General features: G+C 40.4%; 5 protein-coding genes and 1 pseudogene across 13 annotated transcripts; 3 read left to right on the top strand and 3 right to left on the bottom strand.

Moving 5' to 3' along the window:
• The first annotated feature begins 46,705 nt into the window (after positions 1-46,705).
• Positions 46,706-131,019, top strand: JAM3 (junctional adhesion molecule 3). Its single transcript, XM_060605283.3, has 9 exons — positions 46,706-46,837; positions 119,868-119,933; positions 120,463-120,576; positions 124,662-124,814; positions 125,295-125,497; positions 126,494-126,593; positions 128,342-128,471; positions 128,569-128,623; positions 128,912-131,019. The coding sequence occupies exons 1-9, from the start codon at positions 46,762-46,764 to the stop codon at positions 128,945-128,947; spliced, it is 933 nt and encodes a 310-aa protein (XP_060461266.3). The 5' UTR covers positions 46,706-46,761; the 3' UTR covers positions 128,948-131,019.
• A 1,390-nt stretch (positions 131,020-132,409) lies between these two features.
• Positions 132,410-197,329, bottom strand: NCAPD3 (non-SMC condensin II complex subunit D3). Of its 4 annotated transcripts, none has more exons than XM_078432963.2 (35): positions 197,170-197,329; positions 194,896-195,050; positions 193,255-193,417; positions 184,863-185,047; positions 184,053-184,217; positions 183,883-183,944; positions 183,600-183,687; positions 181,731-181,864; positions 180,023-180,095; positions 178,637-178,762; positions 178,253-178,505; positions 176,662-176,718; positions 176,317-176,406; positions 170,541-170,614; positions 169,606-169,740; positions 168,047-168,267; positions 160,777-160,968; positions 160,357-160,454; positions 160,147-160,262; positions 155,552-155,659; positions 153,782-153,896; positions 153,576-153,680; positions 152,201-152,439; positions 151,188-151,267; positions 145,251-145,388; positions 144,840-144,973; positions 144,391-144,590; positions 142,063-142,173; positions 140,048-140,185; positions 139,172-139,338; positions 138,814-138,953; positions 137,331-137,408; positions 133,251-133,325; positions 133,113-133,173; positions 132,410-133,022 (listed from the first exon to the last, which is right to left on the bottom strand). In XM_078432963.2, exons 1-35 carry the CDS (start codon positions 197,231-197,233, stop codon positions 132,914-132,916), a joined length of 4,449 nt encoding a protein of 1,482 aa, XP_078289089.1. In that variant the 5' UTR covers positions 197,234-197,329; the 3' UTR covers positions 132,410-132,913. The 4 variants fall into 4 exon arrangements, with proteins under 4 accessions (XP_078289089.1, XP_078289087.1, XP_078289088.1 ...); XM_078432961.2 differs by having other exon boundaries at positions 153,576-153,683; positions 197,170-197,328; XM_078432962.2 differs by having other exon boundaries at positions 153,576-153,683; positions 183,600-183,684; positions 197,170-197,328.
• Positions 197,330-197,935: 606 nt separating this feature from the next.
• Positions 197,936-220,991, top strand: VPS26B (VPS26 retromer complex component B). The gene is made up of 6 exons (XM_060605282.3): positions 197,936-198,620; positions 207,390-207,546; positions 212,832-212,996; positions 215,822-215,997; positions 217,625-217,767; positions 218,179-220,991. The coding sequence occupies exons 1-6, from the start codon at positions 198,398-198,400 to the stop codon at positions 218,323-218,325; spliced, it is 1,011 nt and encodes a 336-aa protein (XP_060461265.1). The 5' UTR covers positions 197,936-198,397; the 3' UTR covers positions 218,326-220,991.
• THYN1 (thymocyte nuclear protein 1) lies at positions 220,985-226,386 on the bottom strand. Of its 3 annotated transcripts, XM_060605285.2 has the most exons (8): positions 226,295-226,386; positions 225,916-226,051; positions 223,998-224,179; positions 223,182-223,250; positions 222,782-222,916; positions 221,915-222,010; positions 221,511-221,661; positions 220,985-221,190 (listed from the first exon to the last, which is right to left on the bottom strand). In XM_060605285.2, the coding sequence occupies exons 2-8, from the start codon at positions 225,965-225,967 to the stop codon at positions 221,144-221,146; spliced, it is 732 nt and encodes a 243-aa protein (XP_060461268.1). In that variant the 5' UTR covers positions 225,968-226,051; positions 226,295-226,386; the 3' UTR covers positions 220,985-221,143. The 3 variants fall into 3 exon arrangements, with proteins under 3 accessions (XP_060461268.1, XP_060461267.1, XP_060461269.1); XM_060605284.1 differs by lacking the exon at positions 226,295-226,386 and having other exon boundaries at positions 225,916-226,288; XM_060605286.1 differs by lacking the exon at positions 226,295-226,386 and having other exon boundaries at positions 222,782-222,874; positions 225,916-226,288.
• Positions 226,387-226,461: 75 nt separating this feature from the next.
• Positions 226,462-244,600, top strand: ACAD8 (acyl-CoA dehydrogenase family member 8). 4 transcript variants are annotated; one of them, XM_060605279.3, is made up of 11 exons: positions 226,467-226,627; positions 228,375-228,475; positions 229,143-229,312; positions 229,979-230,088; positions 230,485-230,561; positions 231,166-231,303; positions 235,577-235,712; positions 235,807-235,904; positions 236,284-236,436; positions 237,072-237,174; positions 243,824-244,600. In XM_060605279.3, the coding sequence occupies exons 1-11, from the start codon at positions 226,519-226,521 to the stop codon at positions 243,874-243,876; spliced, it is 1,248 nt and encodes a 415-aa protein (XP_060461262.1). In that variant the 5' UTR covers positions 226,467-226,518; the 3' UTR covers positions 243,877-244,600. The 4 variants fall into 4 exon arrangements, with proteins under 4 accessions (XP_078289091.1, XP_060461263.1, XP_060461264.1 ...); XM_060605280.3 differs by lacking the exon at positions 231,166-231,303 and having other exon boundaries at positions 226,466-226,627; XM_060605281.3 differs by lacking the exon at positions 237,072-237,174 and having other exon boundaries at positions 226,466-226,627.
• Positions 244,601-257,294: 12,694 nt separating this feature from the next.
• Positions 257,295-257,911, bottom strand: LOC144613045 (large ribosomal subunit protein uL22 pseudogene; annotated as a pseudogene).
• Between the last annotated feature and the right edge of the window lie 30,447 nt (positions 257,912-288,358).

The following is a 288,358-nucleotide window of genomic DNA, read 5'->3' as shown; positions in this document are numbered from 1 at the left end:
CCCAGCACCCCAAAAAGGTACCCCAGCAGCCAAGTGACTCAAGAATAAAGACTCCACCCTCTTCCCCCTCACCATCTGCTCTCAGCACCATGAGCCTTTTGGGGGCAAAAAGAAGAGGGAACATGAAATTGTTCTCCTTAGGAGCCTATAGATGACTATGAACCCTCCATTAGCTGATTGGATAATACCTTGTTATGTTTCTCCTCAGCAGTGGCTAGTAAAGCTTTTTCTCATTTCTACCAATTACCCCCTCCTCACAGAGAAGGATGCCACACAGCCCTGGAGGGTGTTCCATGGCTCACCCCACAGCCTTGCCCTCACTTCTCCCTCTGGCCTCACAGGGACACCTGCCTCCCTCCCACCATGCCAACAAAACCTGGGGCAGTTGGGCCCCTGCTGCCTTTCTGCTTCCTCCATGCAATTCTTAAGTATCCTCACTTTGGCTGCTGACCCAGGCACATGGGTACCACAAGACACCATGCCATCTGCCCACCTCAGTGGGTATCACACTTGGCTCCCTGCCCTGAGCTGCCAGCCAAGGGTGGTGCACAAAGCCCCCCAGGAGGTGTGAATGAGAACTCAAGGTAGGGTATTGAATACATCTCTGTAGCTTGGCTCAGTTTACCAGAACTTTCCTAGATCTTGTTTCACTTGACCTTCATGTAATCAACTGGGATTCTTACACCCACTATCCTCTGAGAAAACGTGGTGCCTTATTATTCCTGTTCTTTAGAGGTCAGGAAACTGAGGCCCCATAAGTGGCTATGACTCCCCCGCCCTCAGTGAGTGGCCACCCAAGTCTAGAGCTTGTGTTTCTCCATGTTATCATGATCTAGCCCTAGCATTAGGATTGTGAAGCACCACTGAAACCCTTGTGGGCATGCTACAGGAGCTTAGAATTAGGTAGACCTATGGTTGAATCCTACCCTAGCTCTATTTTATTTGGTAACAGAGACTATTCCTAGCACTTTTCAAATACAGCGCCAACCCTTTTAACTCCCACAACTTCCTTTGGGCAAGGAATTATCGGTATCCTCAATTTGCCACTGTGAGAACACAGGCCAGGCCACACAGATAACAGGGTGCATCCTGGGGTCAGACACAGGCATCTTGGTCTAGGGCCAATCTCTTAACCCCTCCATGAGGCTGCCCTCACTTCTCCGACTTCTGACTATATAAACTTGGACGATCACTTAAGTTTCTCGTTATTTCAATATTCTTATCTTCTAAATGGTGGTCATAAGAGAACCTGCTCCTTAGAACTGTATGAGGGTTAGATGGGAAGACTGTGCATAGTTTAAATAAAACACCAAGTTCAGGGTCTGACACACAGTAAACATTAGTGATTAGCACAATTAAACCAGGGCAAAGCTGCAAGACAGGAGAGTAAGGACAGAATATTTAGGGTGGCATTAGGAGAAAGATTCCCAGAGATTCACAGTGGGGCAAACAGTAAATCTAAGGGCACTCTACAGATATGGACCAGGTAGCATGTCATCTGCTCCTATCCTGGCCACACTCATTCCTTTTTCTAAGCATATCTCTCAAGCCTGCTTGATAACCACGATCTAAGATAACTCTGAGACTGAAAGCAAAAGCCTCTGTAGTTAAGGTTCTTACCTACTAGGGATCTTAGTCATCTTTGAGAATCTGATAAAAACTATAAACCCTTTCTCTAGAAAACTCCACATATACCCAATACACAAATTTATTCTTAGAAGTTCAGGGATAATCATCAGATTGCCAAAAGTCCATTGACCCCCAAGTTTAGCATCCTTATAATTATCATGGCTGAGCTTGCCAAACCCTTTCCTTTCCAACTTCTTACCTTGGCACTTTCTTCTCTCTCTCTCTCTCTCTCTCTCTCTCTCTCCCTCATACACACACACACACACACACACACACACACATACACACACAGATGCATACTCCCTAACTCCCTGCTTCAATCCCAAGCTTCCTTGGACACTGCTCCTGGCCAGTGCAGATGCTACAGTGGTGGTTGCGATGGCAATGGTAATGGCTGTTGCTAAGGGAGCCAGGAGGCCGGGGAGGTGGTGGCAGGGAGGTGAGTGGGCAGCAGCCCAGCAGGGCAGCAACCCCCCCATGCAAGTCTGAGTGCCTCAGGCCCTGGAAACAGTGTTCCCAGCTGGCTGCCATGGCAACAGCAGGCTTGGGAAAGAATTCTTCATGGTCTAGACAGATTTCTACAGCTTGCACTTGCTCTTTCTTCTCCCTAAGTGGCTAATTGAGGTTTGAAAAGGTCTGCTGTGAGTGGGCAAGGGGCACAAAGGGTAAAGGGCTGGTCACATGTCCTGAATGCAGCAGGCTTCTTGGGAGGCTGAGAGGCCAGCAAGGGTCTGAGCTAGCACCCAAGCAGACAGCCTAACTGCTGGGGAGGCAGCCCCAGAACACAGATACTCATCCCTCTTCCAGGGACCTCTGCCCATCCTCTTGCTAGGAAGCACTTGCTCGTTTCCCAAGAAGTCATCCTAGGACGACAACAATGCAATGTGGTCACCACAGTAGATCCTGGGCTTTAAAAGACCTAGAGGCTATGTTCAGGTGAGCCAGCAGCCAGGAGTGATCTGGTCACTCACAGAAAAGCCATTCAGGAGATGCAGACTCTAGAGGCTCAGGCTTATGGGGAGAGGTTGAGAGATTGGGTCTAATTTACATGAGGCTAAAGGACAGATCAGATCAGAGTTAATGAAGAAGTTTAAAGCCTCACCACAGTGTAAGACAACCAATTCACTCATCTGGTTGTAGGTGATTTACATTAGTATCATGTAAAAGCACCATTCCTGTTATCATTTATTGGGTGGTGATTACATGAGGTGCCTATCTCAACTTGATCTTTGAAGCAAAAGAGATTGTCCTCTTTTTACAGATGGAAAAACTGGGGCTTAGAGAGTTAAAACCACTTGACCAAGTCATGCAGCAAGAAAGCAATGAAGCTGAGACTTGAACTTCCATCTGTCTACAGATCCCATCTCTTACTGCAGGTAACAGACGGCCTGGTGCAGGTATGACCTGTTCACCTCTCAAAACAAGAGCAAACACGTCAGCGTGGGGTTTTGGGGTTCAGAGCCTTCATGGCCAAAAGTGCTCCCTGCCACTGTGCATCCTGCAAAGTGTGGTTTCAGAGCAGCCTGATGTCTTTTGAAGCCCAGGATCTACTGTAGTGACCACATTGCATTGTTGTTTTTATTTTTATTTATTTATTTAGTATTTATTTTTGAGGGGGGGTTGCAAGTGAGTGAGGGGGAGAGAGAGAGAGAGAGAGAAAGAGAGAGAGAGAGAGAGAGAGAGAAGAAGGGTTCACCCAGGGCTCATGCTCACCCGAACTAGGGCTTGAGGTCACCTGATGTTGTGAGATCATGACCTGAGCCAAAGTCAGATGCTTAACAAGTGAACCACCCAGTCTTTAAAGCATATGTACAAAAGTGGAGGAATCTCACCTGTGACCCAGGGCTCTAGTTGCCTGGTGTGACTCCCAGGGAGATCCCACTGGAAGATGACCCTCGGTGAGAATCACTGGACCCTCCTCTGCCAGAACTGGGTGAGGTAGGGCATCTCAAGTTTGTCTGGTCTTCTCTGTTCTCAGAAGCTGAGAGCGCAGAGAGAGTTGGCTAGGCCCAGCTGGGATTATGGAAGGGAAGGGAACTAGTATTTAAGAACATGTATTATATTCTAGGAATTCTAGTACATGCATTTGTTTAATATGCACAACAAGTCTTTATGGTTGGTATTATCATTGCCCCATATTATGGAGTGAGAAACTAAGCTCATAAAGATCTGGTAAGTTGACCCAGGGCAAAGAAAGCTTCAGCCCAAAAATAACTGGCTCCAAAATCTGTCAGGTTTCTATTCCAGTCTCTGACCTCCCACAGGTGCTAGCTGCTTCTAATGGCCCACTGAGACAGGAATCCCCAACTCAACCTCTGAGCAGAGTGTCCAAATGGTCTTCTTCTTCCTAGAGGCTCCCTAACCCCCCATAGAAGATGATCATCTTTCATCCTCCAGCTGTATTTATTTCTCTTTCTCCATTCTTCTTACCTCCTGTTTCCATCTAAGCAGGAGACCAGAAGCCATAGCCAACAAGTCAGAAGCCAAAGCAAGGCTCTCACCCCATCTTCCTCCAGCTACAGAAAGGAGAGAGGGGTCTTCACCAAGCTTGAGTGCAAAGGAAGATTCACCAGGAAAGCCTGGAGATTGGGGACTCCATCCTCAAGCTGGCCTTGGTGCAGGCTGTGCCCTCTCCAAACTTTCCTCCCTGATCCCTGCTTCCTTGGGAAGCTCTCACACCTGCAGGTCCTGCTGGGATCAAGGAGGAAGTGGGGGTGGGAAGCCAGTGCCCTCAAGATTCTATTCATTGTCTGGGATAGAGTCTCTCAGCCTACATCTGACCTCCCCTTCCTTGCCAGACATAGACCTCAAACTCAGTCTCTTTGGAGTGTTGTGTGCCCTGTTGTATTCAATTCTTAGGAGGTAGTTTGCAGTCCTGGGAAGAGCTCAAAACCAGGAGTCAGGGACCTTTGCTCTATTTCCAGTTCTGCTACCAATAAGCCACTAACTTAGCTTTTCTAGGCCTCACTTTCCTCCAGTAATTATTGGACCAACTGGTCCCTTCTAACATTCTACATTGCTTCTCTGAGTTCTGTAGCTCCTGATACCTATTCCACATCTCCCTCCCCGAACCAACAGTCCCTTCTCCCCCCAGTAGGCAGATGTCCTTACCCTAGCCAGACCTGCCAAACTATAAAGAGTACAAGGCAGGGGATTTGTTGCTGTTATGATTTCTTTTCAGGCAGGAAGCTGAATTTAAATTGTGCCCAATCAGTAGAAATGCTGGGATGCTCAGGTCTTCTACACAATGGATTATATAAAAACAGCTCACCTCTTAATGCCGTCTCTCTTTGTTCCTGCTCTTTTCCAATCACTCAGTCAAGTAATATGTATTAAGTGGATGTGTCTGCAAGGCATGGTGCAGAAATGTAATCCAAAACGACAAGGTTCTTGTCCAGGAGGAACTTACAATTCCACAAGGATACAACCCAGACAGGAGCATTAAAGGCAAGCTTGCTGCCTTCTTCAGCGAGGAAGGACAAAAGATTTCTCACTGCCTTTTAATGTTTCCTTTACCCACTTTCGTTGTTAATTTCATAGTGATATCATGTATCTGGTACCTGTCTTTGAGTCACAATGCTTCCTTCTGTCTTCTTATCTATGATGGATATCAAGCTGCTCAGAGACACCAATCCCCTCTCCTGCCTGGGCCTCACCTTCCTACCTGGATGTGTTGACCTAATTTCCGCAAATCTGCAATGCAAAGACAAGGGTTTGAAGGCTGGGACATGTAGTCTGTGTCTGTCCAAGCAAAGGATGATACTACATACAGGCAGAGGTTGTAGAGACAGTGGAGATCTGCCCTCCTCATGGCTAAGGTCTCTGGCTGCCAGGTGTCTGTGTTCTCTGAATTCCCTCACTAAGCCTGTTAGAGGGCAAGTGCTACTTGCTGTCTCCCTCTTCTCCTTTAGCCCCAATGTCTCAACATCTGCTCCATAAATAATAGTTTCTCTAGAGCTCTTTATAATTTACAAAGTGCTTCACTTGTATTTTCTCATTTAATCTTCTCAACAATGCTGTGAGATAGGATTATTATTGGTCCTTCTTTACAGATAAGAACCTGAAGCTCAGGGAGACTTAGTGAGTGGCCCAAGACCTCACAGCTGGACCCAGCTGAGCTGTGCTGGAACCTAACTGAGCTCTTTCAGCCCGAGATGCTCCCTCATGGTCTTCTACATGAAATCCGAGGGAGAAACTGCCTCTCACCTGGATCTTCACTCTCCTAAGATGTCACAGCACCACATTCTCACTCCATCTACTTGTACTGCACATGAGCCCAGAGCACAAACACAAGAGATAGGGCTCAGCAAAGGAGTAAGAGGAGGGGCAACAGATGAAAATGAGTCAGGGGTGTGCTTGTGCCCACTCCCCACCTGCTGGTCTGAGGCCCAGACCGATGCAGTTTCTTTGGTGGCACTATTTTAAAATGTAGAGTGGGTTTTGAAGGGTTTGTTTGCTTGGGTTTGGGTTTGTTTTTTTGTTTTCTTTTTTTTTTTTTTTTCTGGACAGAAATAAAAAAGAAACATTAAGGAAAAAGTAAGTCATTGGCCAGGAGTCCCCTACAAAAACAAGAAAGTACCTGGGTGTGGAAGAAAAACCAAGCCAAGCCAGGGAGGCAGAAGGGAGGAGTCCCAGGGCTAAACTGTTCTCATTGACTACTGGAGGTTGGTGTGTGTTAGGCAGGAGAAAGGGTGTCTGGAGTTTCCCTGTGAAAAGGATGTCTGTCTACTGCACAGCTGCTGAAGGGCCCTACAATGGGGCCTCTAGGTGAGCCTCTGGCTGGGGAGCAAACCTGCCACAAGTGTACATTGGGTGGGGCCTCAGCTGACAACCCCCATGAGGCCCATAAAGAAGACAGCCACACGGGGAGCACCCTGGGAGTATAGACCAGAGTCAGGAGCCATAGGGGAGGAGTGTGACAGGCCAGTTTCCATCCATTCCTACATGGACTCTGCTTCTGAGCCACTTTCCAGCCACCATGAGAATACACTGGCTACTTTGCCAGTGAGCCAGGAAGTGGGGCTTATGAGGAGGTGCTCAGGGAGCAACGAAAGGTAAAGAAATGGGAAACACGGAAGAGACATAGGACAGAAGGAAGGGCTGGACCCCGAAGATGTAGGGGAAAGACAAGCAGGTGACCTGAAGGTGGGATGGAGAATGAAGAATAAAGCAGAGAAGGGTTTCTGAGGCCAGATGATGAACAGGCAGAGAAAGGAGATGGAGGAATAATTGGGACTGGGGAGTGACTCACTAACATGTGGAAACAAGAGGACACAGTGCTGCCATCCCCACCTCCTCCCCCTGGTGGCTACTGTAAAACTAATGGGCATCAGGAGAGGACAGGGCACTGGCACTCACCTGCCACTGGCCCCTCTCCCTCTTCTCTCTTCTCCCTCTCTCTTCCCTGCTCCCAGCAGACTGGGTGCAGTTTCTCACCTGACTCCTTTAACTGCTGCTTTCCACCTCTTTTGGGTTCTTTCTGCTTGTTCACCTGCTACATTCAAGGGACTGAAAATCCCAAAGTGGAGATTCTGCTTCTAGTTCCATTCCTCAAGTGCTGAGCTGCCTGTTGGAGTGACATCCACACTAAACACCACAGTTTCTTCATTTATGAGACTCCCATGAGAGTTGTAGGGGGATAACAGAACAATGTAAAAGAATTGTAAGATCACCAAAGGATCAGACACTTTAGATCCTAAGTTTATTTCAGGACTGAACTCGTCAAATCCCTTGAAGGGGAGATTCTTGCCCCAGACGCTCCGTGCCCTCTGCCATGTGTCTTGACCGAAGCACTGTGGCTTGTCTGTCTGGCTTCTATACCCCTTACAGCTGCCTGGCCCCAAATCAGAAGAGCCAAGAGTGAGCCATGCTTGGGGAAGAATAGGTGGGTTTACCAACATTTTCTAGGCAATTAATCCAGACTGGGGTCAGAGACGGGGACCTAGAGTCACAGCCTGAGAAGTTTTATTCCTGAAGCAGATCTAGGCTTTTCGCACATAGAATCATCTAGGTGGATTTTCAAGGAGCTATTGAATATGCATGAGAGAGGGAGAGACAGAGAGACAGAGAGAGATGGGGGGGGTGAGAGGAGATGAGAGGAGAGGAGAGGGGAGGAGAGGAGAGGAGAGGAGAGGAGAGGAGAGGAGAGGAGAGGAGAGGAGAGGAGATAGAGACCGGGGAAAGGATAGGGAGAAATGAGGAGCAGAAGGAAGGTTCTGGGAGAGAAATAAAGAGGCCGAGAGAGCAGAGCCAGGAGCTGGTGGTGCAGGCAGATGGAACAACAGAGACAGAGAACAGAGCCAGAGGAGTGGGCATGCAGCGAGGCCTGGCAGCCAAGCCCTGTGGGTTTCCGTGGGAAGCAGATGCTTCCAGGGACCAGCAACCGATGGTCCCCAAGCACGTGGATCCTTGTTGACTCCAGGCCCAGGGCAGCCTCCTCGGCATCCAGCCTTAGCCAGGAGAAGCAACCCAGGTTCAGAGAGGTAGATGAACAACAGCCCTGCCCCTGTGGGGCTCCACTGCTTCTCCTCTGTTCTCGCCCAGCCTCCACCACCCCTTTGCGGGTCCTGGGAAGCCATAAGCTGTCACATCACGCCTGGAAGAAAGCAGGCTGTGTTGGAGGGGTAAGTGTGAGCCACAGCATGGGTGTGCAAGTGTGTGCAAGGGTGTGCAAGCTGGTGGGAGGGGCAGGGGATGCAGAGCAGTAGCTCTGGCAGCATGGAGCCTAGTGCCAGGAGTTTGCAATGTGCTGGGATGGGATTGATCCCCAGCAGGGTACTCCTGGCCAAGGGGAGCAGGGAAGGCCATTCCTTCCCCTATGGGTACCCACCATGAACAACCTGCAGCTTCTGGCTGCCAACATTTTTTTCTTTTGCCCAAGCCACTGGACTGCCACAGCCCCTTCTCTGCAGGAAGGAGCTGGAAGTAGGCTGGGGTTCTAGGTCAGAAGAACCTTGGGGCTTCCCTGGCCTCATTCTCTCCCGCCGCTACTCACAGGTCACTTTCCAATTGCTGCTGCAGACAGAGAGCAGTATGTACAAGACTCTGACTTGGGAGACCCCACCCCTACCCCCAAAATGCAGTCTAGTAGGAAGGAAGCTCAGAAGGATCTGAGGAGAAGGAGGTTTTCACGAGGACCAAGCCCTCTCTCCAGTCCAAAGGCTATTTCCATTCTGTGCTCCACCACCCACCTCAACACCCCTCCAACGGCATCCCCAGAACACTGCAGTGACCCCCACAACAGGCTCCCCAGCTGTGCCTGGGGCAGTCCCCCAGGCTAGAGGAGTCCCTCACTTCCCTACACCAAAGGTCCAGGGCTCCTGCCAGTAACCCGAGTGAACAAGAGCAATGCCCTGGGAGGGAAGTGGTAGAGGGAGAGGAGGAGGGTGGGGAACACAGCGTTGGCGTGGAGGCACAATTCAGTCGAGTGAAAGACAGGTACCACGGGAGCCAGATGGGCCAAGCAGAAACAGAAGTTAAGTAGGAAGAGACGGATAAACAGCAGACACCAAGCAACCAGCCAAGCATATGCTCTGCAAGCAGGCGATACAAGCACCCAGTAGGGTTTTGGGTGGGGGAAGGGACACGGACCCACAGGAATGGGACAAAGGGTTTGCTGTGGGCTGACTGTTGCCTGGTCAGAACTAGGGATCCAATCTTTCTCCATGGAGCCTCAGAAAAATGGAGCGCAGCTGTGCTGGCAAGGAAAAGGCGCATTTGGCAGGGTGGGGGGAGGGGTGCTTGGGCGGACTGCCCCTGGGATTGGTCTTCGGTGGAAGAACCAGAGCCCCAGGCATGGAAGTCTGAATAGCCATGTGCCATTTCCGAGACCCCCAAGCAGAGACCCCTAAGCTGAATAAGATTCAGGACACAGAAGAGAACCACCGCCTGGCGAAGCCGGGAAGTCCTTCAGCCAAGCAGGTGCGGCTTCCCCGCTAGCGAAGCCCTTCTCGGCTGGAGCCCTCAGTCTGGGTGATGTCATCCCTTTGAGCTCCAGGCTGGGAAGGGGTGGAGCCAGGCTGGAGCTTTGCAGTGTTTATAGGCTCCACCCCCAGGCCGGTTCTGTTTCTGGTCCCTGTCTGCCCAGCCCCCTCCAGGCCTGGCTTTCATGCCGGCCTGCTGGAAACCTGGTGCTGCTGCAGAGCTGGAGGAGGGAGGAGGGGCACGCAGAGTCACTCCCTGCAGAAAGCGGGACCTGTGCAAGGGATAGGCTTACCTGGGGCCCCTCTTCCACTACACCCATGTTCATTCCCAGGTTCACTTATGGGAGCCCTGAGCTTCCAAGGCCCATTAGCCAGTGGCAGGAGCCCAGTTTCCTGGTACCCCAACCTCAGTCCACTTGGCATGTCCGGAAACGTTTATCTGTACCCGGTATCCCACTGGAATTTTTTCTCTGAACAGTGATCCAGGGAAGAGTAACTGAAGGAGACAAGTACTATCCCAAATTTGTTATTGCTGAGCTAAAGAAATAAAGGCTCTGAGCTGAATCTGAGATTATTCTAAGCCCCAAAGCTAGACAGCCCTCCCTCAGAATGGCCCCTTCACCTCTCACATGCTCTTACTGGACATAAGCCAGCTCTGTGCCAGCTGCTGGCCTCTTTCCAAAGCTGGCATTGGCCTCAATTGTCCTGCCTCCCCTCTTCCAGGGCTACCCTAGCCTGTACCAGCCGCTGTGGCTTGGAGCACTGAGGACTCACTCTGGGCTAGGCAAAAATTGGCCTTCCTGTACCATCTTAGATGTTAAGGTGCTTTTGGGGGGTTGCCACAAACCTAGGCAGGGGAGCACAGGTAAAAGATTCAACCCTGGAGTGAATTGTCACGTGGAGTTCACCACACCATGGCGGCTCTAATTCTGGACTCAGCTGGTTAGCACAGCCCTAGAGTCCAGGAACAGAGAACTCTCTCCCAGGTGTAAGCCTGGGAGCCAGGCCCATGTGTAGATGCTTGCCCAGGGCAGATGCTTGCTCATGCCCAGGGCAGATGCTTGGCTCAGTGCTGGTGATCCCTGGCTCTGTAACCATGATGTGTCTAGAACAGACAGAAGTGAGAATGAGGGTGAAGAAAGAAGAAACGCAGGACCAGGAATGAATTCCTTGAGCCCTAGACCAGCAGCCCTTGGCAAGACCAGCAGCACTAGGACCAGCTCACACAAGGAAAATATGGTCCCTACCTTTGCCAGCTCTTGGACTGCACTTGTGAAACAAATTGCCCTAATAGCCCAGGGTATGATGCACATTACACTTTCAGGCTTCTTTCTTATGTATCAGGTTTGATGCACATAACATTGCCATCATGAAGATAAAGCAGACAGTATTTTAATCCATTTTATGGATGAGGAAACTGAGGCTGAATTTTAGTATCTATCTATTGAAGGCCTCACGAGGCATGTGAGGTTATACAAAGATAAATGAGCAAAATAACTTATAAGAACCCATGCTCTTAGACTCCTACCAGCATAATCTTTCCCTTCCGTGACAATGCTTCACATACTCAACTCCAGAGGAAGAGATGTGGCTAGGGGAAGAAGTTTCCACCTATGGGATAGCTGCTCAACCAAGAGGTGAAGGAAAGAGAGCAGAGCAGTTGTGTGATAGAGTGAATTATCACATAGGTCTGGGATGGAGAAGCATGGTATGTGCATGTGGGCTGCACAGTCCTGTCTCTAGGTATGTCCATACACTGCATGTTTAAAAGGCTGAGTTAAGAAAGGGTATATGCATGAGCTTTAGATAATTCAAAGTTTTATACGTTAGCATATATGCTGATGACAATTGCATGTACGGGAAGAAAGAAAGAAAGGAAAGAGAAGAATGTTTATATGGAGATATGAGTAGGGTCTGCATATATTTTTCTGGTAAGAAAGAAATTATATAGACAGGTTTAGAATGTGTCTGTTAGCATACGACTGGTATACTGGGTGTGCAAATATGTACTGTGTAGGCACGGGTGAGTGTGTGAAGACAACTAGCACCAACTGGAGAAGAGCATTTCCTGCAGCTGAGTCAGTTGCCTCTCTATTCTCCTTTCCAAGGGTTTCCTCCCTGAGACAAAAAGGTGAGCATTCCTGAGCCCTGGCAGTGGCTCCATGAAGCCTCTGCTACCTTGCAACACCTCGGGCTTCACTGCTCTTCCCTCTCAATCCCTCAGAGGACCTAAGCAGATCAATTATAGTTAATAACATTTAAATTCTGGCCTGGAGGTGCTGAAGAGGCCATGGGAGAGAAGAAGGAAAAGGTGGCATGGATTTCAAAGGAGGGACTTGGCAGATCGAATCACTTGGCTCCTGCAATGTCCAGTCCCAGAGTCAGACACTTGAGCCCTCTGATTTGTGTGGAAGCCATGGCTGGGCCAGAAGATTAAAGGCCACAGGTGACATTAGGAATTGCCCACTTCCACGCCCCAGGAACAGCACAGACCCACAGCATATTGCGTCTTGGAGCAGACCTGCTATGCTTCTGTACCCCTCTCTACCCCTCTCTACCCTTCAAGTAGGTGACCCAACCAGACAATGGGAGGGGAGAGGACTCCTCTGTGCAGGGCACCCCTTCTCAGATATCTGTAATGAGTACCAAGGAACAGAGAGGCCTTGCAACATCACAGGAGGGGCCCAGCTGCCCAGGAAGCCCCCGGTGGTTATTACCACAGAAAAGCGCACTTCCCCTCCATCACTAAGGGTTTGGGCTGTGCTGAACCCTCCCCCATGGAACTGTGATTTATAAGGCTGTAACCTCTGCCAGAGCAGGCAGCCTTAGCTTCTAAATCCCCATAGCAGCCACTGCAGCCCTGGCCCAGGCAATCAGCTGCAGGGGGAAGCAAAGTGGTGCAGGGGGAGGAGGTTCTGAGCTCTGGGGGTGGCCAGGAGCACAGCTCGGAGCAGTAGCTGGGAGTTTTCCCTACCAGGGCTCAGGTCCAGCCCCTGGAATCAAGGGCTGCCACACCTGGAGACTCCCTCATCACCCCCGCGCCCTCCCCCACCCCCGCTCCTTGTCCTGTGTCCTCAGTAAAAGACATACCTGTGTGCCACCATGACAAAGACTCAGGGCACATCAGAGATGGAAGGAACCTCAACTCTACTTCAGTGTCCCAGCCCTTCTTCACTTCACAGACAAGACAAATGAGACCCCAAAGAAAGAAAGAGAATTGGCCAAGGTCACAGAGTTCACTGGCAGCCTCACCAAGATTATAATTTAGGATTTTTGCAAATGCATACTTCTGCTGTTTGGTAGAATTTAGAAATTTTTCAGAAAGTTAGAGTCTGGGCCAAGCAGCCAGCTTCCCCTAATCCACTCTGGTAGAACACTGTGATTACAATTCAGCTACACAGCTCCTGCTGGGAAATGCAGTGATATATCCATCAGTGCAGGCCACACAGCTGCCTCCCACTCTTAAAACAGGGGCTCTAAACCCAAGATCATTGCATCAGCTTCCTGGGCTCAGATGCCCATCAAATTATAGGCAGATGTTTGAGTGTCTATGCTCTAGATATTTTTCTGGAAAGAAGTTCACAGCTTTAATCAATTTATAAAGAGATGCATGATGTGGAAAAGGTTGAGAATCACTGCCTTAAAGCATCAGGAATCCAGGATCCAGAGAAATCAGATCTTAGCAATCAGTTGCTAGGTGCCTTAGCAGCATTCACAGACATAAAAGCGTTGGACTATTGCTCCCTAGATATATGAGTATATGTTTTGCAATATTAAAGAGCTTCTAAGCTCTAGATTTTAAATTCCTCAAGGGTAAGGTTGTTATCTATTTGTTCACCTATCTAAGATATCATCCTGGTTCAGGGCCTGGAGTAAAGAAAAATGTGATTAATTAATTTTTGAGTATCTCTCTCCCCATATCCACTACTGCTTGGTCTCCAACAATGACAAGAATTATAACAGAGAAGTCCTGATGTGAGAAGTGCAAGAACTATTTTATGGTTCAACGTTGAGTTTCAGGACCTTTTTCATCTACTGTTAAAGACCAATCACCTTGAGGAAGTCAGGGCAGTCCACCCAAAGCCCAAATTTAGATCTCCTGATGCAGTTTGTGTTGCATTCCACAACAGCCCAAGAACTTGCGGGGATGCCTCCTTCTCCAGTCAGAAAGAGAAAGCTCCTGCAAGCAGGGCCAGATGGGCTCAGCTTGTCTCAGACCCTGGACCTCAGGAGTCTGAGTTCTCCATTGTTAAAAGAGAAAAATTCTAAATCTAGAAAGGATCCGGGTGGACCTTAGCCTCAGAACACAGGCTCCAATTCCTCAGCCCCTTGATCTTCTGTTTGATCGTCCTTCCTTGTCCCACTTTGCAGCTTCTACGTGCACTGGAGATTAAGAAATTGGGGGGAGGGATGGGGAGAGAACTCATCTTGGGAAAGGGTGGCTTTCTGAGAAGGGAGGAGGGGATGGGGTTCTCAGGGCCCTGCTGGGCCACTTTCCTCCCCTTCCTCAGCCTCATCCCCACAGCCTGGGCCCTCCTTTGGAGAAACGTGCTCTGAGAGGTGGTTATATAGTAATGAGAAGCCAGAGCTGGGCCAGAGCTGTGCAGAGGACTCAAAGGCAGGAGGGAGAGAAGGTAGGGTGGACACAAGCGCCCCCAAGATGGGGGAACAGAAAGAGGGAGGGTACCACCTCAGGACTCTTGACTCTGCCTCTTGACTCTTAACTCTGGTCTTCTCTGTTGTCCCAGAAAATCCTCTAGAGAAGGGATAGCCTTCCTCATTCCCATGCTTCTGAGGGGACAATAAGGCATAGAAAGGTAAAGCCAGCTGACCTGAGTCATGTACCTAACATTTATGAAGACCTTACCACCTGCCTATTTTCACTGTTTTAAGCACCACAGACATAAAGGACCCTATGATGTAGGTATTGTTAGTATTATTCCCTTTGACAATTAAAGAAATGAAGGACCAGAGACATAAACTCATCAAACTCAGAGTTGGAAAGTAGGGGCAGGATTCCACCTCAGACAGCCCAAGGGCAGAGCCCACACTGCTAGCCACAGCCAAGGCTGAGGTCCCAGATCACTCAGGGCACCAAAGGCTGAAGAAGAGGAAACAAAGTCCCAGAGTGGCCCCAGAAGAGGGCACCCCAAGTGAGATGGGCATGGTTACCTAACATCTACCTTCTAAGGAGCTCATCATAACCATGGACACATGACATGTTTCTGGGTCCACTGCCCAGCAGCCACTTCCTCAGACTGGCTTCAAATTTTTAGGCAAATCCTCTCTAGCTGTCCCTTTCACCTTGCATGTTTCCACTTCCCCATTTTCTTAAAAGGTTCAGGGACATGGTGCCTAGTTAAGTCCTGGGAAGTAGGGACCCCAGAGACTCAGCCAGTGGGTCATGTTTCTGTGAATAGACGGTTAGGGGGCACCTAGGGACCTTTCTAGCCTGAGTGATGTAAATACTTAGAACCAAGCAGATTTGGGCTTCACAGACAGGGGTGAAGGTGGACAGAGGATGGAGGAAAGGATGTAAAGGGGAAAAGAAGATAAAGGAAAAGAAGAAAGGAGGGAGAAAGAAGAGGGGGAAGGGAGGGGAGAGAAAGAAAGTGAGCAAAAAGTGGGTTCTCAAGGCTGGCTGCCAACCTGGCCACTCTTTCTAGACTAGAGGAGCCTAAGAGGGGAAGGGTTAGTCCTGTGGGGTATGTAGACAGTTGCAGTGGAGGGAAAGAGGGTGTCAGCAAGAGGGTGGGGGAGGAGTGGACCGTGGTGTCCCCAGGATTGCAGGATGCTGTAAACACTGCTTCAGTCCTGTCTCCTCTACAGATGCCTCTGTTGCACTTGCCTGTTTAAGGCCTAAGCACACACCATCCTCCCACAGAGCCACTAATGCAATTAACAAAACACATTCATAAATCTTGCATGGCGTCCGGAACTGTCTCCTCTCTCACCAGCAGTGAGGCCAGCTCCGGAGATCCTGTGCAGAGAGCTGTCTGGCCCTCCAGCATCAGGGCCTCCTGAAGAAAGCAGCGCAATCCTTAGTAGGACAGCAAGACCACCTCTTCCTGCGGGCGTCCCATTTCAAGATGGGGGAGGGGACCAGAAATAGTGAGAAGTCAGAAGAAGCTGGGAGAGGAGGTGGATATGAATATGTGTTTGCAGGGGACTGGGGAAGTGGATCATGCCTTCCAAGCTCCAGATGAGAGCATTCCCCCAGAGGCCACAGCATCACCCCTCTGGGGGGTATTTTACCTGGGAGTTCAGAGTCTGAGCATGTATGAGACCGAGGGCATCTGCATGAGGATGTGTGCATGACTTGGCAGCGTGACTGGGTGTTTGTGTTTTGTGGGGTGTGTGTGTGTGTGCACTCAGTCTGGAAAATTTGTGAGTCACTAAAAAAGGGAGCTTTCTGATCTGAAGAGCTTATTTTCAGCTATTTTTATCTCCTCTTGTCTCTTGGCCCTTTTTTTCCCCTTGTCTTTTTCAAATGTAGAGGAATTTGGGGGCTGTGAGTGCTGTATGTGCCTATGTGAATTTCAGCTTGAGCCAAGAGGTCAGAACCCCCCTGGAAGTGCAGAGATAAATGCACATGTGGGCTCCATGGGTGTGCAGTGGGGACACACTTATATACAGATTACCATAAGGTATAAGCAAATGTGAGTGAGGCCAGAAATGTCCCTGGACGTTTCCATGCCAGCTACCTGAACTCTCTGATAGGATAGGTATAGAGCTCTACGTGTTCACATTGAGACTACGCCCTAGCTCAGGCTGCACATAAACTCATGTGAACACACGGCCCTGCACCCACCTCACACTTACCCAGGTAGACACACTCACTTGAACACGTGGCTACAGGCACAATCCTGGGCCCCTGTCTTAGGAAGTGGCCCTGGCCCCTGCATCTTCTCTCTTTGTCCAGCCATCGTCACCCCCAAAATGTTGACATCTTATCAGGAAGGTCCTTTCTCTGTTCTATCAACAGAGAACAAGACATGAGCTGCTAACTGGGCTTTGGCCATGACTCATTCAGCCCATCCCACTCACCACCACCTTTGGCCCTGAGATACCATGCTCCCTAATCCAACAGTCATCCAGTCATCTGGGGCCAGCTTGTGTCTGAGCTGGCAGGGCAGGGCCAAGAGATATATTCCTCCTCTTGTCCTCATGGGAGCTCATTCCTCCAGCCCATAAAGAGGGAGAAGGGAGGGAGCTCTCTGAGTACTCTGCCTCAGAAACCCTGCCTGCAAAAGAGAGACCAATGTGGCTTCCAGGGAAGGCATTCAAAAGCATCTTTCTCTCCCTCCATCCCACAAAGGGAGCAGGGCAGAGAGCAGACTGCATTCTCTAGAGTTCTAGAATGCCTGTGGGTCCCTTGACCTACATTCTATGTTGATAGGACCATATAAGTGCACACATGTGCTAGTATTGCAGTACAGAAATGCACATGTCCTGACAGAAATGCACCAAGCATGTGGCACATGCTCACAGTGTCACTCCACACAGGCATGGGCCCCACTGCCTACCTTCCCACATGAGCACACATATTAACACATACTCACAGTGGGCACACACATGCATGCTCACTCCTACTAAACCTCATGAGAGCTAACGGGAGGATTCTATCTGACAGGCAGCCTGAGGTCCACCACTTCCTTAAGACTGCAGTTTATGCATGTCTCAAAGGCCTCCTGCCAAGGGGGCCAAACTCCAGCCATTTGTGGCTCCTCCAGCCTTGTACTCTTTTGAGGGGCCAAATCAGCCCATAGGAGAAGCGCTTTGTCTAGTTTGTGTGCCCAAAGACACTGTTGCTCCTGGTGTCCGGTGTATCACACACCTCCCCACTTCATCCCATTCCTCAAGCATCTGGGGGGCATGGGCTCATGCAGGTCATCATTACAAAGGACAAACCAGACCCCCCAGATCGCTCACAGTCTGGCAGGGAAGACAGACATCTGCACAATTAGCCTGACAGAATGTACCACCAAGGCTGTGTCTGTATGTGAACTACAGGGAGTTATTACTTCTTCCTGCTGGGGCATAGGGGCCTGCACAGAGAAGAGGTCAGGAGTTTTGCCTAGGCCTTAAGTGGTGAATAGACTTCACCAGGTTGTGGAGGAGCTTGTAGGGGAAGCAGAGTGCAGACAGTGACTAGGGAAGGGCATGATGAGTGGCAGGAAAACAGCAGGCTGGACAGGGCACGTGAGGGAGAAATCTAATCCTGCCAACAGGTAGCCTGGGTTCAAATCCTGCCTTGACTAGTCTGTGGCCCTGGCCTCAAGGAGAAGAGATTTTGAATTATCTCCCTCTGTTTTACGCCACTAGAAGGAAAAAGTCTTTGCCTTTCTTGAAAGATCTGGATACCTTCCAAATGGGTGCCTTTTAAGCATCTATAAAATAGGGATACTAAGAGAGCCTACCCTCCAGCAATGTTCTGAACTTAAATGACACAATCCATAGAAAGCCGTTAGCACAGAGCTAAGTAGGTTTGTACTAAGTTATTAGCCTGTGTTATAGCTAAAACAGTGATTCTTGACGGGGGCAATTTTGCCCCCCAGAGGACATTTGTCAATATCTGGAGCCATCTTCGCTGTTAAAACATGGGAGGCAGGGCAGCGTGCCATTGGCGTGCAGTTGATAGGGCCTAGAGATGCCGTCGAGCATCCTGCAGTGCACAGGAAGGCCCCACAACAACACATTATACAATCCCAAATGTAAATAGTGTAGAGATCAAGGAGTTTGCCTCTCTCCTGAAGACAACGAGGTGATGTCTAAGCAGAGATGACATAATGAAATCTAAGTTCTAGAAAGAAAATTCCAGCAAAGTGTGACATGACTAAAGAGTTCAGCCAGGAGGCCATGCAGGTCTGCAGAGGGGACTTGAATGGCAGCACAAACTCAAGGGGCGTGGGAGGGAGGAGAAGGTTGGGAGAGGTAGCTAGGGTGGGGAGAGGGGAACAAGCATGAGGGGTAGCACTCTGAAGCTTGTGGGACTGAGCTGATGTTGAAGCCACCTTTCAACAGCTTCTAGGAGGAGGAGGCTGTTTAGCTCTCCAGAACTCCTACTTAAGGGTGAAAACTCCTCCAACAATCTGGATGTCAACTGTGACCCCTCCATGCCATATGCTTCCATTACTGCCCCCCTCTCCCAATGCAAAGGACCACCATTCAAAAGACCCTTCACCACAACTTTCAGGGCCCAGGAGAGGTGGCATCCCACTGTGCCATTTCTCTCTCCATCCCTTGAATGGATGGAGATGGAGACCCTGAAAGAAGGAAGGACTCCCTGTGGCCCTAAGCAGACCAGTCACAGATGAAGATGACCACTCTGGGCTCCTGATGTCCAGCATCCGTCTTTCAAGACACTGAAGCTCCTATGGCCTGCTGTGGGCACAAAACAGGGACTCTGGAAGCACGGGCACACTGGGTCAGTCTGTGTGAGGAGAGACTGAGCCTCCTTACCATCCCAATTCCCCTCGTCCCCTCAAATGAGCCCTGAAGACAAGTTAAAGTGTTGTATCCCAGTGCCTTGGGGCCTGAAGCAGGTCTCTACACCTCAAAAAGCTCCAGCTACCTTACCCATATAGATTACTTCTAGTTGTCTGGCTTGTGGATGGTAGTAGCACTTCTGATGGGTTAGTGCTGATCTCCTGAAGTACTGTGTTGAGAAGGACTCTGAGGCAGCATTTGGGCTTAGCAGAAGTGCTGTGGTTAATTAGTGATGCCTGGGTTGAGTGCTAACAGATGCTGTAGCAATGTAATCTCTGCTTATTAACTACTCCTGAGTAAGAACAACTGACCGGGATCATTTACAAAGACTCTTCCAGCTCTCAAGTTCTATGGTTTAAATGGTAAATTTCAAGGCACTGGCTGGAAGCACAATAAGTCAGGGGAGGAAGAGCTTTGTGTGGGTTAGAATCACCAGGAAAGACTTTGGGAAGAGGCGGCTCTTTAGCTAGGCCTTGGAGTGGGGGAGTATGAGTAGCTGTACAGAAGGTGGGAGGACATTTATGTGCATAAAAATTGGGCTGAGCATGGGCTGTTTTTGATACAGGAAGGAGGAGGCCAGCATTGCTGGAATGCACTGTCTTTGTTTGGGGCAGATGAGACATGCAAGGCTTGGTCATATAGAAAAACAAGAACTAACATTTATTAAGAGCTTACTATGCAGAAAGCCACAGAACAAAGATGACTTTCCACAAAATATCTTGTTCAACCCTCACAACACGCCCACAAAGTAAGTCCTATTACTCGCCTTCTTTTATAGAATGGAAACACAGAGACATAAAGGACTTGCTCAGGGTCATATGGCTAGTTGGAGGTAGAGTCAGGTTTTCAGCCCAGGCAATGTGGTTCTGATGTTTGCAGGTATAACCTCTCTGCTCTGTTGTGCCCCTCCTCTTAAAAGTAAGCACAGTGAGGGAACCCAACGAAGCAGTTGAAACATCATGGGTGATTCTCTGAGGTCCAGAGAGAGGGCAGGAACAGCTGCATCTTGAAGAAAGGAGACCTAGGACATCAATCACAGGAGCAAATCCGAGCCAAGAACTTGGCAGTGTGGATACAGATCACACTAACCACTAAGCGCCCTGGGTCCCTGCTCCTGGACACTTTCCCCAAGCCCTAAATAATCTACTGGATGGTGTCCCAGCACTGCAGATAAGGCAGCAGGGCATGATATTCCAGGGATTTGGGGCTCAGCATGTGAAGGTAGAAATAGATCCAACCCCGCTTGTACCACAAGCTCAGAAACAGAAGGCGGCAGCCTGAATCAAGATCTCATTTTAGAGATCTTAGCTTAGCCCTGCCTTAGCCCTGGGCTGCAGCCTCTGGCCATCTTGGCGCTGTCCCTGCCTAGCACCTGGTGGTGTGCAGGGGAACTTATGTCCCTTCTCCCTCTTTTCCTAGCACTCTCTCATTCCTTCATTCCTTTCTGGGTTTAGGGACAAGTCCAGCCTCTCTCCAACTTGGACTCTTATCTTAGTTCAGTAGGACCAGAGAGGTACTGCTGTGCATCTCCCTGCTTCCAAGCACCTGGGAAGAGGAGGAGACTCATGTCTTCTCATTCTTCCTTCACCACTAATACCACTTGACCCGGCCACCCAACAGCCCTGTACCATGCAGGCATGGCTCAGAAATCTGGGGATCAGCATGAAACTAGCCTGGGAACTTCCAGCCTTTCTCACAATCTCGCTCTCTGCACCCCGACCCTCGTTCTCTTTCTCAGCTGATTCTACTCACTCTCAGGACTGCCTTGAGGCCCTTCCTTCTGGCTTCTCCATCTGGCTTCAGGGAGGCCTCTTGCTGCCACTGCACTGATAAAGGGACAGAGCCATAACAAATGACGGGAGGCTCCCGCAAACCACCTGCTAAGCTTCCACTTTTGTTTTCCAGAATATGTTCATTGACCAGAGACCTGATTTTGTAACTCTCTTTCCAGAACTTTCCTCCTTCCCAGACTATTGGACCACAGTGGCCATCCCCACTGTCAGGAATCTCATCCTCATTTTCCAGCTTACCTTCTCAAATGCCTCTATTCCTTCTTGTTCTGGGGATTAGCAGGACCTGACCCCACAGTCACACTATCCTTAGTACCCTGCCCCAGCAAAAACAGTTACCCAAAGCTTACAGCCCCAGCCTCTTGGACCTGAGGCACTAAAAGAAGGCTTTCCGTCCAGCCAGTAGCAAAGGAAAGAAAACCTAGACTTTTTTTTTCTGTCTACCTTGGAGAAGCCAAGTGGAAGGCCCCACAACTCTCCCTAGACCCCTGAGCTTTGCTTTCTCCCCAGTGGACCCAATAGTCAGGTGTCCTGAGCTAGGCAAATCTCCAGCAGCCAACCTCTCCTCTCTCGTTTCCTTCTCTTCTCATGTATCTCCCTCCATCCCTCCAATCATTTCAGAAGTTCTCTGGAGCTATCCCCCATAGAACTCATGTTGTGTCTAGTGTTGGAGGCAAGAAATGCAATACTGAGTCTCTCTCTGTCTGGGAAGCAAGGCCATAAGAAAGTAGAGGTAGAGAGCTCTGCCAGCAGCACTGGAGAGGGAACACAGCCCAGAACAGAAGCCAATGCCCTGACCATCACCTGCTGCTTGGCTCATGCAAACTCTGGAGTCCTGGGGTACTATATTCTCACTGCCCCTAGCTGGTGTGGGACTAACAGGAGAGAATGGAACAGACCCCCAGAAGGCATGGAGGCATTCCCATGGAATTCATGAAGATAACCCCAACTATTTTCCAGTGGAAATATGTGTCTTTGGCCTTTAGCCCTCAAAGTGCTATTTCCTAAGGGAAGGGCATGTCACCCAGCTGGTGGTTAGGAGGGGCTAGAATAGGTGGGTGCCATTGCTGGAGGAGTAGCAGCCATTTTGACCCCATGATACCCTGTTGTCTGTGGAATAAAGGCCCAGTTACATAAAGCTCCAGCTGACTTGGTATAAACTATGACTAAGAAAACTTTCTAAAGACAGTTGGTGGTCCTCCACCCCCCTGCAACTGGTGAGAACTACCCCCACAGAGAGCAGAGCAGAGATTAGGGCTCCTAGCTCCATGGCCCTGACTCATCACACACACAAACACTCCCCAACACTTTTTCCCAAAACGGTTCCCCTCCTACCCGTCCACCCTCCTACCCAGGCTGGGTGACAAAAATGAACACCCCAGAGATCTTTCCAAGTTCTGGGCCAGGCTGAGCCCAGGGAGTATGAAATTCTCCACAGAATGGGAAGGCCAGCTCCCCCACAGAAACAAAGTCCATTCAAAGGAAAGTCACCACTGACCCTACTATCATCACTGTATTGTTTCTCAAATAGCTTGAACTACCTTCCCTCAAAAGAGCCAAAGTCTGTAATCATAAAATATTAGAGCTTAAAGGAAACTTAAAGGTCATCCTTAACCCCTTTTCTCCTTCCCTATTTCCATGCATCTACTCATATATTCATCTATTTATCCACTCATGAAATAGTTATTGAGTTACTACTATTTGTATATATGGTGCAGGCAATGGGGATCTAAGAGATGCAGTGTCTCCTCAAGGAGCTTATCATCTAGATGGTAGGAAAGGCAGGTGAAAGGAAGTTGCTATAGTGTGATAAATACTGTGACAGGAAGGACATATGTTCCAGAAGCACCAGGAGGGCAAAGCATCCAAAGGACTAGAGGCGGGGTGTTCATGACACTTACTGGGAGAAATCATATCTAGGATGAGATACAAAAAGGAGGTAAATTCCATTTCATTCAGTAAGGGGTCTGTTCAACATGTAATATGGACAAAGCACAGTGTTAAGCATCCTACCTGAAATGAATTCATGTGGTATCCACAAATGGATGGGGGATATAAAATAAAGCTACAAATGACCAGAATATACTATGAAGCACCCAAGAGAAGGACCCATGGAGTCCTAGGGAGAATTTAAGAAAGGGTGAGGAGAAATATCCAGTTGGGAAAATCAGAAAAGCTACATAGAACAAGTGGAATTGGGTTTTATCTTGGGAATGCATAGAATTTAGAAGCACAGGTGGGGTGGGAAGGGCATTCCAAGCAAAAATAATGGTATTAGCAAAGCTCAAGAATCAGTGATGTCTGTTTGAGAGAATGAGAATATACCAGTTTGACTAAAGTTTATAAGACAAAGCAATGGTAGATGCAGCTTAAACATAGGCCAAGGTCTTATAATAATGGATAATTCTTAAATTTAAAGCAAAGCCCAGAGAGATTAGGCAATTTAATGAAGGTCACAGAGTTAGTAGAAAGCAGGTCTTCTGGAGGCACCTGGGTGGCTCAGTCAGTAAACAACTCTTGATTTCGGTTCAGGTCATGATCTCACAGTTCGTGAGATTGAGCCCCCAGTCAAGCTCTGCGATGACAGTGCGAGGTCAGCTTGGGATTCTCTTTCTTTCCCTCTCCACCCATCCCCTACTCTCTCTCTCAAAATAAATAAATAAACATTTTTTTTTTTCAAAGAAAGCAGGTCTGTCTTCTGGATTCAACTTCAAGGCTCCTTCTGCAGGTACTAGGCATGCCAGTTTCTCTCCTTGCCACAATCAAGCCCCCTCTTTGATGGAGGAGCACTGTGGCTGATTCCTCTCTCCTCTTGTCAGCGGGGCTCTCACTGCAAAGCAAGCTGACCCCAGGCTAGCAATTCAAACTGCTCTACACTCTCTCCTGCATTTTTTAGATGAATATGTAGATTTTCTTAAAGAAGGTAGAAGAATAGCTAACAGACTGGGTTAGGTTCTCACTTTGGCCCTTGTCCAGCCCAGTTTGAAATATCTGGAATTCCAAAAAGAAAGAAAAGAAAAGAAAAGAAAAGAAAAAGAAAAAGAAAAAGAAAAAGAAAAAGAAAGGAAAAGGAAAAGAGAAAGAATTCAGGAAAGACCTGAAATTCCTATGGATAGTCTTCTTTCTTCTTCCTCCCCAAGGCATCTCTCCCCCCACTGACCTGTGGTCTCTTTAGGGTTAACCCTTTATTGTTTTAAGTACAGGCTCAGTTCTATGCTTGAGTCTATGTGGGTGTTTATGACTACAAGTTCTCAAAATACTGAGAGACACTGTACACAGAATTCCCTTTGAACACTCAAGTACGGAGCACCAAACAACTAATCATCTAAAGCTGGTAATTGGCATGGAAGGGCTGGCTTGGGGGAGTGGCAGGGAGGGGGCGGGTAAGGAATTGTAATGGCAAGAGCCAGCCACAAGGTGGTGCCGTGAGGCTGGCGGAAGGGTTTGCTCGGCTAGAAGCGGAGCTGCGTTCCTGCCTCAGATGGTGTGGGCTCGGGCTGGACAGCTTTCCCCTAGGAAGGCCACAGACCCGGGCTGGCAGCGGAATCCAGGAACGCGGGGTGTAGACTCACAGACGCAGTGTTTGCTCTTTGCTCTCCTCTTCTCCTTTTACAAGCCATCCGTGACCAAGAGCAGCACAGGGCGCACCTAAGGGTCTCCGCAGTTGGATCCTGCTCTACAATGAATGGGGAGCAGCAGTGGGGACTCAGCCTAGCATCAGGAAGAAATCTGTGCCTGTGGGTGTTTATCTATGTCCTTGAGGTTTGAGAGACTAAATGGCGGGGTCAAAGATGCTTTCTTCTTAGCCTAACAAACTTCTTGGAAACAAAGCCAGTTCCTGGAGGGAAGCTGCTTGGACATTTGCTGCTGCCCCAGAATGGGAGATTTTAAGGGGCTTTCATAAGATAGGGTCTGGATGCCTCTAAGAAGTACAAAAGAGTTTCCTTTCTGTTTTCCATCCAAAATTCACCCTACATATAAACCATACAAATCAAATATTTCTCTCACTTCAATTCATACCTGTTGTTAAATATGTATTTCTACAAATGCCCTTTTCCAGATACCTCTCAATAGCTTTCTGCAAAGTACTGCTCAGAAAGACATCTGTGCACACACACAGGCGCACACATATCCATCTTCAGCCCAACCATGCATTCCACACATACCACTTCCACCCTCTCCATATCTCACACAAGGATCCCGCACAGAGTTATATACATATTTATCGCGTATGCATTTCTCCACACAAAAAGGCAAAAGCATGCAAGTGTGCATGCACACACACCCCAAGATGGTAGCCCCCGTGTAATGCAGAGACAAGAATAACAAAACCCATGCAGGGTGAGTGCCAAACCCCATTTGACCTTGCAGTGGGATGTTTGTTTCCATCTTACACATACTAGTTCTGAGCTCAGCTTGGGGAGGCAGAGATGAAGAAGGAAACACAAAAGAGAGTTTATCAAAGAGGCTGACTGCAACCTCTCCTCAGCGATGAAGACAAAAATTACATAATGAGAGACAGGTTTTGATTTGGATTTTTTTGCAAGGTCAGCAAAGTTTGAGACAGATGGACTCAGTCTCAGTATGAGCCAGGAAGAGTTGCCTCAGACCTTTGAATTGCCTTTCACAGGTCAATCAAGGGTCAGGGTGTTTGTTGATGTAAGAAAGAGAAGTTAAATGTGTGTGGATCTGTGTGTGTGAGAGAGTGTATGAGTAAATAAGTAGGGGAGTGGAGAGCAAGGTGGGGAAGAGGAAAGGTCAAAACCAGAGAGGTGGAAGTAAGCTATTGAGAAAGAGTACAGACTGTTAAAAAAGAAAGAACAAGCCCAAAATGGAGTCATATGACTCCAACAACACCAACAACTTAAATGGTTTCAATCTCTCCCAGGAATGTCACCTTAACAGTCAGTCTGAAATTTCCTGATCAGCACTAGTGAGGTCATCTTCTCGGCAAAAAACCTGCCATTCCCTCTTCACAAAAGAGATGTCCTGGCCTGAAACAATCCTTTCTTTTCTTTTGCTAGTAGCTTCTTTGTCCCACCCTCCTTTCTCTGAAAACCTTCCATTGTGTACAACTCCTCAGACCATCTCTCTATTGGCTAAATAGAATGCTGCTCAATTGACGAATCACTGAATAAAGCTATTTAGATCTCCAAACTTAGTCGAAATTTTTTAACAGATTTGGTGGCAGTGGTAGGCTCTGAAGCAAACTTCTGATGGTACTCAGAAATAAACAGGCATGGAGCCCAACAAACCCTTTTGAGTTCATTGTCTTTCTCGCCATTTCTGAGGGCTATGAGTAAATTTCTGTCAGTTCTAAGCTCTGTTTTCTTTGCATTGAACTCCTGATTTAATTGGCTTTCCTTTACAGGGAAGGTCAACTTGAGCTGGCAGACAGTTCTGCCCAGAGCCCAACTGAACTGGCATATCTGCCCAAAGCCCAATTAGCTAGCAGATGGTTCTGCTTGGAGCCAAGCCCCTAGCCTTTCAAACTGCAGTTCCCCAGGTTGAAAACCCCAGCCCTTAGCTCTGTCTCTGGATTCCACAGTGGGAATTCTGATGGTTTGGTTTGCAATTCCCCATTTGTTTGGAATCCCTCCCCAAATTCCGTGTTGGGAACTGGTGATGAGTTCCCAGTTCTCCATTTGTTTAGAATCAGTCCCCAGGCCCCATTCCCTCCAGGTTCAGTCCTCTCCCCATTTTTCAGATTATTAGTGTGACTCCAGGAAAATGAAAGGCTTAGCTAAAAGAGAGGGGTTCCTTTATTTCCAGAGAGCTGTGCATGCCACCTTCTGGCACACCTACTTACCTTATGTATGAGAACTAGATTTCTATAAGTTGCAGATTATCTAGTAAGATGGCAAAATTTTACTAAAAACAACCTTGAATTACAATGGCCATTATGAGGAATGTTCCAAATAGATAAGATCATTTAAAAAGTACACTCATGTGGTGCCTGGGTGGCTCAGTTGGTTGAGCGTCCAACTTCCACTCAGGTCATGATCTCCCGTTCCTGGGTTTAAGCCCCGCATCAGGCTCTGTGCTGACAGCTCAGAGCCTGGAGCCTGCTTTGAATTTTGTGTCTCCCTCTCTCTCTGCCCCTCCTCTGCTCATGCTCTGTCCCTCTCTGTCTCTTAAAAAATAAAATAAAACAGTAAAAAAAATTTTTTTCAGTACACTCAAAAGCAAGGGGTTTCAAATCAAACAATGAGATGCCTGTTTTAATTAGTATGCAGAAGCCTTCAAAAGCTTTCAAAATTCTAACATAGCTTCATAGAATGATTCATTGCAAAAGGCTAGTGAAAAATTAAAGAGATAAAAGATATGTAAAACAAAAGCTACAACCCAATTCTTTGGGGAATTGGAAAGAGCTGCTTTTGTCATATAAATCTCTGCCAGGCCAAAGGTGTTGCTCTAGAAGTTCAAAGTTCACCTTCCCCTTCCAATCCCTTAAACCTCACCTATTCCTCTCAAAATGCTTGAAAAGATAAAAATATTGAAGATAAAATTGTTCTGCACTCAATCCGTATTTTGTGATGTAGATTTTTATCCTCCTCTTCTCTAGGACCAAAGAGCCATTCTTTGAACTTCAAACTTTAGGGAGAAGTTTCTTTTCAGAAGAACAAAGAGAAAGAGAGGGAAGTATTTGAAAATTGGGCCTAAAATGTCCTCTCCACAAATATTAGTAAAAACAAAAACTATAAGATTTTTGTGTCAGTGTGTGTGTACATGCATGCACATGCATATAGTAAATATGAGATATTTTTCCATCTCCAGATGGTATTGCTAAAATTAATTTTTTTTAATGTTCATTTATTTTGAGAGAGAGAGAGAGAGTAACGGGGTGAGGGGCAGAGACAGAGGGAGACAGAGAATCCCAAACAGGCTCCACACTGCCAGCACAGAGCCCGATGCAGGGCTCAAACCCACAAACCGTGAGTTCATGACCTGAGCTGAAATCAAGAGTCGGACGCTTAACCAACTGAGCCATCCAGGTGCTCAACTAAAATTAATTTGTAAGAGAGCTCTATTTAGCCAGTTTGGAGGCAAGCACTTATAAGGATGGGGCATTCTTTTTTTTTAATTAATTAATTATTTTTTTTTCCTCTACGGGAAAGACTTTGTTTTTAACATTTAATTTATTTAAATTCAAGTTAATTAACATACAGAACATACAGCATAGTATTGGTTTCAGGAGTATAACACAGTGATTCACCATTTACATATAACACCCAGTACTCATCCCAACAAGAGCCCTCCCTAATGCTCATCACCCATTTAGCCCATCCCCCACCCGCCTCCCCTCCAGCAACCTTCAGTGTGTTCTCTGTATTTAAGACTCTCTTATGGTTTGCCTCCCTCTCTGTTTTTACCTTATTTTTCCTTCCCTTCCCCTACATTTTTCTGTTGTATTTCTTAAATTCCACATGTGAGTGCAATATATTTGTCATTCTCTGTCATTCTCTGATCGATTTATTTTGCTTAACATAATTCATTCTCGTTCCATCCACATCATTGCAAATGGCAAGATTTCATTCTTTTTGATCCCTGAGTAGTATTCCATTGTATATATGATGAAGCAGCATGAGGCAGGCTGAGGGCAAAACACAAACTAGCACCCCACCCCATCCTAGGTGGGACTTATGATATTCCCTGGACACTCCCGGCTACCCCAAAAAAGAAAGAACAAAAAACAAATGGTTAAACTGAAAAGAGTCTCCACCAGTTTACCAGAAAAAGGCAATCTCATCAACAGCCTAAAGTCCAGGTACTCCTATACTGTCTAAATGTTAATGTGTTGCTAGAGGGAGAAACAACCTTATCTTCACAATAGCTAAGCCTCTAGTAAGTCTTTAGCATGTGAAAGTCTCTTTGGAAACTCCCTCTTGACTTTACCTCTCTAGACTCAACCCATACTCGTAAAGTGAGGCTCTTCCTGCCCATTGGTCCTATCTCCATGCTTTAATAAAATCACCTTTTTGCACCAAAGATGTCTTCAAGAATTCTGTCTTGGCTATCAACAATGGACCCCACAAACCTCCCATAACCCCAAAACTTCATCATATATATCCCACATCTTCTTTATCCATTCATCAGTCAATGGACATTTGGGCTCTTTCCATACTTTGGCTATTGTTGATAGCACTGCTATAAACATTGGGGTCCTTGTGCCCCTTTGAATCAACATTTTTGTATCCTTAGAATAAATACCTAGTAGTGCAATTGCCAGGTCATAGGGTAGTTCTGTTTTTAATTTTTGGAGGAATCTCCATACTGTTTTCAAGAGTGGCTGCACCAGTTTGCATTCCCACCAGCATTGCAAAAGAGATCCTCTTTCTCCGCATCCTCGCCAACATCTGTCATTGCCTGAGTTGTTAATGTTAGCCATTCTGACAGGTGTGAGGTGGTATCTCATTGTGGTTTTGATTTGTATTTCACTTACCATGAATGATGTCGAGCATCTTTTCATGTGTCTGTTAGCCCTCTGGATGTCTTTATTCTGTCTGAGTTTACTAGTTAAATTCCTGTTGTCCTATTGCAAAACTGTCAGCAAAAAATTGATGACTAGAATGATGGCTGAGGGGCACCTGGGTGACTCAGTCAGCTGAGTGTCTGACTTCAGCTCAGGTCATGATTTTTCAGTTCGTGGGTTCAAGCCCCACATCAGGCTCTGTGCTGACAGCTCAGAGCCTGGAGCCTGCTTCTGGTTCTGTGTCTCCCTCTTTCTTGGCCCCTCCCCCACTCGCACTCTGTCTTTCTCTCAAAAATAAACATTAAAAAAATTATTAAAAAAAAGAGTACACTTACTGTGATGAGCACTAAGCAATGTATAGAATTGTTGAATCACTGTATTGTACACCTGAAAGTAATATAACACTGCATGTTAATTATATTGGAATTAGAAAAAAATAATTTAGGGACATCTAGATGGCTCAGTTGGTTAAGCATCTGACTTTGGCTTAGGTCATGATTTCATGGTCCATGAGTTTGAGCCCTGTGTCAGGCTCTGTGCTGACAGCTCAGAGCCTGAAGCCTGCTTCAGATTCTATGTCTCCCTCTCTCTCTCTGCCCCTCTCCTGCTCATTCTGTCTCTCTGTGTCTCTCTCTCTCTGAAATAAATAAACATTAAAACAATTTTAAAAAAGGATTTAAAACTGTGAAGTGAAATGTTGGGGTCTGGGAGCAAACAGTCAAGAAAGAATTTTTAAGACATCTTCAGTGCAAAAAAATGGTTTTATTAAAGCACAGGGACAGGACCTGTGGGCAGAGAGAGCTGCACTGGAGTTGTGAGGAGTGGCCAGTTATATATTTTCAAATTGGGAGGGGGTTAGGGATAGCATAAGTCTCTAAGGAGTTTGAAAGCAAGGTTTCCAGGACCTTGAGGGGCTAGCTGCTGTTAGGATAGGTCATTTACTAATGTCTAGTATATCCTTAGTCATGAGACTCTTCAGTGAGTATCAGTGGGTCATGTGCTTGGAGGATCATTTCAAACATATATCTTGGGAGGTGGGTAGAGATAAAGGAAGTTTTCAAAGGGATTTTTATATGTTAAAGGAGAATTACAGGATTCTGGAGGTCAGGCTAATGTCAAGCTAAGGTTGCCTTTTGCCCTTAGCAAAGTATTAACATCCATGCAGTTGAATTTCTGGGGGAAAGTCACCATGCCTGTCCCAAGTACTTGTCAATGGGCTGTAAGTTGTAATGAAAGTTATTTTTTTTCTTTTGCCCTTGTTCTTGACATCAAATGTAATTTACTATTTAAAAAGGTCAGCTGGCAGGGCATCTGGATGCCTCAGTTGGGTAAGCCTCTGACATCTCACTGTTTCATGAGTTCAAGCCCTGCATTGGGCCCTCTTCTATCAGCACAGAGCCGTATTCAGATCCTCTGTCCCTCCTCTCTCTCTGCCCCTCCTGCACTCATGTGCATTCCCTCTCTCTCTCAAAAATAAAGAAACATTAAAAAAAAGTAAGCTGGCAAAATTAGATTTTGGCTTTCTCATTGGCGTTTTGGTCTGCTTTTGATAACAGGTCATGAAAGTTTCTTTACCTTTTAAATGATCTGCCTAGAAAACAAAGGTTTTACGTTTTATCAAATTAATTTACTGTGTTTACTGTCTCTATCAGGTCTTTCATTACTTAGGAAAACAGAATCATCTTAATATTAAAAGAACTGGGGAGCCTTGGTGGCTCAGTTGGTTGAATGCCCAACTCTTGATTTCTGCTCAGGTCATGATCCCAGGGTCATGAGAGATCCTGTCTCTCCCTCTGCCCCTGTCCCTTGCTCACACTCTAAAAATAAAATAAATCTTTAAAAAAATTAAAAGAACTAAGTTTTGTTAATAGATAATGATGTATTAAGTTTCATAAAAATCTGTGATTCTCTGCAACTAAGTTCTTTAAAACCATATATATGGGTTTTTGTCTATTTGTGTGTTTGTTTTTACAAACTTCTCAAAACCAAATTCTAAATGAAGTATTTTTGGTCTGGAAGACACTTTGGGATTTTTTTAGAGGGGCCCTGGAATATTCCAAAGTGTTTGTTAAACTGATTAGGTTTACCTGATATGTTAAATTATATGGGAAACTGTCTCATAAGAAGTAATACTAAGCCTTCTTTATGTTGTTTTTGTATAGGTATATAAATGTTCTACAAATTACATAAAATTCCTAGAAATCTGATATGTTCTGCTATAATGTTATCTCTTGTATGTCTAACTATTATCTTAAAATGCTGTCTTATATCCTTTGGGACCCCGATAAAAAAAAGGGCAACAAGTAAATGGTATTACTGGAGTTCTTTTACTTTCTGAAATTGCTGTCATTAAAACTGAGGCTTACACTAAAACGACAGAGCCTGAGTATCAGGGAAATCTATAAAAGGGAAACTGAGACAAGATGAACAGGCCTTTGGACTATGGTTCTTGCAATTTCCATCTGAGCCCCCTTAGTGTCCCACCGCTCCTGTCACTATCCTGTAATTCTTTGACCCACAATAGGGTCGGAACATATAAATCTGTCCAAATAAAATGTTGCATATAGGGAGGGGGAAAAAGATTGTGGCACATGTGAATGAAGTCTATTCTGCGTCTGCAAAAAATGTCCCCTCAATGCCAGACTTTTGCCATCCTGATGTCCCTGTAGCATGGCAACAGTCTGCTCCTGAACCAGAGAAACAGGTTGGTAAATAATAGCTGTAAATTGGAATGCTTGGCCAGCTTGGTTGGGGGAGTGTGCAACTCTTGATCTCAGGGTTATGGGTTAGGGCCCTGTGCTGGGTGAAGAGATTACTTGAAAATAAAAGCTCTAAGGGTGCCTGGGTGGCTCAGTCAGTTAAGCATCTGACTCTTGATTTCGGCTCAGGCATGATCACAAGGTCATGGGATTGAGCCCCATGTCAGGCTCTGCACTGGCAATGTGGAGCCTGCTTGGGATTCTCTCTTTCCCTCTCTCTCTCTCTCTTCACTTCTCCTTCTTGTGTGCATGTCCATGCATGCTCTCTCTCAAAATAAATAAATAAACATGTTTTTAAAAATCTGTAAAATAATAATATCTGTAAATTAAACAGTCAGAACCATGGTAAACCCAAGATGGCTGCTTGATTCTTCTTGGCTCCCTATCAAATCCAATTTATTTGTTTTTGTATTTTTTCACTCACTTTTGCATTTAAGATGACTCAAATTATGAATTGATATTGGTGGGGAGACTTCTACAAAATTGTGAAAACAGTCTATCAGCAGGCTGGCCTGTCAGGTCCTTTATCCTGGAAACAATATTTTTGTCCCTAGAGGCCTCAGACCTCTCTATGGATCCTTTGAACGCCTACAGTGAAACTTCATTCAATTGCCACTTAGTCTAGGTTTTCAATATGCTCCTGTTATTGTGTGTATGTGTGTGTGTGTGTGTGTGTGTGTGTGTGTGTATGTTTTCTTTTTTAAAGGTTTTTAAGTTTATTTATTTTTTTTTGAGAAACAGAGCACAAGCAGGGGAAGGTCAGAGGGAGAGACAGAATTCCAAGCAGGTTCTGCACCATCAGCACAGAGCCCGATGTGGGGCTCAAACTCACAAACTGTGAGATCTTGACCTAAGCCGAGACCAAGAGTTGGATGCTTAACTGACTGTGCCACCCAGGTGCCCCATGTGTGTGGTTTTTTTCCATGTGGATTGAAGCTTTCCCCTGCCACAAGGCTAATGCCTTTCAGTGGCAAAGAAGCTGTTGGGTTTCCCACTTGGGGTATACCTTCCATGAGCTCCAATGATCAAGACACTCACATCACTGGCTAAATCATACAAGCCTTAATGAAAGCCTTGCAAACTTCTTACAATTAACACTGCCCCTATCACTCTCAACCACAAGGCAAGGCCAAAAGAACTAATGGGATCCTAAACTTCAATTTTTTAAACCTGCAGTAACTACTGGACTTCCCTGGTCCAAGGCATTGCCTTTGGTCTTATTGACTATATGCAGTACCCACTCTGGGAAACATAAACTCACTCTGTATGAGATAGCCACTGATAGGCCAATATCTGTTGGTATACAACCTTCTGCTGATCACTTGTCTCATGCTAGTATGGCAAGCTACTGGGAGGCTCTAATATTTTATGCTCAAGCCTGTCATCAACAGGTTAAAGAAGGCTTCCTAGATCCCAGTTCGAAGGATCCTGTTGGCTATAATGTAGGGCCTGATGACTGGGTTTTCTGGAAACGTTATCAAGAAGACAGCCCTCAAGTCCCATTGGAAGGAAGCTTACCAAGTGCCCCTGGACACTGTCATTGCTGCAAAAGTAGAAGGTATGAAGCTTTGGATACACACCTCATAGCTAAAGAAGGCCCCACCTGACAGCTGATTCTGTACAGACACGGAAGACCTCTGAATCAAACTGACCAAGAAGAAAAATAGTTGACATTGAAGTAGACTGTTTTCACCCAAGAAGATAAAACAAGACTTCATACTTTAAGCCCAAAACCCTTTATCCTTCTTTTTCTTTCCTTTACTCTGACACTGGCCTAGAAAGATAATGCCCTCATCTGTATCATTTCAGGCTAGGAGAAAATGTAATCATATCTCTAACTTCTCACAAAGCAAATAAGACATTGCATTGACCAAGGCCTCTGAATTTACATTTTCAAGTTGGAAGAGAGCAGCAGAAGTTTGTATATGAAGGCTTTCGTGATTCAGGATTCACTCCTTTTGGCAGGACTCTCCTTCTCTGGCTAGGAATAAATATAAATGAGGCCTTGATCAGGAACTTCTCCTTAATTCTTTTTTTTTTTAATGTTTATTTGCTTAGTTTGAGAGAGAGAACATGGGTAAGTGTGAGTTCATGCAAGTGGGGGAGGGGCACAGAGAAGAGAGAGAGAATCCCAGCCTCCATGCTATCAGTGCAGAGCCCAACTTGGAGTTTGATCCTACAAATCGTGAGGTCATGACCTGAGCTGAAACCAAGAATCAGATGCTTAACCAACTGAACCATGCAGGCACACTGAGGAACTTCTCCTTAATTCTTATTGCAGAATCTGCTGCTGAAGTAATAGCAGCCCAACAAAGTTCCCTAGACTCTCTGGTCAATGTTCTTCTGGATAATAGGATAGCCCCTGATTATCTTTTATCTGAGCAAGGAGGTACCTGTGCTATGGCCATCTGCTATACCTCGATCAACACTTTTGAGGAGGTTGGAAACCCCATTACATAAGATCACTGAGCAGCCATTTGGCCTGAAGGAGTGATTCCTTTAAACAAGATCTTTTTTTGACTCATTTGATTTTGATTGCTTTGGGTTTGGGGGACAATGGCTTCAAAGTACACTCCAAACATTGGGAATTATCCTGCCTATGATCTCCCTGGTGTGCTATATCATCTCAAAAGCTTTATTTATTTTTTTAATTTTTTAACGTTTATTTATTTTTGACAGAGAAAGAGAGAGACAGAGCATGAGTGGGGGAGGGGCAGAAAGAGAGGGAGACACAGAATCCGAAGCAGGCTGCAGGCTCTGAGCTGTCAGCACAGAGCCCCACGCGGGGCTCAAACTCACAGACTATGAGATCATGACCTGAGCCAAAGTCAGACACTCAACCGACTGAGCCACCCAGGCGCCCCTCATCTCAAAAGCTTTAAATGCATGTTTACAGCTGATAGCTACCAAGCAGATGATCTCCCTGAGACTAGAATGTTGGAGGAGAAGGAGCATGACTGACTTAAGGATTGTGAACCCAGAGTTGTGATCTGAGAGTATCACAGGGATTAAGCAAAAAAAACATCATGACCTGTGAATATCACACAGAGGATCAGTGAAAAACCATAAGAACCACAGAGCAGTAGCTGAGAGTGGCACTAGTGCCTTAATTTGTGATCACACCTCTTAGGCTGACCAAAAGAGGGCAATTATTACAAAAGAGACAGGCCCAAAATAGAGCCATCGGCCCTCACAACAGCAAATCAAGACTTAATTACAGTTTCAATCTCTCCCAGGAATGTGACCTTTAAAGAGTCAATCTGAGGGGCGCCTGGGTGGCTCAGTCGGTTAAGCGGCCGACTTCAGCTCAGGTCATAATCTCGTGGTCCATGAGTTCAAGTCCCGTGTCAGGCTCTGTGCTGACAGCTCAGAGCCTGGAGCCTGTTTCAGATTCTGTGTCTCCCTCTCTCTGACCCTCCCCCATTCATGCTCTGTCTCTCTCTGTCTCAAAAATAAATAAACATTAAAAAAATTAAAAAAACAAAAAATAAAAAAATAAAGAGTCAATCTGAAATTTCCTGATCAGCACTAGTGAGGTCATCTGCTCAATGAAAACTCTCATCCCTCTTCACAAAAGAGATGCCCTGGCCTGGAGCAAACCTTTCTTTTCTTTTGCTAATAACCTCTTGCCCTACCCTCCTGTATAAAAATTGTACAACTCCTTGGAGTATCTCTCTACTTGCTGGATGGGATGCTGCCTGATTCGTGAATGATTTAATAAAACCAATTAAATATTCAAATTTACTCAGCTGAATTTTTTTTTAAACAAGACAAAAATGTAAGTCAGAGAAAACAGAGAAAATGTAAGTCAGAGAAAGGAATATAAATAAGGAATGTTAACTTAGAAGAGGAAGAGTAGGAATAATAAATGATTGGAAAGAGAATCAAATCTGAGAAGTGATTGGGGAGAAAGAGGAGAGGGAGAGAACTTGAAGGCAAAAGAAATGAAGGAGGGTCAGAATGGCTCAGCAGGCGTCTGAGAGTCCTGCTGCGCTGTGCCCACTGTGCCCAGCAAAGTCCAGCCCAGCAGGACCTCAGGATGGCAACTGGCTCATCTGTAATTTACAAGCACAAGCTCTCCTCAATCCTGATTAACAGGAATTAAGTGGCATATGACTAATCCTCCTTGCCACAGTTAATACTTTTCAGCCCCTGCATAGGGAACTAGGTAGCCTTTCTTATTCAGGAAGGAGGCTTCACCCAGCCTGGCACCTCAGGCACTGGCAGGGCTGGCTCTACTATCCATGTCTGCTGCAGGAGAGGCTCCAACACGAGATTATCCAGCCAGCCAGGAGGAGAAGGAGAAAATGAAGTGGCTGGAAAACTTTCTCTACCTCCTTGAAGAGAATAGTAATCCTCTGCTTGTGTGCCATTTGCTTTTCCTTCTTCCAAAAGGCTTTTGTGTCTGCCATTTCACTTTAATAATCACAGAAAATCTGTAAGGGACAGAAGATATGTAATTGTCATGACAAAAAATTAGGAAAATAAATCCTAGAGAATTGAAAGGAATTAACCAAGGACTACTCAGTAGCCAAGTTTGGGTGTCCTTCCTCCCAGTCCAGCCTAATTTGTGGAAGATGGTGGCTGATTTGCTCCAAGAGTAACAACAAACAAACAAACAAACAAACAAACAAAACCAAAACAAAAAACCAAACAAACAAAAGGAAAAGGAGAAAGAGAGGGAAAAGAGAAGAGGGGAAATGGGAAAGTGGAGAGGAAGAAAAAAAAGGAACAGGAAAAAGATGAATTTCTGACAGTGGCCAGAACACAGTAAGGTATACTGTGAGCCCCAATTGAGTGCTTTGTGATTAAGGATTTGCTCAGCTTTATAATTGAGCTGGTTATGGAATCCTGGACTGCCTTCTCATTTCCCTCCACACTTTGAAGCTATTATTCCATTTTGTTCCTGGCTCTGCTATCACTATTGCTGTTTCCTTGTAAATAGCCTACCTTTTCAACATAACTAGTGTTGAGATTTTTCTTTTAGTTTGGGGTTCTAATATTTCACTCTATTATGTCTAGGAATGACTCATGTGGCTAGGGGTGACTAAACAAAATGAGATATTTCTTTATCATGGGATGTTGTGTTTAGGATAGCTTCTTCAAACTAGGGATTTATGACCCCCATCAATTCTAAAACATTTTGAGCCATTACTTCCTAAATGACTGCCTTTTCCTTGTTCTCACTTTATTCCTACACAACTCTTACTCTGTTTTGCATGTCTCTTAACATCTTTTTCATATTTTCATGTCTTTACTTCTCTGTGCCTCATCCTTGGTAATTTTCTAAGATCTAACTTTCATTTCACTAATTTTTTTTCAGTCAGCTATTAATTCATCCACTGAAGTTTTTTTTTTTTTTCCCAGATGTTTCATTTTTTAGAAATTCCATATGGCTCTTTTCCTTATCTGCTTATTCTTTTCCAGCATCCTTTTATTTCTCTGTTTTCTAGTCCTTTTATCTCTCTAAACTTTGTAAGCTTACTTATTTTATTATCTCTTTTGGGTTGTTTCATTGTCTCAAGATTTGGAGGTACTGATTCTCCGGCTTGTTATGTGTGTTGACTTTGCCTGTGGCAAGTGATTTCCTCCTGGGGTTTGTACACTTACTGTTAAAGTCTTCATTAGGGAGTGTTTTATTCTGTGGGGGCCCTGTATGTTCTCAGGACATGCCAGGAAGAGCTGTGCATTTGCTTCTACCAGTTGGCCCAAAGGCTTCCTCCATGACTATGGTAACAAAAAAGAAAGGAAAAGGAAAAGGTTTTACATTAATTTTGGGGTTTGAGGACTTCCATCCCATGAGATAAAGTTAAGTCACATCACACACCAGAATATGACATAGGTCTGGAAGTTTGAGTTTCTCCTAGGAAACTGATTTCTTTCTTCCCCAGAGCCTTAGGGCAGAAACCAATGGATGGAGATTTTTTTCTAGCCATCTTTCCCTGACAGAACAGGATTTCAGTTCCAAAGCCCTGCTTCCAGTGGGTCGTAGGACATGCCCCCTCATGCACGTGGGTGTTAATGGCTCCCCCAGTTCTAGGGCTCCCTCCTCCTGCTGTTCACACCACCAAGGCTTTGGTTTGCAATGCTACTCTTTTGGCTTTAAATTCCTCCCTGTTACTGTCACTTGAGGATTTATTTCTTTACTTCAAGCTCAATATGCATTTTAATTTTTCTGTTATACTCTATTCAGAATTTCCCTGCATGGTTCAGTAAAGCAGTAGATATCCATACCAGCTCATTCTGTGAGTTACTAGACCCCTAAGGCATAATTATTTTTGTTCCTGTCTCTCCCACTGGACTGTGGGCTCCATGAAGAAAGAAACTATGCCCTTATTATCTCTGGTTCCTAACTCGTACAAGAACATATACAATATAATGTGTGCTAGATGGAAAATTAAATGATAGAAGGTGATTCCCAAGGTTATACAGTTTTTCTAGATCTCCTCAATCTGGAAGAAGGTGACAATTTCCTCAGTCATTCCGAGCACAAGGATATTCTTCCTTTCTTTCCTTTTCTCTTTCTTTCTTTCTTTCTTTCTTTCTTTCTTTCTCTCTTTCTTTCTTTCCTCTAATCTCTACACCCAATATGGGCCTTGAATTCATGACCCTGAGATTAGGAATCACATGCTCCACCAACTGAGCCAGCCAGGTGCCCCAGCACAAGGACATTCTTTTGTTCTGAAAATCTTTGTGGGAGATTCTGTAACATATGTCCTTGTGATACCTATGTCAGTGTGTTTTACTTAACATTCTAACATGTTTATTAAGCAACCACTATGCAGTTGGCCCTTAGGAGGACAAATGTAGAGATATACCACAAGCCCTGCACTGAGCTCATGGTCCTCCAATTGCAGAATATGATGTGGAAGGCATAATTATCACATGTGTTTTGCAACATTGATAGTTGCATTTGCCATGATTTTATTCATGGAGAAGACTATGTTTATTTGGAAGAAAGTGTTTACTAGGCCTATTTGGGAGAGTAGCTAAGGCTCCAAGGAACTTGAGAATAGAAGAAGCTGCTCTGAGGCAGACAAGGATAGCATTTTTCTGGTTGAGCTAGAGGGAGAGTGAGGGAGAGGAGGGAAGACAGGGAGAGGGTGAAAGCCTCAGTGCTTCATGGTGTCATGAGAATGGTACAACACTCCTGAGACTGTACGCCATGTAGTTAAGAACAAAAAGCATTTCGACAGAATTGTAATGAAATTATGAGAAATCCATAATCATAGTGTAATATTTAACAAATCTTTCCCAGAAATTACTAGCTACATTTTTTTTTAAAAAGGCAAAAATATTGTGGTGCCTGGGTGGTTCAGTTGGTTAAGCGTCTTACTTTGGCTCAGGTCATGATCTCACAGTCTGTGAGTTGGAGCCCCACGTCAGGCTCTGTGCTGACAGCTCAGGAGTTGGGAGCTTGCTTCGGATTCTGTGTGTCTCTCTCTCTGCACCAACCCCATTTGCACTCTGTCTCTCTCTCTCTCTCCCTCAAAAATAAACATTAAAAAAAGTTTTTTTTAAGAGGCAAAAATATTGAAGTTTCAAGTAGCACAATAAAATTTAACTGAGTGGATATATAAAAGACCTTATACCTAACCATTAGAGAATACATTTTTTTTAAGTATGCAGGAAGCATTTAAAACAACTCACCCTCACTAAGCTGTAAAGTCACTCTCAGTGAATATGAAGCACTGATTTCACACAGACCTTGTTCTCTGGCCACCGTGCAATAAAACTAAAAGTCAGTAGGGGCACCTGGGGGGCTCAGTTAGGTGTCTGACTCTTGATTTTGGCTCAGGTCATGATCTCTTGGCTCATGAGATCGAGCCTGTGTGCTGAAGATGGGGTCTGCTTGGGATTCTCTCTCTCTCCCTCTCTCTCTGCCCCTCCCCTGCTTTCTCTCTCTCTCTCTCTCTCTCTCTCTCTCTCTCTCTCTCTCTCAAAATAAATAAATAAATAAATACTAAAAAAAACCTAAAAGTCAGTAATGGCCACATAGTCCCCAGTCCCCAGATATTGAGAAATTAATAAAGCAGACTTCTAAATGACAAATTGTCGAGTAGAAATCATATAGGACATTAGAAAATACTTGGAGCCAAGTGATAACAAAGGCAAATATATAGCATAATTTTTTGGGATGCAGATAATGCAGCATTTAGAAAGAAATTGTAGTCTCAAAGGTGTATATTAGAAAAGAAGGAGGGTGGAAAACTATTAAATTCTAGAAGTCTGAAAACAACTACAGAGAAAATATGGCATTAGAATACAATGTGATAAAGTGTAAAATATATGCAAGCATAGTGTATTATGGAAGGACAGAGGAGGGGCACCTGATTCATCTTGGAAGGAGTGGGATTGAGCCCCATGTTGGGCTTTGTGCTGAGAGCATGGAGCCTGCTTGGGATTCTCTCTCTCTCCCTCTCACTCTGCCCTCCCCCCCCTCAAAATAAATAAATAAACTTTTAAAAAAAGAATCATAGAATCCAGGTAATAGATTCTTTAAAAAAAAATCATCTTGGAAGGAACAATGTGGTCAAGAAATTCTTCCATGAGGACGTGATGTTTGAAGTGGTTCCTCAAAGACACATGAAAGCTAGAAAACTGAGTGGGCTGAAGAGGAGACAATGTAGGCAAAAGGGACCATGTAGGTTACTCCAGTGGCTTAAGAGAGCATGACAAGCAGTAAGAAGTTCAAATAACTGAGAGTAGCTAGATTCAAGGCTATAGATGAGGGTGTAATACGAGATGTTGACATGATGTTATTCATGACCAAAGGACTACTTTATTTCAGTCATGACTTTTTTAGTTATAGAAGAGATTTTAACTGGATTCTGAAGGTAATATGGAGCCACTTAAGAATTTTAAACAGAACAACATGAGCTGATATTGGGTTTATAAGATGAAGAGTCTTATAGGCATTCATTCCACGGATATTCGTTGAGCACTTACCAATGTTCTAGTCCCTGTGCTACTCACAATTTTGAAGAGAAAAGTCTAGAGACAGAAGATACAGGCAGGTGCCTGCAGATCATTTTAATAATCTGAATGGAAACTGATGCAGTTTGCTTTAGACTGGTGGCAGTGAGGTGGCCATTGCTGTGGGGGGTGCGCAAGGAGTATCTTAGTGCTTAGCAGAGCTCCCCACCTCTTCTGGGAGTCTGTCCTCAGCAGCTGCTAATGCTAGGCTTGAACTACACTAGGCAGTGCAATTCTAGGGAACAAGGCCTGGCCAGAAGACAAAATACTGCCTGCTAAGACTGATAGGAATAAGGGGAGACCTCAGAGTATAAAGGGTGCAGACTGTAGACACTCTTAGGAGATGGTTCTCTGACCTTTGTAAGGCTACAGTGGCCTCCCAACTGCAGTAAATCTCTGCATTGCTATTGAGTATCTTGAGTACTTGATATCATCACAGAAGACCAAACACACCCACTCCTCCCAATCCCAAATTTTGTGGGAATACAATTCCATGAGATTAAATAGAAACTTCAGAGTCTTCTCTAAAGCCCTTATCATTTGCTTAAGAGGCCTGGTATTGAATAATCTCTGGAGGGAAAAAGGCTTGTGACATAATCCTCATCACATTAGAGTTCTGGGAAATAGAATGAAATACCCACTATTTCCAGTCCTGGAACAAGATATCCAGAATCTCTGCAATGGCAACCACAAAAAGATCCTTCCTTCAGTACAAATTACCAGGTCAAACGCTTGGACCCAAGGCCATCAGGAAGAACTTGCCTCTTCCTCAAACTATGTAGTAGAGAATTGACCCTCGAAGGGACTCCAAAGGAGGCGCAAGATTCCCTGCAGTGAAAGAGGGAGAATAGCAGAGGCCCTGGTCTCTCTTTGGTGCTGCCAGGAAGTAAACACTCGATGGTACAATTTGTAGGAAAAGAAAATTACCTCTAATTGGAGGTTGGGATAAAAATATCTCCAATCTGTAAACAAAGTTGTTGGAGCATCCTGGAGGCACACAACTTGAACTGCAGAGCTGCAGATATGCTCTCTACCCACTGTTAGTTCCACACCTTTCCCTGAATCGGCTCCTCAGTCTGGCTCCAAGATAATCCCCACTGGTGCTCATGCTCATTGGTGTCCTCAGTACTGAAGCACAGATGAGGGAAAGCTTCCCATCTTCTCCCCAGACCAGTGGAAATATTCATCAGGGCAAGCAGAGGAGAGAACTGGTCTGTTTTATCTCATCACAGGTGTCCTTCCTAAAGGTGGTCTGGGAAGTGTTGTTTGCTAGCTGTCCCTAACACCTTTTCTCTCATGTCTGGATAGGGCATCCAGCCAAGCCCTGCTTCTCTACTTCCTCGAAGAAAGAACTGAGGCAGACACCTCAACAGGGGAACTTGGGATTCACAGTTCTTAGGGCCCTCAGCCCTGGAGCAGCAAACCCTAGTTAGGTTTCCACTGTGGCCATGAAATTGTCCATTAAGTGTTGTTTGTTGTGCTGTGTTTTCAGGTCCACTGGTGAGTAAAGAGACCTTGGCTGATGGTGATGGGACACTCTAATTCCTCCTGTAGCAGAGGTAAGTGACTCTTTCACCCATGGCATGTATGATATGTTTACTTAAACACACACTACACAAAAACACACACTAACACACTCTAGCACACGAACACCCAGGCTCTTTTCGGTGAAATATGAAAGGGCTGCTAAACAGCTTCTTATAAAGGTGTCTCTCTAGGAAGACACTTTAAGCCAAAACTTTGGCATTAATATGACCTTTCTCAGCTGTGCCACTACAAAAGAAAGGACCTTGCAAATAAATTGAACTACAAAAGAACTTCCCTTCCTCATATAGCATGAGCAGCACATCTCGTTAGAAGGGGTGAAGGTTTTATCCCCTACTGTTTCCTTAGATTGCGGGGGGATCCTTCTATTTAGATGAAATTAAAGAAATACTTTGAAGAGAAGGAGCAGGACCTGATAGTTGGGAGAACATGTGAGAGACCAGAGTTGGAAATATTTCAAGGAAGAGGAAACTTGAATGGAGGTAAGATGGAGCAACAGGATCTTTGATAAACCCTGAAGAGGAATGCTTTTATAGAATAACTCTAGGGTCACAGACTTCCCTCAGTCAATGGATCTTACTTCTATCATGCTGTGAGGGTTGACTTCAAGTGATTGTTCAGGTGTATAATGGCATAGTGAAGGGGCAGAAGCCATAGCCATGTTACTTTTTAAGAATATAATCACACTGAGAGAACAAATACACATTGATGTAAAAGTTCCTCTTTGCTTCTCATTCTCTTTGACCCAACCGCAGACTGAAGGTACTTTTCTTTATCAAGACTCTCCAGGAATATTGTAGTCATTTTTCCCATTCTGAGCCAAAATAGTAGGAAACGGAAGGGGCACAGGCAACAGATATTTACTGAGCACCTAGTATGTTTTGGAACTTTATTTCACATGATCTTCACAACGACCACTTGAGGTAGGTTTGTTATCCCTATTTTACAGACAAGGAATCTAAGGCTTAGGGAAATTAAGTAACTTTCCCAACTTTACAAAAGCCAAGAGTTTGAATCATTGTCCATCAGACTTCAGAGCTTATGTCTCCCCTCTTGTAATTGCTGATTCCAGGACCTCTCCAGTTTGTTTAGAGGTGATTCTCACAGGAAAACCCTACTCTTTGCTACTTGATTTACACTTTGCATTAGTATTGAAAAGTATTGCACATGCTTTTGTTCAAGTTTAGCACAAGTGTATTTAGTTCCCTGAACTCTTTTAAGAAATGAATCTCTCCTTAGTAAATCACACATTAGAAACAAGCATATTCAGTTGGATAATGTGGTGATAGAAGCACAGACGCCACGGCTTCACTCACTGAATGCTTCCAGACCTCTGGTTCCCTTCTGAACAGGGCCAAAGCTCTCCTGGGAATAATTAGATCATATGAAGAAGCAGATCACTTGACAGCCAAAGGCATTCTACCCTGTCCTGGTGCATCACCAGTTAGGCTCCATTCCAGGATTGTGTCTCAACCACCAGCCATGACATGCAGACTCCATCTGTGGAGGAAAATCAATGTTTTACAATGAAGCACCTGCATCCACTCTCATAGGAACCTCTGTTCCATATAGAATATTCATGGAGCCTTTCTCTGTGGTCTTGTTCTGAATTTCAAAAGATTCCCTAACAGAGAAAAACATTTAACAGACAGAACCATGTCACAATGCAAACACAGGAAATCAAGCAGGAGAAAAGAGGCACTAGTTTCTGAAAACTATTCCGTCCACAGTCAGACACCTCATACTTCCCAGGTAATCAATATGGTTCTTTTAGTAAGGCAAATATGCCTGATTATATTTCCAAGAACTAAAGGGAATGATAAGACAAAAGAAAACAAAAGGAAAAAAGTCAGTGGGCCTAAGAAGATTTTTTCTCTTTTTAATTCCTGTATGTTGTGTTTGATGAAGGGAGAAAGGCTGCCATGATAATATAATTTTCACCTATTTTTATTTGTGACTTTGGAATATGGAGAACTGGAACAGAAAGAGGGTTTAAGAAAAGAAAGACAAAATCATAATAAGTGGTTGAGTTATTTTTAAAGTTTTTATTCTGTCTTTATGAGATTTTGAAAATGTAATTAATTCACACTTGCAAAGGTTTGAGCAATTATAAAAAGTTATAAAGAAGATCATAAAGTGATGACAGTTGAAGAATGTCCTTGGCAACAACCTCAATTTATTTCATGTTTCTTGGCGTTCATAATTTGGTATATATGTGAATTATACACACACAGTTTCCTACTTTGTGAAAGCTAAAAATACTAAATGCTAAAAAAAAATGTAGGGTGACTGTGTGAAAAATGAAGTCTTTAAGTTAAACATTTTTAAAAGTTATTCATTTATTTTACTTTTGAGACAGAGAGAGAGAGAGAGAGAGAGAGAGGAGAGAGAGAGAACGCAAGCGGAGGAAAAGAGAAGGGGCAGGGAGAGAGGGAGAGAGGGAGAGAGAGAATCCCAAGAAGACTGTGCACTCTCAGTGCAGATCTTGACATGAGGCTTGATGTGGGGGTTGATCCCATGATCTGTGAGATCATGACCTGAGCTGAAATCAAGAGTTGGACATTCAACTGACTAGCCACCCAAGCACCCCCCACTAAGTTAAACATTAAAAAATATTAGTTGCTGGAGGGGTGCCTGGGTGGCTCAGTCGGTTGGGTTTCTGACTTTGGCTCAGGTCATGATTTCATGGTTTGTGGGTTCAGGCCCCGTGTTGGACTCTGTGCTGACAACTCAAAGCCTGGAGCCTCCTTTGGATTCTGTGTCTCCCTCTTTCTCTGACTCTTGCTTGCTCGCACCATACCTCTCTGTCTTTCAAAAAATGAATAAATATCAAAAAATTAAAAAAATATATAAAAAATATTTGTTGTTGTAAACTCTGGCATATTTTACTAATAACTATACTTAGAATTCTGTTTTCACTCTGTTGTTTCCTGGAGCATTAGGGATACTTTCTATATTAGATATAATAAAAGCTATTTCAAGATTTTTCCACAGTACTTTTTATTTTTTAGAGAGAGAGACAGAGGGAGAGTGGCAGAGGGAGAGAGAGAATCTCAAGCAGGCTCCATGCTCAGCATGAAGCCCAACGTGGGGCTTGATCCCATTACTCTGGGATCATGACCTGAGCTGAAATCAAGAGTTGGGTGCTCAACCTACTGAGTCAGCCAGGCGCCCCAAGAATTTCCATGGTAGTAAGTGACACTCAAAACCTCCTGCATCCCTAGGTCCAACTTCCAGTACATTTTATCCTTCTCTTCATCTTATCTGCTTGTCTTCATAAGATTCTGCTCCATTTTTCTACCCTAGCCTTATCATTTTCCAATAATGAGAAATCAGAGCAAAGAATTATCATCCTGCTTTTCTGCAGAATAAACTATGGGCATGCCATCATGCTTTTGATCTACCACAGAAATTATGTATTGTGTTGAAAGACATCACTTTAAAAAAAAAATGTTTATTTTTGAGAGAGAGACAGGGAGAGAGAATGTGGGCGGAGGTGGGGGCAGAGAGAGAGAGAGGGACAGGGGATCCAAAGAGGGCTCCGCACTGACAGCAGAGATATGGATGTGGGCCTCGAACTCAGGACCCCTGAGACCATGACCTGAGCCGAAGTCGGATTCTCAACCGACTGAGCCACCCAGGCGCCCCGGAAAGACATCACTTTTATATTCTGCATAATATATGTCTTGCTTATGTTTTAAATAGATTTCAGCGCTTTTTGCTTCTATCACATTTGGAATCAGTGACTCAAAAGAGGTGCAGGCTATAATGCTTTAAAGACAATTAGAATGCATCCTTATTTGTGGAATAAGGATTTGTGGAAATAATTTGAGGAAATACTTCATTTCCAAGTTTTAATTGAGTGCTCCTTCTCTGATCTGTAGTGTTCCATTCATTTTATAGCTATGGAAATTTACCCCGCCCCATTCTTGAACACGTTTCTTTATCTCCTCCCATCAAATTCGTTGAATGAGACCTCATACGCTTGGGTCCTGAGCATCCCTGAATCCATAGCGACCAAATTTCAGCTTCCCTTGTTACTATGGTGACGGCTGTGCTGGTCCAGGTGGTCGCTATGGTAACTAGGGGCGGGTAGTCGGGGCCCCGGCAGGCAGGGCGCATGCGCACGGGGAAGCCTAGCTGCGCCGCGCGTCCGCGGCCCCTCAGCTCCCCTAGACATGGCGCTGAGGCGGCGGCCAACGGTCCGGCTCTGCGCCCGGCTGTCTGACTTTTTACTCCTGCTGCTTTTCAGGGGTGAGTGTGCATGTTTCTGCCTTTGGGAGAGGAGGATTTGGGGCGGATGGGAGCAGAGCGGGCCCGGAGCGACTGAAGTGGTTCCTGGCGGGAATAGCGGTCCCGGCTCCGGAGACGCTGGGGGCTCGGCCGGAGGAGCGGCGCGCGCCCGCGTCCCGGCGGAAGGGGGTCGATCGGGGGCCTCTGGGCGGGGTCCCAGCCGGGTCGTTGCGGGGGTGCAAGGGGCCGGTGCGAGGCCCGAGTAGCTCCCTCCGGGCGGTGGGCCGGTTCCGGGCGGTGGGCACCGCTCTCTGGAAAGAAGGTGGAAGCTTAGGCGTGGGCTCGGAACTTGCTAGAACACACTGCGGAGCGAGCGCGTTGCCTAGAAGTCGACAGTGAGGGGCCTGCCGAAGTACCAGCGAAGCGCAACTCTGAGGCCTGCCTTCTTGGTCACAGCCCTCTGGGGATGTGCTGTTCATTTCTCTCTTGTTGTAAACAAAAGGAACTGAATTGGGCAAACCCAACTTTTCTTTGGGGGAAATAAAATGCCATAGATTTCAATCAAGTATCCTTTTTGTCTCCAGCCTGGCCCAGGAGACCCTGCAGACCCTTACCCTGAAATAGCATCTTGGCCGTTTTCATCAGGTGACACTGACAAACTTCGGAGTTTTGTTTTGTCTTTTCCACTGTCCAGAATTCTCTTAGATTTGTGTGTCTCAGGACAGTGGATGGAGGGTCTAACGTAGCTTGTATTTAGTGAGCATGTACTATATACTAGGCACTTTGAAATCTTCTCATTTAGAGCTTACAATAGCTTTGTGAGGTGGATTTAATTAACCCATTTTCAAATAAGAGAACTAAGACCTAAGTCAAGCCACCTTTCCAAGACTGCATCCTGAGTGAGTAGTAAAGACTGAAACCCATGTCTACCTAAAGCACACTACACAACACTTCTGTGCAGGACATCCTCAGGTAACCAGATGAGGTCTTATAGTTCTTAGGTCGTTTATTGTTTGGCTCAGTTGCTGTTGTCATCCCGTGATGTTTTCCAAAATATACAAATTAAAACACAAAGTGACTGTTTGGGAGTGGGGGTGGACAGACCAGAAAAACAAAGCACTCCTGTGTTTGATGTTCGTTCTTGTGGAATGTTCATAATGGTGGTAGATAAAAGTGAGGGTCTGAGGCAGAAGCTGTGGAAACAGGGCTCTATGATGAAGGATAAGTTTCAGAATATGGGTAGGTGTTGTCATATACTTTGCCCGAAAGTGATTTCCAAAAACATGTGGTTGGGAGATATAAATGATCAAAGGCTAGCCAGGGGACAAGGGTGTCAGGAATGTCCAGCTCCCAGTTTTGTTGGTCACACTGACACTGTCCTATTCACAGACTGGAACAACTCCCCATTGTTGAAAAGTTCTGTTCACATGAAAGTTTGCAGTTTTTATTGCAGACACATTTGGCAGTTGAATTTCAACTTGGTTGCTTGTTAATAAAACTAGAAGATGCTAAGGACTTTGTATACCATTAACTTTTTACTTTGTTTTTCTGGAGGTACAGGGTTTGTGGCTTTCTTGATATTAAGGGCTGGGATTTACCTGCAGAGCATAGGAGGAAGAATAAAATTTTGCAAAATAGGACTGATGACAAGGAATCAAGGTGGTAGGTTGTATTAATACACCTTGAGGGGCTATAGCTATCTTTTTCAGTAAGACGCTCTTTTTCTCTTATTTTGGGTGTACTCTAAACACACTATAATACCTTGAAAACTTTACTCTTCCGCAGGTCATGACAGCTCTGTCTTTTTTATTTTTATGATTATTCTTTTCAAATACTATTATTTTTCACTGTTGTCATTTAAAAAAAATTGTTCATGATATAATACATTGTTTTTGTTGTTGTTCCTAATACAGGACATTCTTTATTAACCTTTGCCAGGCTGTTTAAGAATTTAATATGTAATTCATTTCATATTACTAACAACTTTAAGAGATTGTTAAAATTATTTTGTTCATTTTGTGCATGAAGAAACAGACTGAGAGATGCAGTAACTTGCTCAAGGTGATAGCCTATGCGTTTTAAATTTGGGAGTTTTGAACTATTTCTGTTAATTAATTTGTGGTTACTTGTGTCATTTCATTTGACAGTCAATTTGTTATGCATCAGTTTAATAATTTATCAAATGTTCAAAGCTTTGTGGTTTGCATATAAAATATTCTTTTGTTGTATTGGTGACAGGTGCAATTCAACCTTACAAATGTTATGCCACATGGCCTTTTTGAATGATTATGTAGTAATATTTTTTGGCTTCCAAATCTTTTGATGTCCTAGAGAGAAGTGCTTCATTTAGAATTAAAACAGTAATAGTTTGTATTCTTGATATAAAACAAGCTTGTGTGCTTAAGTTTAGCAAAATCTAAAAATTAAAATTTCCTGGAAAAAAATTTGAAAAGTATTCTAAACCATTTTTTAAGAATGACTTATTTTATGTTATAATTCCTTTTAAATTTTCTGGCAGATATAATTGCTATCAGATGTGTGTGTGTGTGTGTGTGTGTGTGTGTGTGTGAGGTGTGTGTGTGTGTGTGTGTGTGTGTGTGTGTGTGTGCAGAAAAGCAAAGAACACCTGCCCTGCATTATGCAGTGCCTCAAATCAGCTGTTCATTCTCAAATGACTTGTTGATAGGCATTTATTCATGAGTTCGGGCTTCAGAGACTGAATGGATAGCTATTAGAGGTACTTAATCATAAGTAATTGCAGTATTATATCCAGACAAAATTATAAAATTATCATACACCAGCCCCTAAGGTCTGTGTAACTTGCACTTAAGGAAGCCTAGTAGGATAGGCTTAGAACAGTTCTGAAAGAAACCAGATTTGTAATTAAGCACACTTTCTGAAATGGACACATAATGTAACTGAAGGAGCTATGGATTTAGTATATCAAGCTAGCAGCTGTTAGAGATGTGATATTAGCAGATTCCTTCTCCATAAATTCTTTGAATTTTTTCAAAGCACAAGTGGGGTAAAAGAAAAGAAAATATGTGTATGAATGAAGTGAGGATGTATGGAGGCTGTTGAATGATACTCTATTCATGAAGCTGGATTCTTTTTTTTTTTTTTAAGATATGTTTAGAATCAGGTGGTGTGAGTATGATGCTGTTAGGGTTGAATACAGATTTCAGAGCTCTCTCTACCCTCTGAATGCTAACCATATATGCAAATAGCTTCAATGGAGTATAAAGAGATCCTGAAAGAAAGTTTTGGTAAGCACATTCTTTTACACGTAGTTTAGCAAGGACAGTATCCACCATAGTACTCTATATGGAGATCTAAAGCTTTAATTTACTGCCTCTTTGCCACTTTTCATGACATACAGAAAGCTTCCTGAGAATTAGCCTTTGTTTCTGATTTAAAGGAATACTGTAGTATTTTGTGGTGGTGTGTTTTCTTTGTTTTTAAGTATCTATTCTATGTTATATATTTCCCATGAGTAGTTCATATGTTCAGTGGCAGTTTCAATGCTGATTGTGTAGAAACATCAAACTTTTTATAAGTTAAAACTATACAAACATTTTAAAAAATTTTTAAATGTTTATTCATTTTTTGAGAGAGAGAGGTGGGAGGCGTGCGCGCGGGCGCACGAGAGAGCACGTGCATGCGCACAAGGGGGGGGGAGAGCGAGAGAGAGAGAGAGAGAGAGAGAGAGAAAGAGAAAGAAAGAAAGGAAGGAAGAAAGAAAGAAAAAGAGGGAGACACAGAATCCGAAGCAGGTTCCAGGCTCTGAGCTGTCAGCACAGAGCCTGAGGTGGGGCTTGAACTCAGGAACCACGAGATCATGACCTGAGCTGAAGTCGAACGTTTAACTGACTGAGCCACCCAGGCACCCCATATTTCTTTAAAAAAAAGTTTTTAAAATTTATTTATTATTTATTTTGAGAGAGAGAGAGAGCATGCATGAGGGGCAGAGAGACAGGGAGAGCTAGAATCCCAAGCCTGCTCCACGCTGTCAGCATGGACCCCGATGCAGGGCTTGATCTCGCAAACTGTAAGATCGTGACCTGAGCGGAAATCCAGAGTCTGACGCTTAACTGATTAAGCCACCCAGGCGCCCCTACAAACATTTTTTTTCTCATGTTATTTTTCATTTTCACAGAATCCCACAGCTTCTATGGTTCAGACTTCTTTCTGTGAATTATTGCCAAAGTCAAATTATGCTATATTCATACTCCTACTCTGCCTAACCTAACCTTGTCTCTCAGTGACCTTTCTTATTTCTGTATAAGCATGACTCTTAGTTTGTAGTTCAGTTTAGTATAGCAGTCATTCATTGAATATCTGTTCAATATATTGAACAGGCACTGTTGTGCATACTACGGATGCAGAAATGAATAAAGCATCCCCAGCTCTTGAAGAGCAAGGATAGTTGTATGCTGAATTACATTGGGTTTCAATTATTGGGTATAAATACATTCTATCTTTTCAATGACACTAAAAACTCATTAGAACCGAGGCTTAATTTCATTTCTTTTGTATCTTTCTAGAGATGACTATAGTAAATATTCTCTTTGTCACTTGTAAGTCAGTTAACTATCTTAAGTACTTCCTCTGTGTCTAGGCATTTTTTATGTATCTTAGCTCCAGTGGCCCCCCGGAACTTTTGAGAATTCTTAGTTTTTACTGCAGTAGTTTCTTTGAAAGAAAGCAAACGGTAAGTATTTCTTGGTTTAATTTAAAAATCTTACCATGTATGCAAGTTATACATGGTTAAGAAGAAAAAAAAACATGGAGAAATGTTTATGAATAATTTAAGTGACACAAGCTGCAGGTAGGATTAGCATATACATATGATTACAGTTATGCAAAAACTAATCTTATGCTTAGGGGGAAAAAAAAAACCCTGGAATCTAATGAACCAAAATGTTGATAGGTGCTGTTTTTGAGTGGTAGGTCTTATGGCTGATTGTTTTCTACTTTTCTCTTTTTCTGGCTGATTCTTTTGTCTTTTTCCCAAGTTTTCTTTATTTTCCCCCCAAGTTTAATGAGGATGTTTTTTAATAATGAAAAAAATTGTATTTTGTTTTGGCCTCTGATAGATAAAATAGTGGAATTTTAGATTTGACAGTAGTAAAGATTTTCTTTTCTTTTTTTAAGTTTTCCTTTTATTTTTTAATTTTTATTTATTATGTTTTTATTTAAGCTATGGGTCATTTCCTGCTTTTCCTTCATGGTCTGAGAAGCCAGGTTTCTTTCTCTGTAATGAAGCATAAGTAAGATCCCAGACAATTCTTAAGTTTATTTTAATGTGTATTTATTTTTGAGAGAGAGACAGAGACAGAGAGTGAGTTGGGTAGGGGCAGAGGGAGAGAGAGAGAGACGGAGTGTGAGTAGGGGAGGGACAGAGAGAGAGAGAGAGAGAGAGAGAGAGAGAGAGAATCCAAAGCAGGCTCCAGGCTCTAAGCTGTCAGCACAGAGCTGGATGTGGGGCTCAAACTCATGAACCGTGAGATCATTAGCTGAGCCAAAGTCAGATGCTTAACCTACTGAGCCACCCAGGCACCCCTAAAGATTTTCTTTTAAAATGGAAAAACTTGGTGTGCCTGAGTGACTCAGGTCATGATCTCACGGTTTGTGAGTTCAAGCCCTCCATCGGGCTCCATGCTGACAGTGTGAAGCCTGCTTGGGATTCTCTCTCTCCCTCTCTTTTTGCCCCTTGCGCATGAGTTTACTCTCTTTCTCTCTCAAAATAAATAAATAAACTTTAAAAAAAAATGGAAAAACTTTGAGTCTGGGTGGCTCAGTTAAACATCCAACTCTTGATCTCAGCTCACATCTTGATCTTGGGGTCATGAGTTCAAGCCCTGCATTGGGCTCCATGCTGGGCACGGAGCCTACTTTAAAAAAAAATTAAAATGGAAAAACTTTGTTTAGTTCAATGTGATAGCATGTTGATTGTGAACCTTAATTAATGTCAGCCACAGTGAATGAAGTAGGGAGGGGCTAACTTGATTCAGTTGTTTGATCATGTCTTCTTTGTGACTCATTTGAGAGGTTTGTTACTGGGTTTTGGGTGGGGGAGCCAACTGTGACATCCTCAGCAAATGGTTAATTGGAAAACTGAAAGAGCTGATGAGAAAATCTGCCTCACTACCTTGTTTTCTTGTTTTTTTGTTTTTTTTGTTTTGTTTAAACAAGCAAAATAATCTGAGTAGTTGCTTTGGTCTGCCTGTTCAGAGTCAGCCAGCATTTATTGAACACCTCCTTTGTGCTAGCTGGACTCCTGGAAAACTGTTTTCTTTGTCTTTGGTGAGAGGAACACCAGGTCAAATTGACTTCCTTGGAAAATAGACTCTGAAAGATGTTTCCTGAAGAGAGCTGTCAGCTGATGTATCCTTATCACTTCTTCCTGCCCACCATGGACTTCCTTGTCTGATGTTTTTCTGTAAGGAATATGTATAATGTCTTTAGAATGAAGCACAGCTGTCTGGAAGGTTACAAAGAATGCAATGAATCCTAAGACAGCTGCCTACCCCCCCCCCCCCCCCCCCCCCCCCGCTCCTGTTTTTCCTCTAAAGTATCTCTATCAGGGTATTAGAACTTAAACAGCCAATCCATATTTATTTGGCAGTCTCTGTTTTAACGGCTGTAAAGCTTTCCATGAGTAAAACAGGAAAATCTAAGATGAACACCTCTTTAGACCAGAAGAAACATGCAGTTTGGATAGTTAACAGAATAGCATTTTTGGAAAATGTTTTAATGTGTTTAGAAGTGAGAGCACTTACTTGCTCTGGCCTGGTAGACAAGAATTTCAAGAAGGAGCTGGACTTTTAGGGATAATTTTGATTTACCTAGTGCAGATTTGGGGGGAATGGAGGTGTTGGGGGCCAGTAAGGTGAAGGAAATATTGAGCAAAGGCATGGAGTTGGAAATGCCTACATTGTATTTTAGGACCAATGAGTTATAATAAGAAATAATACCACCTACCATTTATTAAAAACTATGTGGCAGGCAATGTGCTGATAGCTTCACCTGGGCTATTTTAATTGATCTCAGAATTCAGTTTTTATAGGTTTCATTTTGCAGATGATGAATCTGAGACTCAGAAAGGTTAATTACCTAACTTAAGGTTACAGTTAGTAAATTAAGGAGCCAGATCGTCCATGTAAAGAACATTGGGGAGTAACTAGATTGTAAAGTGCTTTCGATGCCAGGCTAAGAAATTTGGATCTTGTTAGGTAGGTTCTAGAGATTAATGTGGCAGTTTGAAGCAGGGAAGTGATATGATCATATGATTTTAGGAGCATTAATCTGATATTCAAGAAGATTGGAGAGGGAAGGTTGGTTAGGAAGTTCAAGCTCATTTCCTTCAGGGTAGGCCTCTTGATCTTCAATTCACTTTTATGCATATATAAAAATATATTTATTTTCTTGAAATATAGGTTTATGGATGTGTAATTTTTGGTTGATAGTTATTTTGTCTTAGAAACTGGAATATGTAACTTAGATGCTTTCTGGTTTCCATTATTACTGTGGTGAAGTCTGTGCTTCAGTTCATCATATCCTCAGTCTTTTCTAGGTTGCCTGTCTTCTCTCCAGCTACTTTAAAGATCTCTTCTTTGTCTTTGGCATTCTGAAATGTTACTATTTTCCTTGTTAATTTGCTATACTTTGTGTACCTATGACTTTATGTCTTTGCTGAAAATTCTAAGGTTTGTCTGTTTAAATACTGTCTACTTTCTGTTCCTTAATTCTTTCCTTCTGGAACTCTGATCAGATATATATTCATTCTATCTTTCAAGACTGTTAACCTTTCTGTCATAATTTCATATTCCCTCTGTGCTATTTTGGGTTTTATTTAGCTTTGATTTACAGCTCTTTTTTTCAGCTGTGTCTAAGCTGTTATTTAACCAATACATAGAGTTTTTTTTTTTCCACCAATTATATTGCTCATTTTTGAAATTTTTACTTGGTTCTTTTTATAATCTGGTCTCTTTTGCTTGCTCATATTTTTAAGTCCTTTTTAATTTTTTAAGTTTATTTTTATTTATTTTGAGAGAGAGAGATAGCAAGTGGGGGAAGGGCAGAGAGAGAGGAAGACAGAATCCCAAGCAGGCTCTGTGTTGTCAGTGCAGAGCCTTATGTGGGGCTCAAGCCCATGAACCGTGAGATTATGACCTGAGCTGAAGAATCAGAAGCTTAACTGACAGAGCCACTCAGGCACCCCTAAGTCCTTTCAAAAAAAACATTTCAAGTGTAGCTGTTTTATAATCTTTATCTGATACTTTAGGTATCTGAAGTTCCTGGAGATCAAAATCTAATGTGTGTTGTTTCTTATGACTGTTAAGGTGGTTTGTTTGGTTTTTTTTATTCATAAGCTGACACTTGGTTGATCGTTATTAGTGGAAATATGGGTCTGACCTTATGATGCTTCTTATGAGAGTAGCTTCCACCAGACAGTGGCCACCTGGGATGACTTTACTCCTTTGAGGGTCCCTGGGATTATTTGAAGATGCTCAGCTTCTCTGCCTTCCTGCTGGCCCAAGGGCACAGTCTCCCCACTAAAGTGTTAAAAATGAGCATTTGCTCTCAGAGTCACACCCCCACCTATCTTTCTGGTTTCAGCCTGTGGCTGTTTTATTTTGCAGATCCCCCCATCTCCTGGGAGCCCAGAGGTATATAAGAAACTATGGTGTGCATTGAACCTTGTTATTGGAATGAAAAGGCCTTTTGAAGTATCTAATCCATACTGCTGGAAACAGGAATCTCAGCTTTTACTTAACCTGCCCCCACCCCCCCCCTTTTTTTAAAGATCATTTTAATTTATTTATTTTTTTCTTTTTTGAAGAGACAGAGAGCGTGAGTGGGGAGAAGGGGCAGAGGGAGAGAAAAAGAGAATCTTTAGCAGGCTTCATGCTGAGCATGGAGCCCAATGTGGGGCTTGATCCCATGACCCTGGGATCATAACCTGAGCCAAAATCAAGAGTTGGATGCTCAACCGACTGAGCCACACGGGTGCCCCTGGTCCCCCTTTTGATTAACATAAGAGTCACATACGTTTCTTTAAATGTTCATATTGTGAAGGCAATTTGTTTTCAGTTTTCAGATATAAAATAAAAAATATTGACTATGTGTTTTCAGAGCACATATATACTCAGAGAGGTTGTGGTATGCATGAAGGAAAGGATTGCATGATTCTTGCTAAGCATCACTGCTTTGAGGATGGGGCTATATTATTTTAAAGATATGCCCAGTTGTACAACTATAATCTCTGTGGATTGGATTCTCTGAGAAGCAACCATCTATCATTCAAGATACAGCAACTTAAAATTTGGAGAATTACAGCTGTTTTGCACTAGACAGGCACCTGAAATAGCAGCTTCTTACTCTGCTAGGAACAGATATAGGTGAAGACATTCAGTGATAAAATGTAAAAGTAACCTTGAGCTTTATAGCTGATATCTGAATCTGAGATTCAGATTCCTACAGAATGAAATGCTGGTTCTCTGAAAGGCTGATCAGTCCATGTACTGGGAAGAAGAAAACCACCCACTGCATCTTGGGAAGGCTCCATTGTTTGTAGCCTTTCAGATACTTTTCTGGTTGAAGGAAGGAGCACAGCATCGTGGGTGTTAGGCATTCTGGATTCATTTCCCAGCATTGCATGTGATTCATATTTGGACCTTGGGGAGATAATATTGGTTTTAATCCAAATCATTTGAAAGTAATTTAAACACCATTCCTCTCACACTACCAGCAAAACATATACATTTCATTCCCCTTATTAGATGGCTCACTTTAACTATATGAGTTTCACATCAAAAGAAGTGATTTTATGAGAAATTAAGAGAATTTTTAACTGGTTAGTTGGATTAGTTTATTTGTTAATTAAAAGTGCATTAGAAGTTTACAAAAATCTCTTTCTTTACTGAAAGTTTAGAAGTGTTTTAGAAACAGGTAAACTTGGTTTGAACTCTAAGAGGTTGGGAATATTCATCTTTCAGAGCCTCAGGGTTTTTTTTTTTTTGTTTTTTTTTTTGTTTTTAAATCTGCTACAGCCTTACTATGTCTAATGTTTTAAGAGTTTCTGTGTTTCTTGGGGCACCTGGGTGGCTCAGTCAGTTAAGCGTCTGACTTCAGCTCAGGTCATGGCCTCACAATTCGTGGGTTCGAGCCCTGCATCCGGCTCTGTGCTGACAGCTCAGAGCCTGGAGCCTGCTTCACATTCTGTCTCTCTCTCTCTCTCTGCCCCTCCCCCTTCACACTCTGTCTCTCAAAAATGAATAAACATTAAAAAAAAAAAAGTTTCTGTGTTTGTTTACCCTGAAGAAAAAATTGAGAACTATTTGGTTAGATTGGTGTTCTTAATTCAGTTTGATTTCTTAGTATCAGATATGAAGCTTCACTCTAACCATAAGTCCACTGGTAATAAAGAACCAGTTTAGAACCTTAGTTGTGAGGCTTTAGAACACTGGTTCAGTAAGAACAAATATTTAAGTGTCTTTAATTTAATAGGCACTGTTTCAGACTGTCCAGATACATTGGTGAAGTAGCTTATGGTATGAATACTTCATAGGAAATAAAGCTACAGATCCTTTCCTCCAAACGGTATTCTTATGTACATATATTTAAAAAAATATATACTATTTTTGGGGGTTTATAGCCCCCAGAAGATTATTTATACACCTCAGGTTGAGAAACCTGCCCTAGGGCTCAGGATCCTTATGGGGAACACATCCTTAGAATGAATGTTTTTTGAAATAGATGCTTACTGCATATAGAGTTCAGGAGCATTACAAAAATGTTATTTTATTCTTATGTTATTTCTTCTTTCCATTAATTCTGTTATAGCCCAACATTTCTGTTAGACTCTTTATATATTATGACTCTTAGTGTCAAACATCTGGTTATATTCTCTATACATTTCCAATTTAAATTTCTCTATAGGTAAGTCAGAGAGTGAAGAGTTTGATTTAAATGGAAAACAAAGCATACATGTAACTTTAGACATGCTTAATTCCATAATTTTCAGTGTTTCATCATGTCAGTACAGCTCTAGGAGGTATGCAGGGGTAAGCCATATGAAAGACAGAGTGAAATGCCAAGATGAAATTATTGCTGGCATTCCTCTTCCATCTATGTCTGGTGTCTGTTTATAGCAGGTTTCACTGTCTCTGTTCCTCCCTGGCTCACTCTCTTTCTTTTACTTAGGCATTAGTGATGAGAGAAGAGTCCTGAAGATGTTTCATAACATTGGATGAGGGACTTCACTGAAGCCAGAATAAATATTTTCTCCTTCTATTACTCTGTGGCTAATATGCCACATGCTGTTTGCAAATTACAACAAACTATTCCTCAGAGTGAGTTCAGGGTTAGGTAATTTTCTTGAGAAGGAGTATGTTTTTGTGTTTTGTTCTTTCTTCAACTCCCAGGTTTTACTTTCTGTGCTTTTCTTGTCAAGTACGTTTTCTACATGTAGGGTAAATAAAATCTGTTAAAACTTTGGTTGTTTCTATTATATGCGAGCAGCACCTTTTGGCTCATATATTTTTTTTTTTTTTTAATTTTTTTTTTTTTCAACGTTTATTTATTTTTGGGACAGAGAAAGACAGAGCATGAACGGGGGAGGGACAGAGAGAGAGGGAGACACAGAATCGGAAACAGGCTCCAGGCTCTGAGCCATCAGCCCAGAGCCTGACGCGGGGCTCGAACTCACGGACCGTGAGATCGTGACCTGGCTGAAGTCGGACGCTTAACCGACTGCGCCACCCAGGCGCCCCATTGGCTCATATATTTTAAAAGCTACTTTTAATGAAACCTCGAGGAAGAAAATGTAATTGGAATTTAGAGGCCCGGTTTTAAGCCTCATGACTTGCCTACAGCATGATGATAATGTGATATGTTTGGTTGTAAAGCCTTAGTTTCCAGTGGAAATCACTGCTTTGCCTTCAAGGGAGAGATTACTAGACTTGGGTTTCCTCATGACAGAGGTGAGGCAATTCTTTACCTGTCCACAGCCACCCTTTTCATTGAGGCATTGGATTCTAGAGAAATGTTTCTTTCTCTTTTTCTTGTGCAAGATTATGGCCATGTAATAAAGGGAACATAGATCATAAGACTTTATTTACTTTTTATTGGGAATCATGATTTGGAGCATGTTCTTTATCTCTGTAAAATTGTTTCATTATTATCTTCTGAGTAACCCTTGTTTATTCCATTTCTATCTTATTATCATGGCCCGTCTACCCTGAAATATGGAGTATAGTCTTCTTCTTCATTCCTACTTATTCCCTAGTGTCCAGCTTAGTGTACTTCTCTGTAAAGTCTTTTTTAGATCTCTAACCTGGAGTGATCTTGTCCTCTTCTGAATTCCTATTTATTAAGAAGAGCATAAACTAGACCAAGATTTGGGTCTCAGCTCTGCTATATGACTTGCCAAAATTAATTTACTTTAAATATTTACTGTAAAAAATAGTGATAATGTGTAACTTTGTACGATTGTTTTTCAAACCAGTGACTATATGTAAAGCTGCCATCAAAGTATCTAAATAAATGGTAACAAAGGTAACACTAATTAATATAGCAAAATTAAAATTAATTACATAATTCTTATAAAGTGCTCTGCAGAGAGTCAGGCAAAACAATACGCTTTTAGTGTTAGGTTTGTTTTTTGTTCTTGCTGTTGTTATTAGTCAGTAAGTGGTAGAGATTTACTTTATTACTGTTGTTGCTGTTACTGTTTTACTACAGTTCATTTGATCCTTAATTATTCAGAAGCAAGTTTAAAGTGAAGTTTATCAAGCTTATGCTTTTGGACTCCTCACTTAAAAAGGGACCCCTTTTGGGGCACCTGGGTGACTCAGTCGTTTGGGGCTCTGACTTCAGCTCAGGCCGTGATCTCATGGTTTGGCTCTGTGTCCAGCTTTGTGCTGACAGCCTGAAGCCTGCTTTGGATTCTGTGTCTCTCTACCCCTCTCCTGCTCATTTTCTCTCTCTCTCAAAAATAAATAAACATTAACAAAATTTAAAAATTTTAAGGCCCCGGATTTCATGCTAGCAGTATGTCCTCAAATTTGCATAAATTAGATGCCATAGCTATAATCAATTAAGATTTTTCTCTTCTTCCACTTTGCCTTCCCCTCTGTCATACTTCTGAGTAGTATTGTAATGGTCACAGGCATTTTCCCCAGCTAAGGGGAAGTGAGTTGGGAACACATTCAGTTCTGGTTTTAGTGGAATTGTTTATGTGGTCCATGGTCACTGGTATATAGAGCTGTTATTGCTAACCATCTCAGTGTAAGAATGGCTTCTGAGAATATTCAGCCATGTTGTTTGACTTACGAGGATTGTGATATGAAATTGTAGAGCCTACTGTGAGTGCCATTTTTAAGCCCTCATAATGCCATTATAGTGAGTATGTGGTTGAAAAGTAGGTGATGAGTTTTCTCATGTCAGAGTATTTAAGATTTGTCACTGTTCAAGAAAACTCAAAATATTTTGAAGTCGTACAGCTTAAATGTGAAAGAAATGTTAGATAGAAGTTTTTGCAAATTTAACAACAATACTTAACACTTTGCATGATTTGCCAATAGTGCATATTTTATTTTCCTGTGATATTACCAATAATGAATAATGAATTATGAAGCAGAAACTTCCCTAAAGTATCAATATTACATTTTTTTATTAATCATGCTGAAAGAAAATCTTAATTATCATGTTATTTTCATAGGCAATATTACAAAATGATTGGCATATGATAAGGTGATTTAAAATCCCAAGATAAAGGAAAGATTGTAGAGTACCAAAGGAATTAATGAAAATATTGTTATATGTCTAGATTTTGTGATATTTGTGTGGCCAGCTTTTAAAACTTATAATTTTTTTTGTGATTTTTGTTCTCTTTCTTAATAAATATTCACTTACTACCTAATTTTGTATTCATAATTTTGTATTCATTTTCCTATTGAGGGACTCAAAATTATAGCATCAGGCTGCACAAAACCTAGTGTACACTAATTATACTCTAATTTGAATCATATCTTTGGATGTTAGATTGACCTAATTTAAATTATTAATGGCAGTATATTTTTCCTATTTGTGTACCTTTGACTCTTCAAGTAGTTTGCAGTTTGAGGGTAGAAACCTTGTCTTAATGCCTAGCATAATTCTTGAAGTAGGTGTATAGATATAGGTATACAGATATTCATTGATGAGAGAACAGTTCGGCAAAAGGAGGTTGTGGGTTTGAGAAAGGGGTAGGAGCTTCACTAGCTGTTTTAGATGGGGGCTGACAAGTATTTCTGTTCAAACATATTACAGTCTTGACAGATGAGAAGACATGGTCTAATTTTTATGTTTCTTAATCTTTATTTTAAAGTAATTTGGAGCCAGCAGACCTGGTTTCTACTTTTCCACTTTGATCTCTGATACTTTCAAGTTTTGAGGTTATAATTGTCTCCTAATATATTTCATACTTATTCTCTTAATCTAGGAAGAGATTATAATACCCACTTTATAGGATTGTTACATGGATCAATTGAGACAGTAAGTGAAAGTGGTACTTTGCCAAATGCTACACACTTTCACAAGTGCTACAAATGTAAACTATTACCATTCTTTGCTTTATTCCTTTTGGGTGCTCAAGTTTTATTAGACCTCTGGTTCTCCAAAACTTTAGGTTACAATCCTAATTAGAGGAACTTTTTTTTAAGTAGGATTACACCCACTGCAGAGCCCAACATGGGGCTTGAACTCAAAACCCTGAGATCAAGACCTGTGCTGAGATTAAGAGTCAGACAGTTAACTGACTGAGCCATGCAGGCACCCCAAGGAACTTTCTTCTATTAAAGCTTCCCTGATGGTTTATTTTGATGAGATTGCCAGTTAATTTTTTTTTTTCTATGTAGGGAAGACATTTCATCTAAAGTACAGATAGTGTCCTTAATTAAAAACAAAACAAAACAAAAACCAAAAAACAAAAAAAACTAGTTTTAAGTTTCAAGAGTAAAGAAGAAAAAATTCTCTTTGACATTCTGGGATTTAAAAAATGGCTCAATGATATTTGTAGAAAGGATTAGACCTTTCATGCTTTGGGAAATTTTCATGTCTGAACTAGCAAACTTTCAATAATAAAAAGCATCGGTGAGAATTTCAGCATATCTTTAGTAAAGGGGATGCCAATATAAATCAGTGAGTTTACATTAAAAATAAATGTCTTATTAGATAAATAGATATTAAGAATGGATGAGTTCAGGATAAGAAAATGCCTTATGAATCAATAGATCTCCATGTTTCATAGGCTATTTCCACCTGAGAGTTTTAGGTTGCCTTTTCCCAAACCCTTAGTGAAATGAAGGGACAGAATTTCATGTTCTCAGATAAGTGTGCCATATAATGTTAGCAGTCCTTCAGATGAAGTGCTTTTTTTTTTCTTTTTTTGCATATGGGAGTATGAAGGAAAACATTTTGTAACTAAGCAAATAAAATACCTCTGTTTTTTTTTAATACCTCTGTTTTAAGACCCAAAGAATATATAGTTTTAAAAAATGCTAAAACCATATGTTGTTATTAAACCAGAGCATTATAGGCATTAAATTCTGGGCTCCCAGCTCTCTCTCACAGATTATATTTTTATTTATTTCAAAGCATTAGTTGAAGTCTGGAGAGTCTGAATGTATTAACTACTGCTCAAAGTTAGAGGCACTCATTCATTGGAGGGCCAAAATTTGGAATCTGTCTTGTTACAAACCTAGGTAGGTAAGATACTTAAAAAAAAAAAGTCCTCTTCTTTTGAAAGTCATTCATGTTGGACTTCTCTGGAAGAGGGAACTGTCTCATAGGCCAAATCTAATTTCTCAGTAACTGGAGTGGTTATCAGGAGATCTATACTTTGTCACTGATGTACATGATGATCTCAGCAACTCATTTAATCATCTTGTGTTAAGTTTTCTACCCACCAAGGTAATATTTACCCCTCTCAACTCACACAGATATATAGCTTATAGGATTTTAGAGCTGAAAGATCTCATAAGACATGGTTTCTCCTTCCTTCCTTCTTCTTTCTTTTCTTTCCTCTTCTTTCTTTCTTTCTTTCTTTCTTCTTTCTTCTTTCTTGTTTATTTATTTTGAGGTGGGGGGGGCAGAGAGAAAAGGAGAGAGAATCCCAGGCAGGCTTTGCATTGTCAGCACAGAGGCTGGTGCAGAGCTCCATCTCATGAACCTAAGCCAAAATCAAGAGTTGGGTACTTAATCGACTGAGCCACCCAGGCACTCCTAAGACATCATTTCTTAACCTTAGCATTGTTGACCTTTTGAGCTGGATAATCATTTGTTATGGTGAGTTGTCCTGTACATTGTAGGATGTTTAGCAGCATCCCTGACCTCTAAATGCCAGTAGTAGGACTGCTAGTTTTGATAGCCAAAAATGACTCCAGACATTTCCAAATATTCTGTGGATAGCAGTATCTCTACTAGTTGAGAACCCCTGCTGTAAAAGATTATTCAAGATAAGATAGCTGAGGCCTAGAGAAATTCAGTCACCAGCTTTAGATCACATAAATATTAAGTGGTTTAGCTGGAAGTAGAACCCAACTTTATTAATATAATCCCAACCCAATTCCCTGGTTTCCCCCCTTCCCTCTTTTTTTAATGTTTGTTTGTTTGTTTGTTTGTTTGTTTGTTTATTTATTTATTTTTACTTATTTTTGAGAGAGAGAGACAGAGGCAGAGAGAATCTCAAGCAGGCTCCACATGTCATTGCAGAGCCTGATGTCAGGCTCAAATTCATGAACTGTGAGATCATGACCTGAGCTGAAATCAAGAGTCAGATTCTCAGTTGACTGAGCTACCCAGGCACCCCTCCTGGGTTTCCCCCTTAAATTAATTTAGAGTTTCATTCCATGTCAAAAGCAGTGGCATACATTTAAAATTTTGACACCAAAAGAAATATTGACAAATCTACATTTACCAGTTTTGTATTACCCACTCACTTCCATCCCACCACTTCCAAAGCTCTTAATCATACATCCCAAAGAACCTTGCTTTCCTTAATTCTTAAACACTTGAAAAATACTTGAGCACCACTTTAGCTCCTGCTGTCCCAAAAGGGCACCCTCTGCACAGAGCCCTGACCTATGCCCACTTCAGCTCCATCTGTCCCATCAGGCCCCTAGGCTGTGCCCAGTCCAACTCTAGCCATCCTGCTGGGGTGGCTGGTACAGAGTGCTTCAGGACCACTGGTTCGTGCCCACTTCAGTTCCAGCTAGTCAGCTAAAGCTTTCAGGCACTCACAGTCTGCACTGGGCATGTTCCCTCATAAGGCCACTCCTTCAAGACTGGGAGGCATAGCTGTTTTCCTTAATTCATACACAAAAACAAACACAAAAAATCAAACAAAATGAGGATATGGAAATATGCTTCAAACAAAAGAGTGAGACAAAACTTAAGAACTAAATGAAATGAAAATAAACAATGTATCTGATAATGACTTCAAAGTATTGGTCATAAAGGCACTCACTGGACTTGAGAGAACAGTGGATGAACTCAGTGAGAACTTCAACAAAGAGAGAAGTATAAAAAAGAACCAATAAGAGTTTTAGAATACAATAACTGAAGTGAAAAATACACTAGAGGGAATCAACATCAGATTAGAGGATACAGAAGAATGGATTAGCAATCTGGAAGACAAGGCAATGGAAAGCACTCAAGCTAAACAGAAAAGAAAAAAACAGAGAGAAAAAAAATAAGATAGGTTAAGGGACCTCTGGTACAGCATCAAGCACACTAACATCTACTTTCTAGGGTTCCCAGAAAGAGAAGGAGGCAGAAAATTTATTTGAAGAAATAATAGCTGAAAACTTTCCTAACCTGAGAAAAGAAACAGACATCCAGGTCCAAGAAGCAAAGAGAGCCCCAAACAAGATGAATTCAAGGAGGTCTGTGCTAAGACACATAATAATTAAAATGTCAAGAATTAAAGAATCTTAAAAGCAACAAGTGAAAAACTACTATTTATTTATGTACGAGGGAAACCCGATAAGGCTTTCAGCTGATTTTTCAGTAGAAACTTTGCAGGCTAGCGGGAGTGGAATAGTATATTCAAAGTGCTGAAAGGGGAAAAAGTGAAATAAAAAACGCTGCAACCAAGAATATTCTGCCTGGGAAGATTATAATTGAGAATTTAAAGAGAGATAAAATTTCCCCAGAGAAACAAGAGTTAAAGGATTTCATCACCGCTAAGCCAGCCTTACAGGTAATGTTAAAGGGACATCTTTTAGTGGAAAAGAAAAGGCAGTAAGTAGAAAGTGAGAAAATTATGAAAGGAAAAATTTCACTGGTAAAAGCAAACATATAAAAGATTCAGTCCTTTATAAAGCTAGTATGAAGGTTAAAAGACAAGAGTAATTAATTTTATCTAAAATATTAAAGGATTGTTGAAATGATGAAATTTATGACTTCATATACATAAAACATGGAGGAGAAGGAGTAAAAATATAGTGTTTTTATGCTTTTGAATTTAAGTGACCATCAACTTAATACAGACCACTGTATACTTAGGGTGTTGTATATGAACCTCATGGTAACCACAAATCAAAGACATGTAATAGATATAATGTATAACAAAACATATAACAAAAAAAAAAATGAAGAGAAAGGAATCCAAGTATAACGCTGAAATAAGTCATCAATCACAAGGGAAGAGAAACAACCACAAAACAAAAAACAAGAGAGGAAAAGAAGAAAAGAAAAAAGAACTACAGAACAACCAGAAATAGTTAACAAAATGACAATAAATATGTATTATCAATAATTGCTTTAAATGTAAATGTTCTAAATGCGCCAATCAAAAGACAGAGTGACTGGATTTAAAAAAAGAAACCATCTCTATGCTGCCTGCAAGAGACTCACTTCAGACCTAAATACACTTATGGACTGAAAGTGAAGGGTTGGAAAATATATTTCATGTAAATGGAAGTGTAAAAACCTGGGGTAGCAATACCTTATCAGATAAAATAGACTTTAAAACAAAGATTGTAACAAGAGACAAAAAGTATCATTGCATAATGATAAAGGGATCAATCCAACAAGAGGATATAACAATTTTGAGTACCTGTGCATCCAGCATAGGAGTAACTAAATAGATAAAGCAAATATTAACAGACATAAAGGGAGAAATTGATGGTAATACAATAGTAATAGGAGTGGATTTTAAAACCCCACTTACATCAATGGATAGATCATCCAGACAGAAAATAAGGAAACCGTGGCCTTGAATGACACATTAGACCAGATGGACTTAGCAGATATATACAGAACGTTCTATCAAGAAATAGCAGAATACATTCTTTTCAAATACACATGGAACATTCTTCAGGATAGATCACATTTTAGGCCACAAAATGAGTCTCAGTAAATTTAATAACATTGAAATCATATTGAGCATCTTTTCCAACCACAATGCTATGAAACTGGCAATCAGTTGCAAAAAAATGGGAACAAACCCACAAACACGGGGCTCGAACTCAAGAACCATGAGATCATGACCTGAGCCGAAGTTGGATACTTAACTGACTGAGCCACCCAGGTGCACCATAAAATCTTTGGGGTTTTAGAACAAAAGAACAAAAGAAGTTTTAAGAGTGAAGTTTTTAGTGATACAAGCCTACCTCAAGAAACAAGTAAGATCTCAATCTAACCTTAACACCTAAAGGAACTAGAAAAAAGAAAAAGCCTAAAGTTAGAAGGAAGGAAATAACAGTAAAGATCCGAGTAGAAATAAATGAAAATGGGTACTACAAAACATTTGAAAAGATCAACGAAACTAAGAGCTGGCTCTTTGGACAGATAAACAAAATTAGTAAACCTTTAGTCAGACTTATCAAGATAAAAAGGACTCAAATAAAATTAGAAATGAAAGAGGAGAATTAATTAAAACCAACACACAGAAATACCCAGGATAATAGGAGACCACTATGAAAAGTTATATGCCAACAAATTGGACAACCTTGAGGAAATGGATAAATTCCTAGAAACATACAGTCTTCCAATATTGAATCAGGAGGAAACAGAAAAGCTGAAAACATCAATAATAGTGAAATTCAATTGGTAATTTAAAACTCCCAACAAACAAAAGTCCAGGACTAGAGTGCTTCACAGTTGAATTCTTCTAAACATTTAAATAAGAGTTAATACCTATCCTTTAAAAAATATTCCAAAAAATAGAAGACAGAAGAAAGCTTTCCAAATTCATTTTATGAGGCTAGCATTACTCTGACACCAAAACCAAAGACACTACAAAAAAAGAAAATTACAGGTCAGATTCCCTGATGAACATAAACACAAAAGTTTTCAACAACATATTAGCAAATCAAATTCAACAATACATTAAAAGGATTATCATACTCAGTGGCGAAAAGCTGAAAACTTTCCCTCTTAGATCAAGAACGAACAAGGATGTCCACTCTCATCATTTCTATTCAACATAGTGCTGAAAGTCCTAGCAGCAGCAATCAGACAAGAAAAAGAAATAAGAGGCATTCAAATTGGTAAGGAAGAAGTAAAACTTTCCCAATTTGCAGATGACATGACACTGTATATAAAAAGCCCTAAAGAAACAAAAACAAGACAAGGATGTCCACTCTTACTACTTTTATTCAACATAGTACTGGAAGTCTTAGTCACAGCCATCAGACAACAAAAAGAAATAAAAGGCATCCAAATTGGTAAGGAAGAAGTAAAACTCACTATTTGCAGATGACATGATACCATATGTAGAAAACCTGAGAGATTCACCAAAAACTTAGTAGAACTGGTAAATGAATTCAGTAAAGTCACAGGATACAAAAACAATGTGCATAAATCTGTTGCATTTCTATACACTAATAATGAGGTATCAGAAAGAAAAATTAAGAAAATAATCCCATTTATAATTGCACCAAAACCATAAGATAGCTAGGAATAAACCTAACCAAGGAGGTGGAAGACTTATATTCTGAAAACTATAAAACGTTGATGAAAGAAATTGAAGAAAACACAAAGAAATGGAAAGACATTCCATGCTCCTGGATTAGAAGAGTAAGTATTGTTAAAATGTCTGTACTACCTGAAACAATCTGCAGGTTGAGTACAATCCCTATCAAAATACCAACAGCATTTTTCATAGAACTAGAACAGACAGTCCTAAAATTTGTATGGAGCCACAAAAGACCCCAAGTAGCCAAAGCAGTCTTGAAAATCTCAAGGTATCACAATTCCAGACATCAAATTATAATACAAAGCTGAAGAGATCAAGACGGTATGGTACTGGCACAACAATAAGACACACAGATCAATAGAACAGAATAGAAAACCCAGAAATAAACCTACAAGTATATGGTCAGTTAATCTTCAACAAAGGAAGAAAGAATATGCAACAGGAAAAAGACAGTGTTTTCAACAAATGGTGTTGGGAAAAACTGGACAGTTACATGCAGAAGAATTAAAGTGGACCTCTTTCTTACACCATACACAAATATAAATTCAAAATGGATTAAAGACCTAAATGTGATAGTGGTACGTGAAGCCATAAAACTAAAGGAAGCACAGGCAGTTATTTCTCTGACATTGGCTGTAGCAACATTTTTCTAGCTGTCTCCTGAGGCAAGGGAAATCAAAGCAAAAATAAACTGTTGGTACTATATCAAAATAAAAAGCTTTTGCATAGTGAAAGAAACAACAAAACTAAAAGCAAACCAAACTGAATGGGAGAAGATATTTGCAAATGACATAAATGATAAAGGATTAGTATCCAAAATATGTAATACAGTGTTTCTAAGCACCTACCACATTCTGTACTGGATAGTGGAGATTCAGTGAACAATTCCTGCTCTCTGGAACCCTGCATTCTAACAATATGTACATAACCAATATACAGCATTCTAATTCTACATACATTATTGATTATATTTGCAACAAAGGCTATCAAGAAAAGTATAGGGGGCTATGAAAGCATATAACAGAAAGTACTAATCCGAAGAATTAGGGAAAGCTTCCCTTAAGGAAGTGACATTTGGGATTGAATCTGATGAGAAGGTAATTCAACCCTGCAAAACGGTGGCCAGATAATATATGCACTGGGAAACATGTACAGTATCTCTGAGCAGCTATGAGAAAATAAAAACCAGGAAAGCTAACTATAGTGAGCAAAGGGACAACTGACAGGAGAGAAAAACAGACAGGTAAAAAAAAAGGCTCAAGAATTTGAGCTAATACTAAGAGTAATAGAAGTCCCTCAAGAATTTTAAACAAGGGCATGAAAAAAGTAGAGAACAATGATATTTAAAGTATGAACTCAATTATTTCTAAAAATTTACAGAAAAATGACAAATATATAAAAATGTTAAATTGTTGCAACATTGTCCTGGTAAGATTATGATTATTTTTCTTATGTATACTTTTTAAACTTACCAAATTTTACAGACTATAAATTCTCAACAGTGAAAAAAAAAAAGTCCAGGTCACCAAATATAACACAGTAGTGGCTCCATTCTTCCCTTGCTTCATGCAACCTTTCCATTGCTACACACATTTATTTGCAGGATACATCCTCCACCCCAGACCTAGTCTTTGCCCCTCAATTCTACTACCAAAGCTTAACTCTAAGGACCACTTCTAACTGCCCTTCAGTAGTAGTCCAATCCACATTGTCTAGTGTTAGTTCATTTTCTAGGGGAAAATAACACTAAGAATACTGATACCGAGAAGAATGAAATTTGTGAGAATCTTATTAGGTAGCCAATGCTTTAGCTTAAGATAGTTTATAATGTACTTAGAGGAAAAAACAGCAAGTAAATATAAGCATGGCAGATAATTACACTTAATGTTGAATGGCTCCAGTTTGTCTTACTCTCCAAACCCCTAAGTTTGGACTTCAGGAACTTTCATATTGTGAACTTATGCATGTTCAGAATATTACATAACAACCCAGTTGTATCTGAGTTCAAAAATTTCAATAGATTAAAAAAGCATCTTCAAAGCTCAGTGTCTGAGGTTTTCAACATTGCAGGAGTCTGGAATTTTCAAAAGATATACAGCTGTGTTGCACAGCTATCAGAGAAGAGATTCTGTTAATGAGACCACATGAAATCAGAGATGTCCTTAGCACAGAGCTTGAGGTATTCCAGAATCCAGATGTTCAGATGACTTACCCTGATTTTAAAGGAAAGTGTTTATTTATAAGCTCTCCTACCTGACAGTGAGTTTCTTTTCTGACAACTAATTTTACTCAATTTGCTCTTCTTATCTGGTTTTCCTTTTTTTATGTCTTCCCCTTCATGTCCCCAAGCCAAGCCTGAATTTCTACATACTGAAAACCCAAGATATAATAAACTGAAACATTAGATATGGAATTAAACAACTAAACAAAATTTACCAAGTGCTACTATGTTTCCAAACATAATGCTTATTAAAACCCATAAAACTTGGAAGTACATAAAGAATGGAAGATATAAGAAGGTTCAGCATAAACCTTAGGTAACACAGAGATTTAATTTAATACATGGGCACTAGAATTCAGAAATACATCTTCTAGAGACTCTTGATCAGAACAAAATTCACTACTTTTCAATACCCCGTACATCATATCCAACTTAAATTTACCAGTATGACTTACAATGCAGATTGAAATCTTCCAAACCATCCATTCCAATTGCTCTTAAGTGTTGCTCAAGCATTTTTTATTGAAGTATGGTTGACATACAACATTGTATTAGTTTTGGGTGTACATATAATGATTTTAAGATTATGTGTATTACCAAATGCTCACCACCATGAGTGTAGTAACCATCTGTCACCATACAAAGTTGTTATAATATTATTGACTATATTCCCCATGCTGTAACTTTCATACCTGTGACTTATTTTGTAACTGGACATTTGTACCTCTTAATCAGCTTCACCTACTTCACCCATCCCCTGACCCCCTTCACTCTTGCAACCAGCAGTTTGTTCTCTGTATTTATTCTGAGAAAGTAAGTAGGGGAGAAGCAAAGAGAGAGGGGAATCCCAAGCAGGCTTTGCACCATCAGTGTAGAGACTGATGCGGGGCTCGACCCAATGACAGAGATCATAACCTGAGCCAAAACCAAGAGTCGGACTCTCAACTGACAGAACAACTCAGAAGCCCTTGTTCTTTGTATATATGAGTCTGTTTCTTGCTTGTTCATTTGTTTTTTTGGATTCTACACGTAAGTAAAATCATAGGGTGTTTGTCTTTTTCTGTCTTTATTCACTTAGCATAATACCTCCTGCATCTATCCAGGTTGTCCTAAATGGCAAGATTTCATTCATTTTTAGTAATACATACATACCACATCTGCTCTATCCATTCATCTATGGATAGACATTTAGGTTACTTCTGTATCTTGGCTATTGTAACTAATGCTGCAATAAACACTGGAGTGCATATATCTTTTTGAATACATTTTTCAATCCTTCAGTGAAACATCCAGAAATGGAATTATTAGGTCATGTGGTATTTCTATTTGTAATTTCTTGAGGAACATCCACACTGTTTTCCATAGTGGATGCAGCAATTTACATTCCCACAAACCGCACACACGGGTTCCCTTTTGTCCACATCCTTGCTAACATTTGTTATTTCTTGCCTTGATAGTAGCCATTCTGACCAGTGTGGGTTGATACATCATTCTGGCTGATTTGCATTTCTCTAATGATTAGTGATGTTGAGCATCTTTTCAAGTGCTTTCTGGTCATATCTATGTCTTCTTTGGAAAAATACATATTCAGGTACTCGGCCCCTTTTTTAATCAGATTATTTTTTGATGTTGAGTTTAAGAATTCTTTATATATTTTGGATACTGATCCTTTATCACATGTATCATTTGCAAATATCGACTCATATTGCCTAGGTTGCTTTTTTGTTTTGTTGATTGTTTCCTTCACTGTGCAAAAGCATTTTATTTTTTTATTTATTTTTATTTTTTATTTAATTAATTTTTTTTTTAAATTTATATCCAAGTTAGTTAGCATGTAGTGCAACAATGATTTCAGGAGTAGATTCCTTAATGCCCCTTATCCATTTAGCCCATCCCCTCCCACAAAAGCATTTTATTTTGATGTAATCTCAACACTTTAATTTTGCTTTTGTCTCCCTTGCCTGAATAGACAGAAGCAGAAAAAACATTGCTAAAGCCAGTGTCCAAGAGTTTACTGCCTAATTTTTTTTTGTTTTTGGTTTCAGGTCTTACATGTAGGTCTTTAATCCATTTGAGTTTATTTTTGTGTATGGTGTAAGAAAGTGGTTCAGTTTCATTCTTTTACATCTTGCTGTCCAGTTTTCTCATTTATTGAAGAGACTCTTCCCCATTGTATATTTTTTACTTCTTTTTTGAGATTAATTGACCATATAAGTATGGGTTTATTTCTGGGTTCTCTATTCTGTTCTATTGGTCTGTGTGTCTATTTTTGTGTCAGTGTCATACTGTTTATTACAGCTTTGTAGTACAGTTTGAAATCATGGATTGTGATTGTGCTCTTCTTTCTCAAGATTGCTTTGGCTCTGCCAGGTCTTTTGTGGCTCCATAGAAATTGTGGGATTATTTGGTCTTGCTCTGTGAAAAACACTATTGGCATTCTGATATGGATTGCAGTGAATTCTATAGACTGGGGTAGTATGGACATTTTAACAATATTAATTCTTCCAATCCATGAGCATGGACTGTCTTCTTATTTATTTGTGTCATCATCAATTTCTTTCATCAGTGGCTTGTAGTTTTCAGAGTACAGGTCTCTCACTTCCTTTGTTAAATGTATTCCTAAGTTAAGTATTTTATTTTTTTTGCTGTGATTGTAATTTATTTCCTCTTTCTGCTACTTTGCTATTAGTGTAAAGAAATGCAATGGTTTCCTCTATATTAATTTTATATTCTGCAACTTTAGTGAATGTATTAGTTTCAGGTGTGCAATACAGTGATTCAGCAATTCCAAACATCACCCAGTGCTCATCACAAGTACAGTCCTTAATCCCCATCACCTATTTCACCCATCCTCCCACCCACCTCCCCTCTGGTAACCATTAGTCTGTTCTCGATAGTTAAGAGTCTGTTTCTTGATTTGTCTTTTTTTCCCCTTTGCTCATTTGTTTCTTCAATCCACATGAGTGAAATAATATGGTATCTTTCTGACTTATTTTCCTTAACAGTATACTCTCTAGCACCATCCATGTTGTTGCACATGGCAAGGTTTCATTCTACTTTACAGCTGAATAATATTCCAGTGTGAATGTGTATACCACATTTTCTTTATCCATTCATCTGTTGATGGACACTTAGGCTGCCTTCCATAATTGGCTATTATAAATAATGCTGCAATAAACACAGAGGTGCATGTATCCCTTTGAATTAGTGTTCTTGTATTTTTTCTACTGTAAACATTTAGTAGTACTGGATTGTAGGGCATTTCTATTTTTAACTTTCTGAAGAACTTCCATACTGTTTTCCATAGTGGCTACACCAGTATGCATTCCCACCAACAGTACACAAGGGTTCTTTTTCTCCACATTCTTATCAACACTGGTTTTCTGTTTTTTGTTTTTTTTTTTTTTTTTTTTTTTTAATTTTAGCCAGTCTGAAAGATATGAGGTAAAACCTCACTGTAGTTTTGATTTGTATTTCCCTGATGATGAGTGATGTTGAGCATCTTTTCATGTGTCTGTTGGTCATCTATATGTCTTCTTTGGAGAAATCTCTGTTCACTTCCTCTGCCCATTTTTTAATTGAATTATTTGTTCTTTGGGTGTTGATGTTCAGTATATATTAATAAATGAATGAATGACAAAACATTATAGGCAGCCATCCTCTTAATTCATAATACCTTTGCTAAAATATATACTTGGTAGTGATACTGATATGGGAGCTATTTCTTCCTGAGAGAGAAAGAATAGCCCCTATTTAGTGTATGGCCATGTAGTAACTTAATAGCAGTCACAACTCAGTATTTCTATGGTGTTTTAACCTAGACTTTTTTTTCTATTTAATTATTTAATTCCCTTTGCCTGATTTTATATGACCACAAAACCTTTAAACATAGTCTTCTTGTACCAGTAGAGAAAATAGGGGTTTTCTGTATTTGTATGTGCAAAGAGATATTAAGAATATATTTTAAACAGATGTATTTTCCCACTTATATTTGGACTATTTTGTTATAAAACCTAATTTTAACAAGTAGGAAAACAGGTTGGCTTTTCTCTTTTTCTATTGAATTTTTCATCTGTCACATTTGTTCAGCAGAAGTCTAAAATTTAGCACATAGCAAATGAATCATCTTCTCTTTGCTGGACTCAAATACAACCATTAATGTTGTCTGGCCTTTAGAAGCCCTTTATATAATGAGCTGCTATTGCTGGAGTAAGGTCTGAGTTGAATATAAATAGGAAGGACCTGTATACTCTGATTTTGGTCTGTTCAGTTCCATCCAGAAGTTCTGGGTCTGCAGATTGGTACAGTGGCTTCGTATGTGGAGATAAACTTTAAGTGCTTTTACACTTCTTGTTTTACTTCATACTGCATGGTAAGTATATAGCAGTATTTGGGAAATTCCTCTATTTTAAGATTCTTCTGAAATACAGGTACCAGTTATTTGGGTTGAGGTTTACTAGAGACTCTAATCACCTGTTCTTCCCCCTGAGGAAAGGCAGTGTCTTTGGAGTCTCAGTTCTGTTATCCAAAAGATGGTTCTACATTTACCTGCGTCTGGTCTTTCTTAGTCCCAGGAAAGGCTGAGTCTGTTTGGACATTTCCACCTACCTTGTGCTTTGAACTGACTTCTTTGGTGTGTTGAGGTACTCAGTTTATCAGTGGTAAACATATTTGGATTCTTCTTTCCTTTGGTAGATGCTGGCCAGAAGTACTTTTTTCTTATCTTGTACCAGTCAATAAAAGACTCCTCAGTTTTTGGTTTCACATAATTCACCAAATTTAGTGTATTTAGTTAGTTTTATCAGTATATTGTTTGTTGAATGTTCACATTGTGCTTGACACTTTCCAGAACTCTGGGGATTACCCAAAAAGTACATGTGTGTATCTTGGGTATTGTGGGAGAAGGCTAGAATATAGCATTGCCCTTGAGGGGTTCTGTTGTGATGTGTAATATAGAAAAGCTTTCTGCACGGTCCCCTTCACCACCTCTATGCTTACTTTAGGCAGAGCTTCTTGGCATGAGGGGGAACAATTAAGGGAGGAATAGAAATAGTGACTGTGTCTTAATTCCTCCCTACCATCTCCTTTTCCCCCAAGAGTTTGAGTGTTACTTAGAAACAGTTTCTAAGTGGGAATTTCCATAAATAAGTATTACAGAAGTTGGCAAATTGTGGAAACAGTTTTAGCATCTATGGTTGATGTTCTACCTTGCAGAACATTTTTGCACATAGGTTCGAGGCTTAGCTGATCACTGCCTTCTACATCATGTATGCAGGAAGAGGTACATTAACAACACCTTCATTTTAGACTTAGTGAAATACTCCACAAGTATCTCTGGATCTTTTGATAAACCTCTTTGGAACATTTAATGACAACTTAATGTGTTTTACAGAGACATCTCTTCTTACATCTTATAAGTACTTAATCTGTGCTGGTTTTCAGAAGCAGGCTTGACTTCTGGTTGCACAGTCAGCTAGATTTTTTTTCTACTTGTGGAGAAGGAAGGTATTATCAGAAATGGAAAATCCAAATTTGCAAAGTATTAGAAACAATTTAAAACTGTATTTTACTTTGAATAACATTTGCTGTATATCTGACCTAATAATGTTTACCTCAGGGCAATGTTTTCTTGAATTATTTTTATATTTATAAGATGCTAATTCCCCCCCCTCCCCAATTTATGGAAGGTAGTGTGAAGGGGTGATCTTTAGTTTTTAAAATTAAAAAATCTGTTCTTAATTTTCTTATTCTAGGTATATACTTTCTTGGCACTGTAATATTGATATTGACCTCTCAACAGAGTAGGTTTAGTGGAAACATACCGCAACATAATAAAAACCATATATGAATAACCCACAGTTAACATCACTGTAAACTGAAAAACTGAGAGCCTTTCCTTTAATATCAGGAATAAGACAAGGATGTCCACTCTCACCACTTCTATTCAGCATTGTAGTTGAAGTCTTAGTCACAGCAATTAGACAAGAAAAAGAAATAAAAAGTATTCAGGGGGAGATAAGATGGTAACAGAGTAGGAGGACCCTAAACTCGTGTCTTCTCTCTAACGCAACTAGATAACTATCAAATCATTCTAAATACCCCAGAAATCAACCTGAAGACTGACAGAACAAACTCCACAACTAAAGGGATACAAGAAGCCACATTGAAGAAGATTAAAAAGTGTGGAGATATGGTTTAGGGGAGAAACATACTGTGGGTGCTGCAGAAAGGATGGAGCCATGTTTGTGGAGAAGGAGAGGGAGAGAGGAGCACACAGGGGAATGCACAAGGAGAACATTTCCCCAAAGCCATTGGCTGGGAAATGAGAGGGGCTGATTTTCATGAGTTCTGGCAACCAGAGGGGCATAAAGACTGGAGTTTGAAAAGTCAGTGGGTTTTGCTGGGATAGAGCCTGGAGGACACTGCACTGTTCCTGGAGAGAAGACAGGCAAACAAACCAGAGGTGGACAGTGTGGAAATAGTGATCTGAAAAATGCCTGGATCATACATAGGGGAGGTTATTCACTTTTCTTGGAGTACTCCCCTGAGAGGCAGTGTTCAGGGAGATGCCTCTCCTCTCTAGGGAGAGCCAGCTAGTGCCATTTCCCTCCCCAACCCCTCAGCATAAACACAGAGTCACCTACAGTAAGCAGCACAGTGCTGAAACTGGCTGCCTAACCTGCTTACACCAAGTCCCACACCCTTGCACTCTTGCAGGACTGCCCCTGTCCGTCAAGTTGGCCCCAGTCCCAGTGTGGTGGGCCCTGTCCCCAGAGGACTAGCAGACACCCCAGCCCACACCAACCAGATAGTTCTGCAGGGCTTCAGTTCTTTTTTTGTTTTTATTTCTAATTAATTAATTAATTATTAAATTTAATCCAAGTTAGCATATAATGCAACCGTGATTTCAGGAGTAGATTCCTTAATGCCCCTTACTCATTTAGCCCATCCCCCCTCCCCCAACCCCTCCAGCAACCCTCTGTTTGTTCTCTATATTTAAGAGTCTCTTATGTTTTGTCCCCCTCCCTGTTTTTATATTTTTTTTGCTTCCCTTCCCTTATGGTCATCTGTTTTATATCTTAAATTTCTCATGTGAGTGAAGTCAAATGATATGTCTTTCTCTAATTTAGCTTAGCATAATAGCCTCCAGTTCCATCCTTGTAGTTGCAAATGGCAATATTTCATTCTTTTTGATTGCTGAGTAATGCTCCATTATATGTATATACCACATCTTTTTTTTTAATTTAACTTTATTTTTTTTATTTTAAAAAATTTACATCCAAATTAGTTAGTATATAGTGAAGCAATGATTTCAGGAGTAGATTCCTTAATGCTCCTTACCCATTTAGCCTATCCCCCCTCCCACAACCCCTCCAGCAACCCTCAGTTTGTTCTCCATATTTATGAGTCTCTTTTGTTTTGTCCCCCTCCCTATTTTTATATTATTTTTGTTTAACTTCCCTTATGTTCGTCTGTTTTGTTTCTTAAAGTCCTCATATGAGTGAAGTCATATGAGTTTTGTCTTTCTCTGAGTGACTAATTTCACTTAGCATAATACCCTCCAGTTCCATCCACGTAGTTGCAAATGGCAAGATTTCATTCTTTTTGATTGCTGAGTAATACTCCATTGTATATATATATACATTTTCTTTATCCATTCATCCATCGATGGACATTTGGGCTCTTTCCATACTTTGGCTGTTGTTGATAGTGCTGCTATAAACATGAGGGTGCATGTGTCCCTTCGAAACAGCACACCTGTATCCCTTGGATAAGTGCCTGGTAGTGCAATTGATGGGTCGTAGGGTAGTTCTATTTTTAATTTTTTAGAGAAACCTCCATCCTATTTTCCAGAGTGGCTGCACCAGCTTGCATTCCCACCAACAATGCAAAAGAGATCCTCTTTCTCCACATCCTTGCCAACATCTGTTGTTGCCAGAGTTGTTAATGTCAGCCATTCTGACAGGTGTAAGGTGGTATCTCATTGTGGTTTTGATTTGTATTTATTTCCCTGATGATGAGTGATGTTGAGCATTTTTTCCTGTGTCGGTTGGCCATCTGGATGTCTTCTTTGGAGAAGTGTCTATTCATGTCTTTTGCCCATGTCTTCACTGGATTATTTGTTTTTTGGGTGTTGCTTTTGATAACTCAACAATTTTGGATACTAACCCTTTATCTGATATGTCGTTTGCAAATATCTTCTCCCGTTCTGTCGATTGCCTTTTAGTTTTGCTGATTCTTTCCTTTGCTGTGCAGAAGCTTTTTATTTTGATGAGGTCCCAGTAGTTCATTTTTGCTTTTGTTTCCCTCGCCTCCGGAAACGTGTTGAGTAAGAATTGCCGTGGGCAAGATCAAAGAGGTTTTTGCCTGCTTTCTCCTCGAGGATTTTGATGGCTTCCTGTCTTACATTGAGGACTTTCATCCATTTTGAGTTTCTTTTTGTGTATGGTGTAAGAAAGTGGTCCAGGTTCATTCTTGTGCATGTCGCTGTCCAGTTTTCCCAGCACCACTTGCTGAAGAGACTGTCTTGATTCCATTGGATATTCTTTCCTGCTTTGTCAAAGATTAGTTGGCCATATGTTTATGGATCTATTTCTGGGTTCTCTGTTCTGTTCCATTGATCTCAGTGTCTGTTTTTGTGCCAGTACCATACTGTCTTGATGATTACAGCTTTGTAGTATAGCTTGAAGTCTGGGATTGTGATGCCTCCTGCTTTGGTTTTCTTTTTCAAGATTGCTTTGGCTATTCGGGGTCTTTTCTGGTTCCATACAAATTTTCCGATTATTTGTTTTAGCTCTGTGAAGAATGCTCTTGTTACTTTGATAGAGATTGCGTTGAATGTATAGATTGCTTTGGGTAGTATCGACATTTTAACAGTATTTGTTCTTCCTATCCAGGAGCATGGAATCTTTTTCCAGTTCTTTGTGTCTTCTTCAATTTCTTTCATAAGTTTTCAGTGTATAGATTTTTCACCTCTTTGGTAGATTTATTCTTAGGTATTTTATGGTTTTTGGTGCAATTGTAAATGGGATTGATTCCTTGATTTCTTTCTGTCACTTCATTGTTGATGTATAGGAATGCAACCAATTTCTGTGCATTGATTTTATATCCTGCAACTTTGCTGATACATGAATCAGTTCTAGCAGTTTTTGGTGGAATCTTTTGGGTTTTACATATAATGTGTCATGTCGTCTGTGAAGAGTGAAAGTTTGACCTCCTCCTGGCCGGTTTGAATACGTTTTATTTCTTTGTGTTGTTTGATTGCAGAGGCTAAGACTTCCAATACTATGTTGAATAACAGTGGTGAGAAATATCACATCTACTTTATCCATTCATCCATTGATGGATGTTTGGGCTCTTTCCATACTTCGGCCATTGTTGATAGCGCTGCTATAAACATTGGGGTGCATGTGCCCCTTCGAGACAGCACACCTTCATCCCTTGGATAAATACCTAGTAGTGCAATTGCTGGGTCATAGGGTAGTTCTATTTTTAATTTTTAAGGAACCTCCATACTGTTTTCCAGAGTGGCTGCACCAGTTTGCATTCCCACCAGCAGTGCAAAAGAACCTTTCTTCTCCACATCCTCACCAACATCTGTCATTGCCTGGATTGTTTGTTAGCCATTCTGACTGGTGTGAGGTGGTATCTCACCGTGGTTTTGATTTGTATTTCCTTGATGATGAGTGATGTTGAGCAGTTTTTTCATGTGTCTTATTTGGAGAAGTGTCTATTCATGTCTTTTGCCCATTTCTTCACTGGATTATTTGTTTTTTGGGTGTTGAGTTTGATAAGTTCTCTATAGATTTTGGATACTAACCCTTTATCTGATATGTCATTTGCAAATATCTTCTCCCATTCTGTCAGTTGCCTTTTAGTTTTGCTGATTGTTTCCTTCGCTGTGCAGAAACTTTTTATTTTGATGAGGTCATTTTTGCTTTTGTTTCTCTTGCCTCCAGAGATGTGTTGAGTAAGAAGTTGCTATGGCTGAGGTCAAAGAGGTTTTTGTGCAGTTTCAGTTCTAATGGAAGTAGCATCAGGTCTCATTTAATAAACAGACCACAACATACCTAGTTAAAACTCTCCACATTGTGGCCAAGGACCAAACACTGCCCACTGCAGGCAAGGAGAGATTTTCAGATGACTGGCCTGAAAGATAGAGTAGCCAAAACACAACAGCAGAGTACATGCAGCACACACCAGAGGCCCTCCCTGTAGAGTCAGGCCATGGACACTATATGACTTCTTCTTCATGAAGCCATTACCAGGAGCAGAAAACATACCAGGCTTTTCTTTTCTTTTTTTTTTCTTTTTTTTTTTTTTTTATCAGTTTATTTATTAAGAGAGAGAGAGAGAGACAGCACGATTGTGGGAAGGGCAGAGAGGGAGAGAGACAATTCCTATCAGGCTCTGTACTGTCAGCAGAGCCCGATGTGGGGCTCAAACTCCAACCATGAGATCATGACCTGAACCAAAGTCAAGAGTTGGATGCTTAACCAATGGAGCCAACTGGGCACCCACATAACAGGCCTTTCTAACACACAGAAGAAGACAGAAACTTAGACAAAATGTCAAGATGGAGGAGTTAATCCCAAATGAAAGAACAAGATAAAGTCATGGCCAGAGATCTAAGCAAAACAAATGTAAGTAACACGGCCAATGGAGAATTTAAAGCAGTAATCATAAGGATACTTACTGGTCTTTTTAAAAAAAAATTTAATGTTTATTCATTTTTTGAGAGAGAGAGAGAGAGTGAGAGCATGAGTGGAGGAGGGGCAGAGAGAGAGCGAGCGAGACACAGAATCTGAAGCAAGCTCCAAGCTCTGAGCTGTCAACACAGAGCCCAACATGGGGCTCGAACTCACGAACTGTGAGATCATCGAAGTCAGACACTTAACCAACCGAACCACCTAGGTGTCCTGGGATACACACTGATCTTGAGAAAAGAATGGGAAACTTCAGGGAGATCCTTATTGCTGAGATAAAAGAGAGAAAAAAGGAAACAAAAATGAAAAATGCCGTAACTGAGATTAGAACCAGGCTTGCTGCAATGAACACAAAGCCAGAAGAAGTAGAGGAAGGAATAAGTGACACAGAAGACAAAATAGTAGAAAATAATGAAACTGAACAAAAGAGAAAAAAGAATTATGGAACTGAGAATAGACTTAGGGAACTCAGTGGCTACATCAAATGTAGTAACATTCATATTATAGGAATCCCAGAAGAAGTGAGGGAAAAGGGGCAGAAAATTTATTTGAGGAAATAGTAGCTAAGAACTTACCTAATTTGGGGAAGGAAACAGACATCAAGATCTAGGAGGCACAGAGAACTCCTGTCAAAATCAAGAAAAATAGGCCAACACTAAGACATATTGTGAGTGAATTAGCAAAATATAGTGATAAAGAAACAAAATCTTAAGAGACAAGACAAAAGAAGTCCTTAACTTACAAGGGAAGACCCATAAGGCTAGCTGCAGATTTCTCAGCAGAAACTTGGCAGTCCAGAAGGGAGTGGCATGCTATATTCGAAGTACTGAATGTGAAAAATCTGTAGCCAAGAAAGAATACTCTATCCAGCAAGGCTATCATTCAGAATAGAAGGAGAGATAAAGAGTTTCCCTGACAAAAGCTAAAGGAGTTCATGACCACTAAACCAGCCCTGGAAGAAATATTAAAGGAGATTCTTTCAGTGGAAAGTTAAGACCAGGGACACCTGGGTCACTCATTCAGTTAAGTTTCTGACTTTGGCTCAGGTCATGATCTCACAGTTTATGAGTTTGAGCCCTGCATTAGACTCTCTGCTGTCAGTGCAGAGCCCTCTTTGGATCCTCTGTCCCCCGTTCCCTCTCTGCCCCTCCCCTGGTCATGTGTGCATGCTTTCTCTCCTTCCTCCCCCCTCAAAAATACATAAACGTTGAAGAAAGACAAAAACAAAAGTCACAAAGACAAGAAAGGAACTGAGCAAATCTCCAGGAACAACAAAACAAATAATAAAATGGTACTGGATACATATCTATCAATAATTACTGTGAGTGCAAATGGAGTAAGTGCTCCAATCAAAAGATACAGGGTGTCAATGGATTAAAAAAAACAATATCCATCTATATGCTGTCTACAAGAGACCCATTTTAGACCTAAAGACACTTCAGATTGGAAGTGAGGGGATGGAGAAACATTTATCACAAATGGATGTCAAAAGAAAGCCAGAGTAGCAATACTTATATTGGACAAACTGTACTTTAAACCAAAGACTGTACCAAGAGATGAAGAAGGGCACTATATCATAATAAAGGGGACAAATACACCAAGAAGATCCAGCAATTGTAAATATTTATGTACCCAACATGCAAGCCCCCAGATATATAAGACAATTAAAAATAAACATAAAGGAACTTATTGATAGTAATACAGTAATAGTAGGGGACTTTAACACCCCACTTATATCAGTGGACGGATCACCTAAGCAGAAAATCAACAAGGAAACAGTGGCTTTGAATGACACACTGGACCAGATGGACTTAACAGATATATTCAGAATATTCCATCCTAAAGCAGCAGAATGCACATTCTTTTCAAGTGCACACGGGACATTGTCCAGAATAGATACTAGATCACAAATCAGCCTTCAACAAGTACAAAGAGATTGAGATCATTTCATGCATAGTTTCTGACCACAATGCTATGAAACTTGAAGTCAACCATAAAAAAATTTTTTTTTTTGGAAAGATCACAAATACATGGAGGTTAAACAACATGCTACTAAAGAATGAATGGGTCAACCAGGAAATCAAATAAGAAATTAAAAAATATGTGGAAACAAGTGAAAATGAAAATACAATGGTCCAAAACCTTTGGGATGCAGCAAAAGTGGTCCTAAGAGGGACCTTAAGAAGCAAGAGATATCTCAACAACCTAACCTTACACCTAATGGATCTAAAAAAAGAACAACAAACAAAGCCTAAAGCCAGCAGGAGAAGGGAAATAATAAAGATTAGAGAAGAAATAAATGATATAGAAACTAAAAAAAAATGGGTGAAACCAGGAACTGGTTCTTAGAAAAAATTAATAAAATTGATAAATTCCTAGCCAGACTTGTCAAAAAGAAAAGAGAAAGGACCCACATAAAGTCACAAATGAGAAAGGACAAATAACAACCAACACCACTGAAGTAGAAACAATTATAGGAGAATATTATGAAAAACTATGCCAACAAATTGGACAACCTGGAAGAAATGGATAAATTCCTAGAAACATATAAACTACCAAGACTGAAACAGAAAAAAATGGTAAACTTGAATAGATCACTAACCAGCAAAAATTTCCCAACAAACAAAACTCCAGGGGGTCAGATGGCTTCAAAGGTGAATTCCACCAAACAATGAAAGAAGAGTTAACACCTATTGTTAAACTATTCCAAAGAAAATAGAAAACCAAGGAAAACTTCTAAATTCATTGAATGAGGCCAGCGTTACCCTGATATCAAAACCAGAAGACTCCACTAAAATAGAAAACTATAGGTCAGTATCCCTGATGAACATGGATACAAAAATTCTCAATAAAATACTAACAAAATCCAATAGTATATTAATCATTATGTACAGTAATGTACTCTAGTACATTAATCATTAATTAGAATCATCCACCAGGATCAAGCGGGATTTATTCCTGGTCTGCAAGTGTGGTTCAGTATTCATAAATCAATCGATGTGATACACCACATTAATAAAAGAGAGGATAAGAACCATATGATCCTTTCAATAGATGCAGAAAAAGCATTTGAAAAAGTACAATATCCATTCATGATAACAACCCTCAACAAAGTAGATTTCAAGGGAACATACTTCAACATAATAAAGGCCGTATAGAAAAAACCCACAGCTAATATCATCCTCAATGGGGAACAACTATAAGCTTTTCCCTATGGTCAGGAACAAGACAGGGATGTCCACTTTCACCACTGTTATTTAACATAGTACTGAAAGTACTAGACTCAGCAATAGACAACAAAAAGAAATAAAAGACATCCAAATCATTTGCAAGGCAGAAGTCAAACTTTCACTGTTTTCAGATGACATGATAGTCTATATAGAAAACCTGAAAGATATCACCAAAAAAGTGCTAGAACTCATACACAAATTCAGTAAACTTGCAGGGTACAAAATCGACATACAGAAATCTGTTGCATTTTTATACACCAGTAATGAAGCAGCAGAAGGAGAAATGAGGGAATCGATCCCATTTACAATTGCCCCCAAACCCATAAGATATGTAGGAGTAAACCTAACCAAAGAGGTAAAAGGCTTGTACTCTGAAAACTATAAAATACCAATGAAAGAAATTGAAGATGGCACATATAAGAAATGGAAAAACAGTCCATGTTCGTGGATTGGAAGAAAAAATATTGTTAAAATGTCTATATTACCCACAGCAACCTACACATCTAATGCAATCCTATCAAACTACCAACAACATTTTTCACAGAGCTAGAACAAACAATCCTAAAATTTGTATGGAACTACAAGAGATACCAAATAGCCAACACAATCTTGAAAAAGAAAAGCAAAGCTGGAGGCACCACAATTCTGGACTTCAAGTTATATTACAAAGGTGAAGAGATCAAGAGTATGGTACTGGCACAAAAACAGATGCCTAGATCAATGGAACAGGATAGAAAACCCAGAAATGAACCAACAACTATATGGGCAATTGATCTTCAACAGAGCAAGAAAAACTATCTAATGGAAGAAGTTCTCTTCAACAAAGAGTTTTGGAAAACTGGACAGCCACATGCAAAAGAATGAAACTGGATCATTTTCTTACACCATACACAAAAATAAATTTCAAATGGATTAAAGACCTGATTGTGAGACAGGAAACCATTAAAATCGTAGAGAACACAGTCAGTAACCTCTTTCATATGGGCTGTAGCAGCTTCTTACTATATATGTCTTTTCAGGCAATGGAAACAAAAGTAAAAATACACTATGAGGACTACCTCAAAATAAAAACCTTCTGTACAATGAAGAAAACAATTTACAAAGCTAAAAGACAACCTATGGATTGGTTTCTTTTTCTTTCTTTCTTTCTTTCTTTCTTTCTTTCTTTCTTCTAGGATATTTGCAAATGATATATCTGATAAAGGGTTAGTACCCAAAATATATAAAGAACTTCTAAAACCCTACATCAAAAACCAAATAATACAATTAAAAAATGGACAGAAAACATGAATAGACATTTTTCCAAAAAAGCACATCCAGATGGCCAACAGACACATGAAAAGATGCTCAACATCACTCATTAACAGGGAAATGAAAATTAAAACTACAGTGAGATATCACTTCACACCTGTCAGAATGGCTAAAGTTAACAACACAAGGAACAGGAGGTGTTGGTAAGAATGTGGAGAAGGGGGAACTGTCTTAGGCTGTTGGTGGGAATGCAAACTGGTGCAGCCACTGTGGACAACAGTATGGAGGTTCCTCAAAAGTTAAAAATAGAACTATTGATCCAGCAATTGCACTACCAGGTATTTACCCAAAGAACACAAAAATACTCATTCAAAGGGATACATGCACCCCAGTGTTTATAGCAGTGTTATCTACAATAGGCAAATTATGGAAAGAGCCCAAATGTTCTTTGATGAATGAATAAAAAAGAAGTGGTATGTATACGTCTATACACACAACAGAATATTACTCAGCCATGAAAAATGAAATCTTGTCATTTGTAATGATGTGAATGGAGCTACAGAGTATAATGCTAGCCAAATAAGTCAGAGAAAGAAACATATCATCTGATTTCACTCATATGTGGAATTTAAGAAACATACCAAAGAAACATAGGGGGGAAAAAGAGAGGCAAATCAAGAAGCAGACTCTTAACTATAGAGAAAAAACTGATGGTTACCAGAAGGGAGATGGGTCAGGGGATGAGATAAATACATGGTGGAGATTAAGGAGTGCATTTGTTGTAATGAGCATTGGGTATTATATGTATGTGTTTAATCACTAAATTGTATACCTAAAGCTAATATTACACTGTATGTTAAGTAACTAAAATTTAAATATCAAGAAAAAAAAAAAAAGGAAAGGCACCCAAATTGGTAAGGAAGAAGTAGAACTTTTACTGTTTGCAAGTGATGTGATACCATATATAGAAAATCTTAAAGACTCCACCAAAAAACTACTAGAACTAATAAATGAATTCTGTGAAGTCACAGGATACAAAATTAATATACAGAAATCTGTTGCATTTCTTTACACTAATAGTGAAGTAGCAGATAGAGAAATTAAGAAAACAATCCCACTTACAGTTGCACCAAAAATAATAAATTAGGAATAAGCTTAACCAAGAAGATGAAAGATCTGTACTGTGAAAACTATAAAACATCAGTGAAAGAAATTGAGGATGATGCAAGTGGAACGATATTCCATGCTAATGGATTGGAAGAATTAATATTGTTAAAATGTCCATACTAACCAAAACAATCTACAGATTGAATGAATGCAAGTCCTATCAAATACCAACAGCATTTTTCACAGAACTAGAATAATAATCCTAAAAATTGTATAGTACCACAAAAGACATTGAATAGCCAATAGAATCTTGAGAAAGACGAATAAAGCTAGAAATATCACAACCCCAGATTTCAAGACCTACTACGAAGCTGTAGTAATCGAAATGGTATGGTATTTAAAAAAAATAAACACATAAATCCATGTAACAGTCTATGTGAAAGGAGGAAAGAATATATAATTGGAAAAAGAGAGTCTCTTCAACAAATGGTGCTGAGAAAACTGGAGAACAATATGCAAAAGAATATAACTGGACCACTTTCTTAGAGCACACACACAAATAAAACTCAAAATGAGTTAAAGACCTAAATGTGATGTCTAAAATCAAACTCCTAAAAGAACAATAGGCAATATTTTTTTGACATCAGCTATAGAAACATTTTGCTAGATATGTCTCATCAGGCAAGAGAAACAAAAGCAAAATTAAAGTATTGGGACTACACCAAAATAAAAACTTTTGCACAACGAAGGAAACCATCAACAAAACAAGACAACTGACTGAATAAAGAGGATATTTACAAGTGATATATCCAATAGTGGGTTAATATCCAAAAAATACAAAGAATTTCTACAACTGAACATCATTACAGATGGGCATAGGATCTGAATAGACACTTTAAAAAAATTGTTTCAGTGTTTATTTTTTGAGAGAGAGATAGAGCATGAGTAGGGGAGGGGCAGAGAGAGAGGGAGACACAGAGTCTGAAGCAAGCTCCAGGCTCTGAGCTGTCAGCACAGAGCCTGACACGGGGCTTGAACTCACAGACTGCAAGATCATGATAAAGCCGAAGTTGGATGCCTAACCAACTGAGCCACCCAGGGAACCCCTGAATAGTTACTTTTCAAAAGAAGACGTACAGATGGCTAACAGACACAGAAGATGTTCAACATCACTCATCATCAGGGAAATGCAAATCACAACCACAGTGGTACATCACCTCATGCCAGTCAGAATGGCTAAAGTCAAAGACCAGAAATTACATGTTGGTGAAGATGTGGAAAAACAGGAACCCTAGTGGTGGGAATGTATATTGATGCAGCTACTGTGTCAAACAATATGGAGTTTCTGCAAAAAACTAAAACAGACTTACCATATGATCCAGTAACTCCACTACTGGGTATTTACCCAGAGAAGATGAAAACACTAATTTAAAAAAGCATATGTACTATGTTTATTGCAGGATTATTTGTAATAGCCAAGATATGGAATTAGCCCAAGTGTCCGTGGAGAGATGAAAGGATAAAGATGATGTAGTATATATCTATAATGGAATATTACTTAGTTACAAAAAGGGAATGAGGTCTTGCCATTTGCAACAGCATGGATGGACACAGGGATTATATGCTAAATGAAATAATTCAGAGAAAGACAAATACTATATGGTTTCACTCATGTGGAATTTAAGAAACAAATCAAATGAACAATCAAAGAGTATAAAATCATTTAAATACAGAAAACGAACTGGGGTTGCCAAAGGGAAGTGGGCAGAGAGGTTAAGTGAAATAGAATAGATAAAGGAGATGAGCACTGAATAATGTGTAGAATTCTTGAACCATTATATTGTACACCAGCAACTAATACTGTAAAGTGTACTTCAACTAAGAAAAGCTATAAAAATTTTAAAAATAAAATATGAGCCCTGTATTTTATGTGAGATGACAGAGCAAAGAGAATCTTGATGCACTCAAAACAGAGCAGTGATGCCTGGTGATGATCCTCACCTGGTGGACACTCAATAAAAGCATTAATGAGTGAGGCCCAGGCTCCTGTACAAAGGCTCAGCTCCTTGCTACTGCCCTCAGATGCACTAAGTAGTGCTTTTCAAAGGCAAAGTAGGAAGTTTTTAAAAGGGCCTGAGGCAGAAGACTTGTAAACCAGACTGAGAAAGTGGTCAGTTTAATCCTATCCTGCAAACTCTTTTACAGCCAATTAGGACATGTAAGACTGGAAGCCTGCTGTCCTCCCTACCCTCTCCTTCTGTCATTGTCCCTTTTCCCCAGGCCCATGGTGGCCTTTTTGAATGCTGCTCTCCTGGACTGTACCACAGGGCTCAGTCTAGGAATTGTCTGACATCTGTACTTCACACCTGTCCCACTTGAACTTCCCACATACTGTTCCCTCAACAGGTGATGAACTAACCAAATAAACTTTCTGACTGGATGTCTTCCGGTGTTGTATTTCCCACACTTGGTAAGCTCTACCTGGGAATTATATCTGGGAGACTGGAGCTAGACATGCCATAGCTTCCTTTATAGCATCAGTGTTACTCCAAGATTTTGGAGAAAATATAACATAATTTGGAAACACATAGATGTATTGTGATGGAAAATATAAAATTCACTTGATTTTAAGGTAAAACATAAAATTTAGAAATATAATACAGTTGGTTAAGTCACGTCTCTAGACACTCCTCCTTCACCCCCTGTCCTACCCCTGTATAGAAACCCATTCATTCTCTTCTAGAATTAAGGGTGCCTTGGCGGGGGGGGGGGGGGGGGGGGGCGGGGAAGGTAGTTCATGCCATTATTAATGGCTCTAGCCCTTGAGTTAGAAAATTTAGTGCTTGCTTAGTTGTGATGACTGTGTTAGTTTTTTTTTTCTAATCATTTGCAGCGTGTACACTGTATGGGACACACAGGAAACATCTCCCTCAACATTTCCCATTTCATTCCCAAAAAATCTGGATTAGATCCATCCCCTGTGTCTAGTCAGTATTTATTGAGTGCCTGCTATACATGTAGAGCATTGTGCTAAAACATGGTGAAGGCTCTGTTCTCCAGGAGAAATACTATAGTTGTGGAGAAGACTGAGTTGGCCATTTCTTTTACTGGCACCCACACCATGCATACATAGAACATCATGCATATGCAGAAACTTCAGCTGCATATGGGCTATTTTTTAAGAACACGGACACAGAAGTTCAAAGAGGAAAGCTAAGAGCAATTCCAAGTTAACTAAAATTGTCTGTTTTAAAAGAGGTCTGTTTATAAACTGCAGTAGTTTTTACAAAAAGTGCAGTAACTCAAACCAGATAAAACCCATTAGAAGGTTTGTGTGAGATATTTGGGATTTGCAAAATTAGCTTAAATGTGTTGGGAGAAAACAGTCAACTTCTCTTACTTGGGCAAGATTTTGCTTTTCTTGTGTATCTAAAGTCAAAACCAGTCGTCCCTTAGGCTGAAATGTCTCTTCACAGGTAGGCCAGGTAGACAGATGTGCATTCTCTTTCTAGCTGGGTCAGCCATCTTTCCTACATGTTAGGGTTACCTCTAACAAGATAGCTGAGGTGGCAGAGAGAAATCCTTTGCTGCCTCATACCAAGGGCATTGTCAAAATACACTAAACTGAATTAGGCAAATAGCAACACTTTATCTTTCATTTTTCTCAGCCTGATTTTTATGGCATACTGATCTTCCTAACTGAATTCTGAGTCAGCTCTCTGAGCTTGACAAGGTGGGTTCCCCCCTGCTGATGTTTGTGAGGGGTAGCTTGGTAAGTACTGTGCTTTTCCCAGAATATCTTTCCCACTGATATTTCACCATTAGAGCATACCTTTGGGTTCAGTCAGAGTCTGTGCAAAGTCTCTGGTTATGTGAACCTGTGCTGCGTGGGGTAGAAATGAGATGAGGTAAATGTAAGATGTGAGGTGAACGAGGCACCTTCTTGGGAAAGGCAAGCTCAGGAACAAGTTTCAGAGTTTTATCCACATTGTTATTAGAATGTGTTTCCGTTTTCAAGATTTTTCCTTTTCTTACCCACTCCCTGCTACTTAAAAAGGAATTTGAGGATGCATACATAATGAGGAGTCTGTTTCCATCCTTTTCTCTCTTATTCTCTCTCTCTTGTGGTGACGGTGGCAGAAGAGACCTGTCATTTGTCGTGCATTGTAACTGATTAGATAACTGTTCTCAAACGTATATTTCTGTTTAGAAGAATACTTTGAGGTGACTCCCCCCTTCCGCCTTGTCTCTGAATCTTCAATGAGTTGATCACTTTTTTCTAATCCAGGCAAGTTTCTGTGACTCTCAATTCTGTAGGGCCCTTTTGTCCTCTGAAGAGTGATTGCTTTCTGCATAACATCCAGTGTTCTTTGCTGCTTTCCACCCACATAGCCTTTCTAGCTGAGGAGGAGGTGTTATGTGGAAAAATTATGAGTGCTTTTCAAACCCATTTGAGTTGAAGGCCCAGATGGTGAGGAAAATCCCTTGGGGAGCTAAAAATTGAATAGGTGATAGAATTTAAAAAGTCATAATTACACTCACGTTCTTTTAAGACCACTGTAGAGTTTCCAGTCTCACTTAGGCATGTGAGTTCCATTTCTCAACTGATTAGTGACCTCCTTGAGGGCATTCTTGGTTTGTATACCACTGCAACTCCAACACCTTAGAAAGTGGCTCTTTAATAGAGTCATAATAATCCCTAACATGGATTGAATGCCTTTTATGTGTTAGGTACTGTACTAAGTGCTTTACATATGCTGTTTTATTTAATTTGTACAAACTTAAGAGGAAGATATTGTAATTTATACCCATTTTATGGATAAGAAAATACAGAAGTTGAGTAAGACCCAAATTGCAAATACCTGGTAAGCAGTTAGAAGCAGAATTCAAACCCAGGCATTCTAGAGTATGAGCTTTAAACCACCATATTATACCCTTATTAAGTACTTAGTTTTAAAATAAATTTTTGTTGAGCAGAAGAATGAGTGAACCAAACCTAAAATTAATTTCCTGAAGTCACACAGTGATAATTTACCTCTTCTTAGAATGAACTACTCAGCGTAAGTGGTCAGCCAGAATGTGTGGTGCTGTGCTTGGTGTTACTCAGTTCACGGAGATGTCACCCATGTTATAAACACTCAACATGGGATAAGAGTGTTAACACTGAATTTTATTCTCTTCTTATAGCCTTCTTCAAACAACCAGGAGCAGTTTAACAGTGATACTTGGCTTATAAACTTAACATATATTACTTAATGGTAATGACAAGTTAATGTGGCATAGATAAAGTGGTGCTGTCATATAAGTACAAATTAAATGTAGATTTTCATTCCAGTTCTGTATTTATTAAGTAGTGCTGTGGGAACTACAACATATTTTCAAGGGGGAGAGACACTTAACTATAAGCACAACCATTTGATTTGTGAAGACCAGAGTATTTGTTAAAAGAGGGGTTGCAAGGAAGTAACTTGGCTAAGGATGCTATCTCCTAGTGGAGGGAGCATTGGACTGTGAGTCAGGATATCTAGATTTTAATTCTCTCTCCACTTTAAATTTCTGTTGGGTTTAGCTAAAGCATTTATGCTGTAATACTTTGCTTTAATATCAGAAAGTGTCCTAACTACACTAGAAAATATGGTGACTTTCTTTGTGCCTTTATAACGATACAGTGTTTGTTCTTTTGGTAGAATTTTCTTTCTTTTTCTTTTTTTAATTTAATTTTGATAGAATTTTCTATCCACCACAAGTATTGCCTTTTATCTTCTTAAAAACAAATCTGATCACATTACTCTCTTCTTCACCAATTTTTATTAAGTGCTTGCTCTCTGCTAGAAATTATTATAGGTCATTTATATGCAGTAACTCATTTAATTTTCTCAATTACCTTTTAAGGTGGGCACTAATACCCATATTTCATAAATGAAAAAACTGAGGCACAGTGGTACCCAAAGTAGCATAGTGAGTGATGGAGCTGATATCAAACCCAGACAGTTCAATGCCCAAACCACCACTGTCAATTACTACTCTTTACTGCCTGTCAATGAAATATTTCATTCTTGAAAATCATCAACAAAAACACTTATGAGCCCTTGATTTATGCCAGTTACTATTCTAGACACTGGGGATTCAGAGGTAACCAACATCCAAGCATTGGGGTTCAAATAATCTGTCTGTAAGAGTGTACTTGATTAGAGTGCTTTCCTAATAACCTTTCTGGTGATTTAATAGGAGCATGAGGCCACCCCAGCCCCCACTCTAGTACACAGAAAGCAGAACATCATACTTTATCCAATACTGGTCTGGTGGCTTTACACCTCAAACACCATAGGATTTTCATTTTTCACCCTTCCCTTTTCTTACTGGAAGAAATCTGTGTTAGCATCCCCTTACGCAGGCAGGCAAGGCAGTACAGCAGTGTGGGAAAGAGCATGTTTCTGGAGCCACAACCTGGTTTATCTCTCCTGTACCTTATTTTTTTTTTAAATGAAAGATTTATTGGAGAAAAATAGAACCGCCATGTACACAGGGAATAGAGCAAAAAAATTTAACTGATACAGAACAACTGAAAGTCATAATTACCCAGTGTTGTTTGCAGTTACTTTTCAATTTCTTAAACAGTACCCCCTAACTTGTTTTTTAATAGTCTTGCTAATTTTTCAGTTGAAACAGCAAGTTTTCAAAAAACAAAGAGCCTCAAGGAAGGGACCAGCTTCTAAGAGAACAAAAATGACACCAAAAGTCTTCTCCTAACAGGGACCAATTCTACCTAAAAATTCCTTAAGAGTAACTATTGAGTCTTGTGAAATAGTCTGTATATCTCAGAGGCCACCAGGGATGAATTAGGACACTGACATAGATGGTCCAGTGTGGGGAGAGGACAAACAGAATAACAGTATTTCCTTGTCAGATGAGCCTATGCAAGGAAGCCAGAGAGAAGCTGAGAAAATCCAGGCAATGGCTGCTCAGAAAGAATTAAGAACGTGTTCTAAAGGCCACATGTTGTTAACAATGTGCAAGCTGATGCAATTAGAGAGTAACAGGAAACTTTTTATAACAGCTCGTCACAGGTCTTGAGAACTCAAGAAAACAAATAATGGTAGACACAAGAGCCAAAAGTCCCCTTAGTTGACCATTAGGATCCAGGTACTCTTCCTAATGGCTCCAAATAGTCAAGGAAATAAAATGTTGCCAAAAGCATCAAAGCAGTTCTGATTTTAAAAAATCCAAACGAAATTTTCTGCCTTTCTCTAAGATCAACTCCCTTCAAACAAAAACAAGGAAGCAACAAAAACAGAAACAAGATGAAAAAACCCACAAAACCAAAAAATCCACAAACCCACTGATGCTAAAGAGCAGCCTTTTACTGACATTACCAATTCCATTAACAATACTTTTGCTGTTTTCTATGAATGGACAGTCCTAAAACATCCCCCGGAAAAGTAGATGTCCAGGGGGCTATGAGAACTCTTTAAGAAATTTTGGAAGGAATAAGATCAGCATAATACAGATTTTGAAATTCCCAGCCAGGGGTTATATGGGGAAAATAAAGGAGGACCTTTATGTCTAGGGCTTTAGGAAGTTAGAAGGATGATAGGAAAGGTTTATTTACCAACAAAATTCCCCTGTATCACCTTAGTAGCTGTGTGACCTCTCTGCAAGTCATTCTCTTCATCTGTAATGGGGAGGATCATTGGCTCTGTCCCCACAGGATCGTTGGGAAAATGAAAGCCCAGTGGTTTAAGGAACTTGTCACATGGCACGTAGGAAATTCTCCTAAAAATGTTCGCAGAGGGGTGTTTGTGTGCGTGCGTGTGTAATGGCACATGGGCGTATCTATATGAGCATGTGCAATTTATGTAATGTACTTACACACATACATAACATTCTTGTTTAGATTATGATTGTAGTTTGACTTGAAACCTGCACTTCGATTTCTGATCCTGAGTTTACAGCTCATTTTAATTTGCTTTCCTATAATAAAAATGTTACCATATGAGATGGTAATTTTCACATACAAGTTATTTTTTCTATTTTTAGAGATCCACTGTCCTCCTTGATTCTAAAAATATAATTCATGTGGTTATGGAGGTTTCAGTAGGAGGGAGAGGCTAGACTTCAGATCTCTGGGTTGGTTGGATGCTGTGAGCATGTTGGGCTTCTATAATAACTCTGAAATTTGGTGTGTGGGTATCCTATTAATTTATGGATCTACAGAAGCTAAAAATAAAATCCTCCATTTAGAGGAATTATGTAAAAGGAACGTGGATATCCCTGGTTTATTGTTTATCTGGAATGAGAGCACTTTTCTTTTTTCTAAGCTTCAGTTTCTTTTTTAATGTGTGATGTTTACCATTTCCCCTTTCCCATTCTCTTTCTTATACATTGTAGTATCTCATTTTAAAGTTCAAAACCAGGGCCAAAAGCTTAATTCTGGGATATTTGGGGAGGAAAATTACATGGTATAAGAAAACTTAAGAACTTCTTTCTTTTTAATACTATGATTTTCCTAACCCCCCACCTTTCCCCCTTAAGATCATACAAAGTGGGAAATGAAATTGCCTGGATTTTCATGGGTGTCTTTTTGTAGTTGAGTTAAATGATGGATGTGTGTTGGGGTGGAGTGTAGGCATGTTGCACAGGCATAGAAAAGGTAGAGTAGGGACGAAGGAGCTCTTCAAGGAACCATAGTAGTCTATATTCTTATACATTAAGCTTCTCACAGAAGGAAAAGTTTGGGATGCCTCCATATCTATGCTGAGTATTAGGAGTGAGGAATTCTGGTTTAGAACTACAGCATCCTTATTCAGCAGGTCTCTATGTCAGAGGGCCACACATCAGACTTGTTTTTCAATTGTGGATGTTTTATAAAATACTTGAGGTGTAACTGACACAGTAAACTGCACATATTTAGCGTACAGTTTGATAACTTTGGCATATTTGTAAACTCTTGAAACTACCAACCCACTCAAGATTTGAACATAACCATCAGTATCAGAAGTTTTTTAGTGTCCCCTTGTAATCCTCTTCTGCACCTCCATCTCTATCCCAACCCATCTGCACTTTCCCTAGGCAGCCATTTATCTCTTCTATCACGGCATGCTACTTTGGATTTCCTAGGATTTTATATAAATGGAGTCAGACCATATGTAATCTTTTTTTGTCTGGCTTTTCTCACTCAGCATAATTATTTTGAGATTTATCCATCTTAAAGTATGCATCAATAATTCATTCCTTTTTATTGGTGAATAGTACTATTCCATTGTATGGAAATACCACCTTTGATTTCTCTATTCACTGTTCATGGGCCTTTGGGGCTGCTTCACTATTTAGTTATTACAAATAAAATTGCTATAAACATTTGTGTGCAAGTATTTGTATGATCATGTAATTTCACCTTCTTTGGTAGGTGTGAACCAAATGACAGGTGTATTTTAAATTTTTAAGAAACTCCTAAATTGTTTTCCAAAGTGGTTGTACCATTTTACATTCTCACCTGCAGTAAATGAGAAATCCAGTTTTTTACATTCTTGTCAACACTTGTTACGGTCAGTCTTCTTAATTTTAGACATTCTAATAGGTTAGGTGTGTGGTGGTATCTTATTTTTAAATTGTATTTATTTATTTTAAAGTAAGCTCTGTGCCCAATGTGGTTCTCAAACTCAGACCCCAACGTCAAGAAGTCATATGCTCTACCAACTGAGCTAACCCCAGGTATCTTATTATTTTAATTTGCATTTCATCAATGGCTGATGATGTTGGGCATCTTGTGTTTATTTTTCTTCAGTAAGATCTTTTTCACAATTATGCAACTCTGCCATTTTAGAATGAAAGCACCCATAAACAATATTAATGAATGGGTGTGGCTGTGTTACAATAATATTTTATTTACCAAGACAACAGCAACAAAAAACACAGGGATAAAAAAAAAAGTCTATATACAGGTTGTATATGGACTTTGGATTGTAGTTTGCTGTCTCCTAACATAGATGGTCATGTCCTCTGCAAATAAAGATAGATTTATTTCTTCTTTTCCAGTCTGGCTGTATTGGAAAATTTCTTATTTTTAAAAAAATGTTTATTCATTTTTGAGAGAGAGAGTGGTGGAGGCGTAGACAGAGAGGGGGACAGAGGATCTGAAGTGGGCTCTGTGCTGACAACAGTGAGCCCAATGTGGGGCTTGAACTCATGAACTGTGAGATCATAACCTGAGCTGAAGTTGGACGCTCAACCGACTAAGCCACCCAGGCACTCTGGAAAATTTCTGTTCATTCCTGATTGTACTGTCTAAAACTTCCAGTACAATACTGTCTAGAAATGGTCAGAACAAATATCCTTGACTTGTTCTGATGTTTAGGGGAAAAGCATTCAGTCTTTCCTCACTAATTATAATTTTATCTGTGAGTTTGTCATGGACACTATTGATCATGATTAGGAAATTCCCTCTATTCTTTTTTTTTTTTTTTTTTTTTTTCAACGTTTTTTATTTATTTTTGGGACAGAGAGAGACAGAGCATGAACGGGGGAGGGTCAGAGAGAGAGGGAGACACAGAATCGGAAACAGGCTCCAGGCTCCGAGCCATCAGCCCAGAGCCTGACGCGGGGCTCGAACTCACGGACCGCGAGATCGTGACCTGGCTGAAGTCGGACGCTTAACCGACTGCGCCACCCAGGCGCCCCTCCCTCTATTCTTAATTTTGGTTTAATTGAAGTAGCTTTTGGTTTATTAACTTTCTTCTATTTTTTTTTTTTCTGTTGTCTATCTCTGGAAGTTCCTTTCTATTCTTAGAATAGAATATTTTCATCAGGAATGGATTTTGGATTTTGTCAAATGATATTTCTGCATTTATTGAGAATATCATAGTTTTAACTTGTTCTTATGATGAATTACATTGATTGTTTTTCAGATGTTAAGCCAGTCTTGCATTCCTGGGATAAACCTTGTTGGTCTTTTTTTTTTTTTTTTTTTTTTTTTTAATTTTTTTTTTTTTTCAACGTTTTTAATTTATTTTTGGGACAGAGAGAGACAGAGCATGAACAGGGGAGGAGCAGAGAGAGAGGGAGACACAGAATCGGAAACAGGCTCCAGGCTCCCAGCCATCAGCCCAGAGCCTGACGCGGGGCTCGAACTCACGGACCGCGAGATCGTGACCTGGCTGAAGTCGGACGCTTAACCGACTGCGCCACCCAGGCGCCCCCCTTGTTGGTCTTTTAAAAATATTTTTTTTGGGTTCTCTGTCTCCTCTCTGCCCCTCCCCCCAAAGTAAATAAATAAACTTAAAAAATATAAATATTTTTGGATTTGATTTCCTAAGATTTTATTTAGAATTTTTCATCTGTGTTCATGAGATATATTGGTCTGTAGTTCTCTTGTAATGCATTTGTGTGGTTTTGGTATTATGGTAATGTTGGCCTCATAGAATAAATAAGTTATGAAATATTTCCTTCTCTCTCTCTACTTTTCTGGAAGAGTTTGTCAGAATTGGTATTTTTTCTTTTAATGTTTGATAGAATTGACCAGTGAACCTCTCTGGGCCTGGAGGAGTTCGTGTGTTTGTTTGTTTGTGTGTGGGGGATTAATATACATGAGGATATTCAGGTTATTCATTTGTTCTTGAGTGAGCTTTGGTAATTTGTGTCTTCCAAGAAATTTATTTTAAGTTGTCAAATTTAGAAGTATAAACTTGCTTGTAATATTGCCTCTTTTTAAAATATCTGTACAACTGTAGTGTTGTCCCCTCTCTCATGCCTGATACTGTGTCTTCTCTCAGTTTTTTTCTGCAGTCTAAGTAGACGTTTGTTAATTTTATTGATCTTTTCACAAAACCGTCTTTAGGTTTTACTGGTTTTTCTGTTTTCTATCTCATGGTTTCTGCTTTGATCTTTATTATTTTCTTTATTTTGCTTACCTTGGATACAATTTGTTAATTTCTTCGTACTTTCATAACATAGAAGCCAAGGTCATTGATTTGAGACCTTTCTTCTTTTCTAATGTAGGTGGTTAGTGGTGTAAATTCTACTCTAATTACTGCTTTAGTGGCCTGATACAAATTCTGACCTGTCATGTTTTCAGTTTTGTTCAGTTTAAAAATACTTTGAATTTCTCTTTTGATTTCTTCTTTGATCTATGGGTTTTTGAAAAGTGTTTAGTGTTTACTTTCCAAATATTAGGGATTTTCCAGATACCTTTCTGTTATTGATTTCTAATTTAATGTCACTGTGGTTAGAGAACAACAGACTTTGTATACTTGAGTCTTCTAAATTTTTTTGTGATTTATTTTATGGCTCAGAATATGGTCTACTTTGCTAAATGTTTCATGTGCATTTGAGAAAAATGTAAATACACATGTCTTTGAGTGAAGTGTTCTATAAATATCAACTAAGTCAAGTTGATAGTGCTTTTTAAAGTCTATATTCTTACTGATTTCCTGTTTTCTTGTTCCATTAATTATTCAGAGAAGAGCATTGCAATTTAACAACTGGATTTGTACATCATATATTTTGCAGCTTTGTTATTAGGTACATCATTATATAGGATTGTTATGTCCTCTTGATGAATTGACCCCTTTATCATTATGCATGACCTTTTTTTATCCCTCGTAATATTATTTAAAAAATCTACTTTGTCTTATATTAATATAGCCACCCCACATTTCTTTTGACTAGAAATATACTTTTATTTCTACCCTATTTGTGTCAATATTTAAAGATGTCTTGCTTTAAAAAAAATGGAATCTCACAGCCTCTGCTTTCTAATTGGGATATTTCAACCATTTAATTTAATGTAGTTATTTATATAGTTAGGTTTAAATATGTTCTCTTGCTGTTTGTTTTCTCTTTGTCTTGTTTCTTTGTCTTTTCCTCTTTTTTTTTTTTTTTCTTTTCTTGTCTTCTTTCCAATTAAGTAGTTCTTATTCTGTTTGGATATCTTCTTTGCTGTTAGCTGTAACTTGTGACCTTGACATATTTAAAGAGTAGTAGTTGGTTATTTTGTAGAATGTCAATCAATTTGAGTTTGTCTGATGTTTTTTCATGATTAGATTTGGGTTATAGATTTTGTGGGTTAGGGGAGGAGAATACCACAGTGGTGTAATAACCTTCTCATCATACGTATCAAAGGGTACATAATATCATCATGACATGTTACTGATGTTACCTAAATCTCTAGGTCTAGGTGGTATCCTCAAAGTTTCTTTACCATAAAGTTAATAGTTTTCCCATTTTGAACTCTGTTATTTATAAGAGCAGCCTACACTCAAGGGGAGGGGTATTAGGATTCACTTCTTGGATGGAGGAGTATCAAATGCTCTTCCACATGTAGTTGTATGATAAAACCACCACAATAACTAATGAATATTTTGGAGGATCAGATATTATGAAATAATTCAAATACTCTGTTTCTCCTTAAAATTTTTTCCCTAATTTTGGCAATCATCAGTGGATCTTGCCTGCAGCAATTATTACTGTGGTCTAAAGGTGATTTTTTTTTATTCACCTAATTCTTTCTACATTAATTAGTTGGAATTCTTTTACAAAGAAAATTTATTCTCATTTATTTGCTTATTCATTTATTTATGTCATCCTGGACTCATGGATATTTATTTTATCCTTTATATTATTGTCTAGTGCTCTCACAATTTAATTTTTGCTCATATCTTCCAGCTTTAACCACTGAAGTTCTCTCAGTTTAGCTCCTGGTTCTTGGATATTATATTGTTTGAGCACTACCCGACTTTTTGGCACTACAAGGTGGTCCAGCGTATCTTGGATTTTTCCTGTCCTAGCCCTAGAACCAGCCATTTCTCCAAGGAACCCTAGGTCCCTTTTCTGGAGTATGGTATTTAGAAACCAAGATCCGGGCACTGAGTATGCTTTTTGTTACTGAAGTGTCAGTACTTTTTTTTTTTTTTTTTAGAGTAGCAGAGAGGGAGAGAGAATCCCCTGAGGGACAGAGAGAGAGAGAGAGAGAGAGAGAGAGAAAGAAAGAAAAGCAGGACTCATGTTCACCTGATATGAGGCTCAAGCTCACCCAAAGCAGGGCTTGTGCTCACCTGATGTGGGGCGAACCATTAGATCATGACCTGAACTGAAGTCAAATGCTTAACCAACTGAGCCACCCAGGCATCCCTGAAGTGTCAGTACTTTCTAAGTTCTCTCAGTAGACAGAGCTAAGAGATACATGTATTTATACTAACCCGTGAACACACGTATCCCTGTTTCTCTATTTGTATGTATATTAAAATAAACATTAGTTAATATTGGTATGTCTAATTCAGTAATACAGGGTTAATTCCAGCTTTTCCCCCTTATATATTCATAACTTCATTCTTTGATAGTGAGAAACTTGGCTCTCATAGTCTGTGGCATATTTATAGTTCTTATTTGTTCAATCCTGTTATACACATAAAGTATTTTCAGAGTTGCTAACCCATACCACTGTGTGAAACAAATTTTTCAACTAGAATACAGTGTTTGTGTAAAATTTTTTTGTTGGTAGCCTTATGATAACAGTAAGAACACTATTTTTGCAAAGTTATTTATGTTAGCTCCTTTCTTCCCTACCCTCACAGATGTGGTTATATTATTGGTAATACTGTTAGTTTCATTTGTCAGTCTGCATTCCATCCTGGATGATATATTTTTAAAAATTTTCATAAAGTTCACTCTTTGGGCTGTACTGTTGTAAAGGGTTTGATAATGCTTAGTCATGTATTCTCCATCACAGTACCATACCCTAAAAATTCCATCATGTAGCTCTTTTACAGTCAATCTAAAAATAAAGTTATTTATTAAAATAAATTTTTTATTTCATGGATCCTTATAGTGTATTTTGTTATTAAAGTAAACCATTTGCTGAAATCAATTTTTCAGAGTCACTTTTGATATGAAAAAATAAGTAGACTAGCCAAGGCTGGAGTCATTAACTTTTGTTAGGTTGAAATTAGCAGTAGGGAAATTAAGCTAAGACCATTATTTTGTTTTCTTTTTCTTTTAGAATGATAGAAAGTATTTGATGTGGCTTTCCAGAGAATATTTTCCCCTCAAAATAGGCATCTCTAATTTTTCTACCCATTGTAGAGCAGTTGAAGATGAGCGAATGGTAACCATTTTAAAAATCAAAGGTCACTTGTTAGTGATGACTGTCTAAAGCCTGCCACTATTAACATTTCAAAATTCTATTACACTGTAATGACATAGCATAGCTGTTACTCCATTTTCTTTATCTTTTTTTTACACGTTTGCACTCTTTTCCTATGCTCATTGTATGTTCATTGATTCATTGAGTTTTCTACATTTAGTCATGACTATGCATGTGTCACTAAACTCTAGACTTTACTCTTTTTAAAATTTATTTTGAGAGACAGAAGGAGGGAGAATGAGCAGGGGAGGGGCAGAGAGAGAGAGGGAAAGAGAGAATCCCAAGCAGATCCTGACACATTGCTCACACTCATGAACTGAGATTATGACTTGAGCTGAAATCATGAGTCAGATGCTTAACTGACTGAGCAACCCAGGCACCCCTAGATTTGACTCCTATATTGACTTTTTTACAACTGGTTTTAATATAAAATTAAAATAATTTTTAGTGTTAGTTGTATTTATTGAATATATTCTGGTCTTAAAATGTAAATGGATTGAATATTTTCTTCTTCATTGAGGTAAGAAAAAGCAAATTAAGTTGCTTTTTATATGATTTGTTTAGTCTGTGTATGAATCAGTGGTCATCAAGAGAAAAAGATCTTCTGGGGCACCTGGGTGGCTCAGTCAGTTAAGTGTCTGACTCTTGATTTCAGCTCAGGTCATGATCTCACAATTCATGAGTTCAAGCCCCGTATGGGGGTCCATGCTGACAGTGCTCAACCTACTTGGGATTCTCTCTCTATCCTTCTCTTTCTGCCCCTCCCCCACTCACACTCTCTCTCTCTCTCTCTCTCAAAACTAATAAACTTACAAAAAGAAAAAGAAAAATATCTTCTTACCCCTGTAAGAAGAAATACTTGGTAGTTGATTATCTTTTCTACCTCAGATGGGATTGCACTAAAACTAATATGAACATAGGAGGATTTAACTTTTTTGTGAAGACCACCTCCTCCACTTCGCCCACTCCTCCAGTAGGTTAGTCCCCATTGGGATATTTCATACCATTTTAAGAAACATGTTAAACCTGAAGTGCATGTGTTATAGCTTGAATATGTTTCCTCTTGTTGATATGTTAGTAGAATAAAACAAAACAAAACAACCAGCCCTTATCTTTTATACAGTGGATCTTGTAGGTGAAATTACCTTACATGTTCAAGCCTAGAGCCTTTGAGGTGGTTCACCTATTCAGATTCTATAGTAGGGTGATATGCTTGCACTGCCTTTTATCTTAACAGCAAAGGCTGTTTCCAGCCTCTGAAGGATACAAAGATGGAGTGGACTCTAGAGAGGACGTGTTGGATAGGCTGACTGCAGTGTCTGCAGTTGAAATGCAGATGTAACTTTGAATTATTTCTCTATAGCATGTGAGAGAACACACTTTCCAGAATGCTCTGATACCAGAGCATCTGTAATCAATATGAAACTGTTACAGGTCTGGGCTCACACAGAGAATAACATTATGCCAAGGTCTTATGCTCAGGGCAAGTGTTTGGGATAATTTATTTCCAGATGAGGTATTTTACAGAACAAGAATGTGCCTGGACACATGTTCTGTATTTAGTTACATGAATTTGTCATGCCTCAGTACCTCTAAGATGAGTCTCACTGCAACAGAGAATTTTATGTGTTTATCTGTGCTTTAAAGCCAAGAATATTTTACAGTTGGTGTGATGGGTTTGCAGTTAGAAAAAGTGACAGTGTGCTATATTCATGTAAAGATGGTGACTGCCTCTCCACCAACCATTTGTATAACTTCATTTCCTTATTTCAGTGCAAAGCAAAGCTCCTCGTGAGTGAAGGGAAATACTATACAGTTTGTTTCCATTGCAGAGAATCTTTTTAAACCATTGTAAACACTGAGAAATCATTGCAGTGGAAGTGCCATTATTCTAGGTAATTCCTTCCTGTGTTCCTGTCTTTCTCTTCTGCCTTCCCTCTGCCTATTCCCCCCATTTCACTCTTCTCTGCTGCTCCACTTCCTGCCTTCACCCACTTTTCCTCTTGCTTTCAAAACTTTCCCCAACCACTAGTTTAGGATATTTTATCCATGTTTTTACTTGGTTGTTTGCTGAAAGGGCATGTAAGACCTAGCCCTTTTCCTTTTCCCTGTTGGTCTTCTCCCAGAGCTTTCATTAACATGACAGTAATTTCTTCCCCACAATAATCCTGGGCTTTCTACTAAAGCTGTATAAACCTATCTATTAGACATAGAATAGGGATGGAGAAAGGTTCTTCCAGGTAGTTATTTCTGCAAACACTTCTATTTAAGGTGACCACTAGATGGATTTTCACTCTAGTGTTATCTGACACGGTTAGGCAGACTCATGGTCAAACCATCTTTGATGCTTTGGTTTAGATGTAAAATTAAATAGAAACACTAATAGTATACTCAAATCAGTAGCATCTCATCTCATGTCTTCCTGCTAGCTTAACATGGAATCTGACATGATATTGCTCTGACTCTGCATTTAGGGTTGCCACTGAAAGAGTTCTTCATGGAGCATATGTGCAGGAAATCACATAGATTTTTCTTTTAAATTTGAGATTCGAAACAAGAAGAAACATAGCCCAGTGTATTAGTCAAGGTTCTCCAGAGAAACAGAATCATTGGGTGTGTGTGTGTGTGTGTGTGTGTGTGTGTGCGCGTGTGTGTGTATGTGTATGTGTGTGTGTGTATAGAATGGAGTCGAATTTATCTATTTTATGTATATATCTTTTATATATATATAAAGAGTTTTATTATAAGGAATTGGCTCATGTGATTAAAGAATCTAGCAAGTTCAAAATCAATAGGATAGGCCAGCAGGCTGGAGACTCAGGAGAGCTGAAGGTGCAGATGAAGTTCTAAGGCAGTCTTCTGGAGAAATTCCCTTTTGCCTGGGGAAACAGGTCTTTATGATTTATTTATACCTTTCAACTGATTGGATGCGACCCACCTACATTATGAAGGGCAGTGTGCTTACTCAAATTTCACAAACTTAAATGTTAATCTCATCCCAAAACACCCTCCAAGTTGATATATAAAATGAACCATCACAACGAGTGTATTTGGAATTCTATATTTGGTTTAGTCTTTTTATTTAGGTCTTTTATTTTTTAAAGGTCTCTGTGTATAAACATTTATTTAAACCAGAGTAACAATGGGTAAGCTTTACCAGGGCCTCAGCTGACTATGTTCTTTTCATAACCCTTTTTTGCTTGATTTACTATATATTCTTAGCTCTGTGTATAGGTGAGTGGCTCTGGAAAGTATCATTGGCTGACATGTACTTTCTCCTGCTCTTGTTATTAAATTCCTTAAAAAGTTGGTTAAGGAACTAAATAGACATTGTTGAAAAGGTTATTTTATTTGATATTTTCTTCTCTAAGATGGATTCTGCTAAGCAAGCTAACAGAAGTAGTCTTGAAGAATAAACATGTAAATATTCTTCACTGGAAAGCCTGCATCACCATTTTATATTTAGACTTGACCCCAGTAGGCCAATGAGGTCTCACAGTGATGCATGCTGACATGCACCCACACGACTATAGTCTCAGTCAGGGAAAAGTTTCTTTTGAGCAGGGGAAAAACTGGACAGAATGCCAGAAGTCTAATTATAACTTTTTAGAGAGCCAAACATCCATAAACTAGTTCTTGGCGAACACATCTGACTTAAAGTGAAAACATTTTCTAAAAGAAAATTATAAAAGAAAAATTGGTTTATAATAATGAGTATAAACCCAAATTAATTTGATTTACTTGTGTAGAGCTAAGACAGCCACTGATTTTCCCCTTTTAGTTCTCTCAGCAGTTATATGATAATAGCCATTATTAAATACAGAAAGAAGCTCCTTCATCTCCTGGTATCCCTGTCATGAGCCAGTAAGCCTGTTTTGCTGTTCAGATTGGTTTTGTTTCCATAAGAGGAAAAGACAAGTAGTTTGTAGTTTGAGATCTTGATCTTCCTGGCTGTGGGTTGGATGGTCACTTTTGGAGTTTAGTTTTTCCTGGACTCTTATTCTTCCTCAGAATGCTTATACGAGTGTGCCAAGGCTCTTCGAAGAATCAATCAAAATAAAGTCAGCCTCTCCTGAATCAAAGAGTTTGTGGGCTGAGACTGACATTACCTCAAGATCCATTATGGTTTAAATGTATTTTTTATTATAATATTCTATGCTATTATTCTTTTGCCTGAGGCTTTAGAAGCATTTTATAGCCAATAATTCTTTAGTAAAGCAAAGCAGTCATCATCCTCATGCCCAACAAACGGCTGTGCTTCTGTGAACACAACTCTAGATTTCTGGTTGGGCCCATTCATAATGAATAACTTAGTCATAAGGTTCCCTAAATGGGACTGCACATAAGAGTCACCTGGGAGGCTTGGAAAAAAATACAGATCCAGGCTTTTCCCAACCCACTGAATAAGAATTTGGGGTGCATGTGCTTTAGGGACTGAGATGTGTTGGGAAATAGCATTTCAAACAAGATCCTGAGGGGATCATCATGCAACTTATCTGGCATCAGATCCCCAGACTCTGGCAGAATTTCCAAAAGGTCTCTCAAAACCAGAATAAGAAACTACAGTTGTTCTGCACAGCTGCTAAAATTGTTTCAGATTAGGAAAGGGAAGGGCAGACAAAGAACACAGTGGTTCCAGAGAATAATCTGAGGAGCCTGCATGAACTGGGAAGGCCATTGTGAACCTCAGCGTCAGCGTTTCCTCTCCTGCCTTATCATTCCCATCTGCCTGCTCCCTTCTCTGCCCCTTCATTCAGTTCCACATCTTTCCTAGAAGGAAGAGATGGTTGTGTTGAAGATGCCAGTGCCATCTGCATATCATTCCAGAGGCTTTTTTTCTTTTTTAAAGGCCACTTCCTTTGCAAACTCATCTAAGAAAGGGTTTCAGTAGAACAATGGGATATAAGTTTAGGCTTCAGGGTCTGAGTCATGTTTCCCGTTTAGTTCCAGATCCTCTTTACACGTATTTGTTGCAGTCTCTTTTAGTTCTGTCTAGATAGATTTTAATAATATGTTTCTTCTTATATAAGAAAGATTATGAAATAGAACAGGAAGTGGAGACTAGGAGTCAGAAGTCCTGGCTTCTGGTTTTTACTTTGTACTTCTAGACATTGATCTCTAGGACTTGGTCTTCTAACTGGGAAATGAGCGTAGTCATCCTTACCCACCTTGATGGAATACTGGAGGCTTAATTAGTGTTCCCAGTGTGCTGTTGTACCACCCAAACAGTATTCAGAAGGATGTGCAGTTCATTGAATCCCCAGCAGCACTATGTACTTACCCTGTAGTTCCCTCCTACTTTGTTAATTATCAGAATGTTGGTGGATGGAAGTCCAGCATCTGCCTTGTTCTCTTTTCTCTATATTAGGCATTCATCCTGCAGGTGGAACAGTCCTGTTCAGAAGTACCTTAACAGGTCCAGCTCTCCTTTTTAGCAGAGTAGGGAACTGAACTATGAGAAGCAGCTTACCATCACATTTACTACAGGTCAGAACAGTGTTATTTGTGAGACTAATGGTCTAACTTGTCTGTCTGCTCTTCTTTCTCTGAGCACTGCTGATTGGCTTTTTATAGGTGAAAGTTTATATTCCGTATGACATCCGTTTGCCAGCCCACCCTTGTCTTCTCAGGAAAAGCGTGTATTTTCTTTGTAGATCAGTGTCCAGAGGAGTGGGATACTTGTAATTCTTGAGCCCAGTTGCTTAACCAGATTATACTGGAACTTAGAAATTGACACCACAGTCCTCCCGCTCTGTTCTGTGTGTGCTGTGTTCAGGCTCCCTAACCAAATGAGGCAAAGGCTTATGTCAAATGTGGTGACTCATATGTAGATGAATGGCCACAGTGTGCTCCATCCCTGCTATCATCTCTCTTTTGTTTTTCTGCTGAGCCCGTGCTGCAGTGCCCAGCAGGTTCATTTATATGCATGTCTCTGGCATCTGTTTCTGAGAGCAGAGAGGTAACCCCCTGACTGGGAAGGGCCTGTGCTCTTTATTTTAGGGCAGTCCCATGTTTCTGTTTTCTCAAGGCAGGATTCCCAGCTGGGTTACTTCTCTCCATGTAGTGCCTTGTTCCTCTGACTCTTACTTCAGGCAGTGTGGGCAGGGACACACAGATATGGGAGAAGGGGGCACTTAGCTGGGTTGGTCTAGGAACTGTGTAGGTGGAGATGGGTCAAGAAATCTGTGACAGAGCTAGGACAGCAGTCACAATTTCTTGTTCAGAACTTCTTATGTAGAATAGAAAACTTTTGCCAGAAACCACTATTTATGCCATGGGGTGTGTGTTTGGAAGCAGATCTGTCCCATGTTGTGACCTTTCTATATCTTGGTTTTGTCTCTTCCTCTTCAAGTCTTGCTGATTGTACCTAACTGTTGTGCCTTAAGGATATCAGTAACCTGCCGTGCCTCTGATAATGTTATATGGTTAGCATCAATATATTGGTGATAACCTGGCCCTCTTGCATTGTAGAATAGCATTGCCTTTGGACCATCTTAGAGCCATTTAGCATTTGGGAAGTAAGTGTTTAGAAGAATTTTCCAATTTTTTTATTATCTCTTGCCACATTTCTTGTCAAGCACATACTCATATGAAACCAACCAAATGTTAATTTCTTTCATGTATTCCCTGGAGAAAAAAAGGAAGTGTAGACAATACAGTGTAATGGAAGGAGTATTCGACCTGGAGTCTGAGGACACAGCTTGAGTACCAGCTTCATCAGCTGTAGACTACAGGCAAGTCATAAATTCATTCATAAATTGGAAATGATACCACTTACATCAGTATTTTAGAGGGTGATCTAAGGAATAAGTTGGTGTCATTTTCACTTCCTTCCTCACCTCAGGAACTGTGACATCTCTGATGGCCTTGGTTTCAAGAATAAGAAATAATGCCATTGTGTAATAAGCCATTTCAAAGCTTGATGCCTCTGGAAATGCAGAATTAGCTTCATATTTTTCAAAAAAGTAAGCCCAGTGGAGAATGGAGTGACAACTGCTACTCCTAGAATAACATTAAAAGCATAGAGGAGATAAAAAGCAAGAGACAATGTGAGGCTGGGCCTGTACACCTGACCTTCCCATCATTACATGTGTCTTCTCAGAGCTCTTTATTCTCTCTGTCCTTGTGTCTGGTTTGACATAGGTGTTGTGCTGGGAGGTACTTCCAGGCAGAAAGCATTTATTGACTCTCACAGTGAACCAAGCAGTGGTATTTTTTCTTATTAAAATAAAATCAGAGCCTTTGGGAGTTGTTTATAGAAAAAAGAAAGGAAAAATGAGGTTTGCTTCTTAGATTTTAGCTTTGGCTTGACACTGGGCTGGTATATTTTCATAATTATTATGAGCTTGAGAACACACCAGCCTGAAGTCTTCTCCTTAATGTAGTTGGAAATGTCATATTGTGTAGTTTTATAATTCCTTTTTCTCTGCTCATCTGCGGAGAGCCCTCCAGGAGTGGATGCAAGTGTCTGCATTCTCAGAACTCCCCATTACCCAGATGGGATTAAATATCATTGGATTAGAAGACTAAGAGCTTTTGCCAGCTATGAATTCAAGCATATTTGGATGCTCAAAAATTTAGAATTTCTGGATTTGGTATAAAAGAAATTCTCATTTTTATGTTTTCATTTATTTTTCTTGTCTTGCCACTATTTAATGTTCTCTTTTTTAGTTCCTCTTGCCCTCACTTCTTCTTTGTTTCTTTCCTTTTTCTTTTTTAGCCTACCTCTCCTTAACCTGCCTCAGACCTCATATTCAATTTTCTTGTGATTCTCATTTATATTATTCCACTCATGGTATTTGGGGTAAATATATTTCTGGTCTTAAGTGTAAAGCCATTCGATTTTAAACTTACTGTTCCTTCAGCTACTAGAAAGGCATTGATCTCTATATAGCAAATATAGCTATGATGTTAAAGATAATAATAATTAAATGTTTCTCCATCTTCAGTTATTAGTGAAAGAAGAATAAAAAGTTTCTAATAGTATTTTACAGTTGGGAAAAGTGAAGAGTACAGTCACACTTAAAGTCAGTAAGAGTATTAAAAGTAAGGCCCATAAAATTTTAAAAAATAGGGCCCAGATTTCTTGATAATACTTTACAGCTTTGGCATATAGAAGAGGTTTGAAAATGGAATTACAAGCACAAGACTGGTTATACCTCTATACTGGATTGGGTCACCTGGTTCTTCTGGGTTGAGAAAACATTTGTCAGTTCTACTTGAAGCATTTTGTCAGTTCTGAGAAAAATAGAACATTTATCAGTTTTACTTGAAGTTAAGTCCTAGGAAATCATGGAATCCAAAAATGCCACTTTCCCAATTTATAGTGAAAGCTACATTGTTAGGAGAAACACTAAAAGGCAAGAAGTGAGTCAGACAGCTCTGGGTTTGAATCCTGGCTCTTCAGCCAGCTGTGCTGTATACTCTGTAGGTTTCTGACATGTAGATTATCATATTGTATTGAAATTGTATCTCTCTCCAATTTTCAGTCAGTATATTTCCCAAAACTTCTTGCATCTCTGGTACGACTGTTGGGAATTGGAGGTGCAAAGATGAATAAGAATGGCTGAAATAACAAATAAAAAATGAAAAGAGCAGTAATGCTAGTTTGGTGTGACATCAGCAAGAGGTAGAATAGGAAACTCCAGGCTCCTATTCCCCCACAGAAACATTGAAAAAACCCACAAACAAGCAGTAGGTGAACCAACTTTGTAGGAGCTTTGGAAAAAGGTTGAAGGTTTATAGTAACCAAATAAATGCCCAGTTGAGGAAAAACAGTCTTCAAAATGATAGGAAAATTGTTTTTTTAAGTTTTTATTTATTTATTTTGAGAGAGAGAAACAGTGTGTATGCACACAGGGGAGGGGCAGAGAGAGAATTCCAAGCAGGCTCCACACTCTCAGTGGAGAGCCTGACACGGGGCTTGATTTCATGAACCATGAGATCATGACCTGAGTCAAAATCAAGAGTCGGGTGCTTAACCATCTGAGCCACTCACGTGCCCCTAAAATGGCAGGAAAATTTTATGACATTTTTACTCACCCTTTCCCCAAAACAGTCTCTCTCCTTCCCTGTCCCCTCTCCCCAAACTGGAGCAGGGAAAACCATATTTGCAGGTTATTGGGTATATTCATTTTAACTTTTCTGGGGATACCTGAAGGACTGACATGAGGTGCTTATCTTTGTTTCACATCACTTGGAATGCATATGGGAAAAGCAAGTAGCCATTGCTTGTAAAAGCTACAAGGGGACTATAAACCCACAATTGCTGGAAGAGATTCTGGGAAGAGATACACAATCTCTAGGCTCAGAAGAGAAGTTGTGATGAGACTAGGAAATTAGGACATTCAGAGCAGCAGCATAACATCTCAGGGTGATCCCTACACTCAAAGTAGCCTAGCTAAGAAAGGGGTGAAGGAGTGCCCCTGCACAGAGTGTCTGCAAAGATGTGGGAGAGAAGAATGTTCTCCTTTTTGTGTGTGTATGTATGTGTGTTTGTTTCAGTTCTTGGCATTGAGGAAATCTTTATCAGAACAGGCAATGTCTGTCAGAACATTAGCTGAAGAGAAGGTAAGGGAACCTCAGTGACCATGTTTAAAAAGGAATAGTGTTTAAGAAAAAAAAAAACTGGAGCTCTCAAAACAGATACTATAGTCTTCAACAATAATTAAACACATGCATGCATACACACACAGACACACACACACGGACACACACACACACACACACACACACACACACAGAGCAAACCCTGGGGAAGGATAATCTGATTTCCTGAGTAATAGTTTGGTAATAGTCAAATGCCTAATTTTCAGCAAAACCTGCAAAGCATATAATAAGCAGGAAAGTGTGGTTCATTCAAAGAAACACAATGAATGAAAAGAAGCTGTCCTAGAGGAAGCCCAGACATTGGATTTAGTAGAAAAAGTCATTAAATAATTTATCTTATCTATGTTCAGAAAGCTAAGGGAAAACCTAGAAAGGAATTCAGGAAAACATTATATGATCAACAAAGTATTGACAGAGAGAAATTATAAAAGGAATAAAAAATTCTGGAGCTGAAAAGTACAGTAACTGAAATGAAAAATTCACTAGAGAGGACAAATAGCATATTTGAATAGGTAAAAGAAAGAATCAGTGAACCAGAAGGTAGGACAATATAAATTATGAAATCTGGGGGGCGGAAAGTAAAATAATGAAAAAGAATGAACATAGCCTGTATTAGTTAGCTAGGTGGCTGTCACAGAATGCCACAGACTGAATGACTTAAATAACAAGGATCTATTTTTGTCATAGTTCTGGAGAGTAGAAGTCCAAGATCAAGGTGTCAGCAGGTTTGGTTCCTTCTGAGGCTTCTCCTTGGTGTGCAGATGGCCACCATCTTGCTGTGTCCTCACGTGGTCTTTCCTCTGTGCACACACATCATTCTATGTATCCTGATTTTCTATTTATTTAAGACACTAGTCAGATTGGATTTGGACTCCTAGTAGCCTCAGTTTAACTTCTCATCTTTTTAAGGGCTCTGTCTCCACATCTAGTCATATTCCAAGGTACTGGGGGCTGCGGCTTCAAAATATGAATCTTGGGGTGTGTTGGGGGGTGGGGGACACACACTTCAGCCCATAACAGAGCCGAAGGGACTTGTGGGACACTGTCAAGCTAACCAACATGTGCTTTATGGGAGTCTCAGAAGAAGAGAGATAAAAAGGGGCAGAATGATTATTTGAAAAATTAGTGGCTGAAAACTTCCCCATTTTGATGAAAGGCATGAATCTACAAATCCATGAAGATCAATGAACTCCAAGTAGGGTAAGCTCAAGGGGACTCATCTTGAGACACATTGTAATCAAACTGTCAAAAGCCAGAGACAAAAAGAGAATCTTAAAAGCAGCAAGAGAGAAGTGAATTATCACTAGGGAGACCATTAATAAAGTTATCAGCTGATGTCTCATTAGAAGTGTTGGAGGCCAGAAGACAGTGGGATGGCGTAATATTTAATGTGCTGATAGAAAAAAGAAAACATGCAAACTGAAATTTTTATATCTGGCAAAACTGACCTTCATAAATGAGGGAGAAATTAAGACATTTTCAGAAAAACAAAAGCTGTGGGAGGGAGTTCATTACCTGCTCTACATAAAAATGTTAAGGGAAATCCTTCAGATTGAAACAAAAGAACTCTAGACAGTAACTCAAAGCCATATGAAGATATAAAGATCTCTGGTAGAGATAATTACACAAATATAAAAGCTAGTCTTTGGAGAGTGTTATACTAAGTGAAATCAGTCATACAGAGAAAGACAGATACCATATGTTTTCACTCTTATGTAGATCCTGAGAAACTTAACAGAAGACCATGGGGGAGGGGAAGGAAAAAAAAAAGAGAGAGGGAGCCAAACCATAAGAGACTCTTAAAAACTGAGAATAAACTGAGGGTTGATGGGGAGTGGGAGGGAGGGGAGGGTGGGTGATGGGCATTGAGGAGGGCACCTGTTGGGAGGAGCACTGGGTGTTGTATGGAAACCAATTTGACAATAAATTTCATATTAAAAAAAAGCTAGTATTACCATAATTTTGGTTTGTCAGTGCACTTTTTATTTTCTACAGAATTTAAAAGATAAATGCATAAAAGTAATTACAAATATATGTTATATATAAGGCACACAGCATGTAAAGATGTGATTTGTGTCAATAATATAAAGGAAAGGACAGAATAGAGTTTTTGTGTATAATTGAAATTAGGTTGGTATCAACTCAAATTTGTTATAATTTTAGAATGTTACGATAAACCTTATGATAACTACAAAGAAGATATCTACAGAGTTTACACTAAAGAAAATGAGAAGGCAGTCAAAATGTGTCACTCCCCAGAAAACACTAAAGAAAACAGTAATGGAGAAAATGAGAGGCAAAAAATGATACATACAGAAAGCAAGTAGCAAAATAGAAATAAGTTCATTATTACTTTAAATGTAAGTGGATTAAGGGGCTCCTGGGTGGCTCAGTCGGCTGAGCCTCCGAATTCGGCTCAGGTCATGATCTCACAGTCTGTGAGTTCGAGCCCTGGATCGGGCTCTGTGCTGACAGCTCAGAGCCTGGAGCCTGCTTCGGATTCTGTGTCTCCCTCTCTCTCTGACCCTCCCTTGTTCATGCTGTCTCTCTCTGTCTCAAAAATAAATAAACATTAAAAAAAATTTTTTAAATGTAAGTGGATTAAACTCTCTATCAAAGGCATAGATTGGCAGAAAGGCTAAATAAGTGATCTAGCTACATGCTGTGTATAAGACATTCACTTTAGATCTAAACACAAATGGGCTAAAAGGATGGGAAAAGATATTCTGTGCAAATAGTAACCAAAAGATAAAATAGAATTTAAGTCAAAAACTGTTACGAGAGACAAAGAATGCCAGTTTATATTGGTAAAAAGATAAGTTGATCAAGAAGATATAATAATTACAAATGTGTACATCAGACGTCTGAGCCTCATAATATATGAAGCAAAAATTGACAGGATTGAGGGAGAAATATTTTTACAATAATAATTGGAAATTTCAGTGTCCACTTTCAGTAATGGATAGACAAGATAGAAGATCAATAAGGAAATTTAGGACTTGAACAACGTTATGAACCAATGGGACCTAATGGACATATACAGAGCACTGCACTCAATAACAGCAGAATACACATTTGTCACAAGTGCACGTGGAATATTCTCTAGGATTGACCATATGTTAAGCCAAAAAAGTATTAATTAAAAAAAAACATATGAAGTATCTTTTCTAATCACAATGGAATGAAACTAGAAAGAAGTAACTGAAAGAAACTAGGAAATTCACAAATACATGGAAATTAACACACCTTAACCAGTGGATCAAAGAAGTTACAAAGCAAACCTTGAGATAAATGAAAACATACCCAAATTTATGGGATTCAGAGAAAGAAGTACTAAAGGCTAGAATACTTCAGATTTCAAAAAATAAAGGTATAAAATCAATAACAATGTTACACCTTAAGGAACTGGGAAAAGGAGAATAAACTAAACCCCAAACTAGCAGAACATAGGAAATTATAAAGATTAGAGCAGAAATTAATAAAAAAGAAAATTAGAAAAACAATAGAAAATAAATGAAAATAAAAGTATCTTCTTTGAAGAGCTAAACAGAATTGGCAAAGTTTAATTAGATTGACTAAGGAAAAAAGAAGGTTTGAATTACTAAAATCAGAAAGGAAAGTAGGGGGAGTGCAACAGTTTGTCAGTTTCTTAAAAAAACTGACCATGCAGCAACATACAGTGGAGCACTTGTACTCTTGGGTATTTATTCCAGAGAAAAGGAAACGTGTTTATAGAAAAAGCTGTATACATATATTCACAGTAGTTTTATTTGCAATAGCCCCAAAGTGGAAACCACCTAGGTATCTTATAACAGATGAGTGGTTAAACAGTGGTATTTAGTATTCCATACCATGGAATACTACTGAGCAATGGAAAGAAATGAACTATCATTGTACCCAAGTTGGATTCAAAAGGGCATTATGCTGAATGAAAAAAAGTCAATCTCAAAAGATCATCTATGATATATTTCCATTTATATATATTATATATCTCTAAATGACAGAATTATGGAGATAGAACCAGATTAGTGGTTGCTAGGGGTAACAGATGGTGTTGGGAGTAGATGTGATCGAAAAGGGTAGCATGAGGGAGATCTTTGTGATGATGGAATAGTGCTGTATCTTAATTGCAGTGGTGTTTATAGGAATCTTCACATGTGATAAAGTGACATAGAACCATACACATTTATTCTACACATGTCAGTTTTTGGTTTTGATATTGTGGGGAATTATGTAAGATATGACCAATGGGAAAATGTGGGTAAAAGTTATACTGAATTTTAATGACCACATACTGAAACCATAATATATTTGAGACTTACCATACCTGCCTCTAGAAGAGAGTCTTAAATTTGGTTAAGAGGTTTTGAATAGAAACAGACAACTACACCTATCTTAGATCCTTTCTAAGTCCAAGATTCAATAATATGTTTCTAGGCAGGATGAAGAAGAGAGTGCCCACATTATAGCTCTGTGAGAAAATGGAATTCAACTAAATGATGCTTTGGAAAGCTCAAGTCAAGGAAATACAATATAGAATACAAAAAATGCACTTTGATTTATTCAGCAAACACTTTTCAGTTACCTACTAAATATCATTCAGTCATGGAATTGAAGATGTAAAGATGAAGAAACATGATACTTGTTCTTTTAAAATTTTTTTTAATGTTTATTTTATTTTTAAGAGAGAGAGAGTGTAAGCAGGGGAGGGGTAGAGAGAGGGAGACAGAATCTGAAGCAGGCTCCAGGCTCTGAGCTGTCAGCACAGAGCCCGACGCAGGGCTCGAACTCACAAACTATGAGATCATGACCTGAGCCGAAGTCGGATGCTTAACCGACTGAGCCACCCAGGCACCCCTGAAACTTGTTCTTTAAACTAGAGTGTGAGCTCCATGAGAACATAGATTTTTATTTGCTTTATTCATGTAATCATGGGTAATGTTTAGGCCAGGATCTGGCACACAATAGGTGCTAAGTAAAAATTGCTGAATCAATGGATTATCCTAAAAAGCTTAGAGTCTGATAGACAAGCCAAGATAGGTAAGAAAATAAATAGGGACAACATGTGATAGATGCTATCACAGACTTTCCCCCTTTTTCTCCTTTCAAAAAACCCTTTGTTCAGTCTTAAGTAATGCAATCACTGTGTGGGTATTCTGCTAGTACTGGAGTTAGGTATGTGCAAAATTAAACTTCAGGGCTGGCTTCCAGACCCCATTTCTACTGGTTCTGTCAGAGTCTTACCCTCAGGTGGGGATAGTGTTCCAGCTGAGTCACTGTGATACCTTCAAGAGTTGGGTTTGTTCCAGCCCTCACAGCACTGTTCTTTTACACACGGTATTGCTATACAGTTAGCCCTTGAAGAACAAGGGGCTAAGAGGTGCCCCGCCCCTGCAGTTGAAAATCCTAGAACTTTTGACTCCACCAAAACTTAACTATTAATAGCCTACTGTTGACAGAAGCCTTACCTATAACATACACAGTCGTTTAACACAAATTTTGTTATGTTGATTGTATTATATGCTGTATTATTACAATAAAGTAAGCTGGAGAAAAGAAAATGTTAAAACCATAAGATAAAGTACACTTACAGTACTGTATGTGTATTTAAAACATCTTCCATAAGTGGGCTGGCAGGGGCTGGGACAGAGGGTGGCAGCAGTGAGCCTGGCTCTGGGGTGACACTGTTCCTTAGCTTGGTGGTCTCTGCTCAGCATTGGCAGCGGCTGGGCAGCCCACAGGCACTGGGAGTGTCCTGGAGGTGCCATATAGCTGCCCCAGCTGCCTGGAGTATATGGCTGGCTATAGCTAGCAGCAGCTGTGGCCTCTGGGAGGCTGCCAGGATGCATCAGTGCTGGGCCAGGAGGGACCAGCGGCAGCTCCAGTGCAGCCCAGAGCCCTCTGGGCATGTTCTTCCGCTCCAGCCCAGTTCCTCCTGCCTGCCAGCCCTGGGCGTTCCACTGGACCACCCTGTTGGCACATGGGGTGACCTGCAGCCCTATCTAGTACCAGGGGTCCGGGGCTGCAGATGGCCTCTGTGGGCATCCCTGCCTGGGTTCTCAGAGGGCAGCAGGTGCAACTTCTGTGCCAGTCTCTTCGATTCTTCTGTGGAGACTATGGTGGGCAGTTGTCAATAAATCCTATGTGGCTTTTGCTGTCCACTCTTAAAAACCCACCTAAAAATGGATCTGTGCAGTTCAAACCCATGTTGTTCAAGGGTCATCTGTATTTTAAAGTAGGGATCTGGGTTAGTGAGGATGGGTAAATGAGGCGGTATAGAATACTTGTAAATTTAAGACTTGTTTAAGAATGGAAGGAGAATTTTGAGGGAGGACTCTCAGTGGGACCACCTCACACCCTGGGCCCAGCTGTCGTGAATCATCACTTGGGCTAGAACTTCACTTGCTTGTAGCGGTCCTCTGTTGTTGAATTTTCTTGGGACATCCAGGACTGGCACAAGCAGCTGTCTGTGAAAACTTACCCAGGGTCGTTGGGCAGTAGAGGGTCAGACCAAGCCTTTATTAAGGAGTATAGAGCACTCACTTCTTTGCTGCAGAGTAGAGGGATTAAAGTGGTGATTATTTCCATTATCTGGGGCATGTTCCTTTAGCTTCTTTTAGGTGGTAAGAAACAAATTGGCTTATTTCACTCTAGAGGCTTATTGTAAAGAATGTGTCTCAGTTGGCCTTCATGAAAATTTGACATTGTTGCAGACACTAGAGTAACTTCAGTGGTACCTCTTTGTCTTCCAGTTCATTTGTTACCAACTGTAGTGTTTCCACCATTTTGATAGTTAATCTTTCACTCTACTTCCACTCAGTTTCTTGGGTGACTATGCACTCTCTAATTCATTCTTAATTTCTCTCAGCAGGAAAGGGTCAAGTTGGGTTGTCCAATTATTTATTATCCAGTTGGACAAAGCTCTCATGAGTTACCTCAAAGGCTCCTTAGATGGCCTCTCAGTTGGAAGCTGATTACTTGTCATAGTTCTTTGTAACCAGAGTCTTATTTTCTCATCATCTAAACTATGGTGATCATACTGAAAGAACTGTCTATGGTCATTTCCTTAGAAGGAACATGTGTGTCCTTGGTAGATATTCAGAGCATCATTTATTACTCTTTATCAGTGGGTCACTGGGAGTTTTCAGACTAAAGGAGATGTAGAAATTGCTGCAGATACACAGGGTATATTTCTGGTTTCCAAAAGGAATAGCCCGTGGCTAACCAAAACAAAATCAAATTATCTTTACTTGTCCTGGTTCAACAACCTTTTATAGAAATCATCGTTTTAGATACTAATAGCAACTCAGGTGTACATATTATATTTCTGATTTTTATCCCTTTTAGTTTTTTTTTAATGGCTTTTGCTATAACTAATGAAGTCTTACTAAATAAGAAAGGATCAAATGTATACTTGGAACTATGCATGAAACTGAACCATTAAATATGATTAAAAATGGGAAAAGAATAGATTGTTGTGACCTTCATCCCACCTAATGATTCAAGGTGTTAGAAAAAAAGCAGCTTAGAGTACACATCTTTGCACATTTTCTTTATCTGGGATAGTAAGTAAGCTAAGAACCAGAGACCTTAATGAGGATTTTTTTTTTAAAGATTTTATTTTTAAGTAATCTCTACACTCAACATGGGGTTTTGAACTTACAACCCCAAGATCAAGAGTTGCATGTTCCACCGACTGAACCGGCTAGGCACCCCATTAATGAGGGTTTTATATATGAAGGCCTTCTTTGGGGAATGCATATTTTTCTAGAGGCCAGGTAGCTGAAGAATGACATTTTGTGAGTGGTCAGTCTACTACTTGATCTTCTCCAAGAAAATTAGTAAGACATTTTGAGACCACAATAAACTAGTTTTTTAAAAAAAAAAATTTTTTTTAACGTTTATTTATTTTTGAGACAGAGACAGAGCATGAATGGGGGAAGGACAGAGAGAGAGGGAGACACAGAATCGGAAGCAGGCTCCAGGCTCTGAGCCATCAGCCCAGAGCCCGACGCGGGGCTCGAACTCACGGACCACGAGATCGTGACCTGAGCTGATGTCGGACGTTTAACTGACTGAGCCACCCAGGCGCCCCACAATAAACTAATTTTAATGTTTGTTGAAACACATAGAGAGTCAAAGCTAGTTTGAAAGGGATTACCACGCAGTTGGTATATCCTGATTTCATCAGTGGCTTCATTCAACTTAGCTTCATGAAAATTACTTTATTATTTTTCTCATTTTACTAAAAACTAGTGAAAACTTTTTAATGGATGGGAATCACTGGGTTGCATGGTTAATATTGCACGGTGGTCTCTTAGCTGGTTGGGCCATACCAGAGAGTGTCGTGCCATCCTGAAGGGGAGAGCACCTGGCCGTGAGTCTGTGCCATATCAAATCCACCAAGAGTGCTGTTGCCGGGTAGGAAGCCTTAGAGTGGAGGAGAGTTGCAGGAGGCAGGAGTGACAAGAAGACCCGGGTGGGTCTGGATGAAGGATGTTGACAGGATTAATAATGACTCTGAGCAAAAAGAAAATTCTTAAAGGAAGAGTCTTTAAAGCCCCAAGGCCATTTTGTTCTGGAACTAAGAAAGAAAATGAATTCTTAGGACTCTTCTCTCAGTTCATTCCAGTGAGGTCAGACTGAGAAAGAAAGCAACTTGCTCTATCTAAGAGATTTTGTTTTGGAATATAATATTTTTCTATCCTCTGTGGTAAGTGATTGTAGCCTATTTAGAAGGGAAAAATCTGAGCTCAGTTGGAGAGTTCTCTGCTATTTTAGAGTTATGTCGTCTCTGATTTTACTTTATTTTTTTTCCTTCAGGTTGCTTGATTGGGGCTGTGAATCTCAAATCCAGCAACCGAACCCCAGTGGTACAAGAATTTGAAAGTAAGTACAAGGGAGAGACCACTAGGAGAATAGGCGCCATCTAACGGACACTTGGTAGTCTTACAACCAACTGAGGACAAACACACACACTGTAGTGCCAGAGATGTTCAGGTGGGTGGCCCCTTGGCAGTGCATTTGGTGTACAGGTGGGTCAGTACAACACTGCTTCAGCAGGCCAACAGGGAACTCTGCAGCTTTTACATGGGCTAAAATCCGATTTCTGCTCTGGCTTTATACGTATACCACAAAGAATTTTCATGTATATAAGCAGAGTATTAAGGGGGAATGTGTATTCTATTTAGTAAAAGTCCTTGCTAATCATATGTATTATTTTTCTGGCTAAAATTTATCTTTTGTTAAGGTCACTTGGATCCTGGAGATAGGTAGATTTGTAACCTGCATGAAAGACGTCTCTAAAATTTGTGATAACTTGCAGGGTCTGGGTACACAAATGATTGTAAAATTGTTTCACATCCTCTGAGAGTTCTTTTCTTCTTCTTCTTCTTCTTCTTCTTCTTCTGCTCATTAGGTGTGGAACTCTCTTGTATCATTACGGATTCACAGACAAATGACCCCAGGATTGAATGGAAGAAAATTCAAGATGACCGAACTGCATATGTTTTTTTTGACAACAGAATCCAGGGTATGGCCCTCTAATCCCTTCCTTTGTCCACAAGGTCCAGGCATGTACTTGTGGCCAGAGACTTTCCTCTGACTGGTCCTGCATCTGTAGCAAGGATTGGTTTCTTTTTTTGTTTGTTTCACTTATAGAAAACTCAAACATAGAAAAGTAATGAGAATAGTGTATTGAACCTCCCCATCCCTGTCATCCAGCTTTAACAAGTATCACCTCTTTAGTGAGGATTTAAGTCTGTCTGCCCATCCTGTTGGAGTATCAGAGTGAACATTTTGTTAGGCCATCCTCTTATCACAATCCATGACATTTGTGATACAAGCTGCATGAGTTAATCAGAAAGATCACGTGGAGCAGCAGGGAGACAAGTATTTACTGAGCACCTACTATGTGCCACACTTCCCATGTTGAGAAAGCGTTTGCTAGAACAGAGGTCAGCATAGGGTGTTCTCGGGTTGCATGAAGTAGGGGCAGGGTGGGTGGTGGGGAAGGCTTCCCAGAAGTGACATCTAGACAAGGTGATGAAGCTGGGTAACCAGTGAGGGGCTGGTGAAGAGGGGTGGATAAAGGTGTTGGGCAAGAAAGAGTGTTGTATATAAAGATGTGGAAGCAAAAAGCAGCTTGGCTCAGGGAAACTGCAAGTTCTCCACCATAGCTGGGACTTAGGGAGGGGAGAGAGGAGGGATTCTCCACAGCTGGGAAGGCATGCCAGGGCCAGGCAAGAATGAGGGTCCATAAAGATTTTTAGGAGGAAAGTGTCATGATTTCATTTACACTTCAGGAAGACTGACTTGCCTGCCTTGTAGAGAAGAGATTGGAGAGGGAAACTCAGAGCAGAAGTGCTAATTCTGAATTTTTTGCATATTGCAGAAGGGAGTTGCTAATGGCCTGAGCTAAGGTCAAGGCAGTGTAGAGAGAGATGAGGAGGGGTTGCTAAGGGCTGGCTGTGGCAAGGGAGGGAGAAGGAGGAATTACAGATGAATACCATGGGACCTTCCCTTCACTCTGACAGGAGGGACATGGTAGACATGAGGGACAAATGCAGCAACTTCTAAAGGCTGGCTTCGGAGTTGTCAGAGAACCTGCTAGTTGAGGCTTCAGAGGAGAATGGAGATTTTGTGGAAACAGCCTAATCTCAGTCTTCCTGCTTTGGGTCCCCAATATCATCAGGAGTGATAGGCTTTTAAATATCATTTTTTCCCTCACCAGTGTCTCCCCCACCTCTTAATTTTGAAGAGATGGAAATATTTTTCCCAGAAAACAAGTCCATTTTCTCTGGCAACTTAGGCTGCTGCTGATAAACCCTGTACACGCACTGGTGATCATCAGAAAAACCAAGTAGGAATTTTCTTAAAGCACTTCTGTTTCTGGGAATTAAACACTCTTAGCCAGAGGGAGGGGGAAGGTATTTACACACAAAATATGAAGGCTGGAGGAAAACTTGAATCTGCTTGGTCTCTCCTCTTGCCTCAGTTCAGGTCTGTGCTAAAAACATCCTGATAGATCTTTAAAAATTTTATTATTGAAGTATGGGTGAAATACAGTGTTCTATTAGGTTCAAATATACAGCCTAGTGATTAGACAAATCTGTACCTGACTCAGGCTCACTGCAAAAAGTGTAGTCGCTGTACATGACTACAATATCACTGATGATATTCCCTATGTTGTACTTTTTATCTCTGTGACTTACTTATTTTATAACTGGAATTTTGTGCCTCTTAATTCCCTTCACCTCACCCTCTTCCCCTCCAGCAACCACCAGTTTGTTCTCTGTATTTATTAATCTGTTTGGTTTTTTTCTATTGTTTTGTTTTTTAGATTCCACATGTAAGTGAAATCATATGGTACTTGTCTTTCTCTGTCTGACCTCACTTCACTTAGCATAATACCCTGTAGTCCCATCCATGTTGTCACAAATGGCAAAATCTCATTCTTTTTTATGGTTGAATAATATTCTCAATAATACACACACACACACACACACACACACACACACACACACACACACCCATATCTTTGATAGATTTTTATTTACTAATTTCTTAAATTGTTGAAATTCTAATCCTCTACTGAGGGCTGCTGAATAACAAACCTTCCTATAAGAAAATACCTTTGGAATGTTCATCCTTTGCAATAAGCATTTTGCTGTTTTTATTATATTATGGTAAATCCTTCCTGTTCTTGCCACCATTCAGCAGGTTTAGTAATAATTAGTTTCTATGTTTGTGTCATTTTCCTCCTAACTCCTTCCCTTATTTGTCATTCTTTAGGTTCTTCATGCTTCTTTGAAAGAGTTACCATCTTTTTGTGCTTTAAATGTTTTAAAAATTAAGATACAATTTGTACAGTATAAAACTCATACTTTTAAAGTGTATACTTCAGTAGTTGTTAGTATATTCAACAAAGATATATATCTCTCACCACCATCAAATTCCAGAACACCTTCACCAGCCTCCAGAGAAACTACATGTTTATTAGCAGTTACTCCCCTCCCCTTTATCCCCTCCTCCTGGCAGCCAGTAATCTCCTTTGTCTCTGTGGATTTGCCTGTTGTGGACACTTCATAGAAATGGAGTCTTACAGTGTGTGGTCCTTTGTGACTTCTTGACTTAGCATATTGTTTTCAAGGTTCATCCACATTGTAGCATGTGTCACTACTGCATTCCTTTTTATATGGAAGAATATTCCATTGTAAGTAGGCTACTTTTTAAAATCCATTTATCATTGATGTACATTTGGGTTGTTTCCAGTTTTTGGCTATTATCAATAATGCTGCTGTGGGTATTCATGTAGACATAATGGTTTTTGTGTAAATATAGGTTTTCATTTGGGGAAGATAAATGACCAAAAGTATAATTGCTAGGTAATATGGTAGTTGCATGTATAGTTGTTGTTGTCGTTGTTGTTTTTAAGAACTTGGCAAACTCTATTCCAAAGTGGCTACACCATTTTACATCCCTTTAGCAGTCTATTTCCCCACATCCTCACTAACACTTGTAATTGTTCATCTTTTCAGTTCTGCCCTATGTGGGCGTGAAGTGGTATCTCATTGTGGTGACTAATGATTTCGAGCATCTTTTCATGTTCTTAGTGGACATTTGTATATTTTCTTTGGAGAAATGTCTACTCAAATCCTTCGTCCATTTTTAACTAGGTTATTTGTCTAATTATTTTTGAGTTGCAAATTCTTTATATATTCTGGATACTAGCCCTTTGTCAGATTCATGATTTGTAAATACTTTCTCCAATTCAGTGGGTTGTCTTTTCAAAATTTGCATGTGTCCTTTGAAGCACAGAAGTGTTTAAATTTTTTATGAAAGTCCAGTGAAGGCCAATGTAACTTTTTTTATCCTTATGGTTTTGGTACCATTTCTAAGAAATCATTGCTTAATCCCAGGTCATGATGATTTATGTCGATGTTTTTTTCCTAAGAGTCATACTGTTAACTCTTACAGAAAGGTCTTTGTTGTGTATGGTGTGAGGTAGGGGTCCAATCTCATTCTCTGGCATGTGGATATCCAGTTATCCCACCACCATTTATGAATACTGGTTGTTTTTTAATGTTGTTTGTTTGATTTTTTTCTCTTTAAATGGGGAATCCTGGCTGGGAATGATGAAGAGGAAATGAGGTCCCTGCTTTAACAACAAAGACACATGTAATGAGTCCTCTTACACACCAGGTACTATTTTGCTGCTCAGTGTCCTCAGTTCATCTCTGTTGTAGAGGAGCAGAAACAAAATCCAGTCTGAAATCTCCTAATTGAGGCATTAAATGCTGGCTCCAGAAGCCACCTTCTTTAAGTGGCAAAGATGTTCTTACTTTTTATTTTTATTTTTTAAAGTTTTTATCTTTTTATTTATATTGAGAGATTGAGAGCAAGTGGGGGAGGGGTGGAGAGAGAGGGAGAGAGAGAATCCAAGCAGGCTCCACACTGTCAGCACAGAGCCGGACATGGGGCTCGAACTGCCAACCATGAGATCCTGACCTGAGCCAAAATCAAGAGTCAGATGCTTAACTGACTGAGCCACCCATGCTACCCCCAAAATGTTTTTAAACAGTTTTTTGTGTGTGTTCTGTTTCCTCTTTTCTATAGGAGATTTGGCAGGTCGTGCAGAATTATTGGGTAAAACGTCTTTAAGGATCTGGAATGTAACCCGGACAGACTCAGCCCTTTATCGCTGTGAAGTGGTTGCTCGAAATGACCGCAAAGAAATTGATGAGATTGTCATTGAGTTAACTGTGCAAGGTAGTAACTCACATGAAGTTAAAACATGTTCTCCCTTTCAGGCCTCATGAGTCTGTCTATTAAAAAAAAAAAAAAAAGGATTGGGGAAGGGGAAAAAAGAATAAAGATCAGCTCTTTCTTTCTTTCTTTCTTTCTTTCTTTCTAGAGCTACATCCCAGGGGTTATTGCAGGACTTGCAGAGCTTGGACTGAGTCAGGGTGGAAGGTGAGAAGGGAAGTGGAACTCCTGCCACTCCCCTCCACCAGCTGTAGGAGGTGCTCCTCAGGGAGATGGAGGCATTAAAAATGCTTTGTGGGACTATATGTGGGGGGTGAGCTGTGAGGCAGATGCAGTGGCAGATCAGAGCCTGCAGGCAGGATGTGGGGATGGCAGTGGTGCAGGAATCTCCTGGCTGGTTTTCCTGGTTTTGGAGATTTATTGTGGGCTTTGATAAGAAGCCATGTTGCTGATTTTAAACCCCAACCTGTGTTTCTCCCACAGTGAAGCCGGTACCTCCTGTGTGCAGAGTACCAAAGGCTGTACCCGTGGGCAAGACAGCCACGCTGCAGTGCCAGGAGAGTGAGGGCTTCCCCCGGCCTCACTACAGCTGGTATCGCAATGACGTGCCGCTGCCCACAGATTCCAGAGCCAATCCCAGATTTCGAAACTCCTCTTTTCTCTTAAACTCTGAAACAGGCACTCTGGTAAGATCTCTTCTCAGAGGTGAGGATAGAAACGTCTTTATTGGGGAAGGGATTCCTATTGTGGAAAGAGCACTTATTGAGAGAGACGATGAGCTTTATAACACAGGAGCTAAAAACCCATAATGTTGGAGATTCTGTGGGAAAAATGAACCTCCCCTTCTTTCTATAAACAAGTTCTAAGGGGATAAAATAAAGGGAAACCTGGAGAATAAAGTGTGATTATGTGATTATGAAGGGATAGTAAACAAATGTAATGGGTGGATGATGTTAGGGTCCTGATATGAATAACCAATTATAAAAATCATGAGACAATCAGGGAAATTGGATTACTGGCTGGATATTTGATTAAGGAATTGTTAGTTGCTTTAGGTACGATCATGGTATTGTTACAATGTTAAGAAGCTCTTGTCTTTCAGAGATGCATACTGAAGTATTTATGGATAAAATGTGTCTAGAATTTTCTTCAAAATGACCTAGTGGTGGTGGTGGGAAGTGGGTGGGGGGAGAGACGAAGTAAGATTGGTCATGTGCAGAAGACAGAATTGCCCTCAGCAGCATCTCACCGAGCTTTTACCACAGCTACATCTCCTCATCTGTGGTGTATCTAATGTAGCCACAAGCAGGTTATACTAGGATCCTCTGTATTTGTATTGCCCAAGTGTTGCCTGAGAAACAGTCATTATCAGAGAGTCCCTTTCCCTGAATAAAAGTAAAGCTCACATTGCATTCTGAATGTTATTAGGCTTTGATGTCTCCAGAAACCTAATGGGATCTCATTGTTCAGGAGCTCTTGGGCAAGACTTGGGAAAAAATTATCGGGGAAGAACCTGGACACTGACCAGGAAACCAAAAGGAAACTAAGAGCAAATAGACATTTTACTATGTTCTGAACTTAGCAGCTTGGTGGGGGAGAAGCATGGCAGTATCTTCTCTTCTGTCTCCAGAGGTGCACCCTGTTGATTAGTCTCGTGGTTTACTTGTGATTTCCGGAAACAGGTTTTCAGTGCTGTTCACAAGGAAGACTCTGGGCAGTATTACTGCATTGCTTCCAATGATGCAGGCTCAGCCAGATGTGAGGAGCAGATGATGGAAGTCTGTGAGTTATTTTTTGAAAATATTTCATCTGAAGACTGGCAAGTGGATAGAACATTTTTAATTTAATATTAGGCCATCAGTTTAGACAACTATTGTGCCATAGGTCAGCTTTCTTCTGGAGATGACTGGATTCACCAAAACCCATTAGGGGACATTGAAAGGAAAGATGAGAGAGTTCTGAATAACAGCTAAATGACTAAGAAGTGGGTACTTGCAATATGTTTAACTCCTCAAAATAGACCTTCAGGAGTCTTCTGGTGTTGGGAACGTAGCTAATCATGTCACTTTTCAAATAAACTCCATTTCTTTGGTTATTGATAGGATTATCAAAACATAACATTGTGTAAGGTCTCCATCAGTTTATCCAGTTATAACCATTTTTTTATAAGCTGAAACCCAGAGTTTTAGCCCCAGTAACTCTACCCTATTCTGTGATGATGCTGTCTCTAGGGTACTGGTTCTGAAGGGGTGGTGTTGGGGGCAGGATGGGGCACACCTCCTTCCTTCCTGGGTATAACTGACCCCAGAGCAGTGTTTTCCAGACTTGCCTGATCATGAGAATCATTTGAGTGCACTTGCACATACAGATTCCAAGGCCTCACCCCAGGCATATGGACTCAGTCCCCAGGGGAGTGTCTGTGGAAATGTCTGTGTGTAAAACATTCCAGGTGATTCTTGTCATCTGTCAAATTTGGGAAACTGCTCCAGGGCAGGAGGAAGATTCCTGGGCTTTGCCCCAAACCTATTGAATCTCTAATGATAGAGGTTGGGAATTGGATGTTTTAGAGTCAGAATTTCAATTTTTAAATGCACACTCACATTTGAAATCACTGCACTGAGATAAAGGAGAATTTTAACAACTTCCAAGTTGTTTTCCATTATGTTTTCCATTGCATTTTTATTTGCATGAAGGAAACACCCCCAGTGCCCCAGCTGACAGGGACTGAGTATCTTTGCCCTGTATATAGAAATGGGAAGAGGAGGGGATCAAGGGGTTTCCTCTAAGAGGGCTTATAGATATGAGGCCAGGCAGCTGCTGGTGAAAGGTCACGTTCCTGCCTCATATTTTTACCTTTAAGTACTGTGTGAAACTAGTTCTCTTCCCCCAAATAATCCACAGCAAAGGGAATCCCTGGAAATTAGGAACTTTTTCTTCTTTGAGATTCCTGGCACCTTATTCTGTCTTTATAGTGAAACCATTTCCTCCATTAATAATATTTTCAGGGATTTAACCAGAGGATTTTTTTTTAATTTTTAAAAAAATTTTTACATTTATTTATTTTTTAGAGACAGAGCACAAGCAGGACGGGCAGAGAAAGAGGGAGACACACAAAGCAGGCTCCAGGCTCTGAGCTGTCAGCACAGAGCCCAATGCGGGGCTTGAACCCACAAACCATGAGATCATGACCTGAGCCAAAGTCGGACGCTTAACCGACTGAGCCACCCAGGCACCCCAAGGATTTTAAAGCCTTTTTTACAACGCTAAGCCCCTTTTAATACAGGATTAAGTATAATAGCATTTCAACTGTGGAGGTCTCAGTAGTTTTACAAGTGAGATCAGGAGTATGGGGTCCTATTTGTTAATGGGCTAGAAAGAGTTTTAAGTGCTCTCACTCTGCTGGCTGGGGTGGGCATGAGGGGGCAGGGCGGCGATGTGGAAGGATAAAGGAGGGAGGCACAGCGGGGTCAGGGGCTTTTATAAGACCAGATAGTGTGTATTCTCTCTTCCCTCCATCCATCTTTCTCCAGATGACCTGAACATTGGTGGCATTATTGGGGGGATCCTGGTGGTGCTTGCTGTACTGGCCCTGATAACAGTAGGCATCTGCTGTGCATACAGACGGGGTTACTTCATCAATAATAAGCAGAATGGTGAAAGGTGAGCCTGTCTTCTGTCTTAAGTGACAAAACCAAAGTTTAAGTTGGCATCCTATGAAAAATCAGTAGTCACTGAAGTCCTCTCTCTCGTATTTCAGTTACAAGAGTCCGGGGAAGTCAGATGGAGTTAACTATGTCAGGACAGAGGAAGAGGTAAGGAAAGGACTTTCAGAACCTAGAAAGGGGGGTCTTCAAGAAGGAAAATGACATTCCTTCTTGGAAACTCTCCCAATATAATATTTTATACACTCTGCCATCATAGTTCTCAGGCTCTAGTAGATGTTACTTTTGAAGAATGGTTTCATTTGATTTGTTTTGCCTTAAGTTTCTTCTTCAGGAAAACCGTGATTAGACCTGACTTCCTCTGTTCTTCTTCCTGTCCTCCTCGGGCCCCTTGGTTGGTAGAGGATAGCCTTGTCTAACCCTGTGCTGGCCTTGCAGGGCGACTTCAGACACAAGTCATCATTTGTGATCTGAGATCTGACGGTGTGGCTGAGGGAGCACACGCAAATACCTCCACCAGAAACTCCTATCAAGAACAGCCCGGGGCCAAGTGCACTTGGACAGAGCTACACACTTGCGCAAAAGCTTTTTATTTGGCCAAAGTTGACTGCTACTCCTTTCTTACTTTTTAACAAGCCACATAAATAAAAGAAGTTTCCTCCAGCTGGGCCCAGTCATCATAAGGAAAAAAATTCTATTTCACTGAGGCTGATTCCCAGTCTATTTCTGGCCTTGTTCCCACCTGAGTGTTAGGGTCACTGTGAGGCTCTTGCTCACAGAAGCTGGGCTGGGCACCATGGGCCTCTGAAGGCAGTGTATTTGCCACTCACTGACATCAGCTAGGGTGAGCCCCATGAGAGGGGCCGCAGGGCAGCCACATAGCACCAGTACTGCAGGACTTGAGAGCATGACCCACCGTGAAACCTTGCAGCTGGAGTTTGAACCAGTCAGTCCAGAAAAGTGGCATTTTATGCAATGACCTTGTTTCATAGTGGCCCACAGTCAGCACTGTACTCATTGTTCTTAAAGGTTCTATTGATCAGTATTTTAGTGTCCATCTTGGAAAATCTCTTTGGAATTTTATTAAAACAGCTCAGATCAGGAAGATATATTGTTTGTTGGAAGAAGGGATCTTCTCACCTGTAGGAACCCTGCTTGCCCTTTGGGGGGTGGGGTGGATGTGTGGGATGTTCAGTATTTAAAGAAAACCTTCATTTTAGGTGAAATCTGAAATGGTACTAAAATCATGTTCTGCTTTTCTATGGGTATTTTATAAAATTTTACATTCTAAATTTTTGCTAAAGATGTATTTTGGTTATTGAAAAGAAAATTTCTATTTAAACTGTAAATATGTTGTCAGTACAGTGTTAAATAACCTATTTTTTTAAAAATTTCAACTTAAGGTAGGAGTTCCAAACTACTAGTGTTAAATTGGAAGATATCAATGATTAAAGAGTATTTTGACCCAAGAAATCCTCTCAAGGAGGCTTATTGGAACATTCCTTTTTTCCACATAAGTATCAGCATTTTTCACAAGAGAACTTAATGTTGGCTATACATCAGATCATTGTTACTTAGGAAACCTTAAAAGAAAAAATTCCAGTTGAATAATGTTAGTATCTGTTTGCATCTCTCCTAAAGACATAAGAAGCTCTAAGGTTAGCTTTGAATGGCCTCTTCACTCAAACTACCTGTGCCCAAAGACCACCCAGAACTGCTTAGACATACATGTGAAATGTCAGCCAATCCCTGGACTTGAGTCTTGTGCCCCACTCTAAATACTGGCTACTAACATGAAGGCTGGCCAGCATGCGCACTGCCATCTTTAATGCTCAGACAGTGGCTCTATGTTAGCTTTACTGTGTTGGACAGTTCTAAGGTGTACACTTCAGGAAGGGTAGGTGTCCTCCATGTGTCATCCCAACCTTTGGGTCCCCTGTGACAGAGCTCTATTTGGTTGTGGATGGCTCATGAAAACAAAGCAGCGGCTGCTGTTTGGTTTTAAAATTCATTTTACTTATTTGTGTAGTTCCTAAGACTGTCCAGGGCCAAAGGCAGTTCTGAAATCAACTACAATAATGTTTTTTAAGAAAATGAATTCCACTATTGCTCTTTGCCATGAAGAAAGCACAGACACCGCAGGTTGCGTCTTGCTTCACAATAAACCATTATGTGGCGGCAGAGAGGCCAGCCTTTTGAAGCCGGTTGGGTAGTGCAGCCAGGGCAGAAAGCCTGATGGTGAGAAAAGTGAAATGCCTGAATCAAGGCCATTTTCTGATTTTGATTTTAAAGTCTTTTTCTACCCAAGCCACTGCAGCTCACTGTGTGTGGGACATTAGAAACATCGTTATAAAGCCTTTGTTCTTCAAGAGCAGATGTTCTTCGCCTCAGATATGTTGCTGTGTTAAACTCACAATGTGAAGAGGTTTGAAGAAGGAGCTGCTCAGAGGAGCACCCCCCAGTTCCACTGTGTGCTTAAAGGATGGTTTTTGTGTGGAAAGATGTAGTCATCTTGGTATTAAACTTCAGTGTCTTAATTTTTTCTACTTTGGGTTTTTTTTTTTTTTAATTGAATACTTGAGACTTATGTTGACTTTTCTTTTATAAGTTATGTGAATACTTTACCATGGGGTGTTTGGCAGAAGCGGTGGGCAACTCTTCATAATTGCTTAATGGTACCCATCTTCTTTTCCATTTGGGTCTTGAATGCTTAGACTTAAGACTGTCCCTTCATCTTCACCCCTATTTGGTGGAAAGGGATAGTGTCCCCGTTCTCTGGGAAGCAACACTTTGACTGCCATCTTGGTTGTCATAGTGATAGGGCAGCCTTATCGCCTCCCTTCTTATGACCCTAAAACCTCCTATCCTAGTGCCATGTGAACTGGGTCTGACAGAAGCGAGTATGGAGTCTGGGAAGTAGTTGCCTAACGTAAAAATGTAAGCCGAAAAGGAACATTCATGTGTTTTTAAAACGTGAATGCGACTGAAAACTCGAAGCCTCTACAAGGCTGTTGTGGCCTTTGGTGTGGCTGTTGCTGTACATAGAGACTTGTACTAACACACCTAGAAGTTGGTATTTGTTAAACCTCATTTATAAAAGCTTTAAAAAAAAACCCAAAAAACCCTGCCTCATTATTTCTCTTTCTTATATGCTCTTACCTTGGGTTTACCTCTTTTTCCTAGCATTTTGTTAGGCAAATACATTTAAGATGGTATAGTCCCAGGTTTAAAGAGAGACTGCCATCAAGTACCGTCTACCTGATCTGGAGATAAGTCTTTACTCAAGAACACTGCTCTGTGACTTCCTCTGCCAATGACAATGTCCATGTGTGTCACTGTTCATATATGGGAGAGCTGAGGGGTAGAGCACAATGACATTCTACCTTTCAGATCCAATTACCACATTTATTTAAAAAAATAGCAACACAGTAACCCTGCACTTTTGCTTCTGTAGTCCTGGGATTAAAAAGTGAACTGAATTTCTTCCCGGTCACTCTTGGACAAAACATGAATGGACATGTTTTAAGGTTACCCAGTGGCATCAGAAGAAGACGCCAAAGCCATTCCCCCTCGTGGGAGCAGTCTTTGTGGAGCTTAAGACAAGCCAGCATTAGTGCACGCAGGTCAGGACCCAAGGGGGGACTTTCACGAGCAGGCCTACATTCACACACTAAGAAGGATGTGTGCTGTTAGGAGGCAGACAAAGGGACAGGAACTGAACATTACTGACAAAGGCTTTTTTTTTTCCCCCTACAAGGAAAGTTGGGTTTTATTCTTTTTTTTTTTTTTTTTTTTTTTTTAACAGACATTTATTTCTCACAGTTCTCCAGGCTGGGAGGGTTTTATTATTAAACATTTCATGTAAATTAAAATGACTACCAGTAAAAACCCTGTGCTAAAAATAGAAATATTCTTTTGAACATAGAAGGCTGTATTTGTTTAACCTTTATTATTCCATTTTAGAAAGCTGTACACTTTAAAAACTTCTAATTTATAAATAAGAATAAAAAAATAATTACAGTCAAACTTTCATCATTAGATACAGGAAACTATGTAGGGAATTCCAAACAGATAACAGAGGCCTGATTTATATAATAGAAAACTCATCTGTTAAGTTGTGTTCCTTAAGGACCAGAATACAGTTTACCAGAATGAACTTGATACTTTCAAATGGAGTAAAGTTAGAATATTTTAAATAGCTAAGACATTTCTCTAATATTTTACAACTTTTTTCATATTTCATATATTCATAAAGAGAAATGTAAAAGGTTCGTCAGCCCACACAGGTGAACAGTTACGGGCTGGAATCACAGGAACGTCTCTGGTATCGCACACTAAAAGCTGCCCTCTCCCTGGGGGTGAGGGAAGCGGACTCTGCACAGACAGGACACACCATGTCCTTAGAGCTCTTGCCTCCCAGACACTCCCAAACACATGGTTTCAGTTGGCTGTTTTCAGTGGGGTCTTTCGGAGTGACCTCCTGCTGGGGGCCGGGTTATCTTTATTTCTGGCTGGGGACTTCACGTTCCACTGCTGAGGCTGCGGGGCCCTAGGGAAAGGAAAGAGACAATTACTCTGGAACGAAAGATAAAACACTGACAAAAACATTTACCTCAAAAGGAACTCTTGGTAAACTTACGGTTTATCAGGAAGTGATAAACATAAAATGTCATTTCCTTGACACTGGGTTTCAATTTTCTCTGAAAGGGAGTCAGACACAAATTCAGATTTCCTACTCTCAAAAACAGCTAATATATCTGACAAGAAGGGAACTTGCCTTTGATTGAAGAAGGCGTCCGTGGTGTGACTATGTAGCTGACTCCTGCTCCAAATGTGACATCATTGATGGTCCCTGGATAAAGGGGAAAAGCAGCACCATTAATGAAAAGCCAGTAGGAAATATACATAAAGTCACCGGAGCAAAGCCCTGGAGCTTCTGCTACAGTCTTACTCTTATTTGCATCAGGCCCCAAGTGCTGTCAAATCTAAATCCAGGGGCCATATAAGGCCTCAATTAGACTTTTTGCAGGATGAGACTTCGTCTTCCTGATATTCTTCCCATCTGTGGTCCCCTGGCTCTCTCCTCCTTGGACCACTCCCTCCTCAGACAGCTTTGCTGACCCCTGTGTACCCACTGTTCACGGCCTCTGGCACCTCGCCCACCCCATGTCTCCTGTTACTGCCAACACACCAGTAACTTCACCCAGCTCTGACCTCCCTCCGGAGTCCTGCGTTTCCTACTCCCACACTACACTCCCTGAAGACGCTTAGCCAACTCATTACCCCTGCTCCTCAGCACACCTTCTGAATCTCTTTCCTATTGATGGTCTGTCCAAGCTGGGAATGCCAGGTGGGAAAGCTAGTAACAGGTCACGTCCACCTTCCTCCTATCTCCTCTTCCACTCCAACTTAGCACAGTGGTCTCCACCATGGCCTCCCCTTCCTCCAGTTCCCCCCGTGGGAGGCAGGGAGCAGAGTGTGGGAACAGACTTGAATCAGACTTGATCGGAATTCTGGCTCTGGGTCTTACTAGCTGTGTGAAATTACTCTAAAAACCTCAAGTTTCTTTATCTCCAAAATGGGATACAGATGTACCTGCCTCAGGGTTGTCGGGATGAAATGAGATTATTTATGTTAAGTTCTTAACACAGTACTTGGCACAAGGTCAGTGCTGAAGAAAGGCTAACAATTATGTAATTTATTAGCAGTTATCCCCTATGTCACTAAAGTTTAAAGATCTGGTGAGGTGGCTGCTCTGCTTATGCATCCTGATGGCTCAGTGTTCTAGAGGAGGCCTCAAATCTAGCCTCTGTGTAAGCTGGACATAACAACCTCTGTGTGAGTCAGCCCCAAGCCACCCTTACCAACCCACTTGCTATATTCCCACACTGTGGGCCACCGTGTCCGATTATCACTGTTCTCTTCCTGGCTCCAGTCTGCACGTGCAGTCCCTGCTGCCTGGAACTCATCCTGCTGACAATGCCAGTCACTTGAGACCTGGGTGGTGACACCTCTCCCAGGGACTTGCTCCCTCCTCTGTGTCCTGTACCATCACACTTGTCGGGGATACACAGCACAGGCTCAACAGCTGGCTGGCCGTTGGCTATCCTGTCAGAGGCTGCGTACCTCCCACAAAACCAATTGCGACATAAGCTTTCTCCCCCCACACTGTAACCTTCTTAGAACACCAATTAGATCTTTCTAGTCTGTTTTAAAGTCTACCAGTGCATGTGCAGTGCTATGTGTCTGTGAACTACTTAAGCTATGTTAACTGATAAGAGATCTATATTTTCATCATGGTGCCACTCAGCTCAGTTGTGCTCATTCCTGTTTCTGGGAGGCCTCTTCTCGTGCTGCAGTTCAAACTCCCTTTCCTTATGTGCACATTCTGTTTCCAGTTTGGAAACCTGAGCACATCCAGGCAACAGGCAGCGGTTTGGTGGCCCTCAGATTCCCTGTATACATCATAAGCGCTTAGAATCAAAGGCAGGAGCATCTTTGCTGCCCGAGTGACAGCAGTAAGAGGGACTTGCTGAACCCCGAATAGATTTCCACTTAAGATCTAGCTCTGAAAATGACTCATTTCCATTTAGCAAAGCCACTTTGCTCATGCTGAACACCATTTTTCCTCCTGCTTCCGTAGAGTGGAGGCCACTTCCTGAGAGTAACCCCACCTAAGAGTTGTCAACAGAATTTGTATTTATAAATCACAGAACAGACAGAACTGAGTGTTTTTACATGATCTAATAATTCCCAGGAAGGAGAACTAATGGGAGATCCTCCTCACGTATTCCTTCCTGGTTAAGAATAAGGATGGCCAGAAATTTTACATTCAAGAGACTAGATAAAGAAAAAGTGCTCTGTCGACCTGGGGACACCTGAGACGGCTCCATGCACACAAATCCAAGCAGATTTAATGCAACAAGCCAGGCTTTGCTGCTGAGGAGCTCAGGCTGCTAGGAAACCAACCAAGCACTGAAATGAGAGGCTCGTGGGGATGAGTGGAACTAAAACGAGAGGCACTCCCCATTTCTGGGGCATATGGTTCCTAATGCCAAAATAGAAGTACTCAGTGCCTCTGAACCAAGAACAAACAATATACAGAAAACTTGTCTGTTTCAAAGAGGTTGAATTTTTCACATATATAACATTATATCTGTTCCATAAACAGGACCCCCAAATTACTGCTTTTAATGACAAAAGCAGTCCTGATTCAGTTGTCATCAGAGGACGGGTGGGGTGTGAGTTCTGCTGGTCCGTTCATCTCCTGTAAAAGGAGGACCTGGATGGAAGCTCTGTAACCCACTAACTAGTTAGATCACAGCACCTCAGGTCCTAGACCCTCCAGGCAAGTAGCCAGAACACATTATGTGCTCAATCAACTCAAACTGACTGAACGCCTGCTCCTGGGCTGCTCCATTACCAAAGAGAAGAACACATGTGCTCATCCAGCAGTCATGCCCCAAGAGCAGCAATGCCAGGGCAGAGAGGCTGTAGGACACAGGGACTGCAGGCAGAAAACCATCGCCATTCAACCTGGCACTTAACATCTCTCTCACTCCTACCATGTTGCAGGCACAGTGGCAGCCCAGTGAGTAAGCTGCACAGGACAGCTTGTATAACCATAAGGACAAATGAAGGAGGGCAGCTGTCCCCGAACAACAACGTGGGTGGGGGGGGCTGCCACCACCCTCTCCATAGTTGAAAATCCATGCATAATTTCTGACTCCCCCAAAACTTAACTACCAATAGCCTACTGTTGACCAGAGGGAAGCCTTACTGAGAGCATCAACAGAGGATTAACACATATTTTGTATGTTACACGTGTCACATACTGTACTCATAATAAGGCACGCTGGAGAACAGAAAATGTTAACAGAATCACATGGAAGATACGTTTACTGCACTGCACTATAAACAATCTGCACGTACATGGACCCGTGCAGCTTAAACCTGCATTGTCCAAGGGTCTGCTCTATGTAGAGGCAAGGTGAGCACTACTGAGGTGGTCAGAGCGCCGGCAGGGGGCGTCTCATCTCACCTGTAGAGTCCAGGAGGCTTTTTGCTGGAGGGTGAGGCAGTGGCTACTGGGGAAGGGGAGGCTGAAGGTGAGGACATGCGCGTAAACACCCTCCTGTCAGGAAAGAGGGAGTGCGTGCAGGACCCAGACACCACTGCCAGGGCTGATGTGCAGAGGACAGAGGAGGTGGCAAGCGAGAAGGCATGAAGGGCACCGAGACACGCCTGGCAGGGCCTTGCATGCTGCACTAGACTGCGGACTATAAAGCAAGGCAGTGGGACAAAGTCCTCTCACTTCTACTTTGAAATAAAAGGAAATAACAAGATTAGGAAAACCACCCAACGGGGTAAGACAGGCTCTCCACATAGCTGGCAGTGGGTCCTCAACAGGCCACTGAACCCGAAGGCTTGGCTGGCTCCACAGCTGATCTCCGTGACATACACAGCGCCTGCCAGGGCCCACATGTGACTGCCACCCAGCAGGGCTGCCTGAGGCCGGCAGGAATATGCAAGAGGGGCACTGTCCAGGGAAGCTGTGCCTCAGCTTCCCTGTCTGTCAAATGAGGAACCTCACCAGGTGGTTGGGAGTTGCACTGAGTTCATATGTATAAAAGCATTTAGAAGAGCGCTTGACATTCAGCTAGTGCTCAGTCTATGGAGTTACTGCAATTATCACGAGACGCTGACAATGCACTACAATGTGGTTGACCATCAGGAGCACCCTTATCTAGTAAAAGATGTGTCTCACAACAGAAGGAGTCCTACTGCAGCTCCAGCAGACACACTGTGACCACAGGAGATACTCAGCAGGAGCTGGCTTATTCACGTGAGAACTTACTCTCAGGGGTGCTGATCGCTCGTTTCGTTACATGGTCAACAGCTCCGCTGGACTCCTGCTCCAGGCTGTAGGAAGTTGCTAGGATAAAACAGTAAAGTTTTATCTCTCCCAAAACACCCGAACACAATATCAAAGGGCAAAACAACCAAATCAGGAAAAATATTAGCAAAATATCTGATGAAGTTATTATCCCAAATAAGGTGTTCTTCTAATGAGGTAATTCAGAAAGATACCAAAAATGATAAACCTGAGAAACAATGTCCATCTCCACTAGGAAAATGAAACCATAACCAGTTTTGGTCTACAAAGCTCGGCAAAGAAGAGGGAAAATTGGAAAACCAGTGTTTCTAAGAAGCAAAAGGGACACTGGTGTACCTTTGCTCCCACCAATGTACAATGTGGAGTGAATGACAGAGGGCAGTCTGGGGCTTTAAAAATGTTCATGGCCTCTGAGTGCTGGGAATTAAATCCTAAAGATTACATATATACAAGGATGTTCACTGTGACATTACTTACTTCAAAAAATTGAAAAACACCTATATTCCCAAGAATAGGGTAATAGTAAATAGGTTCCAGTACTTCCGCAAGATAGAAAACTACAAAGCCACTGGGAGAAAAGATAGAAAGAAAAGTTCATGGAAAAATGTTCACTGTTGTTGTCAGTATGTGCAGAGAAGTGGATTACAAACCAGAAATGCACACTAAGATCACAACTTAAATTTTTTTTCTTAAGTTTATTGAGAGAGATGGAGACAGTGCAAGTGGGGGAAGGGCAGAGAGAGAGGGAGACACAGAATCTGAAGCAGGCTCCAGGCTCATCAATGTCAGCACAGAGCCCAACATGGGGCTCGAACTCATGAAACCATGAGATCATGACCTGAGCCAAAACCAAGAGTCAGATGCTTAACCGACTGAGCCACCCAGGTGCCCCTAAGATCACAATTTTATAAATAAGGCCAAAGGCATGTGTGTGTGAGGAATAAAAAGACTGGAAGAATTAACACCTTACTGCTACAGGTGAGTTTTCACTTTCACTCTTTTCCAAATCTCTTATAAATATGCACTGTTTTATTACCTAGAATCCCAAATCCCCAAAGTTGTTTGTTTTAAAGATAAGAAAACAGAGGGGCGCCTGGTTGGCTCAGTAGGTTAGGCATCCAACTTCGGCTCAGGTCATGATCTCGCGGTTCATGGGTTCAAGCCCCGTGTTAGTCTCTGTGCTGACAACTCAGAGCCTGGAATGTGCTTTGGTTCTCTGTGTCTCCCTCTCTCTCTGCCCCTCCCCTACTCGCACTCTGTCTCTGTCTCAAAAATAAATAAACATTAAAAAAAATTTTTTTTGAAGATAAGAAAACAGAAATCATTTTGAAAGCAAAGAAAGGGAGACCTGTTCTGTCTTTTCATCTGTGTGTTCACTGTGTCTGCGATACAAAACCCCACACATCTACCAGCCCCTGGAGCCACCCTGGGACTTGGGACTTACCACGATGGCACATTTTGTCCAGGCTTTGAGAACTCAAAGGGAATGACAACCCTCCTGTACTCCGACTCCGGTGACTGCTGTTGGACTCCACAGCCTTCTTGACAGAATTCAGGATTGCGATGGTGCTCAGGGACATGCGCCTGCAGAGGAAAACAGGCCACAGGCATGCAGAGGAGGCTGAAAACACTGGAGTGACTGCCCTCTGCCTCTTGATTGTGCCCTCATCCACACCCATTTCAGATTTGAGTGCGAGGAGCCTGGAGGGTGTGGGTGAAAACGCCCAGTGGGGAAGATACAGATGCCACGGAGAAGGTGGTGTGAGGCAGGGGTCCCTGTTACTGACACACCGGCTCCATACCTGCCTTTGGGCATAAGTGTCTTCAACAGCCCTGTCTCTAGGGAAGAAGGCAGAGGCGGTGCCTGGCCAGCAATCGCCCTGGGTGTTGAGGGCTGGCTTGCAGCAGCGGGCACAGCAGCACCTTCTTGGCCAGCCAGAGCTGGCATTCCTTCGAAACTCGGAGCAACCTGTCAGGGAAGATAAAGAAAGACTATTTATCTACTGACACTTTTATTTATTTATTTTTAAATAGAAACTTTACATGCCCTGAGTAAGTCCATAAGTAATTTATTTTAAAACCATGTCAGCCATGGGCACACAGAACGTTCTCTCCAGAAACAGTCATGGCAGATGTGGTGTTAAAGAGAAAAAAGATTAAGTTAGTTTGTCCTAATCATTTTTTAATGCAGCAGATATGTCTGGATTTCTCAGAGAAGTGAGCACACTATGTCTGAAAATGAACAGCAGCTCACCTAGAAATACCCCAAGTGACATTCTGTCCGAAACAGGGGCACACAGGAAGCAGGACCATAAGTGAATGGAGACACCTAGGGGGATCTGGTTAGCTGTGATCACTATAATCAGATTAAATAACTCGACTACCAGCTTGCTTTCTGGGTATTCACGTACTTCCCCCAAGTATTACTATGACTTTCCAGACAAGTTCATGTGATCCGGCCATGAGGGAAGGGAAGCCTCCCTGATCGAATGATCTGCATGGCACACGTGGCAAAGGAACACACAGCAGTCCCGAAGGTCTCACTCACACCAGCCTCAACTTGTGTGTGGGTTTCGAGAAGCACTGGGAAAGCTGGTGGCAGAGGGAAGACTGTGAAGGTGGGCCACCCCGCACCTGCTCTCTGTGCACCTGCCGGCCCTGTAAGCCGCCCCACTCACGTCTGCCAGTCTCGCCAGCTCCTGCTCCTGGGCTAGCTGTTCGTTGTACTTCTTCATGTCGTACTCGAGCTCCGACGCCAGCTGCTTGTCTAATGCAAAGAAGTCCTTGATTTCATCGCGGTAATCCTGCATCACCTCCTAAAACAGATCCCAGAGGCACACTTATAGTAAGTTTTCTTAAATAAATAAGCTCTCCAACCTGACCTGACAAATATTAACACGAACAGGAAGACATGTGTTGCTGAACTATTTCTAGTACATCAACCAACAAGTTAAGTAACATAATGGTGTTTTCCCAGGAAATGCCAACCATGCATGTATTTACCACACAAGCCAATGAGCTCAACATGAGACATTAACTATTAGTTCTGATCTCTTACGGAGCTTCCTGCCTATCTGCCAATTAATAGGAAATTTCCCAGGTTCCTGATGAAGGACAAAGGACAAGGAATCACACAATCTTTGCCTAAAGCAGAACTTACAACAGAGGCACAGAACTGCCACCAATAAGCTACCGCCTTTCCATTCTTGAAGGCTGGGGTGGGGATGGTGACATATCTAGGTGGTTGGGCTTGGCTCTAAGTCAAGGATCTAGTTTAAAGGGTCTTGTAGTGTCAGGCCCCTTAGAAATTGAAGCAAGAGGTTATATGGGCAGGTAATACATGGCACATCCTGGTGCAGACAGGGCCTCTGGAACACGTTACAGAAAGCAGCGCAGTGTAAAAGTTGCTCATCTATCTGTCCACACTAGCTTTCTGAGAGGACTGCAACTGTCTTTGTGTCTTTTGAAAATAGGACAGAAAACCTTTTATCATATGAACATAAGAACATTCTCAGGTCTGAAAAGGGGCTTCCAGGGACCAGACCTCCTTGCTAAGAGAAAGAAACCACTTCACCTAACAGTGCTAGAGGGAGAAGCTTTATCATAGCCCCAACTGCAAGGGAAGTCCCAACAAAGGGAAGGAACTCTATGAATGCTTCCAGCTGCCACCGAGAGGGTTGCCCAAATGAGACGAAAGAGTGGCCAGAGCTGCTTGCACAGAAGGCTGCCAATGCACACGTGCTACGCTGCTGGAGCTGGAGGAAGGCAGCTATGTGGCCATTCTCTGGGCATGTGCTCAGACAGGAGAAAGACTCATTGTTCGGACGCCTTTCAGCAGTTTATTGAGGGTCTAAACTCCTTTCTTTCTGAGCTTTAAAACAGGGCAATAAAAGTATAAGAATAACTGGAAGTTGTCATTTTTTCCCACACAATTATCCTATCTCTACTACCTTAACTTTCTTTAAAGAGATTATTTGAAGAATTTACATTCAATTTGGTGGTAGCCCTTATTGGCAAAAAAAATTTTTAGCATTTTTTTGGGGGGAAGAAAATAGCATAGTGTAAACAGAGAAAGGAAAAAATGTTGCATTTATTTCTGATCGAAAAATTTTGCCAGAAAGGTCAGGGGCCTTATTTATATCTGCACGGCAAGTCCACTTATCTTGGGTGCTTAGACTGCAACCTTTGATGGCTTTGGATTCCACTGGTGATGGCAGCCCAGCCCCATCAGTGCTCCCCAAGACCCACTACTATTTCCTGATGCAGAGAAAGTCTTAAAGGTAAACACCCCCAAATTAAACATGATGCCCAGTCACTTTATCCCTCACCAGAATGAACTAAGATGATACCTTTGTACCTTGACCCTAGCTGAGAAAGCTTTCAGAACTAAATCTCAAAACTGGCATCAAGGACACACATGCTCAGTACAGTGGGTCAGCCCTTCATAAACTCAATTGCATGAAAAAGGCAAGAACTGGCTTCTGTGGAACCTATGGTCAAACTCTCTCTCTTCTCCCCCACAGTCAAAGGGCTGTCTGGCTGGTCTAGTTCTAGAAAAATGTGAAGCTGGTTTTGTAGCAGTTTGAGCTCCTAAATTCACTGACCAACTGCACCATCATAACTGCTACAGATTCTGACTACTGAGCTGGAGACGGGAGACACCCCAACCACAAAGCACAAGGTCATCTTTTACCCTGAGATAGGTCATGAGTTCCCGCAAAGCTGGGATCTTATTTCTCTCTAGCACAGTCTTCAGGGAGATGATAATTGGAATAATATTTTCTATGAAATTCTTCTTCTGAACCTGTAGTAACACAAACAAAGGCATGTTTTAGGTGGATAAAGTTCTGAGACAAAGGCTTCTCCTTGACCTAGTTCTTTCTGTACAGCCAATCTAGGGTGCTACAGAAGCTTCTTATTTTTTTATTATGATACTGGAGATTGTAGAGGACCCAGCACCTTTGTCCTGGAGACTTTATAAGCATTACCTCAAAACACTCTGAAGGATTTGTGAAGGAGGATGAGGCTATTCTTACTTTCTAAACAAGAAGCGGGAATTAGAAAAATGTTGAATAACTTGACAACAAGCTCCAAACGTCCATACAAATCCATCTCAGATGCATTCCATTCCTCCACTCAGGAGGAATGAAAATGAGCTCAAATCTGGCTACCCAAAAGAGACATTTTTTTTTCCTGATGTGAAATGACAAATAGTTGAGAACGGCAAACATGAGTCAATTTGGTATCTCTCTCTTTTTGTGTGTGTCTAAACTTTGCACACATTTAGAAAAGGGTTATGTATTTATATAGTACCTGATTTGACCAAGGCTTCAAATTCTTTACCATGAATGGTCACTAGCCACAAATATTTTGTAATAAATCTCTTAGAATTAAAAATAATCATTATAACAGCCCTCATATGTGGTAAGATTTATCATTTTGAATCTGACAAGTATTCTTTTTCCTCTCATTTATACTCACTAGTATAGGTTCCTTCCTTGTAAATCACTATTTCTAAAAACGTCTTATCAGAGCTCCTGAAATAGAAGGGCAATTGGTAGAGAAATAAACACTTAAATATGAGTCTGAGCAGATGGTTAAGTATAGGGATAGTCTTAAACAGTGGTCTAAGTGAATTCAACTCAATAAATGTTATCAAATGTCTTCTCTGTACCAGACACAAAGCTAACCCCTGGGGATGTAGAAACGAAGCCAAGAATTCTTGCCTTCAAGCTGCTTCTAGACCAGACTGTGTGCTCTGATGTGTGGCATGGTGTGACAGCTGGCAGGATGGTGAGGGATTTATAGACAAGGGATGCCTAGAGAGGCAGGGGCTTCTTTTGAAAAGATGTAGGAGTTTGGTGGCAGGAAAGGAGGACAGGGAGGGAGAGGCCCTGCAGGCAGACAGACGGGCAGCACACAAAGACACAACGGCAGAAGCGACGCTTTCTACCCAAGGAACCAACAGTGACCTGGATGGGATGGTCAAGGAGGGGGGCGTAGAGACGGGAGGCGCAAGGGCGGAGGGACACCCAACAGCTCTGTGTGTCTTGAAAAAGAATCGGGATTTTACTCAGAAGATGATTGGAAGCCACCAAACGACTGACTAAAGGTAGCATTAGTGGGCTATAACTTAGATGTGATAAAATTTACCCATGTTAAGTGAACACTTTGATGAGTCTGACAACAGTACAGAGGTGACTAACCAACACTATCGTCCACATAACCACCTGTAATCTATCACCCTGAAGGTTCCCTGCTGCCTTTGCAGCCAATCTCCCTCCAAGTCTCTTTTAACCAGGAAGATAAAATGATCCAATTTGTCCTTAAGAAAGACTGCTGTGGCAGCAAAGTGGTACACAGCCTGGAACAGAAAGAAACTAGAGACATAAAGGGTGCCAGAAATGGCACCAGGTTAAGTGTGTGCAGAACTGGTTGGAATGGGGTAGAGAGATGGGTTTGTGAGATAAAATATATAGGATCTGCTGACACACTGAATGACATCAAAATCTATTTCTTTGAGGTCCAAAGTTTTCAGGGCTCAGGTGGGAAACAGAGCCTAGTAATTGAGGCCAGGTGTAAGAACTGGGGCCTTGTGACTATGGCAATTTAGCACTCCCTGAAATCAGTCTAATCCCAGTTTTCACACTCTGGCCAAAGGAAGCATGCACCTGGCATGCCAGACTTCAGGTTCCCTAATGGACAACTTGGTAGATAACAGTCTCCTTCTCTACAGTAGAGACTGTGGGAAGAGAGACAAAGAGGAGGAAGAGATGAGTAACTCTGTTTTGCCACAGTAAGCCTGAAATATCTGTGGCACATTCAGGCAGGCAAGTGGGATGTGTTCAGGCCATGAGAGAAGTTGGAGCTAGAAACACAGAGGCAGAAACATCATCACTGGGGTGCATCTTAAGGCCATGGGTGAGAATGAAATCTGGATCTGAGGTAGACCACCAGTAGTTAGGGGGCGGACAGAGAAGCATGGGCGTAAACAGGCCCATTTATGGAACAACAAACTCACTTGTGAGATGAGCCTCTTCTGAGCTTCCTGCATGACTGCATTGGCCAAGGCTGTGTCATCTTCTTCCATAAGCAGGTCCTTATCTGCTTTAGATCTCATAGCCAAAAGCTTGATCTCCTTTGAGCTGAGGACCTCAAATGTATCTGAGAGCAACTCACTGGCTTCCATGTCCAGCGGCAGGATGCCGTCAGCAAAGCATGCTGGAAAAGAGCACAAAAGATCAGCCCCTGAGAAAGAGTCCAGCCCCAGGGTGGGGGAAATGTATCCCACAGAGCTAGAAGGGCTCCTCTTGGCTTCAAGGTGGGGGTCTGCATTGGCACAGCTGATGTCAAAGAAAGCAAAAACGGGGTCCTCCCACAGTACGAGGGTCTCATTTGCTGCTGGTCTGCACTAGCCACACAGTATTTCATTTGGAAACATATACTTTATCCCAAACACACCAGGCCTACCCAAAATACTAAGGCAGATTTTAGAAGTGATATTGAATCGCTGTTCATCTGTGAAGTGCTCCAGAAGAAACTTGTAGATTTTCATTCGTTTCTGCTTGTTTGTCTTCCCCTTCAGTGAAAACAGCCGCTTCTCTCTATAGCAAAATGGGACAATTTTATCACACATCACGTGGGCAAGGGTACAAGGACATTATTTTCTACAGCATTCTGCAGCATCCTAAAAGCCGTCTACGCAAGGCTTACATAAGTGCACAGAGGAGATGACAGACAGTGCTTCCCAGAGGCACCTCCTTTAGGATGCTACTTGCATGGGTGAACTGCCTGGAGTCACTGGCCAAGAGAAGGAAGGCCACCACAAGGAATGCCGGGGCCGTGTCCGTTCACCCAGCCCTTCCCAAGAGATTCACTAACCTCTCTGACTGGGGGAATTTGTTATACTTCTCATGCTTCTCATAGTTATTGAAGTGGAAGATACATTCAATGAAATGCTGGAAGAACATGACAGGATTCCTCTTCAGTAACAGGTGAGCCAGGCAAAACTCCCCAAAACTGCAAAGAAGGAGGAAACAGAAGAAAGAGACCTGTTTGCGGTTTGCAGACAGTCTCTAAAATTACATAAGAATGCTGAGATGTGAATAAGAGAAAGGGATATGTAATCTATCCCAATACCCAGCTTCATTCAGATCAAAAGCAAGATACAAATTTAGCTTCTTTTGTCTGTCCTTGCTCAACAGCCTCCTTTTTGAATCCAAGGTCAGCATAAAGGCTTTTTCTACAAGGATTCCTTTCAAAATTCTAACAAGGTGTTATTATTCAGCTACACTTCAAATGTGGGAGAACAACCAACTGCCCCCAAATTGCTCTTTTAAGCAAAACCCTGTGGTCCTCATGGCTGATGCAACAACAAACCACCACCAAAAAATGAATATTTGGCTTCCCCACCCCACTTTGAGGTTTGTTGCCCACAATAATGAGCAAAACCTGTTTTAGTAACTGGGACTTTTTCAAGAATTGGGATTAATTACAAGAGCCTCAGAGTTTGGGTCAGCACAGATAGCGAAGGGCTCTCACTGAGCTTTGGACTCATCAGCAAGCCCTGGGCACTCTCCTTTCTCCTGTGCCCCCAAATCTTGGAGAGGCATCCAACATGAGATACTGATGTCACCAGCACCGCACCCACCTGAAGAGCAAAACACTAACAGTTTCCAAAGTCAAATGGACATGGACAAAGGCAGGCTATCTAACTACAGGCCTCAGACAGTTTGTTTAGTAGGGGAGAGAGTTTGCCCAGGGAACAGTATGGGGTGGTGCAAGGCTGGCTCTGATCCATTCAGATTGTGCAGACGACTGTCTTAATTTCATTTCAGAGATAAATGCAATTTCAACCTGCACAGGGGCACCACTCAGCTCTCAAGGGTAGGTGGTAGTGACAAGGATGACCCAAAACAATTCTTGGCTTTGGAATGCATAGGACTTGCAGGAGATTCACCTTCCCCTAATGATCCTTCTGAGGCTAATATTAAAATCACTCTGTATTCAAAGCACACCATCAATTAAAACTTAAAGAAGGTAGTTCCAAAAACGATGTTGAAGTAAGCCTAGGTAAAAATTTCACTGTAAATAGCAGCACTTTATCTATTCATTCACCCAGGAAATAAGGGAGCAGCCTGACATTCTGAACCCAAAACAAGTACAACTCTGTATCATAAAGGGAATCTCCCAAGCAGAATTTCACTTAAGGCCAGCTAGAAGCACCTACTGATCTAGGAGCCATTTGTGACCACCATTAAGTAAACAAAAACTATTCCCTCCAAAACAACAAGATGTCACTTTCTGCAGTGTCTTATTACGGTTAACCTTCCATGGCACAGCAGTTCTTACAACTACCTGCATTTTCTCCTCATATTTGAAGTCATTCACATGACAATAAGATCAAACAGAATCCAGGAACTCTTCTGCAAGAAGAAGGGCTGCTCTGAGCTTCAACTTATGGGCTTCAACTTGATGTCAAACATTCCTCTACTCGGAGTTCAGGTCAAGAATACATACTGGGAGAGGGAACTAACTGATGGGCAAGATACTGCAGTCTACTCCCTAGTGAATAACTGGCTTAACCAACTACACAGATATATCTAATAGTAACAAATTATGCAAAGGATTCACATGCTCAGGGCTGGAAGCAGAGTGAGAGGGCTCTGCATCATGAGAAGCCAGAAACCACAGTCAATGGGGTAACATCCAGCACTAATCCTGCTGCTGCATTTACTGGGGCTTAAAAGGGTACATTTCATCCCTGACTGGATCAAACTCACAGATCTTACTAGCTTGACAAACTAGGGAAGAGAGACAATTCTGCATTTTTTTGTTTGTTTGTTTGTCAGCTGTAAAGTTAAAAAAAATGAGCAGTCCAAGCAGTGCTTCCTGGAGCATTCCTTTAGAGTGGCAGAAGGCAGCACTCTTCAGGTACCTGGAACGGAAAGCTTCAACAGCCCCAAAGACACCGCACTAAGTTAAGATCTCAGCATCCTTTCCCACCACTTCTCATCCCTCAGGACAATTAAAAGAAACAGCATGTAATCACACCACCAATTCAGGGATACCCTGTAGACATTTTACACAGCATTAATTGTATTATATAGAAGACCAGCTAAATCTGGGTCATAATAATCTTGTAGAAAACAATTATTACTCTCTTAGTAAGAATCCAAATCCAGATTTCAAACAGCCTTACTTCCACTTTCAGTATTAGTAGGAACATAAAAATCTGACTATTTTCAGATGTTTTCCCATGCCAAATGCTATTCTGAAGCAGCTATCTGTTCAATAAAGGCCACTGTTCATGGACTCCTATTCCTGATCTGGCCTACAACATGGTCTATCTCAGACCGACTTATGCCAGAATTCTCTTTGAAACCTGAGGTAAGTAATTTCCCACATCTATGTGCTCCTTGGCTACACCCCAAATCCAGGCCCCCTTGTTACCCAGTCCTCCTCATCTGTCTCACATCCCTATACTGTTCTGTTTCTTTTCTCCTCATCTCACTTCCCATGGCTCCTTTCCCTGGCCTTGAGTGCTTCCACAGTGTATACTGTACTTCCCAGGAGTCAGCTCTCTCCCCTCTCCACACTTCCCTTCTTCGCAAGTCAGGGCTGGCTTTCCTCTGGGGACACCATTTCCCACAGTCCTCTTAAGGGAAGGCCACTTGCTGCTTCTCCCAATTGCCAGAGTCGAGGAAGGAGGACCATATTCCCACACCCACTACCCCCGCCCCCCTGTCATAATATTTTCATTCATTCATTTATGAAATGTTCATTGAGGGTCCACTTAGTCTCAGGCTCTCTTTTAGGTGCTAGGGATACCGCAGTCAACAAAACAAAATCTTGGCCCCTCCCGGATGCTTATATTCTAGCAGGTAGAGAGATGTTATACATACAAATATGCTACCACAAGTGCTCTGAAGAAAAGGCTATTTGAAGAAGGTATAGGAAAGAGGGAATGGTGGGTTGGCTTCCTCCACCTGGTTCATGTAATAATACCTTTTCTACAGAGCCTTCTCTACAGAGGCTCTGGCTATCTATTTGCCCCCCAACTGCTTGGTAACCACTTCCTACTTTTAGTTTTTTCCATTCCAGATCCCAGCATCACTGCTATGGTCTGAATATTGTGTCCCCCACCCCTGTCCCATTCCTATGTTGGAAACCTAGACCCTAAGGAAATGGTCTTAGGATGCTGGGCCTTTGGGGTTAGTGAATGAGATTAATGTCCTTATAAAATAAGCCCCAGAAAGATCTCTCATCCCTTCTACCATGTGAAGATACAAACAGAAGCTAGCTATCTGGAGGAGGACCTTCACCAGACCCCAACCGTGCTGGCGCCCTGGTCTCAGACTTCCAGCCTCCAAAAGGTGAGAAAGAAATTTTTGTTGTTATAAGCTACTAGGTCTGTGGTATTTTGTTGTAACTATCTGAATTGACCAAGACAATCTCCCAGAGCATCTTCAATGTCTACAGATGGGCTCATTTAACCCCTAACTTTCTGTTTTTCTGATTACATCGGCTCTAGTGACCCTTACGTCTATGCTCTGGGAACCTACTCTGCAGCCCCATCCAGAACATGTCACTACACCTGGAACACCCACTTCTGAAGTCAGCTAATCTACCTCATGATCACATACACATATCCTTCCAGCTTTCTGACCTCATCCCCATTCCTCTTGTTCCACAGCTTCACTAAGCCCTCTAGGTACTCACTTCCTCTCCTCCAAACCAAACAATCTCTGTCTTTACTTCCTTTTCTATCTCAATGGCCGTTATCTTAGTCATTCTCTTACCCTGAATCTCTCTGGCCGTCTTTTGCACTTCTGCAGCATTTGCCCAGTTAACCTCAAAACAACCAGCCTGTAACCTTTCAATCTGTGAATGCTGTACCACAAGGACACCACCTTGCAGGCGGAGGGGAAAGTACATCAATACAATTTTGCAGCCTCCAAATTGTGGGTGTGTATGACCAATTAAAAATGTCATGCGAATTTGCTCATGCCAGAATCTTCAGGAAATCCTCCTGGGCCAGAAATAAATGCAACAGGCTCTGTCACTAGTCTCTTTGGAAGATCTGTATTAGTAGATACATATGGAAAAACTAATGTGTTTGATGTAAGCAGACTGGCCTGACCTAAAACTAGGGAAAGAGACTAATTTAAATTACAGTTAACAAAGGTAGTCATCACCTTATCAAAGCTGAAAATCAGGACCCACATTTGAACAACTGTTTAAACACACCCACAATACAGGGATAAAATAGACTTAAAAAAGAAGTATCAAAATACTGTAAGAGGCACTGATAATTTTACTATGGTGTAATTACCTATCCGGTTTTCTAATTTCTTTCTGATTCATACTCTGATCGCCTATACAACAGGTTCTGTGTATGTTACATACTGATCAATGCTCTTGTTAACATACATGCATAGGAGCTGAGAAAAGTAAGTAAACCCAAAAGTGCAAGTTAAACAACCAATCTTACCTCCCAGGCTCATCATGTGAAAACCTTCTCAACACTTCTAATTATGCCAGCTTCTGGGCTACACATTGTATAGAGAACGCCATGACAGCCGATCTTATGGTAGCAGAGTAAAGGTGAGAGGGCAATGCATCGCTATTTTGGTCCTTTCTCTCTCAATTATATACACAAAGAAAAAGTAATAGTCTTAGCTTTTTATTTCTGATTCTAGATAGCATTAATTGGAATGTTAACCTTCTACTAGTTTAGTATGTAAAATATTCCTTCTTGGAAAATTATACCCAAAGAAAACTGAACGGAAATTCTTCCATGGAACTCAGAGTAAATCATTGGTGACCATATTTAGAAGCAGAGGGACCCATTATTATAAGCTATTTATAGTTAATGAACTCTATAAAGACCTTTTCCCAACTGTGGCAGCTTTTGCCATGGCATTCAACATTCTATTTTCCAATTGCAGACTTGCTTTAAAAAGAATTATTCATGCAACATAATCAAGGTTAACTAATTCTGTGGGATCATTTCTCATCCCCTTGAAAATAAATCCTTAAAAAAATTATAGAATGATAGGAATTAACAAGTGACAAAGCAATTCCCTTCCCTTCCAATTCCTTGGGAATTGATAGGGAAGCCTTGTAATTTGTATAATCTCATTTTACACTGTGTGATTGTCTTAATTCCTAGAATTTCTTCTTTATAATTTCTACACTTAAAGAAAGCCTTAACTCCATCAAAACTGACATTTTATTGGCCTAGAAACCAACACAGTTAAGTCAACAGTTAATGGCTAAAATTCCATATAATTTACTATGACAAAGTCATATACTGCTGTTCATTACTCCTTTAGGGAAGAATCAACAATGTTAGCAAATGTAGTAATTTCTGAGATTATTTAATAGTCAATCTGGATGAGCGATTTATTTATTTTTTTATTTATGTGCAAAATAAAGCTTTGTTGGGGCACTAGGTGGCTCAGCTGCTTAAGTGTCCGACTCTTGATTTTGGCTCAGGTCATGATCTCGGGATCACAGATCATCCTCTGCGCTGACAACATGGAGCCTGCTTGGGATTGTCTCTCTCCCTTTCTCTCTGCTCCTCCTCCACTTGCATGTGCATGCCCTCTCTCTCTCTCTCTCTCTCAAAATAAATAAACATAAAAAAATAAAGCTTTGTTATATAGCTTAAAAATCTGCTAGTTTCCTGGCAACTATCAAAAGCTCACTAAATCCTAAATAACTCAACTCTAAACAAATTTTAGAGAAAAGAAATCTAATATATACCAGAAATTTGGTAAATCGTTCAATTATCTGACATGTGAGGAAAGTTACCTGGCGATGTCCGGGTGTGAATCTATCAGAGTGCTAACAAATCGAAAGAACAGAGAGCCCTTCCATTTCACAAATTCTTCCTGTATGAAGAGAAACCGGAATGTTTAAGGATGAATTGTAATATACAAACTTTAAATGCATTCAGTTATAAAACCAACTGTTAACTTTCTTTTGTTTAACATCACACCTGTCAGCTACTCAGTCTGTCTGTGGCACATTAGCGCAATTTGTTAGCACTCACTTCCCAACCATCTTGAAAGCACATACATTTGTTAATCACGAAGAGAAGTGGAAGGATATGTGGGTAGAAGAGCATCATATCTACTCTATTAGGAAAATGACTCAAAGCACATGGCTTTAAAAGGGAGAGTGCCAATGGTGCCTTCGTCAGGTACCTAACCAACCACGTAAAAAAATAAGCCTACAGAACATACTAGAATAGATATACAACTTGGTTAAATGCCTTCTTTTTAAAGATCAAATATTTCCTTCCTCACTATAGGCTAAACATAGGTTCTCAGTGGGAAGAAAAACATTGAATGCTCTGTTCACTGAGAGTTCTGAGTTCATGAAGCTCTTTTGCCCACTAAAATGTCTCATTGGACTCTCAGAGCAACTCTGAAACAGCAGGGCAGATATGATCCTCACTTCACAAAAGAAGAAGTTATGTCTGAGAAGCACTGATTTGTTCAAAGTCAAGAATGACAGAATCGGAACTAGAACTACTGTCCACTGAGCAGGCTAATCCTTGCATGGAGTTTATTTGCAAACATGAAACTTCATTTTGGCTGATGGGATATCTGAACATACACCCAAAACAAGTATTAGGAAATAACAATCTGTTTAAGAAGGCTGTACAGAACAGTAGAATGATATTTTAAACCAGAGAACAGGCTGATTATTTTTTGATTCTATTACAGAGCAGCACATTTCCTATACTACTCAAATATTCCTTGAAACCAGAAGAAATAGTGGAAGGAAAAAAAAATGACGGGCCCAATTCTCATACATACCTGCAAGAGATTGGTAAGCAAGATGAGTGTCTGCTTTCGGATGAATGGATTTGAATCCTTCAGACACATGGAGATATTGGGAATGTACTTGTCCACCATGACGGTGTACCGGATACAAAGGTCGCACATCACAATGACAACATTGTTGCGAACAGCCACATCATCACACACCTCCAGCTCTCGCACAAGAGCTGGGATGCTCTTCTTTGCAAGATCCTCATGCTGTAAGCACAACTTACCTGTCACAGAAGATGAAGATGTCTTGACTCTAATAACTCTATGCCTAAATTTTCTCCAGATATATCTTGCTATGGATTTTACTTGATCAAAGTTAAAATATCATGTCAATAATCACAAACAAAACAAAATAAAAAACAAACCCATACTACTAAATATAAGGAGGTTCAAAATACCTAAAAATAATGTCCCCCCCGCTCTGGGGTGGGGGGACCCCTCGGCCCCTCCAGGGTTCCACGAGACATACACTAAGAGATGTTCCTTCACTGGAGTAAAACTATCCTCTTTTTAAAGTCAACATTTGAATTTGAGAGTTATCTACTTCCCTTCAAAATGACTAACAAAATCTAATAGCTAAAAAGTTTAGCAATGAATTCGCAATCTGAGCTAGGCAAACAGGAAAGAATAACCACCTCATTTTATTTCTCGTTCACAGTTAGGAGAAGGAAGGCTGTTGTTGAGTTTTGTTGGTTTGTATTTTTTTGTGACCTGGGGAATGTTTTGCTCTCATTCCAATTCTTAGATTTTTGAAAAATAACTGCTATTACAAAAAATTTCATAAATCCTATCCAGCATAAAATACATAGTTATACTTAAAAAAAAATTAAAGTATAGCACAGAGGTCCACCTTTTCAAGATTAACAACAATTTGAGTCCATGGGGAAATGTTTAATAGCTCATCTACCAGTTCTGGTAAGTATCAGATAAACTATCTCCTTTTATGAACTGAACTGCAAATTTATTTTTTCATTCCCAGAAATCAATGTAGCGCCTGATTCTGATTAGTGTAGTGTCTTGATGAAGACTTTATGGTGCTGCATTATGAGTATTAAAAAACAACCCACAGGACAGGTATAATTGTGATAAATTAACATAAAAAACAAAAGCTCCCTCCAGGGAGTGCCTTGAGTCTGATCATCTAGGGTAGCTGCCAACTGAGGGCTCTCATTATCAGCACTCTGGTATGCCTCTGAGCTGGGGGTTGCTATCAGAATTCCCTTCCAAATTCACAAGAGCTAGAATAAACACTAGCTCCGTGTATGTAACATATTTACTAAGGCTGGCTTATTTGAGACAAAAAGCTACCTATGGAACTAAACTGAACAAACAATACTTTCCCCACATTATTCCCACTTACCCAAGGTAATGATGGCATGTGCTCTGATCACGGAAGGCATGACAGAGCCTCTGACCTGGGAGAGTGGCTGAAACGCTGGGGCTTCACTGCAACCTGGAGGTGATGCTGCTACAAGGAAGGAAAAGAGGACTTATTTACAGTATCTCTCTCAGGGGCCAAGTCCGCCTTAAGATAGCACATGCAGAGGATAATTTCAAGTGCCTTACAATGATCCACATCAACAGAAGAAGCGAGGATGGACTGAATCAGAAGGAAGGCTCGCTTCTCCACTCTGGCTGGACAAAGCTGGGCTATATCTCCCAAGGTAAAAATGTACTTCACCTGAAAAACAATTGGTTTTGCAATATAATAAGGCAAAAGAAAAATTAACTCTAGCTAGATTAAAGACATGTCAATATTTTTTTGTTCCCCAAATTAAAACAACCATTTTTTTCATAAAAATAGTCACTGTGAAAACTTAGTCATTACTTGCTAAAATTCACTCTACCTTTTATGTCAATATATATAGTTAATATGTTTAATGACTACATAAGTACATTAAAAACTATGATGTTATCATAGTTTACTCCATTATTAATGAACATTTACATTGTTTCTAATCCTTTGCTATTGTTTGCATTCCCTCTGAGGAACACTTTTGCACCTTTAAGTACTGTTCCACTTCCTTAGAAGTAATCTAGGGTTTAAAGGGCATAAAGTTGTTTTACATTTTAAAACATATTTCCAAAGGGTGTTCCTGATTGGTTTACTATTTAGACTCCTATCAAAAACGTGTAAGTGCTAGCTTCCTCAGGCCAGTAAGTGTATGATATTTAAAAAATCCTGAACATGTATCTCTTAGTGGATGAAAGGAATACTTACATTATATTTAAAGAAGAGTGAAGTAAACAATATTATATAGGGCAAAACTTCTCCATATATATTTTGACTGAAAGGTAGATTTTGGTGACATATTTAACAGTTGAAAAGAAAAATCTTAGAAGGAAAAACTCTCTGGTCATGACAAGCATTTGTCTTAGTTTGGGCAGTAGCTGCTCAAATTAGAGGTGCAAGACCCTCTAGAAAGCTTGGGATGGGGCCATCCTACACATCACAGCCCCCTGCACTGAAATGTGTGGATTCCTACTGATAATAGTTTTATTACTGAAGTGTTCACATTAATGCCTCAGCACAACCGGTCTCTTGTCACAAATCTCAACATAGTCTTTGGTCTCAAGGTACAAATGTGAGGTGGCAAAGCAGGCAAGCACAGAGGAGAGGAACAGATGAGGAAAATGGCCAGTTCTGGTGAAATGATGGCTTATACTGAAGAGCATGAAGAAGCAGCTCGTTATTTGCTTTACTGAGTGTCAGATGTTGGAGTCAGAATGACTGCAACATGTTTTGTGGACGGTCAGTTACGTGAATCGGGAAATTGCACATTTACTGGCACACAGGACTCTCTGGCACCAACAAAATTTCTAAAGCAGGGTGCCATGTCACCCAATCTTGCTGCTCCAACGTTATTTGTGTTTTTAGTTGTCAAATATTTTACTGTATTATAGGCATGGTTCAGAACGGCTCCACATGATTCCCTAGTTCTACAATCTGATATTCAAACAGCTTAGCAGACACATTAGAATTTAAAAACATATTGAACAAACAAACCAAAAGAACAAGGAGCACCCTCACTTTATTCTTTTCTTGCCCTATTATTTCATAATATGCCCTGTGTTTTCCCTAATGGATCAGGCACCTCACAGGCTCTAACTGGATGAAGTATATCCCATCAAGTTTTCCCCCAGATAATAAGAACATGAGAGAAAAATGAATAGGTTGGTCACCAACACAGAAATTCTTCTTTTTAGAAGAGTAAGCTCTAGGCTAGAAAAATCCTTTTCTTGCTAATAGTATTAAAAATACACATTAGAAAGTCATCTTTAGAAAATCCCAGCTGATATAAAGGAAAACAATAGTTAAGAAAAGTAATTACTTACGAACAGGTCTTCATCCACATCCCCAGGGCCACTTTCCTTCAGAACTATGTTGGACAGAGACTGCACACAGGTGGAGAGGACATCCCCACACACCCGCTTCAGTAATTCCTGCAGCAAGTCAAAGGTAATCTCTGAAGGATCCCACACATCTACTAGACTGTCCATGAAACAATTGTCTCAGAAGAAACTCTATGGTCTTCAAAGGCATAAACCATAAGAAGCCTTATGAGAAGCCTCAGCCATCATGCTTTTGGATCTTTGCTCTTTTAGCAATCTGCCTATAAGGACTAAGCAGAATTTACAAAGAATAGTACATATATACAGCATACACACACATATATAGATGCCATAAATATGTATGTGTGTGTGTGTGTGTAGATATCATATCTTTCTACATGTGCCCTTTAAGAGCAAAAGGCAAATATCTGGGAAGATCTAGCGCCCTAACTGATAAGAGTTCTGTAATAGCAGTGCTGCTCCTTTAATAGAGAAAAACATCACAATTTGTCCAGTATGTGTAGATGGTGAAGTAACTACTATAGTAAATAGTATATTTTCTAAAGACATGGAATAAAAAAAAAACATTTGTTATCGTTTTGAAATGTATTCCTTAAAGACAAGTTTTCAGTGCTTTTTATTAGTTAAAATAACCTCAAGGGGTCACCACAGCTGGTACACAACACTTCTATGCTAAGCAAGGGAGCTGAATCACATTCTACAACTTTAACTACATTTCCTGTAGGAGGCCAGTCCAAAATACCCAGGTTGAACTAAGTGGCTCCAACCCAAGACTTCCATATTACCCTATGCTCACTTCTCTTTTAGGAATGATTATATTATTCCTAATATTATATATTATGTTGAAATCACCTGTTTCCATGTGTGTCTGCCCTATTATGCTGTGGGTGACTTAGGAAGACACTGTTTTACTTATTTTATTTTAGAGAAAGAACACGAGCAGGGGAGAGGGGTAGAGTGTGGAGAATCTCAAGCAGATTCCACACTGTCAGCGAGGAGCTGGGGCCCAGCAGCACTACTGCAAAACAGTGTTCAATGTTTACCATTGCAGGAAACTTTCACTATGATCCAAATGTTTTTTAGGCTGACTTGGCCTAAAATGTTTCAAAATGATTGTCTTTATTACTTTTTAAAGAATTATTGCACTTAAGATTTTAATAGGTTGCACAGCCAGGGCAAGAGAGCTTCTGAAATCCATACGCTCTACCCTGGCAAGAAGACAAAGGTTAACTTATGTGAGGCCTCAAGCCTAGAACTGGGCTGGGTGGTTGGACTAGAAACTTTTGGAATAACAGAATCTGGAAGAGAACTGTAATGGTCATCTAATTCTGGGATTCTCTCCACATGGGATTCATATCAAGTTGTTCAGTTTTTCTGTGAACACCTCCAATGACCCAGGACATGTTTTGAGGCAAATCCCTCCTTTGTATGCAGACCTCTGTATGGCTTTTCTTTGGTTGGCCAAAATTTGTCTCCTTGCAATTTCCAGTCATTGGTCCAAATCAGTTCTCTGTGATGCCAAATAAATTTAATTCTTCTTTCATTTTATGGTCCTTCCTGTATTTCAACTTAGCTAGGCAGCCTATCCCACATAGTTGTTCCCTTCTTGCTAAACACCCAGGACCTTTAGCTGTTCCTTATACAACCTGCTTTGTAATCACCTCATCAAATTGCTCTCCCATCAATATATTCAATTTTATCAACATTTCTCTATAGAGTTGCCACTGGAGTTAAATTAGAACATGCTGACTTAGGGGCACCTGGGTGGCTTAGTCAGTTAAGTATCTGACCCTTTTTTGGCTCAGGTTAAGATCTCACAGTTCATGAGACTGAGCCCCATGTCAGCCTCCTCACTCACAGTGTGGGGCTTGCTTGGGATTCTCTGTCTCCCTCTCTCTGCCCCTCCCCCACTTGAGCGTGCATGCTCTCTCTTTGGCTCAAAATAAATAAACTTTTTTTTTTAAACAGCATATGACTTAGATTTTACCAGTATAAAGAGGGCCATCACCCCTCTTACTATAGACACTATTTCCATTAATACAGTCCAAGATCTCATAGATTTTGTTCAATAGCCACAAAACACTATTTTTTTAAGTTTATTTATTTGAGAGAGAGAGAGAGAAAGCAGGGGAGAGGCAGAGAGAAGGAGAGATAGAATCTCATATAGGCTCCTTGCTGTCAGTGAGGAGTGTGATGTGGGGCTCAATTCCATGAACTGTGAGATCATGACCTGAGCTGAAATCAAGAGTCAGATGCTTAACTGATGGAGTCATCTAGGTGCCCCAGTCACAAAACACTATTAACTGGTACCAAGCTTATAGCAACAATGCCTCCAAACCTATGTCTTTTCATATACAGTGCTGTTGAGCTAGATCCTGATCATCTGTTCTTTGGGCAATTGTTTTTTGCAGTAAAATATAGAATGTTCATTTATAGAGAAAAGAAAAAGAGAAGTATGTTTAGGGGAAACAACCAGGTCACACAGATTTAAAATATCCTAAGGTTCTGTGGGCGCCTGGGTGGCTCAGTCAGTTGAGCATCCGATTTGGGCTCAGGTCATGATCTCGTGGTTCGTGGATTCGAGTCACGCATCAGGCTTTGGGTTGACATCTTAGAGCCTGGAGGCTGCTTTGGATTCTGGGTCTCCCTCTTTCTCTACCCCTCTTTCACTCGTGCTCTGTCTCTGTCTCTCAAAAATAAGTAAATGTTAAAAAGGTGTTTAAAAAAATAAAATATCTTAAGATTCTGGAAAATCTCAGGGCCTTAGTCCAGTGTCTACTACCAAGGGAAGTGGTATTGCCAAAGCTACAATTGTGGCCTTTTCTCTAACATAGTAATAATCTCTCTCCAGTTCTCAATTTTTAAATTTTTTAAATGTTTATTTATTTTTGAGAGAGAGAGAAAGACACAGCACAAGTCAGGGAGGGGAAGAGAGAGGGGAAGACACAGAATCCAAAGCAGGCTCCAGGCTCTGAGCGGTCAGCAGAGCCCAACGCGGGCCTTGAACTCACAAACCTTGAGGTCATGACCTGAGCCAAAGTCGGACACCTAACCAACTGAGCCACCCAGGTGCCCCTCTAGTTCTCAATTTTTAAATGTTAAGATAACTCTGTCTTCCTCACAGACTCTAACAATGATGTAACTAACGACTATGGGCCATTAGTGAGTAAGCCAGTGGCTTCTGGCCCTGACTCCCCCCAAGTACTATAGATCACTCTTCCTCTAGCCAGTGCTGGTGAAGAAAAGACTGGGAAGACAATCAGAGGCCTTAGTTCTAGGCATGGCTCTGCCATTAATCAGATGTGTGCCACTGAGAAATGCGGGATGACTGTTTCATAATCTGCCATATAAATTTTTCCCCAGTTTTCCTATATCATTCTTTCTTTGTGACCACCTTTTTGCTTTGTTTTGACCTGTTTTCTGCTATTCAAATATGCTCCCTACTTAGGTAATGCTCCTTATTTAAAAGTTTTTCTTGGATCAAGAGATAAACGGCTAGAAAAATCAAACAAAACAAGCATCCCTTTCATCAGATGAGCCAAAAGGTAACATGCCAGGAAAACACCAGACACCATTTACATGGAAAGAGCTGGGCATTTTTAGGTAAGTACATTTTAACCTGTTTTAAGTCCTAAGCAAAAAAAAGTTATAATATACTTTCTTATTATATCTGTTCCTACAAATAGAAGATGTAACTTATCAAGGAAGGACTCTCTTTAAGGAACTTATATAAGAAAAGGAAGCAAAGGAATGTAGCTGGGTAGCTCAGATGAAGCAAAGGTATTTTTATTCTGGGAAACTTAAATATATTCCAGCGATTATTTAAATTAACCTTTGGCTTCTAAAATCATCATTTATCACCTGAGCCCTAAAATTTTTCATTATGATTAGCTTTGTCTAGGAGTATATTTCATGATAAAAATAGGATACATGGCAGTAAGATAATTTATTATTAAAACTGATATGGATACCTTTTTAAGGAGTCAAAGTAATGCTCTGTCTCACACAAAACCCTGGTTTGGATTTGTGTGTATGCATCTGTAGAGAACATCAGTTGTAGGCTCTGATAAAGCAAGAGGTGTTAGAATAACTTAGCTTTCTAGTAACAGGACAGGTATTTTCCAGGAGAATGACCTATCAAATGATCAGAAATCTTCTGATCTCGAGGGAACGCCCTGCCTAGGTGGAGAATCATTGGTTAAGCTTCTTGGATGAGGTAGAAGTGAAGGAGGAGGAGATACAAAGCTATTGTAAGCATCCAGGCTACAACTTGTTAAAAAATAGCTGCGCAGTTTTCATTAGAAAATATATGCCCAGAAGGCATGCCTTCCTAGAAGGCACTTGTACCCAGAACCAAGGTGGTGACTTCCTGAGGGAACCGTGTGTCACGAGTAGCCAAGATCTTCTCAGAGAATGTCAACTGCTTGTCACATAAATGTTTCCTTGTAGTATCAGCTGCTGGGGACTACCCATTTCTTATAGGTTCTCCACCGAGAACACTCCTCAAACTTCACAACAGAGTAACATGTCCAAGTACAGATAAACAACAAACATATCCAGGAGAATTTCTAGTGTACCTGTTCCTCCATTGGTGTCTCTGCAGATGCTCTACAGAGTCTTTGCAAAGTATCAACAGCTGAGCTGATCAACTCTAGAGACCACTGGAATCCATTCAGCTTACACTTGACCACATCTAAAAAGAAATTAAAACCCTCAAAATTTAACTGCTTAAAATATATTTAAAGTGAGAGGCAAAGCTTTTTCAAGATTCCCCAATACACACTCACCAGTCACCTTGTCCCGCATGCTCTTAGGAAGATGCTTTGCGATATGCCCAATAACACATAAAATATGTCCTAAGGTGTTTGGATTGGGATTCTGTTGACTAGGAAAAGGGCATAAGGAATATCAACATACAAATAAACACTGCCACCAACAAAATACTCTCTGGATTGTTAACACTGGAGGAATGTAAGGAAGCATGGTTTAGGAGTCAAGTTGTAGGAGCATTAAGGCACTTAATTTACTTGGACAAAGGGTAAAACTGAAAGCTTAAAACTGATTCTTATTTTTCATGTTTGTTTTTATGCCAGAATTTAAAGACCTGTGTATACAAACGGTTAGGAAACGCCCACTTCCTTAAGGCATGAGCTTTGTTTCCAAGAATCTTTAGTGTCTATCAACAACTATATTATAAGCATGCAAACCTGCTGATTTTCTCCCAGGACTCTATTATTTTGGTATAGTCCAGCTTGGGTGATGAGCAAGCAATCTTGGAAAGCAGCATCCAGGCTGGTGCAGAATGTTCTGTGCCAGTGTAGGATATCACATTGTTTATAAAACTGGATGAGAATTTCTCTTTCTTGGACCAGATATGAAAAGCCTTATTTAAATAGCGGCTGGAAAAAAGATGGGAAAGCAGAATTGTAACTGTAAATATACAAAACTGTTCAGAACAGCCCTCAGTGAAAGGTTATCAACTTCTGCTGCTCCAGGACTCCCCTGGCACATGAAAGCCAATGCAGAAGTTCCTGGCTAGTGACATATTTGATAACAAATCAGGTATCTTTAAAATTTTTATTACACAGAATAAGATATATTTATTTCTCCCCTTCTAAAGTATTTCTTTTTAAAGCAAAGAATAAAATTTCGTAATTCACTTGAGACCCTTCTTATCCTCATTCCCTCCCAAATTTCTATACAAACATTAAGGGATAGGTTACCAATAACAAATACATCCACAGTTTATAGGCTTTTAGTGACAAAAAAAAAATGTAGACAGTGTTGTTTTTTGAATGGAAGGAATGGATAGAAATGGCACCCTAGCATTTAAATATGGTGATATTAAACAAGCTAAACTTTGCCATGACCCACCAATACCATTCAGAAATCCATATTTCAAACACTTTAAAAGTAAAACAAGAAAAAAAATACTTCTGGTATATTAAAGTGCTTGTGTTATGTCACTTGTTTTAAGTAATTTATTTGACTTCCTCCCACAGCACTGGATGAGAAAACATTACCCATGGCACAAATGCAGTGTTATATATCTAAGTAAAGTGAAAAATACACTTCTTCCCACAATTAATTTTTCTTAGACTGCTAGGAACACACATGTGATCACACATTGCGTACACACATGCTCACACACACCTCAACACTTTCTCATTAAATGAAAAAAAAAAAAAAAAGGAATTCTAAAAGCATCAGAAGGCAACTGTAACAAAATAAACACATCTATATACAATAAGCATGCCCATATAAATTGTTTTAATAAATTACCTATTGTTAAAAAATCTGTCTATAAACATCTAGAGTTTTACTGCAGATAACTCATAACTCATATATGATTATGGTCCAAAAACAACACATGGAATCAGTAAATATTTTAAAATTTATTAAAAAGAATCACACAAAATATTAAGTAATGTTTACTATAAGACGTGAACAGAATGGGGAAAAATTCTCTGAACTTCCAGTTGAAACCTCAAATTTGGCTCTTAGGACAACTCACACCCTTCCACATGAGTTGAACAGTTTCCAAAGCCTCCCTCATTTAGCTTACCCCTCAATTAGCCCCATTGTTGATCATAAGCCACTCCCTACCAAGTCAGAATGTTTTCAATAGAGAGCAACCTGTGTCTTTTGTACGGCACCACTGACCTCTATCCTAGTATCAAAATCAATCCACTCTCTTTAGTCTCCATTTTCCATGACCTCTACTAGACATTATTGACCATTCTCTCTGCCCTTGTACTCTGGTCTACTTATTGGATCTCTGTTCTTTTCCCTTCACTAATTCCTTTTTTCAAATCACTCTTATGGCTGATTTTGAAAAGTTCTATTCTTAGTCCTCTTATCTACAACTGAACGCTGGGTGATCTCATCCATTACCAAAAGCTCTCCACTCAGACATGTCAAAGCATTGCAAGCACACATTTAAATTGGGCTCCATCTCCTGCCTTTGCTTTCCATACCTCAGTCAACAGTAATCCCATTGACCAGTTATTTTGGATAGCCTCATGGAGCCTTCAGGCCTCTAAGCCTTTGCATTGTTATTTTCTGTCTGGAAACTCTATTATGGCTGCTTGGTTAATTTCTATTTATTCCACTTCTGGGAATAATTCACCTCTTGCCACCATTAATAGCTAAAACAAGGAAAAAGATTAACAAACAAAAACAAAGACAAAAAACTACCAAACTGCTCTATGCCCTCCCTCTTTGCTCCTAAAAGTCTACCAAAACTGTGAATTTATTTGGTCTCTTTCCACTAGACTGTGAGCAACCTGAGTAGAGGAAGTACACTGATCTCTTTCAACCCTCAAATCAAACCTTTACCACCTCTGTGCTTCCCCTTGTTAAACATCTTTAAATATACCCCATTCTCTTCATGCCCACTGCCTTATCCTTGATGCAGGCCCTCATCACCTTTAACTTAAATCACTTCAGTGGTAGCCTGTTTTCTTAGATTCTAGTCAGCTCCTGGTCACCCAACATAAGCACCTTTGCTACCCTTCCTGTGAAACTGAATAGAGGAAACCTCACTGGCAGTGGAGCTGGGAGGCCAGCATGGTGAGCTCTCATGCCTACCACTGGTCATCAACTGCAAACCCAACAGGAAGGGATAGGACTCCCATACCCAAGAGGAACAAACAAGCTGCCCTTTACTACTCCAGCAAGAGGAAGGATTTCTTCTTGCCCAGCAACAGCCCAGCCAATGAGAGTCTGTCACAACTCTGCCATTGAGAAACCATCGCCACCTTGAACTCTCACTTTCTTTCAACGGACTTTTCTTCAAAGCAGCCCCTCCCAACTTTCTCTTTTTTAAGAAGAACAGTTCTTTCCTTTGATTTCCAGATTTTCTTGTGGTTTGTCACAGTGTGCTTGTTTCGAATTGCAATTCTGTGCTACTTCCATATAAACCCATTTTGCTGGTAAAATAACTGGGTGTTTTATTTTCAAGATTAACACTTCCTAAAATATAAAACCCTGTATTACCCATCCACTTCATATTCACCAGCAGCCTCCCCCTGCCCACTCTGTTTTCTCTAAAGTCAAACTTCTCAGAATGCTATGTTACAACTCTGCAGTATCTGGGCTCTGCTTAACTTCTCCAGTTTCATTTTATATCCAGCCAGCCCTATTTCCCCAGCAGTGAAATCCTCTGGCTCCTGAACAGTGCACACTGTTTATGCTTCTATGGCTTTGCACCAGCTGTTTCTTTTACATGGACATACCCTTTTGCCCCCTTATGAACCTTCAAGATTCAAATTCAAAATTCATCTGTTCTGTGAAGTCTCTTTTCCTGAACATTCGCTGATGTTTCTAGTTACTTTCTGTTTATCAAAGAACAAGTCACAAATTTTGTTTACAAATGTTTATAGAACTCTATTCTGCTAGCCCTCACATTTCTTAATACTCCTTTTTGAAAAATTCATTCTCAAGTTCAGTGGCTCTCATACTTTTTCATTTATGGGTGCCTTTTTTTTTCTTTTTCTGGGCACTTTTGAACTCAAAACCTACAGACCACCTTGAAGAGCTTTGGTTTTGTGGGCCATCATATCTATCAATATTTGTTGTGCCAAAATTAAAACTGAGAAATTTAAAAATATTTATCTATTAATCTAAAAATAATAATAAGCCAATTACATGTTAACAGATGCACTGCTTTACAAAAACAAGTTAACAATCTTTCTCAAAACAAAATAAACTTGGTGAAAAGAGTGTCATTGCTCTATACTTTCGTAAATCTATTTAAAGTCTGGCTTAAATAGAAGACAGGTGCATTACTGTAACTGCTTCTGCATTCAATTTGCTTCAATATCATCATACGGTTCTAGAAAACTGTACTGTACTTCTGTGAAAGAATAAAAGCGAAAAATGGCATATATCATCTTAATATTATGATCAAGACAGTCTGAGCTCATGAATCCATCCATTACACTTTGAGAATTTGTACCATAGCTCATTTTCTATAATGGTTATTCCAAAACTTCTTTACACTTAAGACCCTAATTCTATACTCTCCTTCCTAACTTTGGGCAAATATTTTTTTTTTTCCTTTTGTTAAAATAGATAATAGAGTTTTTACCATTTTAACCATTTTCAGGTGTACAGTTCAGTGGTGTTAAGCACATTCACACTGTTGTGCAATTATCCATCTCCAGAACTCTGTTATCACCTCATACTGAAACTCTGTACCCATTTAACAGTAACTCCCCATTGCCTTCTCCACAGCCCCTGATAAGCACCTTTCTACTTTTTGTCTTTAAGCATTTGACTATCTTATATATCTCAAATAAGTGGAATCATCATTAATTATCCTTTTGTATTAGGCCTATTTCACTCAGCATGTTTTCAAGGTTCATCCATAGTGTAGCATGCATCAACATTGTTACTTTTTTAGGCTGAAAAATATCCTGTGGTATGCGTAAACCACATTTTGTTTGTCCTTTCACTCATCCATGGACAGCTGGGGTATTTCCACCTTTCTGGCTACTGTGTACAATGCTCTGACACTGCTGTACTGAGTAAATATTCTATTGCTGTACTGAGAAGAGAAGGTGAGGAAGCTCTAGCATTCATATGATTTCCTCCTTTGTACTTTTCTTCTTGTATTTTTTTTTTCAATGTTTATTTTTGAGAGAGGGACAGAGTGCAAGCGGGGGAGGGGCAGAGAGAGGGACACAGAATCTGAAGCAGGCTCCAGGCTCCTAGCTGTCAGCTCAGAGCCTGATATGGGGCTCTGACTCACAAACTGTGGGATCATGACCTGAGCTGAGTTGGACACTCAACTGACTGAGCCACTCAGGTGCTCCCCTTCCTGTATTTTTTTGTTTCCTTTTATTTCTGAAGTTCTCTCCTTCTACCTTATAAAGTGAGTCCTTTCATATAATATTGTTCTTTTTCAGAAACTCCACTAAGTATTCCTTTCATTCATCCTCAGTATTTTCTATCTCCCCCTTTCCTTCTGACTTCAAATACATATAAGCACATTCCCTTATGTGAAAATAAAAAACAAGGCCTGTGAAGGAAACTATGGCACATCTTAATTGCAGGTAAGCTAAAGACCTAAACATAAAAGGAAGAAAGAAAAAAACAAACTTCTAGATTTTATGGGAGAATATATGACCCTGAGGTAGGAAAAGTACTTCTCTAAAAAATATATTAACCATAAGGAAAACCACTGACAAAATGAACTCATCAAAAGATACCATCAGGAGAGTAAAAAGGCAAATCATGAGGTAGAAAAGGACATTTGCAATACATATAACAATGGCTTGTCTACAGAATATATAGTGAACACTTTCAGATGAGCAAGCAAAAGAGTGACAGTCTAAAAGGAAGGCCAGTGGGGCACCTGGGTGGCTTAGTCAGTTAAGTGTCCGACTTCAGCTCAGGTCATGATCTCACAGTCCGTGAGTTCGAGCCCCATGTCAGGCTCTGTGCTGCCAGCTCAGAGCCTGGAGCCTGCTTCGTATTCTGTGTCTCCCTCTCTCTCTGCCCCTCCCCTGCTCATGCTCTGTCTCAAAAATAAATAAAAACATTAAAAAAATAAAAATAGAAAAATAAAAGGAAGGCTAGAGACCTGAGTAGTTAATTCATAAATGTGAACATTATAAATCCCACACCTACTAGAATGCAATGTAAATTGGTACGACCCCTCTGGAAAACTTTCTTGCAGTATCCATTAGAGGTGCCTAAAAATGTACTCAACAACACTGTTCCTGGGTATATAACCAACAGAAATGCATGTACCTGTGTATCAACAGATGTGTACAGGAATATCCATAGCAGCATTATATATAATATTTTAAAAATTGAAACAACTCAATTATCAACAGAATGGATAATTATGTTTTATTCATTAAATCATACACACACACACACAACTGCAATGAAAGTGAATATGCTATAGCTACACACGATAACGTGAATGAGCCTTCTATTGTTTTGAGTATTAGGAGTCAGATACACAAAGAATATATACCACATAATTCCATTTATATAAAGTCGTAGAACAGAGGAAACTAATCACAGCAGTGGTTACCTTTGACAAGGGAAGGACAGTGATGGGAAGGAGTGTGAGGGTATTACTTGGGCTTAGCAATGTTCTATTTCTTGACCTGGGAGGTAGTTACATGGGTATATTTTCTTTTTTATACTTACTGACCTATGTACTGACCTACTATACTTTTCTATGCATGTTATATTCCAGTATAAAAGTTTTATAAAAATAAAAATAAATGAAACAAACCTCCCAACAGCATCTCATGAGCTATATATATAGTAGGCCTCTCCTGCTTTTTTGTGAAGAATGGCTACTACTTTTTATGCTGAATTTTAATATGTTGGGGTTGCTTATTGAGATGTCCCTAAGAAAATCAAAAAAGTAAGTGATTCTATTGCTAGCTAAATTCTCCTCTCTTCTAAGAATTTCAGCCAAGCATATAGCTGGTACTGAGAAAATATTTAATGAATGAATATGCTTTCAGTCATAGTGTTTTAATACAAAAAGGGACCTGAAGAGATCATGTAATCCAACTGGCTGCTCTTACAAATGGGAAAACCAACGTTCAGAGAGATTAGGTGATTTTTGCCAGGACCACAGAACAGTATTTTATGATCAAAAAAATCTATTACATTTCTATTGTATGATAATTCCTCCATAACTACATGTAAATAAATAGGAAAGTGTTTCCTACATGATAAAAAAAAAAAGGAAAAAAATAGTCAAACTGATTGTAAGATTACTGCAATATAGATTAAAATATACTGTTACAGGTGCTAACTCCTCATTACAGTGTTCACTGTATAGTGTACACTCGGCAAATGTTATCTAATGGGAAAGAATACTGCAGTGGTATTAAGTCAACTAATCCAATAAAATGTCAGAAGTTTAATTTCTAAGAACTAAGAAGTCATCTTTCATAAAAACTAGTATTATAGAAAGTTAATATTAATACATCATATCCATCAGTGCTTTCTACTATATATTAAGACATCAATTAAAACTACAATCACTCAGAGAAAAGCAAAGGAGGAGATCAAAGGCTTCACAGAAAATTGTCATCATGAAAATGCTAGATTTGAATTGGGTCAAAAAAAAAAAAAAAAAAAAGACCAAAATCGAGTCTTCACATATACTAAGTAATTTGGAAAGCTGATTTTCCAAGATCAATACAGAAATATTTTTAAAAAAATGTTTATTTTTTTATTTTGAGAGAGGGTCAGAGAGCGTGCACATGTGCAAGAGGAGGAAGGGCAGACAGAGGGAGAGAATCCTAAGCAGGCTCTGCACTGTCAGCACAGAATCCTATGCAGGGCTCAATCCCATGACCATGAGATCATGACCTGAGCTAAAATCAAGATTCATATACTAAACTCACTGAGCCACCCAGGTACCCCTAATACAGAAATTTTAATAACAACTTTTATGGCTTTCTATAAGGAAAACAAATCACACAATTAACATACCTCAGTTCCTGGTTTTCTGTACTAAGGAGAGTAAGAAGTGCCCAAGCCAGTACCTGGCTGTTGTCTCCAGTATGGAATTTATTATAATGCTTAATGTTCTGCAACAGGAGCTGGTCAAGGCATTCCAGAGCCTTTTCCTGCACAGTGCTCTCACAGTCCATCACAGCTGGAATGATCCCTGTTAGCCAGGCTTTCTGTATCTGGACACATCCAGGCTGGGCCTTAGGAATTAAACATCATGAAATCATAAAGAAGTCTGATGCTAGCAGAAGTCTAAACATGTATCAGTGAGGCTGTGGTCAATGTTTTGAGACTTGTGTGTGGTCACACACACAAGTACAAATAAACAAGTGAAAAAAAAAATCAACACTTGAAATATATATTAAAACAAAGTTCAATCTCCAGTTACTGTATATCAGTGAATACTGAAATTTTAAACTTAGACAGTCATTACTGTATTATTACAGTAAATCAGCACTTTTTGGTAATTACATTATTTTTTTTAATATTTATTTATTTTTGAGAGAGAGAGAGTGAGTGAGCAAGAGCCAGGGAGGGGCAGAGAGGAAAGGAGACACAGAATCCGAAGCAGGCTCCAGGCTCCGAGCTGTTAGCACAGAGCCGGACGCAGGGCTCAAACTCATTAATGGTGAGACCATGACCCGAGCCAAAGTCAGACGCTGAACCAACTGAGCCACCCAGGTGCCCTGATAATTTAAGATCAAGAGCAAATAAAAAATATTTATCCCAAAGAGAAATTAAAATAGATGCTGACAGAGGAAGTCAAAGTATGCATTGTTTAATGCTTTCTATCACAAAATAAAGAAATAAACAGGCTTTAAAAATTCTTCAAAAGCTCATTATTTGGCAGACGTAAATTATATATTGGATTAGTGGATCTGCTATTTTGACAGTATCATCTAATAGGTCTTAATGTTCAAAAATTAATCTAGGCCTCTGGCCTAACCAAATCTATTTTACCACTCATATTTCTATGTGAGATTTAAGCTGAAGTCAAGAAAAGGCTAATCACTAGCATTCTCTAGCATGAGTCCATAATTATATTAACATGAGACATAATCATATGTAATTGAAACATACCTCTTCTCTTCCACTGTATAGTCCTTCAGTAGACCTGGTAGAATTTCCAATAGTCAATTTAATATTTTGCAAAAGGCAATTATTAGGCTGATTTATTTATTTATTTATTTATTTATTTATTTATTTATTTAGTGTGTGTGTGTGTGTGTGTGTGTGTGTGTGTGTGTGTGAGAGAGACAAAGAGAGAGATAGAGAGAGAGAGAGAGAGAGAAAGAGAGAAAGTTACATACGTGTGAGAAGGAGGAGGGGTGAACAGGGGGCAGTGTAGAGGGAGAGGGAGAGGGAGAGAGAAACTTAAGCAAGCTCCACTGGGCATGGAGCCTAGACACAGGACTCGAACTCATGACCCTGAGATCATGACCTGAGCCAAAATCAAGAATCGGGCACTTAACCAACTGAGCCCCCCAGGCACCCTGTATGCTGAATTATTTTTAATGTAAAAACACACTGTCTCTCACCATGAGAAGTTCAGTAAGAGACTGTAAGGCCTGCTTTCGGACAGACACTGCAGGGTCCCGACACTGGTCCTGCAGAAGCAATAGCTCTTCTTTCATACCCAAGATGTCACAGTGTTTCAAAATACTCACTAATACCTAGAAGAAGCATATGTAACATGAATTATGTATAGAAAAAAGACTTATGTATAGAAAAAAGACACACTGTAGACAAAAATAAGACTTAAGTCTGTGGTTCTTAACATTTCTGAGGTACAGATCCATCCCTCCACCCAGTAACATCCCACCTTTTCAGAATCTGATGAAAGCTCAGGCCTCTCTCTGGAGAAAGTCTGACATACATTTATATAAACAAGTATTTACAGACCATTTTGGGGGTTACATGCACCCTATTAAAATTCATTCATGGTCCCCAGATTAAGAATCCCTATTCTAAAATGAGAAATTAAGAATATAAATATGTAATTCTTTTAAAAATTTTTGTATTAAAAAAAAATTTTTAATGTTTATTTTTGAAAGAGAGAGAGAGAGAGAGAGAGCGCGAGCGCACCAGTGCGGGAGGGCCATAGAGAGAGAGGGAAACACAGAATCCGAAACAGGCTCAAGGCTCTGACCTGTCAGCACAGAGCCTGTCCCAGGGCCTGAACTCACAAACCGCAAGATCACGACCTGAACCAAAGTCGGATGCTTAACCAACTGAGCCATCCAGGTGCCCCAAAATATGCAATTCTTAAAGTCAACAACCCAGCAGGAATTTTAAAAACAGATAAACCTTTTAGTTCATCTCTGTAATTTATACATACAATGGGATCAAAATGAACAAATGTTAGGTGAAAAACAAGTTAAATAATGAGCATGGCAAAATTTTTATGAAATATTTCCAGATCTTTAGTGCTTGAAAAAAGAGCACATTCAAGAATACCTAGAAAAACTCACACCTGGAGTGCAGACTTCCGGACATTGGTCTTCTCATCCCTAATTCTCTTTTTCAGCATTCCCATGACACATCTCACTGTTGAGGAAATGCCAAAGAATCATTATACAGTCTGAGAAAAACTATATTTATAGCATCTAACATCTCACCACACAGTTCTGAGAAAATACTCTAAAAAACTGACTAATTAGCTTGTTTTAAATCCTGAGAAATCTGAGTATGAAATAATGTAGGAAAAAAAAGAAAAGTCAAATAATTAGGTATTCACAATAATACAAAGGGCACAGTATTATAATTTTAAAAGGGCACAAATTCTGAAATATTAAAAATTCAGTTTTAAATCCTGGCTCTTACATCTAAAATTCTGAATGAATTATTTGGCTCTTCTATTTTATTTAGCTACAAAAAAGGAATATCCAAATCATAATTTTTTTTTAAGACTAAAGATAAATAGCAGCTTTAAAACTTTTTTTTTTTAAATCTTTATTTATTTTTGAGGGAGAAACAGTGTGAGCAGAGAGGAACAGAGAGAAAGGGAGACACAGAATCCGAAGCAGTCTCCAGGCTCTGAGCTGTCAGCACAGAGACCAACACGGGGCTCAAACTCATGAACCATGAGATCATGACATGAGCCCAAGTCAGACGCTCAACCAACTGAGCCACCCAGGTGCCCCTAAAACTTTTTGATCACAGGCCCCTTTACACTACTAAAAAATCACTGAAGACTTCTAAGGGCTTTTTTGGTAAAAATCTCCAGTTAAGACATTTAATAGTTCATTTTAAAAAAGGAAGATATGCCACTATGCACAGTATATTTTTAAATAAAAAATAACTATATTTCCCCTCCAAAAAAAATTTAGTGAAAATAATAGCACTGTTTTACATCTTTGCAAACTCTTTAATGTCTGGCTAAATAAAAAACATCTAGATTCTCATCTCTACTTCAAAATCATAATGCTGAAGAGTACAAGTCTTGATATTATTATGAAAAAAAATATTAACTTCAAGGACCTGCTAAAGGATATTATGATATTATTATGAAAACAATATTAATTTGAAGGATTGGCTGAGAGAAGCTAAGGGATCCCAAACTACTCGGAGAGCCGCTGATGTATAAGGAAGTATGTTACAAAACGAAATGATGGGAAACAATAGAAAACATCAATGAAATCAAAAGTAGGTTCCTTGAAAAAGATAAACAAAATCAACAAACTTTTAGCTAGACTAAGAAAAAAAATAGAAGATTCAAATTGCTAAAATCAGGAAAGAATGAGGAAACATTACTGCTGCCATTACAGAAATAAAAAGGATTTGCAAAGAAATACTATGAAAAATTTTATGTTATATTAAGTAATCTGGATGAAATGAACAAATTTCTACAAAGATAAAAACTATGGACATTGACTCAAGAAGAAATAGTCTGAATATACCCATAACAAGTAAAGAGATTGAATTGGAAATCGAAAACCTTCTCACACGTGTACAGAAGTCCAGGACCAGATGGCTTTACTGGAGAATTCTACCAAATGTTAAAACAAATATGAGCACCCATTCTTCATAAACACTTAAAAAAACAGTAGAGGGGCGCCTGGGTGGCGCAGTCGGTTAAGCGTCCGACTTCAGCCAGGTCACGATCTCGCGGTCTGTGAGTTCGAGCCCCGCGTCAGGCTCTGGGCTGATGGCTCGGAGCCTGGAGCCTGTTTCCGATTCTGTGTCTCCCTCTCTCTCTGCCCCTCCCCCGTTCATGCTCTGTCTCTCTCTGTCCCAAAAATAAATAAAAAACGTTGAAAAAAAAAAAATTTAAAAAAAAAAAAAAAAAAAAAAAAAAAACAAAAACAGTAGAAAACACTTCCTACCTCATTCTATTAAGTCAGTATTACCCTGAGAGCAAAACCAGATAAATACATGTCAAGAAAAGTAAACGATAGACCAAAATCTCCTGCAAATACACACATGATATCTTCAACAAAATATCAACAAATCAAATCTAGCAAGATGCAAAAAGGATTATATACCATGCTTGGGATTTATACCAGGAATGAAATCTTGGCTCAACATGAAAATCAATCAATGTAATAAAAAACCACAGCAATATAATAAAGGACAAAGACCACATGATATTCTCCACAGATGAGGAAAATGCATTTGTAAAACCCAACACCATTCCATAATAAAAACACTCAACAAACTCAGAAGAGAAGGAAACTCTGTCACACTGATAAAAGCCATTCTGAAAAAAACTCACAGCTAACATCACACTCAATGGTGGAAGACTGAAAGCTAAGTACAGAAGAAAGATGAGGATGTCTGCTCTCCCCAATTCTTTTCAACATTGTACAGAGGTCCTTGCCAGGGAAAGTAGGCAAGGAAAAGACAGAAAAGATATCCAGATGGAAAAGAAAGAAAAAAAACTCTGTTCACAGATGGCATGAGCTTATATACAGAAAATCCTAAGGAATCCACACACACACAATTAGAGCTAGTAACAGATTTAGCAAGGTTGCAAGACACGAGATCAAATCATCAAACATCAGTTGTAAAAAGTAGCAATGAACAATTAGAAAATGAAACTAAGAAACCAATGTAACTTATTATAACATCAAAAAGAATAAAATTTTAGGAACACGCTTAAAGAGCAAGAATTGTACAATGAAAACTGAAAAACATCAGTGAAACAAATTAAAGAAAATCTAAATATAGAGAAAGGCATCCCATGTTCATGGACAAAACGGCTTAATATTGTTAAGATGGCAATACTCCCCAAAGTGATCTACAGATCAATCCTTACCAAAATCCAAGCTGTTTTTTTTTTCCCTTTCAGAAACTGACAGGTGATCCTAAAATTCATATGGAAATATAAGAAAAACAGAATAGCCAAGTCAACCTAGAAAAACAAGAACAAGAATGCAGAGCCTACACTTCCTGATTTCAAAATTAGTATAAAGTACCAGTAATCAACACAGTGCGGTACTGCCATAAAGAAAGACAACGGAATGTCAGTGGAAGAGAACTGAAAGTACATAAGCTCATGTGTCTATGGTCAACTGATTTTTGACAAGGGTGCCAAGAGCATTCAAAGGAGAAAAAAGTCTTTTAAACAAATGGTGCTACATCAAACTGGATATTCACATGCAAAAGATGGACCCCCACATCCCATTATATGCAAAATTTAACTAAAAATTGATCAAAGACCAAAACATAACAGCTAAAATTACAAAACTCTGAAAAGAAAACATAAATGTAAATCTTTGTGATAAATTAGGCAGTGATTTCTTAGCTATGACACCAAAAGCACAAGCCAGAAAAAAAAAAAAAAAATGGATAGCTAGATTTCATGAAGGCTAAAATGTTTCATGCCTCAAAGAACACTATCAAGAAAGTGAAAATTTAACCCCCAGAATGAGAAAAAAAAGATATTTGCAAATCATATATCTAATAAGGAATTTGGATCCAAAATATATAAAGAACCCTTTCAACTCAAAAATATAGACAAATAATCCATTTTAAAAAATGGGCAAAGAACTTCTCCAAACAAGACATATAAATGGTCAATAAACACATGAAAATTTGCTTAACATCATGAGTCATTAGGAAAATGTAAATCAAAACCACAGTGAGAGACATACTTCACATCCACTAGGATGGCTACAATAAATAGACATGACAAGTGCTGGTAAGGATGTGGAGAAATAAAATTTATTACACATGCTAATGGGATTGAAACATGGTGTGACCACTCTGGAAAACAGTTTGGCAGTTCCTCAAAATGATAAAGGTAGGGTTAGCAAATGACCCAGCAGCAGTTCCACTCCTAGGTACACACCCAAAAGGAATGAATATTTACATACAAAATTTGCACAGGAATGTTGATAGCACCATCATTCATAATCGCCAAAAGATGGAAACAACCCAAGTTCATCAACTGATAAATGAACCTTGAAAATGTTATGCTAAGAAGACATACACAAAAAAAACCCATATTGTATGCTTCCATTTATGGAATGTCAAAAACAGGCAAATTGATAGAGACAGAAAGCTAATTCGTGATTGGCAAAGGCTGGAGGAGGGGGAGAATGGGGAGTAAATGCTAATGAGTACAGGGTTTCTTTTTGGCAAAGGAAATATTCTGAAAATTGATCAATTTTGTGAATACACTAAAAACCATTAAATCATAAACTTTATTTAAATGGTGTTTTATGGTATGTGAATTACATCTCAAAAACAAAACAAAAGACCCACCACAAAGAAAGCACTTAGCACTTAAGACTGGAGTCAACACATTCAACATTTTTCCAGAATAATTTTTTTTATATTTTAGAAACTCGGATAATATATAAATTGAATTACTGCTCATAATTTGAATAACACATGCTAATATCTAGCCATATAAATCCAATTCCATGCTAATCTTTCAGGCCAAAATAAGTAATTATCCTCATGACACTTTACAGATTGACTTCAGTACTTATCTCACACCTTACTATTTTATATATATATAAAAATATGTAAAATCTGTATACATGTATATTTATTACTCCCATTGCTCCCCAACAGATAGAACTATGTTTTATTAAAGTCAGTATCTACAATGCCTAGCACAGATTAGAAGGGACCAAATAAATGTTAACAGAATAAATTAATCTAATTATATAATTAAACCTCTATACACATATTTTCTCACTTATCTATCTTGAAAAACCACTTCTCTTAACATTATTTTCATAGACTGACAACACCCCTCTGTGAAAGGTGGAGAAAGTGTCAGATTCAGAAAGTGACAATTAGGGTGCTTTGCTGACTTCCATGTCTTAGTCAAGCAGCTATTTAGCAACAGAATTGATACAAGAACTCAGACTGCCTCTCCTTTCTAGTGTGTTCCCCACTATTTCATGCTATGTCATTTCACAGATGAATAAGGAGCCCAGGAAGTAAAGTGACTTTCTCAAGACCACACAGCTAGACAGAAACAGAATCTAGGAGTAGGCTCCAGGTCTACCTACTATCTAGTCCATATTTGTTTTTTTTTCCTCCTGAATCCCATTAACACTTAAACTATCCAGATTACTCGGGGTTCAGTAAGTCAATGAAGGAGATCAGGCATCCCTCGTATTCAGAATCCTGTGCTGGAGTCCATGGGAGAGAGGACCCCCACAACCATTCCATGTAGTAAATATGGTTCATACTATTAATGAAGAGAAATTATAATCTAAATTCTGAATTGTCATTTTCAGTGGGAGCTTGGATTTACAGTTCCCTATCATATATTAAAGGTGAACTCTGGGTTGCCTTAATCAGAGTCAAGATGACATAGTGAAAAAAGTACAAGAAATTAAAAACAGGAACAAGACTGGGTAGAATAATATTCTTCATCTTTTCCCTTTTTTTTGTGATGACTTTTCTACAAACACAAATTTAATCTGTGCTGCACTTTCTCTAGTAGCTGGTCCCTTTTTGGTCAGCAATCCCAAGAGTTCACAATTGTCTTTAATAAATAAAATATTTGCTAATATTCTCTTAAGTATTACAGAAATACTGAGGTTCAGTACGTCCTAAGTGGAACATAGCTTGTTCTTTACCTTAAGATGAAACAGAATGCAAGGATATCAATTAAAGATATAATAAAATAAAAATTATTCCTTTCTTAAGAAGAAAGAAAGATGTCCCAATTCTTCAGGATAAATTAGTCAGAAAAAAATTCTAAGTTTTTTAGACTCTACTTACAGTTGTTGAAATCCAACAGTTATTATTCATTCATCTGACAATGATAAAATCTGACATACCCCCAGATCCATCAGTTTCACCACTGTTGTCTATACTGATCACTCCTGAGCTTCCAGAAGGGTTAAGTGTTTGCCTCTGATAGGGAAAAGCTTAAAAATAATAAATTTTAAAAAAGGCTCAGTCATTGAGGTAAGAAACTGTTATACCTCTTAATAATATAAGCCTGACATATTACACATTTAAATTACATATTACTGAAATGAATTTTGATTTCCTGAAAAAGAAAAAAAGTTCAATATTAAAATAGGTAAATATGGAGACAGAAAAAAGCATGTCAAATACCCAGCAAGTCCTTTAAATAAAAAGACAATTATTCAATATTGGAAAATATATTGACCCATTACCTGCTGAATTTCTCAGTAAGGTACCAGGGTGGCTGTCTGCTCTTGAAACTGCAGGACCTAAAAATAAGCAGACACATAAGAGGGAAAAATGTCATAGTATCATAATCCCCAAGTAAATATTCAAAGTAATCAAAATCAAGATAATTAGGCCTAAACACAAGACAGATTCCAAACTGCTGACAATTAATAATGTTCTCCTCTGTATGCATTTGAAATGGATCCTAGGCACAATACAGCCATTACCCAACAATGCAAAGCCAACAATCTCACCTCTAAAACATGAATATCTAAAATACTTTAAAAGACCTCTCAAATGTATCAGGCTTGTCTACAGGCATACATTGTTTTATCACACTTCCCTTTATTGTGCTTCACAGAAACTACACTTAAATTGAGTCTGTGGTAACCATACATCATACAAGTCTATGGGTGCCATTTTTCCAACAGTATTTGCTTACTTTGTGTCTGTGCCATGTTTTGGTAATTCTCACAATATTTAAAACTTTTTCATATTTATGGTGATCTGTGATTAGTGATCTTTGACTTTACTATTATAATTGTTTTCGGGTACCATGAACCATACCCATACAACACAGCAAACTTAATACATGGTGTATGTGTTCTGACTGCAGATGTGAAAATATCAAGAGAAACAGAATCAGAAGTGGAGCTCGAAGATGTGACTGTGTTGCTGCCATCTCATGATAAAACCTGGAACAGATGAACAGCTCCTTCCTACAGACAAGCAAAGAAAGAGGTTTCTTGAGATGGGATCTACTCCTGGTGAAAGAGCTTTGACAACAAAGGATTTAGAATATCACATAAACTTAGTTGGTAAAGCAGCAGCAGGGTTTGAGAGGATGGACTCCAATTTTGGAAGAAGTTCTACTGTGGCTAAAATGCTATCAAACAGCACTACATGCTACAGACAAATCATTTGCGAAGAGTCAATTGATGAGGCAAACTTCACTGTCTTACTTTAAAAAATTGCCAAAGCCAACCACCCTTCAGCAACCACCAACACAGAGGCAAGAGCCTCCACCAGCAAAGAGATTACAACTTGTTAAAAGCTCACATGATGGTTAGCATTTTTAGCAATAAAGGTTTTTGGGTTTTTTTTTAGATTTTATTTTTAAGTAATCTCTCCACCCAATGTGGGGCTCGAACTTACAATCCCAAGATCAAGAGTCACGTGCTCTAGCAACTGAGCCAGCCAGGTGCCCTAACAATAAAGTACTTTTAAATTATGATATGTACTTTTTTAAGGCATAATGCTAGTACCACTTAATAGACAACAGTGTAGTGTAAACATAGCTTTTGTATGCACTGGGAAACCAAAAAATTCATTTGACTTGCTTTATTGCAATGTACACTTCATTGTGGGTGGCCTGAAACCAAACCCAGAGTATCTCCAAGGTATGACTATGTTTAAAAAGTTATTCACATAAAATATACTGATACAGGTTTATGAGGTTAATAGTATATCATATTGTATCTATTACTTTTGCAACAACAAAGAATGATTCCCTTACAGTCCAGTTTCTCCACAAGCACAAGACAGGCTCCCTGTCACAACTGTCACCACACTTACTGTTAATCAGAAATTCCAGGATGCTCTCTGATGCAGTGGTAACAGACACCTCCAGGCAGTGTGCAAAACTGGACAGTGCCTTGCTGCGGACGGTTGGTGCTTTGTCTACACAACGGTCAAATATAATTTCCTGCACCAAGAACTTATGCTTTATGATCTTCTGATGTTCCAAGGAGAGAGTGTTATCTACTGCTCTTTCAGGCAGTTCCAACAGAGCTAAGACAACATCCAGAGTAAAAACCCTGTGTGGGATCTGATAAAACAAAATCATAAAAATCTCCATCAGACAGGAATGAATACCAAAGGATTCCTTGCACATTCAGATCTGGCTGTCAGGAGGTTGCTGAGTCAGGAACCGAGATTTTATGCAGACGTATCTCCTACCTTGGAACTTCGTGAATATCTGTAAAGCCAAGCAATGAATGTAGCATATTCCCTACTGGGAAGTTTGCTGAGCAGCTGGACCAGGGACTGGGCTGCATAGGTCCGGTACTCTGATTTGTCAATCACCTGAAACATAAACAGTGAGAGGCCATTCAGCCAATATCTACCTGTAGGACAACTGAGACACATGTTGTGACATAAGTGGAAAATTAGTGAATGTAACTATTTGGTGAATCTTTAAATGTTATAGGAATTACTAACAAATTTTAGGTTTTGGACACCTTTGAAAACTAACCTATAGGAAATTGATGAGCCCTCTCCTCAGGAATGCAAATTTAGCACATAATTTCAGAGAGTTTATGGACCTCCAGTACAATGTACTGGGTTCAAGGTAAGAATCCTCTGTCTAAACTGCTATAGAAATTTAAGGGATAATCATAAAAATTTGAACATTGGATATTTGATGATATTAAGAAATTATTATATATTTTCTTTGGTGTGTGGTGTATTTTGTGGTTATGTTTTTAAAGAGTTCTTACCCTCTAGAGACACATAGGAAATATTTAAGTTATCAATGGTTATGACAGAATTTGCTTCAAAAAAAACCCCCTAGTGTTCATACGTTTTGGGGAAGTTATACCTTATAGGTGTATTAATGCCATAAAATTGTTGAATATGGGTACACATCACTCTATTCTATTTATATGTGTGAAATTTTCCAAAATAAAAAGGGTTTTTCACCCAAAATAGAATACTCTGTCGTGGGAACATGTAGTGAAAATATTAAATAAAACTACTCTCAGTAACGATAACAGACTCTTCCCCAAAACAAATATATACACAAACACATGGGGCACTGGGTGGCTCAGTTGGTTAAGTGTCTGACTCTTGGTTTCAGCTCAGGTCATGATCTCAAAATTTGTGGGTTCAAGCCCCACATTAGGCTCTGCACTGACACCACGGAGCCCGCTTGGGATTCTCTCTCTCTCCCACTCTCTCTGCCCCTCCTTTGCCTGCCTGTGTGCTCTCTCAAAATAAATAAATAAACTTAAAAAAACTTATTAAAAAAACAAACAAAAAACCAAACACAGATATTTACCTTCACACATATATTTTTATCATTATTATTTTTTTTTTGGAGAATCTTTTTTTAAAATATTTATTTATTTATATTTGAGAGAGAGTGCATGCAGGGGAGTGGCAGAGAAGGAGAGAGAATCTCAAGCAGGCTCCGTGCCATCAGCACAGGGCCTGACGCAAGACTCGAACTCACAAACTGTGAGATCATGACCTGAGCAAAAATCAATTGTTGGATACTTAACCAACTGAGCCACCCAGATGCCCTTTCATTATTATTATTACTAGTACTATTAAAGCAAATGGTACCTTGGCACAGATGTGCTGGAGTAAGATACGAAGGACTGGGAATATATTCTCCTTTAGTTCATCCACAAGTGAGCTATTAAAAAATAAATAAAAACCACATTGTTTACAATACACCTATGACTACATAAAATAGCAATTTTTCTTTGACTCTGTTCTCAAACACCATGACCCCTATATTTTAGAAAGCCTGAATACTGAAAATATTTACCCTGTATTGCAAACATTGCCTCAGTGAATAAAGAATACAGAGTGTCACAGCAGAAAACCATTCACCACGTCCCATATATGGTTTTAGAGAGCTGGTACCAAGCAGACAACTACAGTCAGAGAGGAGCAAATTTGTAATTTTTGAATGACTCTTTTGACTATTTATTGAATTTCACATTAATACTGAAATACAGTATATCCTTTCAGGGTAAATAATAGATTAAGACACAGCACCACCGTGTGGTAGTTCAGTGAAATGCTACTATTTCATTGGATTTGTAACAGTACCTGCCAAACTTTAACCCAAGATTACATAATGCCCAGATGTGACCCATCTTTATGCTAAGTTTATCTGTACCACTGGATGTATACTACTGAACTTGGAGACATTATAAACCAAAAGTATCTTATGTACTTAATGTTTAAAAAATCTGTAGTCAAAATAAAATAAAAATACACCTAGCGAGAGATAGTTGCACAATGATCACGTGACAGCCTATACCTGGATTCCACCAACCACACCCCATATCTCCAACAACACTGCATTCCTTGAATACCGGCAGGCATATACACACTCTCATATACTTACCACTTCATTCCACTCCCTCCACATTGCATGCCAAATATTCAATGAAGGAGGGAAAGAAAAGCCAATGACATAGCAAATATGTTTTCTCCAATAAAGCTGAGACACAGAAGTTTTTAGGTGAAGCTAAGTGATTCATGAGAGAAAACTGCTCTATCAATTATTACTAGAGAAGTAAAAATCGACTTAATTCTTCCCTTTAGGAAGTACTGCTTGTAGGGGGAGGGGGGATGGAAAAGTGAGAAGAAACAAGAAAAAGTGCAAAGGAACAAAAAGAAAGAGACACAGAGAAGACAGAAATAGAAAAGGGAAAAACAAGACAGACCTGTAAGAGAGGCAAACACTGAGGCAATGATAAAACATAAAAGAAGTTGGGGCGCCTGGGTGGCGCAGTCGGTTAAGCGTCCGACTTCAGCCAGGTCACGATCTCGCGGTCCGTGAGTTCGAGCCCCGCGTCAGGCTCTGGGCTGATGGCTCGGAGCCTGGAGCCTGTTTCCGATTCTGTGTCTCCCTCTCTCTCTGCCCCTCCCCTGTTCATGCTCTGTCTCTCTCTGTCCCAAAAATAAAAAATAAAAAACGTTGAAAAAAAAAATTAAAAAAAAAAAACATAAAAGAAGTAACTGTCATTGCTCAGTGCCTGGCCTTACAGGCTGGTGGGAATCAAGCTGGAGGCTGGTGCTAGCCCACGAATTAGATTCTGTATCCCTCAACAAAGCCCCAGTGCAAAGGCTACCAACAGTGACCCAGACCACATGAACCACAGGAGCTCTGAGGTACTTTACTTTGATCCCAAAACCACAACAGGACAGAAATCTGTTAGTTTCCACAGGTGTCAGTAACCTCGGTAATACAAGGCCCAGAAGACTTAAGGGAGAGTGATAAAGAGAGTAAAATGCCAAGCTGTGTGTGCTTCACCTGATGAACTGCACTGCCTGGTTTCTACTGTTGATCACTGGTGATGTAACAGTAAGGGGAGCACGATGGGCTCCTTCGCCTGCTTCTACCATTAATATCACATTTAGCATTTGATGGAAAACACAACCTATAACCTGGAAGAGAAGAAAATTCTATTTAAGGCATGACTGAGAATTCAAGGGCCTCAAAGATAGACATGCAGACCACAGTAAACCATTCCAAGAAGATAAGTCAGATTAACACAGCTTTTGGGTGACCACTGGAAATGTTTCTTGGATAATTACCAAGTATTCAATCAACACATGATGAAAACAGTATGAAAACACTGCTTATAGATAATGACAGGAGTATCATTTAGTTTCTCTCCTCACCCTCTCAAACTGCAGCCCTGAAATTAGGGCAAATAGAGAATTAATTGTCACTTCTAAACGGCAAAAAAATGCTATTGATAATCTCTCACAGAATCTCTTACAGAAACAAGAATACTTTACACTTGAATTTTCCTGAAGTTTACACTGCACCTTCCAACATTTCTCATATAATTTACTCACCTAACCAATTCATTCATTCTGTAAATAAAACATGTACTGAAAACCAAATATGTGGCAGGCATTGTGTTAAGTTCATATGTATTACTAGATTTTACTATATTTGATCTTAAACCTCACAAAAACTGCAGGAGGTAAGCAAGGCATTCCTACTTCATATGTATTATTATTTCCACTTTACACCTAATAAAAGAGATTCCAAAGGTGAACTGCCCAAAGTCAAGTGATTAAAAGTCTGGCTGAACCCGACATTGTCTAACATCAAGTCAATAATTTCACAATTAAAAAAATCCTACATCTTTAGAGGCACTGTGGACCTAAAGGCATAAATTTCCCAATCCAGCTAATCTTTCCAATTTTATCAAGAGCATGGAAATTGAAAACATTCATGTGAGTTCTAACACAGCCATACTTTAAACACAGAAATGATAACGGTATAATAAATGATAAAATATAGCACATTTTCTAAACAACAAGCATTATGTTCCGCATCTGAAGGGCATTCTTTCATTTACTCCTCCTGACACACCTAAGAAGATTGAGGCTTTGGAAAGGCTGAGTACCTCATACAAGAATACACAGCTAGACAGGGTGGAGCCAGAATTGAAACACAGGTGTACAAAACCTGGCCCGAGAGCCTCAAACCTTCTTATTAACCACCATGTAACTCATCCTAGAAATTATGTGTAGCACAGCCACCAAAAGTCATATGACTTCAGTCTATCACATTTTTGGCATGATCTTGTTTTATTAATGATATACAAGTGTATTAACACCATAATGCTAAAACATCCTTGACTCCAATGTTTAGATAGTGATACTGATAAGGCAGCTCAAAGGGCAAAATCCACATATGAATACTAACCAGGAATGATAACTAGTAATATTTCTGTAGAATTCTCAACTAAAATGATATAAACATTTTAGAAATACTGAAGTGCACATGAAACTTGCCAAGCATTGCCAAGGAAAACTTGAAAATTCCATGACTGTCTAGTCTTTTCAGAACAACCTGGTAACTATTTCTCTAAATATAACACCCTGTTCAGTGTTCTTCCTACCTAATCTACACTGGAACCATTTTTTATGTATGAAACCTAACAATAATTTGTCATGGCCTCCAAGTATTTGAATATCAGTTTGGTTATGAAGAATAGGCAGCAAATAGAAGTGGTGATGCTTTTTATGCTACACATGATACAGAGTCGCGAAAATGACCTAGTTAAAATGGCATCACATCAAATGCTGCCAATGGTTTTCCATTATGATTCAGATTCTTTCAATTCAACTAGGAACTAAATTAAGTCCTTGTCTCCTTTACCTTATCTCCCTCTCCATGAATTGGGGAGCATAGCAAATACAATCCATGATAGGCCAGTTCTGGTATGTACTTTGCTTGGTTAAGGCTTCTAAAGAAAAAGACAGAAGATTAGTTAACGGATATGATTTTATTTGGAATATTCACTAACCCTATAATCAACCACATCCAAATGAATAAACTCTACCTATGTGCCAATTAGGATAAAATAGCATTTATACTTCTGTGAGATCAAAATTTATTACATTACATTTAAATTTCAGCATTGGAAGAATGAGAGCCTCACCTGGCCTGTGTAACATGAAATTCATGAAGAACTGGTTCAAAATTAGTTAATGCAACAAAGACCTAGAAAATAGAACAAAGAAGAGGCCTGATTATTCCTATTCATTAAGTATTAGCCATCATCTCTGCCCTTCTGAGGTTGCCCCAAGGATTTTTGGAATTCTCACTTACTTCTATACAATTCTGTATACACTGTGGCTTTTCTTTCAGGGAAAACTTGGACAGAAGCCGTAAAAAATTCTTCAACAGGTGAAAGATGGCATTTCGAATTTGACAAAGGTCTCGGGCAGAAAAGCAAATACTTTCCTCATCTTCCTGTTCTTCTAGTTCATCCACCTAGATTATAAAGCAATATATAGGTGACTGCATAGTAATGCCTAACACTTTGTCCAATGGTTTTCAATGTACTCAGATCAAGTCTGTTAAACTCCAGGTGGTTGCTGAGCTTCTGAGGTTATGGGACCCTGATCGGGTCCCTTAACTGCTCTGTTTCCACAGCCAGAACAGTAAATCATTGGACCATATGACTGTACAGTAGTTTTGAGCTCTGCGTTTTTGTGTCAATGGGAATTCTTATGTTTCTTGGAAGTTTTCTCTACCTAGTCAGCACACAAGAATTTGGAATTAATGTTATTCCATTATGCTCTTATGGACATGAGTCCTTAGTATACTTCAACCATCCTCTCTGATGACAACAGATGATGTGCAAATATACATGTTCAGATATTGTCAAGCATACCTGGGAACAAGGCTGGGGAGAGATTATGGGGAGGCTGGAAAGATGAAAAGGTAGAGATATATATTCTCAGCAGTAAATGAAGCCTGAGAAGCAACTTAAAGTCACACTGGAAACCTGATGATGCTTTAGGATCATTTGGTTATAATCACAATGCTTGAAACCATATTTTAATATAAAGTTAACACTTATATCACAATCATGTGTTCGTACAGATACATTTTATTATTCTACTTACTTCTTACCTCAATATCTTCTTTCCTGGGTGGCTTTCCTCTTTTCCTATTTCCTCTTGGATTAGCCTCAGTGTTCTTAGGCTGTTCTTTCTTTCTTTTCCGATTCAAGTTAGATTCCTGAGGCCAACTCTTCTTTAGAATCTGAATACATTTGTCAAACATCACCTGGTGGAATACTTGATTGGCTACACTGCCTATTCATAAAGAATAAAAGTGGGTTAGATTTGTCTTTTTTTTTTTTTTTAAGTTTACGTATTTGAGAAAGACAGAGAGTGCAAGTGGGGGAAGGGCAGAGAGAGAGGGAGAGAGAGGGAGAGAGAGGGAGAGAGAGGGAGAGAGAGGGAGAGAGAGACAATCCGAAGCAAGCTCCACGCTGCCAGTGCAGAGCCTGACGCGGGCCCCAAACTCTTGAAACCACGTGATCACACATGAACTGAGCCAAAACCAAGAGCTGGATGCTTAACCGATTAAGTCACCCAGGTGTCCCAAAAATAAAAAGAATTTTTAAAAAAGGATGTCATTATGCATTGAATATATGTAGACACTAGTCTGTTTTATAATTTACTACCATGAAATACACACAAATCTATCATAAAAGTTAAAGTTTATCAAAACTTACACACACAACACTTACAGGCTGTATGTGGTGGAATGCATGGTTGAGAGAAATATAAACATAAAAATGCAGTGTTAAGTTATAATGGCATACAGCTACTGTACTACTATCATAATTTTATAGCCACCTCCCATTCATATTGCAATGAGCTTGAATACTGTGGGTACCCACTTAACACCATTTGATGCTAATCATCTCAGTATAAGCAGATTGTCTCTACAGTAAACTGTGTATTACAGGAAAAAGTGATCTCTTGCAGTTTTTGAGTATTTTTCACTGTGTTTAGTCCAGTGCTGCAAACTGTGAACAACACCATGGAGCCCATATGAAGTGCCACTAGTGAAGTGCTCACAAGAAACAAAGAGAATTCATGACATTACAAGGAGCAGCCTGACTTCGGATTCTGTCTCTCTCCTGCACTGACAGCACAGAGCCTGCTTCGGATTCTCCGTCTCTCTCCCTCTCCGCACCCCCCCTGCTTGTGCTCTCTCTCTTTCTCAAAATAAACATTAAAAAAAAAAAGAAAAGAAAAGAAAGTGCAGCTTTATGTGGGTGCAGGATTGTTATTAGAAAGCTATACCTGCATGATTCAAGAAAAAGCAAAGTCATTATATGACAACTTAAAGCAAAAGGAAGGTGAGGGATCTAAAGTAAGAGAATTTAATGTCAGCAAAGGATGGTTTGATAACTTTAGAAAGAGATTTGGCTTAAAAAAATGTCATGATAACAGGAGAAACAGCTTCCACCAACCAAAAGGCAAGCAGACAAGTTCCCGGACACCTTTAAGAAAATCACTGAGAAGGACATCTGCCTGAACAAGTTTTTAATGCAGACAAAAGTGCCTGATTCTGGAGAAAAACATCCCAAAGGACATTTATTAGTTGAGGGAGAGAAGCAAACACCAGGATTTAAGGTAGGAAGGGATAGGTTAGCTCTACTGTTTTGTGCAAATGCAGTCAGGTTTATCATCAAGACTGCACTTTTCTATATAGCTGCTAACCCTAGAGCGTTGAAGGGAAAAGATAAACACTAGTTGACAGTCCTTTGGTTGTAAAACAAGAAGGCCTAGATAATGAGAACCCATTTTTTGGATTGGTTCCATTGATGCTTTGTCCCTGAAGTCAGGAAGTACCCTGCCAATAAATGACTGCCTTTTAAAGTTCTTTTGATACTGGACAAAGCCCTTGGCCACCCAGAACCCCATGAGTTCAAGACAAAAGGCAGGGATCTACTTGCCCCCAGACACATCTCTAATACAATCTCTAGATAGGGAGTCATAAAGACTTTTAAGATTCATTACACACGGTACTCCATGGAAAGGACTGTCAACCCTATGGAAGACAATCCTGACAGAGGGCACATCATCGAAGTCTAGAAGGATTACACCACTGAAGATGCCACTGTTGTTATGGAAGAAGCCATGAAAGCCATCCAGCTCCAAACAATAAATTCCTGCTGGAGAAAACTGTGTCCACATTTTGTGTATGACTTCACAGGACTTATGACAGAGCCAATCAAGGAAATCATGAAAGAGACTGTGGATATGGCAAAAAAATGTGTGTGTGTGTGGGGGGGAGGGGGTTCAAGATATAGATCTTGGAGAAATTCAAGAGCTAACAGGCCCAACACCACAGGAATGAACAGAAGATGATGTGCCTCTGAATCAGTGCCAGACAATGAGAAAGAAGACACTAACAGGGGTGCCCGGGTAGCTCCAGTCAGTTAGGTGTCTGACTTTTGATTTCATCTCAGGTCATGATCTCATGGTTCGTGGGATGAAGCCCTGCTTCGGGCTCTACACCAATAGTGCAGAGCTTACTTGGGATTCTGTCTCTCCCTCTCTCTCTCTCTCTGCCTCTATTCTGCTCATGTTGTCTCTATCAAAATAAATAAACATTAAAAAAAAAAAAAAGTGCCAGAAAACAAATCGATGTTAGACAATCTAGCAGAAGGGTTCTGATCATTTAAGACTGCTTTTCACTCCTTTCTTTTATTACATGGACTCTTCTATGATATGGGCACTGAAACTACAACAAATGATGGATAAAGGATTGGTACCATACAGAAACATTTTTAGAGAAATGAAAAAGCAGAAATTCAGACAAATTACAATGTCTTTCTGTGAAATGACCCTGTGTGTACCTCTCTTTCCACCTCTGAGAGAGCGAGACCAACCCCAGCTCGTTCTCCTCCTCCTCCTCAGCCTACTCAACACGAAGACGACGATGAAGACCTTTCTGATGGTCCACTTCCACTTAATGAATAACAAATAATCATCATGCTGTACAGTCAGTGATCTTATCTGCTGTGCATGTGTTATCTTCGTGTGAACATCTAATAAGTGTATAGCAAGAACTATACAAGGTGTTTCTGTGTTCTCATCATCATTACCTAAGTATTCACGGTGTAGGACACCATGTGCAAGATTTGAGTAGAAGTGGACAGCCTATTCTTACATAGGCATAAGGTGAGTGATATTTAACATAAAATTAACAATATGTTAATTTTCTTACGGTTTTAGAACTTTAGGGGCACCTGGGTGGCTCAGTCGGTTCAGCATCCAACTCTTGATTTTGGTTCAGGTCATGATCTCATGGTTTGGGAGTTTCAGCCCCATGTCAAGCTCCACACTGACAGTGCAGGGCCTGCTTGGGATTCTCTCTCTCCCTCTCTCCCTGCCCCTCTCCTGCTCTCTCGCTCTCTCTCAAAATAAATAAACTTTTAAAAGAACTTTAGTTTCAGGGGAGCCTAGGTGACTCAGTTGGTTAAGCATCCAACTTTTGATCTCAGCTCGTGTCATGATCTCATGGTTCGTGAGTTTGAGTCCTACATTGGGCTAAAACACTGTCGGTGCAGAGCCTGCTTGGGATTTGTTCTCTCTCTCTCCGTCCCTCCCCCTGGTCCCCCATGTGCTCTCTCACTCTCTCTCTCAAAATAAATAAACTTAAAAAAAAAAAAAAAAAAAAGAACTTCACTTTCAAAGAGTTACATTACCATATAGTATCTCTTTTTCTCTGGTAACTGAAGAAACTGTGTATCAGCCTATCATCACAGGTGGTTTTTTTTTTTTTTTAATGTAACAATGTTTCCAATGCAGCATTATGAATACAGCTGTAATACTGTATGCCATAAAAACTTCATAATGATTCATTCATTAGTGTATAGCCTAGGCTCCCATGAACTAATCTTATACTACACTACCATAAAGCAATCATTTTGCTGCTTATCAATGCATGAATCGTTATACCTATAAATAAATATGAATTCCTTTTTCATGTTATCTTTTTATTTTTTTGTCTAATGTTAATAATACATATAACACCTAAAGTGTTTTGTATCCCATAAGACAACACTGATATAGGTACTCACAGCAAGACAATTCATCTTGTAAAGAAAGAATGTAAACTTATGGTACCGATACAGTATAGTACTGTAATGTGTTTTCTTTATGATTTTCTTAATAACATTTTCTCTTCTCTAGCTTACTGTAAGAAAACTGTATAAAATAAATACACAATAATATGTGTTAATTGACTGTTTATGTTATTGGTAAGACTTCTGGTCAACAGTAAGCTATTAGTTAAGTTATGGGGAGTCAAGAGTTACACAGGGATTTTTGACTGCGCGAGAGGTCAGTACCCCTAAGCCCTGTAATAACATTTCAGGATAGTCCTCAAATATTTGGAAATTGGATACACTATTAAATAACTCAGAGGTGTAAGGAGAAATCACAAGAAAAATCAGAAAACTGCTTTCGCTTCAATGATAATGAAAACAAATCATCAGAATTTGCAGGGTGCAGATAAAGCTGTACATAGGGAAATTTGCCAGATAAGAGAAGTAAGTGAGAACAAAGATCTAAGCAACCACCTTAAGAAATCAGAATAAAAGCAAATTAAACCAAAGTAAGATGGAAGGCAATAAAAGACCAAAATCACTGAAATAAGAAATGGACAAAGAATAGAGTATAATCAATAACATCAAAAGTGGTTCTTTGAAATGATCAATGCAATTAATAAACCTCTATCTACAGGGATGAAAACAACAACAAAAGGAATACAAATTATCAATCAGACATGAAAGAAGACATATCACTACAGATTCTGCAAACAAAAATCTTTCCAAGCAAACTGCATGCCTACATGACTTCATTATTGAATTCTACCAAAAATTTAAGGCAGAAGAACAACCAGTTCTTCACATACCTCCAAAATATAAAAAAGGCAAGAACACTACCCAACTCATTCTATGAGACTGGTATCCTGAAACCCAGGCCAGACAAAGGCATATCAAAAAAAGAATGTCCCTTATGAATACAGATGCAAAATCTTCAATAAAATATTAGCTAACAAAATCTGACAACACATAAAAAGGTTATACACTATCATCAAGGAAATGCAAAACTAGTTTAACATGAAAATCTATCAACATAATACATTCTATTATTGGAATAAAGAACCACAAGACCATCCCACAGATACAAAAAAAGCAAATAATAAAATCTAATATCCTTTCATAATAAAACACTCAACAAACTAGGAACAACAATCTCATAAAGGTGATTCTTACAACAATCACAGCAAATATCATATACTTAAGGACAAAATACTGAAAGTTTTCCTTCTGAGATCAGGAACAAGACAAGATGTCCACCTCCTGACTTCTGCTCAGTACTATACTGGAGGACCTAACCAGGGCAATTAGGGAAGAAAAAGAAATAAAAGGCACCCAAACTGGAAAAGAAGTAAAATTATGTCTACTTACAAGCAACATGATCTTATATATAGAAAATCTTATTAGTAACAATAAATGAGTTCAGCAAAGTTGCAGGGTATGAGATCAGTAATAAAAAATCAACTGTACTTTTCTGATTTAAAAAAGGCAGAAGACCTGAATAGACAGTTTTCCAAAAAGGACATACAAATAACCAACAGGCACATGAAAAGAAGTTCAAAAATACTAATCATCAGGGAAATGCAAATTAAAACCACAATGAGATATAACCTCACACCTGCCAGAATGACTAAAATCAAAAAGACAAGAAATGACAAATGTTGGTGAGGATGTGGAGAGAAAGGAATCCTCATGCACTATTGGTGGTAATGTTGGTACAGCCACCATGGAAAGGAAATAGCACAGAAGTTCCTCATAAAATTAAAAATTGACATACCCTACAATCCAGTAATTCCACTACTGGGTATCTATCCAAAGAAAAACACTAAATCAAAAATATAAATGCACCCCTATGTTCACTGCAGCATTATTTACAATAGTCAAGACATGGAAGGAATCTAAGATTCCATCAATAGATGAATGGATAAAGAAGATGTGAGATGGAAGTAATGGAATACTACTCAGCTATAAAAAAGAATGAAATCTTGCCTTTTGCAACAACACACATGGACCTAGAGGGTATGTGCTAAATGAAATAAGTCAGACAACGGGGAGCCTGGGTGGCTCAGTGGGTTAAGTGTCTGACTTCGGCTTAGGTCATGAACTCGTGGTCTGTGAGTTCGAGACCCGGGTTGGGCTCTGTGCTGACAGCTTGGAGCCTGGAGCCTGCTTCAGATTCTGTGTCTCCCTCTCTCTCTGCCCTTCCCTGCTCACACTGTCTCTGTCTCTCAAAAATCAATAAATGTTAAAAACAAAAAAATAAAAAAGAAATGTCAGACAAATATCGTATGATTTCACATATAAGTGAAAACTAAACACAAAACAAACAAAAAAAGCTGAAACAACCCATAAACACAGAAAACAAACTGGTAGTTGGTAAAGGGGAGAGGGGTTGGGAGATGGGCAAAATGGGTGAGGGGAAGTGGAAGGTACAGGCTTCCAGTTACAGAATGAGTAAGTTATGGGGATAAAATGCACAGCACAGGGAATATACTCAATGGTATTGTGACACCATTGAGTGGTGACAGATGATAGCCTCACTTATGGTGAGCATAGCATAAGGTAGACTTTTCATACAGACTTATCCAAACACTATATTGTACACATGAAATTAACATAACATTGTATATTGACTATACTTAAATAATAAATAAGTAGATAAATTGTACTTCTACACACTACCAGTAAACAATCTGAAAATGAAATTGAGAAAACAATTTCATCTACAATAGCACGGGAAAGAATAAAATACTTAGGTATAAGTTTAACCAAGTAAGTGTACGTTGATAAGTATAAAATGTCATTGAAACAAATTAGAGAAGACCTAAATGGAAAGACATCCTGTGTTCATGGATCAGAAGACGTAATGTTGTTAAGATGGCAATACTCCCCAAATTGATCTATAAATTCAGTGCAGTAACTATCAAAATCGTAGAAACCTTTTTTTGGGCAGAAATTGACATGTAACTCCTACAATTCACATGGAAATAAAAGGGACCCAGAATAACCAAAACATCTTGAAAAAGAACACACTATGATTAAAAATTAAGTATCAACAGCATCCCAACCATAATCTGGAAACATTTAAAAACAGAAGGTAATTAGCAAAAACACTCTCTGGAAAGATGCAAGTAGCCAATAATGAACAACACTCTTTGCTTTGGCATAAATCTCAACCTTAATCAGAAGGATCTGCATCTAGCAAGGGAAGAGAAGAGTAAAACTGGGTTCCTAAAATCACCACTCTTCTGTGAGACAACTCAGTTCCAACTGAGATATTGCTTAGCAACTAAAGTCTTTAGGAACTTATTTCAAAAGTCATGATTGGGAGCTTTAACAATAATATAAATTAATGTTCAAGGCTTTATATGTCTTTTTACCAATTCCCAATCACATGGAATAAATCCTTAACATTCATTACAAATGAACTTGTGTAAACTATGACAAGCAGCATAAATGCTGACTAATCTTGTGCTTTTCTTGTCTATATGAACTTTAGGTTCTCCAGCCACATCTCCCTCTGTTCCAGCCTCTCTTACCTTAGGTTTGGGGTGTGTAGAAGGGACTCCTTTATTGCGCACAGGAGGAACAGCCACCTGAGCGCTCTGACAATAAGGGAAGTAGAACAGTGCTCATAAATAGACTCCTTTCCTGTGCTTTCCTTCATCAAGCATTACTAGCTATTCTCATGTTTTCTTTATTAGAATGGTTTTAACCTATTTTTCCATATTTGCATAGGAGAGAGATATATATATAACACAATGACTCTCCAGCAGTCTTTCTCAGTCTGGACGGGGAGTCAGGAGATGAGTGGGTGGTATCAGGTTTTTATACTAGATGGTGGTGGGTGTGAATGGAGCTCTTATAGCTTGGAAACAAACCCCTTCAGCCTTATCCCTCTGATATTAATCGTATTAGGTTATAGACACAGCATATTACAAAACAAACACACTTAAAGAAACGAGGCTTGGGGCACCTGGGTGGCTCAGTCGGTTGAGTGTCTGACTTCGGCTCAGGTCATGATCTCACAGCTCGTGAGTTCGAGCCCCACGTCAGGCTCTTTGCTGACAGCTCAGAGCCTGGAGCCTGCTTCTGTTTCTGTGTCTCCCTCTCTCTCTGCCCCTAACCCACTTGCATTCTGTCTTTGTCTCTCTCAAAAATAAATAAACACTAAAATAAAAAAATTTAAAGAAACAAAGGAAACACATTTCTTGAACACCTATAACAAGCCATGTTTTTCACAGACTCATTGTGTTTAATTTTTAGAACGACTCTATAAGATGGGTTGCCCCTGCCTCATTTTATAAGTGAGAAAAAGAAATACAAGAGTTCAAAACAATGTAGAAATTTAAAACAAAAATATATTTATCTTATGATCAAATATCTACATACCTGGTACTTCCAGCAGCAGAAAATAAAGCCCAGCAGCATGAAGGCCATACTGTCGATATTGCACACTGACACTTTTCTTATGGACTGTTTGAACAAAGTGATAGAACAATGCCACCAGTGCCCTGTGAGAAATACTGTTTTCAATGAAGAAGGCCCATATGCTCTGTGGGGAGGGAGAAACATAAAAGCCAATAATTAGAGAAATTGGAAAATCTCCTATTATTTAATTTTTGCAAGTATTTAGTACCTTATTAAAAAAAAAAAAAAAAAGACCAACCTGGCTCCTAATTCTAAACGTTTGCTATCTTCTAAGGGATTGAAAAAAAATTAAAATGTAGTATTCAAAATTATAAAAATAAATAAGTATATAAGAAATTTAAATAATTAGATACAAAATAATTTGAGGATAGGTTTGAAGCATATATATTTCTGAAATTATCATAGCCAAAAACTATAGTAAGACCTTTAGGACACCCTATATTTGTGTTTACTCAAAGAAGTTACCCATCCAGCTATATTAAATGTACTCAAAATCATTTATCGCTCTAATTACTAAATGAAGAAATTAGAGCCGTTTACTTAAATGTAAATCTCTATGGGCAATGGGAACAGGAAAAGAAATACCTGAAAGTTTCTCCCTCAGCAGATTTCATAAGTAGCCAAGGTGAGAAAGGAAATATACCCTAGACTATAAACCACTATTTTATTAATTGTATCGTGGTTCCATGTTTTGCCAATTAAACACATGATAAGAAAACGGGTTATTTCTATAAACCAAACAGCAGGGAACTAAATGATTTATCCTAGAGTACCTTGAAAAAAACACAGGCCCACGGAAGTTCAAGCAATCAGACCCTATACTTGCTGCTCCCCTGAAGACAGGGAAAATGGCAAGTAATGCCTTGGCTTAGCTACACTAGTTAGCATGTGCCACTTTTACAGAAGAGCCCATTTAAAATCCTGTCAGTACTCTGCATTCTTTCACCATGAAACTTCTGGAAGAAATCACCTCCTACCTTTATAGTAGTTACCTCCTCATTCCTAATGCCACTTCAGCTCCACCCCACTTCCCTGTAACTGTGACCTTACAGGTCACCAAGGATGATCCAATCACCTCTGAGGGGTGACTGTGCCTGCCCATGACCTCTGCAGCACGTGGTACCTGGCCACTTCCTGGTCTTCATATCAACACTCCCCACACTCTGACTGTGCACCTATAGGTCACCCTCAACCAGCTTTTTTAAACTTGTCCTGTCCTCTTCTCTTCCTCCCTGACCTCATGCATTGTTGCACTTCATCCATCACCTTGACTCAGAATTGAGAGGACTCTATTTTATTAAATCTTCACTTCTTTCCTAGTCTTCCAATTCACATTTCCAGTGACCCATTACATCTCTCTAAGAATTTCCTAACAGAATCTCGCATTTCAAAGCCTAAATCTGAATTTCCCCACTTGACTTAGCTATTAGCTACTAGGATTTTCTAACAGATGAACCACATTCTTTATGCTATTCTTACCATACTCCTTATGAACTGTATACTAAAAAGGCTAAGCTTCAGATTAGATTAGACTTTCATCTTCCACTTCTAACACCTAAAGATGGCTGGTTCGATTTTTTTTTTTTTTTTTTTTTTTTTTACCTCTGTAGATCCATGTTCTTCAGTAGCAAAGGGAAAAACACTTTCATATAGTTTTATAAATGCATTCAATCCAGACTCTATGATTTCTGCTTCTATGCTGGGATCCAAAGGTTCGGTCTCTGTAAAATCCAGTTCCCACACTGTGTCCACCCATTCTAGTGGGAAAATGCAATGAAATCAATAGTTTTTCTATCACAAGTAAAACACCAATCATTTTAGACACCAGGCACGTTCAAAAACAAAAAAGGAACTAGTCATAATTCACCAGAATTATGCAATAGAAGTGTAGCATAATTAAACGAAAACAGAAAAGGTTAAAACATCTTTTTTAAATCAGAACTGACAGCTGCTAAAAGACTGGTCATCTTCTGAAATTATCAAGAAGGAACACACATTTTAGATATGACAGCCTTATGGAATGACACATCAAAACACTAATGATATGGCTACCCCATAAGTTCATTCTGGAGACAGAGAGGTTAATAAAAGAATGCCTCAGATGTCCCTGTGTGAACTCTTGCAATCAAGTTAATAAACCCAAATAAAGCATATAAGCACAAAGGGGCATGTGAAACAACTGACGGTTTACCACAATTTAATTATTCATTCACTCTTTCCTAATCATTCTCCTAACAAATACGGTCTTCTTCCTAAAAACGTTCTATCTTTTCCTGTCTCTTTCTTTCATATATTCTCCCATTTATTTTATATGCATATTTTTAAACATATACCAGTATTTTTACTTCATTTCTGGATTACACCTACCCAAGTCTCAATGAAAAAAGAAAAGATCTGGTGTCAGGAAATAAAAAAATTCAGGGGAGCCTTGGTGGCTCAGTCAGTTGAGTGTCCAACTCAGGTCATGATCTCACAGTTCGTGAGTCTGAGTACATCAGGCTGCTCACTGCTGTCAGCACAAAACCTGCTTTGGATCCTCTGTGCCCCTCTCTCTCTACCCCTTCCCTGTACTCTCTCTCTCAAAAAAATTTTTTTTTTCAATAAATGATAGCTACTATTATTATTTTTACGATGGATCAGTGTTAAAACAGTAACAGGTATGTAAAACACTACACAGCATAACAGAAAATATTATGGGAGAGGTGGGAAGGATGACAGAGGTGGGAAGAATGATTCTGCTTCAATTGGACCTAAATGTGGGAGTTTACCAGGGAAAGAAATGCAAAAAAAATGCATCCCAGACAGAGGGAACTAAGAGAAAGAAAGTATAACCTGTTTAAAAATGAACAAAATAGTTACAGCACTCAGTCTTCGTGTGAAGGGGGAGAGTCATTATTAGTATTCAGCAGTTACTATGTGCCAGGTATTAAATTAATCTTCACAAAACTGTGAGGTGGATATTATTTTAATCCTCATTTGACATGTAAGGAAACAAGGCTTAGCAAGGTTAAGCGTCTTGCCCAGTGATACAGAGATCGTAAGCTATGGAACCAATCCCACCCACTATTTCGACTCAAAAGGTTAAGCTCTTAGAAAAGAACACTGCAGTGAATGGTGAAAGCTCTTACAGGGTATGCCAAAGATTTGGTATTTATTTAACAAATAGAAGGGTAACATTAAAGGTTTAAAGACCTGACAGGGTGACGATGGTGTTTTCAAAAGTGACCCCAGAAGAGATGCGGGGAAGGGGCTGGAAGAGTTAGCATGAGAAAGCTGCTTGGATAATTCAATTGCATAGGTTGCCCATAATAAGGGCTTGCTGATGGACAGCAGCATCAGGAAAAGGAGCAAGGAGAGACATCTCTGAGGGGAGGACAACCGGTGGTTGTAAGCATGAAAGATGAAGGAAGAATGTTATGACTCCCAGGTTTGTGGATTGGCTGCTACCATTAGCTGGCTTCAGGAATCCCAGTTTCACGCATGTGACGTTTGAGGTGCCTGTGAGACATCCATTTAAACCAACGAACATGAACTTCAGGAAGTAAGTCTGAACGAAGAAATAGATTTGCTATGTAAAACCACAAAAATGGATGAGGCTGTCGGTGAAGATTTGCAGAATAAGCAAGGCCGAGAAAACATGCAAAAGAACTAAAAGACCAGACAATATAAGCCCCCCCCCCTTTTTTTCGTTCCTTTACTAGGTTGAGCCCCTGTTCAAGAGCTGGCTCGCCAATGCCCTAGAGTGCACAGACCTGGAGATCCCAGAGTCTGCCAAGAGGAGGGCCCCACCCCCACCCCAAGCCCGGGCAGAGGAGCACCGCGGTGGCAAAGCACCACAGTTCGGCCTCCCCGAGACTCACGGCCTCGTTTTCTCACCAGGGCTGAGATCCAACGGGCACCAGGGCTGCAGGCCACTCCCAAGGCCCGGCAGCGCCACCATTATCTCCCAAGAACCGGCTAGCCACCACGGTGGTCAACTTTCAAAGCTCGCTCCCGCGCGCGCTCCAAGACGTTCCTGCGGACCAATCACAACGTGGTGGAATTTCCCACCGACTAATCATAGCGCTCAGCCGTTTCCACTCTATTAACCAATGAACAAGGTCTTCTACCGCATGCGCAAAGAATGGGGCGGATAAGGGACTGTAGATTGAACCAAGGTTCCACGGGGTGATTTTTTAGGTTTCCCTTTAAGTTAGGGGGCGGGGGCCAATAATTAAGTTAAAGCTTAATAGAGTTTTTCTCGCCTTATATTTTTTAATGGGACGACTCTTTAAAGAGAATTTAAGACAGGAACCTTCGTGTATTAAATGTCACCTTTGCCCCCCATCAAGCGACATTTCCCGTGAGTGTCAAAGGGCTACCTTTACCCTGTCAGACAGCGATCGAACGTTGTATATATTCGAATGTGGATGGTAGCCTAACGTTTATCGAACTAAAACAATAAAGGAAAACAAACAAACAAAAAAGCACTCAGAAAGTGTATCTGCAGTTCTTTTAATTCTACGGGATGTCTGGCCCCAAATTCTGGCAAAACGCCGTAACTGCCATGTCAACTAAGGGAAAGGCCGGCCGCCCTTTCTACCACTGCACATGCGCAGTGAGCACACCTTCCGGCAGCCGGGTGGTGAAAGCTACAGAGGCGGAGGCGAGCGCATGCGCGCGGTGTCTTCAGCGCGTCCAGGCTGGAGACTGCGCCCCCCTCTGCACCTCCGCCCGAAGCTGCCGAAGCACCTCGGTGCGTTGCACCTCCAGAGGCCAGGGCTGGCTATCTGTGCTGCTCAGTCCCGCACCCCACCCGGTGGGCGGCTGTGGCCACGCACGCCAGGGATCTGCACTGCCCCCCTCCAATTGCATTGACCGCCCTCGCCCCTCACTGCCGCCGGCGGCTCGGGCTCACTGGACACTGGCGAGCAGCGGTGCACTGGTACCCGGGGCGCTGCAGACGGCCCTCCCCCCTCCCCGTGGAGTCGGGAGTAGTGCAGTCGCCCGCCGTCTGGCAGCGGAGCTGGGTCCCGCGTCCAGCCCTCCGGCCTTTGCTTAGGGCCCCTGATCCGCAAAGAGGAGCGGTCTTACCGAGGCCGGCCCGGCCCAGCCCGGCGGTGAGATGAGCTTCTTCGGCTTCGGGCAGAGCGTGGAGGTGGAAATCTTGCTGAATGATGCGGAGAGTAGGAAGCGGGCCGAGCACAAGACGGAGGATGGGAAGAAGGAGAAATATTTCCTCTTCTACGACGGAGAGACGGTCTCCGGGAAGGTGAGCCTCGCACTCAAGAACCCCAACAAGCGGCTGGAGCACCAGGGCATCAAGATCGAGTTCATCGGGCAGATCGGTGAGTGGGCACCCGGGCCTTCCTCACCGGCCGCGTACGCCGGCCCAGAGCGCCGACTTGGAGGCGGGGGGAGCGGGGTGGTTCGGGGCCCAGCTCCGATGAGGCCTGTGGGAGTCTCTTGTCCACTGCAGTCTGAGGCCCGCCCGCCGGCGACAGCCCCTGCGTTGCCGGCTTCCCTGCCAAAAGTGACAGCGCACCGCGAGGGCGGTGGGGGTGGCTGAGGAAGACAGGGAGCCTCCCCGCCGAGAGCCTCATTGTTGTGGGTACCTTGCCCTGAGATACTCTAGTTGTCCCTTCAAACTGCCGCTCAGCTTTGCTTCCTGCCTCCAGGATTTCCGAGTGAGACGCTCTCCTGCCATAGCCTGCAGGTGGGTTTGTTAGGGGGATACCTTGATCCAGTACTGCTTTTACCATTGTCTGGACATCCACAGCTGTCAGATCCAAGTTAAGTTGGTCCTCTGTGCCTCACTAAGTTCACTCCCATCCACCCGCTTTTCCTTTTAGATGTGGAGATGGAGAGGGCTCCCCACCCTTCTCCTGTCTCACCGTAGCTCTGATCCCCTCTGTTAGAGATAGAAAAAAGTTATCTCAAAGCTAAGGAAGGGTGTTTTGAGAAAACAGCTCTGCAGTCTTCAGTCTTTCTGTCTACTTAGCTAGTGTTTCTAAGATTTATTAGAATGCTAGTTTTCAGTTGACGAATTTTCTTCTTACAAAGAAATGATCCTTCTAAGTCCAAAATTAAATGATCGGGGCGCCTGGGTGGCTCAGTCGGTTAAGTGACCAACATTGGCTCAGGTCATGATCTCATGGTTCACGAGTATAACCCCAGCATCAGACTCTGGTTGCTAACAGCTCAGAGCCTGGAGCCCGCTTCAATTCTGTCTCCCTCTCTCTCTGCCCCTTCCCCACTCGTTCTCTGTTTCTCTCTCCTTCAAAAAAAAAAAAAAAAAAAGATCATAATTTCTCGATGCTCTAACAGTCTTCAACCATGATTATTAATACTTAAAACTAGACTTTAAAAGGCGGTAACAATATAGAAGATTTGGGAGCTGCCAGTGAAGGTGGGGTTGTCTCTAATGCTAAGACTATTTGAAGTCTTGTGTTTTTAAAAACTCTCAGGTACTTCTGAAATGCATGGTCTGTGTCATTAGGTCAGGAGTAGATTCACAGCAAATACTCCTGTGGGCTGAAAAAAACTTCTATCAAAGGGTTCATACCCTATAACACACTCTGCATGTATAACCCTGTTCTTAAGGACTTCCTGAGAAAGCTCGTCAAATACTTTCTCTCACATCCTGAGAGTTCAACAAAGAATCTGTTCTCCCTGTTTTACAGAGGCAGAAAACACTGGCACAAGTAGGAGGAATCCTAAGAAAAAGAGTCTATGTGGATAGTGCTCTGGCTGAAGTATTTGCCTCTGGTATTTAAGAAAATGAAATCAGGTCAAATACTGTCTCTTTACATAGGAAACTTTTTTGTTATTTTAAATCCAGAATATGAGTGGCCTTTTATGTAGCTGAAGGGGGCTTGAGAGTGAATTTTATACCCTTTGTTTTCCTGCCTCTAGCTTGGATAGTGTTTCTCAACAGTAGTACTGTTGACATTTTGGGCCTGATAATTCTTTGTTGTCACATGACATTTAGCAGGATATTTACCCTGGCTTCAACCCACCAGATACCAGAAACACCCCTAAAAGGCACCCACAGAGATGTCTTGAGATATTGCCTTATGTCCCGTGGAGAGTAAAAGCACACCTAGTAAAGGACCACTAGGTATATAGGGTGAATCCAAAGCATTTTATGCTAAGCATATTGTATGAGATAGTTGAGAAGTCCTTGCCTACTGAGCATCTGTATTTTCAAGTAGTTTTAAAGCTACTGCATGGATTCTTTGGCTCTGTAATACAAGTGTAAACAGGCACACTCTGTGTCTTATACCATCACTACAGGTGATGATACCTCATCAATACGTGAAAGATGATCAGAATGTCCCCCACCCAGCAGTGTGACATGAGCTGTTCTTGGGGAACGGGGACAAGGCCTCCCTCTAGTTCAAGTGAAAGGAAGTTGCAGAAGCTGCTTGCTGGGCCTGCCCTGCCTGGTGTTTTGTCTAACTCCTTGAATCCCAGGACAGCAGCCCTGCCAGGTTTTCTACCAACCTTTTATCTTTCCTTGATAACTCTTCCCAAGCCTCTGAGCACTGTGGGCAGTGTTAACCCTGTGACTTTGAGGAAGCTGTGTCCCTCTCTGGGCCTCAGCTTTCTCACCTGTAAGGCAGCAATAACAGTCAGCTTGTGAGAATAATGTTGAGCTGTCAAGGGATTCTTCTTCAGGCAGAGTATGATCTATTTTTGTTGACAGTCTACTGACCTCAGGGCACCAGAGCGAGGCTAGTGAGTAACTTTGCCGAGGTTGTGGTCCCGTGGTTTTCTCCTTCATTGCATCTTTGACTATGAATGAACTGGGTGGAGCTTTGGTGGAGTTCCTTGGTCTGGCTCTATGAGTGACATACAGTATAGATTTTACTGTACTGGAGTAAGAAAGTTGATATCATTGTGCTCTGTTCACCTTCCTTGTTGATTTCCATTTTAATTCAAAAGCATTCTTGTAAACCATAGTCTCTTGGGTTTGTTTCTTTCTTTTTTCCTTCTCTCCTTCCTTTCTTACAGGGAACAGTTCCACAGCTTGAAAATCAAGTGCTTTACATAATTAACCTTTTTATCTTTATGATTAATTTCTTTTTTCTCCTGATGAAAATATATTTGTCCCACCTGTGTATTCATTTGAATGACAGCCTGGTACATGATTAAGGGTCAAGCAGACAGTGTGACTTAAATTAGATGGGGCTCAGTTTATAATAGCACAGTCTTTGCTAGGGTCTTGTGAAGACCAGATAATATACGTGATGTGCAGGTCTTGGCACACATCATAGGTACGCAGTAAAAGGGAGTTAAGATGATCATTGTCATTTTCTCTTGACTCATCAAGAAGTTTCCAGGCACTAGACCTTTAACACATATCACCTTGCAGTCACCCTGATTTCTGTGCAGACCATCCATAAGAAATGTTTGGACCAGGTTTGCGTCCCCTTTGGTCTGCTTGTTTGTCTCCCCCCCATTGCCTTCCACTGTTTTCCGAAAGGTGTGTTAGTGCAAGTAAAAACCTATGAGAGGGACTCTACACAGAGTCTTTGTTGAGACAGCTATTTGGCCTTCTGTTGCATTGGACCTCTTTGGACCCCATTCCTCATAGTTGCCCAGACCCTACTTAGAAAAGCTGCTATCTCAGTCTTGATTTTGGAGGTCCTACCTCCAAAAGGAAGAGGGTAACTTTTGTTTCTTGTCCCTTCTCTATAACTTGCTCTGGCAGTCTCATCCGCACTCATATATTCTGATGATTCCCAACCTCTTTCTTTGTCCTGACCTGAACTCTACTGAGTTCCATGCCTGTGTTTCCAACTGCCTGCTAGGCACCTCCACCTGGATACCCCATAGGTCCCTCTGAAACACATCCAAAACAAAACCCCTTTCTTTCTGTGCTCCAGCCTCAGCCCTGCTTCTTGTCCTGTTTGCTCCACTGTGGCCTATGTCACCTGTGTCCATTCAGCCTCAAAAATCTGGAAGCCATCTTAGACTAACTCCTCCCACATGCCCAGCTGGTATTCCAACAACTCTCTGATACGTCCCTATTCTGTGGTTCCTCTCCATGCCAATGCTACTGCCTTTTGTAACTCTTTTGACAGCCCCCTCCTAACTGGCCTTCCTGCCTTTGCCTTCCTCATCTTTCAGTTCATTCTTGTCTTTCAGTTCAGTAAGAATGAACTTTCTAAAAGGCAGTTCTGACATTGTCAGTCCCCTCCTTAAAATTCTGCTCATCAACTTTCTATTGGTTGAAGGGCAAAAGTGTACCCAGCTCCTTCCTGAGTGGCCCTGCCTTTCTGTCCAGGCTCATCTCTCCCTTACCTTTCATCCTCACCCTTGTAACTTCCTTAAAATATGTTTCTTTTAGAATCTTGGCATCTTCCCTTTGTGAACATCTTTCTGCAAGGTATGACCTTCTTCCCAGGCTCATACTCATTCCGAAAGCCCCCAGCAAACATGATATCCAGATGACTTAAGCCTTTCTTCCACTGTTCTTCTACAGGCCTTCCTCACTGAAAACCAGTGCGGTAGCTAATCTCTAGTCTCAGTGGCTAGCACAAAGTAGGTGCTCAATAAATAATTGCTAATGGTACATGGTCAGATCTAGGAATCAAAGGCTGTGGTCCAGATTTTTTTCTTCCAACTCCTCCTAGATAAACCAGAGTTACTTGAATGAAGGAAAGGGAGAGTGCAGATTTGCTTTGCTGCTTACTGTTAGGAGACAGGGTTTCCTGCTGGTGCTGGTGGCTGAGGCATTGGTGAGCTAGGTGTGGCCCTTACTCCAGGCCACTGAGAACTAAGATGACTTACCCACTGACAGTCACCCATGCACAGCATCTTCACTGAGGGAACTAGGTACAGAAACATTAAAGCGGGTGTCAGTTTGCTTGCTTTTGCATGTTTCTTTGATCAAATTTTCTTATTCCAAGTTGAGGCAGGTTTCTCCCTGAGTATAAGAAAATATGAGTTGTGATCCACTCAGTCCTACACCAACTGCTTGGATGTTGCACTTTGAATGGTGCCCCCTGAGAGTATAAGAAGGTCTTATTTATTCACCTGTGTTGTATATGTTTTCTGTTACTTTCAGTAAGTTTTTGAGACATATTGGGTTTCTTCTTGCACCTAGTATACTTTTTCCAGTGGCTTGGTCTGTTGTAACAAAACCAACAAATGTGTGGTGAAGGCATCTCCCATGTCACTGTGACAGCTAATGGCCTACTTTTTTTTTTTTTTATGTTATGAAACATTTATTTATTTATTTATTTATTTTAATGTGAAATTTATTGTCAAATTGGTTTCCATACAACACCCAGTGCTCCTCCCAACAGGTGCCCTACATTTTTAGAAGAATGCAGTGTGGTATATAAGGAGCATAGAGGGAAGTTTTTTAATTGTTAAGAGAGACCATTTTTTCCGCTGCACTCATTTGGGGGGACTCTAACGCAGGACATAAGGCAGAGCTGGACCGCCTTGGAGACTAATGGGGTTAAATAAACCAAAGGTAACTAGAAGGTCAAAATTACAAGGGAGAACAGACATGATTACTCCTGTCTTCCAAAGCCAAATAAACAATATTTGGATTTTTTAAAAAGTTTTTAAAATTAATGCCACTGGATGGATCTGAACCCATCAGTACTAGTCAAGTGTATACTTCTAAAAACTCCAGAGGCTTTCTGTATTTTTATTCATTAACCCATGAAAAGCTAAGTAAAAGGCAATTGAGATTAAATGGATTGATTCTAGCCTAGTAGTGAGTTGTTGCAGGGCTTAGAGAGCCCTGGAGAGCTGTATCTTGCTGGGGATGGGGAGCCTGGGGCTGTTACTGCTCCAGTGTCTGGGAGATCTGGGTGGGTGTGGCCAGCGTGAATCTTGACTGGATTGCCAGTCAGCAAACAGTGGCTGGGAAAATCAGGATGAAGACAAGGCTCTTTGGAAGTCTTTTTGCCCTTGCTGACTTAACTTTCTTCTAAGACCTGCGTGAAGCTTGGACCAGACGTGGTTCCAGCCCTATAGCAGGTCTCAGGTCATCTCTAATGGTGACCCTGTGATGCAAAGCTGGCTCAATTTCCTTCCAAAGTGGCAAATTCACTCCTTATCCGTTGGTGGCAAGTTTCATCATGAAAACATCCCAACTACAAAAGTTACTTCCTCCTATTGGACTGAGAAAGACAATCAAGACAGGGAAGTTACCACAACAAAAAAACATGGCCAGTTCCTACTTATAGCTTGAGATGGCTTGTTGCTGAGGGCTTTGGAGTTTGGAGAGAACTAGAGATGAATTGTCACTGCATCTTTGAAATAGATACAGGCCATTTATAGTCTCTTGACAGCCTAAACCTCTTGCTAAAACAGCATTGGGATTTCTGTTCTAATTTATGTGAGAGAAAACCAGACTTTGTGGCAAATAGTGAAGTATGGCTGCTATTTCTGCCCCTTTGCACCACAATGTTTGCAAAAGCATTGCAAATGGCTTATAAATTATAAATTAAAAAGTACAGTCCAGCCCCACTCAGACTACACACTGGCCACTGTTCCATGACAATTAATGTAGGAGCTAGTATTAACATGTGTCCAGGGAGAAAAGCACTAAGGAGAATGTGACACTATGCAGGGAAAGACCTCTCTTACCAAAGGTGGCCACAGCCAGGTGCCCTTGCTGGGTCAGGCAGAATGTTGCTAGGATCCCCAGATGCTGGCAGTCTGCATGTTCTCTGAACGCTCTCAGGTCCTTCTCTTTTCTGTTTCTCATGTTGCCTTTGGGCTCTGTGATCACAGTTGTCTATTTTTCCATCCTTCTCTTTCCATCCTTTTCTTGACTCTGGGATTTCTCATTTAAAGATCATGGATACTAGGGCTCTGCCTTGCCTGCTTCTGTACCCTGAAACTATGGGCAGAGTCCAGTGCTTGGGAGCTAAAACACCAGGTCCCCCAGTTAAGGGGTCAGTTCCCACGTAGGCTCCAGGACCATCAACAAGGACTTGTATAGCAGCAGATCCAGGAGAGTAAGTGAAGGAGCCCTTGTCACCAAGGCTCTTCCCACCTACTCACTGCACTTCCTTGCATTTATTGGCGGGGGGGGGGGGGGGGGGGGGGCACAGTTCTTGGATTTTAAAACTAGCAATGGATTGCTCACCTTTCCCTGTCCTTTCCCTTATTATTTGTAAGTGTCATCTCCCATTTAGTGACTTTGTGGAGTATTACTCACCACCCAGAATGCTACTTGCTACTGATTCCATTTAGTGTTTGGAAGAGAGAATGGATTGTTTGTAATATAAAGTGGATCAAAGTGTAACTACATAGGAAGTCAGCAGCAAGATGTAATCACAGAATACAATGTAAATTAATACAGAAGTGGCACTAGTTTGGGATTAACCATGCTGCTGCCACCTTCCTGAGTTGCATAAATCTTAATGACAGAGCCCACTTTGCTTTAGAATGCTTCCTTGTCTGGGCGGTGGGTGGGGGAGGGGTGGAAGGCTTTTCATGGAATAGGTTTGTCAGAACCAGCTCCTCGGGCAGCAAGGGGTTGATTTTGCACTCAGACTGAAAGCACTGCTTGAAGCCATTTTCTCTTTCTGGGCATGGTTCTCCCCTGGGGCAGGGCTGGACACTGCATTTCTTGGGCCCAAAGTTTCAGTCCTGATCAGGGCTTACATCTTGTGCTGTCTGAGGCTGACCTGAGCAAATGCATCTCTGCCCCACTGCCCTGATGCTCTGGTTCTGAGAGAGATTACCTGCTGTGCTCTGGAGATATGGGAGCTGGTTTGGTAGGCGGTTGTCCCAGACACTCCCCTCCATGGACCTGTTTCTTTATCCCCAAGCAGCCAATAGCAGAAGGAGTGAGTGTACTCTACCTGCTCCATGTTCCCAGTTGGTCTACCCTATCACAGTTTGCAGCCTCACATAGGACCGGAGCCCAAAAATGCTTGAGATGTGGTACCTTGACTGTAATGTGGCCATGTATATTCATAGTCAGTATTAAGTGTCCCCTCTGCACAGCCACGTACTGAGGAGGTGCCAGGAACCTGGGGATATAGGCCTTATCTCTAAAGACCATGCATATAGAGTATCCTCAAATAGCAAAGTACAAATAGGTACAAAATAATATAGGATAAATTGATAACATGAACTTAGAATTAAGACTCGAATGCCAGAACTATTTCTAGAGGAGGATGAATTTAGAGCAGTGCTGCTTCTCAAAGTGTGGTCCCTGGAGGACCAGCAGTACTAGCATCCCCTGAGGGCTTGTTAGAAATGCAGATTCTTGGGCCTCACCCCAGACACTAGAAGTGAGTCTGAGCAATCTGGTTTTAACAAACTCTCTAAGTGATTTTGGCACTCCCTGAAGTAGAGGAACCCCTGATTAAGATGGAGGGAATAACATTAAAACTTCTGCGTCAAATTGGCCACATGGATTCCCTTGAGGGATAGTAGCAGCCAGCAGCTAATATGTTTTGAGTGTTTACTATCTATTGGGTACTATTCTGAGTCCTTTACCTGCATTACTTCCTCTAATTCTTATAGAACCTTACGAAGTGGGTTATGTTATTACTCCCATTGTACCAGGTCATAAAAACAGATTCATTCTAGCAGGAGATCTCTAATCTCAGCTTTGCAGCCAACTCTGCAATTCTAAGCCAATCATTTAACCATGCTATGTCTCAGTTTCCTTCTCTGTTAAATGGGTGACAAGGCCTGTCCTAGATACTTCAGAAGATTATTATAAGGAAGATAGGATTAAATAGCTATGAATATGCTTTCAAAAGTTAGAAATAGTTTTAGAAATGTTTTTAAAACAGTGTGGTGTTTTTGTTACCGGTTCCCCTGATATATCTCTTAAAGTACCAGCCTGATGTGCTAGAGCAGGGTTATATTGGGTTTTTACTGTGGCACAGAATTTCTCTATATAAAACCGAGTGTTTGGAAAGTGGGGAGGGAAGGAGACCAGTATATGGAGAATGCAGTGCAAGAGCGGGATTAGGAAAAGAAAAGGAGTCAAAAACAAGGCTGGGGGAAGTTTGTTTTGGAGAGAGGTCTCTCAGAAGCGGGGGTCCTGCAGCCTGGGATCCCCCTTGTTAAGCCCTGTGTAGCTTGGGGTCCGGTTGTAGAGGCTGACGCTCTCTCTCCAGAGCTCTACTACGACCGTGGGAACCACCATGAGTTTGTGTCCCTGGTGAAGGATTTGGCCCGGCCCGGAGAAATTAGCCAATCACAGGCCTTCGACTTTGAATTCACCCACGTGGAGAAGCCCTATGAGTCATACACAGGCCAGAATGTGAAGCTCCGGTAAGTTGTAAAGTTGTGTCTGCTGTTTCCCCACCTTGTCCCTGCTGTTTCCCCACCTCACCTCTGAAGCTGTCTACATTTGAGTCTTTTTATATAGGTATTGAGAAGGAAGAGAACTGAGAGCAGTGGCATGCTGGTAAATGTTTAACAATGGACTCTCTGGGAGGAGAAGCCCTAGTTTATAGCATTTGTCAGTTTCTGTCATGTAAATATTCCTACCGTGGCCAATTTTAAGCTCCCAACCTGAGGTGCCTGATTACAGAGTTGGGGAGAGATGTACGGTAATCACCTTTACATAGCATTACTGTCAGACACTAGATGTTAATTCCCCTAAGAGCAGACAAAATCGGTAAACTGTAGCAAGATTATTAAGAAACAATGAGTTTTGAGTATGTATTACCTTTGTTTTTAATAGAATCCATTTAAGTTTAGATAATTTAGGTTTTTTTAATTTATGTTTATTTTTGAGAGAGAGAGAGAGAGAGGGAGAGGGAGAGGGAGAGAGAGGGAGGGAGGGAGGGAAGAGCAAAGAGAGAGGGAGACACAGAATCCAAAGCAGGCTCCAGGCTCTGAGCTGTCAGCACAGAGCCCAATATGGGGCTCAAACTCACAGACCACAAGATCATGACCTGAGCCGAGTCAGATGCCCAATTGACTGAGCCACCCAGGCACCCCAAGTTTAGATAATGTTTAAAAATTGCTATGTCTAACAACCAGTTTATAAAATTCCTGAAAACTGAATAGTCAGCTTTCATACACTGGGATGAGCTGTATCCCAGCACACCATGGGCTGCACATCAGGACCTGCGAATCCTCGGTCCAGCTCTGCCACACAGCAGCAGTGGGATTCTGAGCTCTTGCTTGAAAAGTAGGTAATAGATTTGGATTCTAGTTCTAGGTCTGTCCTCCACCTTTTGGGGTGACGGGAGAATAAAACATAATACAGATTTTCAAAAAATTTAATAAACACAATTTAAGTACATGGGACTGTTTTTATTCTTCTGGTTTCTGAGGATAGGGACTGATTCCAGGGGCCTCTTGGGTAAAAAAAAAAAAAAAAATCCAGGGGGCGCCTGGGTGGCTCAGTTGGTTAAGCATCTAACTTCGGCTCAGGTCATGATCTCATGGTCCGTGGGTTTGAGCCCCACATTGGGGCTCTGTGCTGACAGCTCAGAGCTTGGAGCCTGTTTCAGATTCTGTGTCTCCCTTTCTCTCTGCCCCTCTCCTGCTCACCCTCTGTCTCTCTCTCTCTCTCTTTCTCAAAAATAAACATTAAAAAAAAATTTAAAAAAAAATTTAAAAATCCAGAGCAGCTCTAGACTCTTGGATGTAACTTGAGATTATGTGAAGTTACTGGGACAAAGCCAACTTCCTCCATCACTCTGGATACCTGGCTCCAGGTTTAATGCCACCTTAAGATCAGCTCATCTTTATCACCTCAAGGCCTGGTTTTCGGATGGTGCGGACTACAGGAAGACCTTTCCTCTCCTTCTGTCTCCCTGGTCTCCCCTCTTCCGTCAGAAGAGTGATTGTAGGCTCTTCTTTTTCAATCTTTGCAGAGAGGTCTAAACACTGACGTTACCCAAACTAAAGACAGTGTTTCCTAATTGCATTCAGAAAAGGCTACAACAGGGAGGACTGTCTAGTTGTCACCTAAACTTGCCTGTGGGACTTACTATTATTTAATTTAATATTTTCAGTGGATTGCTCTTAAATGTTTTTAAGTCAGAAATAAAGATGTTGAAAAGAATAGTGATACTTCAGAATATGAAAAATAGGATTACCATATGATCCAGGAATTCCATTCATGGGTACACACCCAAAAGAAGTGAAAGCAAGGGCTCAAACATCAGTGTACACCCACACTCATAGCAGATTGTTCACAATAGCCAGGTGGACCAACGTAAGTTCCATCAGCAGATAAATGCATACACATACAGTGGAATATTATTCAGCTCTAAAAAAGGAAGAAAATCCTGTCATATGCTACATGGATGAACCTTGAAAACCTTATGCTAAGTGAAATCAGCCAGCATAAAAAGACAAATACTGTATGATTTCACAACAATGTGAATGTGCTTAATGCCACTGAAGTATGATTAAAATGTTAAATTTTGTTGTATATATTGTAGGGGAGGAAAAGGGTTTTTTCCCTTTGTCGATCTTAGGTCGACTGGCTGAGGCTCTGCAAATCAGACTGACAGAAGATAGGCTAGCAAGAGAAAGGCAGACCAGTTGATTCACACGTGCATTGTGCATACACACAGCGATTGGTCATGAAATGGAGTCGTGAGAACTCGGAGCTTACATGAGCATCTTAACAGAATAATAATTTCACAGAGAAATGACGAAACAAAGGAAAGGGGCTTTGAGCTTTTAGGGGCAACAAATTCTGGGAAGGTAAATATATGGGGGAAACAAATGGAAAGTAAGAGTTTGTTTAGTAAGATTTGTTATGTAGATTTCTCTAGTGCAGTCGCTGGGCTGATAACAGTTGTCTCTGATGATTAAGAATGTTCTGCTCTTCCTCCTAGAGAGTGGGGAGGGCAGAGAGTTTTTCTTGTGTCTGCTTCTTGTTGCTCTATATAATCCTTATACCAGAGTGGCATATTTTGGAGTGGCATACTCTAAATCCCTTCTGTATTTTACCACACACATGCACACACAAAATGAATAAAAGAGAAAAAAGTGTTGCTGTCCAATTAGATGAAGACTTCAGGATTCATGTTGAGAGAGGAGGTCAAGAAGAGAAAATTAGTTGAGGGCAGTTTATAAATTTCAGTTCCAGATTAAGGGCTTTTATCTTATCAGGCAGAGGGAAAACATGAAAAGATCATTCTGGACTTCTCTTTCTTTATATTTGGTTGAGGGAGTGGTTCTTTTGGACAATTAGTTTAAAGTCAACCCACACTATTTGATGAATGGGTGGAGTGCAGAGACAAAATTGTTAGAAGGCTAGTATGAGGTCCTTCCTAAGCATCTTACCTTAGTAGACACAATGGGACCAGGCAGAAAATGAGGAATTTAATAGATATCAATAGAATTGACCAGTGAGTGGAGATGCAAACATATGGCTATCAGGAAGAAGAGATGATTTATATTTTAAATGATTCATCCAATTTTAAAGCCTGCAGCACTGGCAGAATGTGTGAAAGTTCACTAGACAGTTGGAAATGCAAGCCTGGCACTCAGGACAGAGAAATGCACCGTTGGGAGTCCTCTGCTCAGGGGTAAAAGCTGGTACATTTTTCAAGAAGGAGAGCTGAGGGAGAAGAGCCCAGGCAGGATCTATTGGGGCATTTGGTGGGGGGATAAGAGGGTGGGGCAGGGAGAGAAGCAGGGTAAAGCCCTCTTGTGGAACTATAGAAAGAGCATTTCAAGGAAGAGGAGGAAGTATTATACACTCCAGTGTAGAAACAAGCTAAAAGAAAAGATCGCTGGATTTAGAAACTAGGGGGCCATGTGTTACCTTCAGGAGGGCAGTTTCTGGTGGTGGAGACAGAAGCCAGGGGTGAGTAGTAGTGACTGGAAAGAAGCTGCAGTAGTTAGAACAGGACCCCTCAGTGACAGCTGTTCCAGAACGGTCAAGAGTATAAGACCTGGAATGTTGGGGGATTGACGAGTTTGGGACTTTGTATAAACTCAAAGAAGGAGGACTTTATTGGAGAGAGATTCAATATGTTGAGAAAATTGGAAAACTTGAAGAGTGAAAATACCAGACAGTGGTTCTCTACCAAGGTTCCTGTATTAGAATCACCTGGGTGGTTTTAAAAAATGTTGATGCCTATGTCCCTCTGCAGAGCAGTTACATGTCAGCTCTGCCTGGGCATCAGGATTTTGGAAGCTGCTCCCCCACCAGGGTGATTATAATGTGCACCCAGAGTGAAAGTCATTCTGCCTGATGGAGGAGGAGAAAGGTCTTGAGAGACCCAGGTGCCGTTGGAAGGAGGAAAGAATGGGCAAAGATACAGATGCACATTTAAGCCCTAAGTTAGAAACAGCACAAAGCAGAGAAGGGAGACAATTAGAAATCTTGACTTGGAAGGCCTTCCTCTTAGTAGAGTAAAAGCTGTGAATCCCACAGTGAGGGGGAAAGGAGGCTTGAAAGCCTGAACAATTAGAAAAGGGTTAGGGACAAATAAGTCTTGGGGAATGTGGCAGAAGTTACTGAGATGAATAAAAGGATTGCCAAGCATCAGTCAGGGCCACACAGAGGAGAGTATCCTAAATGTGCAGTCGATCTGGTTAGCAGCTTTCTCCAGGAACAGTTGACAGTGATGCAGATTATCTAAGTTTTATTTAGAAGAAGATATTAAAAGGGTATTCCTCCATTCACTGGGTATTAGCACAAAGTAAGTCCAGGGGACACGGCTGCACTAGGGTGGCTGACTGGAGAGGTCAGGCTTGGCTTACTAAGCCCTTCAGGGGCCGTGTCTCTCTGTTCTTCCCTACTTGTCTCCTACTGCAGCAACACCTCCCCAAGGATCCACAGTTCGGCCAGAGACTGTCTTTGTTCAGGACCTCTCCCACCTCTGCTGCTTTACTTTTAAGGTCTGCTCTGCCTGAGTGCCCTTTTCTCTCTCTCTAGCACTTGATTCCTCTATCTGATTTAGCACTTGCTCTGTGTTCTAATTTTTCTGTTTGTTGACCCACCCTCCCCTGTGGACCGTGAGCTTCCCATGAGACTATATCTTATTCATCCTGTGCCAAACAATAAACGTTTGCTGAATGAAGAGCTGACTTACTTTCTCCATTCCCTATTTCTCCCATTTAACTCGAGGGACTTGGAAAATGCTTATTGATTGAATATTGTTAAGTAAACAGGCATGCAAATAGAAGAGTGTAAGACAAATCCCTGTGCCTGAAGAGCCACGAGTTAGTTGAAGAAGTAAAACCCATACACAAATATACATGGTAGGCAGTAGTAAGGAACATGAAAGGCATAGGATAACTTGCTATAGGCATATAAAACAGAAACCATTTTTATTTAGGGCAGTGTTCTCAGCTCAGAGGATGGGCTTGAAAAGGGATTTGAGGGAAGGTCTTTGAACACCCTGGAGCTACAATTACAAAATTTCATGTTATAAGTGCATGTTAATTTTTGTTTGTTTTGTTTGTTTGTTTGTTTTTCCGGGAGAAGGGTCCACTGAGGTAAATTCTCAAAGGAATACAAAACCCCAAAGGTGAACCACCGTAAGGGCTTTTCTCCAGTGGCCCTGTTTGGTGAGTAAATAAAGGCAGCATCTAGAAACCAGAAGTGTTCACAATACGTCTATCTCCTATAGGTATTTCCTTCGAGCCACCATCAGCCGCCGTCTCAATGATGTTGTCAAAGAGATGGACATTGTAGTTCATACACTCAGCACATATCCAGAGCTGAACTCTTCCATCAAGATGGAGGTTGGGATTGAGGACTGCCTGCACATTGAGTTTGAGTATAATAAATCCAAGTAAGTATCTGGGGCCTCATGGTTGTGAACTATTGAGGGAGGTTAATAAGATAGTACTTAATGAGAATGCAAGCTGGTGGAGTCCTGGCCTTGGCTGGCTTGAAGTGACGTGTTCACTGACATGGTACCGTAGATATATGTGCCAGGCTGGTGAAAGGTAGATAGAGTAGGAAATCAAACTTCATTCTACTTAAACTAAACTGTTTGCAATTAAAAAGGTACATTTAAGTCAAATACCCCGCATTGTCTTTCAGAGTCAAGCTAGACAAACTTTAAGGTTGTTTTGGATCCAGGTACAGCTCTTGCCTTCTACTGATGACCACGAAGCATCTCAGAATACCATTCCTGTTATCATTTGTGTGTGTCTTTACAGATCAATGTGAAGAAACCAAACACTGACCACAGTTTGTTGCTTCCTCCTGAGCTTAAATGAATTGTAGCAAAGAACACCTTTTTATAAAGGTCTTTAAATTTTAGCTGGCAACTTGGGAAGCCATGTCTATTTTAAACTGTGTTTGCTGTCTGAACATGAAACTATTTAAGCGCTTATAAATCACAAAACTTACTGACACTTCAAAAATGTACCACAGACATCTTTCTTTTCAGTATAATACATTCCTGAAAACGTTTGAAAATCAAACATGCAAAGTAAAAGTGTATTCTACTCAGAGAGAGCTAAAAAAAGAAATTAGAGTCTCTAACTAGGGTTCTCACTAGGGAGACCCTCACATCAGACCCACTGTTTTCAAGAGCAACAGGGTTGTCAGGGGGAGGCAGGGGGGTGTTGTGGAGCCAATTGGCTCTCCTGTGAAGGGAGAGGAACAGGGTTTTTTAAAAAACTAGCAACATACATGCTTCCTAGAACAGGGGTGAGGGAAAGGCATATTTTTTCCCCTGCCCTCTGGCCTGGAATGACTTGTGACCCAGAACGGGCCCTGCTTGGCTGGTCCCACCTATGGAATGGGGTGGGGTGAGCTGGGAGGGGGTGTTGATCTGGGCCAGGCAGGGACACGTAAGGAAACAGCCTTCTTCCCCTTTCTCCTCACAGTCTCAGGGCTCTTTGAGCCTTCTGGAAACGAGCCACCAAAAGTGCATGCCCACCAGTGCTCCAGCCACCTGGTAAAAGGGGTAGTTGGCAGGCAGTGCTACCTTGTGGAGCTCAAAATAGCTGTCAGTCAGCAATATGTTCAGGACCAAGCATGGTATGTGGAAGGTACTTCAGAAGGTTTATTTCATAACATCAAGAACTGGGTGTTCAAACCTGTCCTGCCCTCTCAGCAGGCTGTGCTGTGCAAAAGCAGACAGTCTAATGGAGAGCCTAATCCCATTCTGCCATTAAGGATTGCCCTTGGGGTAAGATTAGCAGGTAACACTTTTATGCCTCAGGTTTCTCACCTGAAAACTGGAGTCCTGGATCAGGATAATGGGTTTCAAACACATACAGAAAGGATGAAGTGAAAGAAGAGCCAGGAACCAGGGTTCTATGCCCTCCAAAGGAGTGATACTTTTATGTTTTTCACATTTTAGTGCTTCCATGTAGGATTTCATTGAGAATAAAGGAATTTCCAGGGGCACCTGGGTAGCTCAGTTGGTTGAGAGTCCAGCTTCAGTTCAGGTCAGGATCTCAAGATTCATGGGTTCGAGCCCCATGTTGGGCTCTGTGCTGACAGCTCAGAGCCTGGAGCCTGCTTCAGATTCTGTGTCTCCCTCTCTCTCTTCCCCTCCCCCTCTCGTGCTCTATCTCTCTCTCTCTCAAAAATAAACATTAAAAAAGATTTAGAAGAAAAATGTTTAGTTTTTCAAAATTTGAAAACCCCTAGAATCTACGATCTCTCAGCATTCCTTCTAAAATGCTGGGAGTGGCCTACGTGCTGCTTTTGTAAGTGTTCTTAAGTTATCTACTGAGAGTGTCTGCAGTCTTCCCAGTTAGACTGTAAGCAGAAAGGCAGAATGAAATAGAGGGGAGAAGACAAGCCTAGAAATTAGGCACCTGGGCTTACACCCTGTGTCTGTCCCCTACTCAAATCTGGTGCAGGTTTGAACCAGGGGTTCAAGATAGGGGTTCTATCTTCTTTGAACTTTCTTTTCTTCACCTGTAATATAAGGAGGTTGAATTCTAAAGTCCCTGCCAATACTTACGTCCCATGATTCTGAGCTTCAGGTTTGAAGATTTTCCCCTCTGCCTGCATGTGTACACACAGACCACTGGCACTACAGACTGACTCAAAAGATTGAAAGGTCAGAAAGCATCGTGCAGCATGGCTGAATTCACAACAGCTCACAGAGCACACACCATGTCAACAGGGCCCAGAGAGAAGGTGCCCATGGAGCAGTACGCATGCCCTGGCCTGTCACATCCACAGCAGACAAAGCTGCTTGCTGCAGGCCACCAAGGCCCACTTCCCAAAAGACGTCTTGTGGAGTTCAGAGACAGAGAGCAAGACCTGATTCCTGTATTTGTGGGGCTGGACTCCCATACATCAGGACATTTGAGACAACACATACACAAATACACAAGGCATAAACAGAATTAAAGCACTGGGGAGATAGATCAGATGAGCATATAACATGCAGGAAAGATGTCCTGTGCTTACGTACGGAAGAATGGAAGGGATAGGGACTACTGTGATTCAAGTAAAGAGCATAGTGGGAAATCATTCTGCAGTGGCAGTTGTGGTGAAAATATGAGTGAGTGTGCACCATGACTCCCCATCTTTAGCCAGCCTGCATGGCGGTGCCCCTGTCCTAAAACCCAGAAGGCCTGGAAATGTGCACAGGTCAGCTGCTGTACACACATCTTGTTTTCTGTGCTTTCTCTTCCCCAGATACCACTTGAAAGATGTCATTGTAGGGAAGATCTACTTCCTGTTGGTGAGAATCAAAATCAAGCACATGGAGATAGATATCATCAAGCGGGAAACGACGGGCACAGGCCCCAATGTGTACCATGAAAATGACACGATAGCCAAGTATGAGATCATGGATGGGGCACCCGTGAGAGGTGAGCATCCTCGCCCCCAAGCCCACAGCCACCTCCCCTGTTCTCCCAGGCCCAGCATGGAATTATGGAGGGGCCTGGGGTGGTTATACTGCTAAAGTAAGATTGCCTGTTCACCTATAATTTCTCATCTCTAATTGTTTACTGTGGATCCCAATAAAGAGGAAAAGAAGGGCTGGGTATGTGGAACTCCAAGCTCCTTCTCTACCTTCACCCAGAAGAGCTCCACCTTGGCCTTGTTTACACATTGAGCTTGTACTGGAGATTTCATCTTAAGAGTTACACGTCTTAAAAACAACAACAACAACAAAAGCTTGAAAAGTACTGGTTTAGCAGATAGTTTGCACATTTTACCTACTGACATTCTTTGCTACTAGGGAGCAAGATATTAATGCATAATAATCACTTTTGTTCCTTAGTTCTAGCTCTTGTGAAATGACTCATTCTCTGAATTCATTCACCAAGTGCACATACTCCATCCAGCACTACCAGGTGCCACAGACCACACCGGGAACAGGACAGAAACAGTGAGCCTCCGCCCCACCCACCCCAGAGCTGACATTACATCTGGAGTGAATGGAGTTGCAAGCTTTGTTATTTGGGGAGTCTGTGATTATTTGGGAGTAGCAATCATTTATGTTCTTCTGGCCCTGCAGCCATTGATGATGAAGAATATATTTTTTCATTTAGAAGTGCTTGGTGATGCCAAGGTTTTATTCAGTTTATTCCTACATGTCTTCCATGTGGAAGGAGGGGACAATGACAGCTGATTCTTGGGCATCATCATTTTAGGTCCTTGCGGGGGGATAGGACTGAACTCTCCTGACTCTCTGCATGTTCCATTTTTTTCACCAGCTGTACAAGTAAACCCACTTGTCATTTCCCTTGAGAAATAAGACAAAACAGTAGATAATTAAAAGTGCATTTATATTTAGCTTAGACTACATTATAAGTTTGGCCTTTCTCAGTAGAATTACTGTCCTAATTTCATTTCTCTTAAATTAGGAAAGGCACAGTGTTAGAGCTGGAAGGGACCTAAAATATCATGTAGTCTGATTCCACAATTTTTCACATGAGAAAATTAGGGTCCAGAGAAAGCAATGGACTTACACAGAAGTCATACAACTGGTTAATGGAGAACTGGGACCAGAATGAGGATTTTCTCTTTTTCAGATCACTATACCACCCTGTTTATCCATCTTAGAGTGGGATGTGTTTTGCGGGGCATACACCATTTAGGTTGGAGGAAGGTGGCATTGAAATTGCTGACTGACATGATGAGTTAGCTGGGGCTTGGCAATTGGCCTGTTAAAACACAACAACTAGACACATTACATATAATCGAAAGATGCTTAGCAGTAGTATCCTGTGCTGTTCATACTCACTGGTCTCTATGTTGGAACAGTGAGAGAAGATGCAACAGGACCTGGAATCGAATTGCAGAGTCACGTTTTTGCTTCAGAAGATCACTGAGCCAGAGAATGCAACTTCCCAAAGGCTAGAAGCATTCCCTTGAGTGTGCCATGACACGCTCAGGTGGCGCCTCCCTTGCTGTGGGCAGAGAGTGACTTGGTGTAAGGTAGGGTGGGTCACTTTGCCCTTTGCTCTGACTTCTGCCTGGCCCTTCCAGGAGAGTCCATCCCGATCCGGCTCTTCCTGGCGGGCTACGAGCTCACCCCCACCATGCGGGACATCAACAAGAAGTTTTCCGTGCGCTATTACCTCAACCTGGTGCTGATAGACGAGGAGGAACGACGCTACTTCAAACAGCAGGTGAGGCCCAGGTACCTCCCTGAGACCCCTGGCTGCCCTAGAGCCAGCACAGGAAGGGTATCATCCCTGTGAAGATCAGGTTCCATTTCTGACGGATTAAGTGGAGTGGTATAGGGGAGAGAGACTCAGGTGCCACTTGTTGGTTCACTGAGAGGGAATCCCATGACAAGAATGAGGGTCCCTACTTGACACCTCAAGTTCGCTTTTGCAGGCCTAAGGCCAGTGACCACTCTGCCCTTCCTGCCCACACCAGAAGGAGCCCTGGGTGGTGTGGACAGTGGCTATCTTTGGTGAGAGAGGAGCAGAGGAGGTTTTGCTAAGATTCCTGGGAGAAAGTTAGAGCCTCTGGGAACCCCACCCTCATGCCTCCCTCTCAAGATAACATGTAACCTCCTTCTCCCAATTCTGCAGGAAGTGGTGTTGTGGCGGAAGGGTGACATTGTACGGAAGAGCATGTCCCATCAGGCAGCCATCGCCTCACAGCGCTTCGAAGGCACAACCTCCCTGGGTGAGGTGCGGACCCCCAGCCAGCTGTCTGACAACAACAGCAGGCAGTAGGCCCCCAGGGCCAAGAAGCTGCTGGGCTTCCACCCAGCACCCCCGTCTACCAAACACCAGCGGCTGGGGGAGGGGAGGACGGTGTGATGTTCAACTGACCCGTTACTTGCAACCTGAAAACAAATCATGTTTTGACTTAAATTCTTTTTTTCTGAAGAACCTAAGGGGCTTGGGTTGGGAGGCAGTCTCCTTGAGATTCTGTGGCTGATGTGAGAACAGGGAGAGGTAGCATCCTGGTAGCTGGTCTCTCTGGGGAAAAGAGCCTTTTGTTGAGGCCTTCCATGGGGGGCTGCCTCACATCTTGCAGGGGAGCAAAGAGCAGGCATCCTTGGATCCTGGGTCTCTGAGCTTCCTGATACAGGAAGCATGTCCTGAGCATGTCCCTGGGATTCTGAACTGCCAGCGGGGCCAGGGGGTAGTCCTATCTTATTCTCCCCTCTGCTGTGTCTGAGGTAGTGGCCAAAGAAGCTGGTCCTTCCCCATCCTAAATGGCAGCAGGGAGACTCAAGATCGGGAAGCTACCTCTTTGGGAGTCTTGGATGTGGTGCTTTGACGTTTCCACAAGCCACCTCCTTTCTGGCCTTTCTCTCACTGCTGGGACCCAAGCACCTCCCTTCTCCATCTTCTACGGACTCTTGTCAGTAACGTCCTGGAACAGAAGCTTGTGGAAGGGCCTTTGGCTGTTGTCCCCTCACCTGTGAGAAATTCTGGGCACAGAGACACCTGGGGTTAGTGTCATGCATGGATGGCAGCAGTGTTGGATATAAGAGGCCAAGACAGAAGTATGGTGACTATGTGTGGTTGCAGTCTGCCTGCACCCCATGACTGCACTCTCCAGCCCTGAGGGCTGGGTGGCTCTAGGATACTGCTGTGTGCCACAGCAAGCCCAAATAAGGGCATGTGTTTCCTCTAAGAGATCCCGGGAAGGCCTTGATCTCTTTGCTTCCCTAAGAATGGATCCTCATCACTCCTTGCTCTCCCTTCATTTAATTTGTGGGAAGTAGGGCTTGTAAGTTTTGTTCTTACTGTCACCCATGCCCCTTCATTCTCTGAGTTTCAGGAGGGAGAGGAGAGCCTCAGCAGAAGACTCTGCTACACAACTTCAGAATAATTCTGCTTGCCAAATTATGTCTTCACCTTCACCAGTTGGCTGACCAGACTTTAGGACCACTGATGTTTTTGTTTAAAAACATACAGAAACTCTTGTGGGTATTCTTGTTACATGAAAGGAAAGGGGACCTTCCCTCTGTTGCACTGTGCTCGGGCCTATTGGAGTAAAGGTGTTGACATCCTTTTCTGCCTCATCTGGAAATGACCTATTGGCCTTCCTTCCCTTCAGGCAGACCCCATTGGCCAATAAGTCCAATATCTGTGGGTCTGAGTTCTCTATAGTTTGGAAAGCAGGGGGTTTGGTTCCTTTGTCATCTTTTAGTGTGGAAAATGGGGACTCCTCTTTTCCTCAGAAATCAGTGTAGTCGTGGGCCTCTGACTGGGCAGGGCTCATGGGTCAGGACTGAGACTGGGGGGAGAAGACACTGGGATGACACTAGAGGTTGACTGGGGACAGCAGAACCACAGAAGGTAAGGTGGCTCCCCCCCATGCCGGACCCCGAGTTCAGGTGCGACGGACAATCTCATGGGAAGAGAATCACCCATCCAGCTGCCCCTGGATTATCAAGTTTGGAGTTTAAGGATATGGGGGAGGCAGATTGTGTGCTCCTTGCCTTTTCCAGATCATGAGATTAGGCTCTGGTGTGCCTCCCATAACAGCTGGTATTCTAACTAGAAAGTTCCTCTGCCTCCCAACTGATAACCCAAATTCATTTTCCAACTTTCATAACATCTTAAACTTTTTTTTCTGGGAGAACTAGAAGATAGAATTTGCTTTTATTCTCTCAGGAGCTGTGCACAAGCCAGGTCTTCTGTTTTCTCTCACTCTGCCCCCATTCTCTACTTCTCTATGCGACTGTGGAAGTGAGAGGAGGGACCGCCCCCTCCTTTAAAGGTCCCCATACCTGGGAGTGCATAGGTACTAAACCAAGCAGTGCAACTTGTAATTAAGCAGCTGCAGTGTTTACATGTTTCTTAATGTGTCGTCTTTTCAATGGCTGTATTTTAAAAAAAAAAAAAGAAGAAAAAAAAGAACACTTGTTTCAATTGTCTCTCTGATTAAAGGAAGCCCCTGTGGCTTGGAGGCATTGTGCCCATGGTCCACCAGGTTCTGTGGTTTTTTCTGTCTTATACTGTCTTATACTCACACAAAAGGGGAGACAGACACCCACCCTGATCCAACATGACACCTGCCCTCTCTGTGGCTGTGGCCCCTGGCGAACACTGATGTTTTATTCACACCCATTTTAGGTAAGCATATGCTGAGAAAGGAATCCCAGCTGTATTCTCACCTGGCAACCTGTGCTGATGTTGCTGGTGGTTTAAAGCCCTATGGGACCCAGATGACTTCAGGGGCATCTGAGGAAGGCTGGTGTAGAAAGACAAAAGTTCATTTCAGTAGGGGTAATAGACAGAACCCTGCACCCTGGAATTTGCTACAGTAAAGGAAGATGGTAGAGGGTAACCCTGCACCTTACTGATGGGCAGAAGATCTGCAGTGGAGTAGTCTACCACACCCAGTGCTACTTTAAAAGAAAAGCTTCCCAACTTTGATATTAATGTTTTATTGAAAAAGGTACATGAAAATCACCTACGTACACAACCCCAGGTCAACATAACAAGAAAGCCTTCTCACACCTCTTTCTGTCTTACAAAAGCTTGAATTCTTTGGAACAATGTCTTGCCTATTCCAGCAACATGGTCCCAGTTAACTTGGTTCCTTTTCCTCCAGGCTCAAAATAAAATCGAACTCCTCTACCAAAAAAGGGGGAAAAGAAAGCAAAGAATTAGGAGGTGTGTCTCTTAAACAGGGAGGTTGTGTCAGACATTTCATATTGTTACTGAGGTAGGTTGTCATTCATTCAAAAACTGTGGAATGTTTTACTATGTGCCAAGCACTGCTGGGCACATAGTAATGAGTAACTCCAGACCTATTTCCTCCTTCGTGGATATTATAGGTGAGTAGACAGGCTCAAAGAGGTTAAATACTGTGCCCAAGCTTAATCAGTAATAAATGTGAGTTCACATAGTCATTCTAGTATGTGAGTAATATAAAAGAAAAGGCCCACTCTTACCTTGGGTCAGGGGCTGAATTGAGAGTCTCTGGCGACTGAAGAGAGCCATATTTTTTAAGGGGCCTCCAGTGGCTTTGTGAGCTTGGTGATGGGTTTTGAGCTCAGCCAGGGTGATGAAACGCTTCATCATCCGAACAAATTGTACATCCACCTATGTGACAGAAAGTGTATGGGACAGAAAGACACGTGCAGGTAGATTCTGTCCACTGTGTGCTTTAGCTTCTTATGGGAGGTTCTTATAGGTAGGGCTGCCAGTGTTCTGTTCCTATTCCCAAAGCCAGGGTAACCTCATCTGAGTAAGAACTGGACTCTATACCTTGACCTAAAGACACCCCACACCTTCTTCCTCCCTCTCTTTGTCCATTCTTTTACTTTCATGAAATAGGAAAAATAGTAATCTTTACCATGGACCATTTGGGGTTGTCTTCCTTGCTGGATGGGTCATAATGGGGATTGTTTTTCTCAAACTGTGTGTGGTCTGGGTAAGCCTCCTTTACAATCTGAAAACAAAACCAAGTCTCCAATCATTTGCCTGGACAGTCAGCTCCATGGCCATTTTTTAAAAAAAATTTTTTAACGTTTATTTATTTTTGAGACAGAGCAGGAGTAGGGAGGGGCAGAGTGAGAGGGAGGCACAGAATCCGAAGCAGGCTCTAGGCTCTGACCTGTCAGCACAGAGCCCGATGTGGGGCTCAAACCCATGAACCAACCGTGAGATCATGACCTGAGCCAAAGTCGGATGCTTAACTGACTAAGCCACCCAAGCGCCCCTCCAGGGCCAATTTTTAATTCTAGTCTGACTTTCACTTCTGACCCTGCACATTCTAACCTCTTCAGCTGTGTCGTAGAGCCAATGAAGGCTCAGATATCTGGAAATAATATATAGGCAAGCATAGGAATCAATCTTATTTTGATAAAATCTTAAAAGTAATGTTCTAAAACCAAGTATTAAAGGTTATTATTGGTGCCACTGTCTTTCCACCTGCAGTTCATAATTTTATCCTAGTAACTTCTGATCTGGAAGAGCTATCATCAGGCCTGTTTTTGAGTGAAAGACCAAGGCACAGAAATGAGAAGTCTGTACCAGCGGGACCTGAAATGAAGGCCTTGTTATAGTCCTTGTCATACTGAAGAGGCCTGAGTGGTGACATCAGGGATGGGGAGGAGGGTACTTCTTTTTTGTTAACTGATTTAAGCTTTGTTCCTTTATATCTACATGAGTAAGTTTCCCTGAAGGGAGAGGGATTAAGACCAATGCCTATACAACTGACCTTCACAAGTCCTGCGATGCCTGGCTCTTTGCAGTTGCTATGGTAGAAGAAAGCTTCTTGCTCCAGCTTCATGGCTCGAAGGAAGTTCCGGGCCTGTCCCAGGGGAGAATAAACAACTACCTTCCTCCTCACCCACTGGAAAACACTAGCTGTTAGTGGAAATCAAGTCTGCTTTCCTTAGATGAGGTTTTCTTTTCTGCAGCTTGCCTTTACTGAAACACCCAGACTTGTATCCAGACCATTTGCAAACTGCATGCAGAGTAATTAAGGTATTTTTGAATACATTTTCTATTTTATTATCTGGGCCATTGGCCAAGAGATTTTGCTACTGAATAAGTCATGGAAGGAGGCAGGCATTTACCCAACGCCTGGGTCTCAGGCCCTGCTTTTACCCTCTTACCTGGTAGTTGCGAACACCATCCCAGCATGCTGTCTGCTTGGGCTGTGCTTTAAGATCCTCGATGCTGAACTAGGCAACAGGAAATGAACCCATTCATTAAACAATCTTGACGCCAACTGGAAATAATATGGAAGTAGATAGTTTCTTCCCCTACACTGAGGGTGCTACTTGCTATAGTGGGAGTATGTAGTTTACTGGGAAGTAGTTCCGCAAAGCCACTTCTGTTGGGCACATGTAGTAAGCCTTGTATTAACTTGTTATCCTTGTTAATTAAGAAGATCAGTTGAATGGATAATCCAGATGATAATGTGTTTGTTATTTGTATTTTACTCATTAAGGTACTATATATTTCTTCTATAATATTTTTCTCCAAGCTATTATTAAAATTGGTTTATATTAATTCACTGAATAAATACTAGCTGTTGGCAGAGAAATATGTAGGATTATGGCAGGTGGCAAGAGTAAGGCAACATAAGATTGAAATGTTGCCCAGGTCAGGGTTTGGCAAACTATAGGTTTTAGGCCTGATTTTGTAAATGGTTTTATTAAAACACACCCACACCATTTATTTACATGTCGTCCATAGCCACTTTCTTGCAACAGCAGCAGAACTGCAACAGCAATGAGAAGACCTGAAAACCTAAAATATTTATTATGTTGCTGGTAATAAACCTTGCTGATTTTATTCCTTATTTCCTTATTATCTTTCCCTTAACTCTACCCTTCGGAGAAGCTGGTGGACTCTGTGGTGTCCCATATTTATTTCTTATCTAAAAAAACAGCTTGAAGGGATTAAAGACAGGTACCTGGTCTCACCTTCACATCTACACCTTTCTCTAATCGGCTTTCTGCCTCTGACTTCATCAGCCAGTAACTACTTAGATACTTCCCACAGGTTTTGGAGGCTGAAGTCTTCTGAGGGCTGGAGTTAACCACTTGAGCCGATGCCCCCACTGGGTTCTTAGTCTTGGTACGTTTTCCTGCCGGTCCCTTATTGTCTGCAATAGAAACAAACAGCAGAAACTGGTCATGCTGGCTGAGAAGTAATGTTGCATTGTGGGGAAAGCACATGCTTTGGAGTCAGACCTGGATTCAAATCCTGGATCTGTCAATTACTAGCAGTAGCAACTGAATTGCTAAACTTCAGTTTATCTATAAAAATGGGACAGGAATGCCCATCTTCACAGGGTATCTTCTGGATTATCCATTCAGTGGGATAAGAATACCTTACATGGTTGTGGGTTAGGATTGACAGTCCTAGCAGAGTTCTGACTTGTGTTAAGTAATTTTCTTTCTTTACCTCACTCTCTTTTGTGCCCTTGCTGAGGCTATTTCTCTCCAATGAGGAAACCAAACACCTACTCCACAAACTTGTTTTAGAGATTAAGTACAATAGTGCTAACAATGGGTTTAGACAATGCCTGGCATTATAATAAATACTCAATAAATATAAGCTATTATTATAATTATCATCTCATAGTTCTTTTTTGCTTGCTCACTGTGCTTTGTGGCCTGCTTCCTTCCAGCTCCTTGAAGGTGCCAGAAGAAGCTGGATAAAACAGCTCATTCTGTACTTTGTAGACTTGGCAAAGATGACTTTATCCTAAGAGAATTAGAGAAAATGTTCCTGGAACATATTAGGCACTCAATAGCTTAATATGAGTTGTTAAATCCATACTCTATGACAGACCCTGAGCTCTATTTGTTACCCTAACAGTAACTCAGTTAATCTGTATAATGAGATATTCTGTTCATCTGCTAAATGTGTCCCAGATTACACACTTAGTAAACAATATAATCAGGAACTGTCCCCTGGTCTATCTGGATCCACCCTTAATGACTGTACCACACTGCCTCTGAATTTAGTCCCATCTCTCCTACATCAGCCCTCATTAAGTATCATTTATGGGTGTCTAATACTCAGAACCTCCCTAGCCTAGTTGACCAGGTGGTCCCTTTGGAGGTAAACACACTGCAAATACCATTATGTGTTGTTAAATAACACAATGTATTGTAGTCAATCTGGAACTTCTGCCATTCCCAAAAGTACTTTAATTGCTTTGTTTCTGCACTTCATCTACTTAGAATGCCATTCATTCTTGTGAATATAAAAATGTCATTGCATTTTCTCTGCCTGAGGAAAGACTTCCCGTTCTTTAAGGCTAGATTCAATTCCACTTCCGTTTCTGGCAGTCCTTACTGCCCTCACATCCTTAGCCATCTAGTTTCCTAGACCTTTTCACTCATGTCTGTTTGCATTCTCCATGACAGCAGAACTAGGCTTTTTTTTTTTTTTTTAATTTTAATGTTTTATTTATTTTTGAGAGAGAGCGGGACCGGGAGCTGGGGAGGGACAGAGAGAGAGGGGAACAGAAGATCTGAAGCAGGCTCTGCGCTGACAGCAGCAAGCCCTATGTGGGGCTCAAGCTCACAAACTGTGAGATCATGACCTGAGCCACTGTCTGACGTTCAACGAACTGAGCCACCCAGCAGAACTGTATGTTATTGACCTTAGTACAAGCCACCCCTTATCTACTATTGCTTTAATGAACAAACAAGAAGCTCTGGGTATAAGCTTGGTGGGAAGAATAAAGAAGATGGAAGTCAATTAGGAATAACGTAACAGAAAATCCGCGAAACGATTCTCCCGACAGACAGGGAGTTGAAAGTGAGCAGTACGAAACAGGTCCTAGAGAAACTAGGGCCGCCTTTTTGCAGCCTAGGTGCAGCTCACCTGGCCCAGCAGGCTCGGCAGACCCAGCCAGCCTCTTCCGGGGTCTCGGCATGGTGCCCCTGCGAGGGCTGAAGTGCAGAGGATTCTGGAATCAACCAAGAGTACAAGAGGCAACTCTGAATCTGCCCCCAGAAACCTGTGCAAAGCGAGATGCAGACAATGAGAGGAAGCGGAGTTTCAGTCCCGAGGGTCTTTTGCGGACCTGGACTTGGGCCCGTCAATCCTTCCCCCAGTTATCTATTCCATCTTGCATAACCTGCCGCTAACGTCTCCTCGGTTAGTAACCTGATCCTTCTCCCATTTATTCACCATTCTCCCGCTACACTGACCCAACCGCACAGCCTACACAACCCCAACCAACCACCCCAGGCTCCAGCACCTGGTCACAGCGTCCCAGTCCGGAGCATCAAGTAAGACCCGGCTCTGTTGCGCCGAGACCCCGGCATCTCCGGGAATTGTAGTCCTGCCTCTGGAGGAGGCCTCCCTGAATCTGGGCTGTGAGGGTCGCTGGATGCACTACAGCTCCCAGGGTGCACTGCGGGCCTGGCTCCTGCCGTAGCGAACGTAACCCGCTTGCAGATCCTGTGTGGAGCAGAGGCTACTATGTTGCTCAGAGGCTGCTGGAGGCTGGGAAGGCCGCTCATCTGCCTGCGTGGTGGTCTGCAGGCCCCCGCCCAGAGCGGCCGCCGGAGCTTGGTCTCCTGCATCGATCGTAAGTCTCTCCCCCGGTGTGCGGGGAGGGAATGCAGTGGTCTGCGCGCCCGTAGAGCGCATTGTCACCCCTGGCTTGTCGTGGGCCGTCACCGGGGTCATCACCCCAAGGCCCACCTGCCCTCTCCCAAGTCGGCTTCCCTCGCTGGCGGGTCTCCCATCCCGTCCACCTGGCTGGCTTCCCTTGGCCGCCCTCACTCTCTGCTGTTTCCATCTGTTGCGCCCCTGGCCCTCGTCTATTACTCTTCCACCCCATCCCCTCCGTGGTCGGGAAGCCGGGCGACCGAATTTGTGCTCCAGGCCTTCTGCTTAAGCCCTGTCTTTCCTCCTGCCTATTTCACAGGGGCCCTCTAAAGATATATTAAGATAGGAAAATACTTTGTAGTTACAGCTTATTCTTTGCTGCTGATGCTGTTTGTTAATTGTTCAAATCTCCTTAAACGTAGTTGATATTATCGACTTCTTGATACATTTAATAAGTTTACTTGTGAAAACAGTAACTAAGGGTTTTACAATTATCCTCACAACTCTGAGGTAGATTCTGTTACGATCCCTGCTTCCTGATAAGGAGTGGATATAGAGGTGCAGAAACTCATGACTTTGTTTCATTTTATTTTGTTTTAATCATAGGTCATTTAAGGGTCATAAAGGTAGTAAGAATGTAAAAAGCCTGGTGCTGGTTGTGCTAGATGAGGGAATGCTCCTTCCTTATGTGACACAAGATTTGCTCACATAAGTTTTATGATGTAACACCTAAAACGTTTTACTATTGAAATTCCTGCAGGGAAAATAATTATTATTGCAAATGGGAAACTATGAGAATTGACAGACCTGAATGTTTTTAAGTACCAAATAATTTGGATGTGAAGAACAGAGAGTGATAGGGGCCTAGGCTGACTAGGGATAGATACCCAGCCACTTTGTGATTCTGTCAAGTACCTAAGCACATTTTTTCTTCTGAAAAAAACAAAAACAAAAACAAAACAAAACAAAAACCTTTCGAATAAATGACACTTCTTCATTGTAGAATAGGTGATGAATCCCTTAGATTACACCCAGATCTATAATATACACTAGTATAGAATACTGTTTTCTTCTCCATGTCCTAAAACTCCTTCCTAAGTTGCTGCCCTGTTCTAGCATTTAGAATTTGGTAAACAAAATTACCCTTGCTGATACCAAGGCAGGTAAGGAGTTGTTCTGGCAACAAATAGATTAAATATTAAATAGGTTAATATTAAATAACAAATAAGTTAAATATGTTGGAGTACTTCCATCAGCTAGTTGTGTAACTTCAACCAATGAGGAACTTTTTCACCTTTAAAAGAAAGTATCTCTCAATCAGTAAAATTAAAGGAAATTGTCCTTTAATGTATCATTCCACATATTAGAATATCAAATTAATGGGAGTGATTAACAAATATTTCTTTGTTTCATTGCATATTTTAATAAGTGAAAAGTGATTAAGACAATTATGATTTATATTGTATTTTATGTATCATATATTACATATATACTCATTATGTATACTTTCCTCATTCTACAGATGAGGAAATTTACTCAGTATATAGTGCAGCCCCCTCATTTTTCAATGGGATAACTGAAGTTGATTGGGGTTCCTGACTTAGCTTATTGTGTAAGAGAAATGCTGTATTAGGTCGACTGTCCCAGCTTTGTGGTTCTTGCTCTTGGCAATATCCTTCCCTGACCCCTGTCCTGGAACTGAGTATACATAATCTTGCCCACAGCTTCCATGGGACTAAATGAAGAGCAGAAGGAATTTCAGAAAGTGGCCTTTGACTTTGCTGCCCAGGAGATGGCTCCACATATGGCAGAGTGGGACCAGAAGGTGGGAGTTCTCCTTATGGCTAGATGTTCCAAAAATGCCTCATGTGGTGACCAAGATCTCCTTGTAGTCCTAACTTTTCAGTGTTTATTCTCCATGCACAGTTCTTACTGCAGATTAGAGTACTGGTAATGGCGTGATTCCTTTCCTAGAAACATCCTCATCATCTTGTAGAGACCTGTTGTTTTGTTTTTTTTTTTAACTAATTAATTATTTAAAATGTTTATTTATTTTGAGAGAGTGTGTGCAAGTCGGGGAGGGGCACAGAGAGAGGGAGAGAGAGAATCCCAAGCAGGCTCTTTCCTGTCAGCTAATATGGAGCTCCATCTCCCCATCATGAGTTCATGACCTGAGCCTAACTCAAGAGTTGGTTGCTTAACCAGCTGAGCCACCCAGGTGCCTAAGACCAGTTTTTTTTGTTTTTTTGTTTTTAATTATACAAAGATTTGGACACTCTTAAAACCAAGGCAATTCTGATAATAAAAAGAAACTTTAACACTAGAAAACCAGTACTTCCAGAATGCGTTTTAACTGTTATAGGTAACAAATAGCCTGTTATGTTAAGGGAATACTACACTCTCCCAAATGCAAACATCTTAATCCCCCATTGTGCCATTTAAAGAAAAGTCCATCTGTGAATCACTTATTGATGACCCTGTTTTTTTTGTAGGAGCTGTTCCCAGTAGATGTGATGCGGAAGGCTGCTCAGCTAGGCTTTGGGGGGGTCTATGTACGAACAGATGTAGGTGGGTCTGGACTGTCACGGCTGGATACCTCTGTCATCTTTGAAGCCTTGGCTACAGGCTGTACCAGCACCACAGCCTATATAAGCATCCACAAGTGAGTGCCAAAGCTTGGTGAGCACAACAAAGTGCTCATACCGGTTGACTGTGACATTTTCAGATCAAGAGAGAAAAGTTCATCTTTGAAGGTTGACTGCCGTTGAGGAACCTAACTGTAAAAGTTCACACTAGGCCTGCTATTGCCTCTTGGACTGGAATCTGTCATGTTGTATGTTGCTTGGAGAATGAGGTCTGTCAGCTTTCTCTCAAATCCTAGATTGAGCTGGAACCAAATAGACTTCTCTAGGACAGTGGTTAGGGCCCTGATCCCCTCTTCCTCAACCCAAAGACAAAGCCTCCAGGAATTTGCAAAAGTACCTATATAACTCTTTGATTTTTAGGGACCTTATTGAACCTAACTAGAAGTAGCATGAACATCCAAGTGAGAAATACCTTGATCCTGATTATCTGTGGGAACTGTGTGTTCCGGGAGTATGTTTTAACCTAGGCCTTTCCTTTAAATTTGAATTTCCTCAGTGGCAGCTTTTCTCTTCCCACTCTCTCTTCTGCTTCACTCTGCTTTGCTACCTGTGTTCTCCTTCCCCAGACCTTCCCCCTTCAGATGTCTTTTTCTCCATATTAACTCTGTCATTGTTGTTTCTTCTTCTTTCTTTTTTTTTTTTTTTTTTCCCTTTTGGTCTTTTCTTCTTGGTTTACCTGTCAGCATGTGTGTCTGGATGATCGATACTTTTGGAAATGAGGAACAGAGGCACAAATTTTGCCCACCGCTCTGTACCATGGAGAAATTTGCTTCCTACTGCCTCACTGAACCAGGTGGGTTTGCCACACTGCCAGCAAGATGAATCAGGAGATGCTGCTCAGGCAAAGCATATAACCCTTATTTACCATGAAGTTCAGCCATACCTGTGGCCTGATGTCACAAGACTCAGAGGCCTCTAGGCCAGAGTCTATCCAGGCTGTCGACTGGAACTTCCTTGTAGGAGGCTCACTGCAAGCCGGTGTTCTGGGAGACGGAAAATGATCTGATTGCTGTCCGCCATTTTCACCAAATACAGAGAGTTCCTTTGGCTGTCTAAGTTTCAAAGTAGGAAACACTGAGTTGTTTGTTGTAAGGAAAGATTTCCTTGGAAGTGGAGCCGTGCTGAGTGTCCCTTAACTTCACTGACTTTCTCTCCTACCCTCTCTGCTTCCTTTTGATCCCTGCCTTAGGAAGTGGCAGTGATGCTGCGTCCCTTTTGACCTCAGCGAAACAACAAGGAGATCATTACATCCTCAATGGCTCCAAGGTACCAGCATACCCACCTTACAGAATTGTTCCCATCTTCCTGCTGATATCACCTGGATCCTTGCTCTCTGCGAGTTAATATTTCCTGGGATTTTTACATGTTGGGTAGAGAATCTCTGACCTATTTCCCTTTATTTACCTTCACTTTCTCTCTCTTTTTCAAGTTTATTTATTTATTTTGAGAGAGAGGGGGAGAGAGCGCAAGTGGGGGAGGGGCAGAAGGAGAGAGACTCCCAAGCACACTCCACACTCAGTGCAGAGCCCAACACAAGGCTCCATGTCAATGACCTTGAGATCATGGCCTGAGCTGAAATCAAGAGTCAAACACTTAGCCGACTGAGCCACCCAGATGCCCCACTTTCTCTTTCTTCTGATCTGAGTCCAGATAATTTTCCTCATTTTTGTTTATCCTTTTTATAGTCTCATCAGATAGATCCCTGATTCCCCAGTCAGCACAGGTTCTTTTTACCCCTTCTTCATTTCTCTGTGCCACCATATACCTCTTAGCAACCTACTGTTGGGAGAATCCCTATGTTTTCCCAGTTGTTAGGCTGCAGGAATGCATGTGTTTCCTGATCCTTGTGCACCCCCTCTCCAACCACCAGGCCTTTATCAGTGGTGGAGGTGAATCAGATGTCTATGTAGTCATGTGCCGAACAGGAGGACCAGGCCCCAAAGGCATCTCATGTATAGTTGTTGAGAAGGGAACCCCTGGCCTCAGCTTTGGCAAGAAGGAAAAAAAGGTGAGTGGCTAATGAACATGAAGCAATTCAAGTTCAAGCAATTCAAGAATCTGTTACCTGCCAGACCTATCTCTGTTCTATTTGTTTTGTTTTAATAGGTTCACATACTTGCTAACTTGCATTAGAGGCAGTTGCTCCTATTACAGTTTCAACAGGAGCAGGTGAAATAAAATAGGGCATGTCTACAGAAATACTATACCACTGGCAAAATGGTGGAGTTTGTCAGTAAGTTCCATAAGCCACCTGTCATTTTAGTGTGAGGGATTTCTCTATTGTCTGCCTCACCTCCACTTTTGACTTGTGTTTTTTTTATTTCATTTTTTTTAAGTTTACTTATTTTTGAGAGAGAGAGAGAGGAAGAGTGCGAGCCAGGGGAGGGGCAGAGAGAGAGGTAGAGAGAGAATCTCAAGCAGGCTCCATACTGTTAGCACAGAACCCAGTGCAGGGCTCGAACTCACGAACCATGAAATCATGATCTGAGCCAAAATCAAGAGTTGGATGCTTAACTGACTGAGCCACTCAGCCATAGCCCCTGACCTGTGTTTTTTATCCAACTTCTTATTTTAGTGCACTCTTTTATCCCAGGAAAAAATACTTACAGAAGATCTGTTGGTGACTAGAGGTCTCAGGAATGAAAAGCATATCAGCCACTTTTCTTCTTTAAATAAATATAAAATAAAACTCATTGGAGATGATTATGGGTATTTCAATAATGTAAGAAGAAGGGTGTTTCCATAGGTGGTTTGGAAAGACATTTCTAGGATTAAGAAATCCCCTAGTCAGGCCATGAATAGTAAAACTATGATTACATAACTGTAGCTGGTGGTAAGATGAGACCATTCAGATTTGTTAGGGCAGGTGACCAGAATTGTCATCTGCCTCCAATATGTACTGTTACAGTTATGACTTTGGGGGAGATTTCAGGTAATGAAATGACCCCTAAATGTACTTCTCCTTTCATAGCTCCTAGGGTTTCCATATTTCCCTTCATGAGCCTTCCTGATATTTTATAAACTGCCAAAGAGTTAGAAGTATTAGTGCCCCTTATCTTTTATAGGATAATAGGTTTTTACTAGATTCCTTCCATGTACAAAGCCTGATGCTGGCTCCTGGGATGGGGAGGATACAAAAGTCACTCCTAGCCTTGTCTGAAATTATAAGACATATGCTGTCTCACATGTATAATGTATGTGAAGTTATACAGCTATAAGATATCTTAATTCTAGGAATGTCTGCTTTGGGCCATATGACATAGATCAACTTACATAGTCTGGCACATAATTTTACAGGATTGAGTTATGCTGATTCAGGTTGTCTGTGCTTATAAAGGTAGTGATGATTGTTTCAATACACAAGGGTAGTATCCACCTCAGTATTCTGTTGACAGACTACCAAAGCTATCAAGTTTAGTGCCTAGAGAAAAGTTGTAAATAAGTTCCAGAAACAAAAAGTATATCTTTTCTTCCTTTCATTTTCTATTTTCTCTCACTTTTTAAGTGTATACATTTTCTTTTTTTGTTGTCTTTTTTTTAATTATTAGTTTTGCTTTATATATGTTTCAATGTAAGGGAAATCTGGAAGGACATCTATTTATGCATTTGACAGCTGGTGAATGCCCACTGTGTGCCAAGCATTCTTCTAAACAGTAGGGATGGAGCAGTGAACAAAGACAAGCTCTGCCCCCATGGAATTAACCTTCCAGCAAGCAGAGATAAGCCACAGACAGGTGAATAAGCCACAGGGACAATAGAGAAATCCCTCACACTAAAATTTCTGGAAGTGTTCTGTGCTACAGAGGAGATAAAACAGGTTGATAGGATACTGATTGAGGAGAGCTTGGGAGCTTCTACAATAGACCTGAACTCTGAGAGGTCATGACTTTTGAGATGAGATCCCAAGTATATTAGAAGGAACAACCATAGGAAGAATTCTGGGCAGAGACAACAAATAGACAGATGGCCTATTTGGGAAACGGAAAAAATGTTCAGTATGGTCCTAGAGAAGTGAGCAAATAAAAGAATGGTGTGGGTGTAGGATGAAATTGGACAGCAAGCAGGGCCTTGTAGGCCGAGATGAAGAGTCACCCATTGATCCCCATGGTTGACCTGACTGTTCTGGTGACCCAAGAAGCCAGCCTTTCTCCCTGTTCCATGCCATCTTTCCTGCAAGGATGGCTGTGACTTGGCATATTTAACACATTATATAGCTGAGAGCTTTAAACTACTAGTTTTGCATTGACTTTATGGGAAGGTAATGAGGACTTTATATTGGATTTAATTGTTAAAAGGTTTTGCATAGAAGAATGAGTTTTGTCATGGGAGGGCTGGAAGTGAGGACTCCCAGAAGAGGGAATGAAGATAATATGTAGGATAGAAGTCAAGAGTGACAGAAGGAATGGGCTCTAGTGGTAGTGGTCCAGCAGTTCAGGGCCTTCAGAAAGGGAAATGGGATATCTGTTCTCACTGGCTAAAGCTACCCAGGGGCCCAGATAGGATTAGGAAAAGAATTCTCTGCATAGGGGAGGAAGGTAGATGTTTTTATAGTAAGGGGTTAGAAGTGAAGAGGTAGCAGGTATTTGTTTTGAGCTCTTTAGAAGTATTATTAAAATAATAATTTTTGTTTCAGTCTTGCTTTCAGGTATTTATTTGGGGAGATAAGTTCTCAGGTAACCCCTATACAGGCCAATATTGGGAGGTTTGAGACTTGTAGAGATTATGGGAGCCTAAAAGAGAAGTTCAGTGTTGGCTCAAGTGACCTAGAAGGCCTCAGGAGGTTTCATTTAAGCCAGACTTTGATAGAGAGAGCAGAATAAGCAAAATATGGATTGAAAAAAACCTAGTGGCACAGTACACAGACCAGTTTGAGTTGAGACTACCAATAGGTGACCAATAGAAGAAAAGGCTGGTAAAGAAGGACGGGCCCAAATTGTAGAAGACCCTAAATGAAAGGTTGAGGAATAAAGTTTATTTGCCAACAGAGGGAGCTATTGAGTGTTTTTATGTAAAGAAATGGTCAAGTAAAGGCAGTAGTGTTTACAGAGCTATACGAGAAGCGGGAAATTTTACATAGTCTTGTGCTTTTAAAAATCTGCCGCATTGAGCCTTAGAGTTCTTTGAAACCTTGAAGTACCTTGAAGAAGAGATGAAGAGGATCAAGTAGTGAGGGTCTTTATCTATTTATATATGACACTTGTGAATAAGATTTTATTTGAAGAAAGTGGCCCTGCTGGCTTTCCAGTCCAGTTCTCTTACATAAAGGAAAACCGAGGCCCCAAAGAAATCAAGTGATTTGTTCAGAGATAAATACAGCTAGTTAGTTTCATAACATGGACTACATCTTAGGTATTTAGAATTCTCTCTGGGCTCGTGGCTGACATATTCAGCAATGTCCTGGTAAATCAGCTCGCCAGGAAAAACAAAAACCAAAACACTCATCTGTAAAGCCACCAACCTGTTATCACTGAATGCCACGTTAGGAAAAGATGTGTGTAATTGGCTCATGTGAGCTGCTGACAACACGTCATTAGATCTCTCTGCAGCCAAACACTCAACCAGGTATTGCCAGCACAGTGAGTGTTATTCCTCTCATCTAATGATAACAATCTTAGAAGTAACACTAAGCTTTTAAAAGGAGAAGTGTGACTGTTGTTCTTGATAATCCTTGTTATCCTTATAGAAGGACAAATCAAATAATCCTTATATTGTCTATGTTTTTTTTTTTTTTAATGTTTGTTTATTTTTGAGAGAGGGAGAGAGAACACACAAGCAGGAGAGGGGCAGAGAGAGAGGGAACAGAGGATCCAAAGGGACTCTGTGCTGACAGCAGAGAACCCAACACAGGGCTCAAACTCACGAAATGTGAGATCATCACCTGAGCCAAAGTGGGACACTTAACCAAGTGTGCCACCCAGGCGCTCCCCGCCCCCAACTTTTTTTTTTTTTTAAATAAAAGAATATACTTGTAGAGGCACTAAAAATGAGGACAGTTCTGCCCCAATCCTCAAAGAAATTGTGAGAAATGTTTGTGGATAGGTTAGTCTGGTAAAATAGACATTAGAAGGCAGATAATATGTTAAAAAATGTTTCACTGAAAAAACAATCTATGACAATTGACAAGTGTTTAAGTCTGAACTTTTGTATTGTCTCTGATTTTAAGTTCTCAAGGTCTAAGTCCCAGGATAATGGAACCTGTACTTCACAGGGCTTCATCAACAGAGAACGGTGCCCTAAATGCTGCCCTGTTGGGCAGCCATACAGTCCCTGATTTTTGCCAGGTGGGGTGGAACTCACAGCCAACCCGCGCCGTGATCTTTGAAGACTGTGCAGTCCCCATGGCCAACAGAATTGGGGATGAAGGGCAGGGCTTCATCATTGCCATGAAAGGACTGAATGGAGGGAGGATCAATGTTGGTGAGAACACAACAGGATGGGGCAGGGAGGTAGCGGACTCCAGCAGGCAGCACTGTGCTGGCTCACTTGAAATGTTGGCACTCTTCCTTTCCAGCTTCCTGCTCTCTAGGAGCTGCTCATGCTTCGGTCATCCTCACCCGAGACTACCTCAATGTTCGGAAGCAGTTTGGAGAGCCTCTGGCCAGTAACCAGGTCATTTCCCAGATGCCCCTGCATTTGCTTTCAGCTCTGTATGAGATCTGCTTTGTGGTCCACATCCTCTAGGAGGGTGAGGCTGTGATTTCTCATTGGAATTCTGCCCCCATCTTAGAACTTATGTTCTAATTTTATCAGTAATCTTTTTCAGGAGGTAATATTGAAGTGCAGGGCAAGCGAAGTGGTCTTAGAACTCACAAGGTGATACATTTTCTCTGTAGAAGATACATTTGTCTGCAAAGTCTGAAGGAGACTTTGAAGCTTGGGGTCACTTAGAAAAGGTACCTCATCAGAGAAGGCTTATGGAGGTCCCCAGATCAGGTGCTGGTCTAAGCCTGTCTATCTTGTCTGGTTCTCTTCTTCCCTGTTCCTGCAGTACCTGCAATTCAAACTGGCTGATATGGCAACAAGGCTGGTGGCCTCGAGGCTGATAATCCGCAGTGCAGCAGTAGCTCTGCAGGAGGAGCGGGAAGATGCAGTGGCCCTGTGCTCCATGGCCAAGCTCTTCGCTACAGATGAATGCTTTGCTGTGCGTGATGGTGCCCTCTGGCTGTCTTGGGTGGACAGGGACCAGCTTTTGGGTCCAGGGATGTTGAGAGCCATTAGTTAACTCCTCGGATGCTGCAGAGATTGCCTTGGGGCTTACGGATATAAATGAACAAATAAGAGGTCTGCTTGGGAGCTGACTTTTTATCTGCCCTGTGCCATTGCACACTCCACTCTGGCACTGTTAATTGATTGTGTTCTAGATGAGACACTTCTTTTGGAAGAAGGTTCAGAGCCTTCCAGTGCCTCTTGTTCAAATTTAGCACTATGCTGTGTTTAAAATGTCAAGGGCTAAGCCATTTCCACATGAGGCTTCATTGCCACTAGATGACACCATGACTTCACATAATCCCAGCCAAAGTGCTTGTGGGCAGCCTCTCCCCTGCAGATAATAAGCAAGAAAGGCAGAGCTTTCTGAGTTGCCCGCCTGGTGGGAACTGGTAAGTTTAGTAGTTGTTGTCCAATCACACAGAATACAGAGCCCCTTTTTGAGCTTGGCTGGTTATCTGTAGGTTGTTCTCCCTCATATTAGTTTATAGGAGGCTGGGGTGGAAGGAGAAGCCACTTGTTCCATAGTCTTCCCAAAATCAGAGATGTGTAGTCCCTATCTCCCTGCAGATCTGCAACCAGGCTTTACAGATGCATGGAGGCTATGGCTACCTGAAGGACTATGCTGTTCAGCAGTATGTGCGAGACTCCAGGGTCCATCAAATCCTAGAAGGTAAAAATTGCCAGAGGTTATTCTCCAGAATGGTTATAGGGTCACCACTTTCCCTGGCCTGTCTGTCCCTATGCTGGCTGGTTCTCAGATCCTGTCTGTCTTTTGCCTTCCTCCTTCCTCTTTTTCCTGACCCTACTCTGGAAGTGCTTTTTGATGCCATACAAGAGCACTATCCTGGGAGTCAGGAGGCTCTGCTTTGTCACCAGAAATAAGCTGCCAAATCACTCCATTTCTACTCTTTTTCTTTGCAAACTTTAGAGAACATTCAAACTCAGGTAATACATGAGAAAGCATTTTGAAAACTGCAGCAGTAACTGTTCTTTACTCTCATAAAGTACTTGGTCCTCAAGGATCCCCAAACTTCGGTACAGTAATTAACACAGCAAATGTGAGCTAATTTGATCACCAGGAACCTCTATAAATTCATATCTTTATAATATGACTAATGGATTTTTCAGTAAACTAAATCATATGGGTATCTTCTTGGTAATCACAGAGTGGATTGGTCTGGGAAATGTGTAAGCTGTTGGAGTATGGCTCAGGGCATGGCCTTCTCCACACTCCACACCAGTGACTCCTGTCCCAGTTAGTGTAAACAGCCAGGGGTGCTCACACTGTAGAAGAGCCAGATGGGGCAGAGGCTTGTCTAAGTGACTTTCAGTGGTGCGATGTGGGGCTGCTTCCATGGTGGCAGAGGAGAGGCTTGTGGGCATTGGTCTCTCTGCCATTTTCAAAGCATTCTTCTCAAACCTGAAGAAGTGTCAGAATCACCTAGAGGGCTTGTGAAAACAGATTGCTAGGCTCTGTGCCCAGAAGTTCTCACTCAGTAGGTCTTGGGTAGGCCTAAAAATTTGCATCTCTAACAAGTTTTCAAACGAGACTGTCACTGTGTGTCTGGGAACACCACTCTGAAACTGAACCCACTGCTCTGGTGTGATGACCAAATCACAGTTTGTAAAAGTTAGAGTTCGCTTTCTTCTGCAAACCCCATTCCTGAAGCACATCGATGAGGTCAGTCACTCTTGCTCAAATTCTTCTGATTACTCCTGTGGTTGTTTCCTTACCCAGCTTTTATGAGTGTGTGAGACTTCACCTTTATTCTAACTCTGCCTTTTAACCTTATAAGAAGAAATGGGAAAGGCCAGATACATAGATTTCAGGCCATGCCATCATCCACTTCTAGAAAATTTGGGGCACTGGTCTTGATCACTTTGTTTCATTGTGGACTTCGTTACTGGATAAATCTGAAATTTTGGCTTGGTTTTATTCGAGATGTGTGATTACTCATTCCTCATGGGGGTTCATATTTCTCTTTGCATTAAAACCCACTGTAAAAATGAAGCAAGAAGTTGACCCCTCCTTTCAGGGAAAATGTTTTTGTTTGTTTTTTTAAAATTCAGTGTTGGGGTGCCTGGGTGGCTCAGTCAGTTAAGCAACTGACTTCGGCTCAGGTCATGATCTCCTGCTTCAGATTCTGTGTCGCCCTCTCTCTCTGTTCCTCCCCTGCTCGTTCTCTGTCTCTCTGTGTCTCTCAAAAATAAATAAACGTTAAAAATTTTAAAAATAAAATAAAAAATTCAGTGTTTTTGTTTGTTTGTTTTAAGATTTTATTTTTAAGTAATCTCTACACCCAACATGGGGCTCAAGCTCACAACCCAGAGATCAAGAGTTGCATGTTCCACTGACTGAGCCAGCCAGGCATCCCTAAAATTTATTTTTCTGATTACCAATGAAATTGGTATATTTATTGTTGAAAACTCATAAAATATAGGAAAAGTAAAAAAAAAAAAAATGACTCATGTGTCCACATTCAGAATTCATATTTTAGATTATTTATATATGTAAGTCCAAAATATCTCCTTTGGTGCTTTTTCTGTGCTTTTGTAGGTGCATTTTCTTAATGTGAGGCATAGTGGCCATACAATATTATAATAGTTTCAGGTGGACAGCATAGTAATTTGACAATTGAAATAGTTTGAGAAGGAAAGGTATTAACTCTTCTTTAATGTTTGTAGCTGTCCAGTCCTTGACTTTTCTTTGTTGGGAGGTTTTTGATTGCCAATTCAATTTTGTTACTAGTAATCAGTCTGTTCAGATTTTTTTAGGCTCCATGCTCAGCACAGAGTCCCGTGCGAGGCTTGAACTGACATCCCTGAGACAAAGACCTGAGCTGAGATCAAGAGTCAGACACTTTATTTTTTTTTTATTTTTTAATTAATTTATTTTTTTAATATATGAAATTTACTGTCAAATTGGTTTCCATACAACACCCAGTGCTCATCCCAAAAGGTGCCCTCCTCAGTACCCATCACCCACCCTACCCTCCCTCCCACCCCCGATCAACCCTCAGTTTGTTCTCAGTTTTTAAGAGTAGGAGTCAGACACTTAACTGACTGAGCCACCCAGGTGCCCCCAGCCTGTTCACATTTTCTATTTCTTCCTGATTCAGTCTTGGAAAATTGTATGTTTCTAGGAATTTATCTGTTTCTTTCTTCAGGTTGTCCCGTTTTGTTGGCATATCATTTTTTGTGGTAGCGTCTTAAATCCTTTATGTTTCTGTGGTGTTGGTTGTAACTTCTTACCTTTTATTTCTGATTTTACTTATTTGAGTCTTCTCTCTCTCTCTTTTTTCTTTTCTTTTTTTTTCTTAATAAGGCTGGCTAGGCGTTCATCAATTTTGTATATCTTTCCAAAGAACAAACTCTTGGTTTCACTGATCTTTTCTATTGTTTTTTTAGTCTCTATTTCATTTATTTCTGCTCTGATCTTTGTTATTCCCTTCCTTTTACTAACTTTGAGTTTGTTCATTCTTTTTTACAAATTCCCTTAGGTATACAGTTAGATTGTGTGTTTGAGATTTGTTTCTTTTCTTTTTTTTTTTTTTTTAATGCTTATTTATTTTTGAAACAGGGAGAGACACAGAGAGACAGCATGAGCAAGGGAAGGGCAGACACACACACACACACACACACACACACACACACACACACACAGAATCTGAAGCAGGCTCCAGGCTCCAAGCAGTCAGCACAGAACCTGACGCAGGGCTCAAACTCACAAACCATGATATCATGACCTGAGTCCCAGCCAGACGCTTAACCAACTGAGCCACTCAGGCAACCCTGAGATTTGTTTCTTGAAGAGGGCCCATATCAGTATAAACTTGCCTGTTAGAACTGCTTTTGTTCTGCCCCAAAGATTTTGGAATGTTGGCTTTCCATTTTCAGTTGTCTCATGCTATTTTATTTATTTCCTTTTTGATTTCTTCATTGGCCCATTGGTCGTTTAATAGCAGGTTGTTTAGCCTCCACATGTTTTACACCATTGTGGTTGAAAAAGATGCTTAATATGATTTCAGTCTTCTTAAATTTATTAAGACTTGTTTTGTGGCTTCACATGTGATCTGTCTCAGAGAATGTGCACTTCCATGTGCACGTGAACAGGATATGTGTTCTCACCTTTTTGGATGGCATGTTCTGTATATATCTGTGATATCCTCAAGTCCTATCTGTTCTAAGGCATCATTCAAAGCCATTGTTTGTTTATTGATTCTCTGTCTGGATGACCTATCCATTGATGTAAGTGGGGTGTTAAATTTTCTTACTATTATTGTATTACTGTTAATTTCTCTCTTTATGTCCATTAGTATTTGCCTTATATATTTAGGTGCTCTTGTGTAGGGTGCATCAATATTTATAATTGTTATATCCTCTTGTTCGGTTGATCCTGTTATCATTATGTAATTACCTTTTTCATGTTTTGTTATAGTCTTTATTTTAAAGCCTATTTTGTCTGATATAAGTATTGCTTCCCTAGCTTTTTAAAAAAATTTCATTAGTATAGAAGATCTTTTTCCATCCCTTCACTTTCAGTCTGTATGAGTCTTTAGGTCTGAAGTAAGTCTCCTATAGGCAGTTTATAGATGGATCTTGTTTTTTAATCCATTCAGTCACCTTTTGTCTTTTGATTGGAGCATTTAGTCCATTTATATTTAAAGTAACAGTAATATTGATAGCTATGTACTTATTGCCATTTTGTTAATTGTTGTCTGGTTGTTTTTGTTCAGTTTCTTTTTTCTTTTCTTTCTGTCTTCCCTTGTGATTGATGACTTACCTTAATGTTATGCTTGGATTCCTTTCTCTTTATTTTTTGTGCATCTCTTACAGGTTTTTGGTATGTGGTTACCATGAGGTTCATGTATAACACCGTATGTATATAGCAGTCTATTTTAAGTGATGTTTGCTTATATTCAAACACATTATAAAAGCACTACATTTTTAGTACCTCCCCCATTTTATGTATTTGATGTCATATTTTATATCTTATTTTATGAGTCCCTTAACTAATTTTTAGATATAAGTGATTTTACTATTTTTTTCTTTTAACCTTCACACTGGCTTTATAAGTGATTGATTTACTACCTATATTACGTTTGCTTTCACCAGTGAAATTTTTCCTTTCATAATTTGCTTACTTCTAGTTGTTGCCTTTTTTTTTTTTTTTTCAACTTAAAGAAGTTCCTTTAACACTTCTTATGAGGGCAGTTTAGTGATGATGAACTCCATTAACTTTTGTTTGTCTGGGAAATCCTTCATTTCTCCTTCAGTTCTAAATGAAAACCTTGCCAGTAGACTATTCAAGGTTTTAGGTTTTTTCCCTTTCAGCACTTTGAATATATCATGCCACTCCCTTCTGGCAGCAAAGTTTCTGCTGAAAAACTGCTCTTACCTTTCTGGGTACTTTCCCTTTTATATAACTATTTGCTTTTCTCTGGCTGCTTTTAAGATTTCTCTTTATATGTAATTTTTACTATTTTAATTATATTATATTATATTATATTATATTATATTATATTATATTATATATATTATATGTCATGGTTTATCTTGTTTGGGGCTTCCTTTGCTTCCTGAAACTAGATGTCTGTTTTCTTCCCCAGAGTACGGAAGTTTTCAGCTATTACTTCTTAAAATCAGTTTTCTGCATCTTTCTCTTTCTCTTCTCCTTCTGGGACCCCAATAATGCAAATGTTAGTATGCTTGATGTTGTCACAGAGGTCCCTTAACCTATTTCTTTAACTCTTTTTCTTTTTGCTGCTCATCTTGGGCACTTTACACACTACCCTGTCTTCCAGATTGCTGATCCATTCTGAATCTTCTGATGTTAATTCCCTTTAGTGTATTTTTCATTTCAATTACTGTACTCTTCAACTACTTTTTGTTTTATATTTTCTGTCTCTTTGCTGAAGTTCTCACTAAGTTCATCCAGTCTTCTCTCAAGGCCGTGAGCATCTTTATGATCATTATTTTGAAAGTTTATCAAGTAGATTGCTTATCTGTTTTATTTATCTGTTCTATTTATCAGTTCTTTTACTGAGGTTTTACCTTGTTCTTTCATTTGGAGCATATTCTTGTCTTCTCATTTTTGTTTTTGTGTATTAGATATCCCAGCTGTGTCTCCTGGTCCTGAAAATAATGTCCTGTATAGAAGGCATCTCGCTGGTCACTAGAACCAAGCATTCCAGGGGTGTCCCCTATATAGGATGTATGTGTCCTACTGTTGTATCTGTGCTGGTGGGTGGTGTTAGCTCCCACTGTGGCTGGCTACCAGGCCCAGCTCTGGGTCGTCTGGGGGTGCTAGTGGGCAGCAGTCACTTTGGGCAGGAGCGGGTACTGATCCAAGGTGACCTGCTGAATATGGTGGGTGATATCTGCTTGAAGAGACATCTATCTGCTGGGTTGAGTGTGTTAAGCAGGGAAGGTCTGCGGAGGAATGCCAGGGTGGGACAAACAGTGCTAGCAAGGTAGGTGGAGAGTGTCAGATCTTGGTCCCGCAAGCATCTCGCTAACTAAGCTGTAGGAGTACAAGAAAAATGCACTTGCCAACACTTTCATTCCCAAAGTTCCTACAGATCCCTGTCCCTCTGGCACACACTCAAACATTAGTCATTAAGTCTCCCTCATGTATGGCCCAGGAGCTTTTCAAACAACTACCTCTGTCCTGAGCTCCGAGTGACTGATATTGTGTGTGGGCCCTTTCAGTTTCCTGTAGCTCCCTGGCTCTCCTGGAGTTAAGCCCCACTAATTTGCAAAGCCAGACAATATGGGGCCTCATCTTTCCAGTGAAGATCCCCAGGGCAGAAGGTGCCTGATGTGAGACTTGAACTTTTCACTCCTCAGGAAGGACCTCCACACCTGTGATATCTTCCTGCTTATGGGTCACTACAATGGGGTGTTTTGGCTCTTGACCATCTCTGCCCTTCCTACCCTCCTCAATGTGATGTTTTCTTTATATCTTTAGGTGTGGAATAGCTGTTCTTCTAGAGTTCAGGGTCTCAGAGTTAGTTGCACTGTATGTAGTTTCAGCCTTAGTGTGTCCATGGGAGGAGGTAAGCTCAGCATCTTCCTACTCAGTCATCTTCCCTCTCCCAAGAGAGGTGTTTTTAAGGGTACGTTTATTTCTTACTTCCTGACATTTTTCTGTGCTTTGGAAAGTAGTCTGTAATAATCCCATCCCTCTCAGTGTTAAAGCAACAATTGTAGTTTACACCTACTCCTATCCTGAGTGAGGCTTGGAGCACCCTAGTTAGAGGTTTACGGAGCTCTCAGACTTTGCTGCAACTAAATCCTTATTCTTTCTGTCTTTGCAGGTAGCAATGAAGTGATGAGGATGCTGATCTCTCGAAGCCTGCTTCAGGAGTAACACCCAGACTTGATGTTCAGGCATGACATTTAATGTACAACTTGAATGAGCATTGAGTGGTTCATGTGGACTGTTGTGTTCCAGTTGAGTCATGGATTAGATTGGAGGCCTGAGCTCTTTCACCTGGGCCCTTCATCTGTATGTTGGGAGCAGCATCAGCTAAAGGACTGGGACAGAGTCTTGAGCAGAACTGGAGGAGCTGCCCTGACTGGGAGTATCACAAGTAGACATACTACCTTGTTTTCCTAATGCAGAAAGGTGACCAGTAAAGATTCATCACCAAATCAACGTTCTCTCTTGGATCTACATTGTCTTGACTTGTGTGCATTTTGCTGGTTCCCCGAATCCTGCTTCCAGGGGTCTGGATATTTCCATTGAGGGTTTTTCCTGATTATAAAGCAAAGGTGTAGGACAGGAGAAATGGAGAAAAATGTAGTTTTATCTTTTGCTGTCCTCTGAACCTCAGCTAAACATGCAGAAGGTTTCTGTGGGTTGCATTTTCTTTGTAGTACTGCTGTGAATGTGAATGATGATAATATGAATATTCAGGCAACCTAACTCCTAAACTGTGATTTAGGGGATAACCATACTTGTAGACTTGTGAACATCAAAGGCTGAGATTATGTGGAACTCTGAATATTTGTTGTATTCTTTTTTAGAAGTATATGATCTAGGAATGTTATTCAAGTTTCTATAACCCTTCCTGATAAGTACTTTGAGCATATTTTTTTTCTGCATTTTTCTTTCCTTTCTTGAAGTTGCTCCTCTTTACAAATATTTTAGTCATTATAAATATTTTAGTCACTATATTGATAAATAAAATCTATCCCCCTCAGTATCATCTCCAGTTCTGTTGAAGTTAATTTTTATTTTTAAAAAAAATTTTTTAATGTTTTATTTATTTTTGAGAGAGAGAGAGAGACAGAGTATGAGTGGGGGGAGGGTCAGAGAGAGAGGGAGACACAGAATCTAAAGCAGGTTCCAGGCTCTCACCTGTCAGCACAGAGCCCGACACAGGGCTTGAACTCATGAACCACGAGATCATGACCTGAGCCAAAGTCAGATGCTTAACCAACTGAGCCACAGGTGCCCTAAAGTTAGTTTTTATTTTATCCTCTAAGCCTTTACAACAATTTAAAAAAATTTTTTGATATTTAATTAAACATTTAACTAGATTTTGGAATAATAAAAAATCTCTTCTTAACCAAAATAGCTTATAAATAATAGGCTCCTTATATTACTAATGGATTTTTAAATTAAGAATTGTTTATGGGTTACCTGAATGGCTCAGTCGTTGAGTGTCCAACTCTTGATTTTGCTCTGGTTATGATCTCACAGTTTGTGAGATCGAGCCCCATGTTGGGCTCTGAGCTGACAGTGTGGATCCTGCTTGGGATCCTCTCTCTCCCCACTCATTCTGCCCCTTTCGCACTCATGCTCGCATTCACTCTCCTCAGAATAAATAAACATTTAAAAAAGAACTGTTTATAATTTATGAAAGTAGATTTAAAGTAATATTTAAATGGAGACTTTTTGGAGAACCCTGTTATAAATTATGATCATTACAAGTGCTCATCATAACAAGTGCCCTCCTTAATCCCCATCACCTATTTAACCCATCCCCCTACCCATATCCCTTCTGGTAACCATCAGTTTGTTCTCTATAGTTAAGAGTATGTTTCTTGGTTTGCTTCTCTCTTTTTTCCCCTATGATCATTTGTTTTGTTTCTTAAATTCCACTAATGCATGAAATCATATGATATTTGTCTTTCTTGGACTGACTGACTTCACTTAGCATAATACTCTTTAGCTCCATTCATGTTGTTGCAAATGGCAAGAATTCATTCATTTTATGCCTGAGTAGTGCAATTGCTGGGTCATAGGGTAGTTCTATTTTTAACTTTTTGAGGAACCTTCATACTGCACTGGCTGCACTGGTTTTGCATTCCCACCAACAATGTAATAGGGTTCCCCTTTCTCCACATCCACAGCAACACCTATTGTTTCTTGTGTTGGTGATTTTAGCCATTCTGACAGGTGTGAGGTAATATCTCACTGTAGTTTGAATTTGTATTTTCTTCATGATGAGTGACGTTAAGCATCTTTTCATGTGTCTGTGGCTCTCTGTAGGTCTTCTTTGGAAAATTGTCTTTTCGTGTCTTCTGCCCATTTTTTGATTGGATTATTTGTTTCTTGGGTGTTGAGTTTTGTAAGTTCTTTTTGTAATTTGGATACTAACCCTTTATCTGATATGTCATTTACAAATATCTTCTCTCATTCCATAAGTTGCCTTTTAGTTTTATTGATTGTTTCCTTTGCTATGCAGTAGCTTTTTTATCTTGATGAAGTCCTAATAGTTTATTTTTGCTTTTGTTTCCCTTGCCATAGGAGGCATCTCTAGTAAGAAGTTGCTACGGCCAGTATCAGAGAGGTTACTGCCTGTGTTCTCTTCTAGGATTTTGATAGTTTCCTGTCTTATATTTTGGTCTTTCATCCACTTTATTTTTATATATGGTGTAAGAAAGTGGTCCAGTTTCGTTCTTTTGCATGTTGTCCAGTTTTCCCAACACCCTTTGTTGAAGAGACCATCTTTTTTCCATTGGATATTCTTTCCTGCTTTGTCAAAGCTTAATTGACCATATCTTTGTGGATTCATTTCTGGGTTTTCTATTCTGTTTCATTGATCTAAATGTCTATTTGTGGCAGTACCATACTGTCTTGATCACTACAGCTTTGTAATATAACTTGAAGTGTGGAATTGTGATGCCTCCAGCTTTCCTTTTCTTTTTCAAGATTGCTTTGGCTGTTCGGGGTCTTTTGTAGTTTCATACACATTTTAGGATTGCTTGTTCCAACTCTGTGAAAAATGCTGTTGGTATTTTGGTAGGGAATGCATTAAATGTGTAGATTACTTTGGGTAGTATAGACATTTTAACAATATTTGTTCTTCCAATCCATGAGCATGGAATTGTTTTCCATTTCTTTGTGTCATCTTCAATCTCATTCATCAGTGTTTTCATAGTTTTCAGTGTACAGATCTTTTCAGTGTACAGATCTTTTAAGTCTTTGGTTAGGTTTATACCTAAGTATCTTATAGTTTTTGGTGCAATTGTAAATGGGATTCCTTCATTTCTCTTCTGCTTCATTATATATTGGTGTATAGAAATACAACATATTTATGTATTTTTGTTTTGTTTCCTGTGATTTTACTGAATTTGTATATCAGTTCTAGCAATTTTTTTGTGAGTCTTTTGCGTTTTCAATATAGAGTATCATGTCATCTGCAAATAGTGAAAGTTTGATTTTTTTCCCTGCCAGTTTGGATGCCTTTTATTACTTTTTGTTGTCTGATTGCTGAGGTTAGGACTTCTAATACTATGTTAAATAACAGTGATGAGAGTGGATATCCCTGTTTTGTTCCTGACTGTAGAGGAAAAGCTCTCAGTTTTTTTTCATCATTGAGGATGATTTTAGCTATGGGTCTTTCATATATGCCCATCATTATATTGAGGTGTGTTCCCTCCAGCTGCACTTTGTTGAGGGTTTTTGTCATCATGAATGGATGTTGTACTTAGTCAAATGCTTTTTCTGCATCTGTTGAGAGGATCATATGGTTCTTATCCTTTCTTTTATTAATGTGGGGTTTCATGTTGATTTATTTGTGAATATTGAACCACTCTTGCAGCCCAGGAATAAATCCTACTTGATTCTGGTGAATGATTCTTTTAATGTACTATTGAATTTGGTTTGCTAGTATTTTATTGAGAAGTCCTAATTTCTAATACTAATTTCTCACCTAATTGGATGACTTTAGGTAAGTCTCTTAATACCCTTGGGACTTTTTTCCCCTAGTAATTAAATGTATTTCTGTTGGTCTAATATTTTTTTTAATTTAATTTTTTTTTTTTTTTAATTTACATCCAAATAGTTAGCATATAGTGCAACAATGATTTCAGGAGTAGATTCCTTAATGCCCCTTACCCATTTAGCCCATCCCCCCTCCCACTACCCCTCCAGTAACCCTCTGTTTGTTCTCCATATTTAAGAGTCTCTTATGTTTTGTCCCCCTCCCTGTTTTTATATTATTTTTGTTTCCCTTCCCTTATGTTCATCTGTTTTGACTCTTAAAATTCTTATATGAGTGAAGTCATATGATATTTGTCTTTCTCTGACTAATTTTGCTTAGCATAATACCATCCCATTCCATCCAAGGTCTAATGTGTTTTTGATTGCCTCCTACATGGATGAACTTTTCAGAACAATGGGAAGGATGCATGGATAAAACAGCTGCATCTCCTGAGTCTGACAGGTTGAAACACTACCTTACATTGTAATGTATACAAGGATAGAAATGTATCCAAAGCAGAAAGTCTGTTTTGTCATTCACTCTGGACTGAATGTTGGCTTCACCCTAAACCTCATATGTTAAAGCCCTAATCCCCAATGTGATGGTATGTCTACTAAACATCACCCCACATGTAGTTTGTGATCAAGTCTTTTGTAGGTGGAGCCTTTGGGAGGTTATTGGGTCATGAGCACCGTTATGGGAAGAGACATGAGAGAGATTATCTCAGACTCCACCTTTTGAAGGCATGGCAAGAAGGTAGGCACCTGCAAAACAGGAAATGGGTCCTCACCAGACACTGAATCAGCAGCAAGTTGATCTTGGGGACTTCCCAGCCTCCAGGACTATGAGAAATAAATGTTTGTCTTTTATTTTATTTTATTTTATTTTATTTTATTTTATTTATTTTATTTTATTTTATTTTATTTATTTTATTTTTAATGTTCATTTATTTTTGAGAGAGAGACAGAGTGTGAGTGGGGAAGGGGCAGAGAGAGAGAGGGAGACACAAAATCTGAAACAGGCTCCAGGCTCTGAGCTGTCAACACAGAGTCTGACATGGGGCTCAAACTTGGGAACAGTGAGACCAATATCTGACATGAAGTTGGATGCCTAACTGACTGAGCCACTTAGATGCCCCGGTAAATGTTTGTTTTTAAACCATTCTATCTATGGTATTTGTTACAGCTGACCAAGATGACTAGGGCAGTCATTCATACAATTTGCAAATATTGAACCACACTTGTGGCCCAGGAATAAATCCCACCTGATCCTGTTGAATGATTCTTGTTTTTTATCCATTTCCACACCTTATGTCTTTTTATTGGAGCATTTAGTACATTTACATTCGGATAGATATGTATTTAGTACCATTTTATTGCTTGTTTGGTCATTGTTTCTTGTCTTTGTCACTTGTGGTCTTTCCTTTCCATTCAAAGAGTCCCCTTTAATATTTGTTGCACGGCTGGTTTAGTGGTTATGAACTCATTTAGGTTTTTTTGGGTTTTTTTTTTTTTTGTTTTTTTTGTTTGTTTGTTTGTTTGTTTGTTTTTTTTGTCTGGGAAACTCTTTATCTCTCCTTCTGTTCTGAATAATAGCCTTGCTGGATAGAGTATTCTTGGCTGCAGATTTTTCCCATTCAGCCCTTTGAATATATCATGCCCCTCCCTTCTTGCCTGCCAAGTTTCTGCTGAGAAATTTGTAGCTAGCCTTATAGGTTTTCCCTTGTAAGCTAAGGATTACTTTTCTTTTGCTGCTTTTAAGACTTTTTTCTTCATCATCACTATCTTTTGTATATTTAATTACAACATGTCTTGGTGTTGGCCTGCTTTTGTTGATTTTGATGGGTGTCCTCTGTTCCTGGATCTGGATGTCTTTTTTTTCCCCCAGATTTGGGAAGTTTTCAGTTATTATTTCTTCAAATAAATTTTCTTCCCCCTTTTCTCTCTCTTCTTCTTTTGGGACTCCTATAATACAAATGTTATTACATTTGACTGTGTTCCCTAAGTCTATTCTCATGTTCCATACTTCTTCTTTCTCTCTTTTGTTCAGCTTCATTATTTTCCATTATTCTGTCTTCCATATCACTAACTCATTCCTCTGCTTCTTCTAGTCGTGTGTTCATTGCATCAAGCCTGTTTCTGGTCTCAGTTATGGCATTTTTTTTTTTTTTTTTGACTGATTATTTTTTTAATCTCTTTTATCTCTGTTGTAGGGGTCTCCCTGAAGTCCTCCATTTTTTTATCTCAAGTCCAGTGAGTATCCTTATGATTGTTGCTTTAAATTCCCCACCAGGTATGTTACTTATATCTATTTTGCTTAGATCTCTGGCCATGACCTTGTCTTGTTCTTTCATTTGTGATGAATTCCTCCACCTTAGCATTTTGTCTAAGTCTCTGTCTTCTTTTTTGTGTTAGAAAAGCCTGTTATGTTTCTCACTGCTGAGAGTAATGGCTTTATGAAGAAGAGCTTCTATAGTATCCAGGGCCTGGCTCTTCAAGGAGGGTGTCTGGTTTGTGCTGTGTGTGCTCTGCTGTTGTGTTTTGGTTACTCTCTCCTTCAGGCCAGTCATCTGCAGAGACTCTTCTTGCCTGCAGTGGGCAGTGTTTGATCCTTGGCCAGAGTGGCAAATCTTAACTAGAGATGCTCTAGTCTGCTTGATAAATGAGACCTGATGCTACTTCAACTAGAACTGGTGCCCTGCAGAACTCTCTGGTCAGGAGACATGGTGTGGACATGTGGCAAGTTTAACAGAGTGGGGCAGTCCTGCCAGACCACATGGTGTGGGACTTGGTGTAAGCAGGTTAGGCAACCACTGTGAGCACTGCCTTGCTCCTGCAAGTGGCTCTGTTTTGATGCTGAAAGGTGGGGGAGGAAAATGACACCAGCCAGCTCCTTTGTCCCCAGAAAGGCATCTCTGCGAAACCTTCCTTTCAGGGAAGCACTCCACGAAGAAAGAATAATCTCCCCTCTGTATAACCCATGCATTTTTCAGATTGCTTTTTCCATACTGTCCACCTGTGGTTGTTTGACTGCCAGGAACAGCAAGTGCTCTCAGGGCTCTATCCCAGCCAAGCCTACTGACTTTTAAAACTCCGGGCTTAAAACACAAAACAAAACAAAACAAAAACAAAACAAAACTCTAGGCTTTAGGGATGTGGTATGGGCAGGCCCTGCACTGGTCTTTTGGGGAAGGGTCTTGTAGTGGTGGGATTCAAGCAGGTTTTACTGAGAAGAGCAGTGGCACCAGAGAACAGTGGTGTGTGACTTGGAGTAAGCAGGCTAGGTGGCCAGTGTCAGGGCTGAATTGCCCTCCACAGGTGGGTAGGCATTCAGGCTGAGGGACATTGGAGGGGCAATTTTCCCCAGAGAGGCATCTCTGTGAACACTACCCCTCTGGGATGCACTCCAAGAAAAGCGAATAATCTCCCCCATGTGTGACCCAGGTGTTCTTCAGATCTCTGTTTCCACACTGTCTCTGGGTTGTTTGCCTACCTTCTCTCCAGGAGGAGGGCAATACCCACAGGTCTCTATCCTAGCCAAGTCCACTGACCTTTAAAACTCCAGTCTTTAAGCCCCACTGGTTGCAATAACTTAAAAATCAGCTTCTCTCTTTTTCCCAGCCAGTGCCTTTCGGAAATGTTCTTGTGCACTCCCCTTTGTGCTCCTCTCTCTCTTGCCTTTCTCTTCCCCCACGGCTCCCTTCCCTTTGCAGCACCCATGATCCATTTCTCCCCCAAACCATCTCTCTGCAGTTCCTACCTTCTTTGATGTGGCCTCTTCTCTCCCTGTAGTTGTGGTGTTTATTCTGTCAGTCTTTAGGTTATTTCTGGGGTATTTAGAATAATTTGGTAGTTGCCTAGCTGTGTTCATGAGATGAGGTGAGCCTAGCGTCCTCCTACTCCACTGCCATTTTCTCAAATTCCTAAAGGCCTTTTTAACAGCTGTAGTGCAAGGTAACGATAGGTCTATAGTAGAGAGAGAGAGTGATCTAGCAAAAGTGATAAGTAGGAAGGGATTCATAAAGAAGGTAGGAATTCAAATTAAACTTTTATGAAAATGCATAATATTTAAAGAGAACCAAGAAAGTCAGTTTCAGATAGGAAAGAACCCAGAGCAGTAAAAGTGAAGAATTTGTGTGGGAGCTGTTTGCACCTTTCTTTTGTTGTGCTTTGGCCTTGGTTTGGGACAGAAAGAAAATGTAAGTTGAATCTGGATGGAGAGTTATAAAAACCAAAGGGTTTGTTTTATTTTATAAGTAGTGGAGAGGCACAGAATGTTTTTAGTGAAGATATGATGAGATAATTCGTTGATGAGAACATTCTGGAATGCATATGAAAGATGAGTAGGAGTGGGGAAAGACAAAGAAGATAAGGCATACCCAATCCATAGGTTCTGGAAGTAGTCAGGTATGAGGCAATTTGAGCCTGAACTTGGAAGGTAAAGAAAAGACGAGATGTGAGAAGATATGGACTCATGCTTAGAATGTTGCTGTGGAGCATGGAACATGAATATCTCTCTAGTAATTGGGCTGCTTTCTGGCATTCAGTTCTGAGAGACTTCTGTTCAGACTTGAAGCAAAAATAGGTGTTATATTGATATCTGTTTGTTCCCTTCATAAGAAGTTGATGAAATGCTACTTATTACAAATGCAATGCACACTGTCACCCTCAGTTATTATTCAGAGTTCAGTTTACCAGCAGCCTAGCAAGGGATTTGACCCCTGCAGCAAGGACATAGGGAAAGTCAAGCTAATCTCCGTCACTGTTCATTTGGCTGTTCCATGAATAAAACCAAAAGGAGCAGAATAGACATGCCTTAAAGAAAACCTCCGTGCCAAGTGCTATATTAGGTGCAGCATATGTACAGATAAACCCAACTTAACTTGGATGGAGTTTATGGGCCCAGAAAGCTAACAACTAGAAAATATAATTTCAGTGTGTGATAGCTACAACAAAGACATTCACAAAGTGCTTTGGGACACAAGTAGTCTTGTGATCATAACATGATGACCTCAGTCAAAATTGGATTTCCAAGTTGTCTGAACTTTTCAATATCTTTTTAAACTATCTCTCATTATAGTACTCTTACAGTTGAAGGGAAAATCTAATTGCTCTGATTATATATATATATATATATATATATATATATATATATATATATACATATATATATTTAAACAGAAGAATGTTTAGATCACCTATTAAAAATTTCATCCTTTGTAGATTCAGTAAATTAGAAATGCCTTATTTACTTATTTGCTTTAGTGCTTATGTGGTTATACTTTTATTTTAAAAACACTAGGACCCAGAAATTATACTACTAGGTATTCACCCGAAGGATACAAAAATACTGATTCAAAGGGGCACATACACCCCAATGCTTATAGCAGCATTATTAACAATAGCCAAACTATGGAAAGAGCCCAAATGTGTATTGATTGATGAATGGATAAAAATGTGAGATAGATAGATAGATAGATAGATAGATAGATAGATATAGATAGATTGATCTCCACAATGGAATATTACTCGGTATCAAAGAGAATGAAATCTTGCCATTTGCAATGCCATGGATGGAGCTATAGTGTATTATGCTAAGTCAATCAGAGAAAGACAAATACCATATGATTTCATTCATGTGTGGAATTTAAGAAACAAAACAGATGAACATGTGGAAAGGGGGAAAAAAGAGAGGGAAGCAAACCATAAGAGACTCTTAACTATAGAGAACAAACTGGGGGTTGATGTAGGGGGAGAGGGGCTAAATGGGTGATGGGCATTAAGAAGGGCACTTCCTGTGATGAGAACTGGGTTTTATGTGTAAATGATGAATCACTAAATTCTACACCTGAAATCAACTTTACCACATATGTTAACTAACTAGAATTTAAATAAAAACTTGAAAAAAAGAAAACTAAATGCCAAACAAAACTAAACAAAAACAAAAAACTACTATAGGTCTCCTCCATAGATCTCCTCCAAAGCACTTTCCTATCAATTGTCTCACATCTCTCTTGATTTTCACAAGGGACTCCCTGCATGAATAGGTACTTGAGATACCTTTTGTGTTAAATTGATCTGAATTGACTTGAGTAACAACCCTGCTGAAAACAGCAACTACCAGTGTTGCTATTCAGTTAAGAGACTGGGCTCTGAATTCAGGCCCCCTGGTTTGATTGCCAGCTTTGCTCACTAACCATGTGACTTTAAGACAAAACACTGAACACTCTGTCCCTGTTTCCTTATGTGTAAATTAGAGATAATAAAGGCTCCTGCCTTGTAGAACAGTTGGTGAATCAAGTGAAAAAATCCATATAAAGAGTACATTAAGCAATCTCAAATATTAGTAGATACTATCAACCTTATTTTATAGATGAGCATAGTGAACTGTAAGGAGATTAAGTGTCTTGCTTAAATTTACACAGGTGGCAGGCTGAAGTTTTAAGACACATCTTTTCCAAGAACCTTTAAAAAGTTAGAATCATGACTAGTATTCAGTTAGTACTGAATACCAGATATTTCTGGTCTCTCTTCCAGGTAGGTAAGTGGCAGGTTTGCATTTCTCTTTTGCCAGCTTTACAGAAACATGTAAGCACATAAACAGATTTCTAAGGTTTCTCCCAGGATCTTACAAGGGACACAGAGCTTAAGCTTCCTTAGCATCACAGTAAATTCCTATCATCCATCGTCTTTGCTTTATGTGAACGTTTCCATATATATTCTTCTACCCAAAATTTATTTTTTCTTTGGCACTCAAGCTCTTATCCCTGGGAATTACAATCAGCCAAACACCATGTGAATGAATGCTCTCCATGTGAGTGTGGAAGGGTGAGGAGTGCCTGCCATGGTGGCGTGATAAATGCACTGGAACAGCACGGGTCCCTGCATCCCCACTCCAATTCCCGATTAGTGACTCACACTATTCTGGCCTTTATACAGAAAATCTGTAAGTATCATCTGTCTCCCCTTTTTCTTTAAACTAGTCTGTGGGCTTAATGGGCCATAAGATTTTTCCACCAGACTTTCAAGTTGTCAGAAATATATCTGATTCATTTCTTTATTCTTGTGTTTTCCTTGCATATAGTAGGAGCTATATAGTAGGAGCCTGACGTTTACTGAGCAGATAAAGAATGGAAAAAAAGCCATCACCACCAATGTAATACTCATTGTAGCAGCTGGCAAATATTATGAAGTATTTGCTAGCAATCAAAAGTCAGCTAACTAGATACACAAGAACTTGGATGTAGCTCCAGGGAAGTTTTGTGAGTGGAAAGGTAAACTCAGAAGGTTGTGTACTGTGTGATCCCATTCATACAGCATTCTTGAAATAATGCCATTATAGAAGTGAAAAGAAAGATAGTAGTTGCCAAGGGTTCCATTAGGGGAAGAGAAAGAGGGTCTACAAAGTGTAGTATGCTGGGGGTGGGGGTGGGCTTGTAGTGAAGGAACAGTTCTCTATGGTGATTGTGGTGGTGGCCATAAGTTGATTTGCAACCCTCCTGGAAGCTTCCAAGGTGTAATCTGAAACCAGCCTTTTGCAGAGGGCAGAGATCTATCAGAGAAAGAGGCAGGTCACTCTAGGTTGGTAGGTTGCAGTTTTAATAAACAAGAGGAACTTCTATATGAGGTTTGTCTTGGGCAGCAGCAAGACAGGTGGATCTCTGCACTGGCCGGTTAAATCTTAAGAGCCTCTGAGTGCCCAGGTCTAGCTGTAGAGTCAATCGGCAGTCAGGTCTTTTTGACCAGGTTCCCCAACACTGCACAAAGCCACAGATGTGATACAATTGCATACAACTGTACACACAGACACATGCAAGTGAGTATGAACATAACTGGTGAAATCTGAATAAGCCTTGTGGATTGCACCGATGTCAATCTCCTGGTATTTATATTGTATGCTATGCAAGAAGCTACTGTTGGGAGGGCGGGGTAAGGGTGACTGGGACCTCCTTACACTTTTTTTACAACTTCTTGTGAATCTATAACTACTTCAAAAAAAAAAAAATAGGTCAACTAGCTGATGAGAGACCCTGCTTGCCAGACCTAGCCTGTTCTTTGCAGACTTAGCCCTCCTCATCCCCTGCTATTGGTGGCAGCCTCTACACCCTACAGTACAGTTCACTGAACTTGCTTAGGTGAGGGCGCAGGCGACAGAGGGTTTGACCCAAAGGAAAGTGGGAAGACTGGGTGAACAGGGCAGTGGTGGGCCAGGTGGTTTGGACTGGGTTTCAATTTTCAAGCCAGGGGGTCTATGCCTGCAATTCAGGCTCCTGAGAGCAAGGTTCAGGAACCCCCTGCACTTCTATAGCATTCCTTGGTGGAGATCAAGACCCTTAAAGACCCACAGCTCTGAGAAGATTAGTGTTATCCTTCCCCATTCCCCTGCTAAGCAATATTAAATTATATAGGGTCCTGTATGCCAAGGAGTTGGATTTTATTCTGTGGTAATAGAGAGCACAGATGGATTTTAACAGGGAGAGGAACTTAAAAGATTTACTTTTCAGAAAGCTTATTTGGTAGAGGTAGAAGACATGTATTAAAGTTGGACAACAAGTTTGATGGTTGTGACTAGCAGGAGAGCAATGAGGGAGGCCTGCACTGTGGCCACAGAAGCAGAGAAGATGTACAAGCACCCATTAAGGTAAACTGAAAAGACTTGGTCACAAACTGGATGTGGGGTGTTGTTGAAGAAGGAGTAGGGATGATTCCCAGGCTGGAAGAAATGGGAAAATTGAGGAAATGAGAAAACAGTAGAAAAAAAAGAAGGTTTGGGGATAAGAATAATAAACTAAATATTTTGCAGTCTGATATGGTGCTCACTATGAGACCTCCATGTGAGCTGTAGAATAGACTGGTGGGCAAATGGTTGTAGCCTTCATGAGAGAGATTTGGGCTGAACATGCTGAAGCTTGCTTGCCCACACACTGAGACTGTCCAGTTCTTTTCAATAGTGCTGCACACTATGACTTCCACTAAAACTTCCAATCAGCTGTCATTTCTCCTGAGTGTATTTGCAGTCTTCTAGGGTTTAAAAAACTGTTGTCTTTACCCTCTTTCTACAGATGTTCCACTATTTCGAATTCGTTGGTGCTTTGCCAACTTGCTTTACTCATGAAATAAAGAATTTTCTGCATATATAAGCCCTTAGATATTTTCTTGAACAGTGTATTTAATATGATGCTACAACCAGAATTTACAATCAGGAAAGTGCTAAAGACTTGCTATATTCAACACCAGCATTTGTTGCACGATTGGTGGGAGAACAGACTAAAGAAATGCCATGGACTGAAATAGTTTACTAAAAGGTTATTGTATGATTGACTGTCCTAGTCACCTTGGTCAGCTCTAACAAATACCATAGGTTGAGTGGTTTAAAAACAAACATTTATTTCTCATAGTTCTGGAGGCTGGGAAATCCAAGATCAACTTGCTGCTGATTCAGTATCTGGTAAGGACCCAGTTCCTGTTTTGCAGATGGCTACCTTCTTGCTTTGACTTCAAATGGTGCAGACAGAGATCATCTCTCTCATGTCTCTTTTTTTTTTTTTTTTTCTGTTTTTACTTTTATTTGCATGTATTTCATGCAGAATTTACTCCCAGGCCATAAGTTTTTGTTTCTTCAGTTTCTTCTGGGATATCTTTTTCTTCTGTGCAACCTCCTCTTCTGGTTTAGGAACAATCTGCTCTTTTTCAGTAAGGATCATCTCAATGTGGCAGGGAGAGCTCATGTATGGGTTAATCCGACCATGAGCCCTATAAGTTCTACGCCGCATTTTGGGGGCTTTGTTCACCTGGATGTGCTCAATGACCAGAGAACCTACATCTAAACCCTTAAGTTCAGCATTACTCTCTGCATTTTTAAGCATGTGCAGTAAAAATTCGGCACTCTTTTTGGGCCACCGACCCTGTGTCCAGCCCCACTGTTTGGCCTGGGCACACCTACCAACTCCACCATTGTAGCGTCGGAATGGCACACATTGCTTCTGCAAAGTGACATCTTTCAGATACTTGGTGGCTTTTCGGATATGCATACCCTTGATGGCCTGGGCAGTTTCCCATGTGTTCTTAAAGTGAACACGAAGATTTGAACCTCTTGATTTGCATGATTTTGTCGGGTTTTCCGGGTCAAGTGAATAGCGAACCATTTTCAGAGATCACCTCAGGCCGCTTACGGGAAGAGCTCATGTCTCTTTTTATAAGGGTGCTGCTCTCATTCATCATGTCTCCAGCCTCATGACCTAATAACCTCCCAAAGGCTCCACTTACAAAAGACTTGATCACAAACTGTATAGTAGACATACCATTACACTGGGGATTAGGGCTTTAACATATGAGTTTTAGGGTGAAGCAAACATTCAGTCCAGAGCGAATGACAAAACAGACTTTTTACTTTGGATATATTTCTATCGTTCTATACATCACAACGTAATGTAGTGTTTCAACCTGCCAGACTCAGGAGATCCATCTATGTTTTATCCATGTGTCCTTCCCATTGTCCTGAAAAGTTCATGCATATAGGAGGCAACCAAAAATATATTAGAACAACAGAAATACATTTAATTACTAGGGAAAAAAAAATCCCAAGGATGTTAAGAGACTTACCTAAAATCATCCAATTAGGTGAGAAATTAGTATTAGAAATTAGGACTTCTCAATAAAATACTAGCACATCAAATCCAAGAGTACATTAAAAGAATAATTCACCAGAATCAAGTGGGATTTATTCCTGGGATGCAAGGTGGTTTAATATTGACAAATCAATCAACATGATACACCACACATTAATAAAAGAAAGAATAAGAACCATATGATCCTCTCAATAGATGCAGAAAAAGCATTTGACAAAGTACAACATCCATTCTGATAAAAACCTTCAACAAAGTAGGGATAGAGGAAACATACCTGAACATAATAATGGCTATATATAAAAGGCTCACAGCTAATATCATCCTCAATGATGATAAAAACTGAGCTTTTCCCCTACAGTCAAGAACAAGACAGGGATGTCCACTCTCACCACTGTTATTTAACACAGTACTAGAAGTCCTAGCCTCAGCAATTAGACAACAAAAAGAAATAAAAGGCATCCAGATGAATCCAACATGAGAAGTAGGGAGACCCAAAGTTCCCTCGTCCCTCAAACACAGCAGTATTGAGGCCAGAAGTCTTGGAATTCTGAAAGTCTGAGCTGCAGAGTGACAGAGATGTCTTCAGGGGACCACGAGGAAAACCTGGTAGGTCATAGGTGCATGATTGTGAACTGGGAGAGATAAAATGGGTGACATAGGCATGGAGGGGAAGGATCCCCTTCTGCAGAGAGACAAAAGAGAAAGAAGCTGTGAAAGTGTAGGATTGTATTTGGACAAGAGAATAATCACAGGCCCGAGATCGGAAAAAAACAGAGGAAAATCCAATTTCTAACTGCAGGGTTTTCTCCAGACTGGAGACAGCTGCCCTGTTTGTGCACCTGGTGAGGTGGGGAGCCAGCCCTGGACTCAGTAACTAGTTCAGAGGCTAGTCCTCAGTAGGAGAAAGCAATCCCCTTCCTTCAGTACTGTGGGAAAAAGGTATATAGCCATTCAAGGGACAAAGGACCCTGCCTGTGCCAACCAGCTAGAGACCCTTTATGGGCAGGGTGGAGCAGCACTTCCCCAGAACCGGGGTGCACAGTAGTGGGATCCTCTAAGACTTTGAGGCTTCAATCCAAGTGAGCACCAGGGAGGCTCCAGAGTTGGCGGAGCAGGACAAACTGCCTTGTTCATGCCTCTGGGGCACTGTGAAGAGGCCCTTCATCGGTGGGGCAGAGTAGCACTTCCCCAGAACTGGGGCATACAGAGCGGGATCCTTTAAGACATTGGGGTTTAAATTCCAGACAGGCCCCAGGGAGATGTGGGAGACTTTGGAGAAAAAAAAAAACAAACAAAAATGGCCCTTTCACACCCTCACAACAATGTGAGAATGTACTGAACAGAGTGATTTGGGACACCCGGTCCAAGGAGGAGAGACTGGGGTGTTGCCATTTTTCTCCCCATCACCAACAAGGTGGGGCTTCAGGGAGTGGACAGCAGGCCCACAATGGAGGTTGGGATTGGTCTACACCAAACCAGGCCCCTCAGCACCTGGTAACTGTGAATCTACCAGAGAGAGATTGATGCTGACCAACCAGACAGCCCCTCCTGCAGACCAGCTCTGCCACCAGTTCCAAGGCACCCAGCAGTTTTTCACTTTCCGATTTAATTCTTGGACAAATATATACATTTCTTACTTCCTTTTCTCGTTCTTTTTCTTCCCTTCTCTAGTCTGGTTATTCTGGTTGTTGGTTTGTTTAAGCAGACATATTTAATCTATTCTCTTTTCTATATCTCCTCCTTTATTTTCCTCTCTCTCTGGATTAAGCCAATAGTTTCCCTGCCTGATAAATTTTCTTTTTTTCCCCACCCATGTCATTTCTCTCTTTGTATGGGATAAGGCTCTTCCACCACCACCACCACCCCTTAAATTTTTTTTTTCCAGGGTTACTTCAATGAGCAAATCAAAGCACACCTGTTGGAGGGTCCAAAACATCACTACGGGTAGGGAGATAAAGCAACCAGAGTCACAACAGAGAACACATAACACACTCCAAAAAAACACCTGAAGAGCCAGGCCCTGGTCAGTGTATGACCTCTCTTTAATATACTAGTGCTCACAGGTGAAGGACACATAATAAGCTTTTAAAACACATAAGGGACAAAAAAAAAAAAAAAACCAAAAAAACAAAAAAACAGCCAAAATGATGGAACAGAAGAATTCTCCTCAAAAGAAATTCTAGGAAGAAGTGACAGCTAAAGAATTGCTCAAAACAGATACAAACAATATATATAATAAAGAATTTTGAATAATAGGCATAAGATTAATCACTGTGCTTGAAAAAGGCATAGAAGACAGCAGACAATCTATTGTTACAGAGATCAAGGAACTAAAAAATGGTAATGACAAATTAAGAAATGCTTTAAATGGGGTGCAAAATAAACTAGATGCAGTGACAATGAGGATTCAAGAGGCAGAGGGGAGAATAAGTAAAATAGAAGATAAAATTATGGAAAGAGATGAAGCTGAGAAAAAGAGAAATAAAAAAAATCTAGACCACTGAGGGCAGAATTAGAGAACTAAGTGATTCAATGAAACATAGTAATATCTATCTCATAGGAGTTCCAGAAGAAGAAGAGAGAGAAAGGGGCAGAAGTTTACTTGACAAATCATAGATCTGGGGAAGGAAATAGACATTGAAATCCAGGAGGCACAGAGAACTCCCTTCAGATGTAAAAGGAATCGACCTTCTCCATGACATATCATATTAAAACTGGAAAAATGCAAAGATACAGAGAGAATTCTGAAAGGAGCTAGGGACAAACAGGCCTCAACCTACAAGGGTAGACACATGAGGGTAGTAGCAGACCTATCCACTGAAACTTGGCAGGCCAGAAGGGAGTGGCAGGAAATACTCAATGTACTGAACAGGAAAAATATGCAGCCAATAATTTTTTATCCAGAAGGCCTGTCATTCAGAATACTAGGAGAGAGAAAGCTTTTCCCAAACAAAAACTGAAGGAATTCATCACCACTAAACCAGCCCTACAAGAAATCCTAAGGGGGGACTCTGTGAGTGGAATGTTGCAAAGACTACTAATGTTGCAGAGACATCACCACAAACATGAAACCTACAGATAACACAATGACACTAAATCCATATCTTTCAGTAATAATGCTGAATGTAAATAGACTAAATGGTCCAAAGACACAGTGTAACAGGATTCTAGCACACAGAGTTATGACACCAAAGCTTTTCTTTCTAGGGAGCCACTTCATTTTTGCTGGCACCATTCAGTTGGGTTTGTACCCAAAGAACTGAGCCCCAAACAGCACGTAGCATAGTTTTTTTAAATATATACTTTGTACTTCCTGTCTCCCATATATGGTAACAGACAAACATGTAGTCTGATAAAGTGGTCTCATGTTACAAGGTCATGAGAGACGTTGTCACGTATGCATATAGTCAGGTTGCTTTGAGGGTTTTTTTTCTTTCCTTAGGGAGGGGACCCTACCACAATGGGGTATCAGAATGGATAAAAAAAAAAAAAACAAGATCCATCTATATGCTGTCTACAAGAGACCCATTTTAGACCTGAGGACACCTTCAGATTGAAAGTGAAGGGATAGAGAACCATCTATCATGCAAATGGAAGTCAAAAGAAAGCTGGAATAGCCATACTTATATCAGACAAGCTATATTTTAAATTATAATTATGGGGTCTGTCCATCAAGAAGAGCTAACAATTATAAATGTTTATGCCCCCAATTTAAACACCCAAGCTATATTTTAAACTATAATTATGGGGTCTATCCATCAAGAAGAGCTAACAATTATAAATGTTTATGCCCCCAGTTTAAACACCCAAATATATAAAACAATCACAAACATAAGCAATCTTATTGGTAAGAATGTGGTAATTGCAGGGGACTTTAATACTCCACTTACAACAATGGACAGATCATCTAGACAGAAAATCAGTAAAGAAATACTGATCCTGAATATACTGACCCTGAATATACCTGAAATACTGGTCCTGAATGATACACTGGACCAGATGGACTTGACAGATATATTTAGAATTCTACATCCCAAAGCAGCAGAATATAATTTCTTCCCAAATGCACATGGAACATTCTCCAAGATAGATCACATACTGGGTCATAAAACAGCTGTCAATAACTATAAAATAATTGAGATAATACCATCCACACTTTCAGATCAAAATGCTATGAAACTTGAAATCAACCACAGGAAAAAGTCTGGAAAACCTCCAAATGCATGGAGGTTAAAGAACATCTGACTAAAGAACGAATGGATCAACCAGGCAATTAGAGAAGAAATTTAAAAATATATGGAAATAAATGAAAATGAAAACACAACAATCCAAAATCTTTGGGATGCAGCAAAGGCAGTCCTAAGAGGAAAATACATTGCAATCCAGGCTTATATCAAGAAATAAGAAAAATTCCAAATACAAAATCTAAAAGCATACCTAAAAGAACTGGAAGCATAACAACAAAGATACCCCAAACCCAGCAGAAAAAGAGAAGTAATAAAGATCATAGCAGAAATAAACAATATAGAACCCCCCCCCCAAAAAAAACCCAAAAGCCCTACAGTACAACAGATCGATGAATCTAGAAGTTGGTTTTTTTGAAAAAATAAACAAAATTGATAAACCTCTAGCTAGGCTTCTCAAAAAGAAAAGAGAGAGAACCCAAATAGATAAAATCACGAATGAAAATGGATTTATTACAACCAACCCCTCAGAAATACAAGATTATCAGGGAATAATATGAAAAATTATATGCCAACAAACTGGACAATGTGGAAGAAATGGACAAATTCCTAAACACCCACATACTACTGAAACTCAAACAAGAAGAAATAGAAAATTTTAACAGAACACATAACTAGTGAAGAAATTGAATCAGTTATCAAAAATCTCCCAACAAATGAGAGTCCAGGACCAGATGGTTTCCCTGGGGAATACTTCCAGACATTTAAAACAGAGACAATACCTATCCTTCTCAGGCTGTTCCAAAAAAATAGAAATGGAAGGAAAACTTGCAGATTCATTCTATGAAGCCAGCATTACCTTGATTCCCAAATCAGACAGAGACCCATCAAAAAAAGAGAACTACAGGCCAATATTCCTGATGAATATGGATGCAAAAATTCTCAACTAGATACTAGCAAATCAAATTCAAAAGCATATAAAAAGAATTATTCACTATGATCAAATGGGATTCATTCCTTGACTGCAGGACTGGTTCAATATTTGCAAATCAGTCAATGTGATACTACACATTAATAAAAGAAAAAATAAGAACCATACGATCATGTCAATCGATGCAGAAAAAGTGTTTGACAAAATAGAACACACTTTCTTAATAAAAACCCTCAAGAAAGTCGGGATGGAAGGAACATACCTAAACATCATAAAAGCCATATATGAAAAGCCCACAGCAAATATCATCCTCAATGTGGAAAAACCGAGAGCATTCCCCCTGAGATCAGGAACACGACAGAGATGTCCACTCTCACCTCTGTTGTTTAACTTAGTGTTGGAAGTTCTAGAATCAGCAATCAGACAACAAAATGAAATAAAAGGCATCAAAAGTGGCAAAGAAGAAGTCAAACTTTCACTTTTCACAGACAACATGATACTCTACGCGGAAAACCTGTAAGACTACCAAAAGTCTGCTGGATCTGATACATGAATTCAGCAAAGTCACAGGATAGAAAATCATGCACAGAAATCAGTTGAATTTCTACACACCAATAATGAATTAACATAAAGAGGAAGCAAGAGATTGATCCCATTTAAAATTGCATCAAGAAACATAAAATACTTAGGAATAAACCTAACCAAAGATGTAAAAGATCTGTATGTTGAAAACTATAGAAAGCTTATGAAGGATATTGAAGAAGACATAAAGAAATGGAAAAACATTCCATGCTCATGGATTGGAAGAATAAATATTGTCAAAATGCCAATACTACCCAAAGGTATCTACACATTCAATGCAATCCCAATCAAAATTGCACCAGCATTCTTCTCAAAGCTAGAACAAGCAATCCTAAAATTCGTATGGAACCACAAAAGGCCCCGAATAGCCAAAGTAATTTTGAAGAAGACCAAAGCAGGGGGCATCACAATCCCAGACTTCAGCCTCTACTACAAAGCTATAATCATCAAGACAGCATGGTATTAGCACAAAAACAGACACATAGACCAATGGAATAGAATTGAAACCCCAGAACTAGACCCACAAATGTATGGCCAACTAATCTTTGACAAAGCAGGAAAGAATATGCACTGGAAAAAAGACAGTCCCTTTAACAAATCGTGCTGGGAGAACTGGACAGCAACATGCAGAAGAATGAAACTAGACCACTTTCTTACACCATTCATAAAAGCAAACTCAAACAGATAAAGGACCTGAATGTGAGACAGGAAACCATCAAAACTGTAGAGGAGAAAGCAGGAAAACCTCTCTGACCTCAGCTGCAGCAATTTCTTACTTGACACATCCCCAGAGGCAAGGGAATTAAAAGCAAAAATGAACTATTGGGACCTCATGAAGATAAAAAGCTTCTGCATTGCAAAGGAAACAATCAACAAAACTAAAAGGCAACCAACGGAATGGGAAAAGATATTCGCAAATGACATATCAGACAAAGGGCTAGTATCCAAAATCTATAAAGAACTCACCAAACTCCACAGCTGATAAACAAATAATCCAGTGAAGAAATGGGCAGAAACATGAATAGACACTTCTCTAAAGAAGACATCCAGATGGCCAACAGACACATGAAAAGATGCTCAACATCACTCCTCATCAGGGAAATACAAATCAAAACCACACTCAGATACCACCCCACGCTAGTCATAGTGGCTAAAATGAACAAATCAGGAGACTATAGATGTTGGCGAGGATGTGGAGAAACGGGAACCCTCTTGCACTGTTGGTGGGAATGCAAACTGGTGCAGCCACTCTGGAAAACAATGTGGAGGTTCCTCAAAAAATTAAAAACTAGATCTACCCTATGACCCAGCAATAGCACTGCTAGGAATTTTCCCACGGGATATAGGAGCGCTGATGCATAGGGGCACTTGTACCCCAATGTTTATACCAACACTTTCAACAATAGCCAAATTATGGAAAGAGCCTAAATGTCCACCAACTGATGAATGGATAAAGAAGATGTGGTTTTTATATACAATGGAATACTACTTGGCAATGAGGAAGAATGAAATCCTGCCATTTGCAGCGATGTGGATGGAATTGGAGGGTAGTATGCTAAGTGAAATAAGTGCGTCAGAGAAAGACAGATATCATATGTTTTCACTCATATGTGGATCTTGATAAACTTAACAGAAGACCATGTGGGAGAGGAGGGGGAAAAGTTGCAAGCAGAGAGGGAGAGAGGCAAACCATAAGAGGCTCTTAAATACAGAAAACAAACTGAGACTTTATAGTGGGTGGGGTAGAGGGGAAAGTGGGTGATGTGCATGGAGGAGGGCACTTGTTGGGATGAGCACTGGGTGTTGTATGGAAGCCAATTTGACAATAAATTATATTAAAAAAAAAAACATTGGCCTTAAATGACACATTAGACCTGATGGACTTAAGACATTTACAGAACATTCCATTGAAAAATAATATAATACACATTCTTCTCAAGTGCACATGAAATTCCTCCAGAATAGATCACATGTTAAGCCATAAAACAAATCTTAATAAATTTCAGAAGATTGAAATAATATCTAGCACATTTCTCACCACAGTGCTATGATACTAGAAATAAATTATAAAAGGGAAATGGAAAAATCGCAAATATGTGGAGATTAGACAACATGGTACTGAACAACCAATGGGTCAAGTAAGAAATCAAAAAAGAAATTTAAAAAAATCCTTCAGAGAGATTAAAATGGAAATACAACATCATAACTTATGGAACACAGCAAAAGGATTCCCCAGAGGGAAAATTCATAGTATTAAATGCCTACATCAAGACACAATAAAGATTTCTAATAAGCAACCTAACTTATACCTCAAGGAACTATAAAAAAGAACAAATAAAGCCCCAAATTAGTAGAAGGAGAGAAATATCAAATATCAGAACAAATTAATGATAATGATAATAATAATAGAGAATAAAAATAGAAAAGATGAATGAAACTAAAAACTGGTTCTTTGAAAAGATCAACAAAATTGAGAAATATTTACTCAAGAAAAATAAGATTGGTCAAGAAAAATAAGAGACAGGGCAAAAATAAAATCAGAAATAAAGGAGAAATTATAATTGATAACATAGAAATGCAAAGGATCATAAGAGACTACTACCAACAACTATATGCCCCAAAATTGGACAATCTAAAAAAAAAAATAGATAAATCCCTAGAAACACACAAATATTCCAAGTCTGAATAATGAAGAAATAGAAAATATGAATAGATCGATTACTAGTAATAATATTAAATCAATAATCAAAAAACTTACAACAAACAAAAGTCCAGGAAAGATAACTTTACTGGTGAATTCTACCAAATAGTCAAAGACTTCATAGCTATTCTCAAACTATTTCAAGTCCATCTGATCCAATGTATCATTCAGGGCCCTTGTTTCTTTATTGACCGTGTGTCTAGATGAGCTATCCATTTCTGTAAGTGGAGTGTTAAAGTCCCTTGCAATTACCACATTCTTATCAATAAGGTTGCTTATGTTTATGAGTAATTGTTTTATATATTTGGGGGCTCCGGTATTCGGCGCATAGATATTTATAATTGTTAGCTCTTCCTGATGGATAGACCCTGTAATTATTATATAATGCCCTTCTTCATCTCTTGTTACAGCCTTTAATTTAAAGTCTAGTTTGTCTCATATAAGTATGGCTACTCCAGCTTTCTTTTGACTTCCAGTAGCATGATAAATAGTTCTCCATCCCCTCACTCTCAATCTAAAGGTGTCCTCAGGTCTAAAATGAGTCTCTTGTAGACAGCAAATAGATGGGTCTTGTTTTTTTACCCATTCTGATACCCTATGTCTTTTGGTTGGCGCATTTAATCCATTTACATTCAGTGTTATTATAGAAAGATACGGGTTTAGAGTCATTGTGATGTCTGTATGATTTATGCTTGTAGTGATGTCTCTGGTACTTTGTCTCACAGGATCCCCCTTAGGATCTCTTGTAGGGCTGGTTTAGTGGTGACGAATTCCTTCAGTTTTGTTTGTTTGGGAAGACCTTTATCTCTCCTTCTACTCTAAATGACAGTCTTGCTGGATAAAGGATTCTCGGCTGCATATTTTTTCTGTTTAGCACACTGAAGATATCGTGCCAATCCTTTCTGGCCTGCCAAGTTTCAAAAGAGAGATCAGTCATGGGTCTTATAGGTCTCCTTTTATATGTGAGGGCACGTTTATCCCTTGCTGCTTTCAGAATTTTCTCTTTATCCTTGTATTTTGCCAGTTTCACTATGATATGTCGTGCAGAAGATCGATTCAAGACGTCTGAAGGGAGTTCTCTGTGCCTCTTGGATTTCAATGCCTTTTTCCTTCCCCAGTTCAGGGAAGTTCTCAGCTATTATTTCTTCAAGAACCCCTTCAGCACCTTTCCCTCTCTCTTCCTCCTCTGGGATACCAATTATGTGTATATTATTTCTTTTTAGTGTATCACTTAGTTCTCTAATTTTTCCCTCATACTCCTGGATTTTTTTTTATCTCTCTTTCTCTCAGCTTCCTCTTTGTCCATAACTTTATCTTCTAGTTCACCTATTCTCTCCTCTGCCTCTTCAATCCGAGCCGTCGTGGTTTCCATTTTGTTTTACATTTCGTTTAAAGGGTTTTTCAGCTCCTCGTGACTGTTCCTTAGTCCCTTGATCTCTATAACAAGAGATTCTCTGCTGTCCTCTATACTGTTTTCAAGCCCAGAGATTAATTTTATGACTTTTATTCTAAATTCACTTTCTGTTATATTATTTAAATCCTTTTTGATCAGTTCATTGGCTGTTGTTATTTCCTGGAGATTCTTGTGAGGGGAATTCTTCCATTTGGTCATTTTGGATAGTCCCTGGAGTGGTGAGGACCTGCAGGGCACTTCCCCTGTGCTGTGGTGTATAACTGGAGTTGGTGGGCGGGGCCACAGTCAGACCTGATGTCTGCCCCCAGCCCACTGCTGGGGCCACAGTCAGACTGGTGTGTGCCTTCTCTTCCCCTCTCCTAGGGGCGGATTCACTATGGGGTGGCGTGGCCCGTCTGGGCTACTTGCACACTGCCAGGCTTGTGGTGCTGGGGATCTGGCGTCTTAGCTGGGGTGGGTAGGCAAGGTGCACAGGGGCAGGAGGGGCAGGCTTAGCTCGCTTCTCCTTAGGTGATCCACTTCAGGAGGGGCCCTGTGGCAGTGGGAGGGAGTCAGATCCGCTGCCAGAGGTTTGGCTCCACAGAAGCACAGAGTTGGGTGTTTGCGAGGAGCGAGCAAGTTCCCTGGCAGGAACTGGCTCCCTTTGGGATTTTGGCTGGGGGATGGGCGAGGGAGATGGTGCTGGCGAGCGCCTTTGTTCCTCGCCAAGCTGAGCTCTGTCATCCAGGGGCTCAGCAGCTCTCCCTCCCTTTGTCCTCCAGCCTTCCCGCTTTCTGAGCAGAGCTGTTAACTTATGATCTCCCAGACGCTAAGTCACGCTTGCTGTCGGAACACACTCCGTCCAGCCCCTCCACTTTTGCTAGCCAGACTCGGGGGCTCTGCTTGGCCAGCAGGCTGCCCCTCCACCCCGGCTCCCTCCCGCCAGTCCATGGAGCGTGTACCGCCTTGCCGCCCTTCCTACCCTCTTCCCTGGGCCTCTCGTCTGCACTTGGCTCCAGAGACTCCGTTCTGCTAATCCTCTGGCGGTTTTCCGGGTTATTTAGGCAGGTGTAGGTGGAATCTAAGTGATCAGCAGGACGCGCGGTGAGCCCAGCGTCCTCCTACGCCGCCATCTTCCAACCTCTGTCTTCTCAAACTATTTCAAAAACAATTTAAGAGAGAATACATCCAGCCTCATTTTATGAGGCCAGGATTGCCTGATGAAAACCAAACAAAATCATCAACAGACAAAAAAAATTACAGACCAATATCTCTGATGAAATATATGCAAAAATCTTGAAGATATTAACAAATTTAATTCAATGATCCATTAAAAGGGTCCTATTACCATTATCAAGTAGGGTTCAATCTAGAGATGCAAGGATGATTCAATATCTTCAAATCAATCAACATGATACACTACATCAACAAAATGAAGGATAAAAATCACATGATAATCTCAATAGATGCAGAAAAAGCATCTGGAAAATTGAACACTTGTTTATGATAAAAATTCTGAACAAAGTAGGTGTAGAGGGAACATACCTCAACACAATAAAGGCCATATACAGCAAACACACAGCTAACATCATACTCAACATTGAAAAATTAAAAGCTTTCTTCAAAGATCAGGAATAAGAGAAAAATGCCCACTCTTCCCACTATTATTAAACATATTATTGGACATTCTAGCCACAGCAACAAGGCAAAAAAAATAAGTAAAAGTCATCTAAATTGGAAAGGAAGACATATTTTCAGACATGATACTATATATGTTGGAAACCCTAAAAACTCCACAAAAAAACTGTTAGAACTAATACATGAAATAAGTAAAGTTGCAGGGCACAAAATTAACATACAGAAATCTGTTGCATTTCTATACACTAATAACAAATTATCAAAAAGAGAGACTAAGAAAACAATTTCATCTAAAAGAATAAAGTACCCAGGAATGTATTTAACTGAAGCAGTGAAAAACCTGTACACTGAAAACTATAAGACATTGATAAAAGGAAGCTGAGGAAGACACAAATAAATAGAAAAATATGCCATCCTATGGTATGGATTGGAAGAATTAGTATTGGTAAAGTGTCTATACTACACAAAGCAATCTACAAATTCAATGCAATCTGTAGCATTTGTAGATCTGTGGCATTTTTCACAGAAATAAGAACAATCTTAAAACTTGTGTGGAACCACAAAAGGCTCTGAATAGCCAATGCAATCTTTGGAAAAAGCTGGAGGTATCATGCACCATGATTTTAATCCATACTATGGTAATCAAAACAATGTGGTATTGGCACAAAAACAGATACACTTATCAGTGGAACAGAAAGAGAACTCAGAAATAAACCCATCCAGGGGCACTTGGCTGCCTCAGCTGGAAAAGTATACAACTTTTGATGTTGGGGTTGTGAGTTCGAGCCCTATGTTGGGTATAGAGATTACTTAAATAAATAAGTAAACTTAAAAAAAAACATGCATATGTGATCAATTAATCTAACCAAAGGCAGCAAGAATATACAATGGGAAAAACATAGTCTCTTCAATAAATGGTGTTGGTTAAATTGGACAGGTACATGCAAAAGAATGAAGCTGAACCACTCTCTTATACCATCTAAAAAAAAACTGACTCAAAATGGGTTAAAGACTAGAATGTATGATCTGAAATCATAAATTCCTAGATTAAAATATAAGTGGTAATCTCCTTGATATCAATGTTAGTAACTTTTTTTGGAACTGACTACATTGGTAAGAGCAACAAAGCAAAAACAAACAAATGGGAGTAAAAAGGTTTTGCACAGTGAAGGAAACTATCAACAAAATGAAAAGGCAGCCTACTGATTGGAAGAAAATATTGACAAATCATACATCTGATAAGGGTTTAATATCCAAAATATATAAAGAATTCATACAACCTAATAGCAAAACCAAACCAAAAAAAAAAAACAAAACAAAACAAAACAAAAAACCCAAAAAACAAAAAAAAAAACCACCCCAAAGGATTCAATTTTAAAATGGGAAAAAGTTCCACATAGACATTTTTCAAAAGAAGACATACAGATGTCCAAGAGGTGCATGAAGAGTACATGAAAAGTTGCTCAACATCACTTATTGTCAGGGAAATGCAAATCAAAACCATAATAATATCACCTCCCTCCTGTCACAATGGCTAGTATAGAAAGAAAGAAATAAAAAGAAAGAAGGAAAGAAGAAAGAAAGAAAGAAAGAAAGAAAGAAAGAAAGAAAGAAAGAAAAAGGGAAGGAGGGAGGGAGGGAGAAAAAAGGAACAAGTGTTGGCAAGGATGTGGAGAAAAGGGAGCCCTTGTGCACTGTTTCTAGGAATGTAAATTGGTGCAGCCACTATGGAAAAGAGTATGGAGATTCCTCAAACAAAAATAGAACTACCATATAGTCCAGCAGTTCCATTCCTGGGTATCTTTCTGAAAAACAAAAACAAAATCACTAAATCAAAAAGTAAAAATAAACATTGCAGCAATAGTTGCAATAGCTATGGAATAGAAGAGACCCATGTGTCCATTGATAGATGAATGCATAAAGAAGATGTGATATATACATATAATGGAATATTACTCAGCCATAAAAGAAAGAATGAAATCTTGCCATATGCAACAACATGGATGGACCTTGAGGACATTATGCTAAGCGAAATAAGTCAGAATGAGAAAGATAAATACCATATGATTTCACTTATATGTGGAATCTAAAAAACAAAACAAACAAAACAAGACCAGACTAATAGGTACAGAGGATAGACTAATGGTTGCTAGAGGAAAGGAGGTTGGGGTAGGTGGAATGGGTTGAAAAAGATTATGAGGTATAAACTTCCAGTTATAAAATGATTAAGTTATATATATATATATAATGTACAGCAAGGGCACATAGACAACAACATTGTATTAAATTTGTATAGTGACAGATGATAACTAGACTTATTACAATGATAATTTGTAATATATTTACAAATTTGTAATTATTTTAAAGAAAGAAAGAAAGAAGAAAGAAAGAAAGAAAGAAAGAAAGAAAGAAAGAAAGAAAGAAAAAGAAAATATGAAATATGTTTTCAGCCCCAGCCTCACCTCTTTATTTTTTGTTAATTGAGGCATGATTGACATACATTATATTAGTTTTAGATACACAACATAATGATTCAGTATTTGGATACATGTCTAATTAGCATCTATAACCATACATAATAACAAAATGTTTTCCTGTGATGAGAACTTTTAAGATCTACTCTCTCAGCAACTTTCAAACATGCAATATGGTATTATTAACTGTAGGTGCCATGCTATCCACTATGTCCTCTTGACTTATTTATTTAAAAAAAATTTTAACGTTTATTTATTTTTGAGAGAGACAGAGTGCAATCTGGGGAAGGGTAGAGAGAGACACACACAGAAGCTAAAGCAGGCTCCAGGCTCTAAGCTGTCAGCATAGAGCCCAATGCGGGGCTCGAACCCATGAAATGCGAGATTATGACCTGAGCTGAAGTGGATGCTTAACTTACTGAGCCACTCAGGTGCCCTTGACTTATTTATTATATAACTGGAAGTGTGTACCTTTTGACCCCATTCACCCATTTCTTCCAACCCCATTACTCTGCTTCTGTCAACTGCCAGTCTATTCTCTGTATCTATGATTTTTTAATTTATTTCACATGTAAGTGAGATCATACAGTATTTGTTATTCTTTCATTCATCACAATGTTCTCAGAGGCCATCCACGTTGTCACAAATGGCAACATTTCTTTCTTTTTAATGGCTGAGTAATATTCCTGTGTATACACACCACATCTTCTTTATCCATTTATCCATGGATGGACACTTGTGTTGCTTCCATATCTTGGCTATCATAAATAATGCTGCAATAAACATGGGGAGGCAGATATCTTGTTGACTTAGTGCTTGTATTTCCTTTGGATAAATACCCACAAGTGGCATTGATGGATCACACAGTAATTTTATTTTTAATTTTTTTGAGGAAACTTCATACTGTTTTCAATAGTGAATACATCAACTTACATTCACAACAACAGTATACAAGCATTACCTTTTCTCCACACCCTTGGCAACACTTATTTCTTGTCTTTTTTATAATAGCCATTCTAACAGAAGTGAGGTGATATCTTACTGTGGTTTTGATTTTTATTTTGCTGATGACTGGTCCTGCTGACCATGATTTCATGTACCTGTTGACTATATGTTTTCTTTGGTGGGGGGAATGTCTGTTGAGATCTTCTGCCCATTTTTAAATGTGTTTTGTTTTGTTTTGTTTTTTGTTTTTTAGCTATTGAGTTATATGAGTTCTTTATATATTTTTGATATTAGCCCTTTATCCAATATATGATTTGCAGATATTTTCTAGGTTGCCTTTTCATTTTGTTAAGGGTGTTATTTGCTATATAGAAACTTTTTTTTCGATTAATGTAGTCCCATTTGTTTATTTTTGCTTTTGTTGCTTTTGCTTTTGGTGTCAAACCCAAAAAATCATCACCAAGATAGATGTCAAGGAGTTTATTTCTTATGTTTTCTTCTAGGGGGGTTACAGTTTCAGATTTTACATTCAAGTCTTTATTCCATTTGAATTAGTTACTATAATGATGTACGAAAGTGGTCCAATTTCAATCTTTTGCATGTACCTGTCCAGTTTTTCCATCACCATTTACTGAAGAAAAAATCCTTTCACATTGCATATTCTTGGCTCCTTTGTTTTAAATTAATTGACCATATATGAATACATTTATTTCTGGCCTCTTTATTTTGTGTTTCTCTAATCCCTGTGTCTGTTTTCATGCCACTGCCATACTGTTTTGATTACTATGTAGCTTTGACATCATAGAGGCTTATGCCTCAGCTTTGTTCTTTTTCAAGATTGCTTTGGCTATTTGGGGTCTTTCATGGTTCCATACAAATTTTAGAACTGTTTGTTTTATTCTGTGAAAAATGCCATTGAAATTTTTATGGTAATTTTTATTTTTATTAAAGTATAATTAACATATAATGTTATATTAGTGTAAAGTGTATACCATATTGATTCAATAATTCTATACATTACTCAATGCTCACCATGATTAATGTAGTCACCATCTGTCACCATACATTATTGAATCTGTACATTGCTTTGGTTAGTATGGGCATTTTAACAATATTAATTCTTCCAATCCATGAACATGTGATATCTTTTCATTTATTTCTGTCTTCTTCAATTTCTTTCATTACTGCCATAGTTTTCAGTCTACAAATCTTTAACATCTTTGGTTAAATTTATTCTTAGGTATTTTATTATTTTGGTGCAATTGTAAAAGCTTTACATTTCTCACTGTTTTTTAAACTCATCATACAAATGTCATGTGATTTTGTCATTCAGCTCTAAACATTTTTCAAAATCTATTATGAGTTTCTTGATGCATTATTTTTATGAGTATGTGTATATGTCTGTGTGTGTATTTTCTCCAAAATTCTAATACTATTGCACTATTATCAGAGAGTCAATGAATGCAACTTATATGATGCTGACTTTTGAAATTTGCTAAATCTTCTCTCAAAGCAATTGATAAGCATGTTTAGACAACTGTTAATATATTGCCATGATGCTTTCTAAAAAGTGTCATACCTAGCAGCAGAGAATGATAATTCTGAACTAGAGAAAACTGCCCGTTTGCCATATTGGAATCTAGAATATTTTGGAATGACAGTATTTTTTATTTTATTTTATTATTTTGTTTTAAAGTTTATTTATTTATTTTGACAGAGAGGGAGAGAGGGAGAGGGAGAGGGAATGGGAGAGGGAGAGGGAGAGGGAGAGGGAGAGGGAGAGAGAGAGAGAGAGAGAGAGAGAGAGAGAGAGAAATGAAGCAGGGGCAGAGAGAGAGGGAGAGACAGAAAATCCCAAGCAGACTCTGAACTATCAGTGTGGAGCCCAACACAGGGCTCAAACTCATGAACTGTGAGATCATGACCTGAGCCAAAATCAAGAGTTAAACACTTAATTGACTGAGCCACTCAGGCCTCCCTGAACTGAATTTATTTTAAATTTTAGTGAGATTGAACAAAATTTTATAAATGTATTGAATATTTGTATCTCATATTTTGTTTATTCTCCTCAATGTGACTATAACTAATTTTCCATTGGATTTTATATTTTATTGACTGGTAAAAATTCTCTATAAGATTTTTAAAAAATAAAATTTGCCAGGGGCACCTAAGTGGCTCAGTCAGTTAAGTGTCAGACCCTTGATATTGGCTCAGGTCATGATCTTGGGGTTGTGAGATCAAGCCCCACATTAGGCTCTGCACTCAGCACGGAGTCTGCTTGGGATTCTCTCTCCCTCTCTCTCTGGCCCTCCTTCCCTTGTGCACATACATGTGCTCTCTCTCTCTCTCAAAATAACAATAAATAAATAAATAAACTTTTGCCAAACATGATAAATTTTTATAAATATTTCAAACATATTTTCAGTCTATCTTTTTTTGAGAGAGAGAGAGAGAGCATGCACAAGTGAGGGAGATGGGTAGAAGGAGAGAGAGAGAGAATCCTGAGCAAACTCCATGCTCATCTTGGAGCCTGACTCAGGGCTCAATACCATGACCCTGGGATCATGACCTGAGCTGAAATCAAGAGTCAGATGCCCAACAGACTGAGCTACCCAGGCGCCCCTTTCAGTATCTATTTGATAGGTTATGGGCTCTATATATGTCTACCAGGTCAAGCTTGTGTAATTGTGTTGTTTAAATCTATATTCTTACTTAATTTTACTGTACTGAATCTATAAGCTTAAGGTGGAAATGTATTAAAAAGCCTTACTATTATTGTGGATATATCAATTTCTAGTTAAAATTTTATTTTTGCTTTACTTATATTAGAATTTATATTACTTTCTTAATGGGTTATTTCTTTTATCATTTCATACTAACTCTTTCTATCCCTGTTAATATTTTTAATTAAACTTTATATTATGAAATAATTATAGATTCACATGCAATTTTAAGAAATAATAGTCATCCTTATACCCTTTGCCTAATTTTTCTAATGGTAACATCTTGCAAAACTATAGCACATCACAACCAGTATGTTGACATTGAGACAGTCAAGATACAAAGCATTTCCATCACCAAAAAGATCCCTCCTATTGTACTTTTATAGCCACACACACCCGTCCTACCTCTTCTCCATTTATGCAATCTTTTGGGGTTGGCCTTTTTTTACTCAGCATAGTATTCTGGAGATTCATCTAGGTTATTAGGTATATCAATAGTTTGTTCCTTTTTCTACTGAGCAGTATTCCATGGTGTGGGTATACCACAGTCTCCTTAATCATTCTCTCATTAAAGACATCTAGGTATTTTTCAACTGTGGATGAATATTATGGAAAAAAATTTCATGTACAGGTATTTGTGTGAACATAAGTCTTTATTTCATAAGTCTGGGGTAAATTGCTGGGTCCTGTGGTAAGCCCATTTTTAGTTTTAAAGAAACTGCCAAACTATTTTCCATGACAATCCCACAAGCAATGTATGGGTAATCCAACTTCTCCGTATCCTCACAAGCATTTGCTGTTGTTTTTATTTTTTTTTAATTTTAGTTGTTTTTATAACTGCATAATATTTCATTGTAGTTTTAATTTTCACTTCCTAATAACTATGATGTTGAACATTTTTTCATGTGTATTTTTGCCATATATATCTTTGTTAAATGTCTCTTATCTAATTGCATTGCTTCTTATTTTGAGTTTGAGAGTTCACTATATATTCCAGACACTAGAAGCTCATTGGAAATGTGGTTTACAAATTCTTTCTCCTAGTCTGTAGTTTATCCTTCCCTCAGCTTAACAAGATCTTTAAAAACAGACTCTTAATTATAGAGAAAAAAACTAACGGTTATTGGGGATAAGGGGATTGATGAAATAGGTAATATGGATTGAGGAGTGCACTTGTTGTGATGAACACTGAGTGATGTATCGAATTGTTGAATCACTGTATTGTACACCTGAAACAAATATAACAGTGTAGGTTAACTATATTAGAATTAAATATATTTCACAGAGCAAAGGCTTGTCATTTTGATGAAGACCAATTTATCTATTTTTCCTTTTATGGATTATGCTTTTGGTGTTAAGTCTAAGAACTTTTTGCCTAGCCCCACATCGTGAAAATTTTCTTGTATGCTTTTTACTAAAAGTTTTATAGTTTTATGTTTAACATTTAAGTCAATGATACATTTTGAGTCTAGGTGTCTTCCTCAAAGGCTATACCAAACTTTTATACTGTCCCTACTGTCCCAGAACAGAAAGTCAATTCAAACTAGATATTCTAGTGTTTTCATTTTGCAACATCTCTCTCTTAGAATTTATTTTTATATTACTATTAATAATAATACTGATAACACTAATTATTATATTAGCATTTGCATTAGTATTACTAATTATATTTTATATCATATTATTTTATATCAACATTATGACTACATTTGTGGGATGAAAATATATTATTATCAAATCTGGCATATAGATAAATATTTATCAATTTTGACTTATTTGGTGTCTCGATTGTCAACTGGGAGAAGAGTCAATATTTTCAAAAAGAAAATATGCACACTAAATTAATAAAATACGAGTATTAAATATTTAACCAAATAATAATATTGATTTAACCAAAATCATGGTATAACTGTACTGGGAGGATAGGTAGAGAGAAAGATTAGAGTAGAAGAAAAGAGTAGCAGGAGTGCAGGAACCATAAATACTAATTTTTTATATCAAGAAATAATAAAATGATTCAAAATTAAAAATCAATACATAGGAATTTAAGCATATTATTTAGAAATTGGGATAATAACTAGAAGGCATAGATGAAACTTTTGAAAATGACTCTGTCGAATTGTGGAGAGAAATGAGAAAGAGGGTTACAGTTTTCGTTAAAAGCCTTGTGGAGGGGCACTTGAATGGCTCATCTGGTTAAGAAATAGACTTGATTTCAGCTCGGGTCATGATCTCACAGTTTGTGAGTTTAAGCCCCACATCAGGCTCCACCCTGAGCATGGAGCCTGCTTAGGTTCTGCCTTTCCCTCTTTTTCTCCCCCCCACCCCCAACTTAGGCATGTGCTCACGCACACTCTCTCTCCTACTCTTTCTCAATAAAAAAAAAAAAAAAAAGCAAAAAATTTGCCAAAGGCAGTTCTACATCACGTCGTGCTATCTTCTGAGAATTCACCATCAATGTTAAGAACAGTGGCTACTCTAAGGGAAATGGACTGGAAAATAAAAGTAGTCACCAGACCAAAGAACACTGCATGCTCCCATGCTTCAGTGGACACACCTTCAGGTGTGCATGTGTGGAAGAAAAGAGCAGCTATCTTCTGGTGAGTTTGGAAATCACTTTAGTTAGATCCCACATGACCAGGAATGTGTGGAAACTGATACCTGGAGCTCTCCACACAAATGGAGATGACATCAGGTGCATATGCAGTACTAAGTGACCCACTAAAGAATTGGTGGCCTGGAAAAGACCCGGCCATGGGTAGATCTGATTTGTCCCATAGATAAGCTACAGGACCTTAAAATAACTTGCATCCATTTTTATGGGGGAAAGGACTCAATTCTCTCTGAGGTTGACATGTTAACATTTGAGGAAACAGAATGCTTGTTTCAAGGCAAAGAAAGAGGTTCTGAGAGCCTGCAGGGGCTTGAGGTAGCTCTGGTTGTGTTGTTAGCTCCCATTCAGAAAGGTCAGGCACCAGGGATAGGTGGCAGAGGGCTGGCACAGGATGTCTCAAATTTAGGAAGCTTTTCCACTGGGCCCTGTGGACTTGTCTCCTGCAAACTTCCAGAATACGTCTACTACAAAAGTGGCTCTGTGAGAATCTTGGCCAGCCGTGCTCACTGGAGCAGCATGTGGCACCAAGGACCCAAGGGTTATGATCCCAACCCAAGGAGCTAATCCTTAGGGATGGCAAGTGGAAAGTTCTTTCATGCCAAGAGCCACCTTTTAAGCATTAAACATTTTTTTAATGTTTATTTATTATTGAGAGACAGAGAGACACAGAGTGTGAGCAGGGGAGGGGTAGAGAGAGGGGAGACACAGAATATGAAGTAGGCTCAAGGCTCTGTCAGCACAGAGCCTGACTTGGGGCCTCCTTTTAAGTATTTTTATGTCCCTAACTTCTCTCCCCACACCATGTCAAGTGCATGAATTTCCTTCATACAGCACTTATTCAACAGATAGACAAGTGTTACTTTCAATTGAAAATGCAAGTGTTAGTCTCTTAGACACCAGTTTGTATGTCACAGAAAATACTCTATTGTATTTTGTATCAACGAGATTTTCTCATCTTGGGAAAGTAAGTTCGTGTAATGAAGTAACTATTACTTCAGTTGGGAACATTCCGTAGAAAAATCCTTGTCTTTTAATCAAAACCTCAAATAGAATATTATTATTTTCCCAAGTTACTAAATTTGTCAAATTTCTAACAATAAGAAAGAGGCAGATTATAAGAATTCATATTTGTTATGGGGGACATTTTTTGAGTTGTTGTTTCTGAGAATTAGTCAAATCAATGGAAAATTGACACAAATATCAAAGATTAAGTTTTTAAAAAGTTAAAATAAAAATCAACTTGTGGAGACTAAATCATTGGCCTAGATTAGTGTGCTGGGCCACTGTGTAAAAACACTTAACAATGAGGGAGAGAGAAAGAGAGGGAGAGAAAGAGAGAGAGAGAGAGAGAGAGAGAGAGAGATCAGATAAGTAATTCCAAAAGTATTCATCAAGAAGAGATTTAAAAACCCAGAGCCTCTCAGTACCATACTCCCTCACTTCATACTATTTTTTTTCAAAGATATTACTTTTTTTAAAAACAATTTCAGGTTCACAGCAAAATTGAGAGGAAAGTACAGAGATTTCCTATACACCCCTGCCCTCTTCCACTATCAACATCCGCCAGCAATGTGGTACATGTGTTGCAAATGATGAGCCTACACTGACACATCATCATCACCCAAAGTCTATAGCTTACATTAGGGTTCACACTTGGTGTTGTACATTCTGTGAGTTTGGACAAATGTATAATTACATGTGTCCATCATTATACTATCTTGCAGAGTATTTTCTTTTTTTCAATTTACTTATTTTTTAATTTGCATCCAAGTTAGTTAGCATATGGTGCTATAATGATTTCAGGAGTAGATTCCAGTGATTCATTCCCTATGTACAACACCCAATGCTCATCCCAACAAGTGTCCTCCCTAATACTCCTTACCATTTAGTCCATCCACCCACCCACAATCCCTCCAGCAACCCTCATTTTGCTCTCTGTATTTAAGAGTCTCTTATGTTTTGTTCCACTCCTTGTTTGTATATTATTTTTGCTTCCCTTCCCTTATGTTGATCTGTTTTATATCTTAAATTCCTCATATGAGTGAAGTTATATATTTGTCATTCTCTGACCGGCTAATTTTGCTTAGCATAATACCCTCTAGTTCCATCCATGTAGTTGCAAATAGAAACATTTCATTCTTTCTGATTGCCAGGTAATATTCCATTGTATATATATGCCACTTCTTTATGCATTCATCCATCAGTGGAATTTAGGCTTTTTCCATACTTTGACTATTGGTGATAGCACTGCTATAAACATTGGGGTGCATATGCCCCTTTGAAACAGCACAACTATAGTAATGCAACTGCTGGGTCTTAGGGTAGTTCTATTTTTAATTTTTTCAGGAACTTCCATACTGTTTTCCAGACTAGCTGCACTAGTTTGCATTCCCACCAGCAGTGCAAAATAAATCCTCTTTCTCTGCATCTTTGGCAATATCTGTCGTTGCCTGAGTTGTTTATTTTAGTGATTCTGACTGGTGTGAGGTGGTATCTCATTGTGGTTTTAATTTGTATTTCCCTGATGATCAGTGATGTTGAGCATTTTTTCATGTGTATGTTAACCATATAGATGATGTCTTATTTGGAGAAGTGTCTATTCAAGTCTTTTGCCCATTTCTTCACTGGATTATTTGTTTTTGGGGGGTTGAGTTTGACAAGTTCTTTACAGATTTTGGATACTAACCCTTTATCTGAAATATCATTTGCAAATATCTTCTCCCATTCCGTCGGTTGCCTTTTAGTTTTGTTGATTGTTCCCTTCACTGTGCAGATGCTTTATAATTTCATGAGGTCCCGATAGTTCATTTTTGCTTTTGTTTCCCTCGCCTCTGGAGATATGTTGAGTAAGAAGTTGCTGAAGCCAAGGTCAAGGGGTTTTTGCCTGCTTTCTTCTCTAGGATTTTGATGGCTTATTGTGTTACATTTAGGTCTTTCATCTATTTTGAGTTTGTTTTTGTGTATAGTGTAAGAGTGGTTCCAGGTTCATTTTTCTGCATGTTGCTGTCCAGTTCTCCCATCACATTTGTTAAAGAGACTGTCTTTATTCCATTGGATATTCTTTCCTACTTTGTCAAAGATTAGTTGACCATATGTTTGTGGGCCCATTTGTGGGTTCTCTATTCTCTTCCATTGATCTGAGTGTCTGTTTTTGTGCCAGTACCATACTGTCTTGATGATTATAGCTTTGTAATACATCTTGAAGTACGGAATGGTGATGCCTCCAGCTTTGATTTTATTTTCAGGATTCCTTTGGCTATTTGGAGTCTTTCCTGATTCCATACAAATATTAGGATTGCTTTTTCTGGCTCTGTGAAGAATGATGGTGTAATTTTTATAGAAATTGCATTGATTATGTAGATTGCTTTGGGCAGTATTGACATTTTAACAATATTTGTTCTTCCAATCCAGGGACATAGAATAAGTTTCCATTTTTTTGTGTGTGTCTTCTTTAATTTCTTTCATAAACTTTCTATAATTTTCAGTGTATAGATTTTTCACCTCTGGCTAAGTTTATTCCTAGGTAGTTTATGTTTTTTGTGCAATTGTAAATGAGGTTGATTCTTTGATTTCTCATTCTGTTGCTTCATTATTGGTGTATAGGACTGCAACCGATTTCTGTGTATTGATTTTATATCCTGTGATTTTGCTGAATTCATGGATCAGTTCTAGGAGTTTTTTGGTGGAATCTTTAGGGTTTTCCTTATAGAGTATTATGTCATCTGCAAAAAGTGAAAGTTTGACTTCCTCCTTGCCTATTTGGATGCCTTTTATTTCTTTGTGCTGTCTGATTGCTAAGGGTAGGACTTCCAGTACCATGTTGAACAACAGTGGTGAGAGTAGACATCCCTGTCATGTTCCTGACCTTAAGAGGAAAGCTCTCAGTTTTTTCCCCATTGAGTATGATATTAGCTGTGGGTTTCTTATATATAGTTTTTATGATCTTGAGGTATGATCCCTCTATCCCTACACTCTTGAGGGTTTTTATCAATAAAGGATGTTATATTTTGTCAAATGCTTTCTCTGCATCCATTGAGAGGATCATGTGGTTCTTGTCCTTTCTTTTATTGATGTGATGAATCACATTAATTGTTTTGTGGATGTTGAACCAGCCCTGCATCCCAGGTATAAATTCCACTTGGTTGTGGTGAATAATTCTTTTAATGTATTATTGGATCTGGTTGGCTAGTATTTTGTTGAGGATTTTTGCATCCATGTTCTTCAGGGAAATGGGTCTGTAGTTCTCTTTAGTGGGGTCTTTGTCTGGTTTTGGAATCAAGGTAATGCTGGCTTCATAGAATGAGTTTGGAAGTTTTCCTTCCATTTCTATTTGTCGTAGACTCTGGTTCTGGAGTTCTCTCTTGTCCAGCAAGAGAGTGGACACAGGATTAAAATTTGAGAGAGGCTAACGTCCGGGAGGAGACAAGAGCCCCCAAAAGGGTCCTTGCTCCATTTTTATTGGGATCAGAAGGCTTGCAAGCATGATGGGCATGCACAAAGAGACAATGAAACCATGAACATTAACTCATGTATGTGAGGGAAAGGGGATTTCAAAGATATGCACTGAGAGTTTGGGTCAATACAAAACAAAGTCCTGGCACGCAGCAGATGGTTCTTTATGGCAGGTATGAGGCGCCATGTCTGTTTATCTTAGCGAGCCTAGGGAATAAAACAGATACAGCATGCTACTTCAGGGTCAACAAGACACCTTTCTTTTGCTAATTAGCTCCGCTCCTGGCAACTTTACTCTGCTGAGGTCTATAGCCCTATTTACCAGTTTACATACTGGTCCTTCCCTCCTCTGAAAGCAGCTTTCTGCTACTGTACTAAGTTGGGGATCGCTTCCACCCTGAATATCTAATCTTGATTACCTAATCTTGGATGCATTCATCCTGAGGCTTCTTATTCCTATATGACTTATTAACCCATGGGTGCAAGCTCAGGGAATTCTGAAGCTTATTCCCCACATCTATTTTTTTGGAACATCTTCAAAAGAATAGGTGTTAACTCTTCTTTAAATGTTTGGTAGAATTCCCCTGGAAAGCCAACTCCCCTACCCTGACTCTTGTTTTTTGGGGGGAAATTCTTGATTACCAGATCTATTTATTTACTGGTTATGGGTCTGTTCAAATTTTCTATTTCTTCTTGTTTCAGTTTTGGTAGTGTACATGTTTCTAGGAATTTGCCCTATTCTTCCAGATTGCCCATCTTATTGGCATATAATTTCTCATAATACTCTCTTATTGAGCTTGCATTTCTGCTGTGTTGATTGTGACCTGATCTCTTTCATTATTGATTTTATTTATTTGGATCCTTTCCTTTTCTTTTTGATCCAACTGGTTAGGGTTTTATCAATTTTGTTAATTTTTTCAAAGAACTAGCTCCTGGTTTCATTGATCTGTTTTTGGTTTTGGTTTTGGTTTTGGTTTTGATAGCACTGATTTCTGCTCTAATCTTTATTATTTCCTGTCTTCTGCTGGTTTGCGGTTTATTTGCTGTTCTTTTTCCAGCTCTTTAAGGTGTAAGATTAGGTTGTGTATCTGAGACCTTTCTTTGTTCTTTAGGAAGGCCTGGATTGCTATGTACTTCTCTCTTATGACCACCTTTGCTGTATCCCAGAGCTTTTGGGCTGTGGTGTTTTCATTTTCATTGGCTTGTATGTGCTTTTTAATTTCCTCTTTAACTTTTGGATAGCCCATTCATCCTTTAGTATGATGTTCTTTAGCCTCCAAGTATTTGTTATCTTTCCAAAATTTTTCTTGTGGTTGATTTCAAGTTGCATAGAGCTGTGGTCTGAAAATATGCACGGTATAATCTCAATCTTTTTGTACTTGTTGAAGGCTGATTTGTGTCTCAGTATGTGATCTATTCTAAAGAATGTTCTATGTGCACTCGAGAAGAATGTGTATTCTGCTGCTTTATGATGAAATGTTGTGAATATATCTGTTAAGTCCATCTGGTCCAGTGTGTCATTCAAAGCCATTGTTTCCTTGTTGATTTTCTGTTTAGATGACCTGTCTATTGCTGTGAGTGGGGTATTGAAGTCTCCTACTCTTATGGTGTTATTATCAATGAGTTTCTTTATGCTTGTGATTAATTGATTTATATATTTGGGTCTCTCCACATTTGGGGCATAAATGTTTACAATTGTTAGATCTTCTTGGTGGATAGACCCTTTATTTATGATATAATGCCCTTCTTCATATCTTGTTACAGTCTTTATTTTAAAATCTAGATTGTCTGATATAAGTATGGTTACTCTGGCTTTCTTTTGGTTACTATTAGCATGATAGATGGCTCTCCATCCCCTTACTTACAATTTGAAGGTGTCTTTAGGTCTAAAACGGGTCTTTTATAAACAGCATATAGATGGATCTTATTCTCTTATCCATTCTGTTACCCTATGTCTTTTGATTGGAGCATTTAGTCAATTGACATTTAGAGTGAGTACTGAAAGAAACGAATTTATTACCATTATGTTCCCTGTAGAGTTGGAGTTTTTGGTGGTCTTCTCTGGTCCTTCTAGTCTTTGTTGCTTTTGGTTGGTTTTGTTTTTGTTTTTCACCTTTTTTCCCCTCAGAAAGTCCCCCTTAAAATTTCTTGCAGGGCTGGTTTAGTGGTCACAAACTCCTTTAGTTTTTGTTTATCTGAGAATGTTTCTCTCTCTCCTATTTTGAATGACAACTTGCTGGATAAAGAAATCTTGGCTGCATATTTTTCTGATTCAGCACATTGAATATATCCTTCCACTCCTTTCGGCCTACCAAGTTTCTGTGGATAGGTCTGCTGCAAACCTGATCTGACTTCCCCTGTAGGTTAAGGAATTTTTTTCCCTTGCTGTTTTCATGATTCTTTCCTTGCCTGAGTATTTTGTGAATTTAACTATGATATGCCCTGTTGATCGTTGGTTTTTGTTGAATCTAAGATCTCTGTGCTTCCTAGATTTTGATTTCTGTGTCTTTCCCCAAGTTAGGAAAGTTTTCTGCTATGATTTGCTCACATACCCTTCTACCTCTTTTTCTCTCTCTTCATCTTCTGGGACCCCTATGATTCGGATGTTATTCCTTTTTAGTGAGTTACTGAGTTCTCTAATTCTTCTACCATGCTGTTTTGCCTTAGTTTCTCTCTTTTCTTCTGCTTCATTATTCTCCATAAGTTTGTCTTTTATATCATTGACTTGCTGCCCTGCTTCATCCATCCTTGCCACCATGGCATCCATTCAAGATTGCAGCTCAGTTATAGCATTTTTAATTTTGTACTGACTGGATTTTACTTCTTTTATCTCCACAGAAAGGAATTCTATGCCCTTTTTCAACCCCAGCTAGTATTCTTATTATCATGATTCTAAATTCTGTTCAGACATCTTGCTTGTATCTGTGTTGGTTAAGTCCATGGCTGTCATTTCTTCCTGTTCTTTCTTCTGGGGTGAATTCATTTGCTTCATCATTTTTAAGGAAGGAAAAGAATTAACAAAATAAAATATTAAAAAAATAAAAAATTAAAAATTAAAAACAACACAAAAAATAAAGTAAAGGATGCTAGCTCCTAGGTGTGTTTTGGTCTGTTGTTGAAGGAAGCTTGATAGAATAGAGAAGAAGGAGAAAGAAAGGAAAAGGAAAACATTTGAAAATTTTAAAAAATGAATACAATAAAATGTAATAAAATTAAATAATGAAAGTAAAATAGGATTTAAAGAACGTACAAAAAGATTTAAAAAATAGTAGATAAAATTAAACAAAAATCTTTTTTATTTATTTATTTATTTATTTATTTATTTATTTTTCAATATATGAAGTTTATTGTCAAATTGGTTTCCATACAACACCCAGTGCTCATCCCAAAAGATGCCCTCCTCAATACCCATCACCCACCCTCCCCTCCCTCCCACCCCCCATCAACCCTCAGTTTGTTCTCAGTTTTTAACAGTCTCTTATGCTTTGGCTCTCTCCCACTCTAACCTCTTTTTTTTTTTTTCCTTCCCCTCCCCCATGGGTTTCTGTTACGTTTCTCAGGATCCACATAAGAGTGAAACCATATGGTATCTGTCTTTCTCTGTATGGCTTATTTCACTTAGCATCACACTCTCCAGTTCCATCCATGTTGCTACAAAGGGCCATATTTCATTCTTTCTCATTGTCACGTAGTACTCCATTGTGAATATAAACCACAATTTCTTTATCCATTCATCAGTTGATGACATTTAGGCTCTTTCCATAATTTGGCTATTGTTTAGAGTGCTGCTATAAACATTGGGGTACAAGTGCCCCAATGCATCAGTACTTCTGTATCCCTTGGATAAATTCCTAGCAGTGCTATTGCTGGGTCATAAGGTAGGTCTAGTTTTACTTTTCTGAGGAACCTCCACACTTTTTTCCAGACTGGCTTCACCAATTTGCATTCCCACCAACAGTGCAAAAGAGTTCCCGTTTCTCCACATCCTCGCCAGCACCTATAGTCTCCTGATTTGTTCATTTTAGCCACTCTGACTGGCGTGAGGTGATATCCGAGTGTAGTTTAGATTTGTATTTCCCTGATGAGGAGCGACGTTGAGCATCTTTTCATGTGTCTGTTGGCCATCTGGATGTCTTCTTTAGACAAGTGTCTCTTCATGTTTTCCACCCATTTCTTCACTGGATTATTTGTTTTTCGGGTGTGGAGTTTGGTGAGCTCTTTATAGGTTTTGGATACTAGCCCTTTGTCCGATATGTCATTTGCAAATATCTTTTCCCATTCCGTTGGTTGCCTTTTAGTTTTGTTGGTTGTTTCCTTTGCAATGCAGAAGATTTTTATCTTCATGAGGTCCCAATAGTTCATTTTTGCTTTTAATTCCCTTGCCTTTGGGGATGTGTCAAGTAAGAAATTGATATGGCTGAAGTGAGGTTTTTTCCTGCTTTCTCCTCTAGGGTTTTGATGGTTTCCTGTCTCACATTCAGGTCCTTTATCCATTTTGAGTTTATTTTTGTGAATGGTGTGAGAAAGTGGTCTAGTTTCAATCTTCTGCATGTTGCTGTCCAGTTCTCCCAGCACCATTTGTTAAAGAGACTGTCTTTTTTCCATTGGATATTCTTTCCTGCTTTGTCAAAGATTAGTTGGCCATACGTTTGTGGGTTTAGTTCTGGGGTTTCTATTCTATTCCATTGGTCGATGTGTCTGTTTTTGTGCCAATACCATGCTGTCTTGATGATGACAGCTTTGTAGTAGAGGCTAAAGTCAGGGATTGTGATGCCTCCTGCTTTGGTCTTCTTCTTCAAAATTACTTTGGCTATTCGGGGCCTTTTGTGGTTCCATATGAATTTTAGGATTGCTTGTTCTAGTTTCGAGAAGAATGCTGGTGCAATTTTGATTGGGATTGCATTGAATGTGTAGATAGCTTTGGGTAGTATTGACATTTTGACAATATTTATTCTTCCAATCCATGAGCATGGAATGTTTTTCCATTTCTTTATATCTTCTTCAATTTCCTTCATAAGCTTTCTATAGCTTTCAGCATACAGAGCTTTTACATCATTGGTTAGATTTATTCCTAGGTATTTTATGCTTCTTGATGCAATTGTGAATGGGATCAGTTTCTTTATTTGTCTTTCTGTTGTTTCATTATTAGTGTATAAGAGTGCAACTGATTTCTGTACATTGATTTTGTATTCTGCAACTTCTCTAAATTCATGTATCAGTTCTAGCAGACTTCTGGTGGAGTCTATCGGATTTTCCATGTATAATATCATGTCATCTGCAAAAAGCGAAAGCTTGACTTCATCTTTGCCAATTTTGATGCCTTTGATTTCCTTTTGTTGCCTGATTGCTGATGCTAGAACTTCCAACACTA

Source organism: Panthera onca, chromosome D1, assembly GCF_046562875.1.
Source record: "Panthera onca isolate mPanOnc1 chromosome D1, mPanOnc1 haplotype 2, whole genome shotgun sequence".
In the NCBI taxonomy this organism is placed as follows: Eukaryota; Metazoa; Chordata; class Mammalia; order Carnivora; family Felidae; genus Panthera; species Panthera onca.
This window is presented reverse-complemented; position numbering and strand designations above follow the sequence as displayed.

Bases quoted from the DNA above. Each gene is read 5' to 3' on its own strand.
- JAM3 (XM_060605283.3), top strand. From the start codon at position 46,762: ATGGCGCTGAGGCGGCGGCCAACGGTCCGGCTCTGCGCCCGGCTGTCT. The intron at 120,577-124,661 runs GTATGGCCCTCT...TCTTTTCTATAG, and splicing joins TTTTGACAACAGAATCCAGG to GAGATTTGGCAGGTCGTGCA. The intron at 128,624-128,911 runs GTAAGGAAAGGA...CTGGCCTTGCAG, and splicing joins ATGTCAGGACAGAGGAAGAG to GGCGACTTCAGACACAAGTC.
- NCAPD3 (XM_078432961.2), bottom strand. From the start codon at position 197,233: ATGGTGGCGCTGCCGGGCCTTGGGAGTGGCCTGCAGCCCTGGTGCCCG. The intron at 176,407-176,661 runs GTAATGGGTCAA...ATTATTTTTAAG, and splicing joins CTTACTGAGAAATTCAGCAG to CTTTTCCCTATCAGAGGCAA. The intron at 145,389-151,187 runs GTAACTTTCCTC...CCTTCTTTGCAG, and splicing joins TCACACCCGGACATCGCCAG to TTTTGGGGAGTTTTGCCTGG.
- VPS26B (XM_060605282.3), top strand. From the start codon at position 198,398: ATGAGCTTCTTCGGCTTCGGGCAGAGCGTGGAGGTGGAAATCTTGCTG. The intron at 198,621-207,389 runs GTGAGTGGGCAC...CTCTCTCTCCAG, and splicing joins CGAGTTCATCGGGCAGATCG to AGCTCTACTACGACCGTGGG. The intron at 207,547-212,831 runs GTAAGTTGTAAA...TATCTCCTATAG, and splicing joins GGCCAGAATGTGAAGCTCCG to GTATTTCCTTCGAGCCACCA.
- THYN1 (XM_060605285.2), bottom strand. From the start codon at position 225,967: ATGCCGAGACCCCGGAAGAGGCTGGCTGGGTCTGCCGAGCCTGCTGGG. The intron at 224,180-225,915 runs GTGAGCTGCACC...TTTCTATTGCAG, and splicing joins TGCCGAGCCTGCTGGGCCAG to ACAATAAGGGACCGGCAGGA. The intron at 221,662-221,914 runs GTAAAGATTACT...TCTGTCACATAG, and splicing joins ACAACCCCAAATGGTCCATG to GTGGATGTACAATTTGTTCG.
- ACAD8 (XM_060605279.3), top strand. From the start codon at position 226,519: ATGTTGCTCAGAGGCTGCTGGAGGCTGGGAAGGCCGCTCATCTGCCTG. The intron at 228,476-229,142 runs GTGGGAGTTCTC...TTTTTTTTGTAG, and splicing joins TGGCAGAGTGGGACCAGAAG to GAGCTGTTCCCAGTAGATGT. The intron at 237,175-243,823 runs GTAAAAATTGCC...CTGTCTTTGCAG, and splicing joins GGTCCATCAAATCCTAGAAG to GTAGCAATGAAGTGATGAGG.